Below are 266,703 nucleotides of genomic sequence, written 5' to 3'. Positions count from 1 at the left end.
TTTCAGGCAGATTCATCGATTAGTACGGAATAAACAGAAATAGAAATGAAAGATTATTAAATAATGTAAAACATTTCCATATGTTCTCAGAATGCAGAACCCCCCCCCCCCCCCCCCCCACACAAACACACTGCTACATACAGAACATGATAGTGAGATTACTTCTCTCATAGATCTCTACCTTTCTATGATGGGAAATAAAGTATTACATGTTTCATTATCAGATCTGTATATGATCGGGGAACTGGCCGATAATTAACGTTTCATCTTTCAGACATGACATGTAGCCGTTTCGGATTTCCCCCCTACATCCTAAAATAAACGAAAAGTGAAAGGGCTGGCAGAAATCTGTAGTAATCATGACACTGCCAGATAAATATATACAACGAATCAATAAACACAGTTGTTTAATTTCAGTCCATTCTTTGTAACTAGAAATCAGAAAAATTTTAACAATGTGTCTAAGTAAATGACATTTTCTGCAGAGTATTGAATGGCTGTGACCCCACCCCTTCCATCAGTCTTCCATCAGGTCAGCTTTTTCTTATAAGCAAGAATGCAGGCCTTTTTTTTTTTACCGTAATATTGTATAAATATGAAATTGTTATGATGTGTGACAGATGAATGTTTTCTGTGTAATCTCCGAGGAAGAACGAGGAAACCGTAGTAAAGGAAGAATAGCGCCAAATATGAACAGGGAATGGATGAAGAGAGGATTTCTGTACAATTCACTGTTTCCTTCATTTCTGTTACTTGTGCAAGTAAAGTCTTCTTCTATTTATTGTTGTAGTCCCACCCCCTCCCCCATATAATGTGAAAAATAAAATTAGGGTAATGCGAATTTTACTGACCCTACAACAGCTCCAGAATAGGTGGAAAGAAAATCAATCAATGTTGTCTCCATCAGATCATCACAAATATGTTTAAAAACGGCAAAATGTATTGCAGTTAGTGCTGAGCTCCGACTCTGTCACCCCGGAGTCATCTACTGATCCATCAAACGTTTCTCTGCGCCTTATCATTGGATTATGGGTCCCATATCCCAACAATGTGTCTAATCTAAAGGATGGAGGGCAATGGACACCAAGGAGATCACCTGCTTATCTAAACTCACATCAATTCAATGTGTTATATTAGACTTTAAAATCATATAAAAAAAACGTAATTGCTGTTAGGACGGACAGGTGTCATTATAGCACATTGTCCCCCCACCCGGATCACAATTTTCGGTGTCTAATTATACAATCAGATCTCCCAAACATGTATGTCTGACTCCATCTTAAAAAGAAGTGGGTGACTCTGAGAAGATCCGTCGGGTTTGGTAATATAAAATAAAAATGATTGGGTTTACTTGGCGGGCTTGTGGCAGTAATATTCGAGGATTTTACCGCTTTGGAGTAAATATTTGGAAGCTGAAAACCGACCCAAGTGACGTCATTTTGGAGGAAGATGAACAGATCAATGAATAGAACTTCTACAATGTCGGCTTTAGCGGTATAATGCGGCTGAATCTTCCTAACGGCCAGTAGAATTATGGCGGGAGATTTAAATATAGCAACTCGGAGCCATCATAGGCGTGGTCTATTAATAGCCAAGAGGGGAAATAATTTCTGGAAATATGGAGTACAATGTGTTCTGACATTGGAGCTCTATGTAGGTGTGCGTGGTTTTGGTTGGAGGAGTTTAGCGGTGAGAAAGATTGGAGAGATGAGAGAATGATGTCCTGTGATCACATTTCCCCTCATTACTATTCACCTGTATTACAAGTCTGAGTGTTAATAATAAGAAGACAAAGTGTTTGCCTTTAGAGTGCCATTTACCTGACAGTAATAATACAATTTATCACATTAATAAAAGATATCCTTATTTAAGAATAGGAATAAATACTGCGTATGTCCGGCTCTTTGTACAGAGATGTGGGTGACACGTTTGTGAGGCTTCAATAAATATATAATAGTCATAATAATTTATTTCTATATATTCTTTATTTTTTGCGGAGATCATCTCCACTTTCTGGCCATTTCCTATTCATCTCCTGGTACTGCACACACGCCGAAGTGTTGTACCTAGAATGACCGCAAGGTGGCAGAGCTTACTAAACTCTCATGCCTCACTCAAGCATTGCTACAATAAAAGATTCTCCACAATCTCCCGCCATAAAATTGTTACTTTGTATTTGGGAAGCTCGTGGAGCTCTTAACTCGCAATACAATGGGGATAGAAGCAAGAAAAACGAAACATTGTATCTACTCGGTCAGCCCAGTCAAATCTTTGTCTATTTGTATCTATTTAAAGAATCAGCAACAGATCAATGTACATAGCTAAATCCATGAGCTGCCTGATAGGTAAATGACACAAATATGTACAAAGTATCAGCTACATACAAATCTGATTACAATAATATCACCTCGGATAACAGTCCTTTATAGAAGTTAGAAGTATAAAATTATTCCACGGAAATGTTTAGTGCATTTATTGGTGAAGTTACATATAATCTCCAATCCTGGACCCCCCTCCTTCGCTCCATAACTCCCGAACATCACATAACCTCGGAGCTGAACAACAAACCTCATTAAATGCTCTTGGACCAAGGCTGGAAAATTAAAAAGTGCCCTTTTTAAATGTATAATTATTTATTTGTTATTTTTATATTCAGATTTTTAAGTGCTTCAGAATAAAAATGAATGTTTGCATTTAGTCAACTAGAAAAATAAAACCGCTGACCCCCCCCCCCCCCAAAGAAAAAAAAAAAACAAAAAGGTTAATAGCCTCAAAATTTTACAAAATCACAAAAAAAAAAAAAAAAAAAAAAAAAAGCATCAATTTTGCACCTTTAAAGCAGGTGCACCCACCAAGTAATGGAATCTTCAACAAGTGGTGTTTGAACCAATAATGTGTTAGTTTATAGACATTATTTAAGCAGCAAACAATATATTGCTGCTAACATTAATAGCTTACATCTGAATCAGGGCCATCTCACTGAATGGGCATGCTGGGCAGTTGCCAAGGGGCCCCACTTGCCCAGCACTAGTCCCAATTCCCATGTGCATCCCGCCGCCAACCTTAACAGGTGGCAAGCGCCTGTCGTCCCTGCACTGCTGTTAGGCCACTTGGGCCGTGGAGAGGGAGCCCACAACTGCAGGAATGCCTGTCTACCTCCACTGGAAATGTTTGTGTTCACCAGACCCAGCCGCTGAACTTGGAAGCTGTCATTAGCCTGGCACTACTGTACCAATAAATATTGCCTTATCGATAATTCGCATTTTTATTCTCGTGGGTGATTGTGTAGGCGGTGCCCCAGTGCGCTGCATTGCCTGAGGCCCTTTAATGCTCTTAAGATGGCACTGATCCAAATTTCACATGTCAGAATTTAAAGTCCACAATAAAGTGATGGTACTCTAATAGTACTCAGTGGGCTTTGTATAGAATACACTGACTGGAAACATCAGGCTGTAAAGTAGTTGAGACAGCACTGATGAGGTCTATACTTAGACATACCTTTCCACTGTCCTTCTGTACTCAGTTACCAGCTCTTGATAGCCCTTCTCAAACTGTTCATGCCCTGTTTTCAGATCTATTAGGTTCATCTGGTCTGTAAGCTCCTCTGGTTTTAAGCATCTCCTCAGCTTGACCATTTCTCTCAGATTTTTCTTAAGTGGGCCAACAACTATTTTTGTGATGTCTAGTCTGTAAGGCCTGGATTTTTCAGGATCACTCATGCACAAAGCTGAAGAATTTCTTACACACATCTTGCAAGTTTTTTTTTTTTTTTTAAATTGAAAAAAGACGTGTTTTAGGCTGAAAAAAACAGTGGTGCATCCGGCGGTTAAATAATTATTTCCAATATATAGCAGTTTACCAATGCATTTGTGAATTTTGGTGACCAAATCTGTGTTCTGGGTCCCGAAATCTGGTGTCCATACATAGCATAAATATATACTGTTAATGTACAGCAGTTAAAAGCTGCATTTTGGGGTGTTATTGAAAAAAGTCGCGTTTTAGGCCGAAAAAACAGTTGTGCACCCGGCATATAAATAATTAATTTCAATTTTACAGCAGTGAAATACACATTTTCTGTATTTTATTACAAAAATACTTGTTCTTGTTCCACAAACCACTTGTGCATACAGCATACAATTATTATTATTATTATTATTATTATTATTATTATTATTATTATTTTTTTACATTTCCGCATAGAAATTGAGAATCAGTGTATTTTGGGCTCTAAAAACATTAGGCTGGGTCCACAGAGCATTTTTATGACACGGGCACTGCCTTAGTGAACGTAATTGTTGACTACTGCCAGGTAAATTGACACCGGAGAGAGACCAATCTTTCAGCTTGGTGGGTGAATGCAAATAATGAGGAGAACATCAAATAAGGGACGTGGGTATGGTCGTGGTGGTGTTGGTGGAACTCCTGTTTCTGGTAGAGGACGTGGCCGTTCAGTGCCAACTACCGCTCCAAGTCAAACACCTTCCTCTAGTGAGAGTAGGCGACAGAATCTGCAGCGTTATTTGATAGGCCCAAATGCCGCTCTATGGATGGTGAAGCCAGAACATGTACACCCGATAGTAGATTGGGTAGCTGACAGTGCCTCCAGTTCCTTCACAGTATCTAACACCCAGTCTTCTGCAGAAAGCTCAGAGTTGGCACCTGCAGCTCATGCCCATCAGTCTTCCATCTCACTCCCTTGCAAATCAGCCAAGCAGTCAGAGCCCCAAATCATGCAGGAAAGTCGTATGCTTTTTGATGACTCTGTTGCCAGGGTTTTTGCTGAACCACTTTTGTTGCATGATGAGGACATGGGAATATCTTCACAAAACGCCTCTGATGATGACGAAACACAGGTGCCAACTGCTGAGGCTTTCTGCAATGTGCAGACCGACGAGGAGGGGAGGGGTCATGAATGGGTGGAAGATGATGTGGAGGATGATGAAGTCCTAGACCCAGACTGGACTGAAGGTCGTGGTAGTGAGGCGTGCAGTTATGAGGAAGAGGCAGTGGTCGCACAGAGGCAACAGCACGGCAAAAGAGGGAGCAGGGTGCAAAAGCGCAGCGGGCATTCCAGAGACAGTACGCCTGCTACTGTCCACCGCACCCAGGCACCAAGCACACCAAGGCCTGCTCCAAGGAGTTCATTGGCATGGCAGTTCTTCACACAATGCCCTGACGACAAGAGACGAGTGGTTTGCATGTTGTGCCATCAGAGCCTGAAGCGAGGCATAAACGTTCTTAACCTGAGCACAACCTGAATGACCAGGCATCTACATGCAAATCATGAACTGCATTGGAGTAAACACCTTAAAAACAAGGAACTCTCTCATGCTCATCCTGCTCCCTCTTCTGCTGCTGCCCAGGCCTCTCCCTCCACCTCTGGCGTCACCGTGACACCTGGCGACCAGCAAATAGAGGATGTTCCACTAACACCACCACATACGACACCATCACCAAGCATCTCCAACATGTCACACGGCAGCATTCAGCTGTCAATCTCCCAAACATTGGAGAGAAGGAGGAAATACCCACCTACCCACCCTAAAGCCCTGGCCCTGAATGCCAGCATTTCAAAATTACTGGCCTTTGAAATGCTGTCATTCCGTCTGGTGGAGACGGACTGTTTCAAACAGCTGATGGCGGTGGCTGTCCCCCAGTATGTTGTTCCCAACCGCCACAAAATTTCCAGGCGAGCCGCCCCTTCCCTGCACAACCAAGTGGAGGATAAAATCAAGTGTGCGCTATGCAACGCCATCTGTGGCAAGGTCCACATAACCACAGACACATGGACCAGTAATCACAGCCAGGGTTGCTATATCTCCCTAACTGCACACTGGGTAATTGTAGTGGCAGCTGGGCCCGAGGCGGATGGCGGTTTTGTGCATGTCCTTCCACCACCGAGGATCACAGGGCATTATTTGTTGCATCCTGTTGCTTCCTCCTCCTACTCCACATCATCCTCCTCCTCCTCCTACTCCTCATATACCACCCCCACATCCGGTCATCGAAAGAACCTCACCCCCAACTTCAGCACAGCCCAGGGTAAACGTCAGCAGGCGATTTTAAAACTCATGTGTTTGGCTGACAAACCGCACACCACTCACCGCACAGGAGCTTTGGAGGGGCATAGAACAGCAGACTGCTGACTGGTTGCTGCCGCTGAGCCTCAAGCCCGGCCTGGTGGTGTGTGATAATGGGTGAAATCTCGTTGCAGCTCTGGCCGGGACTAGCCGGTTTGACGCACATCCCTTGCCTGGCGCATGTTCTGAATCTGGTGGTGCAGAAGTTTCTTAAAAACTACCCAGACATGTCAGAGCTGCTGCTGAAAGTGTGGTCCATATGTGCGCACATTAGCCCACATGGGTCTACCTGACAGCTAATTACGTAGCATTCTGTGGCTGAAGGTACATTAGGCATTCACACAGTATATACAGAAGCAAGTGTCGGCCTGTATAGGCTGCAAAAATTATCTCACATGGTTTGAACTGACAGTAAAAAACTTAGTTTTTGATGGCTAGAGGTACGGTAGGCATTCACAGTACACAGAACTCTAAGTGTTGGACTGTATAGGCTCCAAAAATGAGCTCACATGGTTTGAACTGACAGCAAAAAACGTAGTTTTTGATGGCTAGAGGTATGGTAGGCGTTCACAGTACACAGAACCGTAAGTGTCGGCCGTTATAGGCTCCAAAAATTAGCTCACATGGTTTGAACTGACAGCAAAGAACTTAGTATTTGGTGGCTGGAGGTACATTAGGCATTCAAAGAAAAAATAATTGCTGGCCCTGAAAGGCCCCCAAAATAGCCATTCAATGGACATGAAATCAGTGGCGGCTGGTGCTCAAAATTTTTGGGGGGGCGCAAAAACAAAAATGTAATAGTTATTGCTTCGCGGCAAAAAACGAGGTAAAAAAATTGCATGACTTTGAGGTCATGGTATAGGCATGGAACAGGTGGTAGAATAGGCATGGCACAGGTGATGGTATAGGCATGGCACAGGTGATGGAATAGGCATGGCACAGGTGATGGTATAGGCATGGCACAGGTGATGGAATAGGCATTGCACAGGTGATGGTACAGGCATGGCACAGGTGATGGAATAGGCATGGCACAGATGGTATAGGCATGGCACAGGTGATGGAATAGGCATGGCACAGATGGTACAGGCATGGCACAGGTGATGGTACAGGCATGGCACAGGTGATGAAATAGGCATTGCACAGGTGATGGTACAGGCATTGCACAGGTGATGGTACAGGCATGGCACAGGTGATGGAATAGGCATGGCACAGATGGTATAGGCATGGCACAGGTGATGGAATAGGCATGGCACAGATGGTACAGGCATGGCACAGGTGATGGTACAGGCATGGCACAGGTGATGGTACAGGCAGGGCACAGATGGTACAGGCATGGCACAGGTGATGGAATAGGCATGGCACAGATGGTATAGGCATGGCACAGGTGATGGAATAGGCATGGCACAGATGGTACAGGCATGGCACAGGTGGTGGAATAGGCATGGCACAGATGGTACAGGCATGGCGCAGGTGGTGGAATAGGCATGGCACAGGCATGGCGCAGGTGGTGGAATAGGCATGGCACAGATGGTATAGGCATGGCACAGGTGATGGAATAGGCATGGCACAGATGGTACAGGCATGGCACAGGTGGTGGAATAGGCATGGCACAGGTGGTACAGGCATGGCGCAGGTGATGGAATAGGCATGGAACAGATGGTACAGGCATGGCACAGGTGATGGAATAGGCATGGCACAGGTGATGGTAAGGTCATGGCACAGGTGGTGGAATAGGCATGGCACAGATGGTACAGGCATGGCACAGGTGATGGAATAGGCATGGAACAGATGGTACAGGCATGGCACAGGTGATGGAATAGGCATGGCACAGGTGATGGTAAGGTCATGGCACAGGTGGTGGAATTGGCATGGCACAGATGGTACAGGCATGGCGCAGGTGATGGAATAGGCATGGCACAGGTGATGGAATAGGCATGGCACAGGTGATGGTAAGGTCATGGCACAGGTGGTGGAATAGGCATGGCACAGGTGATGGAATAGGCATGGCACAGGTGATGGTAAGGTCATGGCACAGGTGGTGGAATAGGCATGGCACAGATGGTACAGGCATGGCGCAGGTGATGGAATAGGCATGGCACAGGTGATGGTAAGGTCATGGCACAGGTGGTGGAATAGGCATGGCGCAGGTGGTGGAATAGGCATGGCACAGATGGTACAGGCATGGCACAGGTGATGGTAAGGTCATGGCACAGGTGGTGGTAAGGTCATGGCACAGGTGGTGGAATAGGCATGGCACAGATGGCACAGGCATGGCGCAGGTGGTGGAATAGGCATGGCACAGGCATGGCGCAGGTGGTGGAATAGGCATGGCACAGGCATGGCGCAGGTGGTGGAATAGGCACTTACCTGGCGACGGCTCGGCTCCCGGCGGCGGCTTCTCCCCTCCTCGCGACTCTGATGTCCGTCCTCTTCTGCTCGGCTCCTGGCGGCGGCTTCTCCCCTCCTCGCGACTCCTCTTCTTCGCGGGCTGCGGCGGGAAAGTGACCGGGCGGTGACGGTGAGTGACTGATGCACGCACCGGCACCGCCCCCAACGAGGTCACCATGGATGTCCTGAATCATGATTGGTCCAGGCTGGAGTCTGGACCAATCATGATCCAAGACATCACAAAAGGGGGTGGTGTAGCGCATTTTTCTGCGCTACAGTTACGCCCCAGAAGGCCGCCAATTGGCGCCTCTGCTGGTGGAAAACCCCACCCCCCATCGGCACCAATGCGGCGGACGCCGAAAGAGGGGTGGTGGAGCGCAGAGCTCTGCGCTACAGTTACGCCCCAGAAGGCCGTCTATCGGCGCCTCTGCGGGTGGAAAACCCCACCCCCATAGGCACCAATGAGACGGGCGCCCCTTGTGGGCAAAAATTTTTTTTTTTTTTTTTAATCTTTTTTTTTTCTTTTTCTTTTTTTTTTGGGGGGGGGGGGGGGGGCGGCGCCCCTGCGCCCCCTATGGGCCGGCCGCCACTGCATGAAATGCCTTTTAATGCCAGGAATTGTTGTGGGTGGAGAAATTTCGATGTAACCTGGTCTACTGGTCACATGTGTTGAATTCCTCAGAGATCCATGCCTCATTCATTTTTATAAATGTAAGGTAGTCTACACTGTCATGAGCTAGGCGAGTGCGCTTATCGGTCCCAATCCCCCCTGCTGCTGCTGCACCCCCTGGGAATTCATTCAACATTGCGACTTCCTGATCTTCCTGCCCCTGCTCCTCGACGGCTTGATCAATGACACAACACAGTGCACGCTCCAGAAAGAAGGTGTAAGGTATTATGTCACTTATGGTGGCCTGGCCGTGACTGATCAGTTTGGTGATCTCATCGAATGGCCACAGAAGTCTGCATGCGTCCCGCATGAGCAGCCACTGGCGAGGTGAGAAAAACCCAAGCTCCCCAAAACCTTGCCGCCGAGTTCGAACGGATAGTCATTAATTACAAGTTTCTGCTGGAGCAGCCTATCGAGCATATGCAACGTTGAGTTCCATTGTGTCGGGCAGTCACAAATAAGACGCCTGAGGGGCAGGTTGTGTCGCCACTGAATCTCAGCAAGGCGAGCCATGGCTGTGTAAGATCTTCGGAAATGGCCCGGGATTTTCCTGGCCTGCCGCAAGACGTCCTTGACCCCAGGGTATTTAACAACAAATCACTTCACCACCAAGTTCAGGACGTTTTTTTTTAATTTTGGCCTGTTTCAGCGTGCTCAGCAGATTGGCACAGTTGTCGCACACCACTTTACCAACTGACAAATTCAGCAGTGTCAGCCACTGATCTGTCTGTGAATGCAAAGCTGAAAGGAGTGCAGGACCAGTGTGGCTCTTGGCTTCCAGGCACAACAGACACAGCACAGCATGGCAATATCTCACCTGGCATGTGGAATAGGTTCTGGAGATCTTGGGCGGCGCAGGAGAAGAGACGGTAGCAGCGGAAGAGGGGGAGTCAGCCGAGGAGGAGAGGGAGGATGGAGGAGGAGGAGAAGAAGAGGCAGGCCTGCTTGCAATCCGTGGTGGTACAACTACATTTTCACGGGTGCCACGGGTTGCATGCTTAACGACCGTCAGAAGGTTCACCCAGTGTGCAGTATAAGTGATATTTGAGAAAGAAGGGAAAGCCGCTCAGGTGCAAATATCAAGACCTAGTGCAGGTCGGATCCGTCATCCAAGGATATGCAAGTTTTTTTTTTTTTTTTTTTAACAATGGTTTTTATTGAGTTTTCAAATTACAAGAAAACATATACACATACAACAAGGAACAAAAAAAAAAAAAAAAACAAGCAAACTCTCGCTCAAGACGAGGTGTAGCTAATAGCATTGATCAGTGACATTGTTCAATTTCAGACCAAATACAGTCACCCGTGTGGGAACAAATCCTGTGGGTAGGAGTAAACAATGCGAATAGATAAAACAGAGCACAACACAGAACATGAAACTTCCGTATCATTGCAGGTACATTACTGAGAGGGATACCAATAAACCCAGGCTGCCCATTGCTTGTCAAAGGGCGTGACAGTGTCCCTAGTCCTAGCTGCAAGCAGACGCTCATATTGGTAGGTCAGGTTAACTTGCGCTAATACTTCACTGTGGCTAGGGGCTAAGCTGTCCTTCCAGTGCCTAGCTATGCATAACTTAGCCGCTAGAAGTAGGTGGACCATAATGGTTTGGAATTCCCACGGATAGTCCTGCACCCCTAGATGGAGGACCGCTAAAGCCGGGTCGGGTTTTTTCAGTATCCCAGACACCTCAGCCATTATTTGAAATATTTTTTTCCAAAAGCTGGAAATGCCTACACACGACCAAAATATGTGGAAAATATTAGCTGGGTGGCCACAACCTCTCCAACATAATGGCGAGTAGGACGGAATAAACTTTGCCAGGATGACTGGAGTCTTGTACCAACGCGCCACTATCTTTTGGGAGAGATCCCAGTGATTAGTGCAATGAGTTGCCGCTGCTACTGCTTTAAACGATTTAACCCATGAGGCTTGCGGGTACGTGGTTCCTAAGTCCCTTTCCCAACGTGTCATGGGTGGGGTCTTAGAGAATTTAGATTTATCCCCTAGGAGGTCATAGAACAACGATATGCCCTTTGATTTCATAGCCGGGGTTGTGAGGAAGTCCCAGGCGTTAATTGTTATCTGGACAGTCGGGGGGGGGATGTTTGCGGAGGAAGTGACTAATCTGCATAAATGTATGGTGGACCGTAGTGGGTAATTTATATGTCTCGACCAGCTCTTGCCAGGTTTTGATAGTAGGGCCCGACACGAGTTCGTCAACCCAGAAAATACCATGATCTCGCCACTTGTCTGTTTTTAGATATGGTATTAAGAGTTCAAGGGTTTGAATCGGTATGCGGGGGTTGGCTGGACATGTGCAATGAGCTGAGGAGGCAACAAGCCTTCGCCATGATAGCAGTGTGGCCTGTGTGGTGGGAGGGAGTGGATGGAGGGGCAGTGGCCTCCATGAGTCCGCCAGAAGAAGCAGATGTAATGAAGGAGTGAGCGCTAAGGCTGCTTCAAGTCTGACCCAGAGAGCTTCCGTGGACCCATGAAACCACCGCTTGGCTTGCGTCAGTAGTGATGCCGTGTAGTAGTCCTCCAGTATTGGCCATCCCATCCCCCCCCACCGATTTGTGTTTCACTAGGTGTGTCTGCGAGCATCTGGGTTTCTTCCCCATCCATACATAATTGCGGAGAATACGCCTCAATTCCATAAAGTATTTGTGGTGTACAGTGACTGGGATCGTCCTAAAGAGGTATAGGATTTTGGGTAACTCCATCATTTTAAACGAGGCAATCCTGCCTATCCATGACATTTCCACTTTAGACATGCGTGTCAAGTTCTGACGAATCTTTTCAATAAGGGGTTTGAAATTTATATCAATGATTTTCGTAAGATCAGCCGAAAGGTGGATACCTAGATAGGGAATCGTATCCTTTGCCCAAGTGTAAGGGAACCGCTGATGCAGGTGCCGTTTGGTGTGGGCATTGAGACCTAAATCCAGTATCAAGGACTTACTAAAATTCACTTTATAATATGATAGCCTGCTGAAATGCGTTAACAGTTTGTGAATAATTGGAAGGGAGATCAGGGGGTTATTGATAATCAAAACAACGTCGTCCGCAAATAAATTGATCACATGGGATACTCTATCCGCCACCATACCTTTGATAATGGGATGTGATCTGATAGCCTCAGCAAGAGGTTCCATCATTAGGTTGAAGATGGCCGGGGACAGAGGGCACCCCTGTCTGGTTCCGTTGTGGATAGCAAACTCCTTTGACAGAAAACCAGATGTGAAAACTCTCGCCGAGGGTCTGGAATATAGAGCTGATATTGCAGAGGCTATAGGTCCTTGGAGACCAAATTTAGCTAGGGTGGCTTTCATATATCCCCAATGTATCCTATCGAACGCTTTTTCTGCGTCGATCGAAAGTAATATAGTTGGGGATTTGTTGCTACGTACCTGGTGGATAATATTAATAATATGCCTGGTGGCATCCGGTGCTTGCCTACCTTTAGTGAAGCCTGTTTGGTCGGGTCGAACTATAGATGGGAGGACCTCAAATAGTCGTTTGGCTAAGATTTTGGCATATATCTTTACGTCTGAGTTTAACAATGAGATAGGGCGGAAGTTGGGCGGTGAGTCTGGGGATTTACCTGGTTTGGGCAAAGTCACAATGTGAGCAGTAAGCATTTCCGAGGGAAATTATCCAGTGGAGGCGGCCGTGGTGAATAGGGAATGTAGGTGGGGAAGGAGGATGGATTGACATATTTTATAATATTCATTCGTGAGGCCATCAGGGCCCGGAGATTTGTCTGATGGGAGCGATCGTATCGTCTGGAGGATTTCATCTGGCGTTAAGTCACCGTTGAGAAAGTCTAAGTCTTGACGGGACAGTTGAGGAAGGTTGAGGGAGTCTAGGAATTCCCTAATGATAGATTCAGTGGGCTGGGGGGTTTGGGGGTCGTCTTGGAGGTTGTATAGCGACCAGTAGTATTCCGCAAACGTGTCTGCAATAGATTGGGGGTTTTCTACTTTTTGTTTTGTGGTGTGGTGGAATACATGGGGTATGGTAGCTTTGGTCCGCCGTGTTTTAAGTTTCTGTGCTAAGAATTTTCCCGCCCTGTTGTGGTTAGCGTAGTATCTCAGTTTAAGACGTCTCATGTAATGATCATGGTCTACACAAAACAATTCCCTGAGTCGGTGTCTTAGTTTAGAAAGCTTGGAGGCAAGAGCTGAAGTGGGGCGGGATTGGTTTTCCTTGTCAGTGTCTCTGATTTCAGCAAGTAGAGTATCAAATTGATCAGAGCAGGCTTTTTTCTTTCGGGCCGCAGCCTGCAGCAGCAGTCCCCTCACGAATGCCTTATGGGCATTCCAGTTGATAAACGGGTTTGTGTCGGAAGGCCTATTTAATTCAAAATAGTGCTCCGATTCTCGGGTCACTCTATTCTTACACTCCGCATCCTGGAGCACAGAGTTGTCGCACCTCCAAACACGGGAGGAGGCAACCCTGGGACTCCCGGAGAGGGACAGTGTAATTGCAGCGTGGTCTGACCACGAAATGTCATGGATATCTGAATTTGTCACCCTTTGTAGCGATAGTCTATCCACTAGTGCATAGTCAATCCTTGAGTATGAGTTGTGTCTTGGGGAGTAAAAGGTGTAAGAGCGTTCCTCCGCATGTTGGCATCGCCATGCATCGTATAGCCCCTCCGCAAGAAGAAGTCCACGCAGGATCGTGGGCCCCCTCCTGCCAGAGCCAGATGAATCCAGGGCGGGGTCAAGTACCATGTTCAAGTCACCACATAAATCTACATTACCTCGTCGCACCCTGGAGATCAAGCGAAAAAGACGCTTCAAGAATCTCGGTTGGTGCGAGTTAGGTGCGTAAACATTAATTACTGTATATAACACATTGTAGAGCTTACACACTAGGATGATGTACCGTCCGTTTGTGTCCAAATGTGATTCTTGCAGTTCAAAGGGAACATTGGCATTAATGGCCAGCAACACTCCCCCTTTTTTCTCAGATCTGGAGGCAAGAAAGAGGTGAGGGAAGTTCCTGTGGGAGCAGAAGGGGGTCTTGTCTTTGTGAAAGTGGGTTTCCTGCACTGCCACAATATCCGCATTATGTTTCTGGGCATCTGACCAAAGCGACCTCTTCTTTGCGGGGTGGTTCAGACCCCGCGCGTTGATGGACATAAATTTAATCAACATGGGTCATGAGATTCAGTGCGAGGGACGAAGTTAGGAGCCTCGGGGTGAGCGTAGCAGGCGTCCGGTGGAGTTGGCAATAGGTAGAGGCAGGACTTGAGACAATCCTAGTAGGGGGCATCCAGAGGGTGCAAGGAAGTGCGGCTGAAGCAAACAAAAGGCAGAAGCAGCAGGCAGTCAAAGTCAGTGGGGTATGTGTCCACAAGGGTGTCCAGAGTACCATATTCCTTGAAGAGTAGTACCTGAGGGTTTGTAAATCCCTAAACGGCGGAGATCTTGACCACTGGGCAAGAGCAAAAAACATAGAACAAAACAAAAACAAAACTAGAAAGATAAAAAGTGTGGACCGTTTAAAGTCCGTGCAGCTCATGCTGCCTTTTCCAGCAGGGGCCGGTACGGTGGAGAGTACCAGAAAGGGTGCCCAGGGAGATGAATTGTTGATTGCAGCGTGTGACACTTACAGTCGTTATTTATGCTTGGTATTACGCCGAGGTAGAACTACTTGCCAGTCGTGGGTAACATGCTTGGGATCAGTAGGGGGGCGGTGATGGTCTTCCGGTGGAGGACGATGGCCGTCTTGGGGCACAATACCCCAATCCCTCAGAGCTCTGATGCCTTGGTCCAGAGATGTTATCAGGTGTGACGAGCCATTGTACGTCACTTGCAACTTAGCGGGGTACTTCCACTTATATGCCACATTATGGTTACGGAGAGCTTTAGTTACAGTGGATAGGTCCCTCCTTTGCTGTAGGGTATGCTTGGAGTAGTCAGGAAGTAGCTGTAGGGACTGTGCGTGAGGTGGAACAGAGTCCTTGTGTCTGAAAGCTTCCAATATACGCTCCTTGACCTGAAAAAAAGTGCACTCTGAGGATTACGTCCCTTGGGACCTCCTGTGGGAGGAAGGAGGATTTCGGAACTCGATGGACCCTATCAACTGTCAGGTCATCAGAGGTCAGGGATGGAACCAAATCTTTGAACAAGCAGTGCACATAATGGGGCAGTTGTTGTTGAGTGACCGATTCGGGGACCCCCCTTATCTTTATGTTGTTCCGGCGCGACCTGTCCTCCAAGTCTGCCAGCTTGTTTTTGATCATTAGCAGGTCGTCCGAATGGGAGTTGTGGGAGTCCACCAACACATTGTATGAGGTTGCAACTTCAGATAGCTTATTTTCATTAGCGTGCACCCTTTGGCCCAGGTCGTGCACCTCTGCTCGACATTGCCGAACCGCTGAGAACAAGTCCGCATGCAATGAAGATTTCAAAAGCATCATCATCTCTTTTAGAGTTACATCAGAGATTAGTTGGCCTGTTGTGGGAAACTGTGCTATAGGGTCGTGTGGAGGGGAAGAAGTAGAAGTGTGTACCTGTGTAGGATCCAGGGGTCCTGGGTCCTCCATCCCTCTCCTGCTATCTGACTCCATGTGAGGCTTGGACTTTACAGGGCTACTTAGTAAGGGTGTGCTGTCCCCCGAGTCCGTGCGGGGCGATCTGGAGCGGTGGGAGGCATTATCTGTGTCCTCCATCGGTGCCGAGTCAGTATGCGGCGTGTCCACCGCTAGAGAGCAGAGAGGCGGCGGTGAGGGCGGTCTCCCGCCGCCATCTTGCCGGAGTCCCGCCGGCCGCACAGGAGGAAAGTATGCCGGCAATTTCTTTATTTGTGCGGACCCGCGCCCGTTCCTCTGCATCTCTGGGCGTCGTGGAGGAGCTCCCGCACTAGGGGAAGGTACCTGGGCGTGTGAGGCTGCCGTTGGTGTCGGTCGATGGGCGATTCTCCCTGGGCTAGCTGTGTGCTTAGGGTCATTGTCTTGTTGGAAGGTAAACCTTCGGCCCAGTCTGAGGTCCAGAGCACTCTGGAGAAGGTTTTTGTCCAGGATATCCCTGTACTTGGCCGCATTCATCTTTACCTCGATTGCAACCAGTCGTCCTGTCCCTGCAGCTGAAAAACACCCCCACAGCATGATGCTGCCACCACCATGCTTCACTGTTGGGACTGTATTGGACAGGTGATGAGCAGTGCCTGGTTTTCTCCACACATACCGCTTAGAATTAAGGCCAAAACGTTCTATTTTGGTCTCATCAGACCAGAGAATCTTATTTCTCACCACCTTGGAGTCCTTCAGGTGTTTTTTTAGCAAACTTCATGCGGGCTTTCATGTGTCTTACACTGAGGAGAGGCTTCCGTCGGGTCACTCTGCCATAAAGCCCCGACTGGTGGAGGGCTGTAGTGATGGTTGACTTTCTACAACTTTCTCCCATCTCCTGACTGCATCTCTGGAGCTCAGCCACAGTGATCTTTGGGTTATTCTTTACCTCTCTCACCAAGGCTCTTCTCCCCCGATAGCTCAGTTTGGCCGGACAGCCAGCTCTAGGAAGGGTTCTGGTCGTCCCAAACGTCTTCCGTTTGAGGATTATGGAGGCCACTGTGCTCTTAGGAACCTTAAGTGCAGAAGAAATCTTTTTGTAACCTTGGCCAGATCTGTGCCTTGCCACAATTCTGTCTCTAAGCTCTTCAGGCAGTTCCTTTGACCTCATGATTCTCATTTGCTCTGACATGCATTGTGATCTGGAAGGTCTTATATAGACAGGTGTGTGGCTTTCCTAATCAAGTCCAATCAGTATAATCAAACACAGCTGGACTCAAATGAAGGTGTAGAACCATCTCAAGGATGATCAGAAGAAATGGAAAGCACCTGAGTTAAATATATGAGTGTCACAGCAAAGGGTCTGAATACTTAGGACCATGTGATATTTCAGTTTTTCTTTTTTAATAAATCTGCAACAATGTCAACAATTCTGTGTTTTTCTGTCAGTATGGGGTGCTATGTGTACATTCATGAGGAAGAAGAATGGACTTAAATGATTTTAGCAAATGGCTGCAATATAACATAGAGTGAAAAATTTAAGGGGGTCTGAATACTTTCCGTACCCACTGTATATAGTAAGGTATATATCCTCCAGGTAGTAGTTGTACTCTCTTGTAGTATATAGTCTATATACATATTACAGGGACCAATATATAGTACAAGAGAGTACAACTAGGCTGTAGTATATACCTTACTATATACATATTACAGGGAACACTATATACTACAAGAGTCTCTTGTAGTATATAGTGTTCCCTGTAATATGTATATAGTAAGGTATATACTACAGCCTAGTTGTACTCTCTTGTAGTATATTCTCATGGGTGATTGTGTAGGCAGGGGGCCCCAGTGCACTGCATTGCCCAGGGGCCTATAAGGCTCTTAAGATGGCACTGACTCTGGTGAAGTCTTCTCTTGATTGTTGACTTTGACACACATACACCTACCTCCTGGAGAGTTTTTTTTTTGATCTGGCCAACTGTTGTGAAGGGTGTTTTCTTCACCAGGGAAAGAATTCTTCAGTCCACCACAGTTGTTTTCCATGGTCTTAAAGGTCTTTTGGTGTTGCTGAGCTCACCGGTGCGTTCTTTCTTTTTAAGGATGTTCCAAACAGTTGGTTTGGAATGCACCGAGCATAATGCTGTTTCTGGTGGTGATGGTGACCACTACTCTTCCTCTTCACGCTCATCTACGGCCTGATCCAGCACTCTTCGCAGGGCACGCTCCAGGAAGAAAACATATGGGATGATGTCGCTGATGGTGCCTTCGGTGCGACTGACTAGGTTTGTCACCTCCTCAAAATGACGCATGAGCCTACAGGCATTGCGCATGAGCGTCCAGTAACGTGGCAAAAAAATACCCAGCTCCGCAGAGGCTGTCCTATCCCCATGGTCATACAAATATACGTTGACCGCTTTTTCTTGTTGGAACAGGCGGTCGAACATTAGCAGTGTTGAATTCCAACGTGTCGGGTTGTCGCAAATCAAGCGCCTCACTGGCATGTTGTTTCGCCGCTGAATATCTGAAAAGTGCGCCATGGCCATGTAGGAACGCCTGAAATGGTCACACACCTTCCTGGCCTGCTTGAGGACGTCCTGTAAGCCTGGGTACTTATGCACAAAGCGTTGTACAATCAGATTCAACACATGTGCCATGCACGGCACATGTGTCAACTTGCCCAAATTCAATGCCGCCAACAAATTGCTTCCGTTGTCACACACCACTTTGCCGATCTCAAGTTGGTGCTGGGTCAGCCACTGATCCACCTGTGCGTTCAGGGCGGACAGTAGTGCTGGTCCGGTGTGACTCTCTGCTTTCAGGCAAGTCAATCCCAAGACAGCGTGACACCGTCATATCCGGCATGTGGAATAGCCCCTGGGGAGCTGGGGGGGGGGGTACAGTTGGTGTGGAGCAAGACGCAACAGCAGAGGAGGACTCAGCCGAGGAGGTTAGCAAAGAGGATGGAGTAGGAGGAGTAGAGGAGGTGCAAGTCGTGGCGGTGTCACCAACTCTGCAGAGCCATGCATTCCATGCTTGGCAGCCGCCAGCAGGTTTACCCAATGCGCTGTGTAAGTGATATACATGCCCTGACCGTGCTTTGCAGACCAGCTATCAGTGGTCAGATGGACCCTTGCCCCAACACTGTGTGCCAGACATGACATGACTTCCTTTTCCACAATAGAGTACAGGTTGGGGATTGCCTTTTGTGAAAAAAAATTTTGGCCGGGTACCTTCCACTGCGGTGTCCCAATAGCGACAATTTTTTTTAAGGCCTCAGACTCCACCAGCTTGTATGGTAAAATCTGGCAGGCTAAGAGTTCCGATAAGCCAGCTGTCAGACGCCGGGCAAGGGGGTGACTCTGTGAGATTGGCTTCTTACGCTCAAACATTTCCTTGACAGACACCTGACTGTGGGCAGATGAGCAGAAACTGCTGAAGGTGAGAGGCGGAGTGGCGGCACTGGCGGGTTGTTGATAGGGGGCAAGGAGGACAGCAGTGGTTGACGTGGCTGAAGATGCTGGACCATGAGGAGGATGGTGGCTTCAAGTTTGTGTGCTGCTTTTACTCATGTGTTGATCCCATAGGCGTTTGTGATGTGAGATCATGTGCCTTCGCAAAGCAGTTGTACCTAGGTGGGTGTTGGACTTCCCACGACTCAGTTTCTTTTGGCACAGGTTGCAAATGGCATCGCTGCTATCAGAGGCAGACACACACAAAAAATGCCACACTGCTGAGCTTTGCAATGATGGCATTCTTGTGGTGGCAACAGCTTGCGTTGATTGGCGTGCTGTCTGGCCGACTCCGGGTGCCGATACATGCTGTCTGACTGTGCCACTAGCTCCTTGTGATGACCTCCCCCTGCTTCCAACTCGTCTCCTCCTCCTCTCTGTCTCCCCATCTGAACTTCCCCCCTCTTCTTCTGCTCTTCGAGCAGGCAACCAGGTGACATCCACGGACACATCGTCATCATCAGCCGCTTCACTTGACAACTCAGAAAAGGCAGCAGCAGCAGGTACAACATCATCATCATCATCATCATCATCATCATCATCATCATCATCATCATCATCATCATCATCATCATCACAATGTACGTCCATGTGTATAATGCTGCCTGACTGAAACATATCCCCGTTATCTACATCCTCTGGCACTAATGGTTGTGCATCACTTATTTCTTCCAACTGATGTGTAAATAACTCCTCTGACAGATCAACTGAAGTGGCTGTGGTGCTAGTGTTGGTGGTGGTGCCGGCGGGCGGGCGAGTGGTAAATTGAGAGGTGCCCGAAGCTGAGCTGGAGGAGGATGGTGCATTAAGGTTCCGAGCGGAAGCTGTAGAAGATTGGGTGTCCTGTGTAAGCCAGTCAACAATGTCATCAGAATTTTTTGAGTTCAGGTTACGTGGCTTCTGAACACTGGGCATTATTCTAGGGCCAAAGGAAATCACAGCACCACGACCATGACGGCCCCTGCGGGTGGCCTGCCTCTGCCTGTCATTTTTTTTTAGATTTGTGGTACTATATGTGCAAGCTGCTGTGCCACCGTATATATGAGTGGTGGGCACTGCAGTGGGCACAGTACACTCTGTGGACCTGACACTCACTGGCAGGCCAGGCAACTGCAATTATAAAAAAAAAAAAAATATATATATTTTTAATTTGCAAGCTGCTGTGCCACCGTATATATGAGTGGTGGGCACTGCAGTGGGCACAGTGCACTCTGTGGACCTGACACTCACTGGCAGGCTAGGCAACTGCAATTATAAAACATATGTTTTTTTTTTTTTTCAATTGCAAGCTGCTGTGCCACCGTATATATCAGTGGTGGGCACTGCAGTGGGCACAGTACACTCTGTGGACCTGACGGTCACTGGCAGGGCAGGCAACTGCAATTATAAAAAAATATATATTTTTTTCAATTTGCAAGCTGCTGTGCCACCTTTTATATCAGTGGTGGGCACTGCAGTGGGCACAGTACACTCTGTGGACCTGACACTCACTGCAATTATGACAGAGGAAAAAAAAATTAAAAAGCAAGGTACTGTGCCATCCGATATGAGTGTGGTGTGCACACAGTACAGTCTGTGGTGGGTCTGTGGCCTCTCACATACGGCGGGCAGGCGCCAGGCAACTGCACAATATATATATATATATATATATATATATATATATATATATATATATATATATGAAAACATTGCTCAAATAAAAGTTTTTTTTGGGGTGCTGTCAGGATGCTGTCCTTACAGCAGGAGTGGACCGAGAACACTATCTAACAAGACTAACAACTGTCTCTATTAACAGCAGCAGCAGCACTCTCCCTGCTCTCACTACTAACACTGCTTCAGAATGATCTAAGATGGATGCTGCCCTTGCTTTTTTATAGGAGGTGGGAGGGAGGGTATGCTGATTGGCTGGAATGTGTCTGCTGACTGTGAGGTTCAGGGTCAAAGTTTGCCTCAATGATGAAGTATAGTGGGCGGACCAAACATCACATATGTTCGCCCGCAGCGGCGAACGCGAACAAGCGATGTTCGCCGGGAACTGTCCGCCGGCGAACAGTTCGGGACATCTCTTACTGTGTGTAAAGGATGTATGTCACAGTAACGTATGAATGAAAAAATGAATAATTATTTTTCACTTTAATTGGTGATTTTTCAATAGCAGATGTGAACACAGCAGTGTCTTATGTTTTATGTCACGGTCAGCAGCAGGCTATGAAGGAAAAAAAAATTCCACTTTAAATTTGTAATTTTTAAATAGCAGATTAGAACAGCACTGTGTAGTAAAATATAGCTGAACGCTGCACACAACAGACTGATAAAAATATTTTTTTTCTCCCTCCTCCTCCTCCTCAGTGGGCTCAAGTGAGGGCAAAAAGATTGTTCACTGCACCACCCCCCACACAGCAAAATCGATGAAGATCGCTAACGGACGATTGTTCTGTCCTGTGTCTCCTAATCTCTCCCTGCCTATTCTCTCCAGCCTGTCCCTAAAATGCTTTTCTATCTTTCCCTGCCTACACTCCGACCTGTCCCTACATTCTTTTCTAACAGCCACAATGGTTTTTTTTTTTCCTGTCTCTGTCCCTAATCAGCAGCAGCCAGCACCGTTGTGTGTGCTCTCTCCCTGCACTAGAACAGACTGACGCGCACCACACTGTGTCTCTAGCTTATAAAGACCTGGGTCACATGCTTCAGCTGGCCAATCACAGCCATGCCATTAGTAGGCATGGCTGTGATGGCTTCTATGGCACACCAGTTAAACGCTTGTTGATTGGCTGTTGAAACCGCACCATTAAAACCATGCCATTACATACAAAACAGGAAATAAAATTACCGAACACGGATTTTAAACCCAAATATACAGTAAAGTTTTTGGGTCCGTGTCTGGGTAACAAAAATCCAATTATCCGATACGGACCCGAATAATACAGATCCCCCCTGCTGCGCTGAACATCTTTTCGGACAGGACACTGAACGTGGGGGCAAGCCAACATTTCCATTGCAAATTGTGCAAGCTCTGGCCGGAGGTCAAGCCTGCCTACCCAGTAGTCCAGGGGTTGATCACTCCTCAGAGCGTCCCCATCGGCCGTTAACCCAATGTAGTCGGACACCTGTCGGTCTAGGCATTCCCTGATGCTGGATCCGGAGTAGAGCTGTCAATGGTTTGGCTGAAAGAAGGATCTCATATCTGAACTGACCAAGACATCTTCAAACCGCCCTCTTCTTGCAGGCGCTGTTGGATTGCTACCCGCAACAGTTTCTCTGTGACTGGAAATTCCTCTGCCAGCGCATGCAAAAGCAGAATGCAGCATTTTCCGCAGAAAGGCCTGGAAGTGCTGCATTCTGACCCCCCTCTGTGATTGTGGTAACATTTCCGCCATTTTTTGTTTGTACCGGGGGTCTAAGTACATTGCCACCCAGTACTGGTTCTTTGGCCTTTATGCTTTTTATACGGGGGTCCCCCTTAAAACACTGGAGCATGAAGGCCCCCATTCACACTAAACTGGAAGTGGTGTAGTGGCCTGCTTCCAGCTCATCATCCAGGATAATGTTGTCCTCGTTCTCCACCCCCCCATCCACGGATAACACCAGGGATCCCAGAAAGGTTTAAAGAATGTTTTTCTTGCTTCTCCTCACCCCCCTCCCCCCCAGGCCCATCCATCTCGGACTCCTCTTCTGACTCCTGCTGTTGACTTGTCTCAGATGGAGTAGCACCCACTGGGAATTCATCCAACATTGCGACTTCCTCATCTTCCTGCTCCTCGACGGCTTGATCAATGACACAACGCCATGCATGCTCCAGAAAGAAGGCATAAGGTACGATGTCACTGATGGCGCCCTGGTTGTGACTGGCCAGTTTGGTGATCTCATCGAATGGCCGCAGAAGTCTGCATGTGTCACGCATGAGCAGCCACTGGCGAGGTGAAACAAACCCAAGCTCCCCTGAACCTGTCCTGCCCCAGAGTTCGTACAGGTAGTCGTTAACTGCACATTTCTGGGGCGGGGTGTGGCTTGCGCGCGTGCTGCATGGACGCTTGAGCTGAGAGCTCTCTGTACCCGGCCGACTCTTACCCCAGCATAACCGAGGCACAGCGACCTCTGACTCTCGACATTTACCGGAACACCTTGCTGAACACATCGGGAAGATGACCAGCCGTAAGAGGAAGGATGAGCGGGGCCCGGAAAAGCTCACGGCCTTCTTCTTTCCACAGCCGCCTTTCCCTGAGAGGATCCAAGATGGCGCCGCAGCACGACATGACGGCGGGAGTCCTGCGGCCTACACGGATCTCCCTGATGCGGTCCCAGCGTCATCTCCTGAGAACTCCCCCTCGCTGCCTCCTATGCCGGACTCCTCTCCCGCAACACCGATATCGGGTAGCCCAGCGAAGTCGAGGATGCGCATGGACCCTGCTAATCCTCCCGGGATTGATGTGAGTACATCTTTTGCCTCTATGCACTCTATGACAGCACTTCAATCCTCTATTGCTGCGTTTCCCACTACTGGCCAGCCTGTCCTGGACACCACAATGAAAAACATGTTAATGACTTTCCAATCCTCCCTTATGGCTAATCTCACCACCATAATGGACAGATTTACTTATGAAATGAGACATATGGGCAGCAGGGTGTCACATATGGAGCATGGTATGCAGGAATGTGCTGAAACGGTTAATGACCTTGTGGACGCTTATCAGGAGCAAAGGGAGGACACAGAATGGATTAAATCCAAAATAGCGGATTTGGAGGATCGTTCGCGCCGCAATAACATCAAGCTGCGCGGCATTCCTGAATCAGTGCACCCGAACGATCTTCTCCAGCATGCATCCACTCTTTTCTCTACTTTGGTCCCAGAATTGGCTCCTATCGAACTGACTATTGACAGAATTCACAGAATCCCTAAGCCCCGCCACCTGGAAGATTCTGTGCCAAGAGATGTGCTTTTGCGCATGCACTTCTATCCCGCCAAAGAAAAAATCCTCAAGGTATCCAGGCAGCTGGGAACACTACCTGATCCTTATGCAGCAGTGCAGCTCTACGCTGACTTGTCTCAGCATACCCTACAACAAAGGAGGCAACTAAAAACCCTCACAAAAGCCCTTTTCAATCATAAAATTCTGTATACGTGGCGCCACCCGGCGACTTTGCTTGTTACTCATAATGGGATCCCGCACACCATATCCACCATAGAAGGAGGAATGCGGCTCCTTCACTCTTGGAGTTTCATCCCGGATCCCCCGAGGAACTTTCATGATGGCTCTCAACATTCTTCCTCATCCCGCTCGAGACCTCAACAAGGACAAGGACGCCAAAATCATCGACCATGACAAGCTGTGCTTCCCTGCTTTCTCGTCTACTAGCCCGGCCGGGCTACAGCTCGTTCTTTATTCTGTTCCTGTAACCAGTTAATCCACCCTGGTGGATGTCCCCTGTTTCTTTATCAGTAGGCCTCTCCGTAGGATACCCCTACTGATCATCAGTCCACATCGGCCACTCAATCCACTTACCGAGCATAGTTCAAGCAGCCTCATTTGGTTGCTCATCAGAGAAGTATTGCATACTCATTGCTCTTTTTGTTGTCTGCTTCTGTTTTTTGTGTACCCCACCTTTAGTGCCCTCATTCACCAGCGGCAGTAACTCTCGGAACTAGTGACAGCGACTGAATCCGTCTGCCTTTTTGGACACCCCCTGGTACCTGGAGTCCTCACCAGTGACGCAAGACTCACTATAAGCTGCCTGCCATCGAGACTTCAGGTACGGTCTTCACCTTCTTGGACACATCACTGTCTTCAACTACACACTTCTACCAGCCATGTCTCTCAATGTTCTTTCCCTGAATGCCAGGGGCCTTAACCACCCTGTAAAACGGTCCTCGTTGTGGAAATCCGCTCTCTCCTTTCAGAGTGACATAATATGTGTGCAGGAAACTCATTTCTCCCAATCCGCAACTCCCAAATGTTCCCATACTCAATTTCCCCACATATATCTGGCGTCAAGCAAGAAAAAGCGCAAAGGGGTTCTAATAGCCATCCACCAGTCCCTGTCATACCAACTTCATGACTCTATCATAGACCCGAAAGGTCGTTACATCATTCTCCAGTGCATTATAGACAATCGCAATTTCACTTTGGTTAATCTCTATGCGCCTAATGTGCACCAGATGACCTTTATCCGATCGATTGTGGACAAAGCTAAATCCCTCCAATGGGGACATTTACTGCTATGCGGTGACTTCAATCTGGCTCCTGACAGTGCTATGGATTCATCTGCCTCTCCTAAAAAGCACAACACTTCCCTGTCCAAATTTTTGTGGGAATCTGATTTGTATGACGCGTGGAGGTGCTGTCATGCAGGGGAGAGGGACTATTCTTACCTTTCCCCTCGTCACGGCACCTACTCGCGTATTGACCTGTGCATTACTGACAAGCATCTTTTGGATCATGTCTCTTCTATCGAGCTGCACACTGCCACCTGGTCGGATCATTCCCCCTTAAGCATATCGATTGCCTTGGGTGCTCCTAAGATGTCCACGTTTGTGTGGAAACTTCCTAGCTATCTTATAACCAATCCGGACTATGTAGCGGAGATTCAGAATCAACTGGATTACTTTATTAATGAAAATGCCTTGCCTGATACCGACCCGGTGGTAGTGTGGAATGCTCATAAAGCTGTATTACGCGGTTTGTTTTTACAATTGGGCGCTAGAGATCGGAAAAGGAGAATGCAGCATTTAGATACTCTTACCAACAAACTAGCGTCCCTGGATGCACAAAACAAGACAGACCCTTCCCCAGTCCTTCAGGCTCAAATTTTTGCGACTAGACAGGAACTTCGGTCTTTCTTGCTGGAAAAGTACAGTTTCTCCCTCAAGAAATGGAAAGCCAACACGTACGCCACCAGTGACAAAGCCACCAAAGCTATGGCCCTTCGAATTAAGGGTCAACGGATCAAATCCAAAATCCCTAGCATGATTCATCCCAAGACAAAAGAGAAATTGCTCAAACCTACACTTATAGCCAATGCCTTTAGTTCTTACTATGAATCCCTCTATAATCTTAGGTCGGATCCCTCGACCTTCCAACCGACCCCTGCGGACATTGACGACTTTCTCGCACAAATTGAACTCCCTTCCCTTTTGCCCCAAGATATAAACTCTTTAAACAGACCCTTCTCTGACTTGGAAATCAAGACTGCTATAGCTTCGCTTCCCAACATGAAATCACCTGGACCAGACGGGTATTCTTCGGAATACTATAAGAAATTTAGTGACACCTTGACCCCCCTTCTTCAAAATGTATTTAATTCTGCTGCCTCCTCCTCATCCTTTCCGAAGGAAATGTTAAGTGCATTAATTGTGACCCTGCCTAAGCCTGGGAAGGAACCTGATCAACCTCAAAATTTTAGGCCCATATCCCTGTTAAACATAGATGTGAAGATATACGCCAAAGTTATAGCCGCCAGATTGGTGGACCTACTTCCCCAAATTATACATAAGGATCAATCGGGATTCACCTCCTCCGGGGTGACTTCTTTTTTTTTTTTTCCAAATATTTTATTGGTTCATAAAAATATAAAGTTAAAAACTTACAATCAGCCAAAGTTGGCAAAAGAAACAGTACAGTATTGTACACAAAAATGTAGAGTTACAAACGTACAATCAGCCAATGTTGGCAAAAGTACCAGTACATAATTGCATAGAACAAACATCATTAATAACCAAGGGGAACTGGGACAACTCTACCCTGTGAAGCGCATCTAGTCGAACAGGGATCTGAAGTGGAAAGAAACGGTGGTGAAAGTAGAAGTAAAAGAACTAGACACAAAAGGGGAAGCGAACCATCAGGAGAACAAAGCAGTCAAGTCGGGCAGGTCCGTGTCGAGGCCCATAGCCTGGGTGATCAAAACCCAGGGACGGGAGACAGGGGAGTTGTCCGGGAGGGGGAATGACAAAAAAGCCACTAAGTCGTGCAGAGAAGGGGGGGAGCTAGTTGTCCGGGCCCGCCCAGAGACAACGAAGCTTCCAGTTCCATGTTCCCATACTCAATTTCCCCACATATATCTGGCGTCAAGCAAGAAAAAGCGCAAAGGGGTTCTAATAGCCATCCACCAGTCCCTGTCATACCAACTTCATGACTCTATCATAGACCCGAAAGGTCGTTACATCATTCTCCAGTGCATTATAGACAATCGCAATTTCACTTTGGTTAATCTCTATGCGCCTAATGTGCACCAGATGACCTTTATCCGATCGATTGTGGACAAAGCTAAATCCCTCCAATGGGGACATTTACTGCTATGCGGTGACTTCAATCTGGCTCCTGACAAGGCTATGGATTCATCTGCCTCTCCTAAAAAGCACAACACTTCCCTGTCCAAATTTTTGTGGGAATCTGATTTGTATGACGCGTGGAGGTGCTGTCATGCAGGGGAGAGGGACTATTCTTACCTTTCCCCTCGTCACGGCACCTACTCGCGTATTGACCTGTGCATTACTGACAAGCATCTTTTGGATCATGTCTCTTCTATCGAGCTGCACACTGCCACCTGGTCGGATCATTCCCCCTTAAGCATATCGATTGCCTTGGGTGCTCCTAAGATGTCCACGTTTGTGTGGAAACTTCCTAGCTATCTTATAACCAATCCGGACTATGTAGCGGAGATTCAGAATCAACTGGATTACTTTATTAATGAAAATGCCTTGCCTGATACCGACCCGGTGGTAGTGTGGAATGCTCATAAAGCTGTATTACGCGGTTTGTTTTTACAATTGGGCGCTAGAGATCGGAAAAGGAGAATGCAGCATTTAGATACTCTTACCAACAAACTAGCGTCCCTGGATGCACAAAACAAGACAGACCCTTCCCCAGTCCTTCAGGCTCAAATTTTTGCGACTAGACAGGAACTTCGGTCTTTCTTGCTGGAAAAGTACAGTTTCTCCCTCAAGAAATGGAAAGCCAACACGTACGCCACCAGTGACAAAGCCACCAAAGCTATGGCCCTTCGAATTAAGGGTCAACGGATCAAATCCAAAATCCCTAGCATGATTCATCCCAAGACAAAAGAGAAATTGCTCAAACCTACACTTATAGCCAATGCCTTTAGTTCTTACTATGAATCCCTCTATAATCTTAGGTCGGATCCCTCGACCTTCCAACCGACCCCTGCGGACATTGACGACTTTCTCGCACAAATTGAACTCCCTTCCCTTTTGCCCCAAGATATAAACTCTTTAAACAGACCCTTCTCTGACTTGGAAATCAAGACTGCTATAGCTTCGCTTCCCAACATGAAATCACCTGGACCAGACGGGTATTCTTCGGAATACTATAAGAAATTTAGTGACACCTTGACCCCCCTTCTTCAAAATGTATTTAATTCTGCTGCCTCCTCCTCATCCTTTCCGAAGGAAATGTTAAGTGCATTAATTGTGACCCTGCCTAAGCCTGGGAAGGAACCTGATCAACCTCAAAATTTTAGGCCCATATCCCTGTTAAACATAGATGTGAAGATATACGCCAAAGTTATAGCCGCCAGATTGGTGGACCTACTTCCCCAAATTATACATAAGGATCAATCGGGATTCACCTCCTCCGGGGTGACTTCTTTTTTTTTTTTTTCCAAATATTTTATTGGTTCATAAAAATATAAAGTTAAAAACTTACAATCAGCCAAAGTTGGCAAAAGAAACAGTACAGTATTGTACACAAAAATGTAGAGTTACAAACGTACAATCAGCCAATGTTGGCAAAAGTACCAGTACATAATTGCATAGAACAAACATCATTAATAACCAAGGGGAACTGGGACAACTCTACCCTGTGAAGCGCATCTAGTCGAACAGGGATCTGAAGTGGAAAGAAACGGTGGTGAAAGTAGAAGTAAAAGAACTAGACACAAAAGGGGAAGCGAACCATCAGGAGAACAAAGCAGTCAAGTCGGGCAGGTCCGTGTCGAGGCCCATAGCCTGGGTGATCAAAACCCAGGGACGGGAGACAGGGGAGTTGTCCGGGAGGGGGAATGACAAAAAAGCCACTAAGTCGTGCAGAGAAGGGGGGGAGCTAGTTGTCCGGGCCCGCCCAGAGACAACGAAGCTTCCAGCGGAGGACGAGGAGGGGAAGGGGGCGGGGGGAGGAAGGAGTGGAGGAAGAGTTGACAGGGGAAGGGGGGAAGAGAGGGAGGGGAAGGAAGAAAAAAATAAATAAATAAAGGGGGGGGGGCGGAAATAATGATAAGCATAAAGAACGGTGTACCGGAGGGGTCAGCGAGAATAGTACCACAGGGTCTTTACTGACAGAGTCGGGAGTATTCAGGTGTAGAAGTATAGTAAATCCAGCATGCCCATTTTTGTGATGTTTGGAAGGAGCATCTCTTGCGATGGCAATAAGCTCTTCCATCTCCGCTACCTTTGAGAGGCGCTGGAACCACTGCTTGACGGTAGGCACGTGCGTGGTCTTCCAAAGTGCCGGGATGCACTGCCTGGCGGCGTTCACCATGAGAATCGCCAGGGATTTAGAGTAAGTCATGCTGGAAGTAGAGGAGTGGTGCAAAAGGTATTGGGCAGGAGTGAAGGCGACGTCTGCTGTGGTCACTTGCGTCACAATCCTATGAACTTCCTCCCAGAAGGCAGTGAGCAAGGGCAGGTCCAGAAGATGTGGAGGAGCGTACCAGGTTCAGCGTTACACCTCCAGCAGATCTGTGAGGTGGAAGGGAAAAGCTTATGTAATCTAGTGGGGGTGTAGTACCAGCGGCTAACGAGTTTGTAACCGCTTTCCTGCGTGGTGACATTAAGTGAATATTTGTGGTTGTTGGTATGGATAAGGTCCCAGTCTTCTGGGGTGAAAGTAACTGCCAGCTCCGCTTCCCAATCCTCGCAGCGCTTGAGCTTCCTCTGCTCGGGCTCATCTAGCAAGAAGGAGTGGATGGTGGAAAGGAGTCTGCAGATCGGACCTTCCCGTTGGCACAGGGAGTCGAACGGGGTCAAGGAGGACAAGGAGGGGCATATGCGAGAAAGAGACTTGAGGTACTGCTGGAGGAGCAAGTGTGACCAGGGAAGTAAGGGGGGCATGCCGGACTTTTCAGAGATGGAGGATATGGAGAGAGGTGCGTCATTGTCCCAAAGATGGTGGACTCTCAATTGGTCTTGAGCCCAGTTCGAGGTCAGGTAAGTACGCTGCATGCCAGGAGGGAAGTCGGGATTCAAGCTTACAGGAGTCATAGGACCAGGAACCATGGAGATAGAGCGAGACACGGTAACTGACCGGAAGACTTTCAGAGAGGGACCAATAAGGGGGTGAAGTTTAAGAGCAGGGGGGATGTGTGCGTCTTGGAGCCACGGAGATGAGTGGAGATCCAGAGAAGTAAAGCCCTTCTCTATGGAAACCCAATCTTTATGAAGCTCATGTATGTTCCAATCTGCTATTCTAGTAAGGTGACAGGCGGCGTAATAGTTATACAGGTCAGGAAGGCCAATACCTCCTTTAGATTTTGGCCTCGTGAGAATTTTATTAGAGATGCGGGGCTGTTTGTCCCCCCCACAAAAAGGCAGTGCTGATACGACGGTAGGTTTTGAAGAAGGATGGGGGGAGCAATATGGGGATCGTTTGGAGGACATAGAGGAGGCGGGGTAGAACATTCATCTTTAGGACAGCCGCCCTGCCGAACCAGGGCAGCTGCAGCTTGGACCAGGACCGGAGATCTTTCGATATTCGTGCAATGAGCTGTGGAAAGTTACGATCGAATAGGTGTTGGAGATTAGATGGAATTTTGATGCCCAGGTAAGTGATGGAGTCCGATTTCCACGCAAATCGGAAATTCGCCTGACAGTGTTTGACTTCCGATTGGGGTAGGGTGACATTCAGCGCGAAGGACTTGGAGAAATTAATCCGAAAGTTGGAAAGAGAAGCGTACTTGTCGAACACTTTGAGGAGTGCAGGCAGAGTCGTGATGGGGTCGGTGAGAAACAACAGTAGGTCGTCTGCATAAGCGGCGATCTTGTATGTTCCGTCAGCGAAGCGAACCCCGTGGACTGTGTCGGTTTGTCTAATCTTGTGGAGAAGGGGTTCCAGTGCCATGATAAAAATCAAGGGAGACAAAGGGCACCCTTGTCTAGTACCATTGGAGATATGGAAGGCACTCGACAGAGTGTCGTTAACACGTACCCGTGCCTGTGGCTTAGCATACATTGCCATGACATATCCAAGGTACCGGGGATCTAGTCCCCAGGCGGAGAGCGTCGCCGCCATGAAATCCCACGACACCCTGTCGAATGCCTTCTCAGCGTCCAGGGAGAGCAGGAACCCCTTCTGGTTAGTGGTAGAGAGGACATGGTGCAGATTAAGCGCTTTGATGGTGTTATCCCGAGCCTCGCGGCCCGGGACAAAGCCAACCTGGTCTCTATGGATCCCTTTGGGTAGGAGCGGGAGTAGCCTGTTAGCCAGAATCTTCGCGAACAGCTTGACCGGGGTGACTTCTTAACCTCTATATGGTCATATTCTGGTGACCACATTTGGAGAATTCCCTTGCTTTCACTCTACCTGATATAAATGGAACAAAGATGAGAAAGTAAATGTCTGTAATTGGGCACAGAGAGCAGTAACATCCTGTCCAATTATACTCTTCTTTACTCAAAACTCAATATATATCTATAATTTACCTATTATTCCTAATGATGGATTTCTTTATTTTTTTTTTTCCCCCCAAATCAGGTGATCAGAGGGAAGGGGAGGGTGAAGGTCTGACTTTGTGTCTGGAGGTAAAGGCCTGAGAGGGAGGGGTGGGAGGGAGTTTTTGAAAGGAAAAAAAAATGATTTGCAGCAAAGTTCTTATTACTGAAATAATATTTAGTGAATTCAAATGTTGATGGATTGGCTCTTTAAACGCCAAATTAACAAATGATATTCTAGATACAAGGATATAAAACAAACATTATACATGAGTAGCCGCCAGTATAGATTTGCAGCAATATCGGACAATAAACATACTCAGAGTATAAAAACATGTTTATCATGGTGAGCAGATAATGATACATTGTATATTAAACATGACATTGTGTAATCAGCTGAGACATTTGTATGTATAACAATCTCTCCCATCCCATCACACAAGGATCTCATGTCACCGGCTGATGTTTTTCTTCCAGGCTCCTTCTACTCAGCTATAGATGAGCAGAGTTCTGTATTAGAGGGAAATGTTTCCTGATGGTCACTCTTCACTCATCTAATGTGAAGATCATTCTAGAGGGAGATGTGAGAAGATTGTTTTCTGTGTAGAAAAGAAGATAGAAGGAAGAATGGGACACACACTCAGGATGATGGAGGTTTTTGCAGCCTCTGTGTTCAGCCTCCTCAGCAGCTCCTGACAGCTGTAAGTGACCCCCGATAAGTGACAGTCCAGTGAGCAGATTGGGTCCCCGATGAAGATCGGGCAGCGTTCTATTTCAGATAAAAGTCGGTTTTCTATCTACCGGGGAAACACAACAAGAGAGAGAAGATTCTCCAACTACTCCATGATACTGAGTGGGCGTGTCTGATGTGTAACCAATAGCAGAGCGTGAGGCTTGTTGTGTACCGACCAATAGCAGTGTAGGAAGTTTAACTATATAATCCCAGAAGAGGCGAGTGAGGAAGTTTATCTGTCCAATAGACTTTCTAGAATCATGACTGAGACTGAGAGCGCCCCAGCCGCCGCTCCTCCAGCGGAGCCCGCCGCCAAGAAGAAGCCGGCTAAGAAGGCGGCAGCCGGAGGAGCCAAGAAAGGCAGCAAGAAGCCGTCCGGTCCCAGCGTGTCCGAGCTCATCGTCACAGCCGTGGCCGCTTCCAAAGAGCGCAGCGGGGTCTCCCTGGCCGCCCTCAAGAAGCTCCTGGCCGCCTCAGGATACGATGTGGAGAAGAACAACAACCGCCTCAAGGTCGCCATCAGGGCGCTGGTGACTAAGGGGAGCCTCGTCCAGGTGAAAGGACATGGAGCCTCCGGATCCTTCAAGATCAACAAGAAGCAGCAAGAGGGCGACAAGGCCAATATACTAAGAGACTCTTGTAGTATATAGTGTTTCCTGTAATATTTATATAGTAAGGTATATACTCCAGGTAGTTGTCTCTTCTAGTATATATTTGTCCCTGTAATATGTATATAGTAAGGTATATACTCCAGGTAGTAGTTGTACTCTCTTGTAGTATATAGTGTTACCTGTAATGTGTATTCTCGTGGGTGATTGAGTAGGCAGGGGGCCCCAGTGCACTGCATTGGCCAGGGGCCTATAAGGGTCTTAAGATGGCACTGGGTGGCCACGCTGCTGGATCCCCGTTACAAGGACAACATACCGTCCTTTATTCACTCACTGGAGCGCGATCGCAAGATGCGCGAGTACAAGCGCACGCTGGTAGACGCGATGCTGCTGGCATTCCCACCTGACAGCGGGGCCACAGTGGAAGCACAAGGCCAAGGCAGAGGAGGAGGAGGAGGAGGAGGAGGAGGAGGTCGCCAACGCAACCAGGGCACCGCCAGCACCTCAGAAGGCAGGGTTAGCATGGCCGAAATGTGGAAAAGCTTTGTCAGCACGCCACAACAAACAGCAGCACCAGCAGCTCATATGGAACGTCTTAGCAGGATGCAGCATTTCACCAACATGGTGGAGCAGTATGTGTGCACACGCCTAGACGTACTGAATGACGGGTCTGCCCCCTTCAACTTCTGGGTCTCCAAGTTGGGCACATGGCCTGAGCTTGCCCTTTACGTCTTGGAGGTGCTGGCGTGCCCTGCAGCCAGTGTATTATCTGAACGGGTATTTAGCATGGCTGGGGGCGTTATCACAGACAAGCGCAGCAGCCTGTCCAGAGACAATGTGGACAAGCTCACGTTCATTAAAATGAACCAGGCATGGATCCCACTGGACTTTTCCATACCTTGTGCAGAATAGCGATGGATACCGACCTTACCCAGCCATTGTTCTATTTTTGCTCTTTCTCACTCTTTTGGGGTATACCCTCATTTAAAATTTCTGAAAAAAAGCAGTGTTGGCTACCTCGTCCTCCTCAGGGCCAGATTAACTTATTGGCTATTGGAGCTGCAGCTCCAGGCCTCTACCTTAATATAGGCCCCGGGTTGGCCATATTCACTGTTACCGCTCTTCTGTCACTTGTAAACACAGAAGTCTGGCTTCTATGCTCGCTTCCCCAGGCAGCTCCCTCAGAACCTCCCCACACAGCATGAAGGCCGGACAAGGAGGGACAATTGCCGATGCATGGATGTGTTTATGGGCTTCAGAGACAACATCCCATGTTGAATTAGGCATGCATGGCTGCACCCTTCCTCCTCTGAGTGCATGCCAAGGCACGGCCCTTAAGGCCCTTCAAAATCCTCAGCACCAAGCCCATGATGCTCTTAATCCGGCCCTGGTCCTCCTCCACCGCAGCTTCCACCTACACCGCCCATAGGTGTGCGCAGCCTATTGCATTAGGGTGTGCACCCCAAAGTTGAAATACACATGCATGTGTTTGCCTACATGTACATGGCCCGATACATTACTCTCCCTGCTGGCAAAGTGAAATAGAGCAGAGCAGGTCCGAGGGAGATCTTTCCCATCTCCTCACTGGCAAACAGAGCGATAATGCTAATGTGCCCTAGCTGATTAGGGTGTGCCCAGGTACACCCGGCACACCCTGTGCGCACACCTATGACCAGTGGCGTAGCGTGGGTTGTCAGCACCCGGGGCAAGGCAAGTAATTTGCGCCCCCTAACCTGCGGGATTTTAGCACTTGAGTCTCTTCCACTAGATTAGTTAAAGAAACCCTTACCCCCTAAGCACTTTAAAGCAGGCCAGGGCCCCCATAGATCCCCTTTAGAACAGGCCAGGGTACCCATAGATCACCTTTTAGAGCAGGGTCCCCATAGATCCCCCTTTAGAGAATGGTCCCCATATAATCTATGGGGATATTTCTCTAAAGCGGGGAATCTATGGGGACCCTGCTTTAAAAGGGGATCTATGGGGACCCTGGCCTGCTCTAAAGGGGATCTATGGGGGCCCCGGCCTGCTCTAAAGGGGGGAATCTATGGCATAGATCCCCTTTAGAGCAGGGTCCCTATATATCCCCCTTTAGAGCAGGCCTGGGCAGGTCCCCCATAGATCCTCCTTTACAGCAGGCCAGGGTGAGGTGAGGTCCCCCATATAGATCCCCTCTTACAGCAGGCCAGGGTGAGGTCCCCCATATAGATCCCCCCTTACAGCAGGCCAGGGTGAGGTCCGCCATATAGATCCCCCCTTACAGCAGCCCAGGGTGAGGTCCCCCATATAGATCCCAGGTCCCCCATATAGATCCCCCTTACAGCAGGCCAGGGTGAGGTGAGGTCCAGTCCCCTATATAGATCTCCCCCTTACAGCAGGCCAGGGTGAGGTGAGGTCACTCTGGGGTCCTCCATATAGATCCCCCCTTACAGCAGGCCAGGGTGAGGTGAGGTGAGGTCCGGACCCTGGCCTGCTGTAGGGGGGATCTATATGGGGGACCCCAGAGTGACCTTACCTCACCCTGGCCTGCTGTAAGGGGGGATCTATATGGGGGACCTCACCTCACCCTGGCCTACTGTAAGGGGGATCTATATGGGGGATCATGTCCCCCATATAGATCCCCCTTACAGCAGGTGAGGGTGAGGTGAGGTCCCATCCCCCATTTAGATCTCCCCCTTACAGCAGGCCAGATTCCCCATAACATAGATCCCCTCTCTGAGGATCCTCTATGAGTAGCGCTACACATAATCATATGGCTCCATTTAAATACATTCTTCTGTGCCTTTTATGTCCACAGTCCACATATACTATTCAGTGTTCTTCTTCTCACACACACACTCAGTCAGTCAGTCTAGTCACTACTAGCACTACACAGCCAGCCCACTGAGCCCAGTACTACTCCAGTCAGTCCTGACTCCTGACTCCTTGTGACTCCTACCTTTTTTTTCACCGGCTGTCCCGACCCGATCACAGCAGGCTAGGTTTTCTCCTCCAGGTCCTCCTAGGTTTTCCTCCTGCAGCGTCTGTCACCACTGGCTCTCTCCTCTCTGGCCTGTGTCACCTGCCGCCGCTGCCAGCTTCTTCTGCTGCTGCCTGGGCTGCAGTGTTAATTTCGTCGACTAAAACCGACTAAAACGTTTTCGTCGACTAACACAATTCAGATGACTAAAATACGACTAAAACTAAAATGGCATTTTAGTCTTAAGACTAAAATACGACTAAAACTAAAATGGCATTTTAGTCAAAAGACTATAACTAAAACTAAATCGAAATTTGCTGCCAAAATTTAACACTGGTGCATGTTCAAAGCATAAATAATAACATATTAGATTTTTCACTCCAGGACCAGCAGTAGTATATAATGAGTTTGGAAATTGTAGAGAAATGCTTAAATAATGCATTACAAATTACAATTGAACTACACCCATTTGATTATAGATGACTAAAATGAGTTTTAGTCGACTACAATGTAGGGCGTTTTAGTCGACTAAAATATACAGGAGTTTTAGTCGACTAAATACGACTAAAACTAAAACACTTGCAGAAGACTAAAATAGGACTAAAACTAAAATGCCATTTTAGTCCTAAGACTAAGACTAAAACTAAATTGAAATTTGCTGCCAAAATTAACACTGCTGGGCTGGTGTGGTTCTCTCCCGCGCTCAGCGATGCGCTGGGCGGCCGCTGCACTGTCCCTCCCCCAGATAGTCCCTCGCTCTCCGCACCACACGCCTGGCACCCCCCTTCCCCCTCCACAGTGGGCGGCGACCTGGTGGCTCGGATTCGCACAGCCAGCACTGCAGTGAGAGTGAGTGTGCCAGGCAGGAGCAAAGAGCTGCGAGTGCGAGCGTGCCCCCCCCCCCCCCCAGATGTTGCGCCCGGTGCGGCCGCCCCCCCCCTGCACCCCCCACGCTACGCCACTGCCTATGACACCGCCACATCCACCACCACCTCAACCTCCCTCCTACTCCATATGGGCCTCGTCCTTCAGAGATGAAGAACATTGTTTTTTTTTTCTGTTTTTTTTTGGTTGTTTTAAGTTATTTCCCTATCCACATTTGTTTGCAGAGCACTTGCCATGCTCTTAACTACATTTTGCTGCCATTTGTAGCACTCTAGCCCTTTCCATTGGTGTTTTAGAGCCATTTTAGTGCCTGAAATTTCGGGTCCCCATTGACTTCAATGGGGTTCGGTGTCCGGGAAAAGTTCGGCAAAAGTCCGGGACACTGACCGGACTTTTTTTTTTAAGTTCGGCCGAACCCGCCGAACACGGACATCCAGGTGTGCGCTCAACTCTAATCTCTACCTTTCTATATGATGTGAAATAAAGTATTACATGTTTCATTATCAGATCTGCCTATGATCGGGGAACTGGCCGATAATTAATGTTTCATCTTTCAGACATGACATGTAGCCGTTACGGATTTCCCCCCTACATCCTAAAATAAACAAAAAATGAAAGGACTGGTAGAAATCTGTAGTCATCATGACAGTTAGTGCTGAGCTCTGATTATTTCACCCCGGAGTCATCTACTGATCCATCAAACGGTTCTCTGCACCTTATCACTGGATTTGGGTCCCATATCCATACATAGCAATGCGTCTAATCTAAAGGATGGAGGGCAATGGAAACCAATCCCTGTAAGGAGATCACCTGCTTATCTAAACTCACATCAATTCAATGTGTTATATTAAACTTTAAAATCATATAAAAACTAAATTGCTGTTAGGACGGACAGGTGTCATTATAGCACATTGTCCCCCAGCCGGATCACAATCTTCCGTGTCTAAATATACAATGAGATCTCCCAAACATGTATGTCCGGCTCCTTCTTAGATATAAGTGGGTGACTCTGAGAAGATCCGTTGGGTTTGGTAACAGGGAAAAAAAAATGATTGGGTTTACTTGGCGGGCTTGTGGCAGTAATATTCGAGGATTTTACCGATTTGGTGGAAATATTTGGAAGCTGAAAACCGACACAAGTGACGTCATTTGGAGGAAGATGAACAGATCTATGAATAGAACTTCTACAATGTCGGCTTTAGCGGTATAATGCGGCTGAATCTTCCTAACGGCCAGTAGAATTATGGCGGGAGATTTAAATATAGCAACTCGGAGCCATCATAGGCGTGGTCTATTAATAGCAAAGAGGGGAAATCTGGAATACAATGTGTTCTGACATTGGAGCTCTATGTAGGTGTGCATGGTTTTGGTTGGAGGAGTTTAGCGGTGAGTAGACGATCAGCATAGAAAAGATTGGAATGAAAAGAGATGAGAGAATGATGTCCTGTGATCACATTTCCCCTCATTACTACTCACCTGTATTACAAGTCTGAGTGCGATAAGAAGACAAAGTGTTTGCCTTTAGAGTGCCCTTTACCTGACAGTAATAATACAATTTATCACATTGATAAAATATATCCTTATTGAAGAATAGGAATAAAAACTGCGTATGTCCGGCTCTTTGTACAGAGACGTGGGTGACACGTTTGTGATGCTACGATTAATATATATATATATATAGTCAGAATAATTTCTATATATGCTATATTTTTTTGCAGAGATCATCTCCACTTTCTGGCCACTTCCTATTCATCTCCTTGTACTGCACACACCGAAGTGTTGTACCTGGAATGACCACAAGGTGGCAGAGCTTACTAAACTCTCATGCCTCACTCAAACATTGTTACAATAACAGATTCTCAACAATCTCCCGCCATAAAATTGTTACTTTGTATTTGGGAAGATCGTGGAGCTCTTAACTCGCAACACAATGGGAAATAGAAGCAAGAAAAACAAAACATTGTATCTACTCTGTCAGCCCAGTCAAATCTTTGTCTATTTGTATCTATTTAAAGAATCAGCAACAGATCAATGTACATAGCTAAATCCATGAGATGCCTGATAGGTAAATGACAAAAATATGTACAAAGTATCTGCTACATACAAATCTGATTACAATAATATCACCTCGGATAACAGTCCTTTATATAAGTTAGAAGTAGAAAATTGTTTCACGGAAATGTTTAGCTCATTTATTGGTGAAGTTACATACAATCTACAATCCTGCACCCCCCTTCGCTCCATAACTTCCGAACATCGCATAACCTCTGAGCTGGACAACAAACATCATTAAAGTCTCTGGGAACAAGGCTGGACAAATACAAAAATGCTCTTTTTTAAAAGTATTATTATTTATGTTTTTTTTTTTTTTTTTTAGGGTTTTAAGTGCTACAGAGTAAATATTAACATTTGAATTTAGTCAACTAGAGCAATAAATCCCCTGAACACACACACACACACACGTGTCCAAAGATCAAGTTTGCACCTTTCGAGCAGGTTCACCCACCAAACAATGAAATCTTCAACAAGTGGTGTTTGCTGCTCAAATAATGTCTATAAACTAACACATTATTGGTTCAAACAATATATTGCTGCTAGCATTAACCACTTAATAGAGATGGCCTTGTGGTTCGCAAATTTTGCTTGTTCGCTACCCACCAAATTTGCGAACACATGGCGTACTTCGCGGCGGCCCTATTAGTTTACATTGGGGAAAACTTTGACCCATGACACAGCCGTCAGGTGGAACAGGACAGCCAATTGAAACATTTCAGCACATGGACAGTCCCCCTACCCTATAAATAGCCCTTACCTGGCAGCCATTTCACGTTCCTCTTTTTGCCAGTGTAGGGAGAGGTCTGCTGTGCTCATCAGGGAGAGTTTTCTAGACACATAGCGCTGTGAAGATCCTCAAAAGTCCTTTTCAGGGCTGGTATTTCCGTATAGGCCTTCTACAGTCTCTTTTCAGGTTAGGGACATGTATCCAGTGGTTGCTTTAGGGGAAGTTAGAGATCAGCTGCAGTCACACAGATCGCTATGTTAATGTCCACAATAGTCCTTTTCAGGGCTGGTATATCGGTAAAAGGTCCAGTCTTTCTTCAGTATAGGGACAGGTTATCCAGTCTGTGCTGTAGGGGCAGATAGAGATCGTCATCTGCAGTGACACAAATCACTCTGTTAATGTCCACAAAAGTCATTTAAAGTGCTGCAATGTCGGTATAGGGTCTATTACAGTCTCTTTAGTATTGGGGCAGGTATCCAGTCTGTGCTGTAGGGGCAGTTAGAGATCGTCAGCAGTGACACAAATTGCTCTGTTAATGTCCAAAAAAGTCATTTAAAGGGCTGCAATTTTTTTTTTGGTATTGCTGTGCAGTGCACTAAAAAGGGGGGTGGGGGAGGGGGTTAATCCACAGTATAATATACTTTGTAGAAAGCATATTATAGTGGATTAGTAGTATTATTGTGCACTGTGCAGCATTGTGACAGGTGTGCTGACTGAGCATTGCTGCAGCAATACTACACACAGTGACAAACTCTCTGGCCAATTATTTTTAGAGCTGGTGTGATAGACCAGTGGCCCCCCAATACCACATATTGAAGTGGGGTGTTATCTGAGTATACTTTTACAAGTGTATTTGTGTCCTGCAAACAATATTGCCTCTTTTGCTTAGTTAAGTCTGATACACACAGCAATAAACTCCCTGGCCAATTTTTTTCAACAACTGTTGTGATAGACCAGTGGCCCCACAATACCACATATTGAAGTGGGGTGTTATTTAACAGTATACTTTTCTAAGAGTGTATTTTAGTCCTGAAAAAAAATTGGCCTCTCTTGCTGTGTTGACTGTGCTACACACAGTGACAACAGTTACTGGCCAATTATTTGTAGAACTGGTGTGATAGATACCCCAATACCCCCAATACCACATATTTAAGTGGGGTGTTATCTACCTTTTTCCAGATATAATGCAATTCTCTAGAGACTTTTGTCACAGGGTAATTAAAAAACATGACAGGCAGAGGAAGAGACAGAGACGTACGCAGGGGTGGTAGTGGTAGGGCAGGAGCAATAGGCCGGAGCCTAACTGTGAAGTTTCAAAAGGTGCGTACAATTACGGCAAAGGACGCACCAGACTTGGTTGAGTGGGTCACTCAGCCTTCCTCTTCTGCACCCTCCTCATCCTCTCTATCTGCACCCTCTTCACGCTCTGCTGTGTGCACCCCCAAAGACACACCACCACATACCCTCCACTTGAGTCACTGGAATTATTTTCCAATCCATCACAAAATGTTTGCGACGCACAGCCATTGTTGGCATTGGATCAGGAAGAGGAGGTAGCAAAAGCCACCACTCAGCAGTCTGGCGACAGTACCCAGATCATCCCAAGGAGGTTGGTCCCCGCTGTTGCTGCCTACTCAGAAATCTTGAATGTTAGTAGTGGGGAAAGTGACGTGGATGATGACGAGCCTATGGACATCACGTGGGAGTCCACAAGAGAGAAAGAGGAAGGGAGTTCAGAGGGAGAGACGGGCCGGCAGATAGGGAGGAGAGGCAGGCAGAAGTTGCATTGCACAAGAGGTAGAAAGCAGACTGCAAATGTATCAGGAGCGAGCCATCAACCATGTATAGTCACATCTGGCATTTCCAGGATGCCGGAACATGGCTCCGCAGTGTGGGCTTTTTTTAATGTGTCCGTTGCTGACAACAATGTTGCCATCTGCAGCCTTTGCAGTCCATGCATAAGTCGCGGTAAGCCCAACACTCACCTAGGGACCACCGCCTTAAGAAGGCACCTGAACTCCCATCACCGAGCCCAGTGGGAGCAACACCATCAGAACCCACAAAGCAACACTCCAGGCTCTCATCGTCCAGCCCCTTCTCCTTCTCCTCTCTCCTCACATTTGCCCTCCACTCCACCTTCCATGATGCCGTCGTCACGTTGTTCTGGAAAAAGGCAGGCTTCTGTGGTCCAAATGTTGGAGCGGAAAGAAATAATGATGCCGGATAACCCTCTTGCCCAACGTTTGACTGCTGGCTTGTCGGAACTGATAGCCCGCCAACTACTGCCATATCAACTGTGGGACTCGGAGGCCTTTCGTAAATTTGTGACCATTGGAACAACACAATGGAAGGTCCCAGGCAGGAAATATTTCTTGCAAAAGGGCATTCCAGACCTGTATGGCCATGTTCAGTGGCAAGTGAATATATCTCTGGCACACAGTGTTAGTGCCAAGATACATCTGACCACAGACACATGGTCTAGCAATGGTCTTTCAGTTAAACCCATGTGAACTAATTTTTGGAGCCTATACAGGCCAACACTTACTTCTGTATACTGTGAATGCCTACTGTACCTCTAGCCATCAAATACTAAGTTCTTTGCTGTCAGTTCAACCCATGTGAGCTAATTTTTGGAGCCTATACAGGCCGACACTTACTTCTGTATACTGTGAACGCCTACTGTACCTCTAGCCATCAAATACTAAGTTCTTTGCTGTCAGTTAAACCCGTGTGAGTATATTAAAAAAAAAATATATAAAACGGTGTATCTCACACGTACAAACACAGACTAGGCCCCGATTACAATTTTTTGTACCCTAGACGGGAGGATGAGGAAGAGGAGTAGGAGTAGGAGGAGTTCGGAACAGGAGGCAAACTGAAGCGCCCTGCAATCCTCGGCGGTGGAAGGAGATGCGCCAAACAAATTTAAAAGGTGTATCTCACACGTACCGATACAGACTATGCCGCAATTTTTTTTTTTTTTTACCCCCAAAAGGGTGTTTATTAAATAGCGGAATAGAACAACAGTATACAACGGGTGTATCTCACAGGAACGTATGAACTAAATATTTTTTATTTTTCACTTAAATTGTTGATTTTTGAATAGCAGATGTGAACACAGCAGTGTCTTATGTTTTATCTCACGATCAGCAGGCTATGAAGGAAAAAATGTAAAAAAAAAAATTAATTTGTAATTTTTAAATAGCAGATTAGAACAGCACTGTGTGTAGTGATGTCGCAAACCTAAAATTTGCCATTCGCGAACGGCAAATGCGAACCTCAGCGAATGTTCGCGAACCACCATAGACTTCAATAGGCAGGCAAATTTTAAAACCCACAGGGACTCTTTTTGGCCACAATAGTGATGGAAAAGTTGTTTCAAGGGGACTAACACCTGGACTGTGGCATGCCGGAGGGGGATCCATGGCAAAACTCCCATGGAAAATTACGTAGTTGACGCAGAGTCGGGTTTTAATCTGTAAAGGGCATAAATCACCTAAAATTCCTAAATTGTTTGGAATAACGTGCTTTAAAACATCCAGTGTGTGTATACGATCAGGTATGATGTTGTATCAATCAGGTAGTGTAAGGGTTACACCCGCTTCACAGTGACAGACCAAACTCTAACAGACCAAACTCCCCGTTTAACAGTCAGTCAGTCAGTCCATTTGCACAACCGCAAACTCCCCATTTGCACAAGGTTGGATACCAAGCTAGCCATATCCCATTCCTTGTCCTCACTGACGTCATTGAAGGTCTCTTCCTCCACCCAGCCACGTACAACACCAAGGGTCCCTGAAAGGTGAGAACAAGCCCCCTGGGACGCCTGCTGTGGTTGGTCTTCCACCTCCTCAAAGCCACCTTCCTCCTCTGACTTCTCTTCTTCAAACTCCTCTCTCTGCGGTCCATCAATCGACAACGACAAGGCTGCTTCTGGTGGTGATGGGGACCACAACTCTTCCTCTTCATGTTCATCTATGGCCTGATCCAGTACTCTTCGCAGGGCACGCTCCAGAAAAAAAAACACATATGGGATGAGTTCGATGATGTTGCCTTGGGTTTGACTGACCAGGTTTGTCCCCTCCGCAAAAGGACGCATGAGCCTACAGCCATTGTGTATGAGCATTCAGTAACATGGCCAAAAAATACCCAGCTCCGCAGAGGCTGTCCTCTTTTTTTTTTTAATTAAAAAAATCTGTTCTTATCAGTTTAATCCCTGTTACGTTACGTCCCCTATCAGGGGCCGGTGTACGGAATAGATTTTAGGAACCGGGAGATGGAAAAAGATGGTTGGTCTGTCCTCTTACTTCCAATTTTGGGCACTGCGCGTGCGCCGTGCAATGTACTGTGCCATCCTATATGAGTGGTGTGTTAACCCTCTTCTTGTGTTAGGGTCAGAACCGACCTGTTTTCAGGTTTTGAATGTCTATAAGTATCACATAAATTTGTTTATTGCATCAAGATTTTTTTACTTTGTCAGGAACCTCTATTTAAACAATGTAATAGAAAAAAAATCCTTTTCACTAAATTATAAAATAATGTGGTGTAAATTAAGACGTTTATGGTGTTAGGGTCAATTCTGACCCAGTTATAATATAGGATTATAGGACACTAATAAGTGCCAAAACTGAAATCATAAACACTCTCTCTGCTTAGTAACACTGACAGCCAATCACCTCTCAACCCTGTGAGCTGTAGTTAGGGAGGGGCCTATCTCTTTGCCTGCTTGTCTGCTTCTCTAAATAAAGAAAAGAAACATAGGACCAATACTTTTCAGAGTTGCTGACTTTATTTTACCATTTTTTAAATTTGAAAACGAGAGGTATGCTATCAAAAGAAAGGTCTAAGGGGTCACACCAAAAATATTAAAACCAATCTTTTCAAGGATAAAGAAGCCTAACAAGGTAACCAAGAGGTAAGAAACAAATTGGATGATAAATAATTGTTCAGAGGGTATTTTATGGCTGATTTAAAACACGGGTCAAAACCGACCCGTTAACATCATGGATAGTAACAGAAAGCTAACATAAGAGGAGGGTTAAGTGGTACTATTCTTATCAGTTTAATCCCTGTTACGTCCCCTATCAGGGGACGTGTATCAAATAGATTTTAGACAAGCCCAAAGAGTTGTCAATAGTTGACACACTCATGACATAAATTTTATTCCTCTATGCTTCAATCTTGCTGTAGTGATGACTGTGCTCATGCGCACGTTTGGGAGATTGCAGGCGATGGCGGTTTTTCAAAGCCTATGGTCGTGCTGAGGTAGTTCAGTGACAATTAAGTGACCCAGAAAACAATGATTCTGCAGTGTGGGCCCATTGTTGGCCTAGTAGGCTTTAATGATCACCCAAGATGATCATAAAGAAAATTAATGTTTTTTCTATGAAAAATTATCCAGCAGATCGCTTTTGGTCTGTTCATAATGAAGCAACGACCTTATCATCTGGGGTGTGCCAACATTGCCAACACACTCCTAGAGGTGATCGCTTCATTGTGATACGCAAGCCCCTTCAAGGTAACAAGGTAACGATCACGAAGGGGAATTGATACATGCATGTGACTTTTTTTGTGTTTTGTTTTTTGCAGCCACGGTTTAGCACCAGAGGCCAGAAAAATTAGGCATCTATTGTACACATGCCTGAAAAAGTAGGTATTGTTGCAGCCAGCGGCCGGAAAAATTGAGGTTTTCCAGGCAGAAAGTTCACTAAAACATTACGGCTTGAACCGAAGTTGGTGGCGGAGAAGTCACGTAAGTCATCCGGCCTGCAGAGATTAAATACAGCAGCGTGTGGACCATTTTTAGCTCAAGGCATCTCATCAGGCCTTTTTAAGTCAAATGCATCCCCCACTGTCAGTCCCTTCGGGATACACGCCTCATTCATCTTAAGAAAGGTGAGGTAATCTAGATTTTTTTGACCTAGACAACTTCTCTTCTCAGTGACAATACCCCCTGCTGCGCTGAAGGTCCTTTCTGACAGGACACTTGAAGCGGGGCAGGCCAGAAGTTCTATCGCAAATTGGGATAGCTCAGGCCACAGGTCAAGCCTGCACACCCAATAGTCAAGGGGTTCATCGCTCCTCAGAGTGTTGATATCTGCAGTTAAGGCAAGGTAGTCTGCTACCTGTCGGTCGAGTCGTTCTTTAAAGGTGGACCCCGAAGGGCTGTGGCGATGCGTAGGACTTAAAAAGCTCTGCATGTCCTTCATCAACAACACGTTTGTAAAGCGTCATGTCCTTGCCGGCGTGGTTGTGGTAGGAGGAGGATTACTTTCACCTCTTCCCCTGTTAGATTCCCGTTGTGCTGTGACATCACCCTTATACGCTGTGTAAAGCATACTTTTTAACTTATTTTATAGCTTCTGCATCCTTTGCGACTGCCGGTAATTTGATAACATATCAGACACTTTCTGCTTATACCGGGGGTCTAGTAGCGTTGCCACCCAGTACAGGTTGTTCTCCTTCAGCCTTTTTATATGAGGGTCACTCAACAGGCATGACAGCATGAAAGACCCCATTTGCACAAGGTTGGATGCTGAGCTACTCATGTCCAATTCCTCGTCCTCACTGATGTCATTGAAGGTGTGTTATTCCCCCCCAGCCACGTACAACACCACGGGTACCAGATAGGTGACAACGAGCACCCTGGGATGCCTGATGTGGTTGGTGTTCCTCCTCCTCAAAGCCACATTCCTCCTCTGACTCCTCAGACTCCTCTTCCAGCGTTGCCGCAGGTCCAGCAAGTGATGATAAGGCTGTTTCTGGTGGTGATGGTGACCACAACTCTTCCTCTTCACGCTCATCTACGGCCTGATCCAGCACTCTTCGCAGGGCACGCTCCAGGAAGAAAACATATGGGATGATGTCGCTGATGGTGCCTTCGGTGCGACTGACTAGGTTTGTCACCTCCTCAAAATGACGCATGAGCCTACAGGCATTGCGCATGAGCGTCCAGTAACGTGGCAAAAAAATACCCAGCTCCGCAGAGGCTGTCCTATCCCCATGGTCATACAAATACACGTTGACCGCTTTTTCTTGTTGGAGCAGGCGGTCGAACATTAGCAGTGTTGAATTCCAATGTGTCGGGTTGTCTCAAATCAAGCGCCTCACTGGCATGTTGTTTCGCTGCTGAATATCTGAAAAGTGTGCCATGGCCATGTAGGAACGCCTGAAATGGCCACACACCTTCCTGGCCTGCTTGAGGACGTCCTGTAAGCCTGGGTACTTATGCACAAAGCGTTGTACAATCAGATTCAACACATGTGCCATGCACGGCACATGTGTCAACTTGCCCAAATTCAATGCCGCCAACAAATTGCTTCCGTTGTCACACACCACTTTGCTGATCTCAAGTTGGTGCAGGGTCAGCCACTGATCCACCTGTGCGTTCAGGGCGGACAGTAGTGCTGGTCCGGTGTGACTCTCTGCTTTCAGGCAAGTCAATCCCAAGACAGCGTGACACCGTCATATCCGGCATGTGGAATAGCCCCTGGGGAGCTGGGGGGGGGTACAGTTGGTGTGGAGCAAGACGCAACAGCAGAGGAGGACTCAGCCGAGGAGGTTAGCAAAGAGGATGGAGTAGGAGGAGTAGAGGAGGTGCAAGTTGTGGCGGTGTCACCAACTCTGCAGAGCCATGCATTCCATGCTTGGCAGCCGCCAGCAGGTTTACCCAATGCGCAGTGTAAGTGATATACATGCCCTGACCGTGCTTTGCAGACCAGCTATCAGTGGTCAGATGGACCCTTGCCCAGTGCTGTATCTTGGCCTAGGCCAACAAGGCCCAGGCCTAGGGCGGCACTTTGCCTGGTTGAAGTGGGGTGATTGAACCCCACACCACAGATTGAAGTGGGGTGTCATCTGAGTATTCTTTTATAATTTTATTTGTGTCCTGCAACAATATTGCCTCTTTTGCAGCATTTACTCGGCTACACACAGTGCCAAACTCACTGGCCAATTTTTTCTACAACTGGTGTGATAGACCAGTGGCCCCCCAATACCATATATTGAAGTGTGGTGTTATTTAACAGTATACTTTTCTAAGAGTGTATTTTAGTCCTGCAAAAATGTGGCCTCCTTTGCTGCGTTAACTGTGCTACACACAGTGACAATAGTCACTGGCCAATTTTTTGTAGAACTGGTGTGATAAACCGGTGGCCCCCCAATATCACAGATTGAAGCGGGGTGTTATATACCTTGTTCCACATATACTGCGCTTCTCTAGAGACTTTTGTCACAGGGTAATTTAAAAAATGACAGGCAGAGGAAGAGGCAGGCCCTTATGCAGGGATGGTAGGGCAGGAGCAGTAGGCTGGGGCCAAAGTGTGAAGTTTCAGAAGGTGTGTTTGATTACGTCAAGGACGCACCAAATTTGGTTGAGTGGCTCACTCAGCCTTCCTCTTTTGCACCCTCCTCATCCTCTCTATGTGCACCCTCTTCACTCTCTGCTGTGTGCACCCCCAAAGACACCGCCACCAATACCTCCACCACCATATACCTTCCTCTTGAGTCACTGGAATTATTTTCCGATCCATCACAAGACATTTGTGATGTGCAGCCATTCTTGGCATCGGATCAGGAAGAGGAGGTAGCAACAGCCGCCACTCAGCAGTCTGACCACAGTACCCAGATCAGCCCAAGGAGGTTGGTCCCGCTGTTGCTGCCGACTCCAAGATCTCGAATGTTAGTGGTGGGGAAGGTGACGTGGATGATGACGTGTCTATGGACGTCACATGGGTGCCCACAAGAGAGGACGAGGAGAGGAGTTCAGAGGGAGAGACGGTCCAACAGATAGGGAGGAGAAGCAGGCGGAACTTGCATTGCACAGGAGAGACAAAGCAGACTGCAAATGTATCAGGAGCGAGCCATCAACCATGTACGGTCACATCTGGCGCTCCAGGACGCCAGAACATGGCTCCGCAGTGTTGGCTTTTTTAATGTGTCCGCTGTTGACAACAGTGTTGCCATCTGCAGCCTTTGCAGTCAATGCATAAGTCGCAGTAAGCCCAACACTCACCTAGGGATGACCACCTTAAGAAGGCACCTGACCTCCCATCACCGAGCCCAGTGGGAGCAACACCGTCAGAACCCACAAAGCCACACTCCAGGCTCTCACCGTCCCGCCTCTTCTCCTTCTCCTTCTCTTCTCTCCTCACAATTGTCCTCCACTCCACCTTCCATCATGCAGTCCTCATGTTGTTCTGGAAAAAGGCAGGCTGTTAGAGCGTAAAAAAAGTATGACGCCGGATAACACTCTTGCCCAACGGTTGACTGCTGGCTTGTCGGAACTGATAGCCCGCCAACTACTGCCATATCAACTGGTGGACTCGGAGGCCTGTCGGAAATGTGTGGCCATTGGAACACCACAATGGAAGGTCCCAGGCAGGACTCCTGTCTTCTGCGTCTCCTCCCTTCTCCTCTATACCCAATGGCATGGCTTCTCCTTTCGGTCAATCGGGAAACGTGTCTCAAGACTCGCTTCCTGATTGGCCAGGAGGAGGATTCGTGTGACAATAGCGAATTTTCATTTGTTTTTGTCACACAACTGGGTGGGCTCGAGGCACAGTGTTCTGCGCCCCAAGCCCACCTATTAAAGCCTCTTGCTAATCACATGGCTAAAAAAAGCCCCATTGAAGTCCATGCATCTGTCGCCCCGCATGCAGATTAGGGGCCTGGATGCATGGATGGGAGGGGGGGGGGCAGTGCCCCTGCGCCCCCAATGCACAAGCCACCACTGGTGTGCTATGCACAGTGTCATATTATGTTCTGCCATTTCACTTGTTAGTATTGCAACCTTTGACTAAATAAAGACATACAAAAAAAAAAAAAAAGAAGGCTTTGCCCAATCAGTGCACAGAGTACTCCCAGAGCTGTGATTAGAGAAATTAATGATAACTCTTTCCAATCATGGCTCATTGCTCTTAGACCCACCCCAGATCAGTGGCAGAACTAACAGAGTCGCAACAGTCACTATTGCGACTGTGTCCTGAAGTTCCGCCACTTTGGGGGGGTCCAGTCCATTTGTTCATTCTTTCATCCATTTTCGGTGTGTGGCCGGCTGCTGAGGGGAGGCAGAGCTGAGCACTGTTATAGAGATCTATCAATGAAAAGTATACAGAACAAATCTTTTCTGGGCTGAAAATGGAGAAAATCTCCGAATAGAGTACTTTGGATTCCTCTTAAAGACATCGCTGACTAATGAAGGCTGATAATGAAACCGCTCACAATTCTGATTGGCTCAGAACTGAATTAGGCATTTTCAAATCTTCCCGCCTGAATTGTGAAAAACGTTACAGACAAATAATCAGCCCCATTATAACACCAAATCCCACTGAGATCATCAGATGAAATATTTATCCGAGAAATATCTTTAACACGTTATTTGTAGGCAGATTAATCGATTAGTACAGAATAAACAGAAATAAAATTGGAAGATTATAGAATAATGTAAAGCATTTCCATATGTTCTCAGAATGCAGAATCCCCCCCACTGCTACATACAGAAAATGATAGTGAAGCGACTTCTCTCATAGATCTAAAACTTTCTATATGATGGGAAATAAAGTATTACATGTTTCATTATCAGATCTGTATATGATCGGGGAACTGGCCGACAATTAATGTTTCATCTTTCAGACATGACATGTAGGCGTTACGCCCCCCCCCCCCCTACATCCTAAAATAAACAAAAAGGGAAAGGACTGGTAGTAATCTGTAGTAATCATGACAGTTAGTGCTGAGCTCTGATTATTTTACCCCGGAGTCATCTATTGATCCATCAAACGGTTCTCTGCATGTTTTATTGTAAGAATGTGTGAGTGTGGCATTATAGGTGTTTAGGAGATCTGATTGTTGGTTTCCTCACCTAAGATTGTGATCCGGGTGAGGGAACAACGTGCTATATATTTATGTATTTATTTTTTAATATTTGTTTATATCGTATTTAATATGAAGGAAGGAAGGATGTGATCTCTTTACAGGGACTGGCTGTCATTTTCCTCCATCCTTTGATCTCCAGAAGATATTCAACAGCATTAGAGATCATTGAATATTAAATACCAAACAAACATCCCCCATCTGAAAAGGAACACAGATGTCAGATCCCCTTCACACTCCTTGGAAGGAAAATAGATTTTATTATCGGAAGAAAACGCCCAGAACTGTGATTGGTGCAATTTTCGCATTTTATAACTCATATTTCCCGCCGGAATATTATGGAACGTTCCGATTATCTCAGATAGAATAATCCGACACTAAAATCTGATATCTCTTCCTCCGGGAACATCGATCAACCGCCCTCTGAATTGTCGGGCAGTTTATCTAACCATGCATAATAAATACGTTCGAAATATAAATGTCACATTTCTTCCAGTCTTTTTTCTTTTACTTCACAATACAGAATCCGCCCTGCTAGAGAATGTTTCCTATAGAGATCAATGAAAAGTCTACTGAACAAGTATTTTCTGGAGGGAAAACGGAGAAAGATCTCAGAATACATTTCTTTGAAATCCTCATAAGAAAGACATTACTGGCTGAAGAAGGAAACGCCCACACCTCTGATTGGCTCAGATTTCCTATTGCTCCTTTTTGAATTTGCCGCCTGAATTGTGAAGAACGTTACAGAGAAATAATTAGCTCTATTATACCGCCAAATCCGACACTGAGACCTGAGATCATCAGATGAGACATTTATCCGAGAAAATTAACATATACACATCTGTATATGATCGTGGAACTGGTCGATAATTAATGTTCCGTCTTTCAGAGATGAAGTAGTTACAGATTTCCCTCATATTAAAACCAGAATAAAAAAAAGTGAAAGTGTTGGTAGAAATATGTAGTAATAATGACACTGCCAGATACATTTGTACAATGAATTAAAAAAACAAATGTTTCGTATTTGATCAGTCCCGTTTTGTAAATAGAAATAGCAAAATATTAACAATGTTTCTAAGTAAGGACAATATATATATAATCATGATATGTCAGAAAAAATGTACAGTGTATCAATAAAGGAAACATTGCGCTTCTGATAAATTACATCCGTTTCTATTCAGTAAAACATTTAAAAGCTTCTAAATAAATTAACTTCTCTGCAGTGTAATAAATGACTGAACCCCGCCCCCTTCTCAGCATGTCTCCTATCAGGTCCGCTCAGCCTGTGACATGTCTGAAGATGTGTGTCTTTGTTTCTTTTTCACAATATTTGTAAATTTAAATGATATGAAATGACTATGAACAATTTCATGAAACTGGTTACTTTGTTTCTGGTATAAAGTGTTAAGTTTCCTGTTCAGTGTAATCTCCAGGAATAAATCGAAAATAGATGAGAAGAAGGAATAAATTAATCTTCTGGAAATGTATTGCTGTGTTGCATTATTATATCTGAATATAATATAATAATTAGGAGCCTTATAAATGAATACGATTATCTTTATTTTGTAATGAATGGTGTGACTCCGCCTCTTTCCCAGGAAGGTTTCCATCTGGTCCGCTCAGGCTGTATATAAGGAGGGCGGGCAGACAGCTGATTTCAGTCTGTCTTTGTAGCAGAGAATCATCATGTCTGGTCGCGGTAAAGGAGGAAAGGGTCTGGGGAAAGGAGGCGCTAAGCGCCACAGGAAGGTGCTCCGGGACAACATCCAGGGCATCACCAAACCCGCCATCCGACGTTTGGCCCGCAGAGGGGGTGTCAAGCGCATCTCCGGTCTCATCTATGAGGAGACCCGCGGAGTGCTCAAGGTTTTCCTGGAGAATGTCATCCGCGATGCCGTCACCTACACCGAGCACGCCAAGAGGAAGACCGTCACCGCCATGGATGTCGTCTATGCGCTCAAACGCCAGGGCCGCACTCTCTACGGATTCGGAGGCTAAACCCCAACATCCACCGCTTACCCACTTCACCCCAACAAAGGTCCTTCTCAGGGCCACCCACCTTCTCATACAAAGGGCTGATCATTCACAACTCCCAACACATTTATTTCTACACATTTATCGTGTAACAAGAAGAACTTCCGCTAATTGTTTAACTAAGAAATGGAGTGCTGCGATGTCTAGCTGCCCATACACTCTGCAATCTGATTGTTCAATCTGCTTTACATTTACCAAAGATATGGAAGAACAGGACAATGTTACACATATAATTGGTTGGGCAGTTGATGTATAGAAGATTTTCCGAGCTGAGTGAGGAGAATATACAGTTTTTGTTGGAACTGAACCTAAAAATCATTATTTCATGATGAAAAGAATGGAGATCACTAATACTGAGATGATGATAGAAATACAACACAGATGTAATATTTCTGAATATTCCTATTGTGATAGAGGAAGAACAAAACAAATCTGTGCATCTGCTATCTGTACAAATTTTTTTTGGATCAGAAAGAGGGGAGAGAGATTTGATTTTTATTTGCATAGTTCTATACAGATGTGATGATGAAACGTGTAATACTTCCTATCCTATAGAAAGGTAGAGATCTATGAGAGAAGTCATCTCCCTATCATGTTCTGTATGTAATAGTGGGGGAGGGGGATTCTGCATTCTGAGGACTTGGAATAAAAGAGAATATATGGAAATGTTTTACATTATCCAATCATCTTCTTGATAATAAAGCATTGATGATATTTCTCGGATAAATGTCTCATCTAATGATCTCAGGTCTCAGTGTCGGATTTGGCGGTATAATAGAGCTGATTGTTTGTAACGTTCTTCACATTTCAGGCGGGCAAATTTGAAATCAGAGCTGTGGGAGTTTCCATAATCAGCCAGTAATTCCTGCTGAGGCATCGAAAAGGAAATGTGTTCTGAGATCTTTCTCCGTTTCCCCCCAGAAAATACTTGTTCAGTAGACTTTTCATTGATTTCTATAGGAAACATTCTCTAGCAGGGCGGATTCTGTATTCTGATGGGTAAAATCAATGACTAAAACTGTACAATGTTTTAACGATGTTTTTTTATTCTTAAACTACCGCTACAGGGACCGGTGATTGTTTCCCGGAAGAAGAGGATTCTATATGAGGAATTTTTCAATCACATCTGATATATAAAAAAAAATAAGATCGAGATTTTATTTAAACAAAAACATCTGATGGAGGTTCTGACTGATGTAATCATGTTTCAGTTGGGGATGTTTGGTATGTAATGAATAATTTCTGATCTATAAAAGTAAAGTATGGAGGACAATGAGGAGGAGTCTCTGTAAGAAGACATTGCTCTATAAATCTTTATAATAGAATAGAACTGGCAATGGCTGTAAGCACTGACACGTCTCATGATCGCCCATTGTGCTCCCCACCAAGGTGAAATCTTTAGATATCCAAGTGTCCAATCAGATCTCCCAATGAATTTCCGCATATTTCTAGGTAGGAAATGTCCTCAGTACAACTTACCTGTATTAGAAGTGTGAATAAACAATCTGCGGTTTGGAGCATTTAATAAACCAATAAATAATTGACTGCTCGCCGTAGACACAATCCGGGATCTCGGGGCTCTCTATAGAGATGTGGGAGACGGAGGAAAGCTTTGGTGCTGCAGTATAAGGATTAGAGAGAAGGTAAAGGCGGGCATCTGGATTTATGATCCGGAGCTACTAAGAATACATTTACATAATTATTTAGACCAGAAAATCGCACTAAAACCTATTTGGGTTTATCGTATTTGATACATCTCCACCCAGGCCAAAAAAAAATAAAAAAGTTTTGCACACCATAGAAATGAGAGTACAGCTCCGCTGTGATGTATGTGGGTGGCTCTTAGAAGAGCCTTTGTGTTTGGTGAGGAGGGGGATGGGGAGATGGTTGGGGATTACTTGGTCTTGGCGGCCTTGTGGCTCTCGGTCTTCTTGGGCAGCAGCACGGCCTGGATGTTGGGCAGGACTCCTCCCTGGGCGATGGTGACGCCCCCGAGCAGCTTGTTGAGCTCCTCGTCGTTGCGGACAGCCAGCTGGAGGTGTCGGGGGATGATGCGGGTCTTCTTGTTGTCGCGGGCGGCGTTACCGGCCAGCTCGAGGATCTCAGCGGTGAGATACTCGAGGACGGCGGCCAGATAGACGGGAGCTCCGGCCCCGACCCGCTCGGCATAGTTGCCCTTCCTGAGGAGGCGGTGAACACGACCGACTGGGAACTGCAGACCAGCCCGGGATGATCGGGTCTTGGCCTTAGCCCGAACCTTTCCTCCTTGTTTGCCGCGGCCAGACATGATTCTGTGATATTGGAGTTCTCAAAGAGATGTGAATGGCTGGAGCCGCTCCCTTTCCTGTTATACGCTGAATGATATGACGTCTTGCCTTATGATTGGCCACGTTTGAAACCAGCCAATACTCTGTAGGTTTGTATCTAAACCAATCATTAACTGAGGAAAGAAAACATGACGTCACTGCCCATCACATGGCTGAGTCTTCCAATAGAAGAGTGAGGAGGGAGGAGGTTCATTTGCATAGGACCGCCTATATAAGCAGCACATGAGGGCGGCGCCAGCACACTTTTCTCTTCTCAGAGCGGAGGAAACATTCTTCTTATCCCTTATCATGCCTGAACCAGCCAAGTCCGCCCCGGCGCCCAAGAAGGGCTCCAAGAAAGCCGTGACCAAGAGCCAGAAGAAGGACGGCAAGAAGCGGAGGAAGAGCAGGAAGGAGAGTTATGCCATCTATGTCTACAAGGTGCTCAAGCAGGTCCACCCCGACACCGGCATCTCCTCCAAGGCCATGAGCATCATGAACTCCTTCGTCAATGACATCTTCGAGCGCATCGCCGGCGAAGCTTCCCGCCTGGCTCATTACAACAAGCGCTCCACCATCACCTCCCGGGAGATACAGACCGCCGTCCGCCTCCTCCTGCCCGGAGAGCTGGCCAAGCACGCCGTCTCCGAGGGCACCAAGGCCGTCACCAAGTACACCAGCGCCAAGTAATACCCCTCCCCCACCCATCACCCCAACAACACACAAAGGCTCTTTTAAGAGCCACCCACAGACATCACAGCAGAGCTTTACTCTGTCGATCAGCGAAACTTTGTCCAAGTGAAAAATTGTCAAATAATAATCCCAAACACGTTTATTTCTGCACTTTACTGCCATAAAAAAAAAAAAAAAAAACTTCTGTAATTCTAATCCGATATTAGTAGCGCAATGTCCAAAATCTAGATGTCCTCCTTTATCTCTCCCTACATCCGAAAACCCGCCAAGTAATTCGAATCAATATTTTTATTTCACAAAACACAAATCTCTTCTCAGAGCCCCGCATCTCTCTACAAAGAGCCGGACACCCCTGATTGTGTGTTTATCAACGGTTAAACGAGCGGTAAATTGTAACCGAAAACAAATTGTTTATTCACACTTCTAATAGAGGAGAGTTGTACTGGGAGAACATTTCCTACCTATAAATAGCCGGAAATTCATTATTGGGGCTCTGATTGTAAGTAAAGATTTCACCTGGGGGGATGGGCGATCATGAGACGTGTCAGTGCTTACAGCCATTGCCAGTTCTATCCTATTATAAAGATTTATAGAACAATGTCTTCTTACAGAGACTCCTCCATATTTTACTTTTATTTCTTCTACAGATCAGAAATGATTCATTGTATACCAAACTGAAACATGAACACACATCAATCAGAACCTCCATCAGAATTACTGTTAAAAAATATCAGATGTGATTGGCTGAACTTTCAAATCCCTCATACAGAATTCTCTTCTTCCAGGAAACAATCACCGGTCCTTTTAGCGGTCGTTTAGGAGTAAATTAAATCGATAAAATATTATCGTTGTTTTATGGTTTGATTTTAGACATCAGAATACAGAATCCGCCCTGCTAGAGAATGTTTCCTATAGAGATCAATGAAAAGTCTACTGAACAAATATTTTCTTGGGGGAAAACGGAGAAATGTCTTGGAATACTTATCTTTGAAATCCTCATAAGAAAGACATTAGTGGTTGAAGAAGGAAACGCCCACAGCTCTGATTGGCTCAGATTTCATATTGATTCTTTTTGAATTTGCCGCCTGAATTGTGAAGAACGTTACAAACAATCAGCTCTATTATACCGCCAAATCCGACACTGAGACCTGAGATCATCAGATGAGACATTTATCCGAGAAATATCATCAATGCTTTATTATCAAGAAGATGAATAGAAATGGAATGTGAAGATGATTGAATAATGTAAAACATTTCCATATGTTCTCTTTTATTCCAAGTCCTCAGAATGCAGAATCCCCCTCCCCCACTGCTACATACAGAACATGATAGGGAGATGACTTCTCTCATAGATCTCTACCTTTCTATAGGATGGGAAATAAAGTATTACATGTTTCATAGAAACCTTCATTAGAGATTGTACCCGGAAATCAAATCTAAACTCTGACACCTTACTGATCACTAAGAAAAAACTACTTTATAAAGCCAGAAATCCTTTCCGGTTCAATAAAACATTTCCGATGATTATTCCTGGGCAGTTTATAGTAAAATTGTCCTTTAGTGGATTTCACAAAGCATTTCATCTTCACAATATTTCTAATGTCTCCTACTTCAGCAATGGCGCGCACAGCTTTCCGGGCAGGTTCGGGTTAATCTGTCCCTTGTGACCTCTGGCTGGGAAAGCCCCGCCCTACTGAAAGCTGAATCACACAGCTCACTCATTGGCTGATTAGAGCTCTAAGAAATGGTCCTATTAAACCTAAGCAGGCGTTGTCAGCATTAACCAATAAACGAGCAGCGCGGTCTGTATAAATAGACGCCGCACAGCCCGTGTTCTCATACTTCTGTTCCGTCTGGAGATTAGAAGCCTTTCCCAACCATGGCAAGAACCAAGCAGACCGCTCGTAAGTCCACCGGAGGGAAAGCTCCCCGCAAGCAGCTGGCCACCAAAGCCGCCCGCAAGAGCGCCCCGGCCACCGGCGGAGTCAAGAAGCCTCACCGCTACAGGCCCGGCACCGTGGCTCTCCGAGAGATCCGCCGCTACCAGAAATCCACCGAGCTGCTCATCCGCAAACTGCCCTTCCAGCGCCTCGTCCGAGAGATCGCCCAGGACTTCAAGACCGACCTGCGCTTCCAGAGCTCCGCCGTCATGGCTCTGCAAGAGGCTTCCGAGGCTTATCTCGTCGGACTCTTCGAGGACACCAACCTGTGCGCCATCCACGCCAAGAGGGTCACCATCATGCCCAAAGACATACAGCTGGCACGCCGCATCCGCGGAGAGAGGGCCTAAATACATTCTTATCTCCACCCCCCCCCCCCATACCTTCTCTACACACCACAAAGGCTCTTTTCAGAGCCACCACATCCGCCTCACAAAGAGCTCCATACAACCTCATCACCGCTACTACATGCTGCAAATACCCGCTACTACATTTCTACACATTCCATCCCCGCCATCAGCTTCACCACATCTTTCTTTTCTCTCTCCCTTCTCTGCGCTCCGATCCTCAGTGTGGAAGTAAATCTCCTCTCTAACCATTCACACTTCTCTATATCTTCCCTAATAGATACAATGGAACAATATTTCATGGTAAGCAAAGCTCATCTGTAACATTTCTAAACCGATCCCAGAGAAATTCACATTTCTGCTCTATAAAGGAGATTTATTTTACCGATTTGTTCCCTAAATACAATGTAACTCATCTGTAACAATTACAGAGTAACAATTCACACTTCTACATAGATACAATGGAACAATATTCAGTAAAACAAACGTTCCTATACACAGAATCTTTACTTATCTCATCACTACCAGGAGATCAGAGAGAGGAAATCTGTTCAAGATAAACAGTAATCTCCCCTCCCCCTCCTGTACACTCCCCGGGATCACCGATTTCTCAGCTCGGGTGTAGAAATCATACAACTCACTGCTAATAAATCTCACACCTCATTCTTCTGCTGTATGAAGAAGACATTTCCTCTCCCCGATCTATCACAGGAATCTCTCCTCTGATATTCTACAACTTTCTACAATCTTCCCTTTCACACACACGGGGGGGGGGGGAGGGGACACAGCTGCACATTCCTAAACTTCTCACCAGCAGAGCTTACACTCTTTGAACTTTGTAAAAGTGAAGCCGAGAGTTGTAATTTCTATCCGAATGGAACATCGGCGCTGCTAAACCGATTTCTGTTATTTTTAGGGGAAATAACACATTCTTGTAGCTGACCATTCTAACCTCTTCCATCAGTACAATTATTTCCCTTATAACGGCCACATTAAATATTGAAGATCATCTAGAAAAGGGAAATGTATCCCCCCCCCCTCTCGGAGATCCCACACATAGTGTGCGGGAATTGTCTCCGATTCGCACGACAGATGTGTCTGGTGGGGATCCTAAAGATCCTTTATATCAGGAGGGATCTCCGATTTCTTTCAGTGATTTCTCCTATAAAATGTAGATTATGAGAGGATCTGCAAGGGATAAATGTACAATGTGTGATGGGGAACATCTGAGCTCCTCTATACTGTGCAAAGTCTATGTGGCTTCTGGTGGGTGTAGGTAAGTGTAGCTCTGTTAGGGGGAGGTGGGTGTAGGTAGGTGTTGCTGTTAGGAGGAGGTGGGTGTAGGTAGGTAGGTGTTGCTGTTAGGATGTGGGTGGGTGTAGCTCTGTTAGGAGGAGGTAGGTGGCTCTGAGAAGAGCCTTTGGGGGGGTGTAGTTGAAGGAGTTCTCCGGCTGCTTGGATTTATTTCTTCTTCGGAGCGGCCTTCTTGGGCTTGGCTGCTGCCTTGGGTTTTGCCGCCTTCTTAGCCGGACTCTTGGCGGCTTTTTTGGGCTTGGCTGCAGCTTTGGGCTTCTTGGGGCTCTTTGTCGCCTTCTTGGCAGCTGCAGCCTTTGCCGGTTTCTTGGGGCTCTTGGCCGCCGCCTTCTTCTTAGGGGACTTTACTGCCTTCTTGGGTGACTTGGCCGCCGGTTTCTTAGGGGACTTTGCCGGCTTCTTAGCAGCAGCCAATGGCTTCTTTGCGGTTTTCTTGGCCTTGTCGCCCTCTTGCTGCTTCTTGTTGATCTTGAAGGATCCGGAGGCGCCATGTCCTTTCACCTGGACGAGGCTCCCCTTGGTCACCAGCGCCCTGACGGCGCTCTTCAGGCGGCTGTTGTTCTTCTCCACATCGTATCCTCCAGCGGCCAGGAGCTTCTTGAGGGCGGCCAGGGAGACCCCGCTGCGCTCTTTGGAAGCGGCCACGGCTGTGACGATGAGCTCGGACACGCTGGGACCGGACGGCTTCTTGCTGCCTTTCTTGGCTCCTCCGGCTGCCGCCTTCTTAGCCGGCTTCTTCTTGGCTGCGGGCTCCGCTGGAGGAGCGGCGGCTGGGGCGCTCTCAGTCTCAGTCATGATTCTCAGCGAGTTTCTAAAATAGAGAATAGAAATATCTTTCTGGGGTGACGCTCTTCCTTATATACAGACGTTCTGCGCTGCTATTGGTTGATATCGAACTTGCCTTCTGCACTGCTATTGGTTACACCTTAGACACGCCCATTGACTCTCATTCCAGTGTTGGAGAATCTTCTCTCTCTTCTTGTGTTTCCCTGGCAGAGAGAAAAACGATTTTAATATGAAATGGAAGGATGAGCGATCTTTATCGGGGACCCGATCTGCTCACTGGACTGTCACTTATCGATCTCGCACTGTCCGCTCTCATGATCTGCTCAGGAGGCTGAACACAGAGGCTGCAAACACCTCCAACCTCCTGAGTGTGTGTCCCATTCCTCCTTCTACCTACTTTTCTACACACATTCCCATCAGAAAACAATCTTCTCACATCTCCCACTACAATTATTTTCGCATTACATGAGTGAAGAGTGAAAATCAGGAAACATATTCCTCTAATACACAAATCTGCTCATCTATAGCTGAGTAGAAGGAGCCTGGAACAAAAACATCAGCCAGTGACATCAGATCCTTGTGCGATGGGATGGGAGAGATTGTTAGAGATACAAAGGTGTTAGATGATGGGAGCATGTCATATTTAATGTACTTTGTATCACATTCTGCTCATCATTACAAATATATTGTCATCTGAATATTCTGAGTAACTTTATTGCCACATATTACTACACAGCTATATAGACTACTCAGGTAGAATGTGTCCTTGTATCTACAATCAGAGGTAAAATCTAGACATTCTTTCACACGGGGCAAAAGGACGATGTCAGTAAGGCAGAGGTTGGTGTCAATCATCTTTTTAAATTATTGATATATATATTTTTTTTTCCATTTTTTAAATATATAAGATAAGGGAGAGTTATAATACACCCCTGTAAAATGTATTTTTACCATCTTTGGTCCCATAGCCAAACGAAGAGTGAAAAGAAATCCTTCCAAAGTGAGGGGATCCCTGATTCACATCAGAACTAGTGTCCACAGTGAAAGAATTCCACTCTACTACTGTTCAGGTGATAACTCAATATTTGGGATTTTCTTTTACTTTCAAGCTCAGTGAAAATGGTAAACAGGACAGATAGAAAGGGGGAAATCCCCAACGAGGACACAAGCAGCAATACAAATCTGTCAGGGGGTCCTATCCCTCTCCACTCCACCCAAAATAAAGAAAAAAAAAATGTGTCTTTAGTGATCTTTTTATTATTATTACTTTAATTCTGTATTTGATTTTTTTTAAAGACGTAAAGGAAACACCAAAGGAAATGAGAAAATACATTCTCAGTGTATAGCATGTATTCAAATTGGATAGCTCAGAGAGCAAACAAATATACATTTCAAAAAGTACAGGTATGTAAGTTATTGGTCTGTATATATGATGGCTATTAGGCAAAGCAATGCAGAACCTATATTAATTCTTGTTTAAAATTCAAATAATAATTGGAACCCCGCGGGCAATCACACATGTAGATTTATTATGCAGTATTACTAGGTGCATAGTGCTGATAGATGTGTGTTACCGGCAAAATACTGAAGGGTGTAAGAGCAGCTTTTCTCAACCTTTTGGGACACAGAGGAACCCTTGAAATAAACTTCTGGTCTCGGGGAACCCCTGCTAAAAATTAAAAATGTAATTATCAGATCTGTGTAGGATCATGGGACTGACCTCTATCAGACATGTAGCAGTTACAGATTTCCCCATATTAAAACTAGAATAAGAAAAAAGTGAAAGGACTGGTAGAAATCATGACACTGCCAGATATGTACAATGAATCAATAACACAAATATTTCATTTCCGAAAAAGCAGATCTGTCCCCTCTTAGAAACATTGTAAACATTTTGCTGGTTTCTAGTTACAAAGTAAATTAAATTCTCTTCATAGTATTGAATGGCTGAGGATCCTTTCTATCAGTTTTCTTTTCTGTCAAATATTCATCAGAAATATCTTTAAAAATCAAAAGGTCGGGAATTCCTAATCGGTGTAAGAATTAGAAGCTCTGAGATTGGACATTTTTTCTCCATAATGCAGTAAATGAGAGGACATAAAATCCTCCTCCGCGATCTCACTGATCTGATTAGTCCGTTCTTAGTGAATAACAAGTAGAAAGTTAACTTGCACAGCTTCTTCCATCCAGCACAATTCTGTACGAACATGGAGGGACAGATCGCTGAGCAGACAATGAATCGTCCCCCCAGCATTGCCCTCCCTGCTCCGGGCAGATCTGGGATCAGTCGGTGTCATTGTTTCCAGATGGATCAGCGCTCAGGAAGTTTTCTATCAGAACCATTTGAAAGAAATTGAACTAAACTGCTCCAATGTATTCTCTATGGAGGAGAAACCCTGACACCTGCTGGTGATAAGAGGAATGACTTCCGTGCAGGGATCTGGGATAAAATACAAATGCGATTTCATGGCTTCCTTTCCGAATCCCTCTTACAAGGAACAGATTAAAACGGATTCGTGTGTGCAGTTTGATAACAAAATAAAAATTCATAGCTGGGGATCTGAGGAAATGGCATCTAGACTGCAGAATTCATCGGATTATTTTACATGTTTATTTTTTTTTTTTTTTGTGTCAGATAAAACCTTTAGAAGTTAGGCAGATGAGGGATCACTCAGTGCGATCATTATTTCTAGATGTTCCATGTAGATCAGCATGAAATCCTGAACATCTATCGCTGGATTCCCATTCCCCTTTCAATCAAATCCCTGTTTTATTATTGTAATAGGTGTGCCACTACGGCACCTTTCACACGTAAATATACCGAAAATATCTATCTATCTATCTATCTATCTATCTATCTATCTATCTATCTATCTATCTATCTATCTATCTATCTATCTATCTATCTATCTATCTATCTATCTATCTATCTATCTATCTATCTATCTATCTATCTATCTATCTATCTATCTATCTATCTATCTATCTATCTATCTATCTATCTATCTATCTATCATCTTATGTGGATCTAAGATCGATCTGTAGGGACTGATCCATTTGTCTATACACCTCTAATTAAACAAGTAGGTCTAAAAGATCTGATTGCTGAGAAGGGGACATGTTTGATCCAGTGTGTATTGCTGCAGAATAACACATGAAACGATATAGTGCAATGATGGGGTGAGAATGGTTGGTGTATGTAGACTGAGGGATGGAATTGGTTTGTACTCTGGTTATGTGCAGCGGCTGTGCCGGGTCCTATCCCATTCTAATAGAAGATGATGAGAGATCCGGGATTCTGGAGACATAATACAATGTGTGACCTCTCATCTGTTCCAGGACTCTGGAGGTACATGACTTGTGAGAGATCAGCAAAGGGTTCTAGATGTCCCAATCCATCCGTGCAGTGTATGACCTGAAGGAACCCAGAGCAGAGAGTTCATTGTGGGGACTTTATATAGTAATCTGGATAGGAAGGTCACCAGTGGAAGGTGCGTAGTCGGAACATCTCTTATAAACAGGATCGATTGAAAGGAGAACTTTATATCCAGGAAGTGTTAATGGTCTAGGACGCCTTCTCTGTTCAGATGTAATAAAAAGTCGGTTAAACGATTGTGATAATTATTGGGAAAGAAATGGCTTTCTATATAATATTGGAAAACTGATCATTCTTCAGAAGACAATTGTCTATATTTTGGGGTGGCTAGAAGAATTTTTGTTCATCAAACAAGTTGTATGGACATTTGAGTGCGCTCATATCTCTGGTATTCTTTTTTCTGGTTGGGGTCATTTATCGAGGAGATCTGCACTCTACTAAAAGCTGGGAGGTATTACGTCTCGTTTTGGGTGGGGGTTTGAAATGCTGCATTTTACGATATTTTTACGATTTGTATTTACTTTATAAATCTATTATTTTATATATTCTTATTTATATTAGGATACTTTCATATTTAATTCACCAAATGGGAATATCCCGATGTCTGTGTATGTAGTGAGGGCATTTATTTGGAGGATCCTGGGTGACGTCAGAGACATGACCTCACCAGTAATGATGATGAAATGAAATCCAATGGTCACCCAAAAGAAGTGAAAAGTTGCTCTTTCTGATGAATAAAGAGCATAATCGAGCGGGAAATTTAAATCAAGGAACTGCTGAGGATTGGATGATTGAGAGCACAGAGGGGCGGACTTATTGTGACGTCTGGACACTCCCTCCTCTAACCCCTCCCCATTATTCTCCATCAGGTCCGCTCAAGCTGCATATAAAGCGAGGCTGGGTGCTTTTCCGTCATATTCGTCTGAGACACAAAGAACTTGGAGATGTCTGGTCGCGGTAAAGGAGGAAAGGGTCTGGGGAAAGGAGGCGCTAAGCGCCACAGGAAGGTGCTCCGGGACAACATCCAGGGCATCACCAAACCCGCCATCCGACGTTTGGCCCGCAGAGGGGGTGTCAAGCGCATCTCCGGTCTCATCTATGAGGAGACCCGCGGAGTGCTCAAGGTTTTCCTGGAGAATGTCATCCGCGATGCCGTCACCTACACCGAGCACGCCAAGAGGAAGACCGTCACCGCCATGGATGTCGTCTATGCGCTAAAACGCCAGGGCCGCACTCTCTACGGATTCGGAGGCTAAACCCCAACATCCACCTACCCACTTCACCCCAACAAAGGTCCTTCTCAGGGCCACCCACCTTCTCATACAAAGGGCTGATGATGATTCACAACTCAGACATGTCATTTCTAGATATTTATCGTAACAATAAGGGCTTCCGCTAATTGTTTCAGTAAGAAATGGAAAGGAGCGATGTCCAGCTGCCCATACACTCTGCTAAACATAAAGCAGATTGAACAATCAGAGATGTAAGAACCGGACAATATTATATGTGGAATCTTATTGGGCGGTCAGTAGATCTATAGGAGATTGTACAGTCAGCACTCAGGGTGGTGGATCTGAGTGAGGAGAATAGATAATAGTTTATGAAAAGAATGGAGCTCACTCATACTGAGATGATTCTAGAAATAGAATGTTTCAAAGATGGAATGTTTGTGAACATTCCGATTGTGATACAGGAAGAGGAGATCTGTGCATCTGCTATATGTACAAATTATATATCAGGAAGAGAGGAGATATAGTTCTACACAGATCTGATAATGAAACATGGAATCCTTATTTCCCATCATATAGAAAGGTAGAGATCTATGAGAGAAGTCATCTCACTATCATGTTGTGGGGATTCTGCATTCTGAGGACTTAAAAGAGAACATATGTAAATGTTTTACATTATTTAATCTTCAGATTCCTCACTAAGCGGTGAAAATAGAACTATGAAGCGTTGATATTTCTCGGATAAATGTCGGATTTGGCGGTATAATGGGGCTGATTATTTCTCTGTAACGTTCTTCACAATTCAGGCGGGCAAATTTTAAATCTGAGCCAATCAGAGCTGTGGGCGTTCCTTACATCCGCCAGTGATGTCTTTGAATATTTCACAGTAAATGTGATCTGAGGATTCTGTAGTAAAATCAAATCCTAAAACAATGTAACATTTCAATGATTTTTAAACTGCCTGGAATCAGAGGGACCGTTGATGAATGTTCCACAGAAGGGAGATTTTATATCATTCAGTGCCAGATCAGCCAATCAGGGAGGGTTGTAACTTTCCATACTATTCCGGCGGGAAAATTGAGCCAATCACAGTTCTGAACCTTTTTTCTTCCTTTACAGGAGAATCCTGACTTGGATGATATCGGAGTTTCTTGGGAAGATGATTGTTTGGTAATTGCTGATTTGTAGAATCCATTCAGCAGGAATAAAGGGGGGATGACGAGGAGTTCCTGGAGGGAGAGGAGAAAACTTTAGAAAGGAGATTCTCCAATAATGAGTTCTTTAGATGTAGGAAATGTTCTCACTACAAGTCCCCGGTATTAAAAGGGTTAATAAGCAAGTTGTTTGCTGTCAGAGGTATTTGTAGGAATGAAAAACTTCTTTCCTGCTGAGTGATAGATGTGATTTGTTGTAAGACACAGAATGAGGCTCTTTGTATGTAGATGTGGGTGGCTCTGAGAAGAGCCTTTGTTTGTGTTTGGTGATGTGGTTGAACCGGTGGGGATTACTTGGTCTTGGTGGCCTTGTGGCTCTCGGTCTTCTTGGGCAGCAGCACGGCCTGGATGTTGGGCAGGACTCCTCCCTGGGCGATGGTGACGCCCCCGAGCAGCTTGTTGAGCTCCTCGTCGTTGCGGACAGCCAGCTGGAGGTGTCGGGGGATGATGCGGGTCTTCTTGTTGTCGCGGGCGGCGTTACCGGCCAGCTCGAGGATCTCAGCGGTGAGATACTCGAGGACGGCGGCCAGATAGACGGGAGCTCCGGCCCCGACCCGCTCGGCATAGTTACCCTTCCTGAGCAGGCGGTGAACACGACCGACTGGGAACTGCAGACCAGCCCGGGATGATCGGGTCTTGGCCTTAGCCCGAACCTTTCCTCCTTGTTTGCCGCGGCCAGACATGATTCTGAGATATTGGAGTTCTCAAAGAGATGTGAATGGCTGGAGCCGCTCCCTTTCCTGTTATACGCTGAATGATATGACGTCTTGCCTTATGATTGGCCACGTTTGAAACCAGCCAATACTCTGTAGGTTTGTATCTAAACCAATCATTAACTGAGGAAAGAAAACATGACGTCACTGCCCATCACATGGCTGAGTCTTCCAATAGAAGAGTGAGGAGGGAGGAGGTTCATTTGCATAGGACCGCCTATATAAGCAGCACATGAGGGCGGCGCCAGCACATTTTTCTCTTCTCAGAGCGGAGGAAACATTCTTCTTATCCCTTATCATGCCTGAACCAGCCAAGTCCGCCCCGGCGCCCAAGAAGGGCTCCAAGAAAGCCGTGACCAAGAGCCAGAAGAAGGACGGCAAGAAGCGGAGGAAGAGCAGGAAGGAGAGTTATGCCATCTACGTCTACAAGGTGCTCAAGCAGGTCCACCCCGACACCGGCATCTCCTCCAAGGCCATGAGCATCATGAACTCCTTCGTCAATGACATCTTCGAGCGCATCGCCGGCGAAGCTTCCCGCCTGGCTCATTACAACAAGCGCTCCACCATCACCTCCCGGGAGATACAGACCGCCGTCCGCCTCCTCCTGCCCGGAGAGCTGGCCAAGCACGCCGTCTCCGAGGGCACCAAGGCCGTCACCAAGTACACCAGCGCCAAGTAATACCCCTCCCCCACCCATCACCCCAACAACACACAAAGGCTCTTCTAAGAGCCACCCACATACTACACAACCGAGCTGTCATACAATCTTCATGTATCGTACAATTTATTACCTTTACAAGTTTTAGCTGTTCGGATAACAGAAAATGAACTGAAAATAACATCATTAATAATCTTGAGATGAGAAGTAGGTCGGTCAGACTGGAAGGGGAATGAATAAAACCTTCCTTCTAATCTCATCCTTCTTTATTGCAGAAATCGTCTCCCCTTCCTGGCTCTATACATTTCCTATTCCTCGCCTTGTACTGCACACACCCAACTGCTCTAATCACTTCTGCTACATTGTTACAATGAAAGATTCTCCGCAATCTCCCGCCTTACATTGTTCCTTTATCTGGGGAGATCGTGGAGCTTTTATTCCACAACACAATGGGGGATAGAAGCAAGAAAAGTGAAACATTGTATCTGCTCAGTCATCTCAGATCGGCTAATCCGACACTGAATATTATTCATAGAAAATATCACTCTTTCCGGGACGGTCCCTTCACTTCCAGGAAATAAATATGTAGAAATATTATTCTGTTTTAAGGTTTGATTTTGCACTGTTATTGGATGTTTGCTATAGAGATCTATGAAAAGTCTACGGAACAAATCTTTTCTGGGCTGAAAACGGAGATAAATCTGCGAATAAAATTCTTTGGATTCCTCCTAAAGACATCGCTGACCAATGAAGGCTGATAGTGAAACCGCTCACAGTTCTGATTGGCTCAGATCTGAAATAGCTATTTTCAAATTTCCCGCCTGAATTGTGAAAACGTTACAGACAATCAGTCCCAATATAACACCAAATCCCACACTGAGATCATGAGATGAGATATTTATCCGAGAAATATCTTTACCACGTTATTTTCAGGCAGATTCATCGATTAGTACGGAATAAACAGAAATAGAAATGAAAGATTATTAAATAATGTAAAACATTTCCATATGTTCTCAGAATGCAGAACCCCCCCCCCCACACACACACACACACACACTGCTACATACAGAACATGATAGTGAGATTACTTCTCTCATAGATCTCTACCTTTCTATGATGGGAAATAAAGTATTACATGTTTCATTATCAGATCTGTATATGATCGGGGAACTGGCCGATAATTAACGTTTCATCTTTCAGACATGACATGTAGCCGTTTCGGATTTCCCCCCTACATCCTAAAATAAACGAAAAGTGAAAGGGCTGGCAGAAATCTGTAGTAATCATGACACTGCCAGATAAATATATACAACGAATCAATAAACACAGTTGTTTAATTTCAGTCCATTCTTTGTAACTAGAAATCAGAAAAATTTTAACAATGTGTCTAAGTAAATGACATTTTCTGCAGAGTATTGAATGGCTGTGACCCCACCCCTTCCATCAGTCTTCCATCAGGTCAGCTTTTTCTTATAAGCAAGAATGCAGGCCTTTTTTTTTTTACAGTAATATTGTATAAATATGAAATTGTTATGATGTGTGACAGATGAATGTTTTCTGTGTAATCTCCGAGGAAGAACGAGGAAACCGTAGTAAAGGAAGAATAGCGCCAAATATGAACAGGGAATGGATGAAGAGAGGATTTCTGTACAATTCACTGTTTCCTTCATTTCTGTTACTTGTGCAAGTAAAGTCTTCTTCTATTTATTGTTGTAGTCCCACCCCCTCCCCCATATAATGTGAAAAATAAAATTAGGGTAATGCGAATTTTACTGACCCTACAACAGCTCCAGAATAGGTGGAAAGAAAATCAATCAATGTTGTCTCCATCAGATCATCACAAATATGTTTAAAAACGGCAAAATGTATTGCAGTTAGTGCTGAGCTCCGACTCTGTCACCCCGGAGTCATCTACTGATCCATCAAACGGTTCTCTGCGCCTTATCATTGGATTATGGGTCCCATATCCCAACAATGTGTCTAATCTAAAGGATGGAGGGCAATGGACACCAAGGAGATCACCTGCTTATCTAAACTCACATCAATTCAATGTGTTATATTAGACTTTAAAATCATATAAAAAAAACGTAATTGCTGTTAGGACGGACAGGTGTCATTATAGCACATTGTCCCCCCACCCGGATCACAATTTTCGGTGTCTAATTATACAATCAGATCTCCCAAACATGTATGTCTGACTCCATCTTAAAAAGAAGTGGGTGACTCTGAGAAGATCCGTCGGGTTTGGTAATATAAAATAAAAATGATTGGGTTTACTTGGCGGGCTTGTGGCAGTAATATTCGAGGATTTTACCGCTTTGGAGTAAATATTTGGAAGCTGAAAACCGACCCAAGTGACGTCATTTTGGAGGAAGATGAACAGATCAATGAATAGAACTTCTACAATGTCGGCTTTAGCGGTATAATGCGGCTGAATCTTCCTAACGGCCAGTAGAATTATGGCGGGAGATTTAAATATAGCAACTCGGAGCCATCATAGGCGTGGTCTATTAATAGCCAAGAGGGGAAATAATTTCTGGAAATATGGAGTACAATGTGTTCTGACATTGGAGCTCTATGTAGGTGTGCGTGGTTTTGGTTGTAGGAGTTTAGCGGTGAGAAAGATTGGAGAGATGAGAGAATGATGTCCTGTGATCACATTTCCCCTCATTACTATTCACCTGCATTACAAGTCTGAGTGTTAATAATAAGAAGACAAAGTGTTTGCCTTTAGAGTGCCATTTACCTGACAGTAATAATACAATTTATCACATTAATAAAAGATATCCTTATTTAAGAATAGGAATAAATACTGCGTATGTCCGGCTCTTTGTACAGAGATGTGGGTGACACGTTTGTGAGGCTTCAATAAATATATAATAGTCATAATAATTTATTTCTATATATTCTTTATTTTTTGCGGAGATCATCTCCACTTTCTGGCCATTTCCTATTCATCTCCTGGTACTGCACACACCGAAGTGTTGTACCTAGAATGACCGCAAGGTGGCAGAGCTTACTAAACTCTCATGCCTCACTCAAACATTGCTACAATAAAAGATTCTCCACAATCTCCCGCCATAAAATTGTTACTTTGTATTTGGGAAGCTCGTGGAGCTCTTAACTCGCAATACAATGGGGAAAGAAGCAAGAAAAACGAAACATTGTATCTACTCGGTCAGCCCAGTCAAATCTTTGTCTATTTGTATCTATTTAAAGAATCAGCAACAGATCAATGTACATAGCTAAATCCATGAGCTGCCTGATAGGTAAATGACACAAATATGTACAAAGTATCAGCTACATACAAATCTGATTACAATAATATCACCTCGGATAACAGTCCTTTATAGAAGTTAGAAGTAGAAAATTATTCCACGGAAATGTTTAGTGCATTTATTGGTGAAGTTACATATAATCTCCAATCCTGGACCCCCCTCCTTCGCTCCATAACTCCCGAACATCACATAACCTCGGAGCTGAACAACAAACCTCATTAAATGCTCTTGGACAAAGGCTGGAAAATTAAAAAGTGCCCTTTTTAAATGTATAATTATTTATTTGTTATTTTTGTATTCAGATTTTTAAGTGCTTCAGAATAAAAATGAATGTTTGAATTTAGTCAACTAGAAAAATAAAACCGCTGACCCCCCCCCCCCCCCCCCCCAAAGAAAAAAAACAAAAAGGTTAATAGCCTCAAAATTTTACAAAATCACAAAAAAAAAAAAATGCATCAATTTTGCACCTTTAAAGCAGGTGCACCCACCAAGTAATGGAATCTTCAACAAGTGGTGTTTGAACCAATAATGTGTTAGTTTATAGACATTATTTAAGCAGCAAACAATATATTGCTGCTAACATTAATAGGTTACATCTGAATCAGGGCCATCTCACTGAATGGGCATGCTGGGCAGTTGCCAAGGGGCCCCACTTGCCCAGCACTAGTCCCAATTCCCATGTGCATCCCGCCGCCAACCTTAACAGGTGGCAAGCGCCTGTCGTCCCTGCACTGTTGTTAGGCCACTTGGGCCGTGGAGAGGGAGCCCACAACTGCAGGAATGCCTGTCTACCTCCACTGGAAATGTTTGTGTTCACCAGACCCAGCCGCTGAACTTGGAAGCTGTCATTAGCCTGGCACTACTGTACCAATAAATATTGCCTTATCGATAATTCGCATTTTTATTCTCGTGGGTGATTGTGTAGGCGGTGCCCCAGTGCGCTGCATTGCCTGAGGCCCTTTAATGCTCTTAAGATGGCACTGATCCAAATTTCACATGTCAGAATTTAAAGTCCACAATAAAGTGACGGTACTCTAATAGTACTCAGTGGGCTTTGTATAGAATACACTGACTGGAAACATCAGGCTGTAAAGTAGTTGAGACAGCACTGATGAGGTCTATACTTAGACATACCTTTCCACTGTCCTTCTGTACTCAGTTAACAGCTCCTGATAGCCCTTCTCAAACTGTTCATGCCCTGTTTTCAGATCTATTAGGTTCATCTGGTCTGTAAGCTCCTCTGGTTTTAAGCATCTCCTCAGCTTGACCATTTCTCTCAGATTTTTCTTAAGTGGGCCAACAACTATTTTTGTGATGTCTAGTCTGTAAGGCCTGGATTTTTCAGGATCACTCATGCACAAAGCTGAAGAATTTCTTACACACATCTTGCAAGTTTTTTTTTTTTTTTTTAAATTGAAAAAAGACGTGTTTTAGGCCGAAAAAAACAGTGGTGCATCCGGCGGTTAAATAATTATTTCCAATATATAGCAGTTTACCAATGCATTTGTGAATTTTGGTGACCAAATCTGTGTTCTGGGTCCCCAAATCTGGTGTCCATACATAGCATAAATATATACTGTTAATGTACAGCAGTTAAAAGCTGCATTTTGGGGTGTTATTGAAAAAAGTTGCGTTTTAGGCCGAAAAAACAGTTGTGCACCCGGCATATAAATAATTAATTTCAATTTTACAGCAGTGAAATACACATTTTCTGTATTTTATTACAAAAATACTTGTTCTTGTTCCACAAACCACTTGTGCATACAGCATACAATTATTATTATTATTATTATTATTATTATTATTTACATTTCCGCATAGAAATTGAGAATCAGTGTATTTTGGGCTCTAAAAACATTAGGCTGGGTCCACAGAGCATTTTTATGACACGGGCACTGCCTTAGTGAACGTAATTGTTGACTACTGCCAGGTAAATTGACACCGGAGAGAGACCAATCTTTCATCTTGGTGGGTGAATGCAAATAATGAGGAGAACATCAAATAAGGGACATGGGTATGGTCGTGGTGGTGTTGGTGGAACTCCTGTTTCTGGTAGAGAACGTGGCCGTTCAGTGCCAACTACCGCTCCAAGTCAAACACCTTCCTCTAGTGAGAGTAGGCGACAGAATCTGCAGCGTTATTTGATAGGCCCAAATGCCGCTCTATGGATGGTGAAGCCAGAACATGTACACCCGATAGTAGATTGGGTAGCTGACAGTGCCTCCAGTTCCTTCACAGTATCTAACACCCAGTCCTCTGCAGAAAGCTCAGAGTTGGCACCTGCAGCTCATGCCCATCAGTCTTCCACCTCACTCCCTTGCAAATCAGCCAAGCAGTCAGAGCCCCAAATCATGCAGGAAAGTCGTATGCTTTTTGATGACTCTGTTGCCAAGGTTTTTGCTGAACCACTTTTGTTGCATGATGAGGACATGGGAATATCTTCACAAAACGCCTCTGATGATGACGAAACACAGGTGCCAACTGCTGAGACTTTCTGCAATGTGCAGACCGACGAGGAGGGGAGGGGTCATGAATGGGTGGAAGATGATGTGGAGGATGATGAAGTCCTAGACCCAGACTGGACTGAAGGTCGTGGTAGTGGGGCGTGCAGTTATGAGGAAGAGGCAGTGGTCGCACAGAGGCAACAGCACGGCAAAAGAGGGAGCAGGGTGCAAAAGCGCAGCGGGCATTCCAGAGACAGTACGCCTGCTACTGTCCACCGCACCCAGGCACCAAGCACACCAAGGCCTGCTCCAAGGAGTTCATTGGCATGGCAGTTCTTCACACAATGCCCTGACGACAAGAGACAAGTGGTTTGCATGTTGTGCCATCAGAGCCTGAAGCGAGGCATAAACGTTCTTAACCTGAGCACAACCTGAATGACCAGGCATCTACATGCAAATCATGAACTGCATTGGAGTAAACACCTTAAAAACAAGGAACTCTCTCATGCTCATCCTGCTCCCTCTTATGCTGCTGCCCCGGCCTCTCCCTCCACCTCTGGCGTCACCGTGACACCTGGCGACCAGCAAACAGAGGATGTTCCACTAACACCACCACATACGACACCATCACCAAGCATCTCCAACATGTCACACGGCAGCATTCAGCTGTCAATCTCCCAAACATTGGAGAGAAGGAGGAAATACCCACCTACCCACCCTAAAGCCCTGGCCCTGAATGCCAGCATTTCAAAATTACTGGCCTTTGAAATGCTGTCATTCCGTCTGGTGGAGACGGACTGTTTCAAACAGCTGATGGCGGTGGCTGTCCCCCAGTATGTTGTTCCCAACCGCCACAAAATTTCCAGGCGAGCCGCCCCTTCCCTGCACAACCAAGTGGAGGATAAAATCAAGTGTGCGCTATGCAACGCCATCTGTGGCAAGGTCCACATAACCACAGACACATGGACCAGTAATCACAGCCAGGGTTGCTATATCTCCCTAACTGCACACTGGGTAATTGTAGTGGCAGCTGGGCCCGAGGCGGATGGCGGTTTTGTGCATGTCCTTCCACCACCGAGGATTGCAGGGCATTATTTGTTGCATCCTGTTGCTTCCTCCTCCTACTCCACATCATCCTCCTCCTCCTCCTACTCCTCATATACCACCCCCACATCTGGTCATCGAAAGAACCTCACCCCCAAATTCAGCACAGCCCAGGGTAAACGTCAGCAGGCGATTTTAAAACTCATGTGTTTGGCTGACAAACCGCACACCACTCACCGCACAGGAGCTTTGGAGGGGCATAGAACAGCAGACTGCTGACTGGTTGCTGCCGCTGAGCCTCAAGCCCGGCCTGGTGGTGTGTGATAATGGGTGAAATCTCGTTGCAGCTCTGGGACTAGCCGGTTTGACGCACATCCCTTGCCTGGCGCATGTTCTGAATCTGGTGGTGCAGAAGTTTCTTAAAAACTACCCAGACATGTCAGAGCTGCTGCTGAAAGTGTGGTCCATATGTGCGCACATTAGCCCACATGGGTCTACCTGACAGCTAATTACGTAGCATTCTGTGGCTGAAGGTACATTAGGCATTCACACAGTATATACAGAAGCAAGTGTCGGCCTGTATAGGCTGCAAAATTTATCTCACATGGTTTGAACTGACAGTAAAAAACTTAGTTTTTGATGGCTAGAGGTACGGTAGGCATTCACAGTACACAGAACTGTAAGTGTCGGACTGTATAGGCTCCAAAAATGAGCTCACATGGTTTGAACTGACAGCAAAAAACTTAGTTTTTGATGGCTAGAGGTACGGTAGGCATTCACAGTACACAGAACTGTAAGTGTCGGCCGTTATAGGCTCCAAAAATTAGCTCACATGGTTTGAACTGACAGCAAAGAACTTAGTATTTGGTGGCTGGAGGTACATTAGGCATTCAAAGAAAAAATAATTGCTGGCCCTGAAAGGCCCCCAAAATAGCCATTCAATGGACATGAAATGCCTTTTAATGCCACTGTATGTAGCGAAGCCAAGGACCAGGAATTGTTGTGGGTGGAGAAATTTCGATGTAACCTGGTCTACTGGTCACATGTGTTGAATTCCTCAGAGATCCATGCCTCATTCATTTTTATAAATGTAAGGTAGTCTACACTGTCATGAGCTAGGCGAGTGCGCTTATCGGTCCCGATCCCCCCTGCTGCGCTGAACGTCCTTTCGGACAGGACACTGGATGGGGGGCAAGCCAACATTTCCATTGCAAATTGTGCAAGGTCTAGCCAGAGGTCAAGCCTGCCCACCCAGTAGTCCAGGGGTTCATCACTCCTCAGAGCGTCCACATCGGCCGTTAACCCGATGTAGTCGGACACCTGTCGGTCTAGGCGTTCCCTCATGCTGAATCGGGAGTACAGCTGTCAATGGTTCGGCTGAAAGAAGGATCTCATATCTGAAGTGACCAAGACATCTTCCAACCGCCCTCTTCTTGCAGGCGCTGTTGGATTGTTACCCGCAACTGTCTCTCTGTGACTGGAAATTCCTCTGCCAGCGCACGGAAAAGCAGAATGCAGCATTTCCCGCAGCAAGGCCTGGAAGTGCTGCATTCTGACCGCCCTCTGTGATTGTGGTAACATTTCCGCCATTTTGTGTTTGTACCGGGGGTCTAAGTACGTTGACACCCAGTACATGGTCCCTGACCTTTTTTGCATTTTATACGGGGGTCCCCCTTAAAACGCTGCAGCATGTAGGCCCCCATTCCCACTAAACTGGAAGTGGTATAGTGGCCTGCTTCCAGCTCATCATCCAGGATAATGTCATCCTCGTTCTCCTCCCTCCATCCACGGATAACACCAGGGAACCCAGAAAGGTTTAAAGCATGCTCTTCTTGCTCCTCCTCATCCCCCCCCAGCACCATCCTCCTCCTCTGACTCCTTTTCAGACTCCTGCTGTTGATTTGTCTCAGATGGAGTAGCACCCCCTGGGAATTCATTCAACATTGCGACTTCCTGATCTTCCTGCCCCTGCTCCTCGACGGCTTGATCAATGACACAACACAGTGCACGCTCCAGAAAGAAGGTGTAAGGTATTATGTCACTTATGGTGCCCTGGCCGTGACTGATCAGTTTGGTGATCTCATTGAATGGCCACAGAAGTCTGCATGCGTCCCGCATGAGCAGCCACTGGCGAGGTGAGAAAAAACCCAAGCTCCCCAAAACCTGTCTTGCCGCCAAGTTCGAACAGATAGTCATTAATTACAAGTTTCTGCTGGAGCAGCCTATCGAGCATATGCAACGTTGAGTTCCATTGTGTCGGGCAGTCACAAATAAGACGCCTGAGGGGCAGGTTGTGTCGCCACTGAATCTCAGCAAGGCGAGCCATGGCTGTGTAAGATCTTCGGAAATGGCCCGAGATTTTCCTGGCCTGCCGCAAGATGTCCTTGACCCCAGGGTATTTAACAACAAATCACTTCACCACCAAGTTCAGGATGTTTTTTTTATTTTGGCCTGTTTCAGCGTGCTCAGCAGATTGGCACAGTTGTCGCACACCACTTTACCAACTGACAAATTCAGCAGTGTCAGCCACTGATCTGCCTGTGAACGCAAAGCTGAAAGGAGTGCAGGACCAGTGTGGCTCTTGGCTTCCAGGCACAACAGACACAGCACAGCATAGCAACATCTCACCTGGCATGTGGAATAGGTTCCGGGGATCTTGGGCGGCGCAGGAGAAGAGACGGTAGCAGCGGAAGAGGAGGAGTCAGCTGAGGAGGAGAGGGAGGATGGAGGAGGAGGAGAAGAAGAGGCAGGCCTGCTTGCAATCTGTGGTGGTACAACTACATTTTCACGGGTGCCACGGGATGCATGCTTAACGACCGTCAGAAGGTTCACCCAGTGGGCAGTATAAGTGATATTTGAGAAAGAAGGGAAAGCCGCTCAGGTGCAAATATCAAGACCTGGTGCAGGTCGGATCCGTCATCCAAGGATATGCAAGTTTTTTTTTTTTTTTTTTTTTTTTTTTTTAACAATGGTTTTTATTGAGTTTTCAAATTACAAGAAAACATATACACATACAACAAGGAACAAAAAAAAAAAAACAAGCAAACTCTCGCTCAAGACGAGGTGTAGCTAATAGCATTGATCAGTGACATTGTTCAATTTCAGACCAAATACAGTTACACAATATGATCAGAAAATACAGTCACCCGTGTGGGAACAAATCCTGTGGGTAGGAGTAAACAATGCGAATAGATAAAACAGAGCACAACACAGAACATGAAACTTCCGTATCATTGCAGGTACATTACTGAGAGGGATACCAATAAACCCAGGCTGCCCATTGCTTGTCAAAGGGCGTGACAGTGTCCCTAGTCCTAGCTGCAAGCAGACGCTCATATTGGTAGGTCAGGTTAACTTGCGCTAATACTTCACTGTGGCTAGGGGCTAAGCTGTCCTTCCAGTGCCTAGCTATGCATAACTTAGCCGCTAGAAGTAGGTGGACCATAATGGTTTGGAATTCCCACGGATAGTCCTGCACCCCTAGATGGAGGACCGCTAAAGCCGGGTTGGGTTTTTTCAGTATCCCAGACACCTCAGCCATTATTTGAAATATTTTTTTCCAAAAGCTGGAAATGCCTACACACGACCAAAATATGTGGAAAATATTAGCTGGGTGGCCACAACCTCTCCAACATAATGGCGAGTAGGACGGAATAAACTTTGCCAGGATGACTGGAGTCTTGTACCAACGCGCCACTATGATTTGGGAGAGATCCCAGTGATTAGTGCAATGAGTTGCCGCTGCTACTGCTTTAAACGATTTAACCCACGAGGCTTGCGGGTACGTGGTTCCTAAGTCCCTTTCCCAACGTGTCATGGGTGGGGTCTTAGAGAATTTAGATTTATCCCCTAGGAGGTCATAGAACAACGATATGCCCTTTGATTTCGTAGCCGGGGTTGTGAGGAAGTCCCAGGCGTTAATTGTTATCTGGACAGTCGGGGGGGGGGGGGGTATGTTTGCGGAGGAAGTGACTAATCTGCATAAATGTATGGTGGACCGTAGTGGGTAATTTATATGTCTCGACCAGCTCTTGCCAGGTTTTGATAGTAGGGCCCGACACGAGTTTGTCAACCCAGAAAATACCATGATCTCGCCACTTGTCAGTTTTAGATATGGTATTAAGAGTTCAAGGGTTTGAATCGGTATGCGGGGGTTGGCTGGACATGTGCTATGAGCTGAGGAGGCAACAAGCCTTCGCCATGATAGCAGCGTGGCCTGTGTGGTGGGAGGGAGTGGATGGAGGGGCAGTGGCCTCCATGAGTCCGCCAGAAGAAGCAGATGTAATGAAGGAGTGAGCGCTAAGGCTGCTTCAAGTCTGACCCAGAGAGCTTCCGTGGACCCATGAAACCACCGCTTGGCTTGCGTCAGTAGTGATGCCGTGTAGTAGTCCTCCAGTATTGGCCATCCCACCCCCCCCCCCCCACCGATTTGTGTTTCACTAGGTGTGTCTGCGAGCATCTGGGTTTCTTCCCCATCCATACATAATTGCGGAGAATACGCCTCAATTCCATAAAGTATTTGTGGTGTACAGTTACTGGGATCGTCCTAAAGAGGTATAGGATTTTGGGTAACTCCATCATTTTAAACGAGGCAATCCTGCCTATCCATGACATTTCCACTTTAGACATGCGTGTCAAGTTCTGACGAATCTTTTCAATAAGGGGTTTGAAATTTATATCAATGATTTTCGTAAGATCAGCCAAAAGGTGGATACCTAGATAGGGAATCGTATCCTTTGCCCAAGTGTAAGGGAACCGCTGATGCAGGTGCCGTTTGGTGTGGGCATTGAGACCTAAATCCAGTATCAAGGACTTACTAAAATTCACATTATAATATGATAGCCTGCTGAAATGTGTTAACAGTTCGTGAATAATTGGAAGGGAGATCAGGGGGTTATTGATAATCAAAACAACGTCGTCCGCAAATAAATTGATCACATGGGATACTCTATCCGCCACCATACCTTTGATAAGGGGATGTGATCTGATAGCCTCAGCAAGAGGTTCCATCATTAGGTTGAAGATGGCCGGGGACAGAGGGCACCCCTGTCTGGTTCCGTTGTGGATAGCAAACTCCTTTGACAGAAAACCAGATGTGAAAACTCTCGCCGAGGGTCTGGAATATAGAGCTGATATTGCAGAGGCTATAGGTCCTTGTAGACCAAATTTAGCTAGGGTGGCTTTCATATATCCCCAATGTATCCTATCGAACGCTTTTATCGGGGTGTTCCCCCCTTGAGATTACAGATAGCCCCTAACATCAGGGACCCCCCTAAAAAGGTCTCATTTTTTCAACAGATGGGAGGATTTTACAAATGTAGGAGGTGTTCTGTCTGTAAATTAAATGTGGAAAAGAGGAGGCGCGTGGACACTTTTAGATCCGAAATCACGGGTCAGGATTATACCATCAAGCCATTTATAACATGTACCACAAGATATGTGGTGTATTTGGTGAGATGTCCATGCGGCCTTGACTATGTTGGCCGCACTATCCGAGAGCTTCATGTGAGGCTCAAGGAGCATGTGGCCAACATAGTCAAGGGCTTCCCGAAGCATAGCCTGTCAAGGCATTATGCTGAGTGTCATAATAAAGATCCCAGTGGAACCCTATTTTTGGGTATTGATTGCTTTTCAGGCCACTGGAGGGGAAGCCATATGACAAGGGGGGTCTCGAAGCTCGAGACCAATTGGATATATAGGCTAAGATCTTATATACCCTTGGGCCTTAATGTAGAATGGGATTTAAATGCCCATATTAACAACTCATAATTTCTATCCTTTTGTGCAATTTGATTTTAAAAGGTTTTAACATGTTTTATGTGATGTTTTTATGATTGTTATAAAATAATTGTTTGCATGATTTTAATTGTCACTTGCTGATCAGATATTATTGATATTTTAATGTAATTCCCTAGCCTTTATTTTAGGTGTCATTGCTTTCTTCACCGGTAGGTGGCGCTGTCTCCTCGGGCTGCGCTTATCAAACATATAGTGGATATTTTTATCCTACGATTTGAATTGTCCCGCTTGTATTATAAAGTTTGGGGCATGTGATATATGGAGAACATCGCTATTTTTATCAATATTGGGGGCGCTTTTTTGGATTTATTTTTTCCATCCTCCCTTGGTGTTTTTTTCCATTTCTTCCTTCTTCCTGTCCGGGTGGTTCCGGACCGTGGAGCGCATATCCGGTTTCCGGTATTGCGCACTTCCGGCCTTCTCTCCTCCGTCATTAGAAAAGTCACGATCGTAGCTGGCAGCCACACCCCTTGACAACGACTGTTTCAGTCGAAACGTGCGTCGGGTGGGGTGCTAAGCGACGCGTGCTGCAGCGAGGAGGACACAGAGCGGCCATATACCGAGCGCTTGACAGCAGGATGTCTAGGAATTGGCAGGGAGATTCTGATTTTACATGTGAGGATTTCTTCTGAACCCTGTAAGTGGCTCTTTTTGGTGGGAATAAATTCTTGTGAAGCAGTCTGCGCTATGTGATATTTTCTCTTTTCCATATTATACACACACCATATCTGAGCCTGTACCTATGAACTGGATATCTGAGTGAGAAGTCTCTGATCCTTCATTCATGCACATTTGATCTCTGTTGTGGGGATCAAGGATATCTGATAAGGAGTGGTGGTGTTTTTGAGTGCTCTTCTGGTGGTGGTTTACTCTGGATTTGCCTCTACAAGAGTGAAGATACATTTACATTTACATCTGCATGGACTGCTTTCCCATCTTTTTTGTTATATTTTAGGGTTTAGCGCCACATTTAGTGTTTTATGTCTTTCAAATCTGCAAATTTCCAGGTTTTGTGTGGCTGCTTTACCCCTGCGATTAGTGACCAATCATATGGTCTCATATTTTTGCTTCCTGTAGCGCGGCAACATTGTGTTTTATATTAGTGATCATAGAAAAGAAAAGTCAAATAAAGTGCAAAAAATGTGCCAGCGGGGGCGCCACAGGATTAGCTTGCACAGGGCGCCTGAACACCTAAGGCCGGCCCTGCATGAGGGCCTCTTCCATGACAAATGGGGACCATGCAAATACTTTACCCTTTCTGATGACTACCTACGGGAAATTTTTCAACCTGGCTGAGGGACGGGGGGTCACGGGGGGCTGGGTTCAGGTAGCCTTCACACACTTTTTCTTGTGTCTTTCACCCCTCTCCCTCTCCTGAGATCTTTATGATCACTGTGCCCCTAATTTTATAACCTATAATCAGTGGTGGGATTCAGCCGGTTTGCACCGGTTCTTTGGAACCTGTTACTAACATTTAACAAGTTCGCAGAACCAGTGTGCAAGCCGGAGATCCAGGCAGCAATTTGAAATTCCCCGCCCCTGTGCTCAGCTGGCTTCTCCATTCAGTGCACTCAGCAATGTCTCCTCCCCATCCAGAGTCCCGACTCCACCCCCGAGTCGGCTCCCGGCCTCCCGCGCAAATGATACATCCATACAGGTGCTGCTGTACAGGAGTCCTATGAGAGCCGGAGGACACAGCAGGCTTGTCTGCAAGGCCGGCCCCCCTTGTCCCCCCTGTCATACACAGGTCGCCCTCGGTCGGAGTCTGAGATATGCTGAGGGATCACCTATCCGTGCTGCTGCTGGAGGGAGCCCAGGTGACCAAGGATGAGTGTGCTGCAGCTTGGTAATGGTGAGTGAGATGACCCCATATTCCCCACACACCATCCCATCCCCCACCCCACTCTATCTCCCCTGGGGACAGGGACCCCTTCTTGCTGGGAACAGGGACCCCTTCTCCTCTGGGGACAGTGACCCCTTCTTTCCTGGGAACAGGGACCCCTTCTCCTCTGGTAGCAGGGACCCCTTATTTTCTGGGGACAGGGACCCCTTCTCCCCTTGGGACAGGGACCCCTTCTTTTCTGGGGACAGGGACCCCTTCTCCTCCGGGAACAGGGACTCCTTCTTTTCTGGGGACAGGGACCCCTTCTCCCCTGGGGACGGGGACCCCTTCTCCCCTGGGGACAGGGACTCCCTTCTCAACAATTTGGCACAATTTGTTGTATTTAAAAATACTTTTACTTGGAGAATGAACACACAACTTCTGCAAAATCCTGTACACAGGAGATAACTCCATGTTTGGAAAACTATTTTTTTGATAACGCTTCCTCTGGCGACGATCCTTTCCTCCTTTGGAGATCACATAAGGCGGTCGTCAGGGAGACCTTTATCAAACTTTGTATTTGTTTATGGCAGTATAGCTACTTTATAATACATTTCCTCCTTTGATGGAATCACACTATGTAGCTGTTTATGGAGAATTTGGATACTTGCTGGAGGATTTCATTTCATCCGAAGCATACAAGTCACCAGGAGGATCTGACAGCTGATGGGCTGAGCTCATCCCTGGGATTTCTCTATGCCGATAAATATCGGTGAGTGTATGTCCACAGGAGGGGGGGGGTACAGTTGGAGTTCGTTACACTTGTTTGGGAAGAAGAAAAATAATAATCTGATATATTTATGCACAGGCGGATGAAGAAGATTAATCGCTCAGATTTATTGTGTTAGGACTTATTTGACTATATTTTCCTTTCACTCTAAATTTGGAGATTTGATGAATTATGAGATACATGAACTTTTGATGTGATTAGGATCATCAATAGTTTTTTTTTTTTTTTCTTAGCGCTGTATATTTTCCGGATTAGCTGGAATTCATTAACACTAGAAGAGCGGTGCTATTTGGAATGGAGGGGGCAGATGACATTTTCAAAGAGGTGAGGTCCTCCGGGGTGACTTCTTTTTTTTTTTTTTTTCAAAATATTTTATTGGTTCATAAAAATATAAAGTTACAAACTTACAATCAGCCAAAGTTGACAAAAGAAACAGTACAGTATTGTACACAAAAATGTAGAGTTACAAACGTACAATCAGCCAATGTTGGCAAAAGTAACAGTACATAATTGCATAGAACAAACATCATTAATAACCAAGGGGAACTGGGACAACTCCACCCTGGGAAGCACATCTAGTCGAACAGGGATCTGAAGTGGAAAGAAACAGGTGGTGAAAGTAGAAGTAAAAGAACTAGACACAAAAGGGGAAGCAAACCGTCAGGAGAACAAAGCAGTCAAGTCGGGCAGGTCCGTGTCGAGGCCCATAGCCTGGGTGATCAAAACCCAGGGACGGGAGACAGGGGAGTCGTCCGGGAGGGGGAATGACGAAAAAGCCAGAGAAGGGGGGGAGCCAGTTGTCCGGGCCCGCCCAGAGACAACGAAGCTTCCAGCGGAGGACGAGGAGGGGAAGGAGGCGGAGGGAGGAAGGAGTGGAGGAAGAGTTGACAGGGGAAGGGGGGGAAGAGAGGGAGGGGAAGGAAGAAAAAAATAAATAAATAAAGGGGGGGGCGGAAATAATGATAAGCATAAAGAACGGTGTACCGGAGGGGTCAGCGAGAATAGTACCACAGGGTCTTTACTGACAGAGTCGGGAGTATTCAGGTGTAGAAGTATAGTAAATCCAGCATGCCCATTTTTGTGATGTTTGGAAGGAGCATCTCTTGCGATTTCAATAAGCTCTTCCATCTCCGCTACCTTTGAGAGGCGCTGGAACCACTGCTTGACGGTAGGCACGTGCGTGGTCTTCCAAAGTGCCGGGATGCACTGCCTGGCGGCGTTCACCATGAGAATCGCAAGGGATTTAGAGTAAGTCCTGCTGGAAGTAGAGGAGTGGTGCAAAAGGTATTGGGCAGGAGTGAAGGCGACGTCTGCTGTGGTCACTTGCGTCACAATCCTATGAACTTCCTCCCAGAAGGCAGTGAGGCGAGGGCAGGTCCAGAAGATGTGGAGGAGCGTACTAGGTTCAGCGTTACACCTCCAGCAAATCTGTGAGGTGGAAGGGAAAAGCTTATGTAATCTCGTGGGGGTGTAGTACCAGCGGCTAACGAGTTTGTAACCGCTTTCCTGCGTGGTGACATTAAGTGAACATTTGTGGTTGTTGGTATGGATAAGGTCCCAGTCTTCTGGGGTGAAAGTAACTGCCAGCTCCGCTTCCCAATCCTCGCAGCGCTTGAGCTTCCTCTGCTCGGGCTCATCTAGCAGGAAGGAGTGGATGGTGGAAAGGAGTCTGCGGATCGGACCTTCCCGTTGGCACAGGGAGTCGAATGGGGTCAAGGAGGACAAGGAGGGGCATATGCGAGAAAGAGACTTGAGGTACTGCTGGAGGAGCAAGTGTGACCAGGGAAGTAAGGGGGGCATGCCGGACTTTTCAGAGATGGAGGATATGGAGAGAGGTGCGTCGTTGTCCCAAAGATGGTGGACTCTCAATTGGTCTTGAGCCCAGTTCGAGGTCAGGTAAGTACGGTGCATGCCAGGAGGGAAGTCGGGATTCGAGCATACAGGAGTCATAGGACCAGGAACCGTGGAGATAGAGCAAAACACGGTAACTGACCGGAAGACTTTCAGAGAGGGACCAATAAGGGGGTGAAGTTTAAGAGCAGGGGGAATGTGTGCGTCTTGGAGCCACGGAGAAGAGTTGAGATCCAGAGAAGTAAAGCCCTTCTCTATGGAAACCCAATCTTTATGAAGCTCATGTATGTTCCAATCTGCAATTCTAGTAAGGTGACAGGCGGCGTAATAGTTATACAGGTCAGGAAGGCCAATACCTCCTTTAGATTTTGGCCTTGTGAGAATTTTATTAGAGATGCGGGGCTGTTTGCCCCCCCCCACAAAAAGGCAGTGCTGATACGACGGTAGGTTTTGAAGAAGGATTGGGGGAGCAATATGGGGATCGTTTGGAGGACATAGAGGAGGCAGGGTAGAACATTCATCTTTAGGACAGCCGCCCTGCCGAACCAGGACAGCTGCAGCTTGGACCAGGACCGGAGATCTTTCGATATTCGTGCAATGAGCTGTGGAAAGTTACGATCGAATAGGTGTTGGAGATTAGATGGAATTTTGATGCCCAGGTAAGTGATGGAGTCCGATTTCCACGCAAATTGGAAATTCGCCTGACAGCGCTCGACTTCCGATTGGGGTAGGGTGACATTCAGCGCGAAGGACTTGGAGAAATTAATCCGAAAGTTGGAAAGAGAAGCGTACTCGTCGAACACTTTGAGGAGTGCAGGCAGAGTCGTGATGGGGTCGGTGAGAAACAACAGTAGGTCGTCCGCATAAGCGGCGATCTTGTATGTTCCGTCAGCGAAGCGAACCCCGTGGACTGTGTCGGTTTGTCTAATCTTGTGGAGAAGGGGTTCCAGTGTCATGATAAAAATCAAGGGAGACAAAGGGCACCCTTGTCTAGTACCATTGGAGATATGGAAGGCACTCGACAAAGTGTCGTTAACACGTACCCGTGCCTGTGGCTTAGCATACATTGCCATGACATATCCAAGGTACCGGGGACCTAGTCCCCAGGCGGAGAGCGTCGCCGCCATGAAATCCCACGACACCCTGTCGAATGCCTTCTCAGCGTCCAGGGAGAGCAGGAACCTCTTCTGGTTAGTGGTAGAGAGGACATGGTGCAGATTAAGCGCTTTGATGGTGTTATCCCGAGCCTCGCGGCCCGGGACAAAGCCAACCTGGTCTCTATGGATCCCTTTGGGTAGGAGTGGGGGTAGTAACAGGCTACTCCCGCTCCTACCCAAAGAATCTTTGTGAACAGCTTGACCGGGGTGACTTCTTAACCTCTATATGGTCATATTCTGGTGACCACATTTGGAGAATTCCCTTGCTTTCACTCTACCTGATATAAATGGAACCAAGATGAGAAGGTAAATGTCTGTAATTGGGCACAGAGAGCAGTAACATCCTGTCCAATCATTGTCTTCTTTACTCAAAACTCAATATATATCTATAATTTACCTATTATTCCTAATGATGGATTTCTATTAATTTCTCCCCCAAATCAGGTGATCAGAGGGAAAGGGAGGGTGAAGGTCTGACTTTGTGTCTGGAGGTAAAGGCCTGAGAGGGAGGGGTGGGAGGGAGTTTTTGAAAAGAAAAAAAAAATGATTTGCAGCAAAGTTCTTATTACTGAAATAATATTTTGTGAATTTAAATGTTGTTGGATTGGCTCTTTAAACGCCAAATTAACAAATGATATTCTAGATACAAGGATATAAAACAAACATTATACATGAGTAGCCGCCAGTATAGATTTGCAGCAATATCGGACAATAAACATACTCAGAGTATAAAAACATGTTTATCATGGTGAGCAGATAATGATACATTGTATATTAAACATGACATTGTGTAATCAGCTGAGACATTTGTATGTATAACAATCTCTCCCATCACACAAGGATCTCATGTCACCGGCTGATGTTTTTCTTCCAGGCTCCTTCTACTCAGCTATAGATGAGCAGAGTTCTGTATTAGAGGGAAATGTTTCCTGATGGTCACTCTTCACTCATCTAATGTGAAGATCATTCTAGAGGGAGATGTGAGAAGATTGTTTTCTGTGTAGAAAAGAAGATAGAAGGAAGAATGGGACACACACTCAGGATGATGGAGGTGTTTGCAGCCTCTGTGTTCAGCCTCCTCAGCAGCTCCTGACAGCTGTAAGTGACCCCCGATAAGTGACAGTCCAGTGAGCAGATCGGGTCCCCGATGAAGATCGGGCAGCGTTCTATTTCAGATAAAAGTCGGTTTTCTATCTACCGGGGAAACACAACAAGAGAGAGAAGATTCTCCAACTACTCCATGATACTGAGTGGGCGTGTCCGATGTGTAACCAATAGCAGAGCAGGAGGCTTGTTGTGTACCGACCAATAGCAGTGCAGGACGTTTAACTATATAATCCCAGAAGAGGTGAGTGAGGAAGTTTATCTGTCCAATAGACTTTCTAAAATTATGACTGAGACTGAGAGCGCCCCAGCCGCCGCTCCTCCAGCGGAGCCCGCCGCCAAGAAGAAGCCGGCTAAGAAGGCGGCAGCCGGAGGAGCCAAGAAAGGCAGCAAGAAGCCGTCCGGTCCCAGCGTGTCCGAGCTCATCGTCACAGCCGTGGCCGCTTCCAAAGAGCGCAGCGGGGTCTCCCTGGCCGCCCTCAAGAAGCTCCTGGCCGCCTCAGGATACGATGTGGAGAAGAACAACAACCGCCTCAAGGTCGCCATCAGGGCGCTGGTGACTAAGGGGAGCCTCGTCCAGGTGAAAGGACATGGCGCCTCCGGATCCTTCAAGATCAACAAGAAGCAGCAAGAGGGCGACAAGGCCAAGAAAGCCCCCAAAAAGAAGCCAGCAGCTGCGGCCAAAAAGCCAGCCAAGTCCCCTAAGAAACCGGCGGCCAAGTCCCCCAAGAAGGCAGTAAAATCCCCCAAGAAGGCAGCCAGCAAAGCGGCCAAGAAACCGGCAAAGGCTGCAGCTGCCAAGAAGGTGACAAAGAGCCCCAAGAAGCCCAAAGCTGCAGCCAAGCCCAAAAAAGCCGCCAAGAGTCCGGCTAAGAAGGCGGCAAAACCCAAGGCAGCAGCCAAGCCCAAGAAGGCCGCTCCGAAGAAGAAATAAATCCAAGCAGCCGGAGAACTCCTTCATCTACACCCCCCAAAGGCTCTTCTCAGAGCCACCCACCTCCTCCTAACAGAGCTCTACATACCGAACACCGACCAGGAGCCTCATTATACCTCCTACCTCCACATCCTCATCACATTCTACACTGACTACTTACACCTCATCTTCTCACAGCCACCCACCTACCTCCTCCTCACACATCGCAACCCTACACAATCCCCTCTATAGAACAATTCCATCATACATTCATACAGCGGGAGATCCGAACGCATCGTGTGTGCATCGATATCGGTTATGCAATCCCCGGTGTCACTTCTAGAAAACGATCACTCGGCAGTTTTCTCTAAAAGCTCTCATTGGTAGACAAATGAAGCACAAGCAACCGATTGGTGCAGCGGGACATTTTCAAATTGGCCGCCAAAATCTCACAGCTTTGATTAATGTAACAGTTCCCTCCCAGAGGGGAGATTGGGAATAAATAAACTAATAATGGGAACAAAGGGGTTCCAGGGGAGTTCCCCGGATTCTCCCCAGCAATGATTTGTTTTCTATACAATATGGGATATATTCTTCCTTCCAGTCTCTCCATGTGTGCAGCCCCGGCCGGCTCTGATCTCCTCTCATTACACAGTGCTAGTAGAGGACATGACTGCCCCTTCCCTAGTGACACCCCCATGTGGACGCCGGTTTATTCCCCCAATATTTTCTCTTCAGCTGATCAATCACCACATCTCTATCTTTGCCAAGAGAAAACCGATAGAAGTATCTAGAAAAACTGATGAAATTATTGTTAGGTGTAAAAATGAGACACAGAAATGGTGGATGGGAAGTCAGTGTGTAGCTGTGTTCCCCTCCCCCTCTCTATCCGGGAATTATTGTATTGGGTTAGAGAAAAGCAGAGGAGATTCTCCAAGTATAGATTGTTCATAAAAGGTATGAGTTGTTACTTTGTGATGGATTGATGATGGAAATAATTGCATTAATGAATAAATACCGAACCCCCCATCGAACTTTTGTACTTTTAAAGGCGAATTTTGCTTCTAGAAATATGTCTCCGACAAATCGGCTACAATTCTATCAGTTGAAAACTATTATCATTGAACGGATATAAAAGTAATACAGGGTCTAGATAAAAGGAGAAAGGAATGCAGCGAAGCTTCTCTCTTCAGTGGATAAGATGAGAATTTCCAGACTGGAGTTGGGAGAAGAAAAGAGGGAAGCGGAGATCTCCCCGGCGGGGTAAATTGGCTCGGTGTGATCATTGTACAAAAACTCATCACTAGAATTCTATTACAGCACGAGGAACCGATCCATACATTCATCTGAAAATAATTTTATATATATAAATAAAAGTGTAATGCAAGTGGTTTGGATTCGCCCTGTAGTCAGGGTAATAGATATATAGAGCTCTGTATATAGGAGGATGTGGTGGCTCTGAAAAGAGCCTTTGTGTTGGGATGATGGGAGTAGTAGTAGGGGTGGTGGTTCCGCTCCCCCTCTATGCCCTCTCTCCGCGGATGCGGCGTGCCAGCTGGATGTCTTTGGGCATGATGGTGACCCTCTTGGCGTGGATGGCGCACAGGTTGGTGTCCTCGAAGAGTCCGACGAGATAAGCCTCGGAAGCCTCTTGCAGAGCCATGACGGCGGAGCTCTGGAAGCGCAGGTCGGTCTTGAAGTCCTGGGCGATCTCTCGGACGAGGCGCTGGAAGGGCAGTTTGCGGATGAGCAGCTCGGTGGATTTCTGGTAGCGGCGGATCTCTCGGAGAGCCACGGTGCCGGGCCTGTAGCGGTGAGGCTTCTTGACTCCGCCGGTGGCCGGGGCGCTCTTGCGGGCGGCTTTGGTGGCCAGCTGCTTGCGGGGAGCTTTCCCTCCGGTGGACTTCCGGGCGGTCTGCTTGGTTCTCGCCATCTTTACTCAACTCTCTGCTGGAACAGTGAATGTGAATCATTGCCGCTCTGCGGAGCCATTTATACACTTCACTGCCTTCCGATTGGACAATTAACTCACACGCCTTTCAATGATTGGTTTTCTTAAAAAAAGCGGCATTTTTAAAATGCCCGCCAAAATCTGCACGTTATCTTCGTAAGTAGAGATGTCTTCTTTGTGTGGGATGGGGGAGGGGAGTTCCTCTACATCATACAAGCGCTCTCTATTACCAAAAAGAGAAAACATTCATCAGAAATATCTTTATATTCAAAGATTAGAGACTCCTTATAGATTTAGGAATTATAGACTGTGAGAATGGACTGGCGGTAGATCTCTACCTTTCTATATGATGGGAAATAAAGGATTCCATGTTTCATTATCAGATCTGTGTAGGATCATGGAACTGACCTCTATCAGACATGTAGCGGTTACAGATTTCCCCATATTAAAACTAGAATAAGAAAAAAGTGAAAGGACTGGTAGAAATCATGGCACTGCCAGATATGTACAATGAATCAATAACACAAATATTTCATGTCTGAAGAAGCAGATCTGTCCCCTCTTAGAAACATTGTAAACATTTTGCTGGTTTCTAGTTACAAAGTAAATTAAATTCTCTTCGGAGTATTAAATGGCTGAGGATCCTTTCTATCAGTTTTCCTTCCTGCCAAATGAGAAAATATTCATCAGAAATATGATATAAAATAAAAAAGATCGGAGATTCCTAATCGGTGTAAGAATTAGAAGCTCTGAGATTGGACATTTTTTCTCCATAATACAGTAAATGAGATGACAGAAAATCCTCCTCCGATCTCACTGATCTGATTAGTCCGTTCTTGGTGAATAACAAGTAGAAAGTTAACTTGCACAGCTTCTTCCATCCAGCACAATTCTGTACTAACATGGAGGGACAGATCGCTGAGCAGACAATGAATCGTCCCCCCAGCATTGCCCTCCCTGCTCCGGGCAGATCTGGGATCAGTCGGTGTCATTGTTTCCAGATGGATCAGCGCTCAGAAAGTTTTCTATCAGATCCATTTGGATGAAATTGAACTAAACTGCTCCAATGTATTCTCTATGGAGGAGAAACACTGACACCTGCTGGTAAAAAGAGGAATGGCTTCCGTGCGGGGATCTGTGAAGAGATACAATGTAATTTCATGGCTTCCTTTCCGAATCCATAGGAACAGAATAAAACGGATTAGTGTGTGCAGTTTGATAACAGAATTACAATTCATAGCTGAAGATCTGAGGAAATGGCATCCAGACTGCAAAATTTATCGGATGCATTTTTTTTTGTGTCAGATAAAACCTTTAGAAGTCGGCAGATGAGGGATCGCTCGGTGCGATCATTATTTCTAGATGTCCCATGTGGATCAGTATTAAACCCTAACACCTATTGCTGAATTCCCATTCCCCTTTCAATCAAATCCCTGTGTAATCATTATAATAGGTGTGCCGCTACTGCACCTTTCACACATAGATAGATTTTCGGTATATCTATCTATCTATCTATCTATCTATCTATCTATCTATCTATCTATCTATCTATCTATCTATCTATCTATCTATCTATCTATCTATCTATCTAATCTATCGAATCTATCGAATCTATCGAATCTATCGAATCTATCTAATCTATCTAATCTATCTATCATCTTATGTGGATCTAAGATCGATCTGTAATGAATGATCCATTTGTCTATACGGTGGTACACCTCTAATTAAACAAGTAGGCTAAAAGATCTGATTGCTGAGAATGGGGCATATTTGATCCAGGGTGTATTGCTGCAGAATAACACATTAACTGATACAGTGCAATGATGGGGTGATATTGGTTGGTGTATGAGCACTGAGGGATGGAATTGGTGTGTACCCCTCTGGTTATGTGTAGCAGCTGTGCCGGGTCCTATCCCATTCTAATAGAAGATGATGAGAGATCCGGGATTCTGGAGACATAATACAATGTGTGACCTCTCATCTGTTCCAGGACTCTGGGGGAACATGACTTGTGAGAGATCAGCAAAGGGTTCTAGATGTCCCAATCTATCTATGACCTGAAGGAACCCAGAGCCGAGCGTTCATTGTGGGGACTTTATATAGTAATCTGGATAGGAAGGTCACCAGTGAAAGGTGTTGGAACATCTGTTATAAACAGGAGGATGGATTGAGGGGAGAACTTTATATGCAGGAAGCGTTAATGGTCTATGAAGTCTTCTCTGGTCAAAATATGTAATAAAAAGTCGGCTAAACGATTGTGATAATTATTGGGAAGGAAATGGGTTTCTAGAAAATTTGGGAAAACTGATAATTCTTCATAAGACAATTGTCTAAATGTTGGGGTGGCTAGAAGAATTTTAGTTTCCATATTGATGGAACAAAAAGGGGGAGGGCAGTTGTATGGACATTTGAGTGCGCTCACATCTCTGGTATTCTTCTTTCTTTTTTCCGGTTGGGGTCATTTATCTAGGAGATCTGCACTCTACTAAAAGCTGGGAGATATTATGTCTCGTTTTGGGTGGGGTGGGGGTGTTACAAATGCTGCATTTTATGGTATTTTTGCGATTTCTATGTACTTCATAATATATTATTTTATATATTCTTTTTTATATTAGGATACTATTATATTTTATTCACTGAATGTGAATATTCCGATGTCTTAGTATGTAGTGAGGACATTTATTTGGAGGATCCTGGGTGACGTCAGAGACATGACCTCACCAGTAATGATGATCAGGTAACATCCAATGGTCACCCAAAAGGAGTGAAATGTTGTTCTTTCTATTGAACAAAGAGCATCATCGAGCGGGAAATTCAAATCACGGAACTGCTGAGGATTGGATGATTGAGAGCACAGAGAGGCGGACTTATTGTGACGCCTGGACGCGCCCTCCTCCAACCCCTCCCCCTTATTCTCCATCAGGTCCGCCTATGCTGCATATAAAGCGAGGCTGGGTGCTTTTCCTTCACATTCGTCTGATACACGAAGAGCTTGGAGATGTCTGGTCGCGGTAAAGGAGGAAAGGGTCTGGGGAAAGGAGGCGCTAAGCGCCACAGGAAGGTGCTCCGGGACAACATCCAGGGCATCACCAAACCCGCCATCCGACGTTTGGCCCGCAGAGGGGGTGTCAAGCGCATCTCCGGTCTCATCTATGAGGAGACCCGCGGAGTGCTCAAAGTTTTCCTGGAGAATGTCATCCGCGATGCCGTCACCTACACCGAGCACGCCAAGAGGAAGACCGTCACCGCCATGGATGTCGTCTATGCCCTAAAACGCCAGGGCCGCACTCTCTACGGATTCGGAGGCTAAACCCCAACATCCACCGCTTACCCACTTCACCCCAACAAAGGTCCTTCTCAGGGCCACCCACCTTCTCACACAAAGAGCTGTAACCATTCATTTCTCTAAGATCAACTTTTAGCACGTCGGAATGAAAGCTTTTTAGCTAAACACATATTAATCCGATTGTACAACTTTATTTTACTTGAAATACAACAGATCGAAGCGATCTAGTGTCTATATTCTCTCCGCTTACAATATCGTTAGATCACTTTATTCTTTTTCAGCTAGCTTGTTGAGACACCGATAAACCCCTTTCTTAGGCATTATTCCCAGTCACCTCACATTTCTTTATAGAAATATTCGGGGTGTGATAAGGGGACAATAAATATCGCTCAGTGACATTTCTAGATGATCATTACTCTATTTTCTCATCATAAAGACAGGTAGAAGTCATGTGACTGTCGTGTTCTGTGTATAGCGGTGGATTCCGAGCACTTGCAATAAAGGACATTTTTTGGTCAGTAATAATCCGGTCACCCCTCTCTATTCTGATTGAAATTAAAGTGTTGATCTGTTTTTCCGATCAAAGTTCTCCTCTGCTGATCTCAGTATTCAGGGTCGGATTTGGCGGTATAAAAGAAATGGATTTTTGTGTAACGATTTACACAATTCAGGCGGGTGAAATTTGAAATATTGGCCAATCAGAGTTGTGGGAAATCCCACAGCCAGCGACTAATGTCTTTCCTATGAGGAGTACAAAGAAAGTGTGCGATCTCTCTCCTTTCTCAGAGTAGAGGTCACGTGTTCAGTGACTTTCTAATCATCTCTACAGCAGGGCGGACTCTGAAGTATAAAACAACAAAACGGACGTTTATCAATGTATGGATTATCGTTGTGGAATTGCACTGTGAAATAAAGGGGCCGTTGATGAAAGCTGCTGTATTATCGTGATGGTAGATGTGAGAGGATGGGAAGTGTAGAGAATTGTGGCGGGAAACATGAAGATTGCAGCAATCAGAACTGTGAGATGACATGACAATGTATATTTGTGTTGCGGTGAGAGTGAAGGGGGGGGGGGGGTTCCTTTTCAGGTGAGAGAAGAATTGTTTGTTATTTCTAGAATGATTTGTGATGAGAAGTAAAGGATGGAGGAGAATGAAGAGGAGTCCCTGTAATGAGAGGACATTGCTCTATAAAGGGACACTGAAAGCGTTCCAATATAAACATCTATCATCATTTCTTATTACTGCCACGTGTAACCTAAGACATTGTTCCCCCCATGGGGAATCACACCTTCTAGTCATAGTAAGTATTTTATTTCCTAGTTGAAAATAAATGCAATGTATAATTGTTACAATCAGATCTCCAAATAACAATGTAGATGTATGCAGCTCTTTGAATGTAGATGTGGGTGGCTCTGAGAAGAGCCTTTGTTTGTGTTTGGTGAGGAGGGGGATGGGGGAGTTGTTGGGGATTACTTGGTCTTGGCGGCCTTGTGGCTCTCGGTCTTCTTGGGCAGCAACACGGCCTGGATGTTGGGCAGGACTCCTCCCTGGGCGATGGTGACGCCCCCGAGCAGCTTGTTAAGCTCCTCGTCGTTGCGGACAGCCAGCTGGAGGTGTCGGGGGATGATGCGGGTCTTCTTGTTGTCGCGGGCGGCGTTACCGGCCAGCTCGAGGATCTCAGCGGTCAGATACTCGAGGACGGCGGCCAGATAGACGGGAGCTCCGGCCCCGACCCGCTCGGCATAGTTACCCTTCCTGAGCAGGCGGTGAACACGACCGACTGGGAACTGCAGACCAGCCCGGGATGATCGGGTCTTGGCCTTAGCCCGAACCTTTCCTCCTTGTTTGCCGCGGCCAGACATGATTCTGTGATATTGGAGTTCTCAAAGAGATGTGAATGGCTGGAGCCACTCCCTTTCCTGTTATACTCTGAATGATATGACGTCTCGCCCTATGATTGGCCATGTTTGAAGTCAGCCAATGCTCTCTAGGTTTGTATCTAAACCAATCGGTAAATAAGGAAAGAAATCATTACGTCACTCCTCATCACATGACTGAGTCCTCCAATAGAAGAGTGAGGAGGATAGAGGCTCATTTGCATAGGACAGCCTATATAAGCAGCACATGAGGGCGGCGCCAGCACACTTTTCTCTTCTCAGAGCGGAGGAAACATTCTTCTTATCCCTTATCATGCCTGAACCAGCCAAGTCCGCCCCGGCGCCCAAGAAGGGCTCCAAGAAAGCCGTGACCAAGAGCCAGAAGAAGGACGGCAAGAAGCGGAGGAAGAGCAGGAAGGAGAGTTATGCCATCTACGTCTACAAGGTGCTCAAGCAGGTCCACCCCGACACCGGCATCTCCTCCAAGGCCATGAGCATCATGAACTCCTTCGTCAATGACATCTTCGAGCGCATCGCCGGCGAAGCTTCCCGCCTGGCTCATTACAACAAGCGCTCCACCATCACCTCCCGGGAGATACAGACCGCCGTCCGCCTCCTCCTGCCCGGAGAGCTGGCCAAGCACGCCGTCTCCGAGGGCACCAAGGCCGTCACCAAGTACACCAGCGCCAAGTAATACCCCTCCCCCACCCATCACCCCAACAACACACAAAGGCTCTTCTAAGAGCCACCCACATACTACACAACCGAGCTGTCATACAATCTTCATGTATCGTACAATGTATTACCTTTACAAGTTTTAGCTGTCCGGATAAAAGAAAATGAACTCAAAATAACATCATTAATAATCTTGAGATGAGAAGTAGGTCGGTCAGACTGGAAGGGGAATGAATAAAACCTTCCTTCTAATCTCATCCTTCTTTATTGCAGAGATCGTCTCCCCTCTCTGGCTCTATACATTTCCTATTCCTCGCCTTGTACTGCACACACCCAACTGCTCTAATCACTTCTGCTACATTGTTACAATGAAACATTCTCCGCAATCTCCCGACTTACATTGTTCCTTTATCTGGGAAGATCGTGGAGCTTTTATTCCACAACACAATGGGGGATAGAAGCAAGAAAAGTGAAACATTGTATCTGCTCAGTCATCTCAGATCGGCTAATCCGACACTGAATATTATTCATAGAAAATATCTCTTTCCGGGACGGTCCCTTCACTTCCAGGAAATATGTAGAAATATTATTCTGTTTTAAGGTTTGATTTTGCACTGTTATTGGATGTTTGCTATAGAGATCTATGAAAAGTCTACGGAACAAATCTTTTCTGGGCTGAAAACGGAGATAAATCTGCGAATAAAATTCTTTGGATTCCTCATAAAGACATCGCTGACCAATGAAGGCTGATAGTGAAACCGCTCACAGTTCTGATTGGCTCAGATCTGAAATAGCTATTTTCAAATTTCCCGCCTGAATTGTGAAAACGTTACAGACAATCAGTCCCAATATAACACCAAATCCCACACTGAGATATTTATCCGAGAAATATCTTTACCACGTTATTTTCAGGCAGATTCATCGATTAGTACGGAATAAACAGAAATAGAAATGAAAGATTATTAAATAATGTAAAACATTTCCATATGTTCTCAGAATGCAGAATCCCCCCCCCCCCCACACACACACACTGCTACATACAGAACATGATAGTGAGATTACTTCTCTCATAGATCTCTACATTTCTATGTGATTGGAAATAAAGTATTACATGTTTCATTATCAGATCTGTATATGATCGGGGAACTGGCCGATAATTAATGTTTCATCTTTCAGACATGACATGTAGCCGTTTCGGATTTCCCCCCTGCATCCTAAAATAAACAAAAAATGAAAGGACTGGTAGAAATCTGTAGTAATCATGACAGTTAGTGCTGAGCTCTGATTATTTTACCCCGGAGTCATCTACTGATCCATCAAACGGTTCTCTGCACCTTATCACTGGATTTGGGTCCCATATCCATACATAACAATGCGTCTAATCTAAAGGATGGAGGGCAATGGAAACCAATCCCTGTAAGGAGATCATCTGCTTATCTAAACTCACATCAATTCAACGTGTTATATTAAACTTTAAAATCATATAAAAACTTAATTGCTGTTAGGACGGACAGGTGTCATTATAACACATTGTCCCCCACCCGGATCACAATCTTCGGTGTCTAATTATACAATGAGATCTCATACACATGTATGTCCGGCTCCTTCTTAGATATAAGTGGGTGACTCTGAGAATATCCGTTGGGTTTGGTAACAGGAAAAAAAAAAATGATTGGGTTTACTTGGCGGGCTTGTGGCAGTAATATTCGAGGATTTTACCGCTTTGGTGGAAAAAAATTGAAGCTGAAAACTGACACAAGTGACGTCATTTGGAGGAAGATGAACAGATCTATGAATAGAACTTCTACAATGTCGGCTTTAGCGGTATAATGCGGCTGAATCTTCCTAACGGCCAGTTAAATTATGGCGGGAGACTTAAATATAGCAACTCGGAGCCATCATAGGCGTGGTCTATTAATAGCAAAGAGGGGAAATCTGGAATACAATGTGTTCTGACATTGGAGCTCTATGTAGGTGTGCATGGTTTTGGTTGGAGGAGTTTAGCGGTGAGTAGACGATCAGCATAGAAAAGATTGGAATGAAAAGAGATGAGAGAATGATGTCCTGTGATCACATTTCCCCTCATTACTACTCACCTGTATTACAAGTCTGAGTGCGATAAGAAGACAAAGTGTTTGCCTTTAGAGTGCCCTTTACCTGACAGTAATAATACAATTTATCACATTGATAAAATATATCCTTATTGATGAATAGGAATAAAAACTGCGTATGAACGGCTCTTTGTACAGAGACGGGGGTGACACGTTTGTGATGCTACGATTAATATATATATATAGTCAGAATAATTTCTATATATGCTATATTTTTTTGCAGAGATCATCTCCACTTTCTGGCCACTTCCTATTCATCTCCTTGTACTGCACACACCGAAGTGTTGAACCTGGAATGTCCACAAGGTGGCAGGGCTTACTAAACTTTGATGCCTCACTCAAACATTGTTACAATAACAGATTCTCAACAATCTCCCGCCATAAAATTGTTACTTTGTATTTGGGAAGATCGTGGAGCTCTTAACTCGCAACACAATGGGAAATAGAAGCAAGAAAAACAAAACATTGTATCTACTCGGTCAGCCCAGTCAAATCTTTGTCTATTTGTATCTATTTAAAGAATCAGCAACAGATCAATGTACATAGCTAAATCCATGAGCTGTCTGATAGGTAAATGACAAAAATATGTACAAAGTATCTGCTACATACAAATCTGATTACAATAATATCACCTCGGATAACAGTCCTTTATATAAGTTAGAAGTAGAAAATTGTTTCACGGAAATGTTTAGCTCATTTATTGGTGAAGTTACATACAATCTACAATCCTGCACCCCCCTTCGCTCCATAACTTCTGAACATCGCATAACCTCGGAGCTGGACAACAAACGTCATTAAAGTCTCTGGGAACAAGGCCGGACAAATAAAAAGTGCTCTTTTTTAAAAGTATTATTATTTATGTTTTTTTTTTTTGTTTTTTTTGTTAGGGTTTTAAGTGCTACAGAGTAAATATTAACATTTGAATTTAGTCAACTAGAGCAATAAATCCCCTGAAAAGCACAAGAAAAGAGATTAATGACCTGAAAATTATACAAAAATCCCCCCCCCCCCCACACACACACACACACACACACACACACACACACACACACACACACACACACAAATGTGTCCAAAGATCAAGTTTGCACCTTTAGAGCAGGTTCACCCACCAAACAATGAAATCTTCAACAAGTGGTGTTTGCTGCTCAAATAATGTCTATAAACTAACACATTATTGGTTCAAACAATATATTGCTGCTAGCATTAACCACTTAATAGAGATGGCCTTGTGGTTCGCCCGGCGGTCAGTTTGCGGCAAATTTTGCTTGTTCGCTACCCGCCAAATTTGCGAACACATGGCGTAGTTTGCGGCGGCCATATTAGTTTACATTGGGGAAAACTTTGAACCATGACACAGCCGTCAGGTGGAACAGGACAGCCAATTGAAACATTTCAGCACATGGACAGTCCCCCTACCCTATAAATAGCCCTTACCTGGCGGCCATTTCACGTTCCTCTTTTTGTCAGTGTAGGGAGAGGTCTGCTGTGCTCATCAGGGAGAGTTTTCTAGACACATAGCGCTGTGAAGATCCACAAAAGTCATTTTCAGGGCTGGTATTTCCGTATAGGCCTTCTACAGTCTCTTTTCAGGTTAGGGACATGTATCCAGTGGTTGCTTTAGGGGCAGTTAGAGATCGGTTGCAGTCACACAAATTGCTATGTTAATGTCCACAATAGTCCTTTTCAGGGCTGGTATATCGGTAAAAGGTCCAGTCTTTCTTCAGTATAGGGACAGGTTATCCAGTCTGTGCTGTAGGGGCAGATAGAGATCGTCATCTGCAGTGACACAAATCGCTCTGTTAATGTCCACAAAAGTCATTTAAAGTGCTGCAATGTCGGTATAGGGTCTATTACAGTCTCTTTAGTATTGGGGCAGGTATCCAGTCTGTGCTGTAGGGGCAGTTAGAGATCGTCAGCAGTGACACAAATTGCTCTGTTAATGTCCAAAAAAGTCATTTAAAGGGCTGCAATTTTTTTTGGTATTGCTGTGCAGTGCACTAAAAAGGGGGGTGGGGGAGGGGGTTAATCCACAGTATAATATACTTTGTAGAAAGCATATTATAGTGGATTAGTAGTATTATTGTGCACTGTGCAGCATTGTGACAGGTGTGCTGACTGAGCATTGCTGCAGCAATACTACACACAGTGACAAACTCTCTGGCCAATTATTTTTAGAGCTGGTGTGATAGACCAGTGGCCCCCCAATACCACATATTGAAGTGGGGTGTTATCTGAGTATACTTTTACAAGTGTATTTGTGTCCTGCAAACAATATTGCCTCTTTTGCTGAGTTAAGTCTGATACACACAGCAATAAACTCCCTGGCCAATTTTTTTCAACAACTGGTGTAATAGACCAGTGGCCCCACAATACCACATATTGAAGTGGGGTGTTATTTAACCACTTGCCGACCGAGTACGGTAGTACTACTGCGGCAAAGTGGTTCGTTATCGTCTGACGACGTAGTATTAACGTCGTCAGACACTCCCCCTTCTGGGCGGCGCTTGCGCGCCGCCGGAGGCTCGCTCCCGCTGTTTTCATTCACAGCGGGAGTCGGGCCAGGGGAGGAGCAGCGGCGAGATCGCCGGGGATCTAGTGTGGAGATCCGCCCGCTGTGTGTAAACACAGCGGGCGGATCTCCATAGTGACAGGGAGTGACAGATCGGACTGTTCAGCATAGCTGGACATCCGATCTGCCCATGACTCACACAGTCACCTCCCCCCCTACACGTCAGTAAGCACTAGGCATACATTAACCCCTCCCTCTCCAATAAAATTAACCCCTTCCCTGCCAGTGTCATTTTTACAGTAACAGTGCATATATATAGCACTGATTACTGCAGTAATGTCACTGGTACCCCCAAAAGTGTCAAAAATGTCAGTCAAGGGTCCGATCTGTCCGCCGCAATGTCGCAGTCCCACAAAAAAAATCGCAGATCGCCGCCATTACGCGTTAAAAAAAAAAAACACCAAAAATGACAGAAATCTTTCCCTTTGTTAGTAAACGCAATAACTTTTGCGCAAACCAATCAAAATACGCTTATTGCGATTTTTTTTACCAAACATAGGTAGCAGAAAACAAATTGGCCAAAATTTTTTTAAAAAATTGTTTTTTACATCTTTTTTGGGGGGAATTTCATATAAAAAAATGTTAAAAATATTGTTATTTTTTCAAAATAAACGCTCTTTTTTTGTTTATAGCGCAAAAAGTAAAAATTGCACAGGTGATCAAATACCACCAAAAGAAAGCTCTGTTTGTGGGAAAAAAAGGACGTAAATTTCGTTTGGGTACGGCGTCGCACGACCGCACAATTGTCAGTTGAAGTCGCACAGCGCCGAATCGCAAAAAGTGGCCTGGACGGAAGACAGCAAAATCCTCCGGTGGTAAAGTGGTGAACAGTATACTTTTCTAAGAGTGTATTTTAGTCCTGAAAAAAAATTGGCCTCTCTTGCTGTGTTGACTGTGCTACACACGGTGACAACAGTTACTGGCCAATTATTTGTAGAACTGGTGTGATAGATACCCCAATACCCCCAATACCACATATTGAAGTGGGGTGTTATCTACCTTTTTCCAGATATAATGCAATTCTCTAGAGACTTTTGTCAAAGGGTAATTAAAAAACATGACAGGCAGAGGAAGAGACAGAGACGTACGCAGGGGTGGTAGTGGTAGGGCAGGAGCAATAGGCCGGAGCCTAACTGTGAAGTTTCAAAAGGTGCGTACAATTACGGCAAAGGACGCACCAGACTTGGTTGAGTGGGTCACTCAGCCTTCCTCTTCTGCACCCTCCTCATCCTCTCTATCTGCACCCTCTTCACGCTCTGCTGTGTGCACCCCCAAAGACACCACCACCACATACCCTCCACTTGAGTCACTGGAATTATTTTCCAATCCATCACAAAATGTTTGCGATGCACAGCCATTGTTGGCATTGGATCAGGAAGAGGAGGTAGCAAAAGCCGCCACTCAGCATTCTGACGATAGTACCCAGATCATCCCAAGGAGGTTGGTCCCCGCTGTTGCTGCCTACTCAGAAATCTTGAATGTTAGTAGTGGGGAAAGTGACGTGGATGATGACGAGCCTATGGACATCACGTGGGAGTCCACAAGAGAGAAAGAGGAAGGGAGTTCAGAGGGAGAGACAGGCCGGCAGATAGGGAGGAGAGGCAGGCAGAAGTTGCATTGCACAAGAGGTAGAAAGCAGACTGCAAATGTATCAGGAGCGAGCCATCAACCATGTACAGTCACATCTGGCATTTCCAGGATGCCGAAACATGGCTCCGCAGTGTGGGCTTTTTTTAATGTGTCCGTTGCTGACAACAATGTTGCCATCTGCAGCCTTTGCAGTCCATGCATAAGTCGCGGTAAGCCCAACACTCACCTAGGGACCACCGCCTTAAGAAGGCACCTGAACTCCCATCACCGAGCCCAGTGGGAGCAACACCATCAGAACCCACAAAGCAACACTCCAGGCTCTCATCGTCCAGCCCCTTCTCCTTCTCCTCTCCTCACATTTGCCCTCCACTCCACCTTCCATGATGCCGTCGTCACGTTGTTCTGGAAAAAGGCAGGCTTCTGTGGTCCAAATGTTGGAGCGGAAAGAAATAATGATGCCGGATAACCCTCTTGCCCAACGTTTGACTGCTGGCTTGTCGGAACTGATAGCCCGCCAACTACTGCCATATCAACTGTGGGACTCGGAGGCCTTTCGTAAATTTGTGACCATTGGAACAACACAATGGAAGGTCCAAGGCAGGAAATATTTCTTGCAAAAGGGCATTCCAGACCTGTATGGCCATGTTCAGCGGCAAGTGAATATATCTCTGGCACACAGTGTTAGTGCCAAGATACATCTGACCACAGACACATGGTCTAGCAATGGTCCTTTAGTTAAACCCATGTGAACTAATTTTTGGAGCCTATACAGGCCAACACTTACTTCTGTATACTGTGAATGCCTACTGTACCTCTAGCCATCAAATACTAAGTTCTTTGCTGTCAGTTCAACCCATGTGAGCTAATTTTTGGAGCCTATACAGGCCGACACTTACTTCTGTATACTGTGAACGCCTACTGTACCTCTAGCCATCAAATACTAAGTTCTTTGCTGTCAGTTAAACCCGTGTGAGTATATTAAAAAAAAAGTATATAAAACGATGTATCTCACACGTACAAACACAGACTAGGCCCCGATTACAATTTTTTTGTACCCTAGATGGGAGGATGAGGAAGAGGAGTAGGAGTAGGAGGAGTTCGGAACAGGAGGCAAACTGAAGCGCCCTGCAATCCTCGGCAGTGGAAGGAGATGCGCCAAACAAATTTAAAAGGTGTATCTCACACGTACCGATACAGACTATGCCGCAATTTTTTTTTTTTTTACCCCCAAAAGGGTGTTTATTAAATAGCGGAATAGAACAACAGTATACAACGGGTGTATCTCACAGGAACGTATGAACTAAATATTTTTTATTTTTCACTTAAATTGTTAATTTTTAAATAGCAGATTAGAACAGCACTGTGTGTAGTGATGTCGCAAACCTAAAATTTGCCATTCGCGAACGGCAAATGCGAACCTCCGCGAATGTTCGCGAACCACCATAGACTTCAATAGGCAGGCAAATTTTAAAACCCACAGGGACTCTTTTTGGCCACAATAGTGATGGAAAAGTTGTTTCAAGGGGACTAACACCTGGACTGTGGCATGCCGGAGGGGGATCCATGGCAAAACTCCCATGGAAAATTACGTATTTGACGCAGAGTCGGGTTTTAATCTGTAAAGGGCATAAATCACCTAAAATTCCTAAATTGTTTGGAATAACGTGCTTTAAAACATCCAGTGTGTGTATACGATCAGGTATGATGTTGTATCAATCAGGTAGTGTAAGGGTTACACCCGCTTCACAGTGACAGACCAAACTCTAACAGACCAAACTCCCAGTTTAACAGTCAGTCAGTCAGTCCATTTGCACAACCGCAAACTCCCCATTTGCACAAGGTTGGATACCAAGCTAGCCATGTCCCATTCCTTGTCCTCACTGACGTCATTGAAGGTCTCTTCCTCCACCCAGCCACGTACAACACCAAGGGTCCCCGAAAGGTGAGAACAAGCCCCCTGGGACGCCTGCTGTGGTTGGTCTTCCACCTCCTCAAAGCCACCTTCCTCCTCTGACTTCTCTTCTTCAAACTCCTCTCTCTGCGGTCCATCAATCGACAACGACAAGGCTGCTTCTGGTGGTGATGGGGACCACAACTCTTCCTCTTCATGCTCATCTATGGCCTGATCCAGTACTCTTCGCAGGGCACGCTCCAGAAAAAAACACATATGGGATGAGTTCGATGATGTTGCCTTGGGTTTGACTGACCAGGTTTGTCACCTCCGCAAAAGGACGCATGAGCCTACAGCCATTGTGCATGAGCATTTAGTAACATGGCCAAAAAATACCCAGCTCCGCAGAGGCTGTCCTCTTTTTTTTTAAATTAAAAAAATCTGTTCTTATCAGTTTAATCCCTGTTACGTTACGTCCCCTATCAGGGGCCGGTGTACAGAATAGATTTTAGGAACCGGGAGATGGAAAAAGATGGTTGGTCTGTCCTCTTACTTCCAATTTTGGGCACTGCGCGTGCGCCGTGCAATGTACTGTGCCATCCTATATGAGTGGTGTGTTAACCCTCCTTTTGTGTTAGGGTCAGAACCGACCCGTTTTCAGGTTTTGAATGTCTATAAGTATCACATAAATGTGTTTATTGCATCAAGATTTTTTTACTTTGTCAGGAACCTCTATTTAAACAATGTAATAGAAAAAAAAATCCTTTTCACTAAATTATAAAATACTGTGGTGTAAATTAAGACGTTTATGGTGTTAGGGTCAATTCTGACCCAGTTATAATATAGGATTATAGGACACTAATAAGTGCCAAAACTGAAATCATAAACACTCTCTCTGCTTAGTAACACCGACAGCCAATCACCTCTCAACCCTGTGAGCTGTAGTTAGGGAGGGACCTATCTCTTTGCCTGCTTGTCTGCTTCTCTAAATAAAGAAAAAAAACATAGGACCAATACTTTTCAGAGTTGCTGACTTTATTTTACCATTTTTTTAATTTGAAAACGAGAGGTATGCTATCAAAAGAAAGGTCTAAGGGGTCACACCAAAAATATTAAAACCAATCTTTTCAAGGATAAAGAAGCCTAACAAGGTAACCAAGAGGTAAGAAACAAATTGGATGATAAATAATTGTTCAGAGGGTATTTTATGGCTGATTTAAAACACGGGTCAAAACCGACCCGTTAACATCATGGATAGTAACAGAAAGCTAACATAAGAGGAGGGTTAAGTGGTACTATTCTTATCAGTTTAACCCCTGTTACGTCCCCTATCAGGGGACGTGTATCAAATAGATTTTAGACAAGCCCAAAGAGTTGTCAATAGTTGACACACTCATGACATAAATTTTATTCCTCTATGCTTCAATCTTGCTGTAGTGATGACTGTGCTCATGCGCACGTTTGGGAGATTGCAGGCGATGGCGGTTTTTCAAAGCCTATGGTCGTGCTGAGGTAGTTCAGTGACAATTAAGTGACCCAGAAAACAATGATTCTGCAGTGTGGGCCCATTGTTGGCCTAGTAGGCTTTAATGATCACCCAAGGTGATCATAAAGAAAATTAATGTTTTTTCTATGAAAAATTATCCAGCGGATCGCTTTTGCTCTGTTCATAATGAAGCAACGACCTTATCATCTGGGGTGTGCCAACATTGCCAACACACTCCTAGAGGTGATCGCTTCATTGTGATACGCAAGCCCCTTCACCACAACAAGGTAACGATCACGAAGGGGAATTGATACATGCATGTGACTTTTTTTTGTGTTTTGTTTTTTGCAGCCACGGTTTAGCACCAGAGGCCAGAAAAATTAGGCATCTATTGTACACATGCCTGAAAAAGTAGGTATTGTTGCAGCCGCTGCTGTAGCAGCGGCCGGAAAAATTGAGGTTTTCCAGGCAGAAAGTTCACTAAAACATTACGGCTTGAACCGTAGTTGGTGGCGGAGAAGTCACGTAAGTCATCCGGCCTGCAGAGATGAAATACAGCAGCGTGTGGACCATTTTTAGCTCAAGGCATCTCATCAGGCCTTTTTAAGTCAAATGCATCCCCCACTGTCAGTCCCTTCGGGATCCACGCCTCATTCATCTTAAGAAAGGTGAGGTAATCTAGACTTTTTTGACCTAGACAACTTCTCTTCTCAGTGACAATACCCCCTGCTGCGCTGAAGGTCCTTTCTGACAGGACACTTGAAGCGGGGCAGGCCAGAAGTTCTATCGCAAATTGGGATAGCTCAGGCCACAGGTCAAGCCTGCACACCCAATAGTCAAGGGGTTCATCGCTCCTCAGAGTGTTGATATCTGCAGTTAAGGCAAGGTAGTCTGCTACCTGTCGGTCGAGTCGTTCTTTAAAGGTGGACCCCGAAGGGCTGTGGCGATGCGTAGGACTTAAAAAGCTCTGCATGTCCTTCATCAACAACACGTTTGTAAAGCGTCCTGTCCTTGCCGGCGTGGTTGTGGTAGGAGGAGGATTACTTTCACCTCTTCCCCTGTTAGATTCCCGTTGTGCTGTGACATCACCCTTATACGCTGTGTAAAGCATACTTTTTAACTTATTTTATAGCTGCTGCATCCTTTGCGACTGCCGGTAATTTGATAACATATCAGACACTTTCTGCTTATACCGGGGGTCTAGTAGCGTTGCCACCCAGTACAGGTTGTTCTCCTTCAGCCTTTTTATACGAGGGTCACTCAACAGGCATGACAGCATGAAAGACCCCATTTGCACAAGGTTGGATGCCGAGCTACTCATGTCCAATTCCTCGTCCTCACTGATGTCATTGAAGGTGTGTTATTCCCCCCAGCCACGTACAACACCACGGGTACCAGATAGGTGACAACGAGCACCCTGGGATGCCTGCTGTGGTTGGTGTTCCTCCTCCTCAAAGCCACATTCCTCCTCTGACTCCTCAGACTCCTCTTCCAGCGTTGCCGCAGGTCCAGCAAGTGATGATAAGGCTGTTTCTGGTGGTGATGGTGACCACAACTCTTCCTCTTCACGCTCATCTACGGCCTGATCCAGCACTCTTTGCAGGGCATGCTCCAGGAAGAAAACATATGGGATGATGTCGCTGATGGTGCCTTCGGTGCGACTGACTAGGTTTGTCACCTCCTCAAAATGACGCATGAGCCTACAGGCATTGCGCATGAGCGTCCAGTAACGTGGCAAAAAAATACCCAGCTCCGCAGAGGCTGTCCTATCCCCATGGTCATACAAATACACGTTGACCGATTTTTCTTGTTGGAGCAGGCGGTCGAACATTAGCAGTGTTGAATTCCAACGTGTCGGGTTGTCGCAAATCAAGCGCCTCACTGGCATTTTGATTCGCCGCTGAATATCTGAAAAGTGCGCCATGGCCATGTAGGAACGCCTGAAATGGCCACACACCTTCCTGGCCTGCTTGAGGTTGTCCTGTAAGCCTGGGTACTTATGCACAAAGCGTTGTACAATCAGATTCAACACATGTGCCATGCACAGCACATGTGTCAACTTGCCCAAATTCAATGCCGCCAACAAATTGCTTCCGTTGTCACACACCACTTTGCCGATCTCAAGTTGGTGCAGGGTCAGCCACTGATCCACCTGTGCGTTCAGGGCGGACAGTAGTGCTGGTCGGGTGTGACTCTCTGATTTCAGGCAAGTCATTCCCAAGACAGCGTGACACCGTCATATCCGGCATGTGGAATAGCCCCTGGGGAGCTGGGGGGGGGGGGGTACAGTTGGTGTGGAGCAAGACGCAACAGCAGAGGAGGACTCAGCCGAGGAGGTTAGCAAAGAGGATGGAGTAGGAGGAGTAGAGGAGGTGCAAGTCGTGGCGGTGTCACCAACTCCTCTGCAGAGCCATGCATTCCATGCTTGGCAGCCGCCAGCAGGTTTAGCCAATGCGCAGTGTAAGTGATATACATGCCCTGACCGTGCTTTGCAGACCAGCTATCAGTGGTCAGATGGACCCTTGCCCCAACACTGTGTGCCAGACATGACATGACTTCATTTTCCACAATAGAGTACAGGTTGGGGATTGCCTTTTGTGAAAAAAATAAATTTGGCCGGGTACCTTCCACTGCGGTGTCCCAATAGCGACAATTTTTTTGAAGGCCTCAGACTCCACCAGCTTGTATGGTAAAATCTGGCGGGCTAAGAGTTCCGACAAGCCAGCTGTCAGACGCCGGGCAAGGGGGTGACTCTGTGAGATTGGCTTCTTACGCTCAAACATTTCCTTGACAGACACCTGACTGTGGGCAGATGAGCAGAAACTGCTGTAGGTGAGAGGCGGAGTGGCGGCACTGGCGGGTTGTTGATAGGGGGCAAGGAGGACAGCAGTGGTTGACGTGGCTGAAGATGCTGGACCATGAGGAGGATGGTGGCTTCAAGTTTGTGTGCTGCTTTTACTCATCTGTTGATCCCATAGGCGTTTGTTATGTGAGATCATGTGCCTTCGCAAAGCAGTTGTACCTAGGTGGATGTTGGACTTCCCACGACTCAGTTTCTTTTGGCACAGGTTGCAAATGGCATCGCTGCTATCAGAGCCAGACACACAAAAAAAATGCCACACTGCTAAACTTTGCAATGACGGCATTCTTGTGGTGGCAACAGCTTGCGTTGATTGGCGTGCTGTCTGGCCGACTCCGGGTGCCGATACATGCTGTCTGACTGTGCCACTAGCTCCTTGCGATGACCTCCCCCTGCTTCCAACTCGTCTCCTCCTCCTCTCTGTCTCCCCATCTGAACTTTCCCCCTCTTCTTCTGCTCTTCGAGCAGGCAACCAGGTGACATCCACGGACACATCGTCATCATCAGCCGCTTCACTTGACAACTCAGAAAAGGCAGCAGCAGCAGGTACAACATCATCATCATCATCATCATCATCATCATCATAATGTGTATAATGCTGCCTGACTGAAACATATCCCCGTTATCTACATCCTCTGGCACTAATGGTTGTGCATCACTTATTTCTTCCAACTGATGTGTAAATAACTCCTCTGACAGATCAACTGAAGCGGCTGTGGTGCTAGTGTTGGTGGTGGTGCCGGCGGGCGGGCGAGTGGTAAATTGAGAGGTGCCCGAAGCTGAGCTGGAGGAGGATGGTGCATTAAGGTTCCGAGCGGAAGCTGTAGAAGATTGGGTGTCCTGTGTAAGCCAGTCAACAATGTCATCAGAATTTTTTGAGTTCAGGTTACGTGGCTTCTGAACACTGGGCATTATTCTAGGGCCAAAGGAAATCACGGCACCACGACCATGACGGCCCCTGCGGGTGGCCTGCCTCTGCCTGTCATTTTTTTTTAGATTTGTGGTACTATACGTGCAAGCTGCTGTGCCACCGCATATATGAGTGGTGGGCACAGTACACTCTGTGGACCTGACACTCACTGGCAGGCCAGGCAACTGCAATTATAAAATATATATATATATATATACATATATATATATTTTTAATTTGCAAGCTGCTGTGCCACCGTATATATGAGTGGTGGGCACTGCAGTGGGCACAGTACACTCTGTGGACCTGACACTCACTGGCAGGCTAGGCAACTGCAATTATAAAACATATGTTTTTTCTTTTTTTTTTTCAATTGCAAGCTGCTGTGCCACCGTATATATGAGTGGTGGGCACTGCAGTGGGCACAGTACACTCTGTGGACCTGACACTCACTGCAATTATGACAGAGGAAAAAAATAAATAAATAAAAAGCAAGGTACTGTGCCACCCGATATGAGTGTGGTGTGCACACAGTACAGTCTGTGGTGGGTCTGTGGCCTCTCACATACGGCGGGCAGGCGCCAGGCAACTGCACAATAGATAGATTATATATATATATATATATATATATATATATATATAAACATTGCTCAAATACCAGCCCTAAAAAGGGATTTTTGGGGTGCTGTCAGGATGCTGTCCTTACAGCAGGAGTGGACCGAGAACACTATCTAACAAGACTAACAACTGTCTCTATTAACAGCAGCAGCAGCACTCTCCCTGCTCTCACTACTAACACTGCTTCAGAATGATCTAAGATGGATGCTGCCCTTGCTTTTTTATAGGAGGTGGGAGGGTGTGGGAGGGAGGGTATGCTGATTGGCTGGAATGTGTCTGCTGACTGTGAGGTTCAGGGTCAAAGTTTGCCTCAATGATGAAGTATAGTGGGCGGACCAAACATCACATATGTTCGCCCGCAGCGGCGAACGCGAACAAGCGATGTTCGCCGGGAACTGTCCGCCGGCGAACAGTTCGGGACATCTCTTACTGTGTGTAAAGGATGTATGTCACAGTAATGTATGAATGAAAAAATGAATAATTATTTTTCACTTTAATTGGTGATTTTTCAATAGCAGATGTGAACACAGCAGTGTCTTATGTTTTATGTCACGGTCAGCAGCAGGCTATGAAGGGGAAAAAAAAAATTCCACTTTAAATTTGTAATTTTTAAATAGCAGATTAGAACAGCACTGTGTAGTAAAATATAGCTGAACGCTGCACACAACAGACTGATAAAAAAAAAAAAAAAAAATTCTCCCTCCTCCTCCTCCTCAGTGGGCTCAAGTGAGGGCAAAAAGATTGTTCACTGCACCACCCCCCACACAGCAAAATCGATGTAGATCGCTAACGGACGATTGTTCTGTCCTGTGTCTCCTAATCTCTCCCTGCCTATTCTCTCCAGCCTGTCCCTAAAATGCTTTTCTATCTTTCCCTGCCTACACTCCGACCTGTCCCTACATTCTTTTCTAACAGCCACAATGTTTTTTTTTTCCTGTCTCTGTCCCTAATCAGCAGCAGCCAGCACCGTTGTGTGTGCTCTCTCCCTACACTAGAACAGACTGACGCGCACCGCACTGTGTCTCTAGCTTATAAAGACCTGGGTCACATGCTTCAGCTGGCCAATCACAGCCATGCCATTAGTAGGCATGGCTGTGATGGCTTCTATGGCACACCAGTTAAACGCTTGTTGATTGGCTGTTGAAACCGCACCATTAAAACCATGCCATTACATACAAAACAGGAAATACAATTACCAAACATGGATTTTAAACCCAAATATACAGTAAAGTTTTTGGGTCCGTGTCTGGGTAACAAAAATCCAATTATCCGGTACAGACCCGAATAATACAGTCCGTGTTCGCTCAACCCTAGCCATGATCCCCCCTGCTGCGCTGAACAGTAGTCCAGGGGTTCATCACTCTTCAGAGCGTCCACATCGGCCGTTAACCCGATGTAGTCGGACACCTGTCGGTCTAGGCATTCCCTGATGCTGGATCCGGAGTAGAGCTGTCAATGGTTTGGCTGAAAGAAGGATCTCATATCTGAAGTGACCAAGACGTCTTCAAACCGCCCTATTCTTGCAGGCGCTGTTGGATTGCTACCCGCAACAGTTTCTCTGTGACTGGAAATTCCTCTGCCAGCGCACGCAAAAGCAGAATGCAGCATTTCCCGCAGCAAGGCCTGGAAGTGCTGCATTCTGACCCCCCTCTGTGATTGTGGTAACATTTCCGCCATTTTTTGTTTGTACCGGGGGTCTAAGTACATTGCCACCCAGTACTGGTTCTTTGGCCTTTATGCTTTTTATACGGGGGTCCCTCTTAAAACACTGGAGCATGAAGGCCCCCATTCACACTAAACTGGAAGCGGTGTAGTGGCCTGCTTCCAGCTCATCATCCAGGATAATGTTGTCCTCGTTCTCCCCCCCCCCCCCCCCCCCCCATCCACGGATAACACCAGGGATCCCAGAAAGGTTTAAAGAATGTTTTTCTTGCTTCTCCTCACCCATCCCCCCCCCCCCCCCCGGCACCATCCTCCTCTGACTCCTCTTCTGACTCCTGCTGTTGACTTGTCTCAGATGGAGTAGCACCCACTGGGAATTCATCCAACATTGCAACTTCCTCATCTTCCTGCTCCTCGACGGCTTGATCAATGACACAACGCCATGCATGCTCCAGAAAGAAGGCATAAGGTACGATGTCACTGATGGCGCCCTGGTTGTGACTGGCCAGTTTGGTGATCTCATCGAATGGCCGCAGAAGTCTGCATGTGTCACACATGAGCAGCCACTGGCGAGGTGAAACAAACCCAAGCTCCCCTGAACCTGTCCTGCCCCAGAGTTCGTACAGGTAGTCGTTAACTGCACATTTCTGCTGGAGCAGCCTATCAAGAATATGCAATGTTGAGTTCCATCGCGTTGGGCAGTCACAAATAAGATGCCTGACGGGTCGGTTGTGTCGCCGCTGAATGTCAGCAAGGCGAATCATGGCTGTGTAAGATCTTCTGAAATGGCCCAAGATTTTCCTGGCCTGCCGCAAGACTTCCTGGACCCCAGGGTATTTGGCAACGAATTGCTGCACGACCAAGTTCATATTGTAATGGGGTGTTATCTGAGTATTCTATTATAAGTTTATTTGTGTCCTGCAACAATATTGCCTCTTTTGCAGCATTTACTCGGCTACACACAGTGCCAAACTCACTGGCCAATTTTTTGTACAACTGGTGTGATAGACCAGTGGCCCCCCCAATACCATATATTGAAGTGTGGTGTTATTTAACAGTATACTGTTCTAAGAGTGTATTTTAGTCCTGCAAAAATGTGGCCTCTTTTGCTGCGTTAACTGTGCTACACACAGTGACAACAGTCAATAGAGCCAATTTTTTGTAGAACTGGTGTGATAAACCTGTGGCCCCCCAATATCACAGATTGAAGCGGGGTGTTATATACCTTGTTCCACATATACTGCGCTTCTCTAGAGACTTTTGTCACAGGGTAATTTAAAAAAATGACAGGCAGAGGAAGAGGCAGGCCCTTATGCAGGGATGGTAGGGCAGGAGCAGTAGGCCGGGGCCAAAGTGTGAAGTTTCAGAAGGTGTGTTTTGATTACGTCAAAGGACGCACCAAATTTGGTTGAGTGGCTCACTCAGCCTTCCTCTTCTGCACCCTCCTCATCCTCTCTATGTGCACCCTCTTCACTCTCTGCTGTGTGCACCCCCAAAGACACCGCCACCAACACCTCCACCACCATATTCCTTCCGCTTGAGTCACTGGAATTATTTTCCGATCCATCACAAGACATTTGTGATGTGCAGCCATTCTTGGCATCGGATCAGGAAGAAGAGGTAGCAACAGCCGCCACTCAGCAGTCTGACCACAGTACCCAGATCAGCCCAAGGAGGTTGGTCCCGCTGTTGCTGCCGACTCCAAGATCTCGAATGTTAGTGGTGGGGAAGGTGACGTGGATGATGACGTGTCTATGGACGTCACATGGGTGCCCACAAGAGAGGACGAGGAGAGGAGTTCAGAGGGAGAGACGGTCCAACAGATAGGGAGGAGAAGCAGGCGGAACTTGCATTGCACAGGAGGGACAAAGCAGACTGCAAATGTATCAGGAGCGAGCCATCAACCATGTACGGTCACATCTGGCGCTCCAGGACGCCAGAACATGGCTCCGCAGTGTTGGCTTTTTTAATGTGTCCGCTGTTGACAACAGTGTTGCCATCTGCAGACTTTGCAGTCAATGCATAAGTCGCAGTAAGCCCAACACTCACCTAGGGATGACCACCTTAAGAAGGCACCTGACCTCCCATCACCGAGCCCAGTGGGAGCAACGCCGTCAGAACCCACAAAGCCACACTCCAGGCTCTCACCGTCCCGCCTCTTCTCCTTCTCTTCTCTCCTCACAATTGTCCTCCACTCCACCTTCCATCATGCAGTCCTCATGTTGTTCTGGAAAAAGGCAGGCTGTTAGAGCGTAAAAAAAGTATGACGCTGGATAACACTCTTGCCCAACGGTTGACTGCTGGCTTGTCGGAACTGATAGCCCGCCAACTACTGCCATATCAACTGGTGGACTCTGAGGCCTGTCGGAAATGTGTGGCCATTGGAACACCACAATGGAAGGTCCCAGGCAGGACTCCTGTCTTCTGCGTCTCCTCCCTTCTCCTCTATACCCAATGGCATGGCTTCTCCTTTCGGTCAATCGGGAAACGTGTCTCAAGACTCGCTTCCTGATTGGCCAGGAGGAGGATCCGTGTGACAATAGCGAATTTTCATTTGTTTTTGTCACACAACTGGGTGGGCTCGAGGCACAGTGTTCTGCGCCCCAAGCCCACCTATTAAAGCCTCTTGCTAATCACATGGCTAAAAAAAGCCCCATTGAAGTCCATGCATCTGTCGCCCCGCATGCAGATTAGGGGCCTGGATGCATGGATGGGAGGGGGGGGGGGCAGTGCCCCTGCGCCCCCAATGCACAAGCCACCACTGGTGTGCTATGCACAGTGTCATATTATGTTCTGCCATTTCACTTGTTAGTATTGCAACCTTTGACTAAATAAAGACATACAAAAAAAAAAAAAAAAGAAGGCTTTGCCCAATCAGTGCACAGAGTACTCCCAGAGCTGTGATTAGAGAAATTAATGATAACTCTTTCCAATCATGGCTCATTGCTCTTAGACCCACCCCAGATCAGTGGCAGAACTAACAGAGTCGCAACAGTCACTATTGCGACTGTGTCCTGAAGTTCCGCCACTTTGGGGGGGTCCAGTCCATTTGTTCATTCTTTCATCCATTTTCGGTGTGTGGCCGGCTGCTGAGGGGAGGCAGAGCTGAGCACTGTTATAGAAATCTATCAATGAAAAGTCTACAGAACAAATCTTTTCTGGGCTGAAAATGGAGAAAATCTCCGAATAGAATACTTTGGATTCCTCTTAAAGACATCGCTGACTAATGAAGGCTGATAATGAAACCGCTCACAATTCTGATTGGCTCAGAACTGAATTAGACATTTTCAAATCTTCCCGCCTGAATTGTGAAAAACGTTACAGACAAATAATCAGTCCCATTATAACACCAAATCCCACTGAGATCATCAGATGAAATATTTATCCGAGAAATATCTTTAACACGTTATTTGTAGGCAGATTAATCGATTAGTACAGAATAAACAGAAATAAAATTGGAAGATTATAGAATAATGTAAAGCATTTCCATATGTTCTCAGAATGCAGAATCCCCCCCACTGCTACATACAGAAAATGATAGTGAAGCGACTTCTCTCATAGATCTCAAACTTTCTATATGAGGGGAAATAAAGTATTACATGTTTCATTATCAGATCTGTATATGATCGGGGAACTGGCCGACAATTAATGTTTCATCTTTCAGACATGACATGTAGGCGTTACGCCCCCCCCCCTACATCCTAAAATAAACAAAAAGGGAAGGGACTGGTAGTAATTTGTAGTAATCATGACAGTTAGTGCTGAGCTCTGATTATTTTACCCCGGAGTCATCTACTGATCCATCAAACGGTTCTCTGCATGTTTTATTGTGAGAATGTGTGAGTGTGGCATTATAGGTGTTTAGGAGATCTGATTGTTGGTTTCCTCACCTAAGATTGTGATCCGGGTGAGGGAACAACGTGCTATATATTTATGTATTTATTTTTTAATATTTGTTTATATCGTATTTAATATGAAGGAAGGAAGGATGTGATCTCCTTACAGGGACTGGCTGTCATTTTCCTCCATCCTTTGATCTCCAGAAGATATTCAACAGCATTAGAGATCATTGAATATTAAATACCAAACAAACATCCCCCATCTAAAAAGGAACACAGATGTCAGATCCCCCTTCACACTCCTTGGAAGGAAAATAGATTTTATTATCGGAAGAAAACGCCCAGAACTGTGATTGGTGCAATTTTCGCATTTTATAACTCATATTTCCCGCCGGAATATTATGGAACGTTCCGATTATCTCAGATAGAATAATCCGACACTAAAATCTGATATCTCTTCCTCCGGGAACATCGATCAACCGCCCTCTGAATTGTCGGGCAGTTTATCTAACCATGCATAATAAATACGTTCGAAATATAAATGTCACATTTCTTCCAGTCTTTTTTCTTTTACTTCACAATACAGATCCGCCCTGCTAGAGAATGTTTCCTATAGAGATCAATGAAAAGTCTACTGAACAAGTATTTTCTGGGGGGAAAACGGAGAAAGATCTCAGAATACATTTCTTTGAAATCCTCATAAGAAAGACATTACTGGCTGAAGAAGGAAACGCCCACACCTCTGATTGGCTCAGATTTCCTATTGCTCCTTTTTGAATTTGCCGCCTGAATTGTGAAGAACGTTACAGAGAAATAATCAGCTCTATTATACCGCCAAATCCGACACTGAGACCTGAGATCATCAGATGAGACATTTATCCGAGAAAATTAACATATACACATCTGTATATGATCGTGGAACTGGTCGATAATTAATGTTCCGTCTTTCAGAGATGAAGTAGTTACAGATTTCCCTCATATTAAAACCAGAATAAAAAAAAGTGAAAGTGTTGGTAGAAATATGTAGTAATAATGACACTGCCAGATACATTTGTACAATGAATTAAAAAAACAAATGTTTCGTATTTGATCAGTCCAGTTTTGTAAATAGAAATAGCAAAATATTAACAATGTTTCTAAGTAAGGACAATATATATATATAATCATGATATGTCAGAAAAAATGTACAGTGTATCAATAAAGGAAACATTGCGCTTCTGATAAATTACATCCGTTTCTATTCAGTAAAACATTTAAAAGCTTCTAAATAAATTAACTTCTCTGCAGTGTAATAAATGACTGAACCCCGCCCCCTTCTCAGCATGTCTCCCATCAGGTCCGCTCAGCCTGTGAAATGTCTGAAGATGTGTGTCTTTGTTTCCTTTTCACAATATTTGTAAATTTAAATGATATGAAATTACTATGAACAATTTCATGAAACTGGTTACTTTGTTTCTGGTATAAAGTGTTAAGTTTCCTGTTCAGTGTAATCTCCAGGAATAAATCGAAAATAAATGAGAAGAAAGAATAAATGAATCTTCTGGAAATGTATTGCTGTGTTGCATTATTATATCTGAATATAATATAATAATTAGGAGCCTTATAAATTAATAAGATTATCTTTATTTTGTAATGCATGGTGTGACTCCTCCTCTTTCCCAGGAAGGTTTCCATCTGGTCCGCTCAGGCTGTATATAAGGAGGGCGGGCAGACGGCTGATCTCAGTCTGTCTTTTTAGCAGAGAATCATCATGTCTGGTCGCGGTAAAGGAGGAAAGGGTCTGGGGAAAGGAGGCGCTAAGCGCCACAGGAAGGTGCTCCGGGATAACATCCAGGGCATCACCAAACCCGCCATCCGACGTTTGGCCCGCAGAGGGGGTGTCAAGCGCATCTCCGGTCTCATCTATGAGGAGACCCGCGGAGTGCTCAAGGTTTTCCTGGAGAATGTCATCCGCGATGCCGTCACCTACACCGAGCACGCCAAGAGGAAGACCGTCACCGCCATGGATGTCGTCTATGCCCTAAAACGCCAGGGCCGCACTCTCTACGGATTCGGAGGCTAAACCCCCAACATCCACCGCTTACCCACTTCACCCCAACAAAGGTCCTTCTCAGGGCCACCCACCTTCTCATACAAAGGGCTGATCATTTACAACTCCCAACACCTTTATTTCTACACATTTATCGTGTAACAAGAAGAACTTCCGCTAATTGTTTAATTAAGAAATGGAGTGCTGCGATGTCTAGCTGCCCATACACTCTGCAATCTGATTGTTCAATCTGCTTTACATTTACCAAAGATATAGAAGAACAGGACAATGTTACACATATAATTGGTTGGGCAGTTGATGTATAGAAGATTTTCCGAGCTGAGTGAGGAGAATATACAGTTTTTGTTGGAACTGAATCTAAAAATCATTATTTCATGATGAAAAGAATGGAGATCACTAATACTGAGATGATGATAGAAATACAACACAGATGTAATATTTCTGAATATTCCGATTGTGATACAGGAAGAACAAATCTGTGCATCTGCTATCTGTACAAATTTTGGATCAGAAAGAGGGGAGAGAGATTTGATTTTTAGTTGCATAGTTCTATACAGATGTGCTGATGAAACGTGTAATACTTCCTATCCTATAGAAAGGTAGAGATCTATGAGAGAAGTCATCTCCCTATCATGTTCTGTATGTAATAGTGGGGGAGGGGGATTCTGCATTCTGAGGACTTGGAATAAAAGAGAATATATGGAAATGTTTTACATTATTCAATCATCTTCTTGATAATAAAGCATTGATGATATTTCTCGGATAAATGTCTCCTCTAATGATCTCAGGTCTCAGTGTCGGATTTGGCGGTATAATAGAGCTGATTGTTTGTAACGTTCTACACATTTCAGGCGGGCAAATTTGAAATCAGAGCTGTGGGAGTTTCCATAATCAGCCAGTAATTCCTGCTGAGGCGTCGAAAAGGAAATGTGTTCTGAGATCTTTCTCCGTTTCCCCCCAGAAAATACTTGTTCAGTAGACTTTTCATTGATCTCTATAGGAAACATTCTCTAGCAGGGCGGATTCTGATGGGTAAAATCAATGACTAAAACTGTACAATAATGTTTTAACGATGTTTTTTTATTCTTAAACTACCGCTAAAGGGACCGGTGATTGTTTCCCGGAAGAAGAGGATTCTATATGAGGAATTTTTCAATCACATCTGATATATATAAAAAAAATAAGATCGAGATTTTATTTAAACAAAAACATCTGATGGAGGTTCTGACTGATGTAATCATGTTTCAGTTGGGGATGTTTGGTATGTAATGAATAATTTCTGATCTATAAAAGTAAAGTATGGAGGACAATGAGGAGGAGTCTCTGTAAGAAGACATTGCTCTATAAATCTTTATAATAGAATAGAACTGGCAATGGCTGTAAGCACTGACACGTCTCATGATCGCCCATTGTGCTCCCCACCAAGGTGAAATCTTTGGATATCCGAGTGTCCAATCAGATCTCCCAATGAATTTCCGCATATTTCTAGGTAGGAAATGTTCTCAGTACAACTTACCTGTATTAGAAGTGTGAATAAACAATCTGCGGTTTGGGGCATTTAATAAACCAATAAATAATTGACTGCTCGCCGTAGACACAATCCGGGATCTCGGGGCTCTCTATAGAGATGTGGGAGACGGAGGAAAGCTTTGGTGCTGCAGTATAAGGATTAGAGAGAAGGTAAAGGCGGGCATCTGGATTTATGATCCGGAGCTACTAAGAATACATTTACATAAGAAATTATTTAGACCAGAAAATCGCACTAAAACCTATTGGGGTTTATCGTATTTGATACATCTCCACCCAGGCCAAAAAAAAAATAAAAAAGTTTTGCACACCATAGAAATGAGAGTACAGCTCCGCTGTGATGTATGTGGGTGGCTCTTAGAAGAGCCTTTGTGTTTGGTGAGGAGGGGGATGGTTGGGGATTACTTGGTCTTGGCGGCCTTGTGGCTCTCGGTCTTCTTGGGCAGCAGCACGGACTGGATGTTGGGCAGGACTCCTCCCTGGGCGATGGTGACGCCCCCGAGCAGCTTGTTGAGCTCCTCGTCGTTGCGGACAGCCAGCTGGAGGTGTCGGGGGATGATGCGGGTCTTCTTGTTGTCGCGGGCGGCGTTACCGGCCAGCTCGAGGATCTCAGCGGTAAGATACTCGAGGACGGCGGCCAGATAGACGGGAGCTCCGGCCCCGACCCGCTCGGCATAGTTGCCCTTCCTGAGCAGGCGGTGAACACGACCGACTGGGAACTGCAGACCAGCCCGGGATGATCGGGTCTTGGCCTTAGCCCGAACCTTTCCTCCTTGTTTACCGCGGCCAGACATTGTGAGATGAGAGAGTCGTCAGACGAATATACCTAATTCCTGCCCCCTTCCTTCTATTTATACAGTCACTTCTCTGACGTCAAACTCTGTGATTGGTTACATGTGAAGCCATCCAATAGCTTTGTGAATTGCTTCTACACCAATCGGTAAACGAGGAAGGAAATCATTCCACCCCCCTCCCCATCACATGACTGAATCCTCCAATAGAATAGCGAGGAGGGGGAGCAGTGATTTGCATAGGACGCCTATAAAAGCAGCACATGAGGGCGGCGCCAGCACACTTTTCTCTTCTCAGAGCGGAGGAAACATTAACCCTTATCATGCCTGAACCAGCCAAGTCCGCCCCGGCGCCCAAGAAGGGCTCCAAGAAAGCCGTGACCAAGAGCCAGAAGAAGGACGGCAAGAAGCGGAGGAAGAGCAGGAAGGAGAGTTATGCCATCTACGTCTACAAGGTGCTCAAGCAGGTCCACCCCGACACCGGCATCTCCTCCAAGGCCATGAGCATCATGAACTCCTTCGTCAATGACATCTTCGAGCGCATCGCCGGCGAAGCTTCCCGCCTGGCTCATTACAACAAGCGCTCCACCATCACCTCCCGGGAGATACAGACCGCCGTCCGCCTCCTCCTGCCCGGAGAGCTGGCCAAGCACGCCGTCTCCGAGGGCACCAAGGCCGTCACCAAGTACACCAGCGCCAAGTAATACCCCTCCCCCACCCATCACCCCAACAACACACAAAGGCTCTTCTAAGAGCCACCCACAGACATCACAGCAGAGCTCTACTCAGTCGATCAGCAAAACTTTGTCCATGTGAAAAAATGTCAAATAATAATCCCAAACACGTTTATTACTGCACTTTACTGCCATAAAAAAAAAAAAAAAAAACTTCTGTAATTCTAATCCGATATTAGTAGCGCAATGTCCAAAATCTAGATGTCCTCCTTTATCTCTCCCTACATCCGAAAACCCGCCAAGTAATTCGAATCAATATTTTTATTTCGCAAAACACAAATCTCTTCTCAGAGCCCCGCATCTCTCTACAAAGAGCCGGACACCCCTGATTGTGTGTTTATCAACGGTTAAACGAGCGGTAAATTGTAACCGAAAACAAATTGTTTATTCACACTTCTAATAGAGGAGAGTTGTACTGGGAGAACATTTCCTACCTATAAATAGCCGGAAATTCATTATTGGGGCTCTGATTGTAAGTAAAGATTTCACCTGGGGGGATGGGCGATCATGAGACGTGTCAGTGCTTACAGCCATTGCCAGTTCTATCCTATTATAAAGATTTATAGAACAATGTCTTCTTACAGAGACTCCTCCATATTTTACTTTTATTTCTTCTACAGATCAGAAATGATTCATTGTATACCAAACTGAAACATGAACACACATCAATCAGAACCTCCATCAGAATTATTGTTAAAAAATATCAGATGTGATTGGCTGAACTTTCAAACCTCATACAGAATTCTCTTCTTCCAGGAAACAATCACCGGTCCTTTTAGCGGTCGTTTAGGAGTAAATTAAATTGATAAAATATTATCGTTGTTTTATGGTTTGATTTTAGACATCAGAATACAGAATCCGCCCTGCTAGAGAATGTTTCCTATAGAGATCAATGAAAAGTCTACTGAACAAATATTTTCTTGGGGGAAAACGGAGAAATATCGCAGAATACTTTTCTTTGAAATCCTCATAAGAAAGACATTAGTGGTTGAAGAAGGAAACGCCCACACCTCTGATTGGCTCATATCTCACATTGATTCTTTTTGAATTTGCCGCCTGAATTGTGAAGAACGTTACAGAGAAATAATCAGCTCTATTATACCGCCAAATCCGACACTGAGACCTGAGATCATCAGATGAGACATTTATCCGAGAAATATCATCAATGCTTTATTATCAAGAAGATGAATAGAAATGGAATGTGAAGGTGATTGAATAATGTAAAACATTTCCATATGTTCTCTTTTATTCCAAGTCCTCAGAATGCAGAATCCCCCTCCCCCACTATTACATACAGAACATGATAGGGAGATGACTTCTCTCATAGATCTCTACCTTTCTATAGGATGGGAAATAAAGTATTACATGTTTCATAGAAACCTTCATTAGAGATTGTACCCGGAAATCAAATCTAAACTCTGACACCTTACTGATCACTAAGAAAAAAACTACTTTATAAAGCCAGAAATCCTTTCCGGTTCAATAAAACATTTCCGATGATTATTCCTGGGCAGTTTATAGTAAAATTGTCCTTTAGTGGATTTCACAAAGCATTTAATCTTCACAATATTTCTAATGTCTCCTATTTCAGCAATGGCGCGCACAGCTTTCCGGACAGGTTCGGGTTAATCTGTCCCTTGTGACCTCTGGCTGGGAAAGCCCCGCCCTACTGAAAGCTGAATCACACAGCTCACTCATTGGCTGATTAGAGCTCTAAGAAATGGTCCTATTAAACCTAAGCAGGCGTTGTCAGCATTAACCAATAAACGAGCAGCGCGGTCTGTATAAATAGACGCCGCACAGCCCGTGTTCTCATACTTCTGTTCCGTCTGGAGATTAGAAGCCTTTCACAACCATGGCAAGAACCAAGCAGACCGCTCGTAAGTCCACCGGAGGGAAAGCTCCCCGGAAGCAGCTGGCCACCAAAGCCGCCCGCAAGAGCGCCCCGGCCACCGGCGGAGTCAAGAAGCCTCACCGCTACAGGCCCGGCACCGTGGCTCTCCGAGAGATCCGCCGCTACCAGAAATCCACCGAGCTGCTCATCCGCAAACTGCCCTTCCAGCGCCTCGTCCGAGAGATCGCCCAGGACTTCAAGACCGACCTGCGCTTCCAGAGCTCCGCCGTCATGGCTCTGCAAGAGGCTTCCGAGGCTTATCTCGTCGGACTCTTCGAGGACACCAACCTGTGCGCCATCCACGCCAAGAGGGTCACCATCATGCCCAAAGACATACAGCTGGCACGCCGCATCCGCGGAGAGAGGGCCTAAATACATTCTTATCTCCACCCCCCCCCATACCTTCTCTACACACCACAAAGGCTCTTTTCAGAGCCACCACATCCGCCTCACAAAGAGCTCCATACTACCTCATCACCGCTACTACATGCTGCAACTACCCGCTACTACATTTCTACACATTCCATCCCCGCCATCAGCTTCACCACATCTTTCTTTTCTCTCTCTCTTCTCTGCGCTCCGATCCTCAGTGTGGAAGTAAATCTCATCTCTAACCATTCACACTTCTCTATATCTTCCCTAATAGATACATTAGAACAATATTTCATGGTAAGCAAAGCTCATCTGTAACATTTCTAAACCGATCCCAGAGAAATCATTCACATTTCTGCTCTATAAAGGAGATTTATTTTACCGATTTATTGTTCCCTAAATACAATGTAACAATTCACACTTCTACATAGATACAATGTAACTCATCTGTAACAATTACAGAGTAACAATTCACACTTCTACATAGATACAATGGAACAATATTCAGCAGTAAAACAAACGTTCCTATACACAGAATCTTTACTTCTTATCTCATCACTACCAGGAGATCAGAGAGAGGAAATCTGTTCAAAATAAACAGTAATCTTCCCCTCCCCCTCCTGTACACTCCACGGGGTCACCGATTTCTCAGCTCAGGTGTAGAAATCATACAACTCACTGCTAATAAATCTCACTCCTCATTCTTCTGCTGTATGAAGAAGACATTTCCTCTCCCCGATCTATCACAGAAATCTCTCCTCTGATTTTCTACAATCTTCCCTTCCACACACACGGGGGGGGGGGGGCACAGCTGCACATTCCTAAACTTCTCACCAGCAGAGCTTACACTTTCAATCTGGAAACAATGACACCGACTGATCCCAGATCTGCCCGGAGCAGGGAGGGCAATGCTGGGGGGGGGGGGGGGGGGGGGACGATTCATTGTCTGCTCAGCGATCTGTCCCTCCATGTTAGTACAGAATTGTGCTGGATGGAATAAGCCGTGCAAGTCAACTTTCTACTTGTTATTCACTAAGAACGGAATAATCAGATCAGTGAGATCGGAGGAGGATTTTCTGTCCTCTCATTTACTGTATTATGGAGAAAAACTGTCCAATCTCAGAGCTTCTAATTCTTACACCGATTAGGAATCTCCGATCTTTTGATTTTTTTTAAAACCTATTTCTGATGAATATTTTCTCATTTGGCAGAAAGGAAAACTGATAGAAAGGATCCTCAGCCATTCAATACTCTGAAGAGAATTTCATTTACTTTGTAACTAGAAACCAGCAAAATGTTTACAATGTTTCTAAGAGGGGACAGATTTGCTTCTTCAGACATGAAATATTTGTGTTATTGATTCATTGTACATATCTGGCAGTGCCATGATTTCTACCAGTCCTTTCACTTTTTTCTTATTCTAGTTTTAATATGAGGAAATCTGTAACTGCTACATGTCTGATAGAGGTCAGTTCCATGATCCTACACAGATCTGATAATGAAACATGGAATCCTTTATTTCCCATCATATAGAAAGGTAGAGATCTACCGCCAGTCCATTCTCACAGTCTCTAATCTTTGTATATAAAGATATGTCTGATGAATGTAAAAGTGGAGCCGAGAGTTGTCATTTCTATCCGAATGGAACATCGGCGCTGCTAAACCGATTTCTGTTATTTTTAGGGGAAATAACACATTCTTGTAGCTGACCATTCTAACCTCTCCCATCAGTACAATTATTTCCCTTATAACGGTCACATTAAATATTGAAGATCCTTAACGATCATCTAGAAGAGGAAATGTATCCCCCCCTCCCCCTCTCGGAGATCCCACTCATAGTGTGCGGGAATTGTCTCCGATTCGCACGACAGATGTGTCTGGTGGGGATCCTAAAGATCCTTTATATAAGGAGGGATCTCCGATTTCTTTCAGTGATTTCTCCTATAAAATGTAGATTATGAGATGATCTGCAAGGGATAAATGTACAATGTGTGATGGGGAACATCTGAGCTCCTCTATACGGCTTCTGGTGGGTGTAGGTAGGTGTTGCTGTTAGGATGTGGGTGGGTGTAGCTCTGTTAGGAGGAGGTGGGTGGCTCTGAGAAGAGCCTTTGGGGGGTGTAGATGAAGGAGTTCTCCGGCTGCTTGGATTTATTTCTTCTTCGGAGCGGCCTTCTTGGGCTTGGCTGCTGCCTTGGGTTTTGCCGCCTTCTTAGCCGGACTCTTGGCGGCTTTTTTGGGCTTGGCTGCAGCTTTGGGCTTCTTGGGGCTCTTTGTCGCCTTCTTGGCAGCTGCAGCCTTTGCCGGTTTCTTGGGGCTCTTGGCCGCCGCCTTCTTCTTAGGGGACTTTACTGCCTTCTTGGGTGACTTGGCCGCCGGCTTCTTAGGGGACTTTGCCGGCTTCTTAGCAGCAGCCAATGGCTTCTTTGCGGTTTTCTTGGCCTTGTCGCCCTCTTGCTGCTTCTTGTTGATCTTGAAGGATCCGGAGGCGCCATGTCCTTTCACCTGGACGAGGCTCCCCTTGGTCACCAGCGCCCTGACGGCGCTCTTCAGGCGGCTGTTGTTCTTCTCCACATCGTATCCTCCAGCGGCCAGGAGCTTCTTGAGGGCGGCCAGGGAGACCCCGCTGCGCTCTTTGGAAGCGGCCACGGCTGTGACGATGAGCTCGGACACGCTGGGAACGGAGGGCTTCTTGCTGCCTTTCTTGGCTCCTCCGGCTGCCGCCTTCTTAGCCGGCTTCTTCTTGGCTGCGGGCTCCGCTGGAGAAGCGGCGGCTGGGGCGCTCTCAGTCTCAGTCATGATTCTCAGCGAGTTTCTAAAATAGAGAATACAAATATCTTTCTGGGTGGCGCTCTGCCTTATATACAGACGTTCTGCGCTGCTATTGGTTGATATCGAACTTGCCTTCTGCACTGCTATTGGTTACACCTTAGACACGCCCATTGACTCTCATTCCAGTGTTGGAGAATCTTCTCTCTCTTCTTGTGTTTCCCTGGCAGAGAGAAAAACGATTTTAATATGAAATGGAAGGATGAGCGATCTTTATCGGGGACCCGATCTGCTCACTGGACTGTCACTTATCGATCTCTCACTGTCCGCTCTCATGATCCGCTCAGGAGGCTGAACACAGAGGCTGCAAACACCTCCATCCTCCTGAGTGTGTGTCCCATTCCTCCTTCTACCTACTTTTCTACACACATTCCCATCAGAAAACAATCTTCTCACATCTCCCACTACAATCATCTTCGCATTAGATGAGTGAAGAGTGAAAATCAGGAAACATTTCCCTCTAATACACAAATCTGCTCATCTATAGCTGAGTAGAAGGAGCCTGGAACAAAAACATCAGCCAGTGACATCAGATCCTTGTGCGATGGGTTGGGAGAGATTGTTAGAGATACAAAGGTGTTAGATGATGGGAGCATGTCATATTTAATGTACTTTGTATCACATTCTGCTCATCATTACAAATATATTGTCATCTGAATATTCTGAGTAACTTTATTGCCACATATTACTACACAGCTATATAGACTACTCAGGTAGAATGTTTCCTTGTATCTAGAATCAGAGGTAAAATCTAGACATTCTTTCACACGGGGCAAAAGGACGATGTCAGTAAGGCAGAGGTTGGTGTCAATCATCTTTTTAAATTATTGATATATATATTTTTTTTCCATTTTTTAAATATATAAGATAAGGGAGGGCTATAATAAACCCCTGTAAAATGTATTTTTTACCATCTTTGGTCCCATAGCCAAACGAAGAGTGAAAAGAAATCCCTCCAAAGTGAGGGGATCCCTGATTCACATCAGAACTAGTGTCCACAGTGAAAGAATTCCACTCTACTACTGTTCAGGTGATAACCCAATATTTTGGATTTTCTTTTACTTTCAAGCTCAGTGAAAATGGTAAACAGGACAGATAGAAAGGGGGAAATCCCCAACGAGGACACAAGCAGCAATACAAATCTGTCAGGGGGTCCTATCCCTCTCCACTCCACCCAAAATAAAGAAAAAAATGTGTCTTTAGTGATCTTTTTATTATTATTACTTTAATTCTGTATTTGATTTTTTTTAAAGACGTAAAGGAAACACCAAAGAAAATGAGAAAATACATTCTCAAAGTATAGCATGTATTCAAATTGGATAGCTCAGAGAGCAAACAAATATACATTTCAAAAAGTACAGGTATGTAAGTTATTGGTCTGTATATATGATGGCTATTAGGCAAAGCAATGCAGAACCTATATTAATTCTTGTTTAAAATTCAAATAATAATTGGAACCCGCGGGCAATCACACATGTAGATCTATTATGCATTATTACTGGGTGCATAGTGCTGATAGATGTGTGTTACCGGCAAAATACTGAAGGGTGTAATAGCAGCTTTTCTCAACCTTTTGGGGGCACAGAGGAACCCTTGAAATACATTTCTGGTCTCGGGGAACCCCTGCTAAAAATTAAAAATGTAATTATCAGATCTGTGTAGGATCATGGAACTGACCTCTATCAGACATGTAGCGGTTACAGATTTCCCCATATTAAAACTAGAATAAGAAAAAAGTGAAAGGACTGGTAGAAATCATGACACTGCCAGATATGTACAATGAATCAATAACACAAATATTTCATGTCCGAAGAAGCAGATCTGTCTCCTCTTAGAAACATTGTAAACATTTTGCTGGTTTCTAGTTACAAAGTAAATGAAATTCTCTTCAGAGTATTGAATGGCTGAGGATCCTTTCTATCAGTTTTCCTTTCTGTCAAATATTCATCAGAAATATCTTTAAAAATCAAAAGGTCGGGAATTCCTAATCGGTGTAAGAATTAGAAGCTCTGAGATTGGACATTTTTTCTCCATAATGCAGTAAATGAGAGGACATAAAATCCTCCTCCGATCTCACTGATCTGATTAGTCCGTTCTTAGTGAATAACAAGTAGAAAGTTAACTTGCACAGCTTCTTCCATCCAACACAATTCTGTACTAACATGGAGGGACAGATCGCTGAGCAGACAATGAATCGTCCCCCCAGCATTGCCCTCCCTGCTCCGGGCAGATCTGGGATCAGTCGGTGTCATTGTTTCCAGATGGATCAGCGCTCAGGAAGTTTTCTATCAGAACCATTTGAAAGAAATTGAACTAAACTGCTCCAATGTATTCTCTATGGAGGAGAAACCCTGACACCTGCTGGTGATAAGAGGAATGACTTCCGTGCAGGGATCTGGGATAAAATACAAATGCGATTTCATGGCTTCCTTTCCGAATCCCTCTTACAAGGAACAGAATAAAACGGATTCGTGTGTGCAGTTTGATAACAAAATAAAAATTCATAGCTGGGGATCTGAGGAAATGGCATCTAGACTGCAGAATTCATCGGATTATTTTACATGTTTTTTTTTTTTTTTTTGTGTGTCAGATAAAACCTTTAGAAGTTGGGCAGATGAGGAATCACTCAGTGCGATCATTATTTCTAGATGTTCCATGTAGATCAGCATGAAATCCTGAACATCTATCGCTGGATTCCCATTCCCCTTTCAATCAAATCCCTGTTTTATTATTGTAATAGGTGTGCCACTATTGCACCTTTCACACGTAAATATACCGAAAATATCTATCTATCTATCTATCTATCTATCTATCTATCTATCTATCTATCTATCTATCTATCTATCTATCTATCTATCTATCTATCTATCTATCTATCTATCTATCTATCTATCTATCTATCTATCTATCTATCTATCTATCTATCTATCTATCTATCTATCTATCTATCTATCTATCTATCTATCTATCTATCTGTCTGTCTGTCTATCATCTTATGTGGATCTAAGATCGATCTGTAGGGACTGATCCATTTGTCTATACACCTCTAATTAAACAAGTAAGTCTAAAAGATCTGATTGCTGAGAAGGGGACATGTTTGATCCAGTGTGTATTGCTGCAGAATAACACATGAAACGATATAGTGCAATGATGGGGTGCGATTGGTTGGTGTATGTAGACTGAGGGATGGAATTGGTTTGTACTCTGGTTATGTGCAGCGGCTGTGCCGGGTCCTATCCCATTCTAATAGAAGATGATGAGAGATCCGTGATTCTGGAGACATAATACAATGTGTGACATCTCATCTGTTCCAGGACTCTGGGGGAACATGACTTGTGAGAGATCAGCAAAGGGTTCTAGATGTCCCAATCCATCCGTGCAGTGTATGACCTGAAGGATCCCAGAGCCGAGCGTTCATTGTGGGGACTTTATATAGTAATCTGGATAGGAAGGTCACCAGTGGAAGGTGCGGTGTCGGAACATCTCTTATAAACAGGATCGATTGAAAGGAGAACTTTATATCCAGGAAGTGTTAATGGTCTAGGACGCCTTCTCTGGTCAGATGTAATAAAAAGTCGGTTAAACGATTGTGATAATTATTGGGAAATAAATGGCTTTCTAGATAATATTGGAAAACGAATCATTCTTCAGAAGACAATTGTCTATATTTTGGGGTGGCTAGAAGAATTTTTGTTCTTCAAACAAGTTGTATGGACATTTGAGTGCGCTCATATCTCTGGTATTCTTCTTTCTTCTTTTTTTTCCGGTTGGGGTCATTTATTGAGGAGATCTGCACTCTGCTAAAAGCTGGGAGGTATTACGTCTCGTTTTGGGTGGGGGTTTGAAATGCTGAATTTTACGGTATTTTTACGATTTGTATTTACTTTATAAATCTATTATTTTATATATTGCTATTTATATTAGGATACTTTTATATTTAATTCACTAAATGTGAATATCCCGATGTCTGTGTATGTAGTGAGGGCATTTATTTGGAGGATCCTGGGTGACGTCAGAGACATGACCTCACCAGTAATGATGATCAAATAAAATCCAGTGGTCACCCAAATGAAGTGAAAAGTTGCTCTTTCTGATGAACAAAGAGCATAATGGAGCGGGAAATTTAAATCAAGGAACTGCTGAGGATTGGATGATAGAGAGCACAGAGGGGCGGACTTTTTGTGACGTCTGGACACTCCCTCCTCTAACCCCTCCCCATTATTCTCCATCAGGTCCGCTTAAGCTGCATATAAAGCGAGGCTGGGTGCTTTTCCTTTATATTCGTCTGTGACACGAAGAGTTTTGAGATGTCTGGTCGCGGTAAAGGAGGAAAGGGTCTGGGGAAAGGAGGCGCTAAGCGCCACAGGTAGGTGCTCCGGGACAACATCCAGGGCATCACCAAACCCGCCATCCGACGTTTGGCCCGCAGAGGGGGTGTCAAGCGCATCTCCGGTCTCATCTATGAGGAGACCCGCGGAGTGCTCAAAGTCTTCTTGGAGAATGTCATCCGCGATGCCGTCACCTACACCGAGCACGCCAAGAGGAAGACCGTCACCGCCATGGATGTCGTCTATGCCCTAAAACGCCAGGGCCGCACTCTCTACGGATTCGGAGGCTAAACCCCAACATCCACCGCTTACCCCACTTCACCCCAACAAAGGTCCTTCTCAGGGCCACCCACCTTCTCATACAAAGGGCTGATGATGATTCACAACTCAGACATGTCATTTCTAGATATTTATCGTAACAATAAGGGCTTCCGCTAATTGTTTCAGTAAGAAATGGAAAGGAGCGATGTCCAGCTGCCCATACACTCTGCTAAACATAAAGCAGATTGAACAATCAGAGATGTAAGAACCGGACAATATTATATATGTGGAATCTTATTGGGCGGTCAGTAGATCTATAGGAGATTGTACAGTCAGCACTCAGGGTGGTGGATCTGAGTGCGGATAATAGTTTATGCTGGAACTGAAAGTTAATATTTCATTATTAAAAGAATGGAGCTCACTCATACTGAGATGATTCTAGAAATAGAATGTTTCAAAGATGGAATATTTGTGAACATTGCAATTGTGATACAGGAAGAGGAGATCTGTGCATCTGATATGTACAAATTGTATATCAGGAAGAGGTGAGATATAGTTCTGATTTTTTAGTTGCATAGTTCTACACAGATCTGATAATGAAACATGGAATCCTTCATTCATTTCCCATCATATAGAAAGGTAAAGATCTATGAAAGAAGTCACCTCACGATCATGTTCTGTATGTATATCAGTGGGGGAGGGGGATTCTGCGGACATGTTTTACATTATTTAATCTTCCGATTCCATTTCTCACTAAGCGGTGAAAATAGAAATATGAAGCGTTGATATTTCTCGGATAAATATCTCATCTGATGATCTCAGTGTTGGATTTGGCGGTATAATGGGGCTGATTATTTCTCTAATGTTCTTCAATTCAGGCGGGCAAATTTAAAATCAGAGCTGTGGGCGTTCCTTACATCCGCCAGTGATGTCTTTATGAGTATTTCACAGTAACTGATCTGAGGTTTTTGTAGGAAATCAAATCCTGAAACAATGTAACATTTCAAAGCTTATTAAGCCTGGAATCAGAGGGACCGCTGATGAATGTTCCCCAAAAGAAGGGAGATTTTATACCATTCCATGTCAGTGTCAGATGAGCCAATCAGGGAGGGTTGTAACTTTCCATACTATTCCGGCGGGAAAATTGAGCCAATCACAGTTCTGAACGTTTTTCCTTCCTTTACAGGAGAATCCTGACTTGGATGATATCGGAGTTCCTTGGGAAGATGATTGTTTGGTAATTGCTGATTTGTAGAATCCATTCAGCAGGAATAAAGGATGAGGAGTTCCTGGAGGGAGAGGAGAAAACTTTAGAAAGGAGATTCTCCAATAATGAGTTCTTTAGATGTAAGAAATGTTCTCACTACAAGTCCCCGGTATTAGAAGGGTTAATAAGCAAGTTGTTTGCTGTCAGAGGTATTTGTAGGAATGAAAAACTTCTTTCCTGCTGAGTGATAGATGTGATTTGTTGTAAGACACAGAATGAGGTATGAGGCTCTTTGTATGTAGATGTGGGTGGCTCTGAGAAGAGCCTTTGTGTTTGGTGAGGAAGGGGATGGGGGAGTTGTTGGTGATTACTTGGTCTTGGCGGCCTTGTGGCTCTCGGTCTTCTTGGGCAGCAGCACGGCCTGGATGTTGGGCAGGACTCCTCCCTGGGCGATGGTGACGCCCCCGAGCAGCTTGTTGAGCTCCTCGTCGTTGCGGACAGCCAGCTGGAGGTGTCGGGGGATGATGCGGGTCTTCTTGTTGTCGCGGGCGGCGTTACCGGCCAGCTCGAGGATCTCAGCGGTGAGATACTCGAGGACGGCGGCCAGATAGACGGGAGCTCCGGCCCCGACCCGCTCGGCATAGTTGCCCTTCCTGAGCAGGCGGTGAACACGACCGACTGGGAACTGCAGACCAGCCCGGGATGATCGGGTCTTGGCCTTAGCCCGAACCTTTCCTCCTTGTTTGCCGCGGCCAGACATGATTCTGTGATATTTGAGTTCTCAAAGAGATGTGAATGGCTGCAGCCGCTCCCTTTCCTGCTATACTCTGAATGATATGACGTCTCGCCCTATGATTGGCCACGTTTGAAGTCAGCCAATGCTCTCTAGGTTTGTATCTAAACCAATCAGTAAATGAGGAAAGAAATCATGACGTCACTCCCCATCAGATGACTGAGTCCTCCAATAGAAGAGTGAGGAGGGAGGGTGCTCATTTGCATAGGACCGCCTATATAACCAGCACATGAGGGCGGCGCCAGCACACTTTTCTCTTCTCAGAGCGGAGGAAACATTCTTCTTATCCCTTATCATGCCTGAACCAGCCAAGTCCGCCCCGGCGCCCAAGAAGGGCTCCAAGAAAGCCGTGACCAAGAGCCAGAAGAAGGACGGCAAGAAGCGGAGGAAGAGCAGGAAGGAGAGTTATGCCATCTACGTCTACAAGGTGCTCAAGCAGGTCCACCCCGACACCGGCATCTCCTCCAAGGCCATGAGCATCATGAACTCCTTCGTCAATGACATCTTCGAGCGCATCGCCGGCGAAGCTTCCCGCCTGGCTCATTACAACAAGCGCTCCACCATCACCTCCCGGGAGATACAGACCGCCGTCCGCCTCCTCCTGCCCGGAGAGCTGGCCAAGCACGCCGTCTCCGAGGGCACCAAGGCTGTCACCAAGTACACCAGCGCCAAGTAATACCCCTCCCCCACCCATCACCCCAACAACACACAAAGGCTCTTCTAAGAGCCACCCACATACTACACAACCGAGCTGTCATACAATCTTCATGTATCGTACAATGTATTACCTTTACAAGTTTTAGCTGTTCGTTAATTTAAAATGAACTCAAAATAACATCATTAATAATCTTGAGATGAGAAGTAGGTCGGTCAGACTGGAAGGGGAATGAATAAAACCTTCCTTCTAATCTCATCCTTCTTTATTGCAGAGATCGTCTCCCCTTCCTGGCTCTATACATTTCCTATTCCTCGCCTTGTACTGCACACACCCAACTGCTCTAATCACTTCTGCTACATTGTTACAATGAAAGATTCTCCGCAATCTCCCGCCTTACATTGTTCCTTTATCTGGGGAGATCGTGGAGCTTTTATTCCACAACACAATGGGGGATAGAAGCAAGAAAAGTGAAACATTGTATCTGCTCAGTCATCTCAGATCGGCTAATCCGACACTGAATATTATTCATAGAAAATATCACTCTTTCCGGGACGGTCCCTTCACTTCCAGGAAATATGTAGAAATATTATTGTTTTGATTTTGCACATCAGAATACAGAATTTGCTCTGCTATTGGATGTTTGCTATAGAGATCTATGAAAAGTCTACGGAACAAATCTTTTCTGGGCTGAAAACGGAGATAAATCTCCGAATAAAATTCTTTGGATTCCTCATAAAGACATCGCTGACCAATGAAGGCTGATAATGAAACCGCTCACAGTTCTGATTGGCTCAGATCTGAAATAGCTATTTTCAAATTTCCCGCATGAATTGTGAAAACGTTACAGACAATAAGTCCCAATATAACACCAAATCCCACACTGAGATCATCAGATGAGATATTTATCCGAGAAATATATTTACCACGTTATTTTCAGGCAGATTCATCGATTAGTACGGAATAAACAGAAATAGAAATGAAAGATTATTAAATAATGTAAAACATTTCCATATGTTCTCAGAATGCAGAATCCCCCCCCCCCCCCACACACACACACACTGCTACATACAGAACATGATAGTGAGATTACTTCTCTCATAGATCTCTACCTTTCTATGATGGGAAGTAAAGTATTACATGTTTCATTATCAGATCTGTATATGATCGGGGAACTGGCCGATAATTAACGTTTCATCTTTCAGACATGACATGTAGCCGTTTCGGATTTCCCCCCTACATCCTAAAATAAACGAAAAGTGAAAGGGCTGGCAGAAATCTGTAGTAATCATGACACTGCCAGATAAATATATACAACGAATCAATAAACACAGTTGTTTAATTTCAGTCCATTCTTTGTAACTAGAAATCAGAAAAATTTTAACAATGTGTCTAAGTAAATGACATTTTCTGCAGAGTATTGAATGGCTGTGACCCCGCCCCTTCCATCAGTCTTCCATCAGGTCAGCTTTTTCTTAAAAGCAAGAATGCAGGCCTTTTTTTTTACCGTAATATTGTATAAATATGAAATTGTTATGATGTGTGACAGATGAATGTTTTCTGTGTAATCTCCGAGGAAGAACGAGGAAACCGTAGTAAAGGAAGAATAGCGCCAAATATGAACAGGGAATGGATGAAGAGAGGATTTCTGTACAATTCACTGTTTCCTTCATTTCTGTTACTTGTGCAAGTAAAGTCTTCTTCTATTTATTGTTGTAGTCCCACCCCTCCCCCATATAATGTGAAAAATAAAATTAAGGTAATGCGAATTTTACTGACCCTACAACAACTCCAGAATAGGTGGAAAGAAAATCAATCAATGTTGTCTCCATCAGATCATCACAAATATGTTTAAAAACGGCATATTGTATTGCAGTTAGTGCTGAGCTCCGACTCTGTCACCCCGGAGTCATCTACTGATCCATCAAACGTTTCTCTGCGCCTTATCATTGGATTATGGGTCCCATATCCCAACAATGTGTCTAATCTAAAGGATGGAGGGCAATGGACACCAAGGAGATCACCTGCTTATCTAAACTCACATCAATTCAATGTGTTATATTAGACTTTAAAATCATATAAAGAAAACGTAATCGCTGTTAGGACGGACAGGTGTCATTATAGCACATTGTCCCCCCACCCGGATCACAATTTTCGGTGTCTAATTATACAATCAGATCTCCCAAACATGTATGTCTGACTCCATCTTAAAAAGAAGTGGGTGACTCTGAGAAGATCCGTCGGGTTTGGTAATATAAAATAAAAATGATTGGGTTTACTTGGCGGGCTTGTGGCAGTAATATTCGAGGATTTTACCGCAGTAAATATTTGGAAGCTGAAAACCGACCCAAGTGACGTCATTTTGGAGGAAGATGAACAGATCTATGAATAGAACTTCTACAATGTCGGCTTTAGCGGTATAATGCGGCTGAATCTTCCTAACGGCCAGTAGAATTATGGCGGGAGATTTAAATATAGCAACTCGGAGCCATCATAGGCGTGGTCTATTAATAGCAAAGAGGGGAAATAATTTCTGGAAATATGGAGTACAATGTGTTCTGACATTGGAGCTCTATGTAGGTGTGCATGGTTTTGGTTGGAGGAGTTTAGCGGTGAGAAAGATTGGAGAGATGAGAGAATGATGTCCTGTGATCACATTTCCCCTCATTACTATTCACCTGTATTACAAGTCTGAGTGTTAATAATAAGAAGACAAAGTGTTTGCCTTTAGAGTGCCATTTACCTGACAGTAATAATACAATTTATCACATTAATAAAAGATATCCTTATTTAAGAATAGGAATAAATACTGCGTATGTCCGGCTCTTTGTACAGAGATGTGGGTGACACGTTTGTGAGGCTTCAATAAATATATAATAGTCATAATAATTTATTTCTATATATTCTTTATTTTTTGCGGAGATCATCTCCACTTTCTGGCCATTTCCTATTCATCTCCTGGTACTGCACACACCGAAGTGTTGTACCTAGAATGACCGCAAGGTGGCAGAGCTTACTAAACTCTCATGCCTCACTCAAGCATTGCTACAATAAAAGATTCTCCACAATCTCCCGCCATACAATTGTTACTTTGTATTTGGGAAGCTCGTGGAGCTCTTAACTCGCAATACAATGGGGATAGAAGCAAGAAAAACGAAACATTGTATCTACTCGGTCAGCCCAGTCAAATCTTTGTCTATTTGTATCTATTTAAAGAATCAGCAACAGATCAATGTACATAGCTAAATCCATGAGCTGCCTGATAGGTAAATGACAAAAATATGTACAAAGTATCAGCTACATACAAATCTGATTACAATAATATCACCTCGGATAACAGTCCTTTATAGAAGTTAGAAGTAGAAAATTATTCCACGGAAATGTTTAGTGCATTTATTGGTGAAGTTACATATAATCTCCAATCCTGGACCCCCCTCCTTCGCTCCATAACTCCCGAACATCACATAACCTCGGAGCTGAACAACAAACCTCATTAAATGCTCTTGGACCAAGGCTGGAAAATTAAAAAGTGCCCTTTTTAAATGTATAATTATTTATTTGTTATTTTTGTATTCAGATTTTTAAGTGCTTCAGAATAAAAATGAATGTTTGAATTTAGTCAACTAGAAAAATAAAACAGCTGACCCCCCCCCCCCCCCAAAGAAAAAAAACAAAAAGGTTAACAGCCTCAAAATTTTACAAAATCACAAAGAAAAAAAAAAAAAAAAAAAAAAATGCATCAATTTTGCACCTTTAAAGCAGGTGCACCCACCAAGTAATGGAATCTTCAACAAGTGGTGTTTGAACCAATAATGTGTTAGTTTATAGACATTATTTAAGCAGCAAACAATATATTGCTGCTAACATTAATAGGTTACATCTGAATCAGGGCCATCTCACTGAATGGGCATGCTGGGCAATTGCCAAGGGGCCCCACTTGCCCAGCACTAGTCCCAATTCCCATGTGCATCCCGCCGCCAACCTTAACAGGTGGCAAGCGCCTGTCGTCCCTGCACTGCTGTTAGGCCACTTGGGCCGTGGAGAGGGAGCCCACAACTGCAGGAATGCCTGTCTACCTCCACTGGAACTGTTTGTGTTCACCAGACCCAGCCGCTGAACTTGGAAGCTGTCATTAGCCTGGCACTACTGTACCAATAAATATTGCCTTATCGATAATTTGCATTTTTATTCTCGTGGGTGATTGTGTAGGCGGTGCCCCAGTGCGCTGCATTGCCTGAGGCCCTTTAATGCTCTTAAGATGGCACTGATCCAAATTTCACATGTCAGAATTTAAAGTCCACAATAAAGTGACGGTACTCTAATAGTACTCAGTGGGCTTTGTATAGAATACACTGACTGGAAACATCAGGCTGTAAAGTAGTTGAGACAGCACTGATGAGGTCTATACTTAGACATACCTTTCCACTGTCCTTCTGTACTCAGTTACCAGCTCCTGATAGCCCTTCTCAAACTGTTCATGCCCTGTTTTCAGATCTATTAGGTTCATCTGGTCTGTAAGCTCCTCTGGTTTTAAGCATCTCCTCAGCTTGACCATTTCTCTCAGATTTTTCTTAAGTGGGCCAACAACTATTTTTGTGATGTCTAGTCTGTAAGGCCTGGATTTTTCAGGATCACTCATGCACAAAGCTGAAGAATTTCTTACACACATCTTGCAAGTTTTTTTTTTAAATTGAAAAAAGACGTGTTTTAGGCCGAAAAAAACAGTGGTGCATCCGGCGGTTAAATAATTATTTCCAATATATAGCAGTTTACCAATGCATTTGTGAATTTTGGTGACCAAATCTGTGTTCTGGGTCCCCAAATCTGGTGTCCATACATAGCATAAATATATACTGTTAATGTACAGCAGTTAAAAGCTGCATTTTGGGGTGTTATTGAAAAAAGTCGCGTTTTAGGCCGAAAAAACAGTTGTGCACCCGACATATAAATAATTAATTTCAATTTTACAGCAGTGAAATACACATTTTCTGTATTTTATTACAAAAATACTTGTTCTTGTTCCACAAACCACTTGTGCATACAGCGTACAATTATTATTATTATTATTTTTTACATTTCCGCATAGAAATTGAGAATCAGTGTATTTTGGGCTCTAAAAACATTAGGCTGGGTCCACAGAGCATTTTTATGACACGGGCACTGCCTTAGTGAACGTAATTGTTGACTACTGCCAGGTAAATTGACACCGGAGAGAGACCAATCTTTCAGCTTGGTGGGTGAATGCAAATAATGAGGAGAACATCAAATAAGGGACGTGGGTATGGTCGTGGTGGTGTTGGTGGAACTCCTGTTTCTGGTAGAGGACGTGGCCGTTCAGTGCCAACTACCGCTCCAAGTCAAACACCTTCCTCTAGTGAGAGTAGGCGACAGAATCTGCAGCGTTATTTGATAGGCCCAAATGCCGCTCTATGGATGGTGAAGCCAGAACATGTACACCCGATAGTAGATTGGGTAGCTGACAGTGCCTCCAGTTCCTTCACAGTATCTAACACCCAGTCTTCTGCAGAAAGCTCAGAGTTGGCACCTGCAGCTCATTAGAGATGTATAGAACTGTTCGCCGGCGAACAGTTCCCGGCGAACTTAGCATGTTCGCGTTCGCCGCTGCCGGCGAACATATGCGATGTTCGGTCCGCCCCCCATAAGACATCATTGAGGCAAACTTTGACCCTGAACTTTACAGTCAGCAGACACATTTCCAGCCAATCAGCGTACCTCCCTCCCACACCCTCCCACCTCCTATAAATAAGCAAGGGCAGCATCCATCTTAGATCATTCTGAAGCAGTGTGTGTAGTGAGAGTAGGGAGAGCTGCTGCTGCTGTTAAGCTAGGGACAGTTAGTCAGTGTTCCTGGTCTTGCAGTGTTCTTGGTCCACTACTGCTGTAATATCAGCACCCCAAAAAGCCCTTCTAAGGGCTGGTATTTGTGTTTTTTTTTTATATATATATATATATATATATATATATATATATATATATATATATATATATATATATATATACCTAGCGTCCCCAAAAGCCCTTTTAAGGGCTGGTAATTGAGTTGTTTCTTCATATATATATATATCTATATCTATCTAGTGTCCCCAAAAGCCCTTTTAAGGGCTGGTAATTGAGGATTTTTTTATTTATATATACACATATATATATATATATAGTGTCCCCAAAAGCCCTTTTAAGGGCTGGTAAGGTAATAGATTTTTTTCTTTATATATATATATATATATCTATTGTACACTGCAGTTGCCTGCCCGCTGTGTGTGAGAGGCCACAGACCTACCACAGACTGTACTGTGTGCACACCACACTCATTTCGGGTGGCACAGGCACAGTACCTGGCATTTTAAAAAATATTTTTTTTTCCTCTGTCATAATTGCAGTGAGTGCTGTGTCAGGTCCACAGAGTGCACTGTACCCACTGCAGTGCACTGCCCACCACTGATATATATACGTTGGCACAGCATCTTGTTGCAATAAATTGAAAAAAAAAATATTTTTTATTATTGCAGTTGCCTGGGCTGCCAGTGACTGTCAGGTCCACAGAGTGTACTGTGCCCACTGCAGTGCCACTGTGTGCCCACCCACCACTGATATATAAGGTGGCACAGCAGCTTGCAAAGTAAAAAAAATATATATATTTTTTTAAATTGCAGTTGCCTGGGTGCCAGTGACTGCTGTCAGGTCCACAGAGAGTGTACTGTGCCACTGCACACCCACCACTGATATATAAGGTGGCACAGCAGCTTGCAAAGTAAAAAAAATATATATATTTTTTTAAATTGCAGTTGCCTGGGTGCCAGTGACTGCTGTCAGGTCCACAGAGAGTGTACTGTGCCACTGCACACCCACCACTGATATATAAGGTGGCACAGCAGCTTGCAAAGTAAAAAAATATATATATATATATTTTAAATTGCAGTTGTCTGGGTGCCAGTGACTGCTGTCAGGTCCACAGAGAGTGTACTGTGCCACTGCCCACCCACCACTGATATATAAGGTGGCACAGCAGCTTGCAAAGTAAAAAAAAATATATATATTTTTTAAATTGCAGTTGCCTGGGTGCCAGTGACTGCTGTCAGGTCCACAGAGAGTGTACTGTGCCACTGCCCACCCACCACTGATATATAAGGTGGCACAGCAGCTTGCACTCATAGTACAACAGTAACAACACATTAAAAAAGAAAATGACAGGCAGAGGCAGGCCACCCCGCAAGGGCCGTCGTGGTCGTGGTGCTGTGATTTCCTTAGGCCCTAGAATAATGCCCAGTGTTCAGAGGCCACCACAGACCCTGAACTCAAAAAATTCTGAGGCCATAGTTGACTGGCTTACACAAGACACCCAATCGTCTACAGCTTCCGCTCGGAACCCTAATGCACCATCCTCCTCCAGCTCAGCTTCGGGCACCTCTCAATTTACCACTCGCCAGCCCGCCGGCACCACCACCAACACTAGCACCACAGCCGCTTCACTTGATCCGTCAGAGGAGTTATTTTTACATCAGTTTGAAGAAATAAGTGATGCGCAACTATTAGTGCCAGAGGATGTAGATAACGGGGATATGTCTCAGTCAGGCAGCATTATACACATGGACGTACATTGTGATGATGATGATGTTGTACCTGCTGCTGCTGCCTTTGCTGAGTTGTCAAGTGAAGCGGCTGATGATGACGATGTGTCTGTGGATGTCACCTGGGTGCCTGCTCGAAGAGCAGAAGAAGAGGGGGAAAGTTCAGATGGGGAGACAGAGAGGAGGAGGAGACGAGTTGGAAGCAGGGGGAGGAGGTCATCGCAAGGAGCTAGTGGCGCAGTCAGACAGCATGTAGATTCGGCACCCGGGGTCAGCCAGACAGCACGCCAATCAACGCAAGCTGTTGCCACCACCAGAATGCCGTCCTTGCAAAGCTCAGCAGTGTGGCATTTTTTTTGTGTGTCTGCCTCTGATATCAGCGATGCCATTTGTAACCTGTGCCAAAAGAAACTGAGTCGTGGGAAGTCCAACACCCACCTAGGTACAACTGCTTTGCGAAGGCACATGATCTCACATCACAAACGCCTATGGGATCAACACATGAGTAAAAGCAGCACACAAACTGAAAGCCACCATCCTCCTCCTGGTCCAGCATCTTCAGCCACGTCAACCACTGCTGTCCTCCATGCCCCCTATCAACAACCCGCCCCTCCGCCTCTCACCTTCAGCAGTTCCTGCTCGTCACCTGCCCACAGTCAGGTGTCTGTGAAGGAAATGTTTGAGCGTAAAAAGCCAATCTCGCAGAGTCACCCCCTTGCCCGGCGTCTGACAGCTGGCTTGTCGGAACTCTTAGCCCGCCAGCTTTTACCATACAAGCTGGTGGAGTCTGAGGCCTTCAAAAAATTTGTCGCTATTGGGACACCGCAGTGGAAGGTACCCGGCCGAAATTATTTTTCACAAAAGGCAATCCCCAACCTGTACTCTATTGTGGAAAAGGAAATCATGTCACGTCTGGCACACAGTGTTGGGGCAAGGGTCCATCTGACCACTGATAGCTGGTCTGCAAAGCACGGTCAGGGCAGGTATATAACGTACACTGCGCATTGGGTAAACCTGCTGGCGGCTGCCAAGCATGGAATGCGTGGCTCTGCTGCAGAGGAGTTGGTGACACCGCCACGACTTGCAGGCAGGCCTGCTGCCACCTCCTCTACTCCTCCTACTCCATCCTCTTTGCTAACCTCCTCGGCTGAGTCCTCTTCTGCTGTTGCGTCTTGCTCCACACCAACTGCACCCCCCCAGCTCCCCAGGGGCTATTCCACATGCCGGATACAACAGTGTCACGCTGTCTTGGGGTTGACTTGCCTGAAAGCAGAGAGTCACACCGGACCAGCACTACTGTCCGCCCTGAATGCACAGGTGGATCAGTGGCTGACCCCGCACCAACTGGAGATCGGCAAAGTGGTGTGTGACAACGGGAGCAATTTGTTGGCGGCATTGAATTTGGGCAAGTTGACACATGTGCCGTGCATGGCACATGTGTTGAATCTGATTGTGCAACGTTTTGTGCAGAAGTACCCAGGCTTACAGGACGTCCTCAAGCAGGCCAGGAAGGTGTGTGGCCATTTCAGGCGTTCCTACACGGCCATGGCGCACTTTGCAGATATTCAGCGGCGAAACAACATGCCAGTGAGGCGCTTGATTTGCGACAGCCCGACACGTTGGAATTCAACACTGCTAATGTTCGACCGCCTGCTCCAACAAGAAAAAGCGGTCAACGAGTATTTGTATGACCGGGGTGCTAGGACAGCCTCTGCGGAGCTGGGTATTTTTTTGCCACGCTACTGGACGCTCATGCGCAATGCCTGTAGGCTCATGCGTCCTTTTGAGGAGGTGACAAACCTAGTGAGTCGCACTGAAGGCACCATCAGCGACATCATCCCATATGTTTTTTTCCTGGAGCGTGCCCTGCGAAGAGTGCTGGATCAGGCCGTAGATGAGCGTGAAGAGGAAGAGGAAGAGTTGTGGTCACCATCACCACCACCAGAAACAGCCTTACCATCGATTGCTGGACCTGCGGCAACACTGGAAGAGGAGTGTGAGGAAGAGGAGTCAGAGGAGGAATGTGGCTTTGAGGAGGAGGAACACCAACCACAGCAGGCATCCCAGGGTGCTCGTTGTCACCTATCTGGTACCCGTGGTGTTGTACGTGGCTGGGGGGAAGAACACACCTTCAATGACATCAGTGAGGACGAGGAATTGGACATGAGTAGCTCGGCATCCAACCTTGTGCAAATGGGGTCTTTCATGCTGTCATGCCTGTTGAGAGACCCTCGTATAAAAAGGCTGAAGGAGAACGACCTGTACTGGGTGGCCACGCTACTAGACCCCCGGTATAAGCAGAAAGTCTGTGATATGTTACCCAATTACCGGCAGTCGCAAAGGATGCAGCAGCTACAAAATAAGTTAAAAACAATGCTTTACACAGCGTATAAGGGTGATGTCACAGCACAACGGGAATCCAACAGGGGAAGAGGTGAAAGTAATCCTCCTCCTACCACCACAACCACGCCGGCAAGGACAGGACGCTTTACAGACGTCTTGTTGATGGAGGACATGCGGAGCTTTTTTAGTCCTATGCATCGCCACAGCCCTTCGGGGTCCACCCTCAGAGAACGACTCGACCGACAGGTAGCAGACTACCTTGCCTTAACTGCAGATATCGACACTCTGAGGAGCGATGAACCCCTTGACTACTGGGTGTGCAGGCTTGACCTGTGGCCTGAGCTATCCCAGTTTGCCATTGAACTTCTGGCCTGCCCCGCTTCAAGTGTGCTGTCAGAAAGGACCTTCAGCGCAGCAGGAGGTATTGTCACTGAGAAGAGAAGTCGCCTAGGTCAAAAAAGTCTTGATTACCTCACGTTTATTAAGATGAATGAGGCATGGATCCCGAAGGGACTGACAGTGGGGGATGCATTTGACTAAAAAAGGCCTGGTGATGACTGAGATGCCTTGGCCTAAAAATGGTCCACACGCTGCTGTATATAATCATTCTCTGCATGCCGGATGACTTACGTGACGTCTCCGCCACCAACTACGGTTCAAGCCGCAATGTTTTAGTGCACTTTCTGCCTTAAAACCTCAATTTTTCAGGCCGCTGCTACAGCAGCGGCTGCAACAATACCTACTTTTTCATGCATGTGTACATGCCTAATTTTTCTGGCCTCTGGTGCTACACTGTGGCTGCAAAAAAACAAAAAACAAAAAAAAAGGCACATACATGTGTCAATTCCCCTTCGTGATCGTTACCTTGTCGTGGTGAAGGGGCTTGCGTATCACAATGAAGCGATCACCTCTAGGATTGTGTTGGCACACCCCAGATGATAAGGTCGTTGCTTCATTGTGTACAGACCAAAAGCGATCCGCAGGATAATTTTTCATAAAAAAAAACATTCATTTTCTTTCATTCTTTCTGCGGAGCTGGGTATTTTTTGGCCGCGTTACTGAATGCTCATGAACAATGGCTGTAGGCTCATGCGTCCTTTTGCGGAGATGACAACCCTGGTGGTCAGTCGAACCCAAGGCAACATCATCGACCTCATCCCATATGCGTTTTTTCTGGAGCGTGCCCTGCGAAGAGTACTGGATCAGGCTGTAGATGAGCATGAAGAGGAAGAGTTGTGGTCCTCATCACCACCAGAAGCAGCCTTGTCGTTGTCAATTGCTGGACCTGTGGCAACGCAGAGAGAGGAGTCTGAAGAAGAGAAGTCAGAGGAGGAAGGTGGCTTTGAGGAGGTGGAATACCAGCCACAGCAGGCGTCCCAGGGGGCTTGTTCTCACCTTTCGGGGACCCTTGGTGTTGTATGTGGCTGGGTGGAGGAAGAGACCTTCAATGATGTCAGTGAGGACAAGGAACGGGACATGGCTAGCTTGGTATCCAACCTTGTGCAAATTGGGAGTTTGCGGTTGTGCAAATGGACTGACTGACTGTTAAACGGGGAGTTTGGTCTGTCAGAGTTTGGTCTGTCACTGTGAAGCGGGCGACGGGCGTAACCCTTACACTACTTGACCGATAAAACATCATACCTGATCGTATTCACACACTGGATGTTTTAGTGCTGGTTTACACTGCCGCTACCACTAAAGTAGCGTCGCTTCCAGTGCAACTTTGGCGCGACTTTGGCGCGACCTCATCGCGAGGTGACTTTTTATTTGGCCAATCACAATATCATGTTTTGTGACCGTCACCTAATTTCCTTTTCCTGTTTTTTGTTTTACATATTTCCCCATGTGTGCAGTGTTGTCTGTGTCATAGCTCAACTGATAGGCATGTTTGCCTTGGCATATCATATTTCAGCTTGCCAGAAAGAAAAAAAGACAGCTGGAAAGACACTGCATTAGTTTTCTACTAAAAATCATAAGACAAATGCTGTTTTTTTTGGGTTGTGGACATACTACAGAGCTGAAACTTGACAGGTACACTTTTTAGACCCCCCAGACACAAATACAAAAAATGACATGCCTGCCTAAAAAAATGCCCGATAAATGCCTGCAAGAGAAAAAGACAGCCGCAGAGAAGCTGTATTCCTGAAAATATAAGAAAAATGCTGTGTTTTAGGGGTTCTGGACATGCTACAGAGCTGAAAATTGACAGGTACACTTTTTAGACCCCCCAGACACTAAATACAAAAAATGACATGCCTGCCTAAAAAAATGCCCGATAAATGCCTGCAAGAGAAAAAGACAGCCGCAGAGAAGCCGTATTCCTGAAAATATAAGAAAAATGCTGTTTTTTAGGGGTTCTGGACATGCTACAGAGCTGAAACTTGACAGGTACACTTTTTAGACCCCCCAGACACTAAATACAAAAAATGACATGCCTGCCTAAAAAAATGCCCGATAAATGCCTGCAAGAGAAAAAGACAGCCGCAGAGAAGCCGTATTCCTGAAAATATAAGAAAAATGCTGTTTTTTAGGGGTTCTGGACATGCTACAGAGCTGAAACTTGACAGGTACACTTTTTAGACCCCCCAGACACTAAATACAAAAAATGACATGCCTGCCTAAAAAAATGCCCGATAAATGCCTGCAAGAGAAAAAGCCAGCCGCAGAGAAGCCGTATTCCTGAAAATATAAGAAAAATGCTGTTTTTTAGGGGTTCTGGACATGCTACAGAGCTGAAACTTGACAGGTACACTTTTTAGACCCCCCAGACACTAAATACAAAAAATGACATGCCTGCCTAAAAAAATGCCCGCTAAATGCCTGCAAGAGAAAAAGCCAGCCGCAGAGAAGCCGTATTCCTGAAAATATAAGAAAAATGCTGTTTTTTAGGGGTTCTGGACATGCTACAGAGCTGAAACTTGACAGGTACACTTTTTAGACCCCCCAGACACTAAATACAAAAAATGACATGCCTGCCTAAAAAAATGCCCGCTAAATGCCTGCAAGAGAAAAAGCCAGCCGCAGAGAAGCCGTATTCCTGAAAATATAAGAAAAATGCTGTTTTTTAGGGGTTCTGGACATGCTACAGAGCTGAAAATTGACAGGTACACTTTTTAGACCCCCCAGACACTAAATACAAAAAATGACATGCCTGCCTAAAAAAATGCCCGCTAAATGCCTGCAAGAGAAAAAGCCAGCCGCAGAGAAGCCATATTCCTGAAAATATAAGAAAAATGCTGTTTTTTAGGGGTTCTGGACATGCTACAGAGCTGAAACTTGACAGGTACACTTTTTAGACCCCCCAGACACTAAATACAAAAAATGACATGCCTGCCTAAAAAAATGCCCGCTAAATGCCTGCAAGAGAAAAAGCCAGCCGCAGAGAAGCCATATTCCTGAAAATATAAGAAAAATGCTGTTTTTTAGGGGTTCTGGACATGCTACAGAGCTGAAACTTGACAGGTACACTTTTTAGACCCCCCAGACACTAAATACAAAAAATGACATGCCTGCCTGAAAAAATGCCCGCTAAATGCCTGCAAGAGAAAAAGCCAGCCGCAGAGAAGCCTTATTCCTGAAAATATAAGAAAAATGCTGTTTTTTAGGGGTTCTGGACATGCTACAGAGCTGAAACTTCACAGGTACACTTTTTAGACCCCCCAGATGCTAAATCCAAAGAAATTTTTTATTTTTATTTTTTTTTAATTTTTCCAATAATTGGCTCTCTATCAAAAAATTATAATTTTTAAGAACTTTTTTTTGCGTGATCCCTCTCCGGCATGCCACAGTCCAGGTGTTAGTCCCCTTGAAACAACTTTTCCATCACTATTGTGGCCAGAAAGAGTCCCTGTGTGTTTTAAAATTCGCCTGCCTATTGAAGTCTATGGCGGTTCGCCCGGTTCGCCGGTTCGCGAACATTTGCCGATGTTCGCGTTCGCCGTTCGCGAACGGCGAATTTTAGGTTCGCGACATCACTACAGCTCATGCCCATCAGTCTTCCATCTCACCCCCTTGCAAATCAGCCAAGCAGTCAGAGCCCCAAATCATGCAGGAAAGTCGTATGCTTTTTGATGACTCTGTTGCCAGGGTTTTTGCTGAACCCCTTTTGTTGCATGATGAGGACATGGGAATATCTTCCCAAAACGCCTCTGATGATGACGAAACACAGGTGCCAACTGCTGAGGCTTTCTGCAATGTGCAGACCGACGAGGAGGGGAGGGGTCATGAATGGGTGGAAGATGATGTGGAGGATGATGAAGTCCTAGACCCAGACTGGACTGAAGGTCATGGTAGTGAGGCGTGCAGTTATGAGGAAGAGGCAGTGGTCGCACAGAGGCAACAGCACGGCAAAAGAGGGAGCAGGGTGCAAAAGCGCAGCGGGCATTCCAGAGACAGTACGCCTGCTACTGTCCACCGCACCCAGGCACCAAGCACACCAAGGCCTGCTCCAAGGAGTTCATTGGCATGGCAGTTCTTCACACAATGCCCTGACGACAAGAGACGAGTGGTTTGCATGTTGTGCCATCAGAGCCTGAAGTGAGGCATAAACGTTCTTAACCTGAGCACAACCTGAATGACCAGGCATCTACATGCAAATCATGAACTGCATTGGAGTAAACACCTTAAAAACAAGGAACTCTCTCATGCTCCTCCTGCTCCCTCTTCTGCTGCTGCCCCGGCCTCTCCCTCCACCTCTGGCGTCACCGTGACACCTGGCGACCAGCAAACAGAGGATGTTCCACTAACACCACCACATACGACACCATCACCAAGCATCTCCAACATGTCACACGGCAGCATTCAGCTGTCAATCTCCCAAACATTGGAGAGAAGGAGGAAATACCCACCTACCCACCCTAAAGCCCTGGCCCTGAATGCCAGCATTTCAAAATTACTGGCCTTTGAAATGCTGTCATTCCGTCTGGTGGAGACAGACTGTTTCAAACAGCTGATGGCAGTGGCTGTCCCCCAGTATGTTGTTCCCAACCGCCACTAAATTTCCAGGCGAGCCGCCCCTTCCCTGCACAACCAAGTGGAGGATAAAATCAAGTGTGCGCTATGCAACGCCATCTGTGGCAAGGTCCACATAACCACAGACACATGGACCAGTAATCACAGCCAGGGTTGCTATATCTCCCTAACTGCACACTGGGTAATTGTAGTGGCAGCTGGGCCCGAGGCGGATGGCGGTTTTGTGCATGTCCTTCCACCACCGAGGATTGCAGGGCATTATTTGTTGCATCCTGTTGCTTCCTCCTCCTACTCCACATCATCCTCCTCCTCCTCCTACTCCTCATATACCACCCCCACATCCGGTCATCGCAAGAACCTCACCCCCAACTTCAGCACAGCCCAGGGTAAACGTCAGCAGGCGATTTTAAAACTCATGTGTTTGGCTGACAAACCGCACACCACTCACCGCACAGGAGCTTTGGAGGGGCATAGAACAGCAGACTGCTGACTGGTTGCTGCCGCTGAGCCTCAAGCCCGGCCTGGTGGTGTGTGCTAATGGGTGAAATCTCGTTGCAGCTCTGGGACTAGCCGGTTTGACGCACATCCCTTGCCTGGCGCATGTTCTGAATCTGGTGGTGCAGAAGTTTCTTAAAAACTACCCAGACATGTCAGAGCTGCTGCTGAAAGTGTGGTCCATATGTGCGCACATTAGCCCACATGGGTCTACCTGACAGCTAATTACGTAGCATTCTGTGGCTGAAGGTACATTAGGCATTCACACAGTATATACAGAAGCAAGTGTCGGCCTGTATAGGCTGCAAAAATTAGCTCACATGGTTTGAACTGACAGTAAAAAACTTAGTTTTTGATGGCTAGAGGTACGGTAGGCATTCACAGTACACAGAACTGTAAGTGTCGGACTGTATAGGCTCCAAAAATTAGCTCACATGGTTTGAACTGACAGCAAAAAATGTAGTTTTTGATGGCTAGAGGTATGGTAGGCGTTCACAGTACACAGAACCGTAAGTGTCGGCCGTTATAGGCTCCAAAAATTAGCTCACATGGTTTGAACTGACAGCAAAGAACTTAGTATTTGGTGGCTGGAGGTACATTAGGCATTCAAAGAAAAAATAATTGCTGGCCCTGAAAGGCCCCCAAAATAGCCATTCAATGGACATGAAATGCCTTTTAATGCCGCTGTATGTAGCGAAGCCAAGGACCAGGAATTGTTGTGGGTGGAGAAATTTCGATGTAACCTGGTCTACTGGTCACATGTGTTGAATTCCTCAGAGATCCATGCCTCATTCATTTTTATAAATGTAAGGTAGTCTACACTGTCATGAGCTAGGCGAGTGCGCTTATCGGTCCCGATCCCCCCTGCTGCGCTGAACGTCCTTTCGGACAGGACACTGGATGGGGGGCAAGCCAACATTTCCATTGCAAATTGTGCAAGCTCTGGCCAGAGGTCAAGCCTGCCCACCCAGTAGTCCAGGGGTTCATCACTCCTCAGAGCGTCCACATCGGCCGTTAACCCGATGTAGTCGGACACCTGTCGGTCTAGGCGTTCCCTCATGCTGAATCGGGAGTACAGCTGTCAATGGTTCAGCTGAAAGAAGGATCTCATATCTGAAGTGACCAAGACATCTTCCAACCGCCCTCTTCTTGCAGGCACTGTTGGATTGTTACCCGCAACTGTCTCTCTGTGACTGGAAATTCCTCTGCCAGCGCACGGAAAAGCAGAATGCAGCATTTCCCGCAGCAAGGCCTGGAAGTGCTGCATTCTGACCGCCCTCTGTGATTGTGGTAACATTTCCGCCATTTTGTGTTTGTACCGGGGGTCTAAGTACGTTGACACCCAGTACATGGTCCCTGACCTTTTTTGCATTTTATACGGGGGTCCCCCTTAAAACGCTGCAGCATGTAGGCCCCCATTCCCACTAAACTGGAAGCGGTATAGTGGCCTGCTTCCAGCTCATCATCCAGCATAATGTTGTCCTCGTTCTCCTCCCCCCATCCACGGATAACACCAGGGATCCCAGAAAGGTTTAAAGCATGCTCTTCTTGCTCCTCATCACCCCCCCCCCCCCCAGCACCATCCTCCTCCTCTGACTCCTTTTCAGACTCCTGCTGTTGATTTGTCTCAGATGGAGTAGCACCCCCTGGGAATTCATTCAACATTGCGACTTCCTGATCTTCCTGCCCCTGCTCCTCGACGGCTTGATCAATGACACAACACAGTGCACGCTCCAGAAAGAAGGCGTAAGGTATTATGTCACTTATGGTGCCCTGGCCGTGACTGATCAGTTTGGTGATCTCATTGAATGGCCACAGAAGTCTGCATGTGTCCCGCATGAGCAGATGAGCAGCCACTGGCGAGGTGAGAAAAAACCCAAGCTCCCCAAAACCTGTCTTGCCGCCGAGTTCGAACAGATAGTCATTAATTACAAGTTTCTGCTGGAGCAGCCTATCGAGCATATGCAACGTTGAGTTCCATTGTGTCGGGCAGTCACAAATAAGACGCCTGAGGGGCAGGTTGTGTCGCCACTGAATCTCAGCAAGGCGAGCCATGGCTGTGTAAGATCTTCGGAAATGGCCCGAGATTTTCCTGGCCTGCCGCAAGACGTCCTTGACCCCAGGGTATTTAACAACAAATCACTTCACCACCAAGTTCAGGATGTTTTTTTATTTTGGCCTGTTTCAGTGTGCTCAGCAGATTGGCACAGTTGTCGCACACCACTTTACCAACTGACAAATTCAGCAGTGTCAGCCACTGATCTGCCTGTGAACGCAAAGCTGAAAGGAGTGCAGGACCAGTGTGACTCTTGGCTTCCAGGCACAACAGACACAGCACAGCATGGCAACATCTCACCTGGCATGTGGAATAGGTTCTGGGGATCTTGGGCGGTGCAGGAGAAGAGACGGTAGCAGCGGAAGAGGAGGAGTCAGCCAAGGAGGAGAGGGAGGATGGAGGAGGAGGAGAAGAAGAGGCAGGCCTGCTTGCAATCCGTGGTGGTACAACTACATTTTCACGGGTGCCACGGGTTGCATGCTTAACGACCGTCAGAAGGTTCACCCAGTGGGCAGTATAAGTGATATTTGAGAAAGAAGGGAAAGCCGCTCAGGTGCAAATATCAAGACCTGGTGCAGGTCGGATCCGTCATCCAAGGATATGCAAGTTTTTTTTTTTTTTTTTTTTTAACAATGGTTTTTATTGAGTTTTCAAATTACAAGAAAACATATACACATACAACAAGGAACAAAAAAAAAACAAGCAAACTCTCGCTCAAGACGAGGTGTAGCTAATAGCATTGATCAGTGACATTGTTCAATTTCAGACCAAATACAGTTACACAATATGATCAGAAAATACAGTCACCCGTGTGGGAACAAATCCTGTGGGTAGGAGTAAACAATGCGAATAGATAAAACAGAGCACAACACAGAACATGAAACTTCCGTATCATTGCAGGTACATTACTGAGAGGGATACCAATAAACCCAGGCTGCCCATTGCTTGTCAAAGGGCGTGACAGTGTCCCTAGTCCTAGCTGCAAGCAGACGCTCATATTGGTAGGTCAGGTTAACTTGCGCTAATACTTCACTGTGGCTAGGGGCTAAGCTGTCCTTCCAGTGCCTAGCTATGCATAACTTAGCCGCTAGAAGTAGGTGGACCATAATGGTTTGGAATTCCCACGGATAGTCCTGCACCCCTAGATGGAGGACCGCTAAAGCCGGGTCGGGTTTTTTCAGTATCCCAGACACCTCAGCCATTATTTGAAATATTTTTTTCCAAAAGCTGGAAATGCCTACACACGACCAAAATATGTGGAAAATATTAGCTGGGTGGCCACAACCTCTCCAACATAATGGCGAGTAGGACGGAATAAACTTTGCCAGGATGACTGGAGTCTTGTACCAACGCGCCACTATGATTTGGGAGAGATCCCAGTGATTAGTGCAATGAGTTGCCGCTGCTACTGCTTTAAACGATTTAACCCACGAGGCTTGCGGGTACGTGGTTCCTAAGTCCCTTTCCCAACGTGTCATGGGTGGGGTCTTAGAGAATTTAGATTTATCCCCTAGGAGGTCATAGAACAACGATATGCCCTTTGATTTCGTAGCCGGGGTTGTGAGGAAGTCCCAGGCGTTAATTTTTATCTGGACAGTCGGGGGGGGGGGGGGATGTTTGCGGAGGAAGTGACTAATCTGCATAAATGTATGGTGGACCGTAGTGGGTAATTTATATGTCTCGACCAGCTCTTGCCAGGTTTTGATAGTAGGGCCCGACACGAGTTCGTCAACCCAGAAAATACCATGATCTCGCCACTTGTCAGTTTTTAGATATGGTATTAAGAGTTCAAGGGTTTGAATCGGTATGCGGGGGTTGGCTGGACATGTGCTATGAGCTGAGGAGGCAACAAGCCTTCGCCATGATAGCAGTGTGGCCTGTGTGGTGGGAGGGAGTGGATGGAGGGGCAGTGGCCTCCATGAGTCCGCCAGAAGAAGCAGATGTAATGAAGGAGTGAGCGCTAAGGCTGCTTCAAGTCTGACCCAGAGAGCTTCCGTGGACCCATGAAACCACCGCTTGGCTTGCGTCAGTAGTGATGCCGTGTAGTAGTCCTCCAGTATTGGCCATCCCATCCCCCCCCCACCGATTTGTGTTTCACTAGATGTGTCTGCGAGCATCTGGGTTTCTTCCCCATCCATACATAATTGCGGAGAATACGCCTCAATTCCATAAAGTATTTGTGGTGTACAGTGACTGGGATCGTCCTAAAGAGGTATAGGATTTTGGGTAACTCCATCATTTTAAACGAGGCAATGCTGCCTATCCATGACATTTCCACTTTAGACATGCGTGTCAAGTTCTGACGAATCTTTTCAATAAGGGGTTTGAAATTTATATCAATGATTTTCGTAAGATCAGCCGAAAGGTGGATACCTAGATAGGGAATCGTATCCTTTGCCCAAGTGTAAGGGAACCGCTGATGCAGGTGCCGTTTGGTGTGGGCATTGAGACCTAAATCCAGTATCAAGGACTTACTAAAATTCACTTTATAATATGATAGCCTGCTGAAATGCGTTAACAGTTTGTGAATAATTGGAAGGGAGATCAGGGGGTTATTGATAATCAAAACAACGTCGTCCGCAAATAAATTGATCACATGGGATACTCTATCCGCCACCATACCTTTGATAAGGGGATGTGATCTGATAGCCTCAGCAAGAGGTTCCATCATTAGGTTGAAGATGGCCGGGGACAGAGGGCACCCCTGTCTGGTTCCGTTGTGGATAGCAAACTCCTTTGACAGAAAACCAGATGTGAAAACTCTCGCCGAGGGTCTGGAATATAGAGCTGATATTGCAGAGGCTATAGGTCCTTGGAGACCAAATTTAGCTAGGGTGGCTTTCATATATCCCCAATGTATCCTATCGAACGCTTTTTCTGCGTCGATCGAAAGTAATATAGTTGGGGATTTGTTGCTACGTACCTGGTGGATAATATTAATAATATGCCTGGTGGCATCCGGTGCTTGCCTACCTTTAGTGAAGCCTGTTTGGTCGGGTCGAACTATAGATGGGAGGACCTCAAATAGTCGTTTGGCTAAGATTTTGGCATATATCTTTACGTCTGAGTTTAACAATGAGATAGGGCGGAAGTTGGGCGGTGAGTCTGGGGATTTACCTGGTTTGGGCAAAGTCACAATGTGAGCAGTAAACATTTCCGAGGGAAATTATCCAGTGGAGGCGGCCGTGGTGAATAGGGAATGTAGGTGGGGAAGGAGGATGGATTGACATATTTTATAATATTCATTCGTGAGGCCATCAGGGCCCGGAGATTTGTCTGATGGGAGCGATCGTATCGTCTGGAGGATTTCGTCTGGCGTGAAGTCACCGTTGAGAAAGTCTAAGTCTTGTCGGGACAGTTGAGGAAGGTTGAGGGAGTCTAGGAATTCCCTAATGATAGATTCAGTGGGCTGGGGGGTTTGGGGGTCGTCTTGGAGGTTGTATAGCGACCAGTAGTATTCCGCAAACGTGTCTGCAATAGATTGGGGGTTTTCTACTTTTTGTTTTGTGGTGTGGTGGAATACATGGGGTATGGTAGCTTTGGTCCGCCGTGTTTTAAGTTTCTGTGCTAAGAATTTTCCCGCCCTGTTGTGGTTAGCGTAGTATCTCAGTTTAAGACGTCTCATGTAATGATCATGGTCTACACAAAACAATTCCCTGAGTCGGTGTCTTAGTTTAGAAAGCTTGGAGGCAAGAGCTGAAGTGGGGCGGGATTGGTTTTCCTTGTCAGTGTCTCTGATTTCAGCAAGTAGAGTATCAAATTGAGCAGAGCAGGCTTTTTTCTTTCGGGCCGCAGCCTGCAGCAGCAGTCCCCTCACGAATGCCTTATGGGCATTCCAGTTGATAAACGGGTTTGTGTCGGAAGGCCTATTTAATTCAAAATAGTGCTCCGATTCTTGGGTCACTCTATTCTTACACTCCGCATCCTGGAGCACAGAGTTGTCGCACCTCCAAACACGGGAGGAGGCAACCCTGGGACTCCCGGAGAGGGACAGTGTAATTGCAGCGTGGTCTGACCACGAAATGTCATGGATATCTGAATTTGTCACCCTTTGTAGCGATAGTCTATCCACTAGTGCATAGTCAATCCTTGAGTATGAGTTGTGTCTTGGGGAGTAAAAGGTGTAAGAGCGTTCCTCCGCATGTTGGCATCGCCATGCATCGTATAGCCCCTCCGCAAGAAGAAGTCCACGCAGGATCGTGGGCCCCCTCCTGCCAGAGCCAGATGAATCCAGGGCGGGGTCAAGTACCATGTTCAAGTCACCACATAAAACTACATTACCTCGTCGCACCCTGGAGATCAAGCGAAAAAGACGCTTCAAGAATCTCGGTTGGTGCGAGTTAGGTGCGTAAACATTAATTACTGTATATAACACATTGTAGAGCTTACACACTAGGATGATGTACCGTCCGTTTGTGTCCAAATGTGATTCTTGCAGTTCAAAGGGAACATTGGCATTAATGGCCAGCAACACTCCCCCTTTTTTCTCAGATCTGGAGGCAAGAAAGAGGTGAGGGAAGTTCCTGTGGGAGCAGAAGGGGGTCTTGTCTTTGTGAAAGCGGGTTTCCTGCACTGCCACAATATCCGCATTATGTTTCTGGGCATCTGACCAAAGCGACCTCCTCTTTGCGGGGTGGTTCAGACCCCGCGCGTTGATGGACATAAATTTAATCGACATGGGTCATGAGATTCAGTGCGAGGGACGAAGTTAGGAGCCTCGGGGTGAGCGTAGCAGGCGTCTGGTGGAGTTGGCAATAGGTAGAGGCAGGACTTGAGACAATCCTAGTAGGGGGCATCCAGAGGGTGCAAGGAAGTGCGGCTGAAGCAAACAAAAGGCAGAAGCAGCAGGCAGTCAAAGTCAGTGGGGTATGTGTCCACAAGGGTGTCCAGAGTACCATATTCCTTGAAGAGTAGTACCTGAGGGTTTGTAAATCCCTAAACGGTGGAGATCTTGACCACTGGGCAAGAGCAAAAAACATAGAACAAAACAAAAACAAAACTAGAAAGATAAAAAGTGTGGACCGTTTAAAGTCCGTGCAGCTCATGCTGCCTTTTCCAGCAGGGGCCGGTACGGTGGAGAGTACCAGAAAGGGTGCCCAGGGAGATGAATTGTTGATTGCAGCGTGTGACACTTACAGTCGTTATTTATGCTTGGTATTACGCCGAGGTAGAACTACTTGCCAGTCGTGGGTAACATGCTTGGGATCAGTAGGGGGGCGGTGATGGTCTTCCGGTGGAGGACGATGGCCGTCTTGGGGCACAATACCCCAATCCCTCAGAGCTCTGATGCCTTGGTCCAGAGATGTTATCAGGTGTGACGAGCCATTGTACGTCACTTGCAACTTAGCGGGGTACTTCCACTTATATGCCACATTATGGTTACGGAGAGCTTTAGTTACAGTGGATAGGTCCCTCCTTTGCTGTAGGGTATGCTTGGAGTAGTCAGAAAGTAGCTGTAGGGACTGTGCGTGAGATGGAACAGAGTCCTTGTGTCTGAACGCTTCCAATATACGCTCCTTGACCTGAAAAAAAGTGCACTCTGAGGATTACGTCCCTTGGGACCTCCTGTGGGAGGAAGGAGGGTTTCGGAACTCGATGGACCCTATCCACTGTCAGGTCAGCAGAGGTCAGGGATGGAACCAAATCTTTGAACAAGGAGTGCACATAATGGGGCAGTTGTTGTTGAGTGACCGATTCGGGGACCCCCCTTATCTTTATGTTGTTCCGGCGCGACCTGTCCTCCAAGTCTGCCAGCTTGTTTTTGATCATTAGCAGGTCGTCCGAATGGGAGTTGTGGGAGTCCACCAACACATTGTATGAGGTTGCAACTTCAGATAGCTTATTTTCATTAGCGTGCACCCTTTGGCCCAGGTCGTGCACCTCTGCTCGACATTGCCGAACCGCTGAGAACAAGTCCGCATGCAATGAAGATTTCAACAGCATCATCATCTCTTTTAGAGTTACATCAGAGATTAGTTGGCCTGTTGTGGGAAACTGTGCTATAGGGTCGTGTGGAGGGGAAGAAGTAGAAGGGTGTACCTGTGTAGGATCCAGGGGTCCTCCATCCCTCTCCTGCTATCTGACTCCATGTGAGGCTTGGACTTTACAGGGCTACTTAGTGAGGGTGTGCTGTCCCCCGAGTCCGTGCGGGGCGATCTGGATCGGTGGGAGGCATTATCTGTGTCCTCCATCGGTGCCGAGTCAGTATGCGGCGTGTCCACCGCTAGAGAGCAGAGAGGCGGTGGTGAGGGCGGTCTCCCGCCGCCATCTTGCCAGAGTCCCGCCGGCCGCACAGGAGGAAAGTATGCCGGCAATTTCTTTATTTGTGCGGACCCACGCCCGTTCCTCTGCATCTCCGGGCGTCGTGGAGGAGCTCCCGCACTAGGGGAAGGTACCTGGGCTTGTGAGGCTGCCGTTGGTGTCGGTCGAAGGGCGATTCTCCCTGGGCTAGCTGTGTGCTTAGGGTCATTGTCTTGTTGGAAGGTAAACCTTCGGCCCAGTCTGAGGTCCAGAGCACTCTGGAGAAGGTTTTTGTCCAGGATATCCCTGTACTTGGCCGCATTCATCTTTACCTCGATTGCAACCAGTCGTCCTGTCCCTGCAGCTGAAAAACACCCCCACAGCATGATGCTGCCACCACCATGCTTCACTGTTGGGACTCTATTGGACAAGTGATGAGCAGTGCCTGGTTTTCTCCACACATACCGCTTAGAATTAAGGCCAAAACTTTCTATTTTGGTCTCATCAGACCAGAGAATCTTATTTCTCACCATCTTGGAGTCCTTCAGGTGTTTTTTTTAGCAAACTTCATGCGGGCTTTCATGTGTCTTACACTGAGGAGAGGCTTCCGTCGGGTCACTCTGCCATAAAGCCCCGACTGGTGGAGGGCTGCAGTGATGGTTGACTTTCTACAACTTTCTCCCATCTCCTGACTGCATCTCTGGAGCTCAGCCACAGTGATCTTTGGGTTCTTCTTTACCTCTCTCACCAAGGCTCTTCTCCCCCGATAGCTCAGTTTGGCCGGACGGCCAGCTCTAGGAAGGGTTCTGGTCGTCCCAAACGTCTTCCATTTGAGGATTATGGAGGCCACTGTGCTCTTAGGAACCTTAAGTGCAGAAGAAATCTTTTTGTAACCTTGGCCAGATCTGTGCCTTGCCACAATTCTGTCTCTGTTCCTTTGACCTCATGATTCTCATTTGCTCTGACATGCATTGTGATCTGGAAGGTCTTATATAGACAGGTGTGTGGCTTTCCTAATCAAGTCCAATCAGTATAATCAAACACAGCTGGACTCAAATGAAGGTGTAGAACCATCTCAAGGATGATCAGAAGAAATGGAAAGCACCTGAGTTAAATATATGAGTGTCACAGCAAAGGGTCTGAATACTTAGGACCATGTGATATTTCAGTTTTTCTTTTTTAATAAATCTGCAACAATGTCAACAATTCTGTGTTTTTCTGTCAGTATGGGGTGCTATGTGTACATTCATGAGGAAGAAGAATGAACTTAAATGATTTTAGCAAATGGCTGCAATATAACATAGAGTGAAAAATTTAAGGGGGTCTGAATACTTTCCGTACCCACTGTATATAGTAAGGTATATATCCTCCAGGTAGTAGTTGTACTCTCTTGTAGTATATAGTCTATATACATATTACAGGGACCAATATATAGTACAAGAGAGTACAACTAGGCTGGAGTATATACCTTACTATATACATATTACAGGGAACACTATATACTACAAGAGTCTCTTGTAGTATATAGTGTTCCCTGTAATATGTATATAGTAAGGTATATACTCCAGGTAGTTGTACTCTCTTGCAGTATATTCTCATGGGTGATTGTGTAGGCAGGGGGCCCCAGTGCACTGCATTGCCCAGGGGCCTATAAGGCTCTTAAGATGGCACTGACTCTGGTGAAGTCTTCTCTTGATTGTTGACTTTGACACACATACACCTACCTCCTGGAGAGTTTTTTTTTTGATCTGGCCAACTGTTGTGAAGGGTATTTTCTTCACCAGGGAAAGAATTCTTCAGTCATCCACCACAGTTGTTTTCCATGGGCTTAAAGGTCTTTTGGTGTTGCTGAGCTCACCGGTGCGTTCTTTCTTTTTAAGGATGTTCCAAACAGTTGGTTTGGAATGCACAGAGGAGGATCAAGCCACTCCACAGCATCGCTCCCGGAGCCTGGTGAGTCTTCTGACAACCCCAATCCACAGCCAATCTCCCCTTTCTCAAGCCCCCTTAAGCAAAAGAGAAGACGGACGGGATAGTGAGGACAGGGAGCTGGATGGCCCTGATATGGAGGAGGGGGAGTCCATGGAGCAGACAGTTTCCTATGGCCAGCAGCTAGATGCCTACCCCACTACTGGACAGGCTATTACAGATACTGCAATGAAAGATATGATGAGGACACTGAGAGGGGCATTACAGCAAGATATGGTAGCTTTCATGAAATCTACCAACAGAGAAATTGATTCACTTGGTGACAGAGTGAACCATACAGAGAACAAGCTGAGTGAATTTACTGGAGCGCACAATGATTTAGTGGATGCTCATTTTGAATTGGAAGAAGAGCTTAAACACCTTAAGCTGAAAGTAGCAGACCTAGAGGATAGAGCCCGCAGAAATAACATTAAGTTCCGGGGGATCCCAGAATCAGTGAAGCTGGCGGAGCTCTCCTCCTTCCTCCAACAGCTTATGCAGGCTGCTCTACACACACTTACTCCTGCAGACCTCCTTACTGACAGGGCTCACAGATTGCCAAAGCCGTCTCATATCCCTGAAGCTGTTCCCAGGGATGTAATTGCCCGCCTACATTTCTTTCATGTAAAGGATCAGTTAATGCGCTTCTCACAACAACATCCTGCTCTCCCGGATCCATATGTGAGGTGTTGCATTAATGTCAAAGTAAGTTTCTTGAACCGCCAACAAATCGGCGTGGAGAGAGGTGGCTTCCTTCCAAAGCGAACGTCTCTTGGCAGGATGGTTCAATCCGTTGGCATTAATTGTCACTAGCTTGATGGTCATGACACTTGTGGTAGGTTCATGGTAGAGAGGGCATCACCCGTGGTGGACATTTGGGCACAACGTGGTACGTTGAGAAATGGGTAAGAAAGAAAGAAAAATAAACGGACCAAAAAAAAGAAGAAAAAAGGACAAGGCCTAAAAATAGGGCCGTCTCAGCAGCCCGGGAGCGAGAAATCTCACAACATGACCGGGGGAGGGCCAGAGGGAGAAGCATCTTCCAAGGCCTGAGACACTGGTCGTAAGATCAAGTGCGACTAGGGCTAGGTTGGGTAGATGAGGGCCTGGAGGGCCGTTTGCGAGAGGCTACATGCCATTCGGCTTCCAGTGGTCATAGAGGCGAGTGGTCTGATGCACTGGCAGGGTCCGGTGGGAGAATGTTACATCTCCGAAGCATTGTAAGGCCTTCATCCAGGGACCTTATCGTGATAGTGGAACCTCCATGGGTCACTAGGAGTGTCGCCGGATATCTCCATTTGTGCTGGATTTGATGATTGCGCAATGCCTTTGTAACGGTAGACAGGTTACGTCTGGCTTGCAGCATGTGTCTGGAAAGGTCAGGCAAAAGTTGTACATCGCAATAGGGATCCAGAAGTGCACCCCACTGCCTGGACGCCAACATAATTTTGTCTTTCACTGTGTAAAAGTTGACCCTAAGCAGGACATCTCTAGGCACATTTGAGTCCAGGAAGGAAGGTTTGGGCAGCCTGTGGATTCTGTTGATAAGCAGATCCGCATCCGACAGGGAAGGTACTAGCAGTTTGAAGAGTGAGGTGACATGTTGTAACAGGTGGTCAGGAGAGATCGCCTCAGAAATGCCCCGCAGTTTGACATTATTACGTCTGGAGCGGTCTTCCAGATCTGCCACTATGTTTTGCAGACGTGCGATTTTTTTAGTATGGGAGTTTAGCTTGTCAATCACTGAATTGATAGTTTCAGCATGGTTCTAAACAGAGTGTTCAACATGGTCAATGCGAGACCCCAGTGCTGAGATTTCTGCAGCTGCATGTCTGCCTGCATTGAGGTCCGCAGGGAGTATAACATGTCCCTCATTGTGGCTTCAGAGATGGGATTACCCCCAGAGGGTAGTTTTTCACATCTAGTTTGCATAGAGAGTAAACTAGATGTGACAGTGGCTAAAACAAATCAGCACACAGGGCTCATACAGTCTCTGCAGGAACAATTGGACTCTGCTCTACTTAAAGTTGAGAATCTAGAGAACAGGTCCCGCAGATACAACTTTCGGCTGCAGGGCCTGCCTGACTCTGTCACGGACATTCCGACAGCTATTCAAGGGTTTATTAAGGACCTCATCCCGGACATCCCCACGCATAAACTGGAGCTAGACCGGGCCCACAGAGCACTGGGGCCTCCCAGGAGAGATGGCAATCCTAAAGATATTGTGGTCAAGCCTCCCTTCTTCTCAGTTAAAGAAGAAATCCTTAGCAGAGCTAGAAGTGCTACGCAACTTACCTGTCAAGGTCACCCAGTTCAAATATTTACCAACCTGGAACCGTCCACGATCCAACGCAGGAGATCTCTGAAACCGTTATTGTCCATTCTATCTCAGAAAGAACTGAAATACTGGTGGGCATTCCCATTTGCTCTTAAGTTCACATACAAGAACAAGACCTATTCCTCTTCAAGCTTCTCAGAAGGGGAAAAATTGCTTCATCACCTGCATTTTCTCCCTCAAGCACCGGACCCAATCCCCTCCTCCTCGAGCTCTGGATCCTCCAAACGCCCTAATCTATCTAGTCCTATTGCTCCTTGTGGCACAAGTCGAACTTCAAGCGCTCCAAGGATAGCAAGCCTCCCAGATCATCTTCGGATGACTTTCATACCAATTTCACATCTGGAGCATTATTTCTCCTCTCAGTGACTTCCTCCTCATACACTGAGACTGGCAAGTTGTTGTGTTCTTGTTGTCTGCCAAATGACTGCACTAAATTTAACTTTTGAATGTAGTATATGATTGCTAGAGGTACAGTAAGCATTCACTGTATACACAAGTTGGTGGCGGGCTGTTTAGGCCACAAACATGAGCTCACATGGGTTGAACTGACAGCAAAGAACGTAGTATATGATGGCTAGAGGTACAGTAGGCGTTCACAGTATACACAAGTAGGTGGCGGCCTCTATAGGCCACAAAAATGAGCTCACATGGGTTGAACTGACAGCAAAGAACGTAGTATATGATGGCTAAAGGTACAGTAGGCGTTCACAGTATACACAAGTTGGTGGCGGGCTGTTTAGGCCGCAAATATGAGCTTACATGGGTTGAACTGACAGTAAAGAAGGTAGTATATGATGACTAGAGGTACAGTAGGCGTTCACAGTATACACAAGTTGGTGGCGGGCTGTTTAGGCCGCAAACATGAGCTCACATGGGTTGAACTGACAGAAAATAACATACAGTAGTATATGATTGCTAGAGGTACAGTAGGCGGTCACTGTATACACAAGTTGGTGGCGGGCTGTTTAGGCCGCAAACATGACCTCACATGGGTTGAACTGACAGCAAAGAACGTAGTATATGATTTCTAGAGGTACAGTATGCGTTCACTGTATACGGAAGTTGGTGGCAGGCTGTTTAGGCCACAAACATGAGCTCACATGGGTTGAACTGACAGTAAAGAATGTAGTATATGATGGCTAGAGGTACTGTAGGCGCTCACCGTATACACAAGTTGGTGGCGGGCTGTTTAGGCCACAATCATGAGCTCACATGGGTTGTACTGACAGCAAAGAACGTAGTATATGATTGCTAGAGGTAAAGTAGGTGTTCACTGTATACACAAGTTGGTGGCAGGCTGTTTAGGCCGCAAACATGAGCTCACATGGGTTGAACTGACAGCAAAGAACATAGCATGTGATGGCTAGAGGTACAGTAGGCGTTCACAGTATACACAAGTAGGTGGCGGTCTCTATAGGCCACAAAAATGAGCTCACATGGGTTGAACTGACAGCAAAGAACGTAGTATATGATGGCTAGAGGTACAGTAGGCGCTCACAGTATACACAAGTTGGTGGCGGACTGTTTAGGCTGCAAACTTGACCTCACATGGGTTGAACTGGCAGCAAAGAACGTAGTATATGATTGCTAGAGGTACAGTAGGAGTTCACTGTATACACAAGTAGGTGGCAGCCTCTATAGGCCGCAAACATGAGCTCACATGGTTTGAACTGACAGCAAAGAACGTAGTATATGATTTTTAGAGGTTCAGTATGCGTTCACTGTATACGCAAGTTGGTGGCAGGCTGTTTAGGCCGCAAACATGAGCTCACATGGGTTGAACTGACAGTAAAGAATGTAGTATATGATGGCTAGAGGTACAGTAGGCGTTCACTGTATACACAAGTTTGTGGCGGGCTGTTTAGGCCGCAAACAGGAGCTCACATGGGTTGAACTGACAGCAAAGAATGTAGTATATGATGGCTAGAGGTACAGTAGGCATTCACAGTATACACAAGTTGGTGGCGGTCTGTTTAGGCCACAAACATGAGCTCACATAGGTTGAACTGACATAAAATAACAGTATATGATTTCTAGAGGTACAGTAGGCATTCACTGTATACACAAGTTGGTGGCGGGCTGTTTAGGTCGCAAACATGACCTCACATGGGTTGAACTGACAGCAAAGAACGTAGTATATAATTGCTAGAGGTACAGTAGGCGTTCACTGTATACACAAGTAGGTGGCAGCCTCAATAGGCCGCTAACATGAGCTCACATGGGTTGAACTGACAGCAAAGAACGTAGTATATGATTTTTAGAGGTTCAGTATGCGTTCACTGTATACGCAAGTTGGTGGCAGGCTGTTTAGGCCGCAAACATGAGCTCACATGGGTTGAACTGACAGTAAAGAATGTAGTATATGATGGCTAGAGGTACAGTAGGCGTTCACTGTATACACAAGTTTGTGGCGGGCTGTTTAGGCCGCAAACAGGAGCTCACATGGGTTGAACTGACAGCAAAGAATGTAGTATATGATGGCTAGAGGTACAGTAGGCCAATGAGCCAATTTCAGACCATTCTGCTCCCAGACGTATATCTCAAGGATCAGAACATTCAGGGCTATGTGAGATGATTACAGCTACACACACCTACACAGGTTGAACTGGATGGACTATTGTCTATATTCAACCTCACCTACTATGTAACTATAGAGTTGGTACGATGCATAGTCCATAAATTGCGGAAATAATGGATTGCCTTGGAGGGGCAGATGCTTGGACATTGCTGAGGGAACTCCCAGATGTTTTCTTACTTCCCTCCTTGCTATCATAGTGTCTCGGAAAGGGAACATGTTGTTGAAGGTGCACGGGCAGAGCTGTAAAGGTGCTGTGTAGCACTCCAGTAGGCACAATGGGTGGGCTAGTTGAGGGTCAATGTGGTAGTTGGAGTAGGTTGAGGATTCGGTGATCCAATCCAGGCCATAACGTAGGAGGCAAGACAGATTATACAACCTAATATTGGGCAAGCCAGCTCCCCCCCTCGCTCTTCGGAAGGTGAAGTTTGTCAATGGATATCTGGGGTCTCCTCTTATTCCAGAGGAAAGCCGTAAAAGAGATGCTGCCGCTGCCTGATCCCTCCTCCTCCTCTGCAGGAACGCCAGAGGATAGAGATCGTCAGCTCCTCCTCCCTCCCTCCCCTTCTCCTCCCCCTCCCACCCACACTCCTCGGAGATGTGTGGACAGGAAAGAAGCTGCAGACAGCGTGAGGTAAGTGAGGTCTCTCTCCTGCAATAATGTAAGGGGGGTCTCTGTGTGGGGGGCTCTCTGATGTGAGGGGGGCTCTGTGTGTGGGGGGTATCTGATGTAAGGGGATCTCTGTGTGTGGGGCTCTGATGTAAGGGGAGCTCTGTGTGGGGGGCTCTGATGTTTAATGGGAGCTCTGTGTGGGGGGTCTCTGATGTAAGGGGATCTCTGTGTGGGAGGCTCTGACGTTTAATGGGAGCTCTGTGTGGGGGGTCTCTGATGTAAGGGGGGGCTCTGATTTAAGGGGGGGCTCTATGGGGGGTCTCTGATTTAAGGGGGGCTCTGTGGGGGGCTCTAATGTAGGCAGGCCTCTCTGAGGGTCTCTGATGCAAGGGGGGCTAAGTTATTAGTGATCATAGAAAAGAAAAGTCAAATAAAGTGCAAAAAAGGTGCAAAAAATGTGCCCAGCGGGGGCGCCACAGGATTAGCTTGCACAGGGCGCCTGAACACCTAAGGCCGGCCCTGCATGAGGGCCTCTTCCATGACAAATGGGGACCATGCAAATACTTTACCCTTCCTGATGACTACCTACGGGAAATTGTTCAACCTGGCTGAGGGACGGGGGGTCACGGGGGGCTGGGTTCAGGTAGCCTTCACACACTTTTTCTTGTCTCTTTCACCCCTCTCCCTCTCCTGAGATCTTTATGATCACTGTGCCCCTAATTTTATAACCTATAATCAGTGGTGGGAATCAGCCGGTTTGCACCGGTTCTTTGGAACCTGTTACTAACATTTAACAAGTTTGCAGAACCAGTGTGCAAGCCGGAGATCCAGGCAGCAATTTGAAATTCCCCGCCCCTGTGCTCAGCTGGCTTCTCCATTCAGCGCACTCAGCAATGTCTCCTCCCCATCCAGAGTCCCGACCCCACCCCCGAGTCGGCTCCCGGCCTCCCGCGCAAATGATACATCCATACAGGTGCTGCTGTACAGGAGTCCTATGAGAGCCGGAGGACACAGCAGGCTTGTCTGCAAGGCCGGCCCCCCTTGTCCCCCCTGTCATACACAGGTCGCCCTCGGTCGGAGTCTGAGATATGCTGAGGGATCACCTATCCGTGCTGCTGCTGGAGGGAGCCCAGGTGACCAAGGATGAGTGTGCTGCAGCTTGGTAATGGTGAGTGAGATGACCCCATATTCCCCACACACCATCCCATCCCCCACCCCACTCTATCTCCCCTGGGGACAGGGACCCCTTCTTTCCTGGGAACAGGGACCCCCTTCTCCTCTGGGGACAGTGACCCCTTCTTTCCTGGGAACAGGGACCCTTCTCCTCTGGTAGCAGGGACCCCTTATTTTCTGGGGACAGGGACCCCTTCTCCCCTTGGGACAGGGACCCCTTCTCCTCTGGGAACAGGGACTCCTTCTTTTCTGGGGACAGGGACCCCTTCTCCCCTGGGGACGGGGACCCCTTCTCCCCTGGGGACAGGGACTCCCTTCTCAACAATTTGGCACAATTTGTTGTATTTAAAAATATTTTACTTGGAGAATGAACACAAAACTTCTGCAAAATCCTGTACACAGGAGATAACTCCATGTTTGGAAAACTATTTTTTGGATAACGCTTCCTCTGGCGACGATCCTTTCCTCCTTTGGAGAGCACATAAGGCGGTCGTCAGGGGGACCTTTATCAAACTTTGTATTTGTTTATGGCAGTATAGCTACTTTATAATACATTTCCTCCTTTGATGGAATCACACTATGTAGCTGTTTATGGAGAATTCGGATACTTGCTGGAGGATTTCATTTCATCCGAAGCATACAAGTCACCAGGAGGATCTGACAGCTGATGGGCTGAGCTCGTCCCTGGGATTTCTCTATGCCGATAAATATCGGTGAGTGTATGTCCACAGGAGGGGGGGGGGGTACAGTTGGAGTTCGTTACACTTGTTTGGGAAGAAGAAAAATAATAATCTGATATATTTATGCACAGGCGGATGAAGAAGATTAATCGCTCAGATTTATTGTGTTAGGACTTATTTGAATATATTTTCCTTTCACTGTAAATTTGGAGATTTGATGAATTATGAGATACATGAACTTTTGATGTGATTAGGATCATCAATAGTTTTTTTTTTTTTTCTTAGCGCTGTATATTTTCCGGATTAGGTGGAATTCATTAACACTAGAAGAGAGGTGCTATTTGGAATGGAGGGGGCAGATGACATTTTCAAAGAGGTGAGGTCCTCCGGGGTGACTTCTTTTTTTTTTTTTTCCAAATATTTTATTGGTTCATAAAAATATAAAGTTAAAAACTTACAATCAGCCAAAGTTGGCAAAAGAAACAGTACAGTATTGTACACAAAAATGTAGAGTTACAAACGTACAATCAGCCAATGTTGGCAAAAGTACCAGTACATAATTGCATAGAACAAACATCATTAATAACCAAGGGGAACTGGGACAACTCCACCCTGTGAAGCGCATCTAGTCGAACAGGGATCTGAAGTGGAAAGAAACGGTGGTGAAAGTAGAAGTAAAAGAACTAGACACAAAAGGGGAAGCGAACCATCAGGAGAACAAAGCAGTCAAGTCGGGCAGGTCCGTGTCGAGGCCCATAGCCTGGGTGATCAAAACCCAGGGACGGGAGACAGGGGAGTTGTCCGGGAGGGGGAATGACGAAAAAGCCACTAAGTCGTGCAGAGAAGGGGGGGAGCTAGTTGTCCGGGCCCGCCCAGAGACAACGAAGCTTCCAGCGGAGGACGAGGAGGGGAAGGGGGCGGGGGGAGGAAGGAGTGGAGGAAGAGTTGACAGGGGAAGGGGGGAAGAGAGGGAGGGGAAGGAAGAAAAAAATAAATAAATAAAGGGGGGGGGGCGGAAATAATGATAAGCATAAAGAACGGTGTACCGGAGGGGTCAGCGAGAATAGTACCACAGGGTCTTTACTGACAGAGTCGGGAGTATTCAGGTGTAGAAGTATAGTAAATCCAGCATGCCCATTTTTGTGATGTTTGGAAGGAGCATCTCTTGCGATGGCAATAAGCTCTTCCATCTCCGCTACCTTTGAGAGGCGCTGGAACCACTGCTTGACGGTAGGCACGTGCGTGGTCTTCCAAAGTGCCGGGATGCACTGCCTGGCGGCGTTCACCATGAGAATCGCCAGGGATTTAGAGTAAGTCATGCTGGAAGTAGAGGAGTGGTGCAAAAGGTATTGGGCAGGAGTGAAGGCGACGTCTGCTGTGGTCACTTGCGTCACAATCCTATGAACTTCCTCCCAGAAGGCAGTGAGCAAGGGCAGGTCCAGAAGATGTGGAGGAGCGTACCAGGTTCAGCGTTACACCTCCAGCAGATCTGTGAGGTGGAAGGGAAAAGCTTATGTAATCTAGTGGGGGTGTAGTACCAGCGGCTAACGAGTTTGTAACCGCTTTCCTGCGTGGTGACATTAAGTGAATATTTGTGGTTGTTGGTATGGATAAGGTCCCAGTCTTCTGGGGTGAAAGTAACTGCCAGCTCCGCTTCCCAATCCTCGCAGCGCTTGAGCTTCCTCTGCTCGGGCTCATCTAGCAAGAAGGAGTGGATGGTGGAAAGGAGTCTGCAGATCGGACCTTCCCGTTGGCACAGGGAGTCGAACGGGGTCAAGGAGGACAAGGAGGGGCATATGCGAGAAAGAGACTTGAGGTACTGCTGGAGGAGCAAGTGTGACCAGGGAAGTAAGGGGGGCATGCCGGACTTTTCAGAGATGGAGGATATGGAGAGAGGTGCGTCATTGTTCCAAAGATGGTGGACTCTCAATTGGTCTTGAGCCCAGTTCGAGGTCAGGTAAGTACGCTGCATGCCAGGAGGGAAGTCGGGATTCAAGCTTACAGGAGTCATAGGACCAGGAACCATGGAGATAGAGCGAGACACGGTAACTGACCGGAAGACTTTCAGAGAGGGACCAATAAGGGGGTGAAGTTTAAGAGCAGGGGGGATGTGTGCGTCTTGGAGCCACGGAGATGAGTGGAGATCCAGAGAAGTAAAGCCCTTCTCTATGGAAACCCAATCTTTATGAAGCTCATGTATGTTCCAATCTGCTATTCTAGTAAGGTGACAGGCGGCGTAATAGTTATACAGGTCAGGAAGGCCAATACCTCCTTTAGATTTTGGCCTCGTGAGAATTTTATTAGAGATGCGGGGCTGTTTGTCCCCCCCACAAAAAGGCAGTGCTGATACGACGGTAGGTTTTGAAGAAGGATGGGGGGAGCAATATGGGGATCGTTTGGAGGACATAGAGGAGGCGGGGTAGAACATTCATCTTTAGGACAGCCGCCCTGCCGAACCAGGGCAGCTGCAGCTTGGACCAGGACCGGAGATCTTTCGATATTCGTGCAATGAGCTGTGGAAAGTTACGATCGAATAGGTGTTGGAGATTAGATGGAATTTTGATGCCCAGGTAAGTGATGGAGTCCGATTTCCACGCAAATCGGAAATTCGCCTGACAGCGCTTGACTTCCGATTGGGGTAGGGTGACATTCAGCGCGAAGGACTTGGAGAAATTAATCCGAAAGTTGGAAAGAGAAGCGTACTTGTCGAACACTTTGAGGAGTGCAGGCAGAGTCGTGATGGGGTCGGTGAGAAACAACAGTAGGTCGTCTGCATAAGCGGCGATCTTGTATGTTCCGTCAGCGAAGCGAACCCCGTGGACTGTGTCGGTTTGTCTAATCTTGTGGAGAAGGGGTTCCAGTGCCATGATAAAAATCAAGGGAGACAAAGGGCACCCTTGTCTAGTACCATTGGAGATATGGAAGGCACTCGACAGAGTGTCGTTAACACGTACCCGTGCCTGTGGCTTAGCATACATTGCCATGACATATCCAAGGTACCGGGGACCTAGTCCCCAGGCGGAGAGCGTCGCCGCCATGAAATCCCACGACACCCTGTCGAATGCCTTCTCAGCGTCCAGGGAGAGCAGGAACCCCTTCTGGTTAGTGGTAGAGAGGACATGGTGCAGATTAAGCGCTTTGATGGTGTTATCCCGAGCCTCGCGGCCCGGGACAAAGCCAACCTGGTCTCTATGGATCCCTTTGGGTAGGAGCGGGAGTAGCCTGTTAGCCAGAATCTTCGCGAACAGCTTGACCGGGGTGACTTCTTAACCTCTATATGGTCATATTCTGGTGACCACATTTGGAGAATTCCCTTGCTTTCACTCTACCTGATATAAATGGAACAAAGATGAGAAAGTAAATGTCTGTAATTGGGCACAGAGAGCAGTAACATCCTGTCCAATTATACTCTTCTTTACTCAAAACTCAATATATATCTATAATTTACCTATTATTCCTAATGATGGATTTCTTTTTTTTTTTTTTTCCCCAAATCAGGTGATCAGAGGGAAGGGGAGGGTGAAGGTCTGACTTTGTGTCTGGAGGTAAAGGCCTGAGAGGGAGGGGTGGGAGGGAGTTTTTGAAAGGAAAAAAAAATGATTTGCAGCAAAGTTCTTATTACTGAAATAATATTTTGTGAATTCAAATTTTGATGGATTGGCTCTTTAAACGCCAAATTAACAAATGATATTCTAGATACAAGGATATAAAACAAACATTATACATGAGTAGCCGCCAGTATAGATTTGCAGCAATATCGGACAATAAACATACTCAGAGTATAAAAACATGTTTATCATGGTGAGCAGATAATGATACATTGTATATTAAACATGACATTGTGTAATCAGCTGAGACATTTGTATGTATAACAATCTCTCCCATCCCATCACACAAGGATCTCATGTCACCGGCTGATGTTTTTCTTCCAGGCTCCTTCTACTCAGCTATAGATGAGCAGAGTTCTGTATTAGAGGGAAATGTTTCCTGATGGTCACTCTTCACTCATCTAATGTGAAGATCATTCTAGAGGGAGATGTGAGAAGATTGTTTTCTGTGTAGAAAAGAAGATAGAAGGAAGAATGGGACACACACTCAGGATGATGGAGGTGTTTGCAGCCTCTGTGTTCAGCCTCCTCAGCAGCTCCTGACAGCTGTAAGTGACCCCCGATAAGTGACAGTCCAGTGAGCAGATCGGGTCCCCGATGAAGATCGGGCAGCGTTCTATTTCAGATAAATGTCGGTTTTCTATCTACCGGGGAAACACAACAAGAGAGAGAAGATTCTCCAACTACTCCATGATACTGAGTGGGCGTGTCTGATGTGTAACCAATAGCAGAGCAGGAGGCTTGTTGTGTACCGACCAATAGCAGTGTAGGAAGTTTAACTATATAATCCCAGAAGAGGTGAGTGGGGAAGTTTATCTGTCCAATAGACTTTCTAGAATCATGACTGAGACTGAGAGCGCCCCAGCCGCCGCTCCTCCAGCGGAGCCCGCCGCCAAGAAGAAGCCGGCTAAGAAGGCGGCAGCCGGAGGAGCCAAGAAAGGCAGCAAGAAGCCGTCCGGTCCCAGCGTGTCCGAGCTCATCGTCACAGCCGTGGCCGCTTCCAAAGAGCGCAGCGGGGTCTCCCTGGCCGCCCTCAAGAAGCTCCTGGCCGCCTCAGGATACGATGTGGAGAAGAACAACAACCGCCTCAAGGTCGCCATCAGGGCGCTGGTGACTAAGGGGAGCCTCGTCCAGGTGAAAGGACATGGCGCCTCCGGATCCTTCAAGATCAACAAGAAGCAGCAAGAGGGCGACAAGGCCAAGAAAGCCCCCAAAAAGAAGCCAGCAGCTGCGGCCAAAAAGCCAGCCAAGTCCCCTAAGAAACCGGCGGCCAAGTCCCCCAAGAAGGCAGTAAAATCCCCCAAGAAGGCAGCCAGCAAAGCGGCCAAGAAACCGGCAAAGGCTGCAGCTGCCAAGAAGGCGACAAAGAGCCCCAAGAAGCCCAAAGCTGCAGCCAAGCCCAAAAATGCCGCCAAGAGTCCGGCTAAGAAGGCGGCAAAACCCAAGGCAGCAGCCAAGCCCAAGAAGGCCGCTCCGAAGAAGAAATAAATCCAAGCAGCAGCCGGAGAACTCCTTCATCTACACCCCCCAAAGGCTCTTCTCAGAGCCACCCACCTCCTCCTAACAGAGCTCTACATACCGAACACCGACCAGGAGCCTCATTATACCTCCTACCTCCACATCCTCATCACATTCTACACTGACTACTTACACCTCATCTTCTCACAGCCACCCACCTACCTCCTCCTCACACATCGCAACCCTACACAATTCCCTCTATAGAACAATTCCATCATACATTCATACAGCGGGAGATCCGAACGCATCGTGTGTGCATCGATATCGGTTATGCAATCCCCGGTGTCACATCTAGAAAACGATCATTCGGCAGTTTTCTCTAAAAGCTCTCATTGGTAGACAAATGAAGCACAAGCAACCGATTGGTGCAGCGGAGCATTTTCAAATTGGCCGCCAAAATCTCACAGCTTTGATTAATGTAACAGTTCCCTCCCAGAGGGGAGATTGGGAATAAATAAACTAATAATGGGAACAAAGGGGTTCCAGGGGAGTTCCCCGGATTCTCCCCAGCAATGATTTGTTTTCTATACAATATGGGATATATTCTTCCTTCCAGTCTCTCCATGTGTGCAGCCCCGGCCGGCTCTGATCTCCTCTCATTACACAGTGCTAGTAGAGGACATGACTGCCCCTTCCCTAGTGACACCCCCATGTGGACGCCGGTTTATTCCCCCAATATTTTCTCTTCAGCTGATCAATCACCACATCTCTATCTTTGCCAAGAGAAAACCGATAGAAGTATCTAGAAAATCTGATGAAATTATTGTTAGGTGTAAAAATGAGACACAGAAATGGTGGATGGGAAGTCAGTGTGTAGCTGTGTTCCCCTCCCCCTCTCTATCCGGGAATTATTGTATTGGGTTAGAGAAAAGCAGAGGAGATTCTCCAAGTATAGATTGTTCATAAAAGGTATGAGTTGTTACTTTGTGATGGATTGATGATGGAAATAATTGCACTAATGAATAAATACCGAACCCCCCATCGAACTTTTGTACTTTTAAAGGCGAATTTTGCTTCTAGAAATATGTCTCCGACAAATCGGCTACAATTCTATCAGTTGAAAACTATTATCATTGAACGGATATAAAAGTAATACAGGGTCTAGATAAAAGGAGAAAGGAATGCAGCGAAGCTTCTCTCTTCAGTGGATAAGATGAGAATTTCCAGACTGGAGTTGGGAGAAGAAAAGAGGGAAGCGGAGATCTCCCCGGCGGGGTAAATTGGCTCGGTGTGATCATTGTACAAAAACTCATCACTAGAATTCTATTACAGCACGAGGAACCGATCCATACATTCATCTGAAAATATATATATATATATATATATATAAAAGTGTAATGCAAGTTGTTTGGATTCGCCCTGTAGTCGGGGTAATAGATATATAGAGCTCTGTATATAGGAGGATGTGGTGGCTCTGAAAAGAGCCTTTGTGTTGGGATGATGGGAGTAGTAGTAGGGGTGGTGGTTCCGCTCCCCCTCTATGCCCTCTCTCCGCGGATGCGGCGTGCCAGCTGTATGTCTTTGGGCATGATGGTGACCCTCTTGGCGTGGATGGCGCACAGGTTGGTGTCCTCGAAGAGTCCGACGAGATAAGCCTCGGAAGCCTCTTGCAGAGCCATGACGGCGGAGCTCTGGAAGCGCAGGTCGGTCTTGAAGTCCTGGGCGATCTCTCGGACGAGGCGCTGGAAGGGCAGTTTGCGGATGAGCAGCTCGGTGGATTTCTGGTAACGGCGAATCTCTCGGAGAGCCACGGTGCCGGGCCTGTAGCGGTGAGGCTTCTTGACTCCGCCGGTGGCCGGGGCGCTCTTGCGGGCGGCTTTGGTGGCCAGCTGCTTGCGGGGAGCTTTCCCTCCGGTGGATTTACGAGCGGTCTGCTTGGTTCTCGCCATCTTTACTCAACTCTCTGCTGGAACAGTGAATGTGAATCATTGCCGCTCTGCGGAGCCATTTATACACTTCACTGCCTTCCGATTGGACAATAAAAGCACAGCCCTTTTCATGATTGGTTTACTTAAAAAAAGCGTCATTTTTACAATGCCCGCCAAAATCTGCACGCTATCTTCGTAAGTAGAGATGTCTTCTTTGTGTGGGATGGGGGAGGGGAGTTCCTCTACATCATACAAGCGCTCTCTATTACCAAAAAGAGAAAACATTCATCAGAAATATCTTTATATTCAAAGATTAGAGACTCCTTATAGATTTGAGAATTATAGACTGTGAGAATGGATTGGCGGTAGATCTCTACCTTTCTATATGATGGGAAATAAAGGATTCCATGTTTCATTATCAGATCTGTGTAGGATCATGGAACTGACCTCTATCAGACATGTAGCAGTTACAGATTTCCTCATATTAAAACTAGAATAAGAAAAAAGTGAAAGGACTGGTAGAAATCATGGCACTGCCAGATATGTACAATGAACCAATAACACAAATATTTCATGTCTGAAGAAGCAGATCTGTCCCCTCTTAGAAACATTGTAAACATTTTGCTGATTTCTAGTTACAAAGTAAATGAAATTCTCTTCAGAGTATTGAATGGCTGAGGATCCTTTCTATCAGTTTTCCTTTCTGCCAAATGAGAAAATATTCATCAGAAATGTGTTTAAAAATCAAAAGATCGGAGATTCCTAATCGGTGTAAGAATTAGAAGATCTGAGATTGGACAGTTTTTCTCCATAATACAGTAAATGAGATGACAGAAAATCCTCCTCCGATCTCACTGATCTTATTATTTCGTTCTTAGTGAATAACAAGTAGAAAGTTGACTTGCACAGCTTATTCCATCCAGCACAATTCTGTACTAACATGGAGGGACAGATCGCTGAGCAGACATCCCCCCAGCATTGCCCTCCCTGCTCCGTGCAGATCAGGTAGCACTCAGTGTGATCATTATTTCCAGATATTCCATGTGGATCAGCATTAAATCCTGAACATCAAGTGTTATCAAGTGCTTTGGATAATAGCTTTGGACAAAATTAAGGACCATTCACATATAAGATCAATTTACATATAAGTGGGGTCAATAAAAAAATGCTGCTGGTTACTTGTAGATAGACTACATAAAGACCAACAAAATATATAAAACTAGCGCAAATTCTATTCAGACCCAACTCAGGCTAAAAAAAATCTTTAGATAGACTAATTTAATCTGACTGTAATAATATTAAGGTGCCAGTGCGTCTATATTAGATGCGGAGATAAATAATAGAACCTAGAGACCACAACTCCCAGCTGGTTAACCTAGTTTGGTAAAATGTATACAAATTGACAAAAATGTAAAAAAAAGTCCTGCACGCTGGAAATTATGTGATAAGGTGTAAAAAACGTATTTATAGTGCAAATGAATACTGTAAATCTGAATGCATATGATAATATATGTAATGGAGCGATTTAAAGTCTATTGTGCAAATGTAGCAAAATTGTAACCAAAAATTCGAAAAATGTGCGTAGTTAAATAACTGACCACTAGATGGCAGCTGTGTGACAAAATAAGTATAAAGTGACTATAGTGCAAACATCTGTGAAATCATTTATATAAAAATAATCAATAATTTATAAAACAAGGATATTGGTATTACTATAACCTTGTACCAATGTGTGCAAAAAAACTTAAAACAGACCCATCATCGAAATATATAATGCAAAATTATATATGAAAAATTAAATAGTTTGCAAAGAAATCAATCTAGTCCCATAAACAGTCCATATACTGCTTCAAGCTAGTTTTTTGTGCAAATGTGCAAAAAGTGCCACTAAATTATAAAGTGCTTTTGGTGTCCACACGTGCAGATCCCACCGTCTGTGCAGGCTTTCTCTCTGAACTCTCCAGAACCTTAGCTGGAAACACCCAGCAAACTCGCTTTTGATAGACTCCACTTTTGGTTGTATAATACCTCCACAGCACTCTATCTGGTAGCAATCTTGCTTGATTCTATCCTCCACCAGGGATAGTGCTCCCGGAGATAGGGAGAAGGAGAGAAACAAATCCAACATAGCGTAATTCCGTTACAAAAGAACAAAGTTTATTTAAATAAATAGTTACACACACTCACATGACAATGTGTCAACCTGACACTAGGATTCTCGGCAATGAAAATAAATATAGAAGGAACTCCCGGCCGTCTCCAGCCCTGGTGTCCTGCTAGCTGTTTGCGGTGTTTTTCTCACAGCATCCTAAGCCACGCCCTACAATTTTGATACATTTGCACAATAGACTTTAAATCGCTCCATTACATATTATTTCCCTAATATATGCCATTGAAAGTTTATCAAATAATTTCCAGCGTGCAGGACTGTTTTTACATTTTTCTCCATTTGTATACATTAAACCAAACTATGTTAACCAGCTGGGAGTTGTGGTCTCTAGGTTCTAATATTTATCTCCGCAGCTAATATAGACGCACTGGGCACCTTAACATTATTACAGTCTGATCAAATTAGTCCATCTAAATAATTATTTTAGCCTGAGTTGGGTCTAAATAGAATCTGCGCTAGTTTTATATATTAGATCCTGAACACCTATCGCTGGATTCCCATTCCCCTTTCAATCAAATCTCTGTGTAATCATTATAATAGGAGTGCCGCTACCGCACCTTTCACCAATAAATCCACATACAATTATTCAAATACGCCTAAAAGATCTGATTGCTGAGAAGGGGACATGTTTGATCCAGGGAGTATTGCTGCAGAATAACACATGAAATAATAGAGTGCAATGATGGGGTGAGATTGGTTGGTGTATGTAGACTGAGGGATGGAATTGGTTTGTACTCTGGTTATGTGCAGCGGCTGTGCCGGGTCCTATCCCATTCTAATAGAAGATGATGAGAGATCCGGGATTCTGGAGACATAATACAATGTGTGACCTCTCATCTGTTCCAGGACTCTGGAGGTACATGACTTGTGAGAGATCAGCAAAGGGTTCTAGATGTCCCAATCCATCCGTGCAGTGTATGACCTGAAGGATCCCATAGCAGAGAGTTCATTGTGGGGACTTTATATAGTAATCTGGATAGTAAGGTCACCAGTGGAAGGTGCGGTGTCGGAACATCTCTTATAAACAGGATCGATTGAAAGGAGAACTTTATATCCAGGAAGTGTTAATGGTCTAGGAAGCCTTCTCTGGTCAGATGTAATAAAAAGTCGGTTAAACGATTGTGATAATTATTGGGAAAGAAATGGCTTTCTAGATAATATTGGAAAACGGATCATTCTTCAGAAGACAATTGTCTATATTTTGGGGTGGCTAGAAGAATTTTTGTTCTTCAAACAAGTTGTATGGACATTTGAGTGCGCTCATATCTCTGGTATTCTTCCTTCTTTTTTTTCCGGTTGGGGTCATTTATGGAGGAGATCTGCACTCTGCTAAAAGCTGGGAGGTATTACGTCTCGTTTTGGGTGGGGGTTTGAAATGCTGAATTTTACGGTATTTTTACGATTTGTATTTACTTTATAAATCTATTATTTTAGATATTCATATTTAAATTAGGATACTTTTATATTTAATTCACTAAATGTGAATATCCCGATGTCTGTGTATGTAGTGAGGGCATTTATTTGGAGGATCCTGGGTGACGTCAGAGACATGACCTCACCAGTAATGATGATGAAATGAAATCCAGTGGTCACCCAAAAGAAGTGAAAAGTTGCTCTTTCTGATGAACAAAGAGCATAATGGAGCGGGAAATTTAAATCAAGGAACTGCTGAGGATTGGATGATTGAGAGCACAGAGAGGCGGACTTATTGTGACGTCAGGACACTCCCTCCTCTAACCCCTCCCCATTATTCTCCATCAGGTCCGCACAGGCTGCATATAAAGCGAGGCTGGGTGCTTTTCCTTCATATTTGTCTGAGACACGAAGAACTTGGAGATGTCTGGTCGCGGTAAAGGAGGAAAGGGTCTTGGGAAAGGAGGCGCTAAGCGCCACAGGAAGGTGCTCCGGGACAACATCCAGGGCATCACCAAACCCGCCATCCGACGTTTGGCCCGCAGAGGGGGTGTCAAGCGCATCTCCGGACTCATCTATGAGGAGACCCGCGGAGTGCTCAAAGTCTTCTTGGAGAATGTCATCCGCGATGCCGTCACCTACACCGAGCACGCCAAGAGGAAGACCGTCACCGCCATGGATGTCGTCTATGCCCTAAAACGCCAGGGCCGCACTCTCTACGGATTCGGAGGCTAAACCCCAACATTCACCGCTTACCCACTTCACCCCAACAAAGGTCCTTCTCAGGGCCACCCACCTTCTCACACAAAGAGCTGTAACCATTCATTTCTCTAAGATCAACTTTTAGCACGTCGGAATGAAAGCTTTTTAGCTAAACACATATTAATCCGATTGTACAACTTTATTTTACTTGGAATACAACAGATCGAAGCGATCTAGTGTATATATTCTCTCCGCTTACAATATCGTTAGATCACTTTATTCTTATTCAGCTAGCTTGTTGAGACACCGATAAACCCCTTTCTTAGGCATTATTCCCAGTCACCTCACATTTCTTTATAGAAATATTCGGGGTGTGATAAGGGGACAATAAATATCGCTCAGTGACATTTCTAGATGATCATTACTCTATTTTCTCATCATAAAGACAGGTAGAAGTCATGTGACTGTCGTGTTCTGTGTATAGCGGTGGATTCCGAGCACTTGCAATGAAGGACATTTTTAGGTCAGTAATAATCCGGTCACCCCTCTCTATTCTGATTTAAATTAAAGTGTTGATCTGTTTTTCCGATCAAAGTTCTCCTCTGCTGATCTCAGTATTCAGGGTCGGATTTGGCGGTATAAAAGAAATGGATTTTTGTGTAACGATTTACACAATTCAGGCGGGTGAAATTTGAAATATTGGCCAATCAGAGTTGTGGGAGATCCCACAGCCAGCCACTAATGTCTTTCCTATGAGGAGTACAAAGAAAGTGTGCGATCTCTCTCCTTTCTCAGAGTAGAGGTCACGTGTTCAGTGACTTTCTAATCATCTCTACAGCAGGGCGGACTCTGAAGTATAAAACAACAAAACGGACGTTTATCAATGTATGGATTATCGTTGTGGAATTGCACTGTGAAATAAAGGGGCCGTTGATGAAAGCTGCTGTATTATCGTGATGGTAGATGTGAGAGGATGGGAAGTGTAGAGAGAATTGTGGCGGGAAACATGAAGATTGAAGCAATCAGAACTGTGAGATGACATGACAATGTATATTTGTGTTGCGGTGAGAGTGAAGGGGGGGGGGGGGGTCCTTTTCAGGTGAGAGAAGAATTGTTTGTTATTTCTAGAATGATTTGTGATGAGAAGTAAAGGATGGAGGAGAATGAAGAGGAGTCCCTGTAATGAGAGGACATTGCTCTATAAAGGGACACTGAAAGCGTTCCAATATAAACATCTATCATCATTTCTTATTACTGCCACGTGTCATCCTAAGACATTGTCCCCCCCATGGGGAATCACACCTTCTAGTCATAGTAAGGATTTTATTTCCTACGTGGAAAATAAATGCAATCTTTCATTGTTACAATCAGATCTCCGAATAACAATGCAGATGTATGCAGCTCTTTGTATGTAGATGTGGGTGGCTCTGAGAAGAGCCTTTGTGTTTGGTGAGGAGGGGGATGGGGAGATTGTTGGGGATTACTTGGTCTTGGCAGCCTTGTGGCTCTCGGTCTTCTTGGGCAGCAGCACGGCCTGGATGTTGGGCAGGACTCCTCCCTGGGCGATGGTGACGCCCCCGAGCAGCTTGTTGAGCTCCTCGTCGTTGCGGACAGCCAGCTGGAGGTGTCGGGGGATGATGCGGGTCTTCTTGTTGTCGCGGGCGGCGTTACCGGCCAGCTCGAGGATCTCAGCGGTGAGATACTCGAGGACGGCGGCCAGATAGACGGGAGCTCCGGCCCCGACCCGCTCGGCATAGTTACCCTTCCTGAGCAGGCGGTGAACACGACCGACTGGGAACTGCAGACCAGCCCGGGATGATCGGGTCTTGGCTTTAGCCCGAACCTTTCCTCCTTGTTTGCCGCGGCCAGACATGATTCTGTGATATTGGAGTTCTCAAAGAGATGTGAATGGCTGGAGCCGCTCCCTTTCCTGTTATACGCTGTATGATATGACGTCTCGCCCTATGATTGGCCACGTTTGAAGTCAGCCAATGCTCTCTAGGTTTGTATCTAAACCAATCAGTAAATGAGGAAAGAAATCATGACGTCACTCCTCATCACATGACTGAGTCCTTCAATAGAAGAGTGAGGAGGATAGAGGCTCATTTGCATAGGACCGCCTATATAAGCAGCACATGAGGGCGGCGCCAGCACACTTTTCTCTTCTCAGAGCGGAGGAAATATTCTTCTTATCCCTTATCATGCCTGAACCAGCCAAGTCCGCCCCGGCGCCCAAGAAGGGCTCCAAGAAAGCCGTGACCAAGAGCCAGAAGAAGGACGGCAAGAAGCGGAGGAAGAGCAGGAAGGAGAGTTATGCCATCTACGTCTACAAGGTGCTCAAGCAGGTCCACCCCGACACCGGCATCTCCTCCAAGGCCATGAGCATCATGAACTCCTTCGTCAATGACATCTTCGAGCGCATCGCCGGCGAAGCTTCCCGCCTGGCTCATTACAACAAGCGCTCCACCATCACCTCCCGGGAGATACAGACCGCCGTCCGCCTCCTCCTGCCCGGAGAGCTGGCCAAGCACGCCGTCTCCGAGGGCACCAAGGCCGTCACCAAGTACACCAGCGCCAAGTAATACCCCTCCCCCACCCATCACCCCAACAACACACAAAGGCTCTTCTAAGAGCCACCCACATACTACACAACCGAGCTGTCATACAATCTTCATGTATCGTACAATTTATTACCTTTACAAGTTTTAGCTGTCCGGATAACAGAAAATGAACTCAAAATAACATCATTAATAATCTTGAGATGAGAAGTAGGTCGGTCAGACTGGAAGGGGAATGAATAAAACCTTCCTTCTAATCTCATCCTTCTTTATTGCAGAGATCGTCTCCCCTTCCTGGCTCTATACATTTCCTATTCCTCGCCTTGTACTGCACACACCCAACTGCTCTAATCACTTCTGCTACATTGTTACAATGAAAGATTCTCCGCAATCTCCCGCCTTACATTGTTCCTTTATCTGGGGAGATCGTGGAGCTTTTATTCCACAACACAATGGGGGATAGAAGCAAGAAAAGTGAGACATTGTATCTGCTCAGTCATCTCAGATCGGCTAATCCGACACTGAAAATTATTCATAGAAAATATCACTCTTTCCGAGACGGTCCCTTCACTTCCAGGAAATTATGTAGAAATATTGTTGTTTTGATTTTGCACTGTTATTGGATGTTTGCTATAATAGAGATCTATGAAAAGTCTACGGAACAAATGTTTTCTGGGCTGAAAACCGAGAAAAATCTCCAAAAATTCTTTGGATTCCTCCTAAAGACATCGCTGACCAATGAAGACTGATAATGAAACCGCTCACAATTCTGATTGGCTCAGATCTGAATTAGCCATTTTCAAATCTTCCCGCCTGAATTGTGAAAAACGTTACAGACAAATAATCAGTCCCATTATAACACCAAATCCCACTGAGATCATCAGATGAGATATTTATCCGAGAAATATCTTTAACACGTTATTTGTAGGCAGATTAGTACAGAATAAACAGAAATGAAATTGGAAGATTATTGAATAATGTAAAGCATTTCCATATGTTCTCAGGATCGCAATCTTCCGTGTCTAAATATACAATGAGATCTCATACACATGTATGTCCGGCTCCTTCTTAGATATAAGTGGGTGGCTCTGAGAAGATCCGTTGGGCTTGGTAACAGGGGAAAAAAAAAAAAAAAGAAAGGGTTTACTTGGCGGGCTTGTGGCAGTAATATTCGAGGATTTTACCGCTTTAGTGGAAACATTTGAAGCTGAAAACCGACACAAGTGACGTCATTTGGAGGAAGATGAACAGATCTATGAATAGAACTTCTACAATGTCGGCTTTAGCGGTATAATGCGGCTGAATCTTCCTAACGGCCAGTTAAATTATGGCGGGAGATTTAAATATAGCAACTCGGAGCCATCATAGGCGTGGTCTATTAATAGCAAAGAGGGGAAATCTGGAATACAATGTGTTCTGACATTGGAGCTCTATGTAGGTGTGCATGGTTTTGGTTGGAGGAGTTTAGCGGTGAGTAGACGATCAGCATAGAAAAGATTGGAATGAAAAGAGATGAGAGAATGATGTCCTGTGATCACATTTCCCCTCATTACTACTCACCTGTATTACAAGTCTGAGTGCGATAAGAAGACAAAGTGTTTGCCTTTAGAGTGCCCTTTACCTGACAGTAATAATACAATTTATCACATTGATCAAATTTATCCTTATTGAAGAATAGGAATAAAAACTGCGTATGAACGGCTCTTTGTACAGAGACGTGGATGACACGTTTGTGATGCTACGATTAATATATATATATATATATATATATATATATATATATATATATAGTCAGAATAATTTCTATATATGCTATATTTTTTGCAGAGATCATCTCCACTTTCTGGCCACTTCCTATTCATCTCCTTGTACTGCACACACCGAAGTGTTGTACCTGGAATGACCACAAGGTGGCAGAGCTTACTAAACTTTGATGCCTCACTCAAACATTGTTACAATAACAGATTCTCAACAATCTCCCGCCATAAAATTGTTACTTTGTATTTTGGAAGATCGTGGAGCTCTTAACTCGCAACACAATGGGAAATAGAAGCAAGAAAAACAAAACATTGTATCTACTCGGTCAGCCCAGTCAAATCTTTGTCTATTTGTATCTATTTAAAGAATCAGCAACAGATCAATGTACATAGCTAAATCCATGAGCTGCCTGATAGGTAAATGACAAAAATATGTACAAAGTATCTGCTACATACAAATCTGATTACAATAATATCACCTCGGATAACAGTCCTTTAAATAAGTTAGAAGTAGAACATTTTTCACGGAAATGTTTAGCTCATTTATTGGTGAAGTTACATACAATCTACAATCCTGCATCCCCCTTCGCTCCATAACTTCTGAACATCGCATAACCTCGGAGCTGGACAACGAACATCATTAAAGTATCTGGGAACAAGGCTGGACAAATACAAAGTGCTCTTTTTTTAAATGTATTATTATTTATGTTTTTTTTTTTTTTTTTTTAGGGTTTTAAGTGCTACAGAGTAAATATTAACATTTGAATTTAGTCAACTAGAGCAATAAAACCCCTGAAAAGCACAAGAAAAGAGATTAATAACCTGAAAATTATACAAACCCCCCCCCCCACACACACACACACACACACACACACACACACACACACACACACCAAGTTTGCACCTTTAGAGCAGGTTCACCCACCAAACAATGAAATCTTTAACAAGTGGTGTTGCTGCTCAAATAATGTCTCTAAACTAACACATTATTGGTTCAAACAGTATATTGCTGCTAGCATTAACCCATTAATAGAGATGGCCTTGTGGTTCGCCCGGCAGTTGGTTTGCAGCAAATTTTGCTTGTTCGCTACCCGCCAAATTTGCGAACAAATGGCGTAGTTTGCGGCTGCCATATTTGTTTACATTGGGGAGAACTTTAACCCACAGCCATCAGGTGGAACAGGACAGCCAATTGAAACATTTCAGCACATGGACAGTCCCCCTACCCTATAAATAGCCCTTACCTGGCGGCCATTTCACGTTCCTCTTTTTACCAGTGTAGGGAGAGGTCTGCTGTGCTCATCAGGGAGAATTTTCTAGACACATAGCACTGTGAAGATCCACAAAAGTCCTTTTCAGGGCTGGTATTTCCGTATAGGCCTTCTACAGTCTCTTTTCAGGTAAGGGACAGGTATCCAGTGGTTGCTTTAGGGGCAGTTAGAGATCGGCTGCAGTCACACAGATCGCTATGTTAATGTCCACAATAGTCCTTTTCAGGGCTGCTATATCGGTAAAAGGTCTAGTCTTGCTTCAGTATAGGGACAGGTTATCCAGTCTATGCTGTAGCGGCAGATAGAGATCGTCATCTGCAGTGACACAAATCGCTCTGTTAATGTCCACAAAAGTCATTTAAAGTGCTGCAATGTCGGTATAGGGTCTATTACAGTCTCTTTAGTATTGGGGCAGGTATCCAGTCTGTGCTGTAGGGGCAGTTAGAGATCGTCAGCAGTGACACAAATTGCTCTGTTAATGTCCACAAAAGTCATTTAAAGGGCTGCATTTTTTTGGTATTGCTGTGCAGTGCAGTACCTTTTGATATCATATTTTCTATTCCGCTATTCAATCTACACCCTTGGGGTAAAAAGAATTAAATTGCGGCATAGTCTGTACCGGTACGTGTGAGATACACCTTTCCAATTTTTGGGGTGCATCTTCCACCGCCAGGGATTGCAGGGTGCTTCAGTTTGCCTCCTGTTCCGAACTGCTCCTACTCCTCATCCTGCCTTTCGAGTACAAAAAAGTAGTAATCGGGGCCTAGTCTGGGTCTGTACGTGTGAGATAGATACACCTTTTGATATCATATTTTCTATTCCGCTATTCAATCTACACCCTTTGGGGTAAAAATAATTAAATTGCGGCATTGTCTGTATCGGTACGTGTGAGATACACCTTTCCAATTTTTGGGGCGCATCTTACACCGCCGAGGATTGCAGGGTGCTTCAGTTTGCCTTCTGCCTGTTCCAAACTCCTCCTACTCCTCATCCTGCCTTTAGGGTACAAAAAATAGTAATTGGGGCCTAGTCTGGGTCTGTATGTGTGAGATAGATACACCTTTTGATATAATATTTTCTATTTCGCTATTCAATCTACACCCTTGGAGTAAAAAGAATTAAATTGCGGCATAGTCTGTATCGGTACGTGTGAGATACACCTTCCAAATTTTTGGGGTGCATCTTCCACCGCCGAGGATTGCAGGGTGCTTCAGTTTTACATAGTTACATAGTTACATAGTTGGTGAGGTTGAATAAAGACAAAAGTCCATCCAGTTCAACCTGTGTAGATGTGTGTGGCTGTAATCATCTTGCATACCCCTGAATGTTCTGATTCTTGAGATGTACGTCTAAGAGTCTTTTGAAAGCCACCATACTACCCGCAGAAACCACCTCATGTGGTAGAGAATCCCACAATCTTGTAGCCCTAACAGTAAAGAACCCCCCACGTTGCCTGAGGTTGAAACGCTTCTCCTCTAATCGCATTGTATGCCCCCGAGTTCTCATGCAATCCCTTCGACTGAACAGCTTTTTTTCTAAGCCTAGATCCCCATTTAGATATTTAAAAATTGCTATCATGTCCCCCCTCAGGCGTCTCTTCTCCAGGGAGAATAAATCAAGCGATTGCAGACGCTCCTCATAATCAAGGTCCTCCAATCCCCTAATTAGTTTAGTTGCCCTTCTCTGGACTCTCTCCAGCTCCAACACATCACATGTGATTTCCATTTTGGGGTTGTGGCACCTTGGGGACTATACAGCATGAGCAACATTTCTTAGCTCCAACACATCCCTTCTGAGGACTGGTGACCAGAACTGGACCGAATACTCCAGATGAGGTCGGACCAGAGTTTTATAAAGTGGAAGGATTATAGTTTTATCTCTGGAATACATCCCTTTCTTTATGCATACTAATATCCTGCTAGCCTTGGCAGCTGCCGCTTGACATTGCATGCTGTTGCCTAGTCTATCATCAACCAAGACTCCCAGATCCTTCTCCATTTTTGATTCTCCCAAGGGTTCCCCTCCTAACGTGTATTGTGCTTTTATGTTTCTAGTCCCCAAGTGTAAAACCTTACATTTCTCCACGTTAAACCTCATTTGCCATGTCTTTGCCCACTCCGTTATTTTTGTCCAGGTCATTCTGTAGGATATCTGCTTCATGCTGTGCTGTTATTGTCCTGCCTAATTTTGTGTCATCTGCAAAAACTGATATTGAACTACTGATCCCGTCCTCAATGCTGTTTATGAATAAATTGAACAAGGTTGGTCCTAGGACTGAGCCTTGGGGGACCCCGCTTACTACCTCAGACCAGTCTGAGTATGTGCTGTTTATTACCACCCTTTGGATACGCCCTTTTAGCCAGTTCCGTATCCAAGAGCAAACCCTGCTGTCGATACCTGCAGACCTTATTTTATAAATTAAGCGCTTATGGGGAACTGTATCAAACGCCTTAGCAAAATCTAGGTACACCACATCCACTGGTCTGCCCCTATCTAGCTCACAGCTCACCTCCTCGTAGAATGTTAAGAGATTGGTTTGACAAGAACGCCCATTTGTAAACCCGTGCTGGTTACTACTGATGATGCTGTTGTTCTTAGCAAACTCTACGATATAGTCCCTTATCATCCCCTCCAGAAGTTTGCATACTACTGATTTTAGACTGACAGGCCTATAGTTTCCCGGTATATGCCTCTGACCCTTTTTGAATATTGGAATCACGTTAGCTTTCCTCCACTCCCCTGGTACATCTCCTGTCCTAATACTGTCCGCAAAGATCAGGAACAGTGGTCTGGATATAACCTTACTGAGTTCCTTGAGTACTCTCGGATGTACGCCATCCGGGCCTGGTGATTTGTTTGTGTTGAGTTTATCCAGCCTTTCCCTGATTTCCCCCTCTGTTAGCCATAGTGGCAAGTCCTGTGTATTACTACTAACTATACAGTCATGGTCAGTGTACCCCTCCGATTCCTTTGTAAAGACTGATGAGAAAAAAGCATTCAGTACGGTTGCTTTTTCAGTGTCCTCTGTAACCATCCTCCCATCATTGTTAATTATGTGTGCAATATGCTCTGCCCTAGTTTTTTTGCTGTTGATATACTTAAAGAATTTCTTTGGGTTTTTTTTGCTATCCTCCGCTATTTGTCTCTCAAAGTCTATTTTAGCCATCTTGATTTTGTGTTTACACTTCCTATTTGCCTCCTTGTATTGGTCGAAAGCCAATACTGTGCCCTCTGATTTATATTTCCTGAAGGCCAATTTTTTTCCCCTAATAAGTTTTTTAACGCTCCGGTTTAGCCAGCCAGGTTTGGCTTTGTCCCTTCTAAATTTATTTCCCATAGGAATGCACTGCAAGATGCCTTTGCTTAATATGTTTCTAAAGCATTCCCATTTTTCCTCTGTGGTCAGTGATCCCAGGGTTTGGTCCCAGTTTACCCTTTCCATCAACAAGTACAATTTTGGAAAGTTTGCCCTTCTGAAGTTAAGGGTTCTTATGTTCCCCACTTGCCTTGCTATATTGTTATTTACGCTAAATGTGATCATCCTGTGATCGCTAGAGCCCAGGTTGTCCTGGACTCCTACCTCCGAGATTAGGTCTGGGTCATTAGTGATCAATAGATCCAGGATTGTGTTTTCTCTGGTAGGGGAATCCACCAACTGTGACATGTAATTATCCTGTAAGGTTTCCGTGAATTGACGGCCCTTATGTGAGTGTGTAGTCCCCTCTCCCCAGTCAATGTCGGGATAATTGAAGTCCCCCAATATGATGACTGATCCTAGCTTTGCCACTTTACCCAAAAGTGCTAAAAATTCCAGCTCTACCTCCTCCCCTTGTTTAGGTGGCCTATAGCAAACCCCCACAATTACTTTTCCCTTTTCTCCTTCCCTATGGAGTTCTACCCACACGGATTCTAACTCCATACTCATCCCTTCCGTAATGTCACTCCTCTCTATCACCCTTACATTATTCTTGACGTAGAGACATACCCCTCCCCCTCTTTTTCCTACCCTGTCCTTCCGGTACACTGAATACCAGCCAGTCATGTGAGGGGTCGAACCAAGTCTCCGTTATTCCCACTAGGTCTATGTCCTCCTCATGTACTAACATTTCCAACTCATCCATTTTATTAGCTAGGCTCCTGGCATTAGCATATACCCCTCTTAGTTTTACAGAAGTTAAACGTGATTGGTTATGTTTATTCCTGTTTGGTCTGCGGTTCTCCCGCACAGACCTACCAATAGACGTTGTGGACCTACTGTCGCTGCTGACCCTACAGCTGCCTTCAGTCCTTTGCTCCCTCCTAACTGACTCTACTTCTGAGCCCTCCCCCCCGTCTCCTAGTTTAAAAGCTCCTCCAACTTGGTGGCCATCTTTCTCCCCAAAAGAGCTGTACCGCCCCCATTTTTGCCAGTTTGCCTCCTGTTCCGAACTCCTCCTACTCCTCATCCTCATCCTGCCTTTAGGGTACAAAAAATAGTAATCGGGGCCTAGTCTGGGTCTGTACGTGTGAGATAGATACGCCTTTTGATATCATATTTTCTATTCCGCTATTCAATCTACACCCTTGGGGTAAAAATAATTAAATTGTGGCATAGTCTGTATCGGTACGTGTGAGATACACCTTTCCAATTTTTGGGGCGCATCTTACACCGCCAAGGATTGCAGGGTGCTTCAGTGTGCCTCCTGCCTGTTCCAAACTCCTCCTACTCCTCATCCTGCCTTTAGGGTACAAAAAATAGTAATCAGGGCCTAGTCTGGGTCTGTACGTGTGAGATAGATACACCTTTTGATATCATATTTTCTATTCCGCTATTCAATCTACACACTTGGAGTAAAAAGAATTAAATTGCGGCATAGTCTGTATCGGTACGTGTAAGATACACCTTCCAAATTTTTGGGGTGCATCTTCCACCGCCGAGGATTGCAGGGTGCTTCAGTTTGCCTCCTGTTCCGAACTCCTCCTACTCCTCATCCTCATCCTGCCTTTAGGGTACAAAAAATAGTAATTGGGGCCTAGTCTGGGTCTGTACGTGTGAGATAGATACACCTTTTGATATCATATTTTCTATTCCGCTATTCAATCTACACCCTTTGGGGTAAAAAAAAATTAAATTGCGGCATTGTCTGTATCGGTAAGTGTGAGATACACCTTTCCAATTTTTGGGGCGCATCTTACACCGCCGAGGATTGCAGGGTGCTTCAGTGTGCCTCCTGCCTGTTCCAAACTCCTCCTACTCCTCATCCTGCCTTTAGGGTACAAAAAATAGTAATCAGGGCCTAGTCTGGGTCTGTACGTGTGAGATAGATACACCTTTTGATATCATATTTTCTATTCCGCTATTCAATCTACACCCTTTGGGGTAAAAAGAATTAAAATGCGGCATAGTCTGTATCGGTACGTGTGAGATACACCTTTCCAATTTTTGGGGCGCATCTTACACCGCCGAGGATTGCAGGGTGCTTCAGTTTGCCTCCTGCCTGTTCCGAACTCCTCCTACTCCTCATCCTGCCTTTAGGGTACAAAAAATAGTAATTGGGGCCTAGTCTGGGTCTATACGTGTGAGATAGATACACCTTTTGATACCAAATTTTCTAAAAATTTTAAGGAAATCGGTGCGTGGTCCGACCACGTTATAGAACCAATAGTGGCTTCTGTGACCAATTGTAAGGTGTGTTTATCGGTCAGAAAGAGATCGATTCGAGAGTAAGACTGTTGAGGGTGGGAGAAAAACGTGTTGTCCCGTTCATCACCATGTAAGCACCTCCAGGGATCATACATGTCCTCATTTGTCAGAAGGGCAGCAAGGGCTGAGGGTCTGCGATTTATAGGGTTGGAGGTGTCTAAATTAATATCTACAATATCATTAAAATCGCCACAAAGAAGAATTGGATCTGATCTGAATGGTGCCAATTTGGCAAATAGGAGAGAGTAAAATTTATTTTGGGCTGTGTTGGGGGCGTACACATTTACTAGGGTCATCCGAGAGTGTCCAAAGGTAGTGGATAAAATTAAGTATCTACCTTCGGGGTCAATTTCACAATGGTGTAGTGCAAACGTGATGGAGTCTCGTATGCCGATCATTACCCCTCTTTTTTTCTTTGGGGCGTTGGCAAAGAAGCAGTGAGGGAATTGTTTGTGAGAGCATTTTGGAGGGTTGGATTGTAGAAAGTGTGTTTCTTGTACACAAATAACATGTGCTTGAGAGGATAGGGCTTCCTTCCATAAGAGGTGTCTTTTAAATGGGGAATTGAGGCCCTTAGCATTGATAGAGGTGATATTGAGTGTCATGATGAGTTCTGTAGGTGGATACTAGTGAGTGGAAGAACGGGACCACAGGCTCCCGATCCCCTTGGAGAGGGAAACTGGAAGTATCAAACTGTAATACACGTAACAGTCAACAAACTAATAAACAAATAATATGAGATATCAAGAGATACTGCACAATAGTATCTATGCGGTAAGCGTAACAATTAATGACTAGACAATACCAAATTGGAGATATAAAGAGGCGCAAAACTGCCTCTAAGCCTGTGACTCAATGCAATAAACCAGTAAGAGGAAAAACGTAATAGCAAGAGTAAAAGAAAAATTGACAAGTGTGCTTGGCACACTATACCTCGAAGGTGTGGGTAGAGTGGTGATTCAACGACCACACCGGATCCAGTAGTGGCATGGAATACGTTGGAAGGGGAAGCCATTAGGTTTTGTTCCTGTCAGGAGAGGGACCTTGTTGAGAGGATGTATTAGGTTGAGACTTGCCATGGTGAGGGGTGAGAGGGGGAAGCGGGAGGAGACCCCAATTTGTCAGCTTCTTGTATCCATCTTTAGGTGACAGGATAGGGACCATTTGTTGCTGGTAAGTTACCAGGAGTTTGGTAGGGAAACCCCATTTGTAGATTATTATTTTTTTCTTGAAGGATGGACGTGATAGGTGTGAAAGCTCTACGCATCTCCATTGTGGCCGGTGACAAGTCGCTGAAGAGAGCCAAATCAGTGTATGGGGTCGGCAGGGGTTTTGACACCTTAGCTGTGTGGAGGATTTGTTCCTTCACATGGAACAAGTGAATTCTTGCCAGCACATCCCTGGGCACGTCAGCAGGTAGGTGAGAAGGTTTAGCGATGTGGTGGGCTCTGTCAATAAGCAAGTCGCGTGTATCCAAGCTTGGAAGGAGCACGGAGAACAAACGCTGTAGATACTGGGTCAGTTCATTAGGTTTAACAGATTCAGGAATATTTCTGAATTTTATATTATTACGCCTGGAGCGATCCTCCAGGTCTGCAAGTTTCAATTTGATGCGATGTAGCTCTTCTGCTTGGTAATCCTGAGTATCCAATACTTCATTGTGCGCTCTAGCGTGCTCCTGAACAGTGTCTTCTAAGTTGTCAGTTCTGACCTCTAGGCAATAAATTCTGTCTTGAACTTGTGATAGGGATAATTGAAGCTCCCTGTGCAGATCTTTCTGGAAGGTGAGTAGCATGGATTTAATAGCAGCCTATGAGGCTGCATTATCTGAAGCGGGAAGTGCTGCCAAAGCTGGGGCTCTGTCGCTGTCTGTGTCTGCGGACCATAATTGCTTCTTAGGATGGGGGCCTTTGTATGGAGATTGGGCAGGGGAGGAAGCGAGCCTCTTACCTCTGTCTGATGTCCCGACGTGGTGATGTCAGGTGGCGCTGTAGTGTCCATCTCTCCAGCACTGATGGATGTGGGAGGGTCGCTCGATGGAGGCGATGCCTTGGAATGTTGCACCTGGGTAGTGGAGGGAGTTGGAGACCGGCCGGTCTCGTTGTCGGCACCAAGCTGTGAAGGCCGCATATTGGTGGCGTTGAAATAGTCAGTGAGGCGGCGAGGTGCAGGCGGTTTGTAACCGCGGTGCGGCATACCCTGATGCCTTGCCTGTGTGAGGGTGGTCAATGGGGTGATGTGCGACTTGGGGATGTGGCTTCAGGTTGCAGTGGATCCGGAACGTGGAGCGGAGTGTCTGACTCACGCAATCATCATGGTCTGCGGCAGACCACGCACCCGTGTGAGAAGAGAGCTTAAATGTTGGACTAAAGTTACTACATCAATGTAATGTAGACGTGAGCAAGAGATTAAAAAGCATAGATACAGCCGAGGAGAGTTAATGTCATTCTGGGGGGAGATCCTGCTATATCTTGCTGGTTGGAGACTGAGCCTGGATATGGTCAGGTGGTTGCAATGTACAGGGTAGGTAGTTGGATATACGTCACTGCAGCAGGTAGGATATAGTGCAGGCAAAGAGTCTGGATGCAGCTGCTGAGGTATAAGGTCAGTTGGGGTATAATGCTTACCCGGCGCCCGGCGTGTGGAGCACAGTGGTAGGAGAGGTCGCGGCTTCTAGGACAGCTAGGCCGCAACCTCGGGCGCCACTCTGCAGCCGTATTTCGCGTCCCAGAAGGTGGATGGCGGTCCCGGGGTGCCCAGGCAGGTGGAGGGAGTCTTCGGATTGCAATTAGGGAGACCGTAGGAGCCCGGAGAGCTGTCGCTGGACCGGACGTCGGATCGCGGCGGCCGCTAGGAAAGGCCGCGGCTTCGGAGGTGATGTAGGCCCCGAATCCGGATCCCCGGATTATCGCCAGCGAGACTCCCAAGACTTGTACCAACCTGTACAGCGGGTCTCAGAGGGTGTTCCACGATGGTGTGGAGACTGTGGATAGGGTTTGAGCGGTGGATGGCGATGGATTAGAAAGCTGGTTAGACGGAGCTCCCCTCCCAAGCGTCCAGCTTGCTCGGCTTCCGGTCACGCCCCCTTGATATCAAATTTTCTATTCCGCTATTCAATATACACCCTTGGAGTAAAAATAATTAAATTGCGGCATAGTCTGTATCGGTACGTGTAAGATACACCTTCCAAATTTTTGGGGTGCATCTTCCACCGCCGAGGATTGCAGGGTGCTTCAGTTTGCCTCCTGTTCCAAACTCCTCCTACTTTTCATCCTCCCTTTAGGGTACAAAAAAATGTAATCGGGCCTAGTCTGTGTTTGTACGTGTGAGATACACCGTTTTGTATCCTTTTTTCTATTCCGCTATTCAATATACACCCTTTTGGGGTAAAAAAAAATAAATTGTGGCATAGTCTGTATCGGTACGTGTGAGATACACCTTTTTAAATTTGTTTGGCGCATCTCCTTCCACCGCCGAGGATTGCAGGGTGCTTCAGTTTCCCTCCTGTTCCAAACTCCTCCTACTCCTCTTCCTCATCCTCATCCTGCCTTCAGGGTACAAAAAATTGTAATTGGGGCCTAGTCTGTGTTTGTACGTGTGAGATACACCGTTTTATATCCCTTTTTCTATTCCGCTATTCAATATACACCGTTTTGGGGTGAAAAAAAATAAATTACGGCATAGTCTGTATCGGTACGTGTGAGATAAACCATTTTAAATTTGTTTGGCGCATCTCCTTCCACCGCCGAGGATTGAAGGGTGCTTCAGTTTGCCTCCTGTTCCAAACTCCTCCTACTTTTCATCCTCCCTTTAGGGTACAAAAAAATGTAATCGGGCCTAGTCTGTGTTTGTACGTGTGAGATACACCGTTTTGTATCCTTTTTTCTATTCCGCTATTCAATATACACCCTTTTGGGGTAAAAAAAAATAAATTGCGGCAAAGTTTGCATATTTGACTGTGAGATACACCCGTGCGATACTGTTGTTGTTTTGTTCCGCTATTCAATAAACACCTTTCTAGGGCAAGATCATAAATTACCGAAAATAGGTAATAGGGGCCTTGGCCTGGGTCGTGGTGCTGCTGGTAGAGCTCCTATTGCAAGGAGAGGACGTGGTCGATCTGTGCCAGCTACACGCACAAGTGAAACACCTTCCTCAAGTGTGAGTAGGCGACAGAACCTGCAGCAGTATTTGGTGGGCCATCATGCGCCTCTAGAAGTGATGAGGCCAGAACAAGTAGAGGCAATAGTAGATTGGTTTGCTGCTGACAGTGCCTCCAGTTCCTTCACATTGTCTCCCACCCAGTCTACTGCAGAAAGGTCAGAGTTGGCACCTGCAGCCAATGTCCAACCATCTTTCACCTCACCCCCTTGCAAATCAGGCAAGCAGTCTGAGCCCCAAGTCATGCAGCAGTCTCTTCTTCTTTTTGATGACTCTGTCAGCAGGGTTTCCCAGGGCCATCCACCTAGCCCTGCCCCAGAAGTGGAAGAGATTGAGTGCAGCGATGCCCAACCACTTATTTCTCAAGATGCCCAATCACTTATTTCTCAAGATGAGTACATGGAAGGACCATCGCAGCACGTCTCCGATGATGACGAAACGCAGGTGCCAACCGCTGCGGCACTCAGAATTGTGGAGACCGACAAGGAGGGCAGGGGTGAAGACTGGGTGGAAGATGATGTGGAGGACGATGAGGTCCTCGACCCCACATGGAATGAAGGTCATGCAGGTGACCTGAGTAGTTTGGAGGAAGAGGCGGTGGTCGCAAAGAGCCACCAGCACAGCAGAAGAGGGAGCAGGGTGCAGAAGCGGAGCGGCCGTGCCCTAGACGCTACGCCTGCTACTGCCCAACGCAGCAAGGGAACGAGCGCACCAAAGCCAGCTCAAAGGAGTTCTCTAGCGTTTAAGTTCTTTAGAAAATGTGCTGATGACAGGACACGAGTGGTTTGCACCCTGTGCAATCAGAGCCTGAAGCGAGGGGGGCGGAGCCGGCCGGCGAGAGAGATGGACGCTTAGCAGCACAGCTCCTCGCCAAGCAGTCCGATCGGAGCCACTAACACCGCGGAGGGTCACCGCAGATCAGCCTAAGTTACTCCTCAGGATGCCTGGAGGTCGTCAGCAGGGCCCGGGGAAGCGTAAGGGGAAAACCAAGCCTGGTAAGCTTCTGAACTTCTTCCACCCGACGGGCGGGATGCCAAACCAAAATGGCGCCGGCGCTTCCTCCAGCGGCGCTTTGCGGCCTCCTCCTCGCACATCCCCTGCTACAGTACAGTCGGAAGGGCTACCGCTGTCACCTACAGAACCCTCGGCCACTGGTGAAGGGATGCAGGCAGTTTCTACCCCTAGATCAGCATGTGCCAGCCCGGCCAAATCAAAACTTAAGCTGCAGCTTCCAGAACATGAGGGAACTCAGGGAGGAAACATAGATGACACGCTGGTGTTTCATGACACCATATCCTCATTCCCCACAACTGGCAAACCTGTCATGGACTCCTTATTAAAAGAAATGATGATGTCTTTAAGGAGCTCAATACATGCTGACATGCTTCAGCTTATGACCCGCTGCAATACGGTGGTCGCAGCAGTCAGCGACAGGGTGGATCATGTGGAGACCAAAATGGGGGAGTTTGCTGACACCTTTAATACCATGGTGGATGCCCACAATGAACATGAGGACGACATCACCTGGCTCAAAGCGAAAGTAGCAGATCTTGAAGATAGATCTAGACGCAACAACATTAAAATTAGAGGGATTCCTGAGACAGTAAAACCTCATGAGCTGGCCGAATTTCTCACCAACATCATGCAGGAAGCTCTTCCAGATGTACCCCTGTGCGACATGGCGATCGATCGCATTCATAGGCTACCTAAGCCGAAACATATTGCAGCCTCCCTGCCCAGGGACACTATAGCACGTGTCCATTTCTACACGGTAAAGGAGAAATTCATGTCCCTGGTGAGGAAAGGCACTGACCTTCCCCCTGCCTTAAACAACCTCTCCTTCTATGCCGATTTATCTGCGCATACAATGAACAGAAGGCGTAATCTCTTTACGGTCACCAAACCCCTCAGGAACCATCATATTCCGTATAGATGGAATTACCCAGCAACTTTAGTAGTGACCAGTAGTGATGTCGCGAACCTAAAATTCGCCGTTCGCGAACGGCGAACGCGAACATCGGCAAATGTTCGCGAACCGGCGAACCGGGCGAACCGCCATAGACTTCAATAGGCAGGCGAATTTTAAAACACACAGGGACTCTTTCTGGCCATAATAGTGATGGAAAAGTTGTTTCAAGGGGACTAACACCTGGACTGTGGCATGCCGGAGAGGGATCACGCAAAAAAAAGTTCTTAAAAATTATAATTTTTTGATAGAGAGCCAATTATTGGAAAAATTTAAAAAAAATAAAAATAAAAAATTTCTTTGGATTTAGCATCTGGGGGGTCTAAAAAGTGTACCTGTGAAGTTTCAGCTCTGTAGCATGTCCAGAACCCCTAAAAAACAGCATTTGTCTTATATTTTCAGGAATATGGCTTCTCTGCGGCTGGCTTTTTCTCTTGCAGGCATTTAGCGGGCATTTTTTTAGGCAGGCATGTCATTTTTTGTATTTAGTGTCTGGGGGGTCTAAAAAGTGTACCTGTCAAGTTTCAGCTCTGTAGCATGTCCAGAACCCCTAAAAAACAGCATTTTTCTTATATTTTCAGGAATATGGCTTCTCTGCGGCTGGCTTTTTCTCTTGCAGGCATTTAGCGGGCATTTTTTTAGGCAGGCATGTCATTTTTTGTATTTAGTGTCTGGGGGGTCTAAAAAGTGTACCTGTCAAGTTTCAGCTCTGTAGCATGTCCAGAACCCCTAAAAAACAGCATTTTTCTTATATTTTCAGGAATACGGCTTCTCTGCGGCTGGCTTTTTCTCTTGCAGGCATATATATCAGTGGTGGGTGGGCAGTGGCACAGTACACTCTCTGTGGACCTGACAGCAGTCACTGGCACCCAGGCAACTGCAATTTAAAAAATATATATATATTTTTTTTTACTTTGCAAGCTGCTGTGCCACTTTATATATCAGTGGTGGGTGGGCAGTGGCACAGTACACTCTCTGTGGACCTGACAGCAGTCACTGGCACCCAGGCAACTGCAATTTAAAAAATATATATATATTTTTTTTACTTTGCAAGCTGCTGTGCCACTTTATATATCAGTGGTGGGTGGGCAGTGGCACAGTACACTCTCTGTGGACCTGACAGCAGTCACTGGCACCCAGGCAACTGCAATTTTAAAAAATATATATTTTATTTTACTTTGCAAGCTGCTGTGCCACCTTATATATCAGTGGTGGGTGGGCAGTGGCACAGTACACTCTCTGTGGACCTGACAGCAGTCACTGGCACCCAGGCAACTGCAATTTTAAAAAAATATATTTTATTTTACTTTGCAAGCTGCTGTGCCACCTTATATATCAGTGGTGGGTGGGCAGTGGCACAGTACACTCTCTGTGGACCTGACAGCAGTCACTGGCACCCAGGCAACTGCAATTAAAAAATATATATTTTTTTTTTACTTTGCAAGCTGCTGTGCCACCTTATATATCAGTGGTGGGTGGGCACACAGTGGCACTGCAGTGGGCACAGTACACTCTGTGGACCTGACAGTAACTGGCAGCCCAGGCAACTGCAATAATAAAAAATATTTTTTTTTTTTCAATTTATTGCAACAAGATGCTGTGCCACCGTATATATATCAGTGGTGGGCAGTGCACTGCAGTGGGTACAGTGCACTCTGTGGACCTGACACAGCACTCACTGCAATTATGACAGAGGAAAAAAAAATATTTTTTAAAATGCAAGGTACTGTGCCTGTGCCACCCGAAATGAGTGTGGTGTGCACACAGTACAGTCTGTGGTAGGTCTGTGGCCTCTCACACACAGCGGGCAGGCAACTGCAGTGTACAATAGATATATATAGATATATATATATAAGGAAAAAACTCTATTACCTTACCAGCCCTTAAAAGGGCTTTTGGGGACACTATATATATATATATATATATATATATATATATATATATATATATATATATATATATATATATATATATATATATATATATATATATATATATAAATAAAAAAAAATCCTCAATTACCAGCCCTTAAAAGGGCTTTTGGGGACACTAGATATATATATATATATATATATATATATATATATATATATATATATATATATCTCTAAGAAGAAACAACTCAATTACCAGCCCTTAAAAGGGCTTTTGGGGATGCTAGGTATATATATATATATATATATATATATATATATATATATATATATATATATATATATATATATATATATATATATAAAAAAAAAAACACAAATACCAGCCCTTAGAAGGGCTTTTTGGGGTGCTGATATTACAGCAGTAGTGGACCAAGAACACTGCAAGACCAGGAACACTGACTAACTGTCCCTAGCTTAACAGCAGCAGCAGCAGCAGCAGCAGCAGCTCTCTCCCTACTCTCACTACACACACTGCTTCAGAATGATCTAAGATGGATGCTGCCCTTGCTTATTTATAGGAGGTGGGAGGGTGTGGGAGGGAGGTATGCTGATTGGCTGGAAATGTGTCTGCTGACTGTAAAGTTCAGGGTCAAAGTTTGCCTCAATGATGTCTTATGGGGGGCGGACCGAACATCGCATATGTTCGCCGGCAGCGGCGAACGCGAACATGCTAAGTTCGCCGGGAACTGTTCGCCGGCGAACAGTTCTATACATCTCTAGTGACCAGGGGAGACAGGGATTACAGGATTTCCTCGCTGGAGGATGGCCTAGCCTTGCTGGAAAAATGGGGGATACTGGACCCGGACAGAGAGCCAAACCCCTCCCAGGTGGACTGAAATCGAGCTATATATAACTGTGGTGACCCCAACAATTCTTACTACCCAGCGACCATGCTCCAGCGGACATGCTCGGCTAACGACTGTTTCTCTAATACCCCCTCCTCAAACGGTTCCATACCGTACAGACCCCCCTGTGGAGTCGCCTTTTTTTACCCTCTACGTGCCACCTGCCGAGGGCACTCTTCCCCTGACTCTCTTTTGTTATTTTCTTGTTAGACTCTGTACTTAATCCTGCTCTTTTCTTCCCGGTGATTCGGATATACCACTTTGACCGGACCTCACGGGCGGCTGCCCTCATCGGCTTCTCCTCACCAACCAGCTCGCCCGGTGTGCTCGGACTCAGGACCTCCGTTCCAGCGTGATACCAGTGAGTACCTCTCAATTATCTGTGCAGACTTTATCTCACCACATTCGCCACAATGTCATTTCAAATACTTTCACTCAACGTTAATGGCCTGAACAGTCCTCATAAGAGACATATGCTCTGGAGAGAGCTTAAGACCCTGAAATGCAAATTGGCAGTTATACAGGAGACCCATTTTATGAATGGCAATCACCCACAAATCTCATCTAAAAATTATCCTCAAGTGTACTATGCTAATGGCCCCAAGAAGAAATGTGGAGTAGCAATATTGGTAAGGGAATCCCTGGACTTTAGCCTGCTGTCTCAATTTACGGACCCTGAAAGCCGTTTCTTGGTTCTTTCCTGCACTATCAACAAAGCCACTTATACTATAGTGGCGGTGTATGCCCCCAATACAGGTCAAATTTCTTTCCTGAAAAAGCTCTGGAAACAAATTCAGCCGCTAATTCAGGGCCATGTCCTTCTTTGCGGTGACTTTAATGCTGTCCCCAATTCCCAACTGGACGTTTCACTGAACTATCCAAGACGCTTCCATCGAACGGATCTGGCAAATTTTCTATCTACAACGGAACTTTACGATGTGTGGCGATGCCTCAACTCGTCGGAGAGAGACTATTCCTTTTATTCTAAAACCCATCATTCCTACTCGCGGATAGATCTCTTTCTCACGAATAAATTTTTGCTACAGCGGGTCTCTCGCGCATCTGTGGGTTCCATTACGTGGTCGGACCACGCCCCTGTTATTATTCAAATCGGGGACGTGCCCTTCACCACAAGGGCCAACAGATAGCGATTTGACGCCAGCCTACTTGCCAAATCGGAGATCCGGAGGAATGTGTGTTCTAAACTCACTGAATTTTTTGCACTTAATGATGATTCAGTGAAGTGTCCTTTTGCATTATGGAATGCCCATAAGGCATTTATGCGAGGAATATTGATGTCAGAAGGGGCAAGGGAACGGAGGCGTAGAAGACAACAATTGGATACTATCCTTGGTTCCATTAAACGTATAGAGCAACTTAATAAATGTAACCCCACTGCAGCTGGCGCGGAGCAGCTTTCCAAGCTCCAAGCGGAGCTGAGGGTCCTTCTGGTTGGTCAGCACTCCAGAGCTCTTCGTAGGCTCAAAGCCTCCCATTATTCTCATGGCAATAAAGCGGGTCGACTGCTGGCGGCCCAATTGAAAGACAAAATATCGAAACAAAAAATTCAGTACCTACTACATCACGCCACGGGAGAGCGGCTCACCAACCCGAAGGACATAGCGGATGCCTTTAGTCAGTATTATGGTTCACTGTATAACCTACACTTAGACGATTCAACACCCCAACCTACTCCATCGGACATTCAAACATTTTTGTCTTCTATTTCCCTCCCGAGCCTAAGCCCCTCTCAATTAGCACAACTAAATGCCCCTATCACTAATCAGGAAATCATGAAGGTACTCAGATCTTTACCGAAGGGGAAGTCTCCGGGACCGGACGGCTTCTCTTCCGAGTATTACGGTGCATTCCTGGATATCTTGACCCCTTACCTTGGCAGGGTGTTCCATCAAGCCCTGACGGCGGCTACCTTTCCAGCCGAGATGTTGGAGGCCACGGTGGTCACACTGCCAAAACCCGGTAGGGAGCCTAATAAACCGCAAAATTTCCGACCCATTTCGTTACTAAATGTGGATTTAAAGGTGTATGCTAGGGTCATTGCCAACCGTATCTCCCAGTGTCTTCCTGACCTTATCAAGTCAGATCAGGTGGGGTTTGTGGCCGGAAGGCAGGCCACAGATGCCACCAGGCGACTGGTGGGCCTTATTCATCATGTGGCGGCCCGCGGGATCCCCACTGTGCTCCTGTCATTAGACGCCGAAAAGGCGTTCGACCGGATTCATTGGGGATATCTGCGGCAGGTATTGGAGAAGTTCGGCTTTGAGGGGGAGATTATCCAGGCCATCATGTCCTTATATACGGTCCCATCTGCTAGGGTCTTTACAGAGGGTCTGTTCTCTGAAAGTTTTAGTATTACAAATGGCACTCGTCAGGGGTGTCCCTTGTCGCCCCTGATTTTTGCCATGCTCATGGAACCCTTGGCGGAAAGGATGAGATCCCACCCGGGTGTCACGGGAGTTAAACTTGCAGAATCCCCCCCTCATGTTATCTTGCTATTCGCGGATGATATATTGGCCTGCACGAACCCCGAGGAGTCTTTAATGCATGTTCAGGGCGTTTTGGGAGAGTTCCAATCAGTCTCATACTACAAAGTCAATGAGCTCAAGTCCAATCTTCTAGGGATACATGTGGAACACAGTATGCAGACACAAATCCAACAAGTAGTACATTATCAGTGGCAAAAGGACTCATTGGACTATTTAGGTATCAAGCTGACCGGATCACCGGACTCTCTTTACAGGACCAATTTTTCCCCCCTACTCCAAACTACGACACAGGATCTCCTGAGATTGAGGAAATTCTTCCTGTCCTGGTCAGGGAGGAACGCGGCAGTCAAACACACTGGAGCATGAAGGCCCCCATTCACACTAAACTGGAAGCAGTGTAGTGGCCTGCTTCCAGCTCATCATCCAGGATAATGTTGTCCTCGTTCTCCCCCCCCCCCCCATCCACGGATAACACCAGGGATCCCAGAAAGGTTTAAAGCATGCTTTTCTTGCTTCTCCTCACCCCCCCCCCCCCCCCCGGCACCATCCTCCTCTGACTCCTCTTCTGACTCCTGCTGTTGACTTGTCTCAGATGGAGTAGCACCCACTGGGAATTCATCCAACATTGCGACTTCCTCATCTTCCTGCTCCTCGACGGCTTGATCAATGACACAACGCCATGCATGCTCCAGAAAGAAGGCATAAGGTACAATGTCACTGATGGCGCCCTGGTTGTGACTGGCCAGTTTGGTGATCTCATCGAATGGCTGCAGAAGTCTGCATGTGTCACGCATGAGCAGCCACTGGCGAGGTGAAACAACAGTGTGACAACAGTCACTGGCCAATTTTTTGTAGAACTGGTGTGATAAACCTGTGGCCCCCCAATATCACAGATTGAAGCGGGGTGTTATATACCTTGTTCCACATATACTGCACTTCTCTAGAGACTTTTGTCACAGGGTAATTTAAAAAATGACAGGCAGAGGAAGAGGCAGGCCCTTATGCAGGGATGGTAGGGCAGGAGCAGTAGGCCGGGGCCAAAGTGTGAAGTTTCAGAAGGTGTGTTTGATTACGTCAAAGGACGCACCAAATTTGGTTGAGTGGCTCACTCAGCCTTCCTCTTCTGCACCCTCCTCATCCTCTCTATGTGCACCCTCTTCACTCTCTGCTGTGTGCACCCCCAAAGACACCGCCACCAACACCTCCACCTCCACCACCATATACCTTCCGCTTGAGTCACTGGAATTATTTTCCGATCCATCACAAGACATTTGTGATGTGCAGCCATTCTTGGCATCGGATCAGGAAGAGGAGGTAGCAACAGCCGCCACTCAGCAATCTGACGACAGTACCCAGATCAGCCCAAGGAGGTTGGTCCCGCTGTTGCTGCCGACTCCAAGATCTCGAATGTTAGTGGTGGGGAAGGTGACGTGGATGATGACGTGTCTATAGACGTCACATGGGTGCCCACAAGATAGGACGAGGAGGGGAGTTCAGAGGGAGAGACGGTCCAACAGATAGGGAGGAGAAGCAGGCGGAACTTGCATTGCACAGGAGGGACAAAACAGACTGCAAATGTATCAGGAGCGAGCCATCAACCATGTACGGTCACATCTGGCGCTCCAGGACGCCAGAACATGGCTCCGCAGTGTTGGCTTTTTTAATGTGTCCGCTGTTGACAACAGTGTTGCCATCTGCAGCCTTTGCAGTCAATGCATAAGTCGCAGTAAGCCCAACACTCACTTAGAGATGACCACCTTAAGAAGGCACCTGACCTCCCATCACCGAGCCCAGTGGGAGCAACGCCGTCAGAACCCACAAAGCCACACTCCAGGCTCTCACCGTCCCGCCTCTTCTCCTTCTCCTTCTCTTCTCTCCTCACAATTGTCCTCCACTCCACCTTCCATTATGCAGTCCTCATGTTGTTCTGGAAAAAGGCAGGCTGTTGGAGCGTAAAAAAAGTATGACGCCGGATAACCCTCTTGCCCAACGGTTGACTGCTGGCTTGTCGGAACTGATAGCCCGCCAACTACTGCCATATCAACTGGTGGACTCGGAGGCCTGTCGGAAATGTGTGGCCATTGGAACACCACAATGGAAGGTCCCAGGCAGGACTCCTGTCTTCTGCGTCTCCTCCCTTCTCCTCTATACCCAATGGCATGGCTTCTCCCCCTTCGGTCAATCGGTAAACGTGTCTCAAGACTCGCTTCCTGATTGGCCAGGAGGAGGATCCGTGTGACAATAGCGAATTTTCTTTTGTTTTTGTCACACAACTGGGTGGGCTCGAGGCACAGTGTTCTGCGCCCCAAGCCCACCTATTAAAGCCTCTTGCTAATCACATGGCTAAAAAAAAGCCCCATTGAAGTCCATGCGTCCGTCGCCCCGCATGCAGATTAGGGGCCAAGATGCATGGATGGGGGGGGGGGGGGCAGTGCCCCTGCGCCCCCAATGCACCAGCCACCACTGGTGTGCTATGTACAGTGTCATATTATGTTCTGCCATTTCACTTGTTAGTATTGCAACCTTTGACTAAATAAAGACATACAAAAAAAAAAAAAAAGAAGGCTTTGCCCAATCAGTGCACAGAGTACTCTCAGAGCCGTGATTAGAGAAATTAATGATAACTCTTTCCAATCATGGCTCATTGCTATTAGACCCACCCCAGATCAGTGGCAGAACTAACAGAGTCGTAACAGTCACTATTGCGACTGTGTCCTGAAGTTCCGCCACTTTGGGGGGGGGGTCCAGGGGGGGGTCCAGTCCAGTGGCGTAGCGGGGGGGTGCAGGGGGGGCAAGCCGCACCGGGCGCAACATCTGGGGGGGGGGGCGCATCCGCAGTGTCGCTCTGTCTGTCTGACTCTGACATACACAGTTCACACACTTTCTGCAGCTGCCTTCATCTTTAGGCTGGGAGATGTCCAGCGTGGCCGTCCTATGGCTGAAAATGGTGGTATGCCGCCTCACCTCACTGCTCGGTCAGTTTAGCAGCGAGTGAGTCAGCAGCCTGGCGATGTCACAGAGTGGGGGTTTTTCTTATCACCTGATTAGAGCCAGAGGCTCTAATAGGCTTCAAAAAAGGGTGGACACGGGGCACAGAGCAGTGCGCCCCGAGCCCACCCATTGTGTGACAATAGCGAATGAAAATTCACTATTGTTACACGGATCCTCCTCCTGGCCAATCAGGAAGCGGGTCCACTTTCCTAATAGGCCGAAAGGCGAACGCATGCCATTGGCCATGGAGGAGGCGGGAGGACTCGAGGAGACGCGGGGAACTGAGGAGAAGCCGCCGCTGCAGGTAAGTCTCTGTGCATTGAAGGGGGTACGCTGGTCTCTCTGCATTGAAAGGGGGCACGCTGGTCATTCTGCATTGAAAGGGGGCACGCTGGTCATTCTGCATTGAAAGGGAGCACGCTGGTCTCTCTGCATTGAAAGGGGGCACGCTTGTCATTCTGCATTGAAAGGGGGCACGCTGGTCATTCTACATTAAAAGAGGGCATGCTGGTCATTCTGCATTGAAAGGGGGCACGCTGGTCACTCTGCATTGAAAGGGGGCACGCTAGTCTCTCTGCATTGAAAGGGGGCACGCTGGTCATTCTGCATTGAAAGGGGGCATTCTGGTCTCTCTGCATTGAAAAGGGGCATGCTGGTCATTCAAACTTGCATTTAGATGCATTTTACTTTAATTACATCAGTATTTTCATAACAAACAATACATGTGCTTAGGGGGTAAGGGTTTCTTTAACTAATCTAGTGGAAGAGACTCGAGTGCTAAAATCCTGCGGGTTGGGGGCGCAAATTACTTGCCTTGCCCCGGGTGCTGACAACCCACGCTACACCACTGGTCCAGTCCATTTGTTCATTCTTTCAGCCATTTTCGGTGTGTGGCCGGCTGCTGAGGGGAGGCAGAGCTGAGCACTGTTATAGAGATCTATCAATGAAAAGTCTACAGAACAAATCTTTTCTGGGCTGAAAATGGAGAAAATCTCCGAATAGAATACTTTGGATTCCTCTTAAAGACATCGCTGACTAATGAAGGCTGATAATGAAACCGCTCACAATTCTGATTGGCTCAGATCTGAATTAGGCATTTTCAAATCTTCCCGCCTGAATTGTGAAAAACGTTACAGACAAATAATCAGCCCCATTATAACACCAAATCCAACTGAGATCATCAGATGAAATATTTATCCGAGAAATATCTTTAACACGTTATTTGTAGGCAGATTAATCGATTAGTACGGAATAAACAGAAATAAAATTGGAAGATTATTGAATAATGTAAAGCATTTCCATATGTTCTCAGAATGCAGAACCCCCCCCACTGCTACATACAGAAAATGATAGTGAAGCGACTTCTCTCATAGATCTCAAACTTTCTATATGATGGGAAATAAAGTATTACATGTTTCATTATCAGATCTGTATATGATCGGGGAACTGGCCGATAATGAATGTTTCATCTTTCAGACATGACATGTAGGCGTTACGGATTTCCCCCCTACATCCTAAAATAAACAAAAAATGAAAGGACTGGTAGTAATCTGTAGTAATCATGACAGTTAGTGCTGAGCTCTGATTATTTTACCCCGGAGTCATCTACTGATCCATCAAACGGTTCTCTGCATGTTTTATTGTGAGAATGTGTGAGTGTGGCATTATAGGTGTTTAGGAGATCTGATTGTTGGTTTCCTCACCTAAGATTGTGATCCGGGTGAGGGAACAACGTGCTATATATTTATGTATTTATTTTTTTAATATTTGTTTATATCGTATTTAATATGAAGGAAGGAAGGATGTGATCTCCTTACAGGGACTGGCTGTCATTTTCCTCCATCCTTTGATCTCCAGAAGATATTCAACAGCATTAGAGATCATTGAATATTAAATACCAAACAAACATCCCCCATCTAAAAAGGAACACAGATGTCAGATCCCCCTTCACACTCCTTGGAAGGAAAATAGATTTTATTATCGGAAGAAAACGCCCAGAACTGTGATTGGTGCAATTTTCGCATTTTATAACTCATATTTCCCGCCGGAATATTATGGAACGTTCCGATTATCTCAGATAGAATAATCCGACACTAAAATCTGATATCTCTTCCTCCGGGAACATCGATCAACCGCCCTCTGAATTGTCGGGCAGTTTATCTAACCATGCATAATAAATACGTTCGAAATATAAATGTCACATTTCTTCCAGTCTTTTTTCTTTTACTTCACAATACAGAATCCGCCCTGCTAGAGAATGTTTCCTATAGAGATCAATGAAAAGTCTACTGAACAAGTATTTTCTGGGGGGAAAACGGAGAAAGATCTCAGAATACATTTCTTTGAAATCCTCATAAGAAAGACATTACTGGCTGAAGAAGGAAACGCCCACGCCTCTGATTGGCTCAGATTTCCTATTGCTCCTTTTTGAATTTGCCGCCTGAATTGTGAAGAACGTTACAGAGAAATAATCAGCTCTATTATACCGCCAAATCCGACACTGAGACCTGAGATCATCAGATGAGACATTTATCCGAGAAAATTAACATATACACATCTGTATATGATCGTGGAACTGGTCGATAATTAATGTTCCATCTTTCAGAGATGAAGTAGTTACAGATTTCCCTCATATTAAAACCAGAATAAAAAAAAGTGAAAGTGTTGGTAGAAATATGTAGTAATAATGACACTGCCAGATACATTTGTACAATGAATTAAAAAAACAAATGTTTCGTATTTGATCAGTCCAGTTTTGTAAATAGAAATAGCAAAATATTAACAATGTTTCTAAGTAAGGACAATATATATAATCATGATATGTCAGAAAAAATGTACAGTGTATCAATAAAGGAAACATTGCGCTTCTGATAAATTACATCCGTTTCTATTCAGTAAAACATTTAAAAGCTTCTAAATAAATTAACTTCTCTGCAGTGTAATAAATGACTGAACCCCGCCCCCTTCTCAGCATGTCTCCTATCAGGTCCGCTCAGCCTGTGAAATGTCTGAAGATGTGTGTCTTTGTTTCCTTTTCACAATATTTGTAAATTTAAATGTTATGAAATTACTATGAACAATTTCATGAAACTGGTTACTTTGTTTCTGGTATAAAGTGTTAAGTTTCTTGTTCAGTGTAATCTCCAGGAATAAATCGAAAATAAATGAGAAGAAGGAATAAATGAATCTTCTGGAAATGTATTGCTGTGTTGCATTATTATATCTGAATATAATATAATAATTAGGAGCCTTATAAATTAATACGATTATCTTTATTTTGTAATGAATGGTGTGACTCCGCCTCTTTCCCAGGAAGGTTTCCATCTGGTCCGCTCAGGCTGTATATAAGGAGGGCGGGCAGGCAGCTGATCTCAGTCTGTCTTTGTAGCAGAAAATCATCATGTCTGGTCGCGGTAAAGGAGGAAAGGGTCTGGGGAAAGGAGGCGCTAAGCGCCACAGGAAGGTGCTCCGGGACAACATCCAGGGCATCACCAAACCCGCCATCCGACGTTTGGCCCGCAGAGGGGGTGTCAAGCGAATCTCCGGACTCATCTATGAGGAGACCCGCGGAGTGCTCAAGGTTTTCCTGGAGAATGTCATCCGCGATGCCGTCACCTACACCGAGCACGCCAAGAGGAAGACCGTCACCGCCATGGATGTCGTCTATGCCCTAAAACGCCAGGGCCGCACTCTCTACGGATTCGGAGGATAAACCCCAACATCCACCTACTCACTTCACCCCAACAAAGGTCCTTCTCAGGGCCACCCACCTTCTCATACAAAGGGCTGATCATTCACAACTCCCAACACATTTATCGTGTAACAAGAAGAATTTCCGCTAATTGTTTAACTAAGAAATGGAGTGCTGCGATGTCTAGCTGCCCATACACTCTGCAATCTGATTGTTCAATCTGCTTTACATTTACCAAAGATATGGAAGAACAGGACAATATTACACATATAATTGGTTGGGCAGTTGATGTATAGAAGATTTTCCGAGCTGAGTGAGGAGAATATACAGTTTATGTTGGAACTGAACCTAAAAATCATTATTTCATGATGAACAGAATGGAGATCACTAATACTGAGATGATGATAGAAATACAACACAGATGTAATATTTCTGAACATTCCGATTGTGATACAGGAAGAACAAATCTGTGCATCTATCTGTACAAATTTTAGATCAGAAAGAGGGGAGAGAGATTTGATTTTTAGTTGCATAGTTCTATACAGATGTGATGATGAAACGTGTAATACTTCCTATCCTATAGAAAGGTAGAGATCTATGAGAGAAGTCATCTCCCTATCATGTTCTGTATGTAATAGTGGGGGAGGGGGATTCTGCATTCTGAGGACTTGGAATAAAAGAGAACATATGGAAATGTTTTACATTATTCAATCATTGTCACATTCCATTTTTATTCATCTTCTTGATAATAAAGCATTGATGATATTTCTCGGATAAATGTCTCATCTGATGATCTCAGGTCTCAGTGTCGGATTTGGCGGTATAATAGAGCTGATTGTTTGTAACGTTCTACACATTTCAGGCGGGCAAATTTGAAATCCGAGCTGTGGGAGTTTCCATAATCAGCCAGTAATTCCTGCTGAGGCGTCGAAAAGGAAATGTGTTCTGAGATCTTTCTCCGTTTCCCCCCAGAAAATACTTGTTCAGTAGACTTTTCATTGATTTCTATAGGAAACATTCTCTAGCAGGGCGGATTCTGTATTCTGATGGGTAAAATCAATGACTAAAACTGTACAATAATGTTTTAACGATGTTTTTTTATTCTTAAACTACCGCTAAAGGGACCGGTGATTGTTTCCCGGAAGAAGAGGATTCTATATGAGGAATTTTTCAATCACATCTGATAAATAAAAAAAAAATAAGATCGAGATTTTATTTAAACAAAAACTTCTGATGGAGGTTCTGACTGATGTAATCATGTTTCAGTTGGGGATGTTTGGTATGTAATGAATAATTTCTGATCTATAAAAGTAAAGTATGGAGGACAATGAGGAGGAGTCTCTGTAAGAAGACATTGCTCTATAAATCTTTATAATAGAATAGAACTGGCAATGGCTGTAAGCACTGACACGTCTCATGATCGCCCATTGTGCTCCCCACCAAGGTGAAATCTTTGGATATCCGAGTGTCCAATCAGATCTCCCAATGAATTTCCGCATATTTCTAGGTAGGAAATGTTCTCAGTACAACTTACCTGTATTAGAAGTGTGAATAAACAATCTGCGGTTTGGGGCATTTAATAAACCAATAAATAATTGACTGCTCGCCGTAGACACAATCCGGGATCTCGGGGCTCTCTATAGAGATGTGGGAGACGGAGGAAAGCTTTGGTGCTGCAGTATAAGGATTAGAGAGAAGGTAAAGGCGGGCATCTAGATTTATGATCCGGAGCTACTAAGAATACATTTACATAAGAAATTATTTAGACCAGAAAATCGCACTAAAACCTATTGGGGTTTATCGTATTTGATACATCTCCACCCAGGCCAAAAAAAAAATAAAAACGCTTTGCACACCATAGAAATGAGAGTACAGCTCCGCTGTGATGTATGTGGGTGGCTCTTAGAAGAGCCTTTGTGTTTGGTGATGGGGGAGTTGTTGGTGATTACTTGGTCTTGGCGGCCTTGTGGCTCTCGGTCTTCTTGGGCAGCAGCACGGCCTGGATGTTGGGCAGGACTCCTCCCTGGGCGATGGTGACGCCCCCGAGCAGCTTGTTGAGCTCCTCGTCGTTGCGGACAGCCAGCTGGAGGTGTCGGGGGATGATGCGGGTCTTCTTGTTGTCGCGGGCGGCGTTACCGGCCAGCTCGAGGATCTCAGCGGTCAGATACTCGAGGACGGCGGCCAGATAGACGGGAGCTCCGGCCCCAACCCGCTCGGCATAGTTACCCTTCCTGAGCAGGCGGTGAACACGACCGACTGGGAACTGCAGACCAGCCCGGGATGATCGGGTCTTGGCCTTAGCCCGAACCTTTCCTCCTTGTTTACCGCGACCAGACATGATTCTGTGATATTGGAGTTCTCAAAGAGATGTGAATGGCTGGAGCCGCTCCCTTTCCTGTTATACGCTGAATGATATGACGTCTCGCCCTATAATTGGCCACGTTTGAAGTCAGCCAATGCTCTCTAGGTTTGTATCTAAACCAATCATTAACTGAGGAAAGAAATCATGACGTCACTCTCCATCACATGACTGAGTCTTCCAATAGAAGAGTGAGGAGGGAGGGTGCTCATTTGCATAGGACCGCCTATATAAGCAGCACATCAGGGCGGCTCCAGCACACTTTTCTCTTCTCAGAGCGGAGGAAACATTCTTCTTATTCCTTATCATGCCTGAACCAGCCAAGTCCGCCCCGGCGCCCAAGAAGGGCTCCAAGAAAGCCGTGACCAAGAGCCAGAAGAAGGACGGCAAGAAGCGGAGGAAGAGCAGGAAGGAGAGTTATGCCATCTACGTCTACAAGGTGCTCAAGCAGGTCCACCCCGACACCGGCATCTCCTCCAAGGCCATGAGCATCATGAACTCCTTCGTCAATGACATCTTCGAGCGCATCGCCGGCGAAGCTTCCCGCCTGGCTCATTACAACAAGCGCTCCACCATCACCTCCCGGGAGATACAGACCGCCGTCCGCCTCCTCCTGCCCGGAGAGCTGGCCAAGCACGCCGTCTCCGAGGGCACCAAGGCCGTCACCAAGTACACCAGCGCCAAGTAATACCCCTCCCCCACCCATCACCCCAACAACACACAAAGGCTCTTCTAAGAGCCACCCACATACTACACAACCGAGCTGTCATACAATCTTCATGTATCGTACCATTTATTACCTTTACAAGTTTTAGCTGTTCGGATAACAGAAAATGAACTCAAAATAACATCATTAATAATCTTGAGATGAGAAGTAGGTCGGTCAGACTGGAAGGGGAATGAATAAAACCTTCCTTCTAATCTCATCCTTCTTTATTGCAGAGATCGTCTCCCCTCTCTGGCTCTATACATTTCCTATTCCTCGCCTTGTACTGCACACACCCAACTGCTCTAATCACTTCTGCTACATTGTTACAATGAGAGATTCTCCGCAATCTCCCGACTTACATTGTTCCTTTATCTGGGGAGATCGTGGAGCTTTTATTCCACAACACAATGGGGGATAGAAGCAAGAAAAGTGAAACATTGTATCTGCTCAGTCATCTCAGATCGGCTAATCCGACACTGAATATTATTCATAGAAAATATCACTCTTTCCGGGACGTCCCTTCACTTCCAGGAAATATGTGGAAATATTATTCTGTTTTAAGGTTTGATTTTGCACATCAGAATACAGAATTTGATCTGTTATTGGATGTTTGCTATAGAGATCTATGAAAAGTCTAGGGAACAAATCTTTTCTGGGCTGAAAACGGAGATAAATCTCCGAATAAAATTCTTTGGATTCCTCATAAAGACATCGCTGACCAATGAAGGCTGATAATGAAACCGCTCACAGTTCTGATTGGCTCAGATCTGAAATAGCTATTTTCAAATTTCCCGCCTGAATTGTGAAAACGTTACAGACAATCAGTCCCAACATAACACCAAATCCCACACTGAGATCATCAGATGAGATATTTATCCGAGAAATATATTTACCACGTTATTTTCAGGCAGATTCATCGATTAGTACGGAATAAACAGAAATAGAAATGAAAGATTATTAAATAATGTAAAACATTTCCATATGTTCTCAGAACGCAGAATCTCCCCCCACACACACACACACACACTGCTACATACAGAACATGATAGTGAGATTACTTCTCTCATAGATCTCTACCTTTCTATGATGGGAAATAAAGTATTACATGTTTCATTATCAGATCTGTATATGATCGGGGAACTGGCCGATAATTAACGTTTCATCTTTCAGACATGACATGTAGCCGTTTCGGATTTCCCCCCTACATCCTAAAATAAACGAAAAGTGAAAGGGCTGGCAGAAATCTGTAGTAATCATGACACTGCCAGATAAATATATACAACGAATCAATAAACACAGTTGTTTCATTTCAGTCCATTCTTTGTAACTAGAAATCAGAAAAATTTTAACAATGTGTCTAAGTAAATGACATTTTCTGCAGAGTATTGAATGGCTGTGACCCCGCCCCTTCCATCAGTCTTCCATCAGGTCAGCTTTTTCTTAAAAGCAAGAATGCAGGCCTTTTTTTACCGTAATATTGTATAAATATGAAATTGTTATGATGTGTGACAGATGAATGTTTTCTGTGTAATCTCCGAGGAAGAACGAGGAAACCGTAGTAAAGGAAGAATAGCGCCAAATATGAACAGGGAATGGATGAAGAGAGGATTTCTGTACAATTCACTGTTTCCTTCATTTCTGTTACTTGTGCAAGTAAAGTCTTCTTCTATTTATTGTTGTAGTCCCACCCCCTCCCCCATATAATGTGAAAAATACAATTAGGGTAATGCGAATTTTACTGACCCTACAACAGCTCCAGAATAGGTGGAAAGAAAATCAATCAATGTTGTCTCCATCAGATCATCACAAATATGTTTAAAAACGGCATATTGTATTGCAGTTAGTGCTGAGCTCCGACTCTGTCACCCCGGAGGCATCTACTGATCCATCAAACGTTTCTCTGCGCCTTATCATTGGATTATGGGTCCCATATCCCAACAATGTGTCTAATCTAAAGGATGGAGGGCAATGGACACCAAGGAGATCACCTGCTTATCTAAACTCACATCAATTCAATGTGTTATATTAGACTTTAAAATCATATAAAAAAACGTAATTGCTGTTAGGACGGACAGGTGTCATTATAGCACATTGTCCCCCCACCCGGATCACAATTTTCGGTGTCTAATTATACAATCAGATCTCCCAAACATGTATGTCTGACTCCATCTTAAAAAGAAGTGGGTGACTCTGAGAAGATCCGTTGGGTTTGGTAATATAAAATAAAAATGATTGGGTTTACTTGGCGAGCTTGTGGCAGTAATATTCGAGGATTTTACCGCTTTGGAGTAAATATTTGGAAGCTGAAAACCGACACAAGTGACGTCATTTGGAGGAAGATGAACAGATCAATGAATAGAACTTCTACAATGTCGGCTTTAGCGGTATAATGCGGCTGAATCTTCCTAACGGCCAGTAGAATTATGGCGGGAGATTTAAATATAGCAACTCGGAGCCATCATAGGCGTGGTCTATTAATAGCCAAGAGGGGAAATAATTTCTGGAAATATGGAGTACAATGTGTTCTGACATTGGAGCTCTATGTAGGTGTGCGTGGTTTTGGTTGGAGGAGTTTAGCGGTGAGAAAGATTGGAGAGATGAGAGAATGATGTCCTGTGATCACATTTCCCCTCATTACTATTCACCTGTATTACAAGTCTGAGTGTTAATAATAAGAAGACAAAGTGTTTGCCTTTAGAGTGCCATTTACCTGACAGTAATAATACAATTTATCACATTAATAAAAGATATCCTTATTTAAGAATAGGAATAAATACTGCGTATGTCCGGCTCTTTGTACAGAGATGTGGGTGACACGTTTGTGAGGCTTCAATAAATATATAATAGTCATAATAATTTATTTCTATATATTCTTTATTTTTTGCGGAGATCATCTCCACTTTCTGGCCATTTCCTATTCATCTCCTGGTACTGCACACACGCCGAAGTGTTGTACCTAGAATGACCGCAAGGTGGCAGAGCTTACTAAACTCTCATGCCTCACTCAAGCATTGCTACAATAAAAGATTCTCCACAATCTCCCGCCATAAAATTGTTACTTTGTATTTGGGAAGCTCGTGGAGCTCTTAACTCGCAATACAATGGGGATAGAAGCAAGAAAAACGAAACATTGTATCTACTCGGTCAGCCCAGTCAAATCTTTGTCTATTTGTATCTATTTAAAGAATCAGCAACAGATCAATGTACATAGCTAAATCCATGAGCTGCCTGATAGGTAAATGACACAAATATGTACAAAGCATCAGCTACATACAAATCTGATTACAATAATATCACCTCGGATAACAGTCCTTTATAGAAGTTAGAAGTAGAAAATTGTTCCACGGAAATGTTTAGTGCATTTATTGGTGAAGTTACATATAATCTCCAATCCTGGACCCCCCTCCTTCGCTCCATAACTCCCGAACATCACATAACCTCGGAGCTGAACAACAAACCTCATTAAATGCTCTTGGACCAAGGCTGGAAAATTAAAAAGTGCCCTTTTTAAATGTATAATTATTTATTTGTTATTTTTGTATTCAGATTTTTAAGTGCTTCAGAATAAAAATGAATGTTTGAATTTAGTCAACTAGAAAAATAAAACAGCTGACCCCCCCCCCCCCCCCCCCAAAGAAAAAAAAACAAAAAGGTTAATAGCCTCAAAATTTTACAAAATCACAAAAAAAAAAAAAAAAAAAAAATGCATCAATTTTGCACCTTTAAAGCAGGTGCACCCACCAAGTAATGGAATCTTCAAAAAGTGGTGTTTGAATCAATAATGTGTTAGTTTATAGACATTATTTAAGCAGCAAACAATATATTGCTGATAACATTAATAGGTTACATCTGAATCAGGTCCATCTCACTGAATGGGCATGCTGGGCAGTTGCCAAAGGGCCCCACTTGCCCAGCACTAGTCCCAATTCCCATGTGCATCCCGCCACCAACCTTAACAGGTGGCAAGCGCCTGTCGTCCCTGCACTGCTGTTAGGCCACTTGGGCCGTGGAGAGGGAGCCCACAACTGCAGGAATGCCTGTCTACCTCCACTGGAACTGTTTGTGTTCACCAGACCCAGCCGCTGAACTTGGAAGCTGTCATTAGCCTGGCACTACTGTACCAATAAATATTGCCTTATCGATAATTTGCATTTTTATTCTCGTGGGTGATTGTGTAGGCGGTGCCCCAGTGCGCTGCATTGCCTGAGGCCCTTTAATGCTCTTAAGATGGCACTGATCCAAATTTCACATGTCAGAATTTAAAGTCCACAATAAAGTGACGGTACTCTAATAGTACTCAGTGGGCTTTGTATAGAATACACTGACTGGAAACATCAGGCTGTAAAGTAGTTGAGACAGCACTGATGAGGTCTATACTTAGACATACCTTTCCACTGTCCTTCTGTACTCAGTTACCAGCTCCTGATAGCCCTTCTCAAACTGTTCATGCCCTGTTTTCAGATCTATTCGGTTCATCTGGTCTGTAAGCTCCTCTGGTTTTAAGCATCTCCTCAGCTTGACCATTTCTCTCAGATTTTTCTTAAATGGGCCAACAACTATCTTTGTGATGTCTAGTCTGTAAGGCCTGGATTTTTCAGGATCACTCATGCACAAAGCTGAAGAATTTCTTACACACATCTTGCAAGTTTTTTTTTTTTTTTTTAAATTGAAAAAAGACGTGTTTTAGGCCGAAAAAAACAGTGGTGCATCCGGCGGTTAAATAATTATTTCCAATATATAGCAGTTTACCAATGCATTTGTGAATTTTGGTGACCAAATCTGTGTTCTGGGTCCCCAAATCGGGTGTCCATACATAGCATAAATATATACTGTTAATGTACAGCAGTTTAAAGCTGCATTTTGGGGTGTTATTGAAAAAAGTCGCGTTTTAGGCCGAAAAAACAGTTGTGCACCCGGCATATGACACGGGCACTGCCTTAGTGAACGTAATTGTTGACTACTGTCAGGTAAATTGACACCGGAGAGAGACCAATCTTTCAGCTTGGTGGGTGAATGCAAATAATGAGGAGAACATCAAATAAGGGACGTGGGTATGGTGGGTATGTGGTGTTGGTGGAACTCCTGTTTCTGGTAGAGGACGTGGCCGTTCAGTACCAACTACCGCTCCAAGTCAAACACCTTCCTCTAGTGAGAGTAGGCGACAGAATCTGCAGCGTTATTTGATAGGCCCAAATGCCGCTCTATGGATGGTGAAGCCAGAACATGTACACCCGATAGTAGATTGGGTAGCTGACAGTGCCTCCAGTTCCTTCACAGTATCTAACACCCAGTCCTCTGCAGAAAGCTCAGAGTTTGCACCTGCAGCTCATGCCCATCAGTCTTCCACCTCACTCCCTTGCAAATCAGCCAAGCAGTCAGAGCTCCAAATCATGCAGGAAAGTCGTATGCTTTTTGATGACTCTGTTGCCAGGGTTTTTGCTGAACCACTTTTGTTGCATGATGAGGACATGGGAATATCTTCACAAAACGCCTCTGATGATGACAAAAAACAAATGTGCCAACTGCTGAGGCTTTCTGCAATGTGCAGACCGACGAGGAGGGGAGGGGTCATGAATGGGTGGAAGATGATGTGGAGGATGATGAAGTCCTAGACCCAGACTGGACTGAAGGTCGTGGTAGTGAGGCGTGCAGTTATGAGGAAGAGGCAGTGGTCGCACAGAGGCAACAGCACGGCAAAAGAGGGAGCAGGGTGCAAAAGCGCAGCGGGCATTCCAGAGACAGTACGCCCGCTACTGTCCACCGCACCCAGGCACCAAGCACACCAAGGCCTGCTCCAAGGAGTTCATTGGCATGGCAGTTCTTCACACAATGCCCACTTGTCTCTTGTCGTCAGACAAGAGACAAGTGGTTTGCATGTTGTGCCATCAGAGCCTGAAGCGAGGCATAAACGTTCTTAACCTGAGCACAACCTGAATGACCAGGCATCTACATGCAAATCATGAACTGCATTGGAGTAAACACCTTAAAAACAAGGAACTCTCTCATGCTCATCCTGCTCTCTCTTCTGCTGCTGCCCAGGCCTCTCCCTCCACCTCTGGCGTCACCGTGACACCTGGCGACCAGCAAACAGAGGATGTTCCACTAACACCACCACATACGACACCATCACCAAGCATCTCCAACATGTCACACGGCAGCATTCAGCTGTCAATCTCCCAAACATTGGAGAGAAGGAGGAAATACCCACCTACCCACCCTAAAGCCCTGGCCCTGAATGCCAGCATTTCAAAATTACTGGCCTTTGAAATGCTGTCATTCCGTCTGGTGGAGACGGACTGTTTCAAACAGCTGATGGCGGTGGCTGTCCCCCAGTATGTTGTTCCCAACCGCCACTAAATTTCCAGGCGAGCCGCCCCTTCCCTGCACAACCAAGTGGAGGATAAAATCAAGTGTGCGCTATGCAACGCCATCTGTGGCAAGGTCCACATAACCACAGACACATGGACCAGTAATCACAGCCAGGGTTGCTATATCTCCCTAACTGCACACTGGGTAATTGTAGTGGCAGCTGGGCCCAAGGCGGATGGCGGTTTTGTGCATGTCCTTCCACCACCGAGGATCACAGGGCATTATTTGTTGCATCCTGTTGCTTCCTCCTCCTACTCCACATCATCCTCCTCCTCCTCCTACTCCTCATATACCACCCCCACATCCGGTCATCAAGAGAACCTCAACCAAAATTCAGCACAGCCCAGGGTAAACGTCAGCAGGCGATTTTAAAACTCATGTGTTTGGCTGACAAACCGCACACCACTCACCGCACAGGAGCTTTGGAGGGGCATAGAACAGCAGACTGCTGACTGCTTGCTGCCGCTGAGCCTCAAGCCCGGCCTGGTGGTGTGTGATAATGGGTGAAATCTCATTGCAGCTCTGGGACTAGCCGGTTTGACGCACATCCCTTGCCTGGCGCATGTTCTGAATCTGGTGGTGCAGAAGTTTCTTAAAAACTACCCAGACATGTCAGAGCTGCTGCTGAAAGTGTGGTCCATATGTGCGCACATTAGCCCACATGGGTCTACCTGACAGCTAATTACGTAGCATTCTGTGGCTGAAGGTACATTAGGCATTCACACAGTATATACAGAAGCAAGTGTCGGCCTGTATAGGCTGCAAAAATTATCTCACATGGTTTGAACTGACAGTAAAAAACTTAGTTTTTGATGGCTAGAGGTACGGTAGGCATTCACAGTACACAGAACTGTAAGTGTCGGACTGTATAGGCTCCAAAAATTAGCTCACATGGTTTGAACTGACAGCAAAAAACGTCGTTTTTGATGGCTAGAGGTATGGTAGACGTTCACAGTACACAGAACCGTAAGTGTCGGCCGTTATAGGCTCCAAAAATTAGCTCACATGGTTTGAACTGACAGCAAAGAACTTAGTATTTGGTGGCTGGAGGTACATTAGGCATTCAAAGAAAAAATAATTGCTGGCCCTGAAAGGCCCCCAAAATAGCCATTCAATGGACATGAAATGCCTTTTAATGCCGCTGTATGTAGCGAAGCCAAGGACCAGGAATTGTTGTGGGTGGAGAAATTTCGATGTAACCTGGTCTACTGGTCACATGTGTTGAATTCCTCAGAGATCCATGCCTCATTCATTTTTATAAATGTAAGGTAGTCTACACTGTCATGAGCTAGGCGAGTGCGCTTATCGGTCCCGATCCCCCCTGCTGCGCTGAACGTCCTTTCGGACAGGACACTGGATGGGGGGCAAGCCAACATTTCCATTGCAAATTGTGCAAGCTCTGGCCAGAGGTCAAGCCTGCCCACCCAGTAGTCCAGGGGTTCATCACTCCTCAGAGCGTCCACATCGGCCGTTAACCCGATGTAGTCGGACACCTGTCGGTCTAGGCGTTCCCTCATGCTGAATCGGGAGTACAGCTGTCAATGGTTCGGCTGAAAGAAGGATCTCATATCTGAAGTGACCAAGACATCTTCCAACCGCCCTCTTCTTGCAGGCGCTGTTGGATTGTTACCCGCAACTGTCTCTCTGTGACTGGAAATTCCTCTGCCAGCGCACGGAAAAGCAGAATGCAGCATTTCCCGCAGCAAGGCCTGGAAGTGCTGCATTCTGACCGCCCTCTGTGATTGTGGTAACATTTCCGCCATTTTGTGTTTGTACCGGGGGTCTAAGTACGTTGACACCCAGTACATGGTCCCTGACCTTTTTTGCATTTTATACGGGGGTCCCCCTTAAAACGCTGCAGCATGTAGGCCCCCATTCCCACTAAACTGGAAGTGGTATAGTGGCCTGCTTCCAGCTCATCATCCAGGATAATGTCATCCTCGTTCTCCTCCCCCCATCCACGGATAACACCAGGGAACCCAGAAAGGTTTAAAGCATGCTCTTCTTGCTCCTCCTCGTCCCCCCCAGCACCATCCTCCTCCTCTGACTCCTTTTCAGACTCCTGCTGTTGATTTGTCTCAGATGGAGTAGCACCCCCTGGGAATTCATTCAACATTGCGACTTCCTGATCTTCCTGCCCCTGCTCCTCGACGGCTTGATCAATGACACAACACAGTGCACGCTCCAGAAAGAAGGCGTAAGGTATTATGTCACTTATGGTGCCCTGGCCGTGACTGATCAGTTTGGTGATCTCATTGAATGGCCACAGAAGTCTGCATGTGTCCCGCATGAGCAGATGAGCAGCCACTGGCGAGGTGAGAAAAAACCCAAGCTCCCCAAAACCTGTCTTGCCGCCGAGTTCGAACAGATAGTCATTAATTACAAGTTTCTGCTGGAGCAGCCTATCGAGCATATGCAACGTTGAGTTCCATTGTGTCGGGCAGTCACAAATAAGACGCCTGAGGGGCAGGTTGTGTCGCCACTGAATCTCAGCAAGGCGAGCCATGGCTGTGTAAGATCTTCGGAAATGGCCCGAGATTTTCCTGGCCTGCCGCAAGACGTCCTTGACCCCAGGGTATTTAACAACAAATCACTTCACCACCAAGTTCAGGATGTTTTTTTATTTTGGCCTGTTTCAGCGTGCTCAGCAGATTGGCACAGTTGTCGCACACCACTTTACCAACTGACAAATTCAGCAGTGTCAGCCACTGATCTGCCTGTGAACGCAAAGCTGAAAGGAGTGCAGGACCAGTGTGACTCTTGGCTTCCAGGCACAACAGACACAGCACAGCATGGCAACACCTCACCTGGCATGTGGAATAGGTTCTGGGGATCTTGGGCGGCGCAGGAGAAGAGACGGTAGCAGCGGAAGAGGAGGAGTCAGCCAAGGAGGAGAGGGAGGATGGAGGAGGAGGAGAAGAAGAGGCAGGCCTGCTTGCAATCCGTGGTGGTACAACTACATTTTCACGGGTGCCACGGGTTGCATGCTTAACGACCGTCAGAAGGTTCACCCAGTGGGCAGTATAAGTGATATTTGAGAAAGAAGGGAAAGCCGCTCAGGTGCAAATATCAAGACCTGGTGCAGGTCGGATCCGTCATCCAAGGATATGCAAGTTTTTTTTTTTTTTTTAACAATGGTTTTTATTGAGTTTTCAAATTACAAGAAAACATATACACATACAACAAGGAACAAAAAAAAAACAAGCAAACTCTCGCTCAAGACGAGGTGTAGCTAATAGCATTGATCAGTGACATTGTTCAATTTCAGACCAAATACAGTTACACAATATGATCAGAAAATACAGTCACCCGTGTGGGAACAAATCCTGTGGGTAGGAGTAAACAATGCGAATAGATAAAACAGAGCACAACACAGAACATGAAACTTCCGTATCATTGCAGGTACATTACTGAGAGGGATACCAATAAACCCAGGCTGCCCATTGCTTGTCAAAGGGCGTGACAGTGTCCCTAGTCCTAGCTGCAAGCAGACGCTCATATTGGTAGGTCAGGTTAACTTGCGCTAATACTTCACTGTGGCTAGGGGCTAAGCTGTCCTTCCAGTGCCTAGCTATGCATAACTTAGCCGCTAGAAGTAGGTGGACCATAATGGTTTGGAATTCCCACGGATAGTCCTGCACCCCTAGATGGAGGACCGCTAAAGCCGGGTTGGGTTTTTTCAGTATCCCAGACACCTCAGCCATTATTTGAAATATTTTTTTCCAAAAGCTGGAAATGCCTACACACGACCAAAATATGTGGAAAATATTAGCTGGGTGGCCACAACCTCTCCAACATAATGGCGAGTAGGACGGAATAAACTTTGCCAGGATGACTGGAGTCTTGTACCAACGCGCCACTATGATTTGGGAGAGATCCCAGTGATTAGTGCAATGAGTTGCCGCTGCTACTGCTTTAAACGATTTAACCCACGAGGCTTGCGGGTACGTGGTTCCTAAGTCCCTTTCCCAACGTGTCATGGGTGGGGTCTTAGAGAATTTAGATTTATCCCCTAGGAGGTCATAGAACAACGATATGCCCTTTGATTTCGTAGCCGGGGTTGTGAGGAAGTCCCAGGCGTTAATTTTTATCTGGACAGTCGGGGGGGGGGGGGGGGATGTTTGCGGAGGAAGTGACTAATCTGCATAAATGTATGGTGGACCGTAGTGGGTAATTTATATGTCTCGACCAGCTCTTGCCAGGTTTTGATAGTAGGGCCCGACACGAGTTCGTCAACCCAGAAAATACCATGATCTCGCCACTTGTCAGTTTTTAGATATGGTATTAAGAGTTCAAGGGTTTGAATCGGTATGCGGGGGTTGGCTGGACATGTGCTATGAGCTGAGGAGGCAACAAGCCTTCGCCATGATAGCAGTGTGGCCTGTGTGGTGGGAGGGAGTGGATGGAGGGGCAGTGGCCTCCATGAGTCCGCCAGAAGAAGCAGATGTAATGAAGGAGTGAGCGCTAAGGCTGCTTCAAGTCTGACCCAGAGAGCTTCCGTGGACCCATGAAACCACCGCTTGGCTTGCGTCAGTAGTGATGCCGTGTAGTAGTCCTCCAGTATTGGCCATCCCATCCCCCCCCCCACCGATTTGTGTTTCACTAGATGTGTCTGCGAGCATCTGGGTTTCTTCCCCATCCATACATAATTGCGGAGAATACGCCTCAATTCCATAAAGTATTTGTGGTGTACAGTGACTGGGATCGTCCTAAAGAGGTATAGGATTTTGGGTAACTCCATCATTTTAAACGAGGCAATGCTGCCTATCCATGACATTTCCACTTTAGACATGCGTGTCAAGTTCTGACGAATCTTTTCAATAAGGGGTTTGAAATTTATATCAATGATTTTCGTAAGATCAGCCGAAAGGTGGATACCTAGATAGGGAATCGTATCCTTTGCCCAAGTGTAAGGGAACCGCTGATGCAGGTGCCGTTTGGTGTGGGCATTGAGACCTAAATCCAGTATCAAGGACTTACTAAAATTCACTTTATAATATGATAGCCTGCTGAAATGCGTTAACAGTTTGTGAATAATTGGAAGGGAGATCAGGGGGTTATTGATAATCAAAACAACGTCGTCCGCAAATAAATTGATCACATGGGATACTCTATCCGCCACCATACCTTTGATAAGGGGATGTGATCTGATAGCCTCAGCAAGAGGTTCCATCATTAGGTTGAAGATGGCCGGGGACAGAGGGCACCCCTGTCTGGTTCCGTTGTGGATAGCAAACTCCTTTGACAGAAAACCAGATGTGAAAATTCTCGCCGAGGGTCTGGAATATAGAGCTGATATTGCAGAGGCTATAGGTCCTTGGAGACCAAATTTAGCTAGGGTGGCTTTCATATATCCCCAATGTATCCTATCGAACGCTTTTTCTGCGTCGATCGAAAGTAATATAGTTGGGGATTTGTTGCTACGTACCTGGTGGATAATATTAATAATATGCCTGGTGGCATCCGGTGCTTGCCTACCTTTAGTGAAGCCTGTTTGGTCGGGTCGAACTATAGATGGGAGGACCTCAAATAGTCGTTTGGCTAAGATTTTGGCATATATCTTTACGTCTGAGTTTAACAATGAGATAGGGCGGAAGTTGGGCGGTGAGTCTGGGGATTTACCTGGTTTGGGCAAAGTCACAATGTGAGCAGTAAACATTTCCGAGGGAAATTATCCAGTGGAGGCGGCCGTGGTGAATAGGGAATGTAGGTGGGGAAGGAGGATGGATTGACATATTTTATAATATTCATTCGTGAGGCCATCAGGGCCCGGAGATTTGTCTGATGGGAGCGATCGTATCGTCTGGAGGATTTCGTCTGGCGTGAAGTCACCGTTGAGAAAGTCTAAGTCTTGTCGGGACAGTTGAGGAAGGTTGAGGGAGTCTAGGAATTCCCTAATGATAGATTCAGTGGGCTGGGGGGTTTGGGGGTCGTCTTGGAGGTTGTATAGCGACCAGTAGTATTCCGCAAACGTGTCTGCAATAGATTGGGGGTTTTCTACTTTTTGTTTTGTGGTGTGGTGGAATACATGGGGTATGGTAGCTTTGGTCCGCCGTGTTTTAAGTTTCTGTGCTAAGAATTTTCCCGCCCTGTTGTGGTTAGCGTAGTATCTCAGTTTAAGACGTCTCATGTAATGATCATGGTCTACACAAAACAATTCCCTGAGTCGGTGTCTTAGTTTAGAAAGCTTGGAGGCAAGAGCTGAAGTGGGGCGGGATTGGTTTTCCTTGTCAGTGTCTCTGATTTCAGCAAGTAGAGTATCAAATTGAGCAGAGCAGGCTTTTTTCTTTCGGGCCGCAGCCTGCAGCAGCAGTCCCCTCACGAATGCCTTATGGGCATTCCAGTTGATAAACGGGTTTGTGTCGGAAGGCCTATTTAATTCAAAATAGTGCTCCGATTCTTGGGTCACTCTATTCTTACACTCCGCATCCTGGAGCACAGAGTTGTCGCACCTCCAAACACGGGAGGAGGCAACCCTGGGACTCCCGGAGAGGGACAGTGTAATTGCAGCGTGGTCTGACCACGAAATGTCATGGATATCTGAATTTGTCACCCTTTGTAGCGATAGTCTATCCACTAGTGCATAGTCAATCCTTGAGTATGAGTTGTGTCTTGGGGAGTAAAAGGTGTAAGAGCGTTCCTCCGCATGTTGGCATCGCCATGCATCGTATAGCCCCTCCGCAAGAAGAAGTCCACGCAGGATCGTGGGCCCCCTCCTGCCAGAGCCAGATGAATCCAGGGCGGGGTCAAGTACCATGTTCAAGTCACCACATAAAACTACATTACCTCGTCGCACCCTGGAGATCAAGCGAAAAAGACGCTTCAAGAATCTCGGTTGGTGCGAGTTAGGTGCGTAAACATTAATTACTGTATATAACACATTGTAGAGCTTACACACTAGGATGATGTACCGTCCGTTTGTGTCCAAATGTGATTCTTGCAGTTCAAAGGGAACATTGGCATTAATGGCCAGCAACACTCCCCCTTTTTTCTCAGATCTGGAGGCAAGAAAGAGGTGAGGGAAGTTCCTGTGGGAGCAGAAGGGGGTCTTGTCTTTGTGAAAGCGGGTTTCCTGCACTGCCACAATATCCGCATTATGTTTCTGGGCATCTGACCAAAGCGACCTCCTCTTTGCGGGGTGGTTCAGACCCCGCGCGTTGATGGACATAAATTTAATCGACATGGGTCATGAGATTCAGTGCGAGGGACGAAGTTAGGAGCCTCGGGGTGAGCGTAGCAGGCGTCTGGTGGAGTTGGCAATAGGTAGAGGCAGGACTTGAGACAATCCTAGTAGGGGGCATCCAGAGGGTGCAAGGAAGTGCGGCTGAAGCAAACAAAAGGCAGAAGCAGCAGGCAGTCAAAGTCAGTGGGGTATGTGTCCACAAGGGTGTCCAGAGTACCATATTCCTTGAAGAGTAGTACCTGAGGGTTTGTAAATCCCTAAACGGTGGAGATCTTGACCACTGGGCAAGAGCAAAAAACATAGAACAAAACAAAAACAAAACTAGAAAGATAAAAAGTGTGGACCGTTTAAAGTCCGTGCAGCTCATGCTGCCTTTTCCAGCAGGGGCCGGTACGGTGGAGAGTACCAGAAAGGGTGCCCAGGGAGATGAATTGTTGATTGCAGCGTGTGACACTTACAGTCGTTATTTATGCTTGGTATTACGCCGAGGTAGAACTACTTGCCAGTCGTGGGTAACATGCTTGGGATCAGTAGGGGGGCGGTGATGGTCTTCCGGTGGAGGAAGATGGCCGTCTTGGGGCACAATACCCCAATCCCTCAGAGCTCTGATGCCTTGGTCCAGAGATGTTATCAGGTGTGACGAGCCATTGTACGTCACTTGCAACTTAGCGGGGTACTTCCACTTATATGCCACATTATGGTTACGGAGAGCTTTAGTTACAGTGGATAGGTCCCTCCTTTGCTGTAGGGTATGCTTGGAGTAGTCAGAAAGTAGCTGTAGGGACTGTGCGTGAGGTGGAACAGAGTCCTTGTGTCTGAACGCTTCCAATATACGCTCCTTGACCTGAAAAAAAGTGCACTCTGAGGATTACGTCCCTTGGGACCTCCTGTGGGAGGAAGGAGGGTTTCGGAACTCGATGGACCCTATCCACTGTCAGGTCAGCAGAGGTCAGGGATGGAACCAAATCTTTGAACAAGGAGTGCACATAATGGGGCAGTTGTTGTTGAGTGACCGATTCGGGGACCCCCCTTATCTTTATGTTGTTCCGGCGCGACCTGTCCTCCAAGTCTGCCAGCTTGTTTTTGATCATTAGCAGGTCGTCCGAATGGGAGTTGTGGGAGTCCACCAACACATTGTATGAGGTTGCAACTTCAGATAGCTTATTTTCATTAGCGTGCACCCTTTGGCCCAGGTCGTGCACCTCTGCTCGACATTGCCGAACCGCTGAGAACAAGTCCGCATGCAATGAAGATTTCAACAGCATCATCATCTCTTTTAGAGTTACATCAGAGATTAGTTGGCCTGTTGTGGGAAACTGTGCTATAGGGTCATGTGGAGGGGAAGAAGTAGAAGGGTGTACCTGTGTAGGATCCAGGGGTCCTCCATCCCTCTCCTGCTATCTGACTCCATGTGAGGCTTGGACTTTACAGGGCTACTTAGTGAGGGTGTGCTGTCCCCCGAGTCCGTGCGGGGCGATCTGGAGCGGTGGGAGGCATTATCTGTGTCCTCCATCGGTGCCGAGTCAGTATGCGGCGTGTCCACCGCTAGAGAGCAGAGAGGCGGTGGTGAGGGCGGTCTCCCGCCGCCATCTTGCCAGAGTCCCGCCGGCCGCACAGGAGGAAAGTATGCCGGCAATTTCTTTATTTGTGCGGACCCGCGCCCGTTCCTCTGCATCTCCGGGCGTCGTGGAGGAGCTCCCGCACTAGGGGAAGGTACCTGGGCTTGTGAGGCTGCCGTTGGTGTCGGTCGAAGGGCGATTCTCCCTGGGCTAGCTGTGTGCTTAGGGTCATTGTCTTGTTGGAAGGTAAACCTTCGGCCCAGTCTGAGGTCCAGAGCACTCTGGAGAAGGTTTTTGTCCAGGATATCCCTGTACTTGGCCGCATTCATCTTTACCTCGATTGCAACCAGTCGTCCTGTCCCTGCAGCTGAAAAACACCCCCACAGCATGATGCTGCCACCACCATGCTTCACTGTTGGGACTCTATTGGACAAGTGATGAGCAGTGCCTGGTTTTCTCCACACATACCGCTTAGAATTAAGGCCAAAACTTTCTATTTTGGTCTCATCAGACCAGAGAATCTTATTTCTCACCATCTTGGAGTCCTTCAGGTGTTTTTTTTAGCAAACTTCATGCGGGCTTTCATGTGTCTTACACTGAGGAGAGGCTTCCGTCGGGTCACTCTGCCATAAAGCCCCGACTGGTGGAGGGCTGCAGTGATGGTTGACTTTCTACAACTTTCTCCCATCTCCTGACTGCATCTCTGGAGCTCAGCCACAGTGATCTTTGGGTTCTTCTTTACCTCTCTCACCAAGGCTCTTCTCCCCCGATAGCTCAGTTTGGCCGGACGGCCAGCTCTAGGAAGGGTTCTGGTCGTCCCAAACGTCTTCCATTTGAGGATTATGGAGGCCACTGTGCTCTTAGGAACCTTAAGTGCAGAAGAAATCTTTTTGTAACCTTGGCCAGATCTGTGCCTTGCCACAATTCTGTCTCTGTTCCTTTGACCTCATGATTCTCATTTGCTCTGACATGCATTGTGATCTGGAAGGTCTTATATAGACAGGTGTGTGGCTTTCCTAATCAAGTCCAATCAGTATAATCAAACACAGCTGGACTCAAATGAAGGTGTAGAACCATCTCAAGGATGATCAGAAGAAATGGAAAGCACCTGAGTTAAATATATGAGTGTCACAGCAAAGGGTCTGAATACTTAGGACCATGTGATATTTCAGTTTTTCTTTTTTAATAAATCTGCAACAATGTCAACAATTCTGTGTTTTTCTGTCAGTATGGGGTGCTATGTGTACATTCATGAGGAAGAAGAATGAACTTAAATGATTTTAGCAAATGGCTGCAATATAACATAGAGTGAAAAATTTAAGGGGGTCTGAATACTTTCCGTACCCACTGTATATAGTAAGGTATATATCCTCCAGGTAGTAGTTGTACTCTCTTGTAGTATATAGTCTATATACATATTACAGGGACCAATATATAGTACAAGAGAGTACAACTAGGCTGGAGTATATACCTTACTATATACATATTACAGGGAACACTATATACTACAAGAGTCTCTTGTAGTATATAGTGTTCCCTGTAATATGTATATAGTAAGGTATATACTCCAGGTAGTTGTACTCTCTTGTAGTATATTCTCATGGGTGATTGTGTAGGCAGGGGGCCCCAGTGCACTGCATTGCCCAGGGGCCTATAAGGCTCTTAAGATGGCACTGACTCTGGTGAAGTCTTCTCTTGATTGTTGACTTTGACACACATACACCTACCTCCTGGAGAGTTTTTTTTTTGATCTGGCCAACTGTTGTGAAGGGTATTTTCTTCACCAGGGAAAGAATTCTTCAGTCATCCACCACAGTTGTTTTCCATGGGCTTAAAGGTCTTTTGGTGTTGCTGAGCTCACCGGTGCGTTCTTTCTTTTTAAGGATGTTCCAAACAGTTGGTTTGGAATGCACAGAGGAGGATCAAGCCACTCCACAGCATCGCTCCCGGAGCCTGGTGAGTCTTCTGACAACCCCAATCCACAGCCAATCTCCCCTTTCTCAAGCCCCCTTAAGCAAAAGAGAAGACTGACGGGATAGTGAGGACAGGGAGCTGGATGGCCCTGATATGGAGGAGGGGGAGTCCATGGAGCAGACAGTTTCCTATGGCCAGCAGCTAGATGCCTACCCCACTACTGGACAGGCTATTACAGATACTGCAATGAAAGATATGATGAGGACACTGAGAGGGGCATTACAGCAAGATATGGTAGCTTTCATGAAATCTACCAACAGAGAAATTGATTCACTTGGTGACAGAGTGAACCATACAGAGAACAAGCTGAGTGAATTTACTGGAGCGCACAATGATTTAGTGGATGCTCATTTTGAATTGGAAGAAGAGCTTAAACACCTTAAGCTGAAAGTAGCAGACCTAGAGGATAGAGCCCGCAGAAATAACATTAAGTTCCGGGGGATCCCAGAATCAGTGAAGCTGGCGGAGCTCTCCTCCTTCCTCCAACAGCTTATGCAGGCTGCTCTACACACACTTACTCCTGCAGACCTCCTTACTGACAGGGCTCACAGATTGCCAAAGCCGTCTCATATCCCTGAAGCTGTTCCCAGGGATGTAATTGCCCGCCTACATTTCTTTCATGTAAAGGATCAGTTAATGCGCTTCTCACAACAACATCCTGCTCTCCCGGATCCATATGTGAGGTGTTGCATTAATGTCAAAGTAAGTTTCTTGAACCGCCAACAAATCGGCGTGGAGAGAGGTGGCTTCCTTCCAAAGCGAACGTCTCTTGGCAGGATGGTTCAATCCGTTGGCATTAATTGTCACTAGCTTGATGGTCATGACACTTGTGGTAGGTTCATGGTAGAGAGGGCATCACCCGTGGTGGACATTTGGGCACAACGTGGTACGTTGAGAAATGGGTAAGAAAGAAAGAAAAATAAACGGACCAAAAAAAAGAAGAAAAAAGGACAAGGCCTAAAAATAGGGCCGTCTCAGCAGCCCGGGAGCGAGAAATCTCACAACATGACCGGGAGAGGGCCAGAGGGAGAAGCATCTTCCAAGGCCTGAGACACTGGTCGTAAGATCAAGTGCGACTAGGGCTAGGTTGGGTAGATGAGGGCCTGGAGGGCCGTTTGCGAGAGGCTACATGCCATTCGGCTTCCAGTGGTCATAGAGGCGAGTGGTCTGATGCACTGGCAGGGTCCGGTGGGAGAATGTTACATCTCCGAAGCATTGTAAGGCCTTCATCCAGGGACCTTATCGTGATAGTGGAACCTCCATGGGTCACTAGGAGTGTCGCCGGATATCTCCATTTGTGCTGGATTTGATGATTGCGCAATGCCTTTGTAACGGTAGACAGGTTACGTCTGGCTTGCAGCATGTGTCTGGAAAGGTCAGGCAAAAGTTGTACATCGCAATAGGGATCCAGAAGTGCACCCCACTGCCTGGACGCCAACATAATTTTGTCTTTCACTGTGTAAAAGTTGACCCTAAGCAGGACATCTCTAGGCACATTTGAGTCCAGGAAGGAAGGTTTGGGCAGCCTGTGGATTCTGTTGATAAGCAGATCCGCATCCGACAGGGAAGGTACTAGCAGTTTGAAGAGTGAGGTGACATGTTGTAACAGGTGGTCAGGAGAGATCGCCTCAGAAATGCCCCGCAGTTTGACATTATTACGTCTGGAGCGGTCTTCCAGATCTGCCACTATGTTTTGCAGACGTGCGATTTTTTCAGTATGGGAGTTTAGCTTGTCAATCACTGAATTGATAGTTTCAGCATGGTTCTAAACAGAGTGTTCAACATGGTCAATGCGAGACCCCAGTGCTGAGATTTCTGCAGCTGCATGTCTGCCTGCATTGAGGTCCGCAGGGAGTATAACATGTCCCTCATTGTGGCTTCAGAGATGGGATTACCCCCAGAGGGTAGTTTTTCACATCTAGTTTGCATAGAGAGTAAACTAGATGTGACAGTGGCTAAAACAAATCAGCACACAGGGCTCATACAGTCTCTGCAGGAACAATTGGACTCTGCTCTACTTAAAGTTGAGAATCTAGAGAACAGGTCCCGCAGATACAACTTTCGGCTGCAGGGCCTGCCTGACTCTGTCACGGACATTCCGACAGCTATTCAAGGGTTTATTAAGGACCTCATCCCGGACATCCCCACGCATAAACTGGAGCTAGACCGGGCCCACAGAGCACTGGGGCCTCCCAGGAGAGATGGCAATCCTAAAGATATTGTGGTCAAGCCTCACTTCTTCTCAGTTAAAGAAGAAATCCTTAGCAGAGCTAGAAGTGCTACGCAACTTACCTGTCAAGGTCACCCAGTTCAAATATTTACCAACCTGGAACCGTCCACGATCCAACGCAGGAGATCTCTGAAACCGTTATTGTCCATTCTATCTCAGAAAGAACTGAAATACTGGTGGGCATTCCCATTTGCTCTTAAGTTCACATACAAGAACAAGACCTATTCCTCTTCAAGCTTCTCAGAAGGGGAAAAATTGCTTCATCACCTGCATTTTCTCCCTCAAGCACCGGACCCAATCCCCTCCTCCTCGAGCTCTGGATCCTCCAAACGCCCTAATCTATCTAGTCCTATTGCTCCTTGTGGCACAAGTCGAACTTCAAGCGCTCCAAGGATAGCAAGCCTCCCAGATCATCTTCGGATGACTTTCATACCAATTTCACATCTGGAGCATTATTTCTCCTCTCAGTGACTTCCTCCTCATACACTGAGACTGGCAAGTTGTTGTGTTCTTGTTGTCTGCCAAATGACTGCACTAAATTTAACTTTTGAATGTAGTATATGATTGCTAGAGGTACAGTAAGCATTCACTGTATACACAAGTTGGTGGCGGGCTGTTTAGGCCACAAACATGAGCTCACATGGGTTGAACTGACAGCAAAGAACGTAGTATATGATGGCTAGAGGTACAGTAGGCGTTCACAGTATACACAAGTAGGTGGCGGCCTCTATAGGCCACAAAAATGAGCTCACATGGGTTGAACTGACAGCAAAGAACGTAGTATATGATGGCTAGAGGTACAGTAGGCGTTCACAGTATACACAAGTTGGTGGCGGGCTGTTTAGGCCGCAAATATGAGCTTACATGGGTTGAACTGACAGTAAAGAAGGTAGTATATGATGACTAGAGGTACAGTAGGCGTTCACAGTATACACAAGTTGGTGGCGGGCTGTTTAGGCCGCAAACATGAGCTCACATGGGTTGAACTGACAGAAAATAACATACAGTAGTATATGATTGCTAGAGGTACAGTAGGCGGTCACTGTATACACAAGTTGGTGGCGGGCTGTTTAGGCCGCAAACATGACCTCACATGGGTTGAACTGACAGCAAAGAACGTAGTATATGATTTCTAGAGGTACAGTATGCGTTCACCAGGGGCGGACTGATAACCTATGGGGCCCCCGGGCAATATGAGATCATGGGGCCCCCCTGTGTCCATGAGTACACATGTTGCAGCAGGAGTTAAACCCCCTGTTGCTTTTGGTGGGTTATCGTGACCCATTCAAGTGAATGAGGCCCACTCGGCAAACACCCTGCAACCATGTGCAATGCACATAGTTTCAGCATGCTAGTGTGTGATTCAAGGAGTTGAAGCAGGTGATGAGGAGGCAATACAACGCCTTCTCATTGCCTACTTTAACCCTTTTTTTTTTTTTTTGCTGTACTGCACAAGGTTGCACAGCCTTTGCAATGCAGCCCCATTCACTTGAATGAGTTATGCTTGGCAGGTGCTACATCTGCCAAGCGTGACAGGACATATAATTCCTGATGCGGATGCAACATGTGTACACCCCTGGCCCTTGCAGTTAAAGGGGGTGTGGTGGGGGTGAGTAAATACAGGGCTCAATTCTGAGGTTTTCCTGCCCCCAAACTGCAAATTTAAACAGGCCCTTGCTGTCCTGAACAACCTATCCCAGTTGGTGTTTAGGGGACCCCTTGAAAGAGGACAGAGAGGGACCCCTGAGATAAAGACAGAGAGTGACCCTTGGAATAATGACAGAGAGTAGCCCCTGGGATAAGAACAGAGAGGGACCCCTGGGATAAGGACAGAGAGGGGCCCCAGGGATGAGAGCAGAGAGGGTCCTGGAATGAGAACAGAGAGAGGGTCCTAATATGAGAGCAGAGAGAGGGTCCAGGGATGAGAGCAGAGAGGGGGTCCTGAGATGAGAGCAGAGAGGGGGTCCTGAGAGGAGAGCAGAGAGGGGGTCCTGAGATGAGAGCAGAGAGGGGGTCCTGAGATGAGAGCAGAGAGGGGGTCCTGAGATGAGAACAGAGAGGGGGTCCTGAGATGAGAGCAGAGAGGGGGTCCTGAGATGAGAGCAGAGAGGGGGTCCTGAGATGAGAACAGAGAGGGGGTCCTGAGATGAGAACAGAGAGGGGGTCCTGAGATGAGAGCAGAGAGGGGACACTGGAATGAGAGCTGAGAGAGACCCCTGCGATGAGAACAGAGAGGGGGTCCAGGGATGAGAGCAGAGAGGGGTTCCTGAGATGAGAGCAGAGAGGGGGTCCTGAGATGAGAGCAGAGAGGGGACACTGGAATGAGAGCTGAGAGAGACCCCTGGGATGAGAGCAGAGAGGGGCCTTGGGATGAGAGCTGAGAGAGACCCCTGGAATGAGAGCAGAGAGGGGGTCCTGGGATGAGAGCAGAGAGAGACCCCCTGGGATGAGAGCAGAGAGGGGGTCCTGGGATGAGAGCAGAGAGGGGGGTGCAGGGATGAGAGCAGAGAGGGGGGTCCTGGGATGAGAGCAGAGAGGGGGTCCTGGGATGAGAGCAGAGAGGGGGCCATGGGATGAGAGCAGAGAGGGGGTCCTGGGATGAGAGCAGAGAGAGACCCCTGGGATGAGAGCAGAGAGGGGGTCCTGAGATGAGAGCAGAGAGGGGGTCCTGAGATGAGAACAGAGAGGGGGTCCTGAGATGAGAACAGAGAGGGGGTCCTGAGATGAGAGCAGAGAGGGGACACTGGAATGAGAGCTGAGAGAGACCCCTGGGATGAGAGCAGAGAGGGGGTCCTGGGATGAGAGCAGAGAGGGGGCCATGGGATGAGAGCAGAGAGGGGGTCCTGGGATGAGAGCAGAGAGGGGGCCATGGGATGAGAGCAGAGAGGGGGTCCTGGGATGAGAGCAGAGAGGGGGGTCCTGGGATGAGAGCAGAGAGGGGGCCATGGGATGAGAGCAGAGAGGGGGTCCTGGGATGAGAGCAGAGAGGGGGGTCCTGGGATGAGAGCAGAGAGGGGGTCCTGGGATGAGAGCAGAGAGGGGGTCCTGGGATGAGAGCAGAGAGGGGGCCATGGGATGAGAGCAGAGAGGGGGTCCTGGGATGAGAGCAGAGAGGGGGTCCTGGGATGAGAGCAGAGAGGGGGTCCTGGGATGTGAGCAGAGAGGGGGCCATAGGATGAGAGCAGAGAGGGGGCCATGGGATGAGAGCAGAGAGGGGGCCATGGAATGAGAGCAGAGAGGGGTCCTGGGATGAGGAGATAGGGGGTCCTGGGATGAGGAGAGAGGGGGTCCTGGGATGAGGAAAGAGGGGGTCCTGGGATGACAGCAGAGAGGGGTCCTGGGATGAGGAGAGTGGGGGTCCTGGGATGAGGAGAGAGGGGTCCTGGGATGAGGATAGAGGGGGTCCTGGGATGAGGAGAGAGGGGGTCCTGGGATGAGGAGAGAGGGGTCCTGGGATGAGGAGATAGGGGTCCTGGGATGAGGAGATACGGGTCCTGGGATGAAGAGAGAGGGGGTCCTGGGATGAGGAGAGAGGGGGTCCTGGGATGAGGAGAGAGGGGGTCCTGGGATGAGGAGAGAGGGGTCCTGGGATGAGGAGAGAGGGGTCCTGGGATGAGGAGATAGGGGTCCTGGGATGAAGAGAGAGGGGGTCCTGGGATGAGGAGAGAGGGGGCCCTGGGATGAGGAGAGAGGGGGCCCTGGGATGAGGAGAGAGGGGGTCCTGGGATGAGGAGAGAGGGGGTCCTGGGATGAGGAGAGAGGGGGTCCTGGGATGAGGAGATAGGGGGTCCTGGGATGAGGAGAGAGGGGTCCTGGGATGAGGAGATAGGGGGTCCTGGGATGAGGAGAGAGGGGGTCCTGGGATGAGGAGATAGGGGGTCCTGGGATGAGGAGATAGGGGGTCCTGGGATGAGGAGATAGGGGGTCCTGGGATGAGGAGAGAGGGGGTCCTGGGATGAGGAGATAGGGGGTCCTGGGATGAGGAGAGAGGGGTCCTGGGATGAGGAGATAGGGGGTCCTGGGATGAGGAGAGAGGGGGTCCTGGGATGAGGAGATAGGGGGTCCTGGGATGAGGAGAGAGGGGGTCCTGGGATGAGGAGATAGGGGGTCCTGGGATGAGGAGATAGGGGGTCCTGGGATGAGGAGAGAGGGGGTCCTGGGATGAGGAGATAGGGGGTCCTGGGATGAGGAGAGAGGGGTCCTGGGATGAGGAGATAGGGGGTCCTGGGATGAGGAGAGAGGGGGTCCTGGGATGAGGAGATAGGGGGTCCTGGGATGAGGAGATAGGGGGTCCTGGGATGAGGAGATAGGGGGTCCTGGGATGAGGAGATAGGGGGTCCTGGGATGAGGAGAGAGGGGGTCCTGGGATGAGGAGATAGGGGGTCCTGGGATGAGGAGAGAGGGGTCCTGGGATGAGGAGATAGGGGGTCCTGGGATGAGGAGAGAGGGGGTCCTGGGATGAGGAGATAGGGGGTCCTGGGATGAGGAGATAGGGGGTCCTGGGATGAGGAGAGAGGGGGTCCTGGGATGATAGCAGAGAGGGGTCCTGGGATGAGGAGAGAGGGGGTCCTGGGATGATAGCAGAGAGGGGTCCTGGGATGAGGAGAGAGGGGGTCCTGGGATGAGGAGATAGGGGGTCCTGGGATGAGGAGAGAGGGGTCCTGGGATGAGGAGATAGGGGGTCCTGGGATGAGGAGAGAGGGGGTCCTGGGATGAGGAGATAGGGGGTCCTGGGATGAGGAGATAGGGGGTCCTGGGATGAGGAGAGAGGGGTCCTGGGATGAGGAGATAGGGGGTCCTGGGATGAGGAGAGAGGGGTCCTGGGATGAGGAGATAGGGGGTCCTGGGATGAGGAGAGAGGGGGTCCTGGGATGAGGAGATAGGGGGTCCTGGGATGAGGAGATAGGGGGTCCTGGGATGAGGAGAGAGGGGGTCCTGGGATGAGGAGATAGGGGGTCCTGGGATGAGGAGAGAGGGGTCCTGGGATGAGGAGATAGGGGGTCCTGGGATGAGGAGAGAGGGGGTCCTGGGATGAGGAGATAGGGGGTCCTGGGATGAGGAGAGAGGGGGTCCTGGGATGAGGAGAGAGGGGGTCCTGGGATGAGGAGATAGGGGGTCCTGGGATGAGGAGAGAGGGGGTCCTGGGATGAGGAGATAGGGGGTTCTGGGATGAGGAGAGAGGGGTCCTGGGATGAGGAGAGAGGGGTCCTGGGATGAGGAGATAGGGGGTCCTGGGATGAGGAGAGAGGGGGTCCTGGGATGAGGAGAGAGGGGGTCCTGGGATGAGGAGAGAGGGGGTCCTGGGATGATAGCAGAGAGGGGTCCTGGGATGAGGAGAGAGGGGGTCCTGGGATGATAGCAGAGAGGGGTCCTGGGATGAGGAGAGAGGGGGCCCTGGGATGAGGAGAGAGGGGCCCTGGGATGAGGAGAGAGGGGTCCTGGGATGAGGAGAGAGGGGGTCCTGGGATGAGGAGAGAGGGGGTCCTGGGATGAGTGGCAATCTGCACCTCTTTGATTTGGGGAGAAGGGGCGGTAAGAGAACATGTGCTGGGGGTGCATTTGGAGGGGAGAGGTCAGAGTTGAAATCCCCTCACACCACCTCCTCACCTTCTAGCACAAGTCATCCCCCCTCCAAAAGCATCCCCCTAGCATATGCCCCCGCCCCCATCACTTCTCCATATGTGCATCCTTGTTATCTGTCCCCCTTCCGTATCCATAAACTATGTACAGTACATACCTCAGATAATCAGTGCAGCTCTTGAAGTTAATGTCCCTCCTCCCCGGCTACTCCTCCTCCTGTCTGTGTACTTCAGAGCCGTGGAGGAGGATCCTTGGTGAGCTCTGTGTACTGTGCAGGCATCAGTTGGGGGAGAGATGTAAGTGTCAGCTGCTGCAGAGGGACGATCGCTGCGTGAGGGAGCCCAGGCACCCTGAAAGAGATGCAGGGAAGGTGTCCTGAGTGCCCACGCTAGTGTGTCTCTGTCAGGCCAGTTACCGGAGCTCAGTGCTGGAACTTGTTCTGGCACTGGGCTCCGGGATCATCACAGATGCTTTGGAAGGTAGGTGCCAGGAGCCTTTCATGGGGCCCCCTACTAGCCCCGGGCCCTCGGGCAGTGCCCGAGTGCCCTAATGGTCAGTCCGCCCCTGGCGTTCACTGTATACGGAAGTTGGTGGCAGGCTGTTTAGGCCACAAACATGAGCTCACATGGGTTGAACTGACAGTAAAGAATGTAGTATATGATGGCTAGAGGTACTGTAGGCGCTCACCGTATACACAAGTTGGTGGCGGGCTGTTTAGGCCACAATCATGAGCTCACATGGGTTGTACTGACAGCAAAGAACGTAGTATATGATTGCTAGAGGTAAAGTAGGTGTTCACTGTATACACAAGTTGGTGGCGGGCTGTTTAGGCCGCAAACATGAGCTCACATGGGTTGAACTGACAGCAAAGAACATAGCATGTGATGGCTAGAGGTACAGTAGGCGTTCACAGTATACACAAGTAGGTGGCGGTCTCTATAGGCCACAAAAATGAGCTCACATGGGTTGAACTGACAGCAAAGAACGTAGTATATGATGGCTAGAGGTACAGTAGGCGCTCACAGTATACACAAGTTGGTGGCGGACTGTTTAGGCTGCAAACTTGACCTCACATGGGTTGAACTGGCAGCAAAGAACGTAGTATATGATTGCTAGAGGTACAGTAGGAGTTCACTGTATACACAAGTAGGTGGCAGCCTCTATAGGCCGCAAACATGAGCTCACATGGTTTGAACTGACAGCAAAGAACGTAGTATATGATTTTTAGAGGTTCAGTATGCGTTCACTGTATACGCAAGTTGGTGGCAGGCTGTTTAGGCCGCAAACATGAGCTCACATGGGTTGAACTGACAGTAAAGAATGTAGTATATGATGGCTAGAGGTACAGTAGGCGTTCACTGTATACACAAGTTTGTGGCGGGCTGTTTAGGCCGCAAACAGGAGCTCACATGGGTTGAACTGACAGCAAAGAATGTAGTATATGATGGCTAGAGGTACAGTAGGCATTCACAGTATACACAAGTTGGTGGCGGTCTGTTTAGGCCACAAACATGAGCTCACATAGGTTGAACTGACATAAAATAACAGTATATGATTTCTAGAGGTACAGTAGGCATTCACTGTATACACAAGTTGGTGGCGGGCTGTTTAGGTCGCAAACATGACCTCACATGGGTTGAACTGACAGCAAAGAACGTAGTATATAATTGCTAGAGGTACAGTAGGCGTTCACTGTATACACAAGTAGGTGGCAGCCTCAATAGGCCGCTAACATGAGCTCACATGGGTTGAACTGACAGCAAAGAACGTAGTATATGATTTTTAGAGGTTCAGTATGCGTTCACTGTATACGCAAGTTGGTGGCAGGCTGTTTAGGCCGCAAACATGAGCTCACATGGGTTGAACTGACAGTAAAGAATGTAGTATATGATGGCTAGAGGTACAGTAGGCGTTCACTGTATACACAAGTTTGTGGCGGGCTGTTTAGGCCGCAAACAGGAGCTCACATGGGTTGAACTGACAGCAAAGAATGTAGTATATGATGGCTAGAGGTACAGTAGGCCAATGAGCCAATTTCAGACCATTCTGCTCCCAGACGTATATCTCAAGGATCAGAACATTCAGGGCTATGTGAGATGATTACAGCTACACACACCTACACAGGTTGAACTGGATGGACTATTGTCTATATTCAACCTCACCTACTATGTAACTATAGAGTTGGTACGATGCATAGTCCATAAATTGCGGAAATAATGGATTGCCTTGGAGGGGCAGATGCTTGGACATTGCTGAGGGAACTCCCAGATGTTTTCTTACTTCCCTCCTTGCTATCATAGTGTCTCGGAAAGGGAACATGTTGTTGAAGGTGCACGGGCAGAGCTGTAAAGGTGCTGTGTAGCACTCCAGTAGGCACAATGGGTGGGCTAGTTGAGGCTCAATGTGGTAGTTGGAGTAGGTTGAGGATTCGGTGATCCAATCCAGGCCATAACGTAGGAGGCAAGACAGATTATACAACCTAATATTGGGCAAGCCAGCTCCCCCCCTCGCTCTTCGGAAGGTGAAGTTTGTCAATGGATATCTGGGGTCTCCTCTTATTCCAGAGGAAAGCCGTAAAAGAGATGCTGCCGCTGACTGATCCCTCCTCCTCCTCTGCAGGAACGCAAGAGGATAGAGATCGTCAGCTCCTCCTCCCTCCCTCCCCTTCTCCTCCCCCTCCCACCCACACTCCTCGGAGATGTGTGGACAGGAAAGAAGCTGCAGACAGCGTGAGGTAAGTGAGGTCTCTCTCCTGCAATAATGTAAGGGGGGTCTCTGTGTGGGGGGCTCTCTGATGTGAGGGGGGCTCTGTGTGTGGGGGGTATCTGATGTAAGGGGATCTCTGTGTGTGGGGCTCTGATGTAAGGGGAGCTCTGTGTGGGGGGCTCTGATGTTTAATGGGAGCTCTGTGTGGGGGGTCTCTGATGTAAGGGGATCTCTGTGTGGGAGGCTCTGACGTTTAATGGGAGCTCTGTGTGGGGGGTCTCTGATGTAAGGGGGGGCTCTGATTTAAGGGGGGGCTCTATGGGGGGTCTCTGATTTAAGGGGGGCTCTGTGGGGGGCTCTAATGTAGGCAGGCCTCTCTGAGGGTCTCTGATGCAAGGGGGGTTAAGTTATTAGTGATCATAGAAAAGAAAAGTCAAATAAAGTGCAAAAAAGGTGCAAAAAATGTGCCCAGCGGGGGCGCCACAGGATTAGCTTGCACAGGGCGCCTGAACACCTAAGGCCGGCCCTGCATGAGGGCCTCTTCCATGACAAATGGGGACCATGCAAATACTTTACCCTTCCTGATGACTACCTACGGGAAATTGTTCAACCTGGCTGAGGGACGGGGGGTCACGGGGGGCTGGGTTCAGGTAGCCTTCACACACTTTTTCTTGTCTCTTTCACCCCTCTCCCTCTCCTGAGATCTTTATGATCACTGTGCCCCTAATTTTATAACCTATAATCAGTGGTGGGAATCAGCCGGTTTGCACCGGTTCTTTGGAACCTGTTACTAACATTTAACAAGTTTGCAGAACCAGTGTGCAAGCCGGAGATCCAGGCAGCAATTTGAAATTCCCCGCCCCTGTGCTCAGCTGGCTTCTCCATTCAGCGCACTCAGCAATGTCTCCTCCCCATCCAGAGTCCCGACCCCACCCCCGAGTCGGCTCCCGGCCTCCCGCGCAAATGATACATCCATACAGGTGCTGCTGTACAGGAGTCCTATGAGAGCCGGAGGACACAGCAGGCTTGTCTGCAAGGCCGGCCCCCCTTGTCCCCCCTGTCATACACAGGTCGCCCTCGGTCGGAGTCTGAGATATGCTGAGGGATCACCTATCCGTGCTGCTGCTGGAGGGAGCCCAGGTGACCAAGGATGAGTGTGCTGCAGCTTGGTAATGGTGAGTGAGATGACCCCATATTCCCCACACACCATCCCATCCCCCACCCCACTCTATCTCCCCTGGGGACAGGGACCCCTTCTTTCCTGGGAACAGGGACCCCCTTCTCCTCTGGGGACAGTGACCCCTTCTTTCCTGGGAACAGGGACCCTTCTCCTCTGGTAGCAGGGACCCCTTATTTTCTGGGGACAGGGACCCCTTCTCCCCTTGGGACAGGGACCCCTTCTCCTCTGGGAACAGGGACTCCTTCTTTTCTGGGGACAGGGACCCCTTCTCCCCTGGGGACGGGGACCCCTTCTCCCCTGGGGACAGGGACTCCCTTCTCAACAATTTGGCACAATTTGTTGTATTTAAAAATATTTTACTTGGAGAATGAACACAAAACTTCTGCAAAATCCTGTACACAGGAGATAACTCCATGTTTGGAAAACTATTTTTTGGATAACGCTTCCTCTGGCGACGATCCTTTCCTCCTTTGGAGAGCACATAAGGCGGTCGTCAGGGGGACCTTTATCAAACTTTGTATTTGTTTATGGCAGTATAGCTACTTTATAATACATTTCCTCCTTTGATGGAATCACACTATGTAGCTGTTTATGGAGAATTCGGATACTTGCTGGAGGATTTCATTTCATCCGAAGCATACAAGTCACCAGGAGGATCTGACAGCTGATGGGCTGAGCTCGTCCCTGGGATTTCTCTATGCCGATAAATATCGGTGAGTGTATGTCCACAGGAGGGGGGGGGGGGTACAGTTGGAGTTCGTTACACTTGTTTGGGAAGAAGAAAAATAATAATCTGATATATTTATGCACAGGCGGATGAAGAAGATTAATCGCTCAGATTTATTGTGTTAGGACTTATTTGAATATATTTTCCTTTCACTGTAAATTTGGAGATTTGATGAATTATGAGATACATGAACTTTTGATGTGATTAGGATCATCAATAGTTTTTTTTTTTTTCTTAGCGCTGTATATTTTCCGGATTAGGTGGAATTCATTAACACTAGAGGAGAGGTGCTATTTGGAATGGAGGGGGCAGATGACATTTTCAAAGAGGTGAGGTCCTCCGGGGTGACTTCTTTTTTTTTTTTTTCCAAATATTTTATTGGTTCATAAAAATATAAAGTTAAAAACTTACAATCAGCCAAAGTTGGCAAAAGAAACAGTACAGTATTGTACACAAAAATGTAGAGTTACAAACGTACAATCAGCCAATGTTGGCAAAAGTACCAGTACATAATTGCATAGAACAAACATCATTAATAACCAAGGGGAACTGGGACAACTCCACCCTGTGAAGCGCATCTAGTCGAACAGGGATCTGAAGTGGAAAGAAACGGTGGTGAAAGTAGAAGTAAAAGAACTAGACACAAAAGGGGAAGCGAACCATCAGGAGAACAAAGCAGTCAAGTCGGGCAGGTCCGTGTCGAGGCCCATAGCCTGGGTGATCAAAACCCAGGGACGGGAGACAGGGGAGTTGTCCGGGAGGGGGAATGACGAAAAAGCCACTAAGTCGTGCAGAGAAGGGGGGGAGCTAGTTGTCCGGGCCCGCCCAGAGACAACGAAGCTTCCAGCGGAGGACGAGGAGGGGAAGGGGGCGGGGGGAGGAAGGAGTGGAGGAAGAGTTGACAGGGGAAGGGGGGAAGAGAGGGAGGGGAAGGAAGAAAAAAATAAATAAATAAAGGGGGGGGGGGGGCGGAAATAATGATAAGCATAAAGAACGGTGTACCGGAGGGGTCAGCGAGAATAGTACCACAGGGTCTTTACTGACAGAGTCGGGAGTATTCAGGTGTAGAAGTATAGTAAATCCAGCATGCCCATTTTTGTGATGTTTGGAAGGAGCATCTCTTGCGATGGCAATAAGCTCTTCCATCTCCGCTACCTTTGAGAGGCGCTGGAACCACTGCTTGACGGTAGGCACGTGCGTGGTCTTCCAAAGTGCCGGGATGCACTGCCTGGCGGCGTTCACCATGAGAATCGCCAGGGATTTAGAGTAAGTCATGCTGGAAGTAGAGGAGTGGTGCAAAAGGTATTGGGCAGGAGTGAAGGCGACGTCTGCTGTGGTCACTTGCGTCACAATCCTATGAACTTCCTCCCAGAAGGCAGTGAGCAAGGGCAGGTCCAGAAGATGTGGAGGAGCGTACCAGGTTCAGCGTTACACCTCCAGCAGATCTGTGAGGTGGAAGGGAAAAGCTTATGTAATCTAGTGGGGGTGTAGTACCAGCGGCTAACGAGTTTGTAACCGCTTTCCTGCGTGGTGACATTAAGTGAATATTTGTGGTTGTTGGTATGGATAAGGTCCCAGTCTTCTGGGGTGAAAGTAACTGCCAGCTCCGCTTCCCAATCCTCGCAGCGCTTGAGCTTCCTCTGCTCGGGCTCATCTAGCAAGAAGGAGTGGATGGTGGAAAGGAGTCTGCAGATCGGACCTTCCCGTTGGCACAGGGAGTCGAACGGGGTCAAGGAGGACAAGGAGGGGCATATGCGAGAAAGAGACTTGAGGTACTGCTGGAGGAGCAAGTGTGACCAGGGAAGTAAGGGGGGCATGCCGGACTTTTCAGAGATGGAGGATATGGAGAGAGGTGCGTCATTGTCCCAAAGATGGTGGACTCTCAATTGGTCTTGAGCCCAGTTCGAGGTCAGGTAAGTACGCTGCATGCCAGGAGGGAAGTCGGGATTCAAGCTTACAGGAGTCATAGGACCAGGAACCATGGAGATAGAGCGAGACACGGTAACTGACCGGAAGACTTTCAGAGAGGGACCAATAAGGGGGTGAAGTTTAAGAGCAGGGGGGATGTGTGCGTCTTGGAGCCACGGAGATGAGTGGAGATCCAGAGAAGTAAAGCCCTTCTCTATGGAAACCCAATCTTTATGAAGCTCATGTATGTTCCAATCTGCTATTCTAGTAAGGTGACAGGCGGCGTAATAGTTATACAGGTCAGGAAGGCCAATACCTCCTTTAGATTTTGGCCTCGTGAGAATTTTATTAGAGATGCGGGGCTGTTTGTCCCCCCCACAAAAAGGCAGTGCTGATACGACGGTAGGTTTTGAAGAAGGATGGGGGGAGCAATATGGGGATCGTTTGGAGGACATAGAGGAGGCGGGGTAGAACATTCATCTTTAGGACAGCCGCCCTGCCGAACCAGGGCAGCTGCAGCTTGGACCAGGACCGGAGATCTTTCGATATTCGTGCAATGAGCTGTGGAAAGTTACGATCGAATAGGTGTTGGAGATTAGATGGAATTTTGATGCCCAGGTAAGTGATGGAGTCCGATTTCCACGCAAATCGGAAATTCGCCTGACAGCGCTTGACTTCCGATTGGGGTAGGGTGACATTCAGCGCGAAGGACTTGGAGAAATTAATCCGAAAGTTGGAAAGAGAAGCGTACTTGTCGAACACTTTGAGGAGTGCAGGCAGAGTCGTGCTGGGGTCGGTGAGAAACAACAGTAGGTCGTCTGCATAAGCGGCGATCTTGTATGTTCCGTCAGCGAAGCGAACCCCGTGGACTGTGTCGGTTTGTCTAATCTTGTGGAGAAGGGGTTCCAGTGCCATGATAAAAATCAAGGGAGACAAAGGGCACCCTTGTCTAGTACCATTGGAGATATGGAAGGCACTCGACAGAGTGTCGTTAACACGTACCCGTGCCTGTGGCTTAGCATACATTGCCATGACATATCCAAGGTACCGGGGACCTAGTCCCCAGGCGGAGAGCGTCGCCGCCATGAAATCCCACGACACCCTGTCGAATGCCTTCTCAGCGTCCAGGGAGAGCAGGAACCCCTTCTGGTTAGTGGTAGAGAGGACATGGTGCAGATTAAGCGCTTTGATGGTGTTATCCCGAGCCTCGCGGCCCGGGACAAAGCCAACCTGGTCTCTATGGATCCCTTTGGGTAGGAGCGGGAGTAGCCTGTTAGCCAGAATCTTCGCGAACAGCTTGACCGGGGTGACTTCTTAACCTCTATATGGTCATATTCTGGTGACCACATTTGGAGAATTCCCTTGCTTTCACTATACCTGATATAAATGGAACAAAGATGAGAAAGTAAATGTCTGTAATTGGGCACAGAGAGCAGTAACATCCTGTCCAATTATACTCTTCTTTACTCAAAACTCAATATATATCTATAATTTACCTATTATTCCTAATGATGGATTTCTTTTTTTTTTTTTCCCCCAAATCAGGTGATCAGAGGGAAGGGGAGGGTGAAGGTCTGACTTTGTGTCTGGAGGTAAAGGCCTGAGAGGGAGGGGTGGGAGGGAGTTTTTGAAAGGGAAAAAAAAATTATTTGCAGCAAAGTTCTTATTACTGAAATAATATTTTGTGAATTCAAATGTTGATGGATTGGCTCTTTAAACGCCAAATTAACAAATGATATTCTAGATACAAGGATATAAAACAAACATTATACATGAGTAGCCGCCAGTATAGATTTGCAGCAATATCGGACAATAAAAATACTCAGAGTATAAAAACATGTTTATCATGGTGAGCAGATAATGATACATTGTATATTAAACATGACATTGTGTAATCAGCTGAGACATTTGTATGTATAACAATCTCTCCCATCCCATCACACAAGGATCTCATGTCACCGGCTGATGTTGTTCTTCCAGGCTCCTTCTACTCAGCTATAGATGAGCAGAGTTCTGTATTAGAGGGAAATGTTTCCTGATGGTCACTCTTCACTCATCTAATGTGAAGATCATTCTAGAGGGAGATGTGAGAAGATTGTTTTCTGTGTAGAAAAGAAGATAGAAGGAAGAATGGGACACACACTCAGGATGATGGAGGTTTTTGCAGCCTCTGTGTTCAGCCTCCTCAGCAGCTCCTGACAGCTGTAAGTGACCCCCGATAAGTGACAGTCCAGTGAGCAGATCGGGTCCCCGATGAAAACCGGGCAGCGTTCTATTTCAGATAAAAGTCGGTTTTCTATCTACCGGGGAAACACAACAAGAGAGAGAAGATTCTCCAACTACTCCATGATACTGAGTGGGCGTGTCTGATGTGTAACCAATAGCAGAGCGTGAGGCTTGTTGTGTACCGACCAATAGCAGTGTAGGAAGTTTAACTATATAATCCCAGAAGAGGTGAGTGGGGAAGTTTATCTGTCCAATAGACTTTCTAGAATCATGACTGAGACTGAGAGCGCCCCAGCCGCCGCTCCTCCAGCGGAGCCCGCAGCCAAGAAGAAGCCGGCTAAGAAGGCGGCAGCCGGAGGAGCCAAGAAAGGCAGCAAGAAGCCGTCCGGTCCCAGCGTGTCCGAGCTCATCGTCACAGCCGTGGCCGCTTCCAAAGAGCGCAGCGGGGTCTCCCTGGCCGCCCTCAAGAAGCTCCTGGCCGCCTCAGGATACGATGTGGAGAAGAACAACAACCGCCTCAAGGTCGCCATCAGGGCGCTGGTGACTAAGGGGAGCCTCGTCCAGGTGAAAGGACATGGCGCCTCCGGATCCTTCAAGATCAACAAGAAGCAGCAAGAGGGCGACAAGGCCAAGAAAGCCCCCAAAAAGAAGCCAGCAGCTGCGGCCAAAAAGCCAGCCAAGTCCCCTAAGAAACCGGCGGCCAAGTCCCCCAAGAAGGCAGTAAAATCCCCCAAGAAGGCAGCCAGCAAAGCGGCCAAGAAACCGGCAAAGGCTGCAGCTGCCAAGAAGGTGACAAAGAGCCCCAAGAAGCCCAAAGCTGCAGCCAAGCCCAAAAAAGCCGCCAAGAGTCCGGCTAAGAAGGCGGCAAAACCCAAGGCAGCAGCCAAGCCCAAGAAGGCCGCTCCGAAGAAGAAATAAATCCAAGCAGCAGCCGGAGGCCTCCTTCATCTACACCCCCCAAAGGCTCTTCTCAGAGCCACCCACCTCCTCCTAACAGAGCTCTACATACCGAACACCGACCAGGAGCCTCATTATACCTCCTACCTCCACATCCTCATCACATTCTACACTGACTACTTACACCTCATCTTCTCACAGCCACCCACCTACCTCCTCCTCACACATCGCAACCCTACACAATCCCCTCTATAGAACAATTCCATCATACATTCATACAGCGGGAGATCCGAACGCATCGTGTGTGCATCGATATCGGTTATGCAATCCCCGGTGTCACATCTAGAAAACGATCATTCGGCAGTTTTCTCTAAAAGCTCTCATTGGTAGACAAATGAAGCACAAGCAACCGATTGGTGCAGCGGAGCATTTTCAAATTGGCCGCCAAAATCTCACAGCTTTGATTAATGTAACAGTTCCCTCCCAGAGGGGAGATTGGGAATAAATAAACTAATAATGGGAACAAAGGGGTTCCAGGGGAGTTCCCCGGATTCTCCGCAGCAATGATTTGTTTTCTATACAATATGGGATATATTCTTCCTTCCAGTCTCTCCATGTGTGCAGCCCCGGCCGGCTCTGATCTCCTCTCATTACACAGTGCTAGTAGAGGACATGACTGCCCCTTCCCTAGTGACACCCCCATGTGGACGCCGGTTTATTCCCCCAATATTTTCTCTTCAGCTGATCAATCACCACATCTCTATCTTTGCCAAGAGAAAACCGATAGAAGTATCTAGAAAATCTGATGAAATTATTGTTAGGTGTAAAAATGAGACACAGAAATGGTGGATGGGAAGTCAGTGTGTAGCTGTGTTCCCCTCCCCCTCTCTATCCGGGAATTATTGTATTGGGTTAGAGAAAAGCAGAGGAGATTATCCAAGTATAGATTGTTCATAAAAGGTATGAGTTGTTACTTTGTGATGGATTGATGATGGAAATAATTGCATTAATGAATAAATACCGAACCCCCCATCGAACTTTTGTACTTTTAAAGGCGAATTTTGCTTCTAGAAATATGTCTCCGACAAATCGGCTACAATTCTATCAGTTGAAAACTATTATCATTGAACGGATATAAAAGTAATACAGGGTCTAGATAAAAGGAGAAAGGAATGCAGCGAAGCTTCTCTCTTCAGTGGATAAGATGAGAATTTCCAGACTGGAGTTGGGAGAAGAAAAGAGGGAAGCGGAGATCTCCCCGGCGGGGTAAATTGGCTCGGTGTGATCATTGTACAAAAACTCATCACTAGAATTCTATTACAGCACGAGGAACCGATCCATACATTCATCTGAAAATAAATATATATAAATAAAAGTGTAATGCAAGTGGTTTGGATTCGCCCTGCATTCGGGGTAATAGATATATAGAGCTCTGTATATAGGAGGATGTGGTGGCTCTGAAAAGAGCCTTTGTGTTGGGATGATGGGAGTAGTAGTAGGGGTGGTGGTTCCGCTCCCCCTCTATGCCCTCTCTCCGCGGATGCGGCGTGCCAGCTGTATGTCTTTGGGCATGATGGTGACCCTCTTGGCGTGGATGGCGCACAGGTTGGTGTCCTCGAAGAGTCCGACGAGATAAGCCTCGGAAGCCTCTTGCAGAGCCATGACGGCGGAGCTCTGGAAGCGCAGGTCGGTCTTGAAGTCCTGGGCGATCTCTCGGACGAGGCGCTGGAAGGGCAGTTTGCGGATGAGCAGCTCGGTGGATTTCTGGTAGCGGCGGATCTCTCGGAGAGCCACGGTGCCGGGCCTGTAGCGGTGAGGCTTCTTGACTCCGCCGGTGGCCGGGGCGCTCTTGCGGGCGGCTTTGGTGGCCAGCTGCTTGCGGGGAGCTTTCCCTCCGGTGGACTTACGAGCGGTCTGCTTGGTTCTCGCCATCTTTACTCAACTCTCTGCTGGAACAGTGAATGTGAATCATTGCCGCTCTGCGGAGCCATTTATACACATCACTGCCTTCTGATTGGACAATTAAAGCACAGCCCTTTTCATGATTGGTTTTCTTAAAAAAAGCGGCATTTTTAAAATGCCCGCCAAAATCTGCACGTTATATCTTTGTAAGTAGAGATGTTTTCTTCACATCATACAAGCTCTTCCCTTTTACCAAAAAAGAGAAAACATTGATCAGAAATATCTTTATATTCAAAGATTAGAGACTCCTTATAGATTTAGGAATTATAGACTGTGAGAATGGATTGGCGGTAGATCTCTACCTTTCTATATGATGGGAAATAAAGGATTCCATGTTTCATTATCAGATCTGTGTAGGATCATGGAACTGACCTCTATCAGACATGTAGCAGTTACAGATTTCCTCATATTAAAACTAGAATAAGAAAAAAGTGAAAGGACTGGTAGAAATCATGGCACTGCCAGATATGTACAATGAATCAATAACACAAATATTTCATGTCTGAAGAAGCAGATCTGTCCCCTCTTAGAAACATTGTAAACATTTTGCTTGTTTCTAGTTACAAAGTAAATGAAATTCTCTTCGGAGTATTGAATGGCTGAGGATCTTTTCTATCAGTTTTCCTTCCTGCCAAATGAGAAAATATTCATCAGAAATATGATATAAAATAAAAAAGGTCGGGAATTCCTAATCGGTGTAAGAATTAGAAGATCTGAGATTGGACAGTTTTTCTCCATAATGCAGTAAATGAGAGGACATAAAATCCTCCTCCGATCTCACTGATCTTATTATTCCGTTCTTAGTGAATAACAAGTAGAAAGTTGACTTGCACGGCTTCTTCCATCCAGCACAATTCTGTACTAACATGGAGGGACAGATCGCTGAGCAGACAATGAATCGTCCCCCCAGCATTGCCCTCCCTGCTCCGGGCAGATCTGGGATCAGTCGGTGTCATTGTTTCCAGATGGATCAGCGCTCAGGAAGTTTTCTATCAGATCCATTTCAATGAAATTGAACTAAACTGCTCCAAAGTATTCTCTATGGAGGAGAAACACTGACACCTGCTGGTAAAAAGAGGAATGACTTCCGTGCGGGGATCTGTGAAGAGATACAATGTAATTTCATGGCTTCCTTTCCGAATCCATAGGAAAAGAATAAAACGGATTAGTGTGTGCAGTTTGATAACAGAATTACAATTCATAGCTGAAGATCTGAGGAAATGGCATCCAGACTGCAAAATTTATCGGATTATTTTGCATTGTTTTTTTTTTTGTGTCAGATAAAACCTTTAGAAGTCGGCAGATGAGGGATCGCTCAGTGCGATCATTATTTCTAGATGTCCCATGTGGATCAGTATTAAACCCTAACACCTATTGCTGAATTCCCATTCCCCTTTCAATCAAATCCCTGTGTAATCATTATAATAGGTGTGCCGCTACTGCACCTTTCACCACACATAGATAGATAGACCGAATATCTATCTATCTATCTATCTATCTATCTATCTATCTATCTATCTATCTATCTATCTATCTATCTATCTATCTATCTATCTATCTATCTATCTATCTATCTATCTATCTATCTATCTATCTATCTATCTATCTATCTATCTATCTATCTATCTATCTATCTATCTATCTATCTATCTATCTATCTATCTATCTATCTATCATCTTATGTGGATCTAAGATCGATCTGTAATGAATGATCCATTTGTCTATACGGTGGTACACCTCTAATTAAACAAGTAGGCTAAAAGATGTGATTGCTGAGAATAGGGCATGTTTGATCCAGGGTGTATTGCTGCAGAATAACACATTAACTGATACAGTGCAATGATGGGGTGAGATTGGTTGGTGTATGAGCACTGAGGGATGGAATTGGTTTGTACCCCTCTGGTTATGTGCAGCAGCTGTGCCGGGTCCTATCCCATTCTAATAGAAGATGATGAGAGATCCGGGATTCTGGAGACATAATACAATGTGTGACATCTCATCTGTTCCAGGACTCTGGGGGAACATGACTTGTGAGAGATCAGCAAAGGGTTCTAGATGTCCCAATCTATCTATGACCTGAAGGAACCCAGAGCCGAGCGTTCATTGTGGGGACTTTATATAGTAATCTGGATAGGAAGGTCACCAGTGAAAGGTGTTGGAACATCTATTATTATTATTAACATCTTCTCTGGTCAAAATATGTAATAAAAAGTCAGCTAAACGATTGTGATAATTATTGGGAAGGAAATGGGTTTCTAGAAAATATTGGAAAACTGATAATTCTTCATAAGACAATTGTCTAAATGTTGGGGTGGCTAGAAGAATTTTAGTTTCCATATTGATGGAAAAAAAGGGGGAGGGCAGTTGTATGGACATTTGAGTGCGCTCACATCTCTGGTATTCTTCTTTCTTTTTTCCGGTTGGGGTCATTTATCTAGGAGATCTGCACTCTACTAAAAGCTGGGAGGTATTATGTCTCGTTTTGGGTGGGGTGGGGGTGTTACAAATGCTGCATTTTATGGTATTTTTGCGATTTCTATGTACTTCATAATATATTATTTTATATATATTTTTTTTTTATATTAGGATACTATTATATTTTATTCACTGAATGTGAATATTCCGATGTCTTAGTATGTAGTGAGGACATTTATTTGGAGGATCCTGGGTGACGTCAGAGACATGACCTCACCAGTAATGATGATCAGGTAACATCCAATGGTCACCCAAAAGGAGTGAAATGTTGTTCTTTCTATTGAACAAAGAGCATCATCGAGCGGGAAATTCAAATCACGGAACTGCTGAGGATTGGATGATTGAGAGCACAGAGAGGCGGACTTATTGTGATGTCAGGACACTCCCTCCTCCAACCCCTCCCCCTTATTCTCCATCAGGTCCGCCTAAGCTGCATATAAAGCGAGGCTGGGTGCTTTTCCTTCACATTCGTCTGATACACGAAGAGCTTGGAGATGTCTGGTCGCGGTAAAGGAGGAAAGGGTCTGGGGAAAGGAGGCGCTAAGCGCCACAGGAAGGTGCTCCGGGACAACATCCAGGGCATCACCAAACCCGCCATCCGACGATTGGCCCGCAGAGGGGGTGTCAAGCGCATCTCCGGTCTCATCTATGAGGAGACCCGCGGAGTGCTCAAAGTTTTCCTGGAGAATGTCATCCGCGATGCCGTCACCTACACCGAGCACGCCAAGAGGAAGACCGTCACCGCCATGGATGTCGTCTATGCCCTAAAACGCCAGGGCCGCACTCTCTACGGATTCGGAGGCTAAACCCCAACATCCACCGCTTACCCCACTTCACCCCAACAAAGGTCCTTCTCAGGGCCACCCACCTTCTCATACAAAGAGCTGTAACCATTCATTTCTCTAAGATCAACTTTTAGCACGTCGGAATGAAAGCTTTTTAGCTAAACCCATATTAATCCGATTGTACAACTTTATTTTACTTGGAATACAACAGATCGAAGCGATCTAGTGTCTATATTCTCTCCGCTTACAATATCGTTAGATCACTTTATTCTTTTTCAGGTGGCTTGTTGAGACACCGATAAACCCCTTTCTTAGGCATTATTCCCAGTCACCTCACATTTCTTTATAGAAATATTCGGGGTGTGATAAGGGGACAATAAATATCGCTCAGTGACATTTCTAGATGATCATTACTCTATTTTCTCATCATAAAGACAGGTAGAAGTCATGTGACTGTCGTGTTCTGTGTATAGCGGTGGATTCCGAGCACTTGCAATAAAGTACATTTTTTGGTCAGTAATAATCCGGTCACCCCTCTCTATTCTGATTGAAATTAAAGTGTTGATCTGTTTTTCCGATCAAAGTTCTCCTCTGCTGATCTCAGTATTCAGGGTCGGATTTGGCGGTATAAAAGAAATGGATTTTTGTGTAACGATTTACACAATTCAGGCGGGTGAAATTTGAAATATTGGCCAATCAGAGTTGTGGGAAATCCCACAGCCAGCCACTAATGTCTTTCCTATGAGGAGTACAAAGAAAGTGTGCGATCTCTCTCCTTTCTCAGAGTAGAGGTCACGTGTTCAGTGACTTTCTAATCATCTCTACAGCAGGGCGGACTCTGAAGTATAAAACAACAAAACGGACGTTTATCAATGTATGGATTATCGTTGTGGAATTGCACTGTGAAATAAAGGGACCGTTGATGAAAGCTGCTGTATTATCGTGATGGTAGATGTGAGAGGATGGGAAGTGTAGAGAGAATTGTGGCGGGAAACATGAAGATTGAAGCAATCAGAACTGTGACATGACATGACAATGTATATTTGTGTTGCGGTGAGAGTGAAGGGGGGGGGGGGGGGGGTTCCTTTTCAGGTGAGAGAAGAATTGTTTGTTATTTCTAGAATGATTTGTGATGAGAAGTAAAGGATGGAGGAGAATGAAGAGGAGTCCCTGTAATGAGAGGACATTGCTCTATAAAGGGACACTGAAAGCGTTCCAATATAAACATCTATCATCATTTCTTATTACTGCCACGTGTCATCATAAGACATTGTTCCCCCCCATGGGGAATCACACCTTCTAGTCATAGTAAGTATTTTATTTCCTACGTGGAAAATAAATGCAATCTTTCATTGTTACAATCAGATCTCCGAATAACAATGCAGATGTATGCAGCTCTTTGTATGTAGATGTGGGTGGCTCTGAAAAGAGCCGTTGTTGTATTGGGTGATGTGGGTGAACCGGTGGGGATTACTTGGTCTTGGCAGCCTTGTGGCTCTCGGTCTTCTTGGGCAGCAGCACAGCCTGGATGTTGGGCAGGACTCCTCCCTGGGCGATGGTGACGCCCCCGAGCAGCTTGTTGAGCTCCTCGTCGTTGCGGACAGCCAGCTGGAGGTGTCGGGGGATGATGCGGGTCTTCTTGTTGTCGCGGGCGGCGTTGCCGGCCAGCTCGAGGATCTCAGCGGTGAGATACTCGAGGACGGCGGCCAGATAGACGGGAGCTCCGGCCCCGACCCGCTCGGCATAGTTACCCTTCCTGAGCAGGCGGTGAACACGACCGACTGGGAACTGCAGACCAGCCCGGGATGATCGGGTCTTGGCCTTAGCCCGAACCTTTCCTCCTTGTTTGCCGCGACCAGACATGATTCTGTGATATTGGAGTTCTCAAAGAGATGTGAATGGCTGGAGCCGCTCCCTTTCCTGTTATACGCTGAATGATATGACGTCTCGCCCTATGATTGGCCATGTTTGAAGTCAGCCAATGCTCTCTAGGTTTGTATCTAAACCAATCAGTAAATGAGGAAAGAAATCATGACGTCACTCCTCATCACATGACTGAGTCCTCCAATAGAAGAGTGAGGAGGATAGAGGCTCATTTGCATAGGACCGCCTATATAAGCAGCACATGAGGGCGGCGCCAGCACACTTTTCTCTTCTCAGAGCGGAGGAAACATTCTTCTTATCCCTTATCATGCCTGAACCAGCCAAGTCCGCCCCGGCGCCCAAGAAGGGCTCCAAGAAAGCCGTGACCAAGAGCCAGAAGAAGGACGGCAAGAAGCGGAGGAAGAGCAGGAAGGAGAGTTATGCCATCTACGTCTACAAGGTGCTCAAGCAGGTCCACCCCGACACCGGCATCTCCTCCAAGGCCATGAGCATCATGAACTCCTTCGTCAATGACATCTTCGAGCGCATCGCCGGCGAAGCTTCCCGCCTGGCTCATTACAACAAGCGCTCCACCATCACCTCCCGGGAGATACAGACCGCCGTCCGCCTCCTCCTGCCCGGAGAGCTGGCCAAGCACGCCGTCTCCGAGGGCACCAAGGCCGTCACCAAGTACACCAGCGCCAAGTAATACCCCTCCCCCACCCATCACCCCAACAACACACAAAGGCTCTTCTAAGAGCCACCCACATACTACACAACCGAGCTGTCATACAATCTTCATATATCGTACAATTTATTACCTTTACAAGTTTTAGCTGTCCGGATAACAGAAAATGAACTCAAAATAACATCATTAATAATCTTGAGATGAGAAGTAGGTCGGTCAGACTGGAAGGGGAATGAATAAAACCTTCCTTCTAATCTCATCCTTCTTTATTGCAGAAATCGTCTCCCCTTCCTGGCTCTATACATTTCCTATTCCTCGCCTTGTACTGCACACACCCAACTGCTCTAATCACTTCTGCTACATTGTTACAATGAGAGATTCTCCGCAATCTCCCGCCTTACATTGTTCCTTTATCTGGGGAGATCGTGGAGCTTTTATTCCACAACACAATGGGGGATAGAAGCAAGAAAAGTGAAACATTGTATCTGCTCAGTCATCTCAGATCGGCTAATCCGACACTGAATATTATTCATAGAAAATATCACTCTTTCCGGGACGGTCCCTTCACTTCCAGGAAATATGTAGAAATATTATTGTTTTGATTTTGCACTGCTATTAGATGTTTGCTATAATAGAGATCTATGAAAAGTCTACGGAACAAATGTTTTCTGGGCTGAAAACCGAGAAAAATCTCCAAAAATTATTTGGATTCCTCCTAAAGACATCGCTGACCAATGAAGACTGATAATGAAACCGCTCACAATTCTGATTGGCTCAGATCTGAATTAGCCATTTTCAAATCTTCCCGCCTGAATTGTGAAAAACGTTACAGACAAATAATCAGTCCCATTATAACACCAAATCCCACTGAGATCATCAGATGAGACATTTATCCGAGAAATATCTTTAACACTTTATTTGTAGGCAGATTAGTACGGAATAAACAGAAATGAAATTGGAAGATTATTGAATAATGTAAAGCATTTCCATATGTTCTCAGGATCGCAATCTTCCGTGTCTAAATATACAATCAGATCTCCCACACATGTATGTCCGGCTCCTTCTTAGATAGAAGTGGGTGGCTCTGAGAAGATCCGTTGGGTTTGGTAACAGGGAAAAAAAAATGATTGGGTTTACTTGGCGGGCTTGTGGCAGTAATATTCGAGGATTTTACCGCTTTGGTGGAAAAATTTGAAGCTGAAAACCGACACAAGTGACGTCATTTGGAGGAAGATGAACAGATCTATGAATAGAACTTCTACAATGTCGGCTTTAGCGGTATAATGCGGCTGAATCTTCCTAACGGCCAGTTAAATTATGGCGGGAGATTTAAATATAGCAACTCGGAGCCATCATAGGCGTGGTCTATTAATAGCAAAGAGGGGAAATCTGGAATACAATGTGTTCTGACATTGGAGCTCTATGTAGGTGTGCATGGTTTTGGTTGGAGGAGTTTAGCGGTGAGTAGACGATCAGCATAGAAAAGATTGGAATGAAAATAGATGAGAGAATGATGTCCTGTGATCACATTTCCCCTCATTACTATTCACCTGTATTACAAGTCTGAGTGCGATAAGAAGACAAAGTGTTTGCTTTTAGAGTGCCCTTTACCTGACAGTAATAATACAATTTATCACATTGATCAAATCTATCCTTATTGAAGAATAGGAATAAAAACTGTGTATGAACGGCTCTTTGTACAGAGACGGGGGTGACACGTTTATGATGCTACGATTAATATATATATATATAGTCAGAATAATTTCTATATATGCTATAATTTTGCAGAGATCATCTGCACTTTCTGGCCACTTCCTATTCATCTCCTTGTACTGCACACACCGAAGTGTTGTACCTGGAATGACCACAAGGTGGCAGAGCTTACTAAACTTTGATGCCTCACTCAAACATTGTTACAATAACAGATTCTCAACAATCTCCCGCCATAAAATTGTTACTTTGTATTTGGGAAGATCGTGGAGCTCTTAACTCGCAACACAATGGGAAATAGAAGCAAGAAAAACAAAACATTGTATCTACTCTGTCAGCCCAGTCAAATCTTTGTCTATTTGTATCTATTTAAAGAATCAGCAACAGATCAATGTACATAGCTAAATCCATGAGATGCCTGATAGGTAAATGACAAAAATATGTACAAAGTATCAGCTACATACAAATCTGATTACAATAATATCCCCTCGGATAACAGTCCTTTATATAAGTTAAAAGTAGAAAATTGTTTCACAGAAATGTTTAGCTCATTTATTGGTGAAGTTACATACAATCTACAATCCTGCACCCCCCTTCGCTCCATAACTTCCGAACATCGCATAACCTCGGAGCTGGACAACAAACGTCATTAAAGTCTCTGGGAACAAGGCTGGACAAATAAAAAATGCTCTTTTTTAAAAGTATTATTATTTATGTTTTTTTTTTTTTTTTTTTTTTTTTTTGTTAGGGTTTTAAGTGCTACAGAGTAAATATTAACATTTGAATTTAGTCAACTAGAGCAATAAATCCCCTGAAAAGCACAAGAAAAGAGATTAATGACCTGAAAATTATACAAAAATCCCCCCAACCCCCCCCCCCCCCCCCACCAACACACACACACACACACACACAAATGTGTCCAAAGATCAAGTTTGCACCTTTAGAGCAGGTTCACCCACCAAACAATGAAATCTTCAACAAGTGGTGTTTGCTGCTCAAATAATGTCTATAAACTAACACATTATTGGTTCAAACAATATATTGCTGCTAGCATTAACCACTTAATAGAGATGGCCTTGTGGTTCGCCCGGCGGTCGGTTCGCGGCAAATTTTGCTTGTTCGCTACCGCCAAATTTGCGAACACATGGCGTACTTCGCGGCGGCCATATTAGTTTACATTGGGGAAAACTTTGACCCATGACACAGCCGTCAGGTGGAACAGGACAGCCAATTGAAACATTTCAGCACATGGACAGTCCCCCTACCCTATAAATAGCCCTTACCTGGCGGCCATTTCACGTTCCTCTTTTTGCCAGTGTAGGGAGAGGTCTGCTGTGCTCATCAGGGAGAGTTTTCTAGACACATAGCGCTGTGAAGATCCACAAAAGTCCTTTTCAGGGCTGGTATTTCCGTATAGGCCTTCTACAGTCTCTTTTCAGGTTAGGGACATGTATCCAGTGGTTGCTTTAGGGGCAGTTAGAGATCGGCTGCAGTCACACAAATTGCTATGTTAATGTCCACAATAGTCCTTTTCAGGGCTGGTATATCGGTAAAAGGTCCAGTCTTTCTTCAGTATAGGGACAGGTTATCCAGTCTGTGCTGTAGGGGCAGATAGAGATCGTCATCTGCAGTGACACAAATCGCTCTGTTATTGTCCACAAAAGTCATTTAAAGTGCTGCAATGTCGGTATAGGGTCTATTACAGTCTCTTTAGTATTGGGGCAGGTATCCAGTCTGTGCTGTAGGGGCAGTTAGAGATCGTCAGCAGTGACACAAATTGCTCTGTTAATGTCCAAAAAAGTCATTTAAAGGGCTGCAATTTTTTTTGGTATTGCTGTGCAGTGCACTAAAAAGGGGGTGGGGGGGGGTGGGGGAGGGGGTTAATCCACAGTATAATATACTTTGTAGAAAGCACATTATAGTGGATTAGTAGTATTATTGTGCACTGTGCAGCATTGTGACAGGTGTGCTGACTGAGCATTGCTGCAGCAATACTACACACAGTGACAAACTCTCTGGCCAATTATTTTTAGAGCTGGTGTGATAGACCAGTGGCCCCCCAATACCACATATTGAAGTGGGGTGTTATCTGAGTATACTTTTACAAGTGTATTTGTGTCCTGCAAACAATATTGCCTCTTTTGATGAGTTAAGTCTGATACACACAGCAATAAACTCCCTGGCCAATTTTTTTCAACAACTGTTGTGATAGACCAGTGGCCCCACAATACCACATATTGAAGTGGGGTGTTATTTAACAGTATACTTTTCTAAGAGTGTATTTTAGTCCTGAAAAAAAATGGCCTCTCTTGCTGTGTTGACTGTGCTACACACAGTGACAACAGTTACTGGCCAATTATTTGTAGAACTGGTGTGATAGATACCCCAATACCCCCAATACCACATATTTAAGTGGGGTGTTATCTACCTTTTTCCAGATATAATGCAATTCTCTAGAGACTTTTGTCACAGGGTAATTAACAAACATGACAGGCAGAGGAAGAGACAGAGACGTACGCAGGGGTGGTAGTGGTAGGGCAGGAGCAATAGGCCGGAGCCTAACTGTGAAGTTTCAAAAGGTGCGTACAATTACGGCAAAGGACGCACCAGACTTGGTTGAGTGGGTCACTCAGCCTTCCTCTTCTGCACCCTCCTCATCCTCTCTATCTGCACCCTCTTCACGCTCTGCTGTGTGCACCCCCAAAGACACCACCACCACATACCCTCCACTTGAGTCACTGGAATTATTTTCCAATCCATCACAAAATGTTTGCAATGCACAGCCATTGTTGGCATTGGATCAGGAAGAGGAGGTAGCAAAAGCCGCCACTCAGCAGTCTGGCGACAGTACCCAGATCATCCCAAGGAGGTTGGTCCCCGCTGTTGCTGCCTACTCAGAAACCTTGAATGTTAGTAGTGGGGAAAGTGACGTGGATGATGACGAGCCTATGGACATCACGTGGGAGTCCACAAGAGAGAAAGAGGAAGGGAGTTCAGAGGGAGAGACGGGCCGGCAGATAGGGAGGAGAGGCAGGCAGAAGTTGCATTGCACAAGAGGTAGAAAGCAGACTGCAAATGTATCAGGAGCGAGCCATCAACCATGTACAGTCACATCTGGCATTTCCAGGATGCCGGAACATGGCTCCGCAGTGTGGGCTTTTTTTAATGTGTCCGTTGCTGACAACAATGTTGCCATCTGCAGCCTTTGCAGTCCATGCATAAGTCGCGGTAAGCCCAACACTCACCTAGGGACCACCGCCTTAAGAAGGCACCTGAACTCCCATCACCGAGCCCAGTGGGAGCAACACCATCAGAACCCACAAAGCAACACTCCAGGCTCTCATCGTCCAGCCCCTTCTCCTTCTCCTCTCTCCTCACATTTGCCCTCCACTCCACCTTCCATGATGCCGTCGTCACGTTGTTCTAGAAAAAGGCAGGCTTCTGTGGTCCAAATGTTGGAGCGGAAAGAAATAATGATGCCGGATAACCCTCTTGCCCAACGTTTGACTGCTGGCTTGTCGGAACTGATAGCCCGCCAACTACTGCCATTAACTGTGGGACTCTGAGGCCTTTCGTAAATTTGTGACCATTGGAACAACACAATGGAAGGTCCCAGGCAGGAAATATTTCTTGCAAAAGGGCATTCCAGACCTGTATGGCCATGTTCAGCGGCAAGTGAATATATCTCTGGCACACAGTGTTAGTGCCAAGATACATCTGACCACAGACACATGGTCTAGCAATGGTCTTTCAGTTAAACCCATGTGAACTAATTTTGGAGCCTATACAGGCCAACACTTACTTCTGTATACTGTGAATGCCTACTGTACCTCTAGCCATCAAATACTAAGTTCTTTGCTGTCAGTTCAACCCATGTGAGCTAATTTTTGGAGCCTATACAGGCCGACACTTACTTCTGTATACTGTGAACGCCTACTGTACCTCTAGCCATCAAATACTAAGTTCTTTGCTGTCAGTTAAACCCGTGTGAGTATATTAAAAAAAAGTATATAAAACGGTGTATCTCACACGTACAAACACAGACTAGGCCCCGATTACAATTTTTTGTACCCTAGACGGGAGGATGAGGAAGAGGAGTAGGAGTGGGAGGAGTTCGGAACAGGAGGCAAACTGAAGCGCCCTGCAATCCTCGGCGGTGGAAGGAGATGTGCCAAACAAATTTAAAGGGTGTATCTCACACGTACCGATACAGACTATGCCGCAATTTTTTTTTTTTACCCCCAAAAGGGTGTTTATTAAATAGCGGAATAGAACAACAGTATACAACGGGTGTATCTCACAGGAACGTATGAACTAAATATTTTTTTATTTTTCACTTAAATTGTTGATTTTTGAATAGCAGATGTGAACACAGCAGTGTCTTATGTTTTATCTCACGGTCAGCAGGCTATGAAGGAAAAAATGTAAAAAAAAAAAAAATTCCCCTTTAAATTTGTAATTTTTAAATAGCAGATTAGAACAGCACTGTGTGTAGTGATGTCGCAAACCTAAAATTTGCCATTCGCGAACGGCAAATGCGAACCTCCGCGAATGTTCGCGAACCACCATAGACTTCAATAGGCAGGCAAATTTTAAAACCCACAGGGACTCTTTTTGGCCACAATAGTGATGGAAAAGTTGTTTCAAGGGGACTAACACCTGGACTGTGGCATGCCGGAGGGGGATCCATGGCAAAACTCCTATGGAAAATTACGTAGTTGACGCAGAGTCGGGTTTTAATCTGTAAAGGGCATAAATCACCTAAAATTCCTAAATTGTTTGGAATAACGTGCTTTAAAACATCCAGTGTGTGTATACGATCAGGTATGATGTTGTATCAATCAGGTAGTGTAAGGGTTACACCCGCTTCACAGTGACAGACCAAACCCTAACAGACCAAACTCCCCGTTTAACAGTCAGTCAGTCAGTCCATTTGCACAACCGCAAACTCCCCATTTGCACAAGGTTGGATACCAAGCTAGCCATGTCCCATTCCTTGTCCTCACTGACGTCATTGAAGGTCTCTTCCTCCACCCAGCCACGTACAACACCAAGGGTCCCTGAAAGGTGAGAACAAGCCCCCTGGGACGCCTGCTGTGGTTGGTCTTCCACCTCCTCAAAGCCACCTTCCTCCTCTGACTTCTCTTCTTCAAACTCCTCTCTCTCTCTCTCTCCATCAATCGACAACGACAAGGCTGCTTCTGGTGGTGATGGGGACCACAACTCTTCCTCTTCATGCTCATCTATGGCCTGATCCAGTACTCTTCGCAGGGCACGCTCCAGAAAAAAAACACATATGGGATGAGTTCGATGATGTTGCCTTGGGTTTGACTGACCAGGTTTGTCACCTCCGCAAAAGGACGCATGAGCCTACAGCCATTGTGCATGAGCATTCAGTAACCTGGCCAAAAAATACCCAGCTCCGCAGAGGCTGTCCTCTTTTTTTTTTTAAATTAAAAAAATCTGTTCTTATCAGTTTAATCCCTGTTCCGTTACATCCCCTATCAGGGGCCGGTGTACGGAATAGATTTTAGGAACCGGGAGATGGAAAAAGATGGTTGGTCTGTCCTCTTACTTCCAATTTTGGGCACTGCGCGTGCACCGTGCAATGTACTGTGCCATCCTATATGAGTGGTGTGTTAACCCTCCTCTTGTGTTAGGGTCAGAACCGACCCGTTTTCAGGTTTTGAATGTCTATAAGTATCACATAAATTTGTTTATTGCATCAAGATTTTTTTACTTTGTCAGGAACCTCTATTTAAACAATGTAATAGAAAAAAAATCCTTTTCACTAAATTATAAAATACTGTGGTGTAAATTAAGACGTTTATGGTGTTAGGGTCAATTCTGACCCAGTTATAATATAGGATTATAGGACACTAATAAGTGCCAAAACTGAAATCATAAACACTCTCTCTGCTTAGTAACACTGACAGCCAATCACCTCTCAACCCTCTGAGCTGTAGTTAGGGAGGGGCCTATCTCTTTGCCTGCTTGTCTGCTTCTCTAAATAAAGAAAAGAAACATAGGACCAATACTTTTCAGAGTTGCTGACTTTATTTTACCATTTTTTTAATTTGAAAACGAGAGGTATGCTATCAAAAGAAAGGTCTAAGGGGTCACACCAAAAATATTAAAACCAATCTTTTCAAGGATAAAGAAGCCTAACAAGGTAACCAAGAGGTAAGAAACAAATTGGATGATAAATAATTGTTCAGAGGGTATTTTATGGCTGATTTAAAACACGGGTCAAAACCGACCCGTTAATATCATGGATAGTAACAGAAAGCTAACATAAGAGGAGGGTTAAGTGGTACTATTCTTATCAGTTTAATCCCTGCTACGTCCCCTATCAGGGGACGTGTATCAAATAGATTTTAGACAAGCCCAAAGAGTTGTCAATAGTTGACACACTCATGACATAAATTTTATTCCCCTATGCTTCAGTCTTGCTGTAGTGATGACTGTGCTCATGCGCACGTTTGGGAGATTGCAGGCGATGGCGGTTTTTCAAAGCCTATGGTCGTGCTGAGGTAGTTCAGTGACAATTAAGTGACCCAGAAAACAATGATTCTGCAGTGTGGGCCCATTGTTGGCCTAGTAGGCTTTAATGATCACCCAAGATGATCATAAAGAAAATTAATGTTTTTTTCTATGAAAAATTATCCAGCAGATCGCTTTTGGTCTGTTGTAATATAATATAATATAATGAAGCAACGACCTTATCATCTGGGGTGTGCCAACATTGCCAACACACTCCTAGAGGTGATCGCTTCATTGTGATACGCAAGCCCCTTCACCACAACAAGGTAACAATCACGAAGGGGAATTGATACATGCATGTGACTTTTTTTTGTGTTTTGTTTTTTGCAGCCACGGTTTAGCACCAGAGGCCAGAAAAAATAGGCATCTATTGTACACATGCCTAGCAGCGGCCGGAAAAATTGAGGTTTTCCAGGCAGAAAGTTCACTAAAACATTACGGCTTGAACCGTAGTTGGTGGCGGAGAAGTCACGTAAGTCATCCGGCCTGCAGAGATTAAATACAGCAGCGTGTGGACCATTTTTAGCTCAAGGCATCTCATCAGGCCTTTTTAAGTCAAATGCATCCCCCACTGTCAGTCCCTTCGGGATCCACGCCTCATTCATCTTAAGAAAGGTGAGGTAATCTAGACTTTTTTGACCTAGACAACTTCTCTTCTCAGTGACAATACCCCCTGCTGCGCTGAAGGTCCTTTCTGACAGGACACTTGAAGCGGGGCAGGCCAGAAGTTCTATCGCAAATTGGGATAGCTCAGGCCACAGGTCAAGCCTGCACACCCAATAGTCTAGGGGTGTGGCGATGCGTAGGACTTAAAAAGCTCTGCATGTCCTTCATCAACAACACGTTTGTAAAGCGTCCTGTCCTTGCCGGCGTGGTTGTGGTAGGAGGAGGATTACTTTCACCTCTTCCCCTGTTAGATTCCCGTTGTGCTGTGACATCACCCTTATACGCTGTGTAAAGCATACTTTTTAAATTATTTTATAGCTGCTGCATCCTTTGCGACTGCCGGTAATTTGATAACATATCAGACACTTTCTGCTTATACCGGGGGTCTAGAAGCGTTGCCACCCAGTACAGGTTGTTCTCCTTCAGCCTTTTTATACGAGGGTCACTCAACAGGCATGACAGCATGAAAGACCCCATTTGCACAAGGTTGGATGCCGAGCTACTCATGTCCAATTCCTCGTCCTCACTGATGTCATTGAAGGTGTGTTATTCCCCCCAGCCACGTACAACACCACGGGTACCAGATAGGTGACAACGAGCACCCTGGGATGCCTGCTGTGGTTGGTGTTCCTCCTCCTCAAAGCCACATTCCTCCTCTGACTCCTCAGACTCCTCTTCCAGCGTTCCCGCAGGTCCAGCAAGTGATGATAAGGCTGTTTCTGGTGGTGATGGTGACCACAACTCTTCCTCTTCACGCTCATCTACGGCCTGATCCAGCACTCTTCGCAGGGCACGCTCCAGGAAGAAAACATATGGGATGATGTCGCTGATGGTGCCTTCGGTGCGACTGACTAGGTTTGTCACCTCCTCAAAATGACGCATGAGCCTACAGGCATTGCGCATGAGCGTCCAGTAACGTGGCAAAAAAATACCCAGCTCCGCAGAGGCTGTCCTATCCCCATGGTCATACAAATACACGTTGACCGCTTTTTCTTGTTGGAACAGGCGGTCGAACATTAGCAGTGTTGAATTCCAACGTGTCGGGTTGTCGCAAATCAAGCGCCTCACTGGCATGTTGTTTCGCCGCTGAATATCTGAAAAGTGCGCCATGGCCATGTAGGAACGCCTGAAATGGCCACACACCTTCCTGGCCTGCTTGAGGACGTCCTGTAAGCCTGGGTACTTATGCACAAAGCGTTGTACAATCAGATTCAACACATGTGCCATGCACGGCACATGTGTCAACTTGCACAAATTCAATGCCGCCAACAAATTGCTTCCGTTGTCACACACCACTTTGCCGATCTCAAGTTGGTGCAGGGTCAGCCACTGATCCACCTGTGCGTTCAGGGCGGACAGTAGTGCTGGTCCGGTGTGACTCTCTGCTTTCAGGCAAGTCAATCCCAAGACAGCGTGACACCGTCATATCCGGCATGTGGAATAGCCCCTGGGGAGCTGGGGGGGGGGGGTACAGTTGGTGTGGAGCAAGACGCAACAGCAGAGGAGGACTCAGCCGAGGAGGTTAGCAAAGAGGATGGAGTAGGAGGAGTAGAGGAGGTGCAAGTCGTGGCGGTGTCACCAACTCTGCAGAGCCATGCATTCCATGCTTGGCAGCCGCCAGCAGGTTTACCCAATGCGCAGTGTAAGTGATATACATGCCCTGACCGTGCTTTGCAGACCAGCTATCAGTGGTCAGATGGACCCTTGCCCCAACACTGTGTGCCAGACATGACATGACTTCCTTTTCCACAATAGAGTACAGGTTGGGGATTGCCTTTTGTGAAAAAAAATTTTGGCCGGGTACCTTCCACTGCGGTGTCCCAATAGCGACAATTTTTTTTAAGGCCTCAGACTCCACCAGCTTGTATGGTAAAATCTGGCAGGCTAAGAGTTCCGATAAGCCAGCTGTCAGACGCCGGGCAAGGGGGTGACTCTGTGAGATTGGCTTCTTACGCTCAAACATTTCCTTGACAGACACCTGACTGTGGGCAGATGAGCAGAAACTGCTGAAGGTGAGAGGCGGAGTGGCGGCACTGGCGGGTTGTTGATAGGGGGCAAGGAGGACAGCAGTGGTTGACGTGGCTGAAGATGCTGGACCATGAGGAGGATGGTGGCTTCAAGTTTGTGTGCTGCTGGGGGGCGTGGCGACCGCCGAACAGTATGGCCGCTTGAAGAGGGAGCTCCGCTGCATGCCCGCTTAGAGCCACATCTACGGCCCATCCACGTGAGTGTCCGACTGCCTAAACAACGGGGTTCTCTAGGGGAACACCCTCTGCACCCACTCAACATGTCGCGGTACAGAAAGGACCCTCCAGCGGTCCGTAAACTGTCAGAATTCTTCCACCCGGCGGCCTCGGGACCAACGAAAAATGGCGCCGGAGCCCCGCAGCACACTAGCGATGCCCGCCCTCTAGTATCTCCTGGCCGTGTAGCGGCCGTGACGTCACCGGCGCGCTCAGACACGGCGGATGCAAACAAGCAAGTGAGGCCAGAGCGCTCTGCAGACTCCTCACCGTCCACACCGTCCACTCACAGCCCAGCCAAATCGAAGCCTAGGTGGGAAGACGGCCACCTCGCATCCCGCCATACATCCATGGAGGTGAGTGACCATGACCCTGCTGCAGCTTCTGCATGGACTTATACACCTGCACCAGACCCCTTTGCCTCCATCCCAACTACAGGACAGCCCATTTCTGATACTGCTCTGAGAGATATGCTATCCATGATGCATAAATCTATGCAAGAGACTGTGTCCTCCTCCATAGCCTATTGTCATAAAGAGTTACATGGACTGGGCGAAAGGGTTAATACTGTGGAATGCAAGATGGATGAATTTGCCGTCTCTTATAATGCCCTAGTGGACTCCCATGCAGCCCAACAATCTGACATTGACCGCATCCAAGCCAAACTTGCCGACCTGGAGGATAGGTCTCGGCGTAACAATTTAAAGCTCCGTGGCGTCCCAGAAACTGTCCTCCCCAATCAGCTCCCGAATTATGCACGTGACCTTTTCCAACTGGTCGTCCCTGCACTAACCAACGCGGACCTGACCATAGACAGGATTCACAGAATCCCGAAGCCTTCCTTCCTCCCACAGGATGTCCCTAGAGACGTCCTGCTCCGCATACATTTCTTCCAAGCGAAGGAAAAGATATTGGAAGCTTTTCGTCGGAGAGACCATCTCCCTGAGCGAGCGGCGACGGTCCAGGTGTTGCCCGACTATTCCCAATATACGCTACAGCAACGCCGTAACCTCAATACCATCACCAAGGCTCTCCGCAACCATAAGATAATGTACAAATGGAAGTATCCTGCAAAACTGTGTATAACCTACCAGGGCTCGAATACGCAGGTCACCACCATAGACCAAGGATTGCGGGTGCTTCGCCAATGGGGTATTGTGCCTGATGCCCCAGAATCCTCGACTTCCCGTGCTATGCCTCCGCTACCACCCCGCGTGCAGCCTGAATGGCAGGAGGCATCCAGAAGTTCAAGATCCCGAAGCCGCCACAAGTGACACTCACTGTCTACCTCTACCGGGCATGCCCGGCCCTCCCTCCTTGCCTTGAAGTAGCACTTTATATCGTGCTCTTACACCCCCCTGCTAATTTTGTAGCTCCTGCTACCCATTTGGCCCTGGTGGGCCATGCCTTTTTTATCTGTTCAATGTTTGTTTGTCTGTTCGTCCCTTTTGTTCCATTGTTTTGACGAACTTTTCATCGTTAACCATACCGTGCAAGTGACTATGCCTCATCCTTTTGTGCATGCAGTTTTCATCCTTTTCCGCAGCTTCTGTTCAACTAGCCTTATTGTGCCTTCGTCCACATACCATCCCAGGCAATACCCTTCCGGGTCATCCAGGACTATACATCTTATGGCCTCGAGCAGGCCCTACCTCCCGTCACTAAGGAAGAATGCCTCAGGTACTTTTTTGTTGCTCTCCTCTACCCACCCTGACCCTTACACAGGGGAGCCCCTCTCCCTCCTCTCGGATTCACACTCCTCATGCCCCTTTGCCTTTGGTCCATCCACGACTACTCTAGATCTTCTTATATTTATCTATGCCTATTAACCTTTTATCCATGAACGTTAAGGGGTTAAACCACCCCGCGAAACGCCACTCAATGTGGAAAGAGGCGAGCTCAGCTAAAGCAGACGTTGTGGCAATACAGGAGACCCACTTTCTCCTGGGAAACACTCCCCGATGTACCCATCCAGACTACCCACATGTATTTCATGCATCGTTTACTGCTAAAAAGAGAGGTGTGATGCTGGCTTTCAGTAATTCCCTGTCCTTCTCCTTCTCCAGAGTGGTGGAGGACAGGGAAGGCCGCTATTTGATTATTAACTGTACTATTGATGACTGTGAATATACTATAGTTAACGTGTATGCCCCCAATGTACGTCAACTGTCCTTTACGCGCAAACTGTGTTCTAAAGTCTCGAAACTGAAGTCAGGTAAATTGATATTTTGTGGAGATTTTAATCTTGTAGCTAACCATGCCTTAGACTCCTCGGCCAGACCTCACTCTAAACTTCCCTCCCTAGCTGCTCTGTTGCACTCGGAAGGGCTCCACGATGTATGGAGGTACCAGCATGCAGAAGAGAGAGACTACTCTTTCTTCTCAGCAAGCCACAACACATATTCAAGGATCGACATGTTTTTAGTCGACTCTGCCACCCTACCTCTTCTAGTCGATTCTTCCATCTCTACCATCACATGGTCTGATCACGCTGCTGTCCACATGACCCTGTCCACTAGCCCCCCTACCACCTCCACTTTCATTTGGAAATGTAACAACTCCCTACTCTCAGACCCGGATACCCTGCAACATTTACGGAAGAACTTACAAGAGTTCTTCCACCATAATCACACGTCAGAGGTTTCCCCATCCACCTTGTGGAACACACACAAGGCGTTTATTAGAGGGCTACTGATCCAATTGGGTTCCCGGTTAAAAAAAAGGCGCATCTCTGCCCTTTCACACTTAACAGAAGAAATCCGCTCTCTAGACGAGCTGAACAAGTCCTCCCCATCCCCCAAGCTTGCCTCCCGGTTAACATCTCTCCGGTCGGATCTCCGCAGATTGTTAACCGAGCAGCATGATAAACTACTCGCGCGGACACGGGCTAACTACTATTATTCTCACAATAAAGCCGGCAAATTTCTGGCTTCTCGCCTTAGGGCCAGACGGCTTAAATCGAAAATAGATTATATCCACCACCCACACACAAACGAGAAACACGTTCACCCCCAAAAAATAGCCGACGCCTTCGCGGACTACTATAGTGCCCTGTACAACTTGAATGCAGACGACTCCACACCACAACCTACAGATGCTGACATACAGGCTTTCCTTCACAACCTACATCTCCCGTCACTCTCGTCGGAATCACTATCCTTCCTCAACAGCCCAATTGCCCCCTCAGAATTATCCAGAATTATCAAATCGATGCCATCCAACAAATCCCCAGGGCCCGACGGTCTGACCAATGAATACTACGCGGCCATGCACGATATCCTCTCCCCCCATATGCTAACACTCTTCGCACAAGCCATAGACACAGGACTCTTGCCCAACGAGATGTTACAGGCCCATATCACCACCCTGCCTAAACCTGGGAAACCACCCGACACTCCGGCAAACTTTAGGCCAATCTCTCTATTAAATTCAGATGTAAAAATTTACGCAAAGATCGTAGCAAATCGCTTAGCCAAAGTCCTACCATTCCTGGTAGGGGACGACCAGATGGGGTTTGTCTGGGGTCGCCAGGCTCCGGACGCCACCAGGCGTGTGGTGAACCTGATGCACTATGCGGAGCGCACTCGGACGCCTTCTCTGCTCTTATCTATTGATGCAGAGAAGGCGTTCGACCGCGTCCATTGGGGATATATGCGAGCAGTTTTGCATAAATTTGGTTTCTCTGGTCCCATCGTGTCTGCTATCCTTGCGTTATACTCGAACCCCTCCGCTAGAGTGATGTCGGCGGGCACACTCTCCAAACCGTTCACTATTTCAAATGGGACGCGTCAGGGATGTCCGCTTTCCCCCTTGATATTCAACCTCTTAATTGAGCCATTAGCAGCGCGATTACGGCACAGCCCACTCGTGTCGGGATTTAAATTCCCCAGATCCCACCATGTCATCACACTTTTTGCAGACGACGTCATTCTCAGTCTCACGAACCCTACAGTTTCCTTACCTGCCACTCATGACATCCTGCAGTCCTTTAGTAAAGTCTCTTATTATAAAGTTAACTTTAGTAAGTCGGTGATACTGGATATGGGAGTCCATCCGACTGCCAGCTCTCACCTGCAAACTGTCCTGCCATACACATGGTCCAACAAACCCATACACTACTTAGGTATAGACTTAACACTCCCTACTTCTAACATGGTTTCCGCCAATCTGTCTCCTCTCCTTAAATCAATCGCCTCGGATGTAGCTAAAATCAAGAGGGTAGAATTA

The 266,703-nt window shown here is 46.2% G+C and overlaps 30 protein-coding genes across 30 annotated transcripts; 19 read left to right on the top strand and 11 right to left on the bottom strand.

Annotated features, from left to right (window-relative positions):
• Window positions 1-52,353: 52,353 nt before the first annotated feature.
• Window positions 52,354-52,665, top strand: LOC309547652 (histone H4; the record flags this gene model as incomplete). Its single annotated transcript, XM_082247529.1, has 1 exon — window positions 52,354-52,665. The coding sequence occupies one exon, from the start codon at window positions 52,354-52,356 to the stop codon at window positions 52,663-52,665; it is 312 nt and encodes a 103-aa protein (XP_082103655.1).
• A 1,930-nt stretch (window positions 52,666-54,595) lies between these two features.
• Window positions 54,596-54,988, bottom strand: LOC309546800 (histone H2A type 1-like; the record flags this gene model as incomplete). The annotated part of the gene is made up of 1 exon (XM_082246488.1): window positions 54,596-54,988. The coding sequence occupies one exon, from the start codon at window positions 54,986-54,988 to the stop codon at window positions 54,596-54,598; it is 393 nt and encodes a 130-aa protein (XP_082102614.1).
• Window positions 54,989-55,316: 328 nt separating this feature from the next.
• LOC309547642 (histone H2B 1.1) lies at window positions 55,317-55,697 on the top strand (the record flags this gene model as incomplete). Its single annotated transcript, XM_082247519.1, has 1 exon — window positions 55,317-55,697. One exon carries the CDS (start codon window positions 55,317-55,319, stop codon window positions 55,695-55,697), a length of 381 nt encoding a protein of 126 aa, XP_082103645.1.
• Window positions 55,698-57,563: 1,866 nt separating this feature from the next.
• LOC309547599 (histone H3.2) lies at window positions 57,564-57,990 on the top strand (the record flags this gene model as incomplete). Its single annotated transcript, XM_082247472.1, has 1 exon — window positions 57,564-57,990. Exon 1 carries the CDS (start codon window positions 57,580-57,582, stop codon window positions 57,988-57,990), a length of 411 nt encoding a protein of 136 aa, XP_082103598.1. The 5' UTR covers window positions 57,564-57,579.
• A 1,458-nt stretch (window positions 57,991-59,448) lies between these two features.
• On the bottom strand, window positions 59,449-60,096 carry LOC309547583 (uncharacterized protein; the record flags this gene model as incomplete). The annotated part of the gene is made up of 1 exon (XM_082247455.1): window positions 59,449-60,096. The coding sequence occupies one exon, from the start codon at window positions 60,094-60,096 to the stop codon at window positions 59,449-59,451; it is 648 nt and encodes a 215-aa protein (XP_082103581.1).
• Window positions 60,097-64,407: 4,311 nt separating this feature from the next.
• On the top strand, window positions 64,408-64,719 carry LOC309547648 (histone H4; the record flags this gene model as incomplete). Its single annotated transcript, XM_082247525.1, has 1 exon — window positions 64,408-64,719. The coding sequence occupies one exon, from the start codon at window positions 64,408-64,410 to the stop codon at window positions 64,717-64,719; it is 312 nt and encodes a 103-aa protein (XP_082103651.1).
• A 1,477-nt stretch (window positions 64,720-66,196) lies between these two features.
• On the bottom strand, window positions 66,197-66,589 carry LOC309547620 (histone H2A type 1-like; the record flags this gene model as incomplete). The annotated part of the gene is made up of 1 exon (XM_082247497.1): window positions 66,197-66,589. One exon carries the CDS (start codon window positions 66,587-66,589, stop codon window positions 66,197-66,199), a length of 393 nt encoding a protein of 130 aa, XP_082103623.1.
• Window positions 66,590-66,917: 328 nt separating this feature from the next.
• Window positions 66,918-67,298, top strand: LOC309547637 (histone H2B 1.1; the record flags this gene model as incomplete). The annotated part of the gene is made up of 1 exon (XM_082247514.1): window positions 66,918-67,298. One exon carries the CDS (start codon window positions 66,918-66,920, stop codon window positions 67,296-67,298), a length of 381 nt encoding a protein of 126 aa, XP_082103640.1.
• Window positions 67,299-86,852: 19,554 nt separating this feature from the next.
• Window positions 86,853-87,500, top strand: LOC309547589 (uncharacterized protein; the record flags this gene model as incomplete). The annotated part of the gene is made up of 1 exon (XM_082247461.1): window positions 86,853-87,500. One exon carries the CDS (start codon window positions 86,853-86,855, stop codon window positions 87,498-87,500), a length of 648 nt encoding a protein of 215 aa, XP_082103587.1.
• Window positions 87,501-89,001: 1,501 nt separating this feature from the next.
• Window positions 89,002-89,502, bottom strand: LOC309547598 (histone H3.2; the record flags this gene model as incomplete). The annotated part of the gene is made up of 1 exon (XM_082247471.1): window positions 89,002-89,502. The coding sequence occupies exon 1, from the start codon at window positions 89,410-89,412 to the stop codon at window positions 89,002-89,004; it is 411 nt and encodes a 136-aa protein (XP_082103597.1). The 5' UTR covers window positions 89,413-89,502.
• Window positions 89,503-92,428: 2,926 nt separating this feature from the next.
• Window positions 92,429-92,740, top strand: LOC309547655 (histone H4; the record flags this gene model as incomplete). Its single annotated transcript, XM_082247532.1, has 1 exon — window positions 92,429-92,740. One exon carries the CDS (start codon window positions 92,429-92,431, stop codon window positions 92,738-92,740), a length of 312 nt encoding a protein of 103 aa, XP_082103658.1.
• Window positions 92,741-94,187: 1,447 nt separating this feature from the next.
• LOC309547622 (histone H2A type 1-like) lies at window positions 94,188-94,580 on the bottom strand (the record flags this gene model as incomplete). The annotated part of the gene is made up of 1 exon (XM_082247499.1): window positions 94,188-94,580. One exon carries the CDS (start codon window positions 94,578-94,580, stop codon window positions 94,188-94,190), a length of 393 nt encoding a protein of 130 aa, XP_082103625.1.
• A 328-nt stretch (window positions 94,581-94,908) lies between these two features.
• Window positions 94,909-95,289, top strand: LOC309547627 (histone H2B 1.1; the record flags this gene model as incomplete). The annotated part of the gene is made up of 1 exon (XM_082247504.1): window positions 94,909-95,289. One exon carries the CDS (start codon window positions 94,909-94,911, stop codon window positions 95,287-95,289), a length of 381 nt encoding a protein of 126 aa, XP_082103630.1.
• A 21,270-nt stretch (window positions 95,290-116,559) lies between these two features.
• LOC309547653 (histone H4) lies at window positions 116,560-116,871 on the top strand (the record flags this gene model as incomplete). Its single annotated transcript, XM_082247530.1, has 1 exon — window positions 116,560-116,871. One exon carries the CDS (start codon window positions 116,560-116,562, stop codon window positions 116,869-116,871), a length of 312 nt encoding a protein of 103 aa, XP_082103656.1.
• Window positions 116,872-118,787: 1,916 nt separating this feature from the next.
• On the bottom strand, window positions 118,788-119,180 carry LOC309547611 (histone H2A type 1; the record flags this gene model as incomplete). Its single annotated transcript, XM_082247484.1, has 1 exon — window positions 118,788-119,180. One exon carries the CDS (start codon window positions 119,178-119,180, stop codon window positions 118,788-118,790), a length of 393 nt encoding a protein of 130 aa, XP_082103610.1.
• A 304-nt stretch (window positions 119,181-119,484) lies between these two features.
• Window positions 119,485-119,884, top strand: LOC309547628 (histone H2B 1.1). Its single transcript, XM_082247505.1, has one exon. The coding sequence runs from the start codon at window positions 119,501-119,503 to the stop codon at window positions 119,879-119,881; it is 381 nt and encodes a 126-aa protein (XP_082103631.1). The 5' UTR covers window positions 119,485-119,500; the 3' UTR covers window positions 119,882-119,884.
• A 1,882-nt stretch (window positions 119,885-121,766) lies between these two features.
• Window positions 121,767-122,177, top strand: LOC309547603 (histone H3.2; the record flags this gene model as incomplete). Its single annotated transcript, XM_082247476.1, has 1 exon — window positions 121,767-122,177. One exon carries the CDS (start codon window positions 121,767-121,769, stop codon window positions 122,175-122,177), a length of 411 nt encoding a protein of 136 aa, XP_082103602.1.
• A 2,151-nt stretch (window positions 122,178-124,328) lies between these two features.
• On the bottom strand, window positions 124,329-124,976 carry LOC309547578 (histone H1.3-like; the record flags this gene model as incomplete). Its single annotated transcript, XM_082247450.1, has 1 exon — window positions 124,329-124,976. The coding sequence occupies one exon, from the start codon at window positions 124,974-124,976 to the stop codon at window positions 124,329-124,331; it is 648 nt and encodes a 215-aa protein (XP_082103576.1).
• Window positions 124,977-131,169: 6,193 nt separating this feature from the next.
• On the bottom strand, window positions 131,170-131,562 carry LOC309547616 (histone H2A type 1-like; the record flags this gene model as incomplete). The annotated part of the gene is made up of 1 exon (XM_082247489.1): window positions 131,170-131,562. The coding sequence occupies one exon, from the start codon at window positions 131,560-131,562 to the stop codon at window positions 131,170-131,172; it is 393 nt and encodes a 130-aa protein (XP_082103615.1).
• Window positions 131,563-131,890: 328 nt separating this feature from the next.
• LOC309547632 (histone H2B 1.1) lies at window positions 131,891-132,271 on the top strand (the record flags this gene model as incomplete). Its single annotated transcript, XM_082247509.1, has 1 exon — window positions 131,891-132,271. The coding sequence occupies one exon, from the start codon at window positions 131,891-131,893 to the stop codon at window positions 132,269-132,271; it is 381 nt and encodes a 126-aa protein (XP_082103635.1).
• Window positions 132,272-169,736: 37,465 nt separating this feature from the next.
• Window positions 169,737-170,384, top strand: LOC309547586 (uncharacterized protein; the record flags this gene model as incomplete). The annotated part of the gene is made up of 1 exon (XM_082247458.1): window positions 169,737-170,384. The coding sequence occupies one exon, from the start codon at window positions 169,737-169,739 to the stop codon at window positions 170,382-170,384; it is 648 nt and encodes a 215-aa protein (XP_082103584.1).
• Window positions 170,385-176,288: 5,904 nt separating this feature from the next.
• Window positions 176,289-176,600, top strand: LOC309547646 (histone H4; the record flags this gene model as incomplete). The annotated part of the gene is made up of 1 exon (XM_082247523.1): window positions 176,289-176,600. One exon carries the CDS (start codon window positions 176,289-176,291, stop codon window positions 176,598-176,600), a length of 312 nt encoding a protein of 103 aa, XP_082103649.1.
• Window positions 176,601-178,047: 1,447 nt separating this feature from the next.
• On the bottom strand, window positions 178,048-178,440 carry LOC309547621 (histone H2A type 1-like; the record flags this gene model as incomplete). The annotated part of the gene is made up of 1 exon (XM_082247498.1): window positions 178,048-178,440. One exon carries the CDS (start codon window positions 178,438-178,440, stop codon window positions 178,048-178,050), a length of 393 nt encoding a protein of 130 aa, XP_082103624.1.
• A 328-nt stretch (window positions 178,441-178,768) lies between these two features.
• LOC309547577 (histone H2B 1.1-like) lies at window positions 178,769-205,955 on the top strand (the record flags this gene model as incomplete). The annotated part of the gene is made up of 2 exons (XM_082247449.1): window positions 178,769-179,122; window positions 205,632-205,955. 2 exons carry the CDS (start codon window positions 178,769-178,771, stop codon window positions 205,953-205,955), a joined length of 678 nt encoding a protein of 225 aa, XP_082103575.1.
• A 1,924-nt stretch (window positions 205,956-207,879) lies between these two features.
• Window positions 207,880-208,272, bottom strand: LOC309547624 (histone H2A type 1-like; the record flags this gene model as incomplete). Its single annotated transcript, XM_082247501.1, has 1 exon — window positions 207,880-208,272. One exon carries the CDS (start codon window positions 208,270-208,272, stop codon window positions 207,880-207,882), a length of 393 nt encoding a protein of 130 aa, XP_082103627.1.
• Window positions 208,273-208,600: 328 nt separating this feature from the next.
• On the top strand, window positions 208,601-208,981 carry LOC309547634 (histone H2B 1.1; the record flags this gene model as incomplete). Its single annotated transcript, XM_082247511.1, has 1 exon — window positions 208,601-208,981. The coding sequence occupies one exon, from the start codon at window positions 208,601-208,603 to the stop codon at window positions 208,979-208,981; it is 381 nt and encodes a 126-aa protein (XP_082103637.1).
• Window positions 208,982-242,914: 33,933 nt separating this feature from the next.
• Window positions 242,915-243,562, top strand: LOC309547593 (uncharacterized protein; the record flags this gene model as incomplete). The annotated part of the gene is made up of 1 exon (XM_082247466.1): window positions 242,915-243,562. The coding sequence occupies one exon, from the start codon at window positions 242,915-242,917 to the stop codon at window positions 243,560-243,562; it is 648 nt and encodes a 215-aa protein (XP_082103592.1).
• A 4,910-nt stretch (window positions 243,563-248,472) lies between these two features.
• On the top strand, window positions 248,473-248,784 carry LOC309547645 (histone H4; the record flags this gene model as incomplete). The annotated part of the gene is made up of 1 exon (XM_082247522.1): window positions 248,473-248,784. One exon carries the CDS (start codon window positions 248,473-248,475, stop codon window positions 248,782-248,784), a length of 312 nt encoding a protein of 103 aa, XP_082103648.1.
• Window positions 248,785-250,233: 1,449 nt separating this feature from the next.
• Window positions 250,234-250,626, bottom strand: LOC309548334 (histone H2A type 1-like; the record flags this gene model as incomplete). The annotated part of the gene is made up of 1 exon (XM_082248272.1): window positions 250,234-250,626. The coding sequence occupies one exon, from the start codon at window positions 250,624-250,626 to the stop codon at window positions 250,234-250,236; it is 393 nt and encodes a 130-aa protein (XP_082104398.1).
• A 328-nt stretch (window positions 250,627-250,954) lies between these two features.
• On the top strand, window positions 250,955-251,335 carry LOC309547635 (histone H2B 1.1; the record flags this gene model as incomplete). The annotated part of the gene is made up of 1 exon (XM_082247512.1): window positions 250,955-251,335. One exon carries the CDS (start codon window positions 250,955-250,957, stop codon window positions 251,333-251,335), a length of 381 nt encoding a protein of 126 aa, XP_082103638.1.
• Window positions 251,336-266,703: the final 15,368 nt, after the last annotated feature.

Source organism: Pelophylax lessonae (assembly GCF_965119305.1).
Source record: "Pelophylax lessonae genome assembly, chromosome: 2".
NCBI classification, from domain to species: domain Eukaryota; kingdom Metazoa; phylum Chordata; class Amphibia; order Anura; family Ranidae; genus Pelophylax; species Pelophylax lessonae.
Note: the sequence above shows the minus strand (reverse complement) of the source record. Positions and strands in the feature narration are given on the sequence as shown.

Excerpts from the sequence above, each read along its gene's own strand:
- LOC309547628 (XM_082247505.1), top strand. The coding sequence starts at position 119,501 with ATGCCTGAACCAGCCAAGTCCGCCCCGGCGCCCAAGAAGGGCTCCAAG.